Source organism: Muntiacus reevesi, chromosome 18, assembly GCF_963930625.1.
Source record: "Muntiacus reevesi chromosome 18, mMunRee1.1, whole genome shotgun sequence".
In the NCBI taxonomy this organism is placed as follows: domain Eukaryota; kingdom Metazoa; phylum Chordata; class Mammalia; order Artiodactyla; family Cervidae; genus Muntiacus; species Muntiacus reevesi.
Window position 1 is genome coordinate 19,254,513 of NC_089266.1, and position 250,790 is coordinate 19,505,302.

The 250,790-nt window shown below is 44.5% G+C and overlaps 10 protein-coding genes, 5 non-coding genes and 2 pseudogenes across 23 annotated transcripts; 5 read left to right on the forward strand and 12 right to left on the reverse strand.

Moving 5' to 3' along the window:
• Nucleotides 1-1,985: 1,985 nt before the first annotated feature.
• Nucleotides 1,986-2,176, reverse strand: LOC136150481 (U2 spliceosomal RNA). The gene has a single exon (XR_010659899.1). It is a non-coding gene; the product is annotated as a U2 spliceosomal RNA (small nuclear RNA).
• A 7,755-nt stretch (nucleotides 2,177-9,931) lies between these two features.
• LOC136150479 (U2 spliceosomal RNA) lies at nucleotides 9,932-10,122 on the reverse strand. The gene has a single exon (XR_010659897.1). It is a non-coding gene; the product is annotated as a U2 spliceosomal RNA (small nuclear RNA).
• An 8,687-nt stretch (nucleotides 10,123-18,809) lies between these two features.
• LOC136150452 (U1 spliceosomal RNA) lies at nucleotides 18,810-18,973 on the reverse strand. The gene has a single exon (XR_010659873.1). It is a non-coding gene; the product is annotated as a U1 spliceosomal RNA (small nuclear RNA).
• A 202-nt stretch (nucleotides 18,974-19,175) lies between these two features.
• LOC136150484 (U2 spliceosomal RNA) lies at nucleotides 19,176-19,366 on the reverse strand. Its single transcript, XR_010659902.1, has one exon. It is a non-coding gene; the product is annotated as a U2 spliceosomal RNA (small nuclear RNA).
• A 5,851-nt stretch (nucleotides 19,367-25,217) lies between these two features.
• LOC136150490 (U2 spliceosomal RNA) lies at nucleotides 25,218-25,456 on the reverse strand (annotated as a pseudogene).
• A 6,644-nt stretch (nucleotides 25,457-32,100) lies between these two features.
• On the reverse strand, nucleotides 32,101-32,292 carry LOC136150488 (U2 spliceosomal RNA). The gene has a single exon (XR_010659906.1). It is a non-coding gene; the product is annotated as a U2 spliceosomal RNA (small nuclear RNA).
• A 14,600-nt stretch (nucleotides 32,293-46,892) lies between these two features.
• Nucleotides 46,893-53,757, reverse strand: TMEM106A (transmembrane protein 106A). Of its 4 annotated transcripts, none has more exons than XM_065910638.1 (8): nucleotides 53,668-53,757; nucleotides 52,282-52,508; nucleotides 51,692-51,755; nucleotides 50,365-50,518; nucleotides 49,632-49,772; nucleotides 49,477-49,520; nucleotides 48,734-48,787; nucleotides 46,893-48,240 (listed from the first exon to the last, which is right to left on the reverse strand). In XM_065910638.1, exons 2-8 carry the CDS (start codon nucleotides 52,487-52,489, stop codon nucleotides 48,120-48,122), a joined length of 786 nt encoding a protein of 261 aa, XP_065766710.1. In that variant the 5' UTR covers nucleotides 52,490-52,508; nucleotides 53,668-53,757; the 3' UTR covers nucleotides 46,893-48,119. The 4 variants fall into 4 exon arrangements, with proteins under 4 accessions (XP_065766710.1, XP_065766713.1, XP_065766711.1 ...); XM_065910641.1 differs by lacking the exon at nucleotides 53,668-53,757 and adding an exon at nucleotides 53,580-53,598; XM_065910639.1 differs by lacking the exon at nucleotides 53,668-53,757 and adding an exon at nucleotides 53,295-53,566.
• Nucleotides 53,758-53,940: 183 nt separating this feature from the next.
• On the reverse strand, nucleotides 53,941-82,268 carry NBR1 (NBR1 autophagy cargo receptor). 5 transcript variants are annotated; one of them, XM_065908763.1, is made up of 22 exons: nucleotides 82,116-82,268; nucleotides 78,947-79,057; nucleotides 77,673-77,735; nucleotides 76,936-76,954; nucleotides 76,178-76,200; nucleotides 69,352-69,546; nucleotides 68,963-69,037; nucleotides 68,244-68,458; nucleotides 67,575-67,742; nucleotides 66,936-67,145; nucleotides 66,004-66,163; nucleotides 65,620-65,910; nucleotides 64,735-64,881; nucleotides 64,178-64,253; nucleotides 63,549-63,659; nucleotides 63,127-63,291; nucleotides 62,827-62,904; nucleotides 61,263-61,680; nucleotides 60,729-60,823; nucleotides 60,034-60,091; nucleotides 59,190-59,304; nucleotides 53,941-55,723 (listed from the first exon to the last, which is right to left on the reverse strand). In XM_065908763.1, exons 2-22 carry the CDS (start codon nucleotides 79,046-79,048, stop codon nucleotides 55,550-55,552), a joined length of 2,958 nt encoding a protein of 985 aa, XP_065764835.1. In that variant the 5' UTR covers nucleotides 79,049-79,057; nucleotides 82,116-82,268; the 3' UTR covers nucleotides 53,941-55,549. The 5 variants fall into 5 exon arrangements, with proteins under 5 accessions (XP_065764835.1, XP_065764833.1, XP_065764838.1 ...); XM_065908761.1 differs by having other exon boundaries at nucleotides 68,963-69,040; XM_065908766.1 differs by lacking the exon at nucleotides 66,936-67,145 and having other exon boundaries at nucleotides 68,963-69,040.
• A 915-nt stretch (nucleotides 82,269-83,183) lies between these two features.
• On the forward strand, nucleotides 83,184-151,371 carry BRCA1 (BRCA1 DNA repair associated). The gene is made up of 23 exons (XM_065908767.1): nucleotides 83,184-83,293; nucleotides 84,167-84,277; nucleotides 89,220-89,273; nucleotides 97,093-97,170; nucleotides 98,130-98,218; nucleotides 100,291-100,430; nucleotides 101,466-101,571; nucleotides 103,861-103,906; nucleotides 104,897-104,973; nucleotides 105,899-106,015; nucleotides 109,692-109,780; nucleotides 119,078-119,249; nucleotides 126,416-126,542; nucleotides 128,281-128,465; nucleotides 131,009-131,319; nucleotides 134,033-134,120; nucleotides 136,356-136,433; nucleotides 136,927-136,967; nucleotides 141,979-142,062; nucleotides 146,963-147,017; nucleotides 148,555-148,628; nucleotides 149,215-149,275; nucleotides 150,147-151,371. The coding sequence occupies exons 2-23, from the start codon at nucleotides 84,198-84,200 to the stop codon at nucleotides 150,269-150,271; spliced, it is 2,277 nt and encodes a 758-aa protein (XP_065764839.1). The 5' UTR covers nucleotides 83,184-83,293; nucleotides 84,167-84,197; the 3' UTR covers nucleotides 150,272-151,371.
• Nucleotides 151,372-164,160: 12,789 nt separating this feature from the next.
• On the reverse strand, nucleotides 164,161-167,806 carry RND2 (Rho family GTPase 2). Its single transcript, XM_065910166.1, has 5 exons — nucleotides 167,610-167,806; nucleotides 167,036-167,123; nucleotides 166,112-166,221; nucleotides 165,283-165,417; nucleotides 164,161-165,088 (listed from the first exon to the last, which is right to left on the reverse strand). Exons 1-5 carry the CDS (start codon nucleotides 167,709-167,711, stop codon nucleotides 164,822-164,824), a joined length of 702 nt encoding a protein of 233 aa, XP_065766238.1. The 5' UTR covers nucleotides 167,712-167,806; the 3' UTR covers nucleotides 164,161-164,821.
• A 1,354-nt stretch (nucleotides 167,807-169,160) lies between these two features.
• Nucleotides 169,161-174,754, forward strand: VAT1 (vesicle amine transport 1). Its single transcript, XM_065909571.1, has 6 exons — nucleotides 169,161-169,647; nucleotides 172,558-172,765; nucleotides 173,154-173,324; nucleotides 173,429-173,518; nucleotides 174,057-174,298; nucleotides 174,459-174,754. Exons 1-6 carry the CDS (start codon nucleotides 169,234-169,236, stop codon nucleotides 174,540-174,542), a joined length of 1,209 nt encoding a protein of 402 aa, XP_065765643.1. The 5' UTR covers nucleotides 169,161-169,233; the 3' UTR covers nucleotides 174,543-174,754.
• A 1,377-nt stretch (nucleotides 174,755-176,131) lies between these two features.
• On the reverse strand, nucleotides 176,132-181,559 carry IFI35 (interferon induced protein 35). Its single transcript, XM_065909572.1, has 7 exons — nucleotides 181,400-181,559; nucleotides 177,788-177,886; nucleotides 177,383-177,530; nucleotides 177,206-177,312; nucleotides 176,918-177,104; nucleotides 176,718-176,824; nucleotides 176,132-176,490 (listed from the first exon to the last, which is right to left on the reverse strand). The coding sequence occupies exons 1-7, from the start codon at nucleotides 181,403-181,405 to the stop codon at nucleotides 176,299-176,301; spliced, it is 846 nt and encodes a 281-aa protein (XP_065765644.1). The 5' UTR covers nucleotides 181,406-181,559; the 3' UTR covers nucleotides 176,132-176,298.
• Nucleotides 181,560-183,401: 1,842 nt separating this feature from the next.
• On the reverse strand, nucleotides 183,402-185,834 carry RPL27 (ribosomal protein L27). Its single transcript, XM_065909376.1, has 5 exons — nucleotides 185,762-185,834; nucleotides 185,441-185,523; nucleotides 184,353-184,522; nucleotides 183,708-183,818; nucleotides 183,402-183,593 (listed from the first exon to the last, which is right to left on the reverse strand). The coding sequence occupies exons 2-5, from the start codon at nucleotides 185,519-185,521 to the stop codon at nucleotides 183,545-183,547; spliced, it is 411 nt and encodes a 136-aa protein (XP_065765448.1). The 5' UTR covers nucleotides 185,522-185,523; nucleotides 185,762-185,834; the 3' UTR covers nucleotides 183,402-183,544.
• A 5,311-nt stretch (nucleotides 185,835-191,145) lies between these two features.
• On the reverse strand, nucleotides 191,146-198,852 carry RUNDC1 (RUN domain containing 1). Its single transcript, XM_065908548.1, has 5 exons — nucleotides 198,105-198,852; nucleotides 194,866-195,024; nucleotides 193,698-193,896; nucleotides 193,122-193,241; nucleotides 191,146-192,729 (listed from the first exon to the last, which is right to left on the reverse strand). The coding sequence occupies exons 1-5, from the start codon at nucleotides 198,600-198,602 to the stop codon at nucleotides 191,864-191,866; spliced, it is 1,842 nt and encodes a 613-aa protein (XP_065764620.1). The 5' UTR covers nucleotides 198,603-198,852; the 3' UTR covers nucleotides 191,146-191,863.
• A 161-nt stretch (nucleotides 198,853-199,013) lies between these two features.
• PTGES3L (prostaglandin E synthase 3 like) lies at nucleotides 199,014-204,621 on the forward strand. Of its 2 annotated transcripts, none has more exons than XM_065908552.1 (7): nucleotides 199,014-199,142; nucleotides 199,471-199,631; nucleotides 199,738-199,804; nucleotides 199,910-200,008; nucleotides 202,560-202,649; nucleotides 203,477-203,530; nucleotides 204,034-204,621. In XM_065908552.1, exons 2-7 carry the CDS (start codon nucleotides 199,564-199,566, stop codon nucleotides 204,067-204,069), a joined length of 414 nt encoding a protein of 137 aa, XP_065764624.1. In that variant the 5' UTR covers nucleotides 199,014-199,142; nucleotides 199,471-199,563; the 3' UTR covers nucleotides 204,070-204,621. The 2 variants fall into 2 exon arrangements, with proteins under 2 accessions (XP_065764624.1, XP_065764622.1); XM_065908550.1 differs by having other exon boundaries at nucleotides 199,518-199,631.
• Nucleotides 204,622-207,558: 2,937 nt separating this feature from the next.
• AARSD1 (alanyl-tRNA synthetase domain containing 1) lies at nucleotides 207,559-216,614 on the forward strand. Its single transcript, XM_065908549.1, has 12 exons — nucleotides 207,559-207,717; nucleotides 207,869-208,000; nucleotides 209,686-209,845; nucleotides 211,544-211,601; nucleotides 211,998-212,154; nucleotides 212,248-212,364; nucleotides 212,593-212,723; nucleotides 213,052-213,118; nucleotides 213,293-213,384; nucleotides 213,820-213,874; nucleotides 214,968-215,062; nucleotides 216,286-216,614. The coding sequence occupies exons 1-12, from the start codon at nucleotides 207,679-207,681 to the stop codon at nucleotides 216,419-216,421; spliced, it is 1,239 nt and encodes a 412-aa protein (XP_065764621.1). The 5' UTR covers nucleotides 207,559-207,678; the 3' UTR covers nucleotides 216,422-216,614.
• A 9,956-nt stretch (nucleotides 216,615-226,570) lies between these two features.
• On the forward strand, nucleotides 226,571-226,655 carry LOC136150504 (small nucleolar RNA U3; annotated as a pseudogene).
• The last annotated feature ends 24,135 nt before the right edge of the window (nucleotides 226,656-250,790 follow it).

Below are 250,790 nucleotides of genomic sequence, written 5' to 3' on the forward strand. Positions count from 1 at the left end.
GCAACCGTCCTCTGATTTCCTGGCTGCAGTCACCCTCCTCAGTGATTTTAGAGTCCAAGAGGAGGAAATCTGTCACTGCTTCCACCTTTTCCCCCTCTATTTGCCAGGAAGTGATGGGACCAGATGTCATGATCTTAGTATTGTTGTTTTTTTTCTTCTTCTAAATATTGAGGTGTTTTTCTTCAAAATCACTTAGGTATTTATTCTTGGCTGCGCTGGGTCCTTGTTGACACCTGTAGGCTCTCTCTAGTCGGGAGCGCGGGCTGCTCTCTACTTGTGGCTTAGGGCTCCAGAGTGCGGGCTCAGTAGTTGTGTCACAGGGGCTTGGTTGCCCAGGGCCTGTGGCATCTTCCTGGACCAGGGATTGAACAAATGTCCCTTGCATTGGCAAGCAGATTCTTAACCACCAGGCCACCAGGAAGTCCAATATTGAGTTTTAAGCCGGCTCTTTTCACTTTCCTCCTTCACCCTCAGCAACAGGCTCTTTAGTTTCTCTTCCCCTTCTGCCATTAGAGTGGTATCGGCCGCAGACCTGAGGCTGTCGTTGTTTCTCCTGGCGATCCTGGTTCCCGCTTGTAGCTCACCCAGCCCGGCATTTCGCATGATGTGCTTGCGTAACAGTTAAACAGACAGGGTACAAGAAACAGCCTGTCGTACTCCTTTCTCAATTTTGAACCAGTCAGTTGTTCCATAGAAGGTTCTAACTGTTGCTTCTTGACCCGCATGCAGGTTTCTCAGCATACAGGTAAGATGGTCTGGTATTCCCATCTCTTTGAGTTTTCCATAGTTTGTTATGATCCACACAAAGGCTTTAGCCGACTCAACGAAACAGAGGTAGAGGTTTTTCTGGATTTCCCTTGCTTTCTCTACGATCCAGCGAATGCTGGCATTTTGATCTCTGGTTCCTCTGTCTTTTCTAAACTCAGTTTGGACATCTGGAAGTCCTCAGTTCACCGAGAACCAGCTTGGAGGATTCTGAGCATAACCTTACTAGTTCAGGAGATAAGTGCAATTGTCCGGTGGTACCTGGGGAGATTGCCACAGCGGCTGCTTTTCCCACCACACTGCCTGGTGCATTTAGACCAGCGCCCCACTAGATCTTGGTCGAATGCAGGAATCAACGGAAAAGGCCGAAAGAAGGTAAGATGGGGAAGTCGTTCTGGTTCATACATGATTTGAACTTTGTGCTGACCTGAACAGCCTATCTTGTGTATCCAAAAGACACAGTGGTTCTTACTTTAGGCCCTCTTCTCTTCTAAGTGATAAAAACTCCAAGTAATAATACAACTTCTTCAGTGGCACTGACCTCATCAGTCAGCCAGCTGTATAAATGAAATCCCAATACAACCAACACAGAGACTGAATTTAAAGCCCATCATTTTAACCTAGACTCCAGGTGGATCTCAGTGGCTTTCACTGGAAACTGCCTGAAGTTCAGAAAACATGTTACACAGGAGAAATGTTAGAGACAGCAGAGGAAGGCAGTCGGGGAGAGACATAACATCTCATTCCTGACTGAGAATGCAGGGTAGAAAGAACTTACTTTCAGAGAGCTTGAGATTATCCCACAGAGCTGCACTCAATGAGGTTATGAAATAGAGAACCTCTTAAAGAATTGGACATGGTTTTAGCACCAGAAAAGTGAAAAAAATGTGAAAAGAAAAGAAGGAAGGAAGTGAGTTTTAAGTCTCAGTTTTGGTATTTATTGCCCATTGAACTTAATTCTCCCCCCTTAAATTGTCAGGCCCACTTGCAAAGCAAAGCATATAAGAAAGTGAAATTGCTCAGTCTTATCGCGTCAGACTCTTTGCAACCCAATGGACTGGAACCCACCCGGCTTCTTGTCCTTTGGGTTTTCCAGGCAAGAGTACTGGAGTGGATTGCCAGAGAAACCTCGTAAAAAAGGTAACTCAATGTAGAGATAGTCCAATCCTTGACGGCAAAGGACCAGTTTCTGCCTTTGGGTACTTCTGTAAGTGTCCCCGAAGGGGTGCACCGCTCCTGGAGGTACTGCAATACCAGGTCGATGCGTGGAGTGGACGGAGCAAGCTCCTACTCCAACTCCCTGCTCCAAAAATCCATTTAATATATTGTCCTCGGATAGAGGACGTATCAGATATTAAACTGATAAGAACAGATACTACACTTGATCTTAGCCAAAAGGCCGAGAAGCGATGCTGCTGCACCGCCCGTCGCTGTCACCGTCCTGCTGTCGAGCATGTTGCACTCAGTGTGACCCGGGTCCCCGCTCACTCCAGGGCGCCCTGCCTTTGCCTCGTTGACAGTGCTATGGCGGCACCACACCAGACTCTCGAACAGGCTTTATTCTCCACGCTGTGAAAGAGAAATTCCGTATCTGCCGTAGCTTTGTCGTTCTCGGGCAGGAGCGCCGTCTCGAATCTGCATGCCCCGCCCTCTGTCGCCAGGAAGGCGTGGCTCCGGCGGGACCGCAGCGCCCTGGGGACGGCCTCGGGGCTGCGGCAGGGGAGCTCGTCCTTGGTGCAGGGGGAGAGGAGAGACCCGACCGGAGGGGGCGCGGGGTGGGCGGCGAGAGGGACCTGTGAGAGGAGCTGTTGGCCGAGAGTTTTCCTGAAGACAAGGTCGCAAGGCTGACTCGCTCGAAACGGCCGGACTGCAGTGTGTTACACAGGCCTCCGCCTGCGGACAGAGGGGCTTCGTAGGGTCGGCTGTCTGGAGGGGGCTCCCCTGCCAGGCGGAAGGCGGATGGCCCACAGCGGGGAAGGGAGGGGGCGTGTGGATGCGGAGGGCGGGCCCCGGCCGCGGGAGGGGTTCACTCCAACTCCAGCGCCCGCGTCCTTCGGTGCTTCTAGGAACCAATCCGATCCCGGGCTTCCTACCAAAAGCTCCCTCCGCCTAGGACCTCGTTTCCCTGCTCCTCCTCCTCAGCTGTGGGCTTCGCTGGTGGCTCAGATTGTCAAGAATCCGCCTGCAATATAGGAAACGTGGTCGATTCCTGGATCGGAAAGATCCCCTGGAGAAGGAAATGCAACCCACTCCGGTATTTTTGCCTAGGAAATCCAGTGGACATACGATCCTGGCTGGTCACAGGGTCCCAAAGATTCAGACACTACTTACACACCAAAAACAAGAAGAAGCATTCTGTTGATATGAGCTGTCACAGACACTAGTCACATGCAGCCAGGGAACGCTGGGCAGGTGATTCCTCCGAATTCAGAGGTACCACTAAATCCTGAGGCACCAGAGAATTCAAAGGTTTCCACTTTCAAGTGGAAAACATTGGGATTTCAAAGATTTACTATTAGAAATTGTAACATATCTCTGCAATGTTGATATTAATTGCATATTGAAATATTTTAGCTATCTTTTTTTTTTTTTTTTTTTTGGCAGGCATGTGGGGGGGGGGGCGGGGGGGAGTGTTCCCCAGGGTTTGCAAGAACCCTGAGGAGGGATGGGATGAAACCTTCCCTGCCTTGTCATTGAAAACATAGAGCTCTAACCACTGTCCACCAGAGAATGTCTGAAATATCTTGAGTTAAAGAATATATTAAACTTAATTTCACTCACTTCTCTTTATCTTTTTTTTTATATGCCTAAGAATGTTTGCATTTACCTGAAGGAGAGAATTCCCTGGTGATTCAGTGGTTAGGCCTCAGTGCTTTCAGTATGGGAGTCCAGGTTCCATCCTTGGTTGGAGAACTGGGATCCCAGAAGCCACAGGCATGGCCAAACTAAAACAAAAACAAAAACCAAAAAAAAAAAAAAACCAGTTTGGTTATGTGTGTGACTCACATTTCTTGAAAGCACTGTTACAGATGGAAGTGCTGAGAGGCTAAGTATCTTGCCTAATGTGAAAAGAAGTCAGGATTTGTATTCAAGCATCCTGCTAACTACTGGGGCCTCAGGTTTTTAAAATCAGGGGTCCTGATATTTTAACTGGGGATGATAAGAATGCCTCTCTGATGAGGGTACTTGTGAAGCTACATGAGGAAATGCAGCACATCGGGATGTCTTAATGAGTATATCCTAGGGAAAGTCACTTCTTGCCTGTAAAACAGAAATAATTCTATTTGACAGTCTTGCAAATGATCTACACCTACTCACCCTAAGCCTTCCTATTTCACATTCCCCTCTCCCTGGTCTTGTATTTCTGTTGGCTGCCAAGGGGCTTTGGCACCCATGATGCTCACATGGCATAGATACACATGTAGATGGACACAGACACATAGAATGTAGGTATATTCACAAACACACAGCTGTTAGTGCTGTGCTTTCACCTTGATGGTAAACCTTTTGTTTGCTGGTCCATTCTCAGCACCTATGGTAGTGCTCTGAATGTACTTGATTTTTGATGAGTATGTGTTGAATGACTGGATGAGGCTCCAATGAGACAATGTATACTGTGCTTAGCCTGGGTCTGACAAAGTCTTCAAATTTCTGAATCAGAAATTTTGAAAGGAGGCCCCAGCTCTGTGTTTATCAAGTCCTCCAGATGATTCTGACAAGCTCCCAAATTTGAGCATGCACCCATTCGTGTGGGCCAAACAACATGGGTGACTTGACAGAAATATATGACATCAAGAAGCTGAATCAGGCACTTCCTGGTGGTCCAGTGGTTAAGTATCCGCCTCCCAATGTAGGGGACACAAGTTCGATCCCTGGTGTGGAGCTAAGATTCCCCCTTGCAATGAGGCAACTGAGTCTGAGTGCTCTGGAGCCTGTGTGTCACAACTAAGACCCGATACAGCCAAAAAGTAGATACATTTTTAAAAAGCTGAATCAAACATGTAAGTTCTCTGGGGATTGGCCCCTGTAGTGTAAGCTCTCCACTCCAGTATTCTTGCCTAGAGAATCCCATGGACAGAGAAGCCTGGTGGGCTGCTGACCATAGGGTCGCACAGAGTTGGACATGACAGAAGTGACTTAGCATGCATGCATGCACTGGAGAAGGAAATGGCAACCCCCTTTAGTATCCTTGCCTGGAGACTCCCAGGGGCTGAGGAGCTGGGTGGGCTGCTGACTATGGGTCGCACAGAGTCGGACATGCTGAAGCAACTTAGCAGCAGCAGCAGCAGCAGTGAAAGCTCTAAAGATTCCACCAGCTCGGATAACTGGCCAACAGCCGGTTCCCCGCACAGCGTGAGCCTGGCTCTGTCCCCTCAGCTCACCTCTCTGTCTCTCTGGCGGGCTTGTTCCTCCCCCCTCGCAGCTGCAAGCTGTTGCTCCCCCGGCACCGTCACCCTCTTGGGGCTCTGGCTGCTGTTGCTTCCTGATCACCCAATGGCCCTCCTGAGGCCAAGGTCTCCCTAAGTGCCAGTCTCCTGTGCAGATGGAATCTGGAATCTGTTCCTGAGTGAATTTGTCTCCTAAGACACCACAACCTGCTGCACCTGCGTCTTCACAGCCTTCTCCGCCCTCCAGCCTCCTCCCGCCTCTGCCTTCCAGAGGCCTACCAGCTATTAGGCCGTCAGTAAAAGCATAAGAAATGTCACTGAAATCAGATTTCCTGCTCAGAAAATGTTCATTTACATCTGATCTTACCTCCACAAAGACAACTTGAAGAGGGTGACTTTTCCATTCCCAACCTCAAATGGTAGTGAAGGTCCTGTCTGAACGGAAGACTCCAGGGGAATTCCCTGGCAGTTCAGTGGTTAGGACTCCACACTTTCACTGCCCAAGGGAAGGGTTCAATACCTAAGATCCCAGGAGCTGGGTGGCATGGCCAGAAAAAGAAACAAACAAACAAAAAAACCCCAGGAGGAGGGAAAAGAATCCTGGTCAACTTCACTCCACTTTGCTTCAGACAGGCAGTGACAGCTCATCCACCAGGGGGCAGCATCTGCTCCTTCTCTGCCCTGGCCTGGGCTCTGGGACGTGGTTTTGGATGAGTTGCCTCTGAATGGGCCCCTGGCGGGAGAAAAGGGTCCCTAAGGGCCCCTTCCCCTCAGTTTTTCTTTTCACATTCATTCTAAGTAGTAAGTTGTGTTTTCCCCATTTAATTCTTTCTTTTCTTGACCTTGGACTCTTATTTTCCAAACCAAGGATGTAACCTGTGTCCTGTACAGTGGAAGAACGGAATTGTTACTGTGGACCACCAGGGAATTCCCTCTCCAATTTATTCTTGAGGAAGCTAAGCGGGAATTTGAAATACGTGTCTTTGTCATTCCCTGGTGGAAGCTGCTCCTGGACCTCCTCTCCCCTCCCATCCCTCCTCCTGCAGACTCCTCTCCTCCCTTCAGTTGTGCACTCAGATAGGTACTCACTTGGGATGCAGTGGAGACAAGGATGTCCTCAGCTGCTTCTTAGGTGAGCTTCACCCATCCTGTACCCTCCCCTACTCCAGAGCCTGGGTTGTCCTGGGGAAAGCGACCTGCAATCACCTAAGCCCCTCATTACATGCTGAGGAAACCAAGGCTCCAAAGGGGGTGGTGGCTTTTCCAAGCCAATTCACTTGTCAAGACAGGACTCATGATGAGTATCAGCCCAGGGTTCAGCCCACCAGGCCTTGAAGGGGGCTTCTCTCCCCAGTGTCATCCCTCCCATGGCCTCTGTTTTTCTCCTCTAAGAAATCCCTCTTTCCCAGAAAAGGCTTGAGGGTTCAGGATTACCCAGACCTTGCCTGGAAGTGCAGGGTTTTATAGGTATCCCTCCCAAGCTCCAAGGTCTCAGGGACCTCAGACCAGGAAACTCCCAGCTAAGGCCAGGTGCTTGGTTCCCACACTCAAGGAAACCCTTGAGTACATTCAGTCAATCCATCATGTAGTCAGGAATCATGGAGGGTTTCATGAATGCCTACTGTGTGGCAGGCACAGTGCTGGACACTGGGGAGCTGTGGCTGAGAAGAACCAGCTTCTGGGCTCAGTGCTTAGTCTGGTGGGGAGACAGCTCTGAGGAAGGACCTCCACTCAGCAGCTGAATCTGACCCAGGTCAGGAGCCAATGGGAGGAAGCAGGTAGTCTGTCCCAGCTAGTCTGTCCTTCTGTCTGGAATGCTTCCTTGCCTCCTGGCCACTTAAACTTGCCTCTGATGTCACCATTGGAGAGGCCTTCATGAGCAACCCCTCCTCCACATAAAGTAGCTCTCCCCTGAGTCAGTCTCCAGCACATTTCCCTGTTTGTTTTCCTCGATGGCTTATGTCACTATATGAAATGACCCTCGAGAGTCACTGTCTGCCTCTCCCTACTCCTCATTATAATGTCCACTCCATGAGGGCAGGTCCTTATCCATTTCACTGAGGCCTTCAACCTGGCAGGCACTCCATCCATGAATGCTCAAAGTAAGAATATTTGAATGCTCTCTCTAGGGAATCCTCCAATGCACTCTGTCCTGGGCTGTGTTCTTGTGGACAAGGGCTGCAGAAATGAGGCTGCCAGGAAACAAAGTGGTCATTAATGGAGGAAGACTCCAGGGTCCCAGGCTGAATGTGGAGATGGGGACTGGAATTCCCATTTAAAGGAGACTGGACTGGGCCAGGCCCCTGTGTTGCCCTTACAAACTGGATGGAGTAAGGTTCTATTCCAACTCCCTGCTCAAAAACTCATTTACTAAAATGTCCTGGCATAGAGGATATGGTGTTGTTTGGTGTTGTTCAGTTGTTAAGTCCTGTCTGACTCTTTGCAACACTGTGAATGGCAGCACGCCAGACTTCCCTATCCTTCACTATCTCCTAGAGTTGCTCAAACTCATGTCCATTGATTCGGTGATGCCATCCAACCATCTCATCCTCTGTCTTCCTTCTCCTTCTGCCTTCAGTCTTTCCCAGCATCATGGTCTTTTCCAATGAATGGGTTCTTCGTATCAGGTGGCCTAGTATGGAAGTTTCAGGTTCAGCATCAGTTCTTCCAAGGAGAATTAAGAGTGATTTCCTTTAAGATGGACTGGTTTGACCTTGTTTTCCAAGGGACTCTCAGGAATCTTCTCCTGCACCACAGTTCCAAAGCATCAGTTCTTTGGCCTCTAACACCTTTATAGTCGAGCTCTCAAATCCGTACATGACTATTGGAAAGACCACAGCCTTGAATATAGGGACCATTGTCCCAACACCAAAGTGATGTCTTTGCTTTTTAACACACTGTCTAGGTTTGTCATAGCTTTCCTGCCAAGACACGGTCATCTGATTTCCTGGCTGCAGTCACCCGCCTCAGTGATTTCAGAGTCCAAGAGGAGGAAATCTGTCACTGTTTCCACCTTTCCCCCCTCTATTTGCCAGGATGTGATGGGACCAGATGTCATGATCTTAGTGTTGTTGTTTTTTTTTTTCTTCTTCTAAATATTGAGGTGTTTTTCTTCAAAATCACTTATGTATTTATTCTTGGCTGCGCTGGGTCCTTGTTGACACCTGTAGGCTCTCTCTAGTCGGGAGCGCGGGCTACTCTCTACTTGTGGCTTAGGGCTCCAGAGTGTGGGCTCAGTAGTTGTGTCACAGGGGCTTGGTTGCCCAGGGCCTGTGGCATCTTCCTGGACCAGGGATTGAACAAATGTCCCTTGCATTGGCAAGCAGATTCTTAACCACCAGGCCACCAGGAAGTCCAATATTGAGTTTTAAGCCGGCTCTTTTCACTTTCCTCCTTCACCCTCAGCAACAGGCTCTTTAGTTTCTCTTCCCCTTCTGCCATTAGAGTGGTATCAGCTGCAGATCTGAGGCTGTCGATGTTTCTCCTGGCGATCCTGGTTCCCGCTTGTAGCTCACCCAGCCCGGCATTTTGCATGATGTGCTTGCGTAACAGTTAAACAGACAGGGTACAAGAAACAGCCTGTCGTTCTCCTTTCTCAATTTTGAACCAGTCAGTTGTTCCATAGAAGGTTCTGACTGTTGCTTCTTGACCCACATGCAGGTTTCTCAGCATACAGGTAAGATGGTCTGGTATTCCCATCTCTTTGAGAGTTTTCCCCAGTTTGTTATGATCCACACAGTCAAAGGCTTTAGCCGACTCAACGAAACAGAGGTAAAGGTTTTTCTGGGTTTCCCTTGCTTTCTCTAGGATCCAGCGATTGCTGGCATTTTGATCTCTGGTTCCTCTGTCTTTTCTAAACTCAGTTTGGACATCTGGAAGTTCTCGGTTCACTGAGAACCAGCTTGGAGGATTCTGAGCATAACCTTACTAGTTCAGGAGATAAGTGCAATTGTCCGGTGGTACCTGGGGAGATTGCCACAGCGGCTGCTTTTCCCACCACACTGTCTGGTGCACTTAGACCAGCGCCCCACTAGATCTTGGTCGAATGCAGGAATCAATGGAAAAGGACGAAAGATGATAAGATGGGGAAGTTGTTCTGGTTCATACATGATTTGAACTTTGTGCTGACCTGAACAGCCTATCTTGTGTATCCAAAAGACACAGTGGTTCTTACTTTAGGCCCTCTTCTCTTCTAAGTGATAAAAACTCCAAGTAATAATACAACTTCTTCAGTGGCACTGACCTCATCAGTCAGCCAGCTGTATAAATGAAATCCCAATACAACCAACACACAGACTGAATTTAAAGCCCATCATTTTAACCTAGACTCCAGGTGGATCTCAGTGGCTTTCACTAGAAACTGCCTGAAGTTTGGAAAACATGTACACAGGAGAAATGTTAGAGACAGCAAAGCAAGGAAGTCAATAGAGATATAACATCTCATTCTTGACTGAGAATGCAGAGTAGAAAGAACTGACTCTTCAGAGAGCTTGAGGTTTGAGAGAATCCCACAGAGCTGTACTTAGTGAGGCTATGAAATAGAAAACTTCTTAAAAAATTGGATATGGCTTTCGTTTCAAAAAACTGAAAGAAATGTGGAAATTAAAAAAAAAAAAGTAAATGAGTTTTAAGTCTAAGCTTTGATATTCTTCCTCCTGCAATTATCAGGATAACTTGTTAAGCATGAAAACAAACTGGGGAAAAAAAAAAAATAACACACCCAGAAAGAAAGAGAAAGAGCTAGTTTCTGACTTTGAGCACTTCCGTAAGTTCCCCCGAGGGGGTGCACCGTTCCTGGAGGTACTGCAATACCAGGTCGATGCGTGGAGTGGACGGAGCAAGCTCCTATTCCAACTCCCTGCTCCAAAAATCCATTTAATATATTGTCCTCGGATAGAGGACGTATCAGATATTAAACTGATAAGAACAGATACTACACTTGATCTTAGCCAAAAGGCCGAGAAGCGATGCTGCTGCACCGCCCGTCGCTGTCACCGTCCTGCTGTCGAGCATGTTGCACTCAGTGTGACCCGGGTCCCCGCTCACTCCAGGGCGCCCTGCCTTTGCCTCGTTGACAGTGCTGTGGCGGCACCACACCAGACTCTCGAGCAGGCTTCATCCTCCACATTGTAAAAGAGAAATTCCGTATCTGCCGTAGCTCTGTCGTTCTCGGGCAGAAGCGCCGTCTCGAATCTGCATGCCTCGCCCTCTGTCGCCAGGAAGGCGTGGTCAACTACTAGCTCCCCACACAGGGGAGAGAACTGGCTCTCTCCCCTCAGCTCACCTCTCTGTCTCTCTGGCGGGCTTGTTCCTCCCCCCTCGCAGCTGCAGGCTGTTGCTCCCCGGGCACCGTCACCCTCTTGGGGCTCTGGCTGCTGTTTCTTGCTCATCACCCAAGGCCCTCCTGAGGCCAAGGTCTCCCCTAGTGCCAGTCTCCTGTGCAGATGGATGCTGGAATCTGTCCCCGTGTGGATCTGTCTCCTAAGACACCACAACCTGCTGCACCTGCCTCTTCACAGCCTGCTCCGCCCTCCAGCCTCCTCCCGCCTCTGCCTTCCCAGCACCAGCTATTTGGCTCTCAGTAAAAGCATCAGAAATGTCACTGAAATCAGATTTCCTGCTCAGAAAATGTTCATTTACATCTGATCAGTATCAGGATCAGTTCAGTCTCTCAGTCGTGTCTGACTTTGCGACCCCATGAACCACAGCACGCCAGGCCTCCCTGTCCATCACTAATTCCTGGAGTCCACCCAAACCCATGTCCATTGAGTTGGTGATGCCATCCAACCGTCTCATCCTCTATTGTCCCCTTCTCCTCCTGCCCTCAATCTTTCCCAGCATCAGGATCTTTTCAAATACATCTGCTCTTTGCATCAGGCCAAAGTATTTTCATTTCAGCTTCAGCATCAGTCCTTCCAATGAATAGTCAGGACTGATTTCCTTTAGGATGGACTGGTGCCGGGGTCCAGCCTCGGCAGGATCCAGGGGTTACCCTCGGGATGAACGGCATTGGCGAGAGAAGACACATGAGACCAGCCTTGATAGGGCCAAGTCTGGGAGGGAGAGAGAGAGAAAGAGAGAGAGAGAGAGTGACCAGACAGGGGTGTTTGCAGGGTCTGGCAGGGTCTGGCAATGCTTTATTTTTTACCGTAGCTTTTATACCCTAAGTTAGTACATTTCTAAGGGGAAGATAGTTTAACATTACATCAGCTTGTTCTTCACAAAACCAGGGTGTTTTCTGCATACTTCTTTGTTTATGAGGGTTTTGTACATTATCTTCTGGCCTTGGGGCCTATTAACATTTTATGCAGGTCAGGTGAATGTAAACCTATTTTCCGTTTCTATGGTGACCTTAAAGGAAAGGTAGCAGTCTCATAGGGCAACAGTACAGAGTAGAAGTATAACCTTGTTAACATAAAAATTAATCCTTCTGCAGAAGTTGTCAGTTGAGTTTATCTAAGAAGTTTACCCCACACAGACTCTGCGACTTTGGTGAGGCAGCCTCTGTCTAGCACTCCTGGCTGACAATTAACAACAATCTCATTGTTACCACACTAGGGCTAAGCTCTTATTTTTCTAGATCTATAACTATATTAACAATGGTTTCTATAACACAACCTTAGCACATTAAGAGCAAAAACACAGCAAGCAAACGTTAACCCAATAACCACCTTTAGAATAATTTTTCTTATGTTTTCTAATAGGACTCCTTCACCCCCCCAAAAAGGCTCTATGTCTATTAGGGCCTTTATATGATCAGGTTCTTTATGCTGTTTTATGATTAGGGTATTGTGAGTAGTCATGCGTATTAGTCCCAAGGGCATAAATGCATTTGCCAAACAAACTAAAATACCAGCAAAGGCGTTTAAATTAAAACACTCCTTTCACCCTGGATAATCTCATAAAATACCACCACCTGGGAAACTTATTGATTAAAGTTCTAAACTGATGCTTATTTGGGGAGAGATTGGGGAAGGCTTTCTGCCTGTGTCATAGAAATTAGGAAGTAGTCTATTGAAGCAAGCATCAGAAAGACAGATATCATCTTTAAGGTGAGTGCCAGGGGCAGCTTTTCGGAATCCCTGAAAACCTGATCCACCTTGTCTGTCAGGTTTTCTCCTCATGACCTTGTCAAGGGTGGGATCTCATGTGCCGGCTCCCGGCAGACTGGTTAGATCTTGCAGTCCAAGGGACTCTCAAGAGTCTTCTCCAACACCACAGTTCAAAAGCATCAGCTCTTCGGCGCTCAGCTTTCTTTATAGTCCAACTCTCACATCCATACATGAACACTGGAAAAACCATAGCCTTGACTAGACGGACCTTTGTTGGCAAAGTAATGTCTCTGCTTTTCAATATGCTGTCTAGGTTGGTCATAACTTGCCTTCCAAGGAGTAAGCGTCTTTTAATTTCATGGCTGCAGTCACCATCTACAGTGATTTTGGAGTGCAGAAAATTAAAGTTAGCCACTGTTTCCACTGTTTCCCCATCTATTTGCCATGTAGTGATGGGACCGGATGCCATGATCTTAGTTTTCTGAATGTTGAGTTTTAAACCAACTTTTTCACTCTCCTCTGTCACTTTCATTAAGAGACTCTTTAGATCTTCACTTTCTGCCTCTAGGGTGGTGTCATCTGCATATCTGAGGTTATTGATATTTCTCCCGGCAATCTTGATTCCAGCTTGTGCTTCCTCCAGCCCAGCGTTTCTCATGATGTACTCTGCATACAAGTTAAATAAGCAGGGTGACTATATACAACCTTGACATACTCCTTTTCCTATTTGGAACCAGTCTGTTGTTCTATGTCCAGTTCTAACTGTTGCTTCCTGACCTGCATACAGGTTTCTTAAGAGGCAGGTCAGGTGGTCTGGTATTCCCATTTCTTTCAGAATTTTCCACAGTTTATTGTGATCCACACAGTCAAAGGCTTTGGTATAGTCAATAAAGCAGGAATAGATGTTTTTCTGGAACCCTCTTGCTTTTTTGATGATCCATCGGATGTTGGTAATTTGATCTCTGGTTCCTCTGCCTTTTCTAAAACCAGCTTGAACATCTGGAAGTTCATGGTTCACGTATTGCTGAAGCCTGGCTTGGAGATCATACATCTGATCATACCTCCACAAAAACAACTAGAAAAGGGTGACTTTTCCATTCCCAACCTCAAACTGTTCTGAAGGTCCTGCCTGAAAAGGAGACTCCAGGGGTTTTCCCTGGCAGTTCAGAGGTTAGGACTCCACGCTTTCACTGCCAAAGGCAAGGGTTCAATACCCGGTAAGGGATCTAAGATCCCACAAGCCCAGTGGCATGGCCAGAAAAAGAAACGAACAAAAAATCCCAGAAGGAGGGAAAGAAACCTGTCCAAAGTCACACCACTTTGTTTCAGACTTGGGCAGTGACAGACAGACTTGGCAGTGACCACGCTTTCACTGCCAAAGGCAAGGGTTCAATACCCGGTAAGGGATCTAAGATCCCACAAGCCCAGTGGCATGGCCAGAAAAAGAAACGAACAAAAAATCCCAGAAGGAGGGAAAGAAACCTGTCCAAAGTCACACCACTTTGCTTCAGACTTGGGCAGTGACAGGAGGGAAAGAAACCTGTCCAAAGTCACACCACTTTGCTTCAGACTTGGGCAGTGACAGACAGTGACAGACAATCACCTTCAGTGACAGACCAGGGGCAGCATCTGCTCCTTTTCCGCCCTGGCTTGGGCTCTGGGACGTGACTTTAGATGAGTTGCCTCTGAATGGGCCCCTTGCGGGAGAAAAAGGTCTCTAAGGGCCCTTTCCCACAGTTTTTCTTTTCACATCGATTCTAGGTAGTAGGTTGTGTTTTCCCCATTTTATTCTTTCTTTCCTTGGCCTTGGCATCTTATTTCCCAAACCAGGGATGTAACCCGTGTCCTGTACAGTGGAAGAACAGAATTGTAACCCTGGACCACTGGGGAATTCCCTCTCCAATTCATGCTTGGGGAAGCAAAACTGGAATTTGAAATACGTATCTTTGTGATTCCCTGGCAGAAGCTGCTCTGGGACCTCCTCTCCCCTCCCATTCCTCCTCCTGAGACTCGTCTCCTCCCTTCAGTTCTGCACTCAGGTATTCCGTTGGGATGCAGTGGAGAATCGATGTTGTCAGCTGCTTCCCTTGGTGAGCTTCACCCATCCTGTACCCTCCTTTACTCCAGAGCCTGGGTTGTCCTGGGGAAAGGGACCTGGAATCATCTAAGTCCCTCATTACATGCTGAGGAAACCAAGGCTCCAAAGGGGGAGGTGGCTTTTCCAAGCCATTTCACTTGTCAGGACAGGACTCATGATGAGTCTCAGCCCAGGGTTCAGCCCACCAGGCCTTGAAGGGGGCTTCTCTCCCCAGTGTCATCCCTCCCATGGCCTCTGTTTTTCTCCTCTAAGAAATCCCTCTTCCCCAGTAAAGGCCTGAGGGTTCAGGATTACCCAGACCTTGCCTGGAAGTGCAGGGTTTTATAGGTATCCTTCCCAAACTCCAAGGTGTCAGGGACCTCGGACCAGGAAACTCCCAGCTAAGGCCAGGTGCTTGGTTCCCACACTCAAGGAAACCCTTGAGTACATTTAGTCAATCCATCATGTAGTCAGGAATCATGGAGGGTTTCATGAATGCCTACTGTGTGGCAGGCACAGTGCTGGACACTGCGGAGCTGTGGCTGAGAAGAACCAGCTTCTGGGCTCAGTGCTTAGTCTGGTGGGAAGACAGCTCTGAGGAAGGACCTCCACTCAGCAGCTGAATCTGACCCAGGTCAGGAGCCAATGGGAGGAAGCAGGTAGGTCCCAGCTAGTCTGTCCTTCTGTCTGGGATGCTTCCTTGTCTCCTGGCCACTTAAACTTGCCTCTGATGTCACCACTGGAGAGGCCTTCATAAGCAGCCCCCTCCTCCACGTAAAGTAGCTCTCCCCCCAGTCACTCTCCAGCACATTTCCCTGTTTATTTTCCTCGATGGCTTATGTCACTATATGAAATGACCCTCGAGAGTCACTGTCTGCCTCTCCCTACTTCTCATTATAATGTCCACTCCATGAGGGCAGGTCCTTATCCATTTCACTGAGGCCTTCAACCTGGCAGGCGCTCCATCCATGAATGCTCAAAGTAAGAATGTTTGAATGTTCCCTCTAGGGAATCCTCCAATGCACTCTGTCCTGGGCTGTGATCTTGTGGACAAGGGCTGCAGAAATGAGGCTGCCAGGAAACAAAGTGGTCATTAATGGAGGAAGGCTCCAGGGCTCCAGGCTGGATGTGGAGACGGGGACTGGAACTCCCATTTAAAGGCTACTGGACTGAGCCAGGCCCCGGTGTTGCCCTGACAAACTAGGTCCCCTCCTTCACCCCCACTTTGCCCCACCTCCTCCTTGCCATTTGTTTATCAACGCCTTTCCTGGCAAAGGCAAAGGATGAAGGATGGGGGAGAGATTGCCAGTTTCAGGTCTCTTATCTTTAATCAAGTGACTGGTGCCCTCTCAGGTGAGAGGCCCAGGAGATGTAACAGAGGAGCTAGGAAGTTTCAGAGGTCGTGGAGGAAACAATATCTGCTTCACAGATATTGTTCACAGCCCACTTCAGCTAATTTCCAGCTGGGTGACTTTCACAAGTTACTTAATCTTTTTGTTTTTCAGTATCTTCTTTTAGGGAAAACACACTTGGGTGGAGTCAAGAATTTAAAAAATTCCTAGAGCTGAGCGTCTTCCCCTGGGGACTCCAGTAAACCCACACTGTTTCAGAGATCTGTTAGGTGTTGGGAGCAGTACCTTGTCCACAGGACAGAAGAAATAATCCAGTGTTAAAAATAAAGAAAAATAGTAAATGATCTGGACACCTCCTTTACAGTGGTTTGAAAGTTAAAATAAAATCTGCATAATATTGGTCCATGGATATGACCCTCACAAGAAACAGTACTCCTAAGTATACCACCGCTACAAAAAAATGGAAAATCACACGTTGGTAAAACAAAACAGAAACCTTCCCATGAGACAGGTACCCAAGGCAAAACGAGGAGCACATTGAGAAAGATGTAACAAGTCTGTTGTTCATATTTTCTCTTTCCCCTGAGACGGGTGCACTATTCCTAAAGGTGTTACAAAACCAGGTCAACGGGTGGAGTGGACAGGGCAAGGTTCTATTCTAACTCCCTGCTCCAACATCTATGCACTAAAATGTCCTGGCAAAGAGGAAGTGGTGTTGTTTGGTGTTGTTCAGTTGCTAAATCCGGTCTGACTCTTTGCAACCCCGTGGACTGCATCATGCCCAGACTTCCCTGTCCTTCAGTATCTCCTGGAGTTGCTCAAACTTATGTCCATTGATGTGGTGATGCCATCCAACCATCTCATGCTCTGTCTTCCTTCTCCTGCCTTCAATCTTTCCCAGCATCACAGTCTTTTCTAGTGAGTGGGTTCTTCCCATCAGGTGGTCAAAGTATTGGAGTTTCAGCTTTAGCATCAGTCCTTCCAAGGAGAATTCAAGGTTGATTTCCTTTAAGATGGACTGGTTTGATCTTGCTTTCCAAGGGACTCTCGGGATTCTTCTCCAGCACCACACTTCCAAAGTTCTTTGGCCTCTGAGATCTTTATAGTTCAGCTCTCACATCCATACGTGACTACTGGAAAGACCATAGCCTTGACTACAGGGACCATTGTCGATAAAGTGATGTCTTTGCTTTTTAACACATTGTCTAGGTTTGTCATAACTTTCCTGCCAAGTAGCAATCGTCTTCTGATTTCCTGGCTGCAGTCACCATCCTCAGTGATTTTACAACCCCAAAAGAGGAAATCTGTCAGTGCTTCCACATTTTCCCCGTTCAATTAGCAATGCAGTGATGGGACCAGATATCATGCCCTCAGTGTTTTTAATATTGAGTTTTTTCAAAAAATTATTTATTTTTGACTGCACTGGGTCTTCGTTGATGCATGAGGCTTCTCTAGTTGCCAGTGGGGGCTACTCTCTAATTGTGGTTTATGGGCTCTAGAGTACAGGCTCAGTAGTTTTGTCAAAGGAGCTTAGTTGCCTCAGGGCATGTGGAATCTTCCTGGACCAGGAATTGAACCAATCTCTTGTGATTGGCAAGGGGATTCTTAATCACTGGGCCAGCAGGGAAGTCCGATATTAATAGAGTTTTAAGCCAGCTTTTTCACTCTCCTCCTTCACTCTCAGCAAGAGTCATTTGTTCTGGTTTATTCACTTTGTGCTAACCTCAAAAGCCTGCTTTGTGTTTCCAAAAGACATGCTGGTCCTACTTTAGGCCCTCTTCTCTTCAGAACTCTAAGTAATAATAGGACTCTATCAGTGGCACTGTCCTCTCCTATCAATCAGTCACCTGGATAAATGAAATCCCAGTACAACCGACACGCTGAGTGGAAAGCCCATCATTTTAACCTAGACTCCAGGTGGAATTTGGTGTTTTTCAGCAGGAACTGCTTGAAGATAGAAAACAGAACACAGGAGAAATGTTAGAGACCTTAAGAGAAGCGGGGGCATAGAAACAGAAGATTCTAGCTAGTGTCCTGGTTCTATGTTGAAGATGGCATCAGGAGGGACGGGGGATATCAAGTGGGAGCTTGGACACCAGCTCTTTTTGTAGCTTGTATCAGGTGAGAAATGAGGGCGGGAAGACTGTTCGAAGACCGTAAAGCAGAGGGGGTTCTTTCAGAAAAATAGAGGTTTAAGCAGATCCCACGAAGGTACACTTGCAAAGACTGTAGAAAAACTTAAGAAAATAAGTTCCTGATCTAGCTGAATCCAGGGAAGAGCCAGTTTCTGCCTTTGGGTACTTCAGTAAGTGTCCCCGATGGACGGAGCGCACCATTCCTGATGCACCCAGCACCTAGGCCTAGATCTTAGTTGAATGCCAGAGTCAATGGGAAAGGAGGAAAGAAGATGATATGGGGAAATCGTTCTGGTTTATACATGATTTGAACTTTGTGCTGACCTGAACAGCCTGCCTTGTGTATCCAAAAGACACAGTGGCCCTTACTTTAGGCCCTTTCTTTTCTAAGTAATAATAACTCCAAGTAATAACACAACTTCTCCAGTGGTACTGATCTCTCTTTGTCAGTCAGTCACATGTATAAATGAAATCCCAGTATAAACGACACACACTGAGCAGAAAGCCCATTGTTTTTACCTAGACTCCAGGTGGATCTTGGTGGCTTTCAGCAGCAAGTTTTCTGCCTGAAGTCAGAAAACATGAATACAGAAGTAACCTTAGAGACATCAAGAGAAGGCAGAGGTAGGGAGAGACAGAAGATCTCATGTCAGGCAGAAGGAACTGAGAGCTTGAGGTTTGAGTGAATTCCACAAGGTTGCACTCAAGAGACCTGTGAAATAGAGAACCTCTTAAAGAGCTAGACACGGTTTTAGTTTTAGAAAAGAAGCAAGTCTAAAACAGCGATGAAACAGACCAACATTTTCTTGTAAAAAAGAAAAACAAACATGCCCGGGCATTTAACCACTGCTGGAAAACCCAAATACCAAAAATCCTGCAAGCAACCATAACAGAAAAAGGATAACCTTGTACATCTTCAGCCGAACTAATAATCCCCATAGTTTAAAACCGGGGTAGTTTACACCAGCAACTCACAATAGCCACTACTAATAACAAACAAAGGAATACCAATCTGGTGCCTTCTCTTAGACAAGCCACATCAGGGGAAAGCGCGAACGCAGTCGCCCACTACCACAAATTATGCAGTCGAGTTTCCCACATTTGGGGAAATCGCAGGGGTCAGCACATCCGGAGTGCAATGGATAAGCCTCGCCCTGGGAAAACCACCTTCGTGATCATGGTATTTCCCCTGCCAGGTAAGCATCTAGAAAAGATGCAAGTGAGCCTTAAATAAGTTGCAGCCTTAGCATTTTACTCTCATCGAACTTAATTACTACACATTCTTCGTGCGATTGCCACGATTACTGGCGAAGCAAAGAAAGAAGCCTGAAAACTCTCTGAGATAGGTCAATCCTTAACAAGAAAGAACCAGTTTCTGTCTTTGGGTACTTCCATAAATGTCCCCGAGGGGGTGCACCATTCCTGGAGGTACTGCAATACCAGGTCGATGCGTGGAGTGGACGGAGCAAGCTCCTATTCCAACTCCCTGCTCCAAAAATCCATTTAATATATTGTCCTCGGATAGAGGACGTATCAGATATTAAACTGATAAGAACAGATACTACACTTGATCTTAGCCAAAAGGCCGAGAAGCGATGCCACCGCACCCCCCGTCGCTGTCACCGTCCTGCTGTCGAGCATGTTGCACTCAGTGTGACCCGGGTCCCCGCTCACTCCAGGGCTCCCTGCCTTTGCCTCGTTGACAGTGCTATGGCGGCACCACACCAGACTCTCGAGCAGGCTTTATTCTCCACGCTGTGAAAGAGAAATTCCTCATCTGCTGTAGCTCTGTGGTTCTCGGGCAGGAGCGCCGTCTCGAATCTGCATGCCCCGCCCCCTGTCGCCAGGAAGGCGTGGCTCCGGCGGGACCGCGGCGCCCTGGGGACGGGCTCGGGGCTGCGGCAGGGGAGCTCGTCCTTGGTGCTGGGGGAGAGGAGAGACCCGACCGGAGGGGGCGCGGGGTGGGCGGCGAGAGGGACCTGTGAGAGGAGCTGTTGGCCGAGAGCTTTCCTGAAGACAAGGTCGCAAGGCTGACTCGCTCGAAACGGCCGGACTGCAGTGTGTTACACAGGCCTCCGCCTGCGGAGAGAGGGGCTTCGTAGGGTCGGCTGTCTGGAGGGGGCTCCCCTGTCAGGCGGAAGGCGGATGGCCCACAGCGGGGAAGGGAGGGGGCGTGTGGATGCGGAGGGCGGGGCCCGGCCGCGGGAGGGCTTCACTCCAACTCCAGCGCCCGCGTCCTTCGGTGCTTCTAGGAACCAAACCGATCCCGGGCTTCCTACCGAAAGGTCCCTCCGCCTAGAACCTCGTTCCCCTGCGCCTCCTCCTCAGCTGTGGGCTTCGCTGGTGACTCAGATCGTCAAGAATCCGCCTGCAAGACAGGAAACACAGGCTCGATTCCTGGGTCGGAAAGAGCCCCTAGAGGAGGAACCTGGTGGTTCCTTCCAATTCAGAGGTACTGAAAGTGGAAAAAACACATGGGATTTCAAACACATAGTATTAAAAATTGTAAGAAATATCTGTAATGATGATATTATCTACATATTGAAATGATATTTTAGATATTGGGTTTTGTTTGTGGGGGTTTTGCAAGGGTTTGCCAGAACCCTGAAGAGGGATGGAACCCCTGCCCTTGTCATTGGAAAGCATGGAGTTCTAACCATTGGACCACCAGAGAATTTGAGATATCTTGAGTAAAGAACATATTAAACTTAATTTCACTCACTTCTCTTTATTTTTTAATATGCCTAAGAATATTTAAATTTACCTGGGCAAGGGAATTCCTTGGTGGTCCAGTGGTTAGGCTTCAATATTTTCGGTGCAGGAGCCCAGGTTCCATCCTTGGTTGGAGAACTGGGATCCCAAAAGTCACACAGCGTGGCCTAAGGGGAAAAAAGTTATGTTTGTGACATATATTTCTTGAAAGCATTGTTACAGATGGAAGTGCTGAGAGGCTAAGAAACTTGCCTAATGTGAAAAGAAATCAGGCTTTGCATTCAAGCATCCTGCTAACCACTGGGGCCTCAGGTTTTTTAAACCAGGAGTCCTGATATTCTAACTGGGGATGATAAGAATGCCTCTCTGATGAGGGTACTAGTGAACCTATCCTTGTGCCGGACCAGCCGGGAGATTTCAGCGAGCAACATGACGCGTTCCTTTAGGCTAAGAAATAAAGACACAGGACAGATGGGGTCGAGAGGATCGCTGCAGTCAACGATGCTCCTTTATTTCTCTAAGCTTCATTTATACTTAAACCAAGAAGGAGACATCACAAAGAAAATTCTTCCCCATGTACATCATCTTAAGATAACAATAATTAGAACTCTCACTAGGCGTCAGAGCACAGGAATGGCATCCTGATTTAGATTAGGGGTAATCGTAAAAAGGCTGTCTGTCTGCGTCTTGTGTGCATTCAAGGCTTACTAGTGTTGTGTTTATCTTTGGATAGTAAATTCAGAGGGGTGGCGGGACAGAGAGCTATGTCCTTGAAGGAACCCTTGATAATCAAGGCAGCTCCCAGAGTCAGCTCTTTCAAGCCGCTCCCCGCACCCTTGGAAATGAAAGCACAGGGGGATGTCTTGATGAGTATACCCTAGGGAAAGCTACTTCTTGCCTGTAAAATAGGTATTTGATTCCAATTTACAGTCTTGCGAACTATCTCTACCTACTTACCCTGAAGATTCCTGTTTCATATCCCACTTTCCCTGGTCTTATGTTTCTGCTGGGCTGCCAAGTTGCTTTGACACCCATGATGCTCACATGGCATAGATACACATGTAGATATGGACACAGACACATAGAATGTAGGTATATTCACAAATATACAGCCATTAGTGCTGTATTGTCTTTAACCTTGATGGTAAATATTTTGTTTGCAGGTGTATTATCAGCACCTATGGTAGTCCTCTGAATGTACTTGACTCTTGATGAATAAGTGTTGAATGAATGGTTGAGGGTCCAATGAGACAATGTATATGTGCTTAGCTTGGGCCTGACAAATTCTTCAAATTTCTTGATCAGAAATTCTGGAAGGAGGCCCCAGCTCTGTTTTTATCAAGTCCTCTACATGATACTGGCAAATTCCCAAATTTGAGCATGCATCCATTTAAAGTTATGCCCCCTCCCAATGTGGGTCAAACATGGGTGACTTGACAGAAATCTATGAAATCAAGAAGCTGAATCAGGGACTTTCTGGTGGTCCAGTGGTTAAGAATATGCCTCCCAGTGTAGGGGACATGAGTGCAATACCTGGTCCAGAATTAAGATTCCCCCATGCTGAGAGGCAAATAAAGAAATACTTTTTAAAAAAGATGAATCAAACATGGAAGGTCTCTGGGGATTGGCACCTGTTGTGAAAGCTCTAAATATTCCACCAGCTCAGATAACTGGCCGACAGCCGGTTCCGCTCAGCTCACCTCTGTCTCTCTCTCGTGAGCTTGTTCCTCCCCCCTCGCAGCTGCTGGCTGTTGCTCCCCGGGCACCGTCACCCTCTTGGGGCTCTGGCTGCTGTTTCTTGCTGATCACCTAAGGCCCTCCTGAGGCCAAGGTCTCCCCAAGTGCCAGTCTCCTGTGCAGATGGATGCTGGAATTTGTCCCGTGTGGATCTGTCTCCTAAGACACCAACCTGCTGCACCTGCCTCTTCACAGCCTTCTCCGCCCTCCAGCCTCCTCCCGCCTCTGCCTTCCCAACACCAGCTATTAGGCCCTCAGTAAAAGCATAAGAAGTGTCACTGAAATCAGATTTCCTGCTCAGAAAATGTTCATTTACATCTGAGCTTACCTCCACAAAAACAACTTGAAAAGGGTGACTTTTCCATTCCCCACCTCAAACTGTAGTGAAGGCGATGTCTGAAAGGAAGACTCCAGGGGAATTCCCTGGCAGTTCAGTGGTTATGACTTCACGCTTTCACTGCCAAGGGCAAGGGCTCAATACCTGGTAGGGGTTTTAAGATCCCACAAACTGGGTGGCATGGCCAGAAAAAGAAACAAACAAAAACCGCAGAAGGAAGGAAAGGAATCGGTCCAACTTGACTCCTCCCCTTTTCTTCAGACTGAGGCAGTGACAGACTCATCCACCAGGGGGCAGCATCTGCTCCTTCTCTGCCCTGGCCTGGGCTCTGGGACTTGGTTTTGAATGAGTTGCCTCTGAATGGGCCCCTGGCGAGAGAAAAGGGTCTCTAAGAGCCCCTTCCCACAGTTTTTCTTTCTCTCTTTCTTTTTCACACTCATCCTATGTAGTAAGTTGTGTTTTCTCCATTTTATTTTTTTTTTTTTGGCCTTGGGATGTTAGATCCCCAACCAGGGATGTAACCTCTTCCCTGTTCTGTGGAAGAAGAGAATTGTAACCAGTGGACAACCAGGGGATTCCCTCTTTGTTTTATTCTTGAGAAAGCCTTAGGTGGGATTTGAAATATGGGTCTTTGTGATTTCCAGTCTGAAGATGATCCGGGACCTCCTCTCCCCTCCCATCCCTCCTCCTGCAGACTCCTCTCCTCCCTTCAGTTGTGCACTCAGGTACTCTGTTGGGATGCAGTGGAGACAAGAATGCCCTCAGCTGCTTCCTAGGTGAGCTCCACCCATCCTGTACTTTCCCCTACTGCAGAGCCTGGGCTGTTTTGGGGAAAGGGACCTGGAACCACCTAAGCCCCTCATTACATGCTTAGGAAACCAAGGCTCCCAGGGCGAGGTGGCTTTTCCAAGGTAGTTTACTTGACAGGACAGGACTCATGATGACTCTCAGCCCAGGGTTCAGCCCACCAGGCTTTGGGCGGGGGGACAGCCTCTCTCTTCAGTGCCATCCTTCCCATGGCTTCTGATTTTCTCCTCCAAGAACTGCCGCCTCTCCAGTAAAGTCCTGAGGGTTCAGTACCACCCAGACCTTGCCTGGAAGTGCAGGGTTTTATAGGTATCCCTGCCAAGCCCCAAGGTGTCAGGGACCCCAGACCAGGAAACTCCCAGCTAAGGCCGGGTGCTTGGTTCCCACACTCAAGGAAACCCTTGAGTACATTTAGTCAATCCATCATGTAGTCATGAGCCATGGAAGATTTCCTGATTGCCTACTGTGTGGCCAGCACAGTGCTGGGCATTGCAGAGCTGTGGCTGTAAAGAACCAGCTTCTGGGCTCAGTGCTTAGTCTGGTGGGGAGACAGCTCTGAGGAAGAACATCACTCAGCAACTGGAATCTGACCCAGGACAGGGAGCCAATGGGAGGAACTAGATAAGTCCCAGCTAGTCTGTCCTTCTGTCTGGAATGCTTCCTTGACTCTTGGCCAATTAATCTTGCCTCTGATGTCACCATTGGAGAGGCCTTCATGAGCACCCCTCCCCCATGTAAAATAGCTCTCCCCCCAGTCACTCTCCAGCACATTTCCCTGTTTTCCTTCATGGCTTGTATCACTATCTGAAATGAGGCTCTTGAGTCATTGTGTGTCTCTCCCTCTTCCTCTTTGTAATATCCATTCCATGAGGGCAGGCCCTGAGACCTTCAACCTGGCAGGCGCTCCATCTGTGAACGCTCAAAGTAAGAATGTTCAAATATTCTCTGTAATGTATCCTCCAATGCACTCTGTCCTGGGCTGTGATCTTGTGGACAGAAAGGACTGCAGAGGTGAGGCTGCCAGGAAATAAATGGTCACTAATGGAGGAAGTCTCCCTGGGCCCCAGGCTGGGTTTGGATGTGGGGACTGGCGTTCCCAGTTAAAGGATACTGGACTTGGGTAAGCCCACAATCTGGTGTTGTCCTGACAAACTGGGCCCCTTCCTTCACCCCCAACTTGCCCCACTACCTCCTTCCCATTTGTTCATCAGCTCCTTTCCTGGCAAAGGCAAAGGATGAAAGGTGGGGTGAGATTGCCAGTTTCAGCGCCCTTATCAGATAATCAAATGACAGTTTCCTTCTTGGGTGTGAGGCCCAGGAAGTGTAGATGTTTTCTGTTATACAACAATCCTTCACAGCTCACTTCTGCTAATTTCTATCTGGGTGACTTTGGACAAGCTTCTTAACCTTTCTGTTCTTCGGTTTCTTCTTTTAGGAAAAGCACACTTGGGTGGAATACTGAATTTTAAAAATTCCTAGAGCTGAGAGTCTTCCCTTGGGGACTCCAGCAACCCTGAACTGTTTCAAAGTTCTGTTAGGTGTTGAGAGCAGTGCCTTGTCACAGGATAGAAGAAATAATCCTGTACTAAAGACAAACAAAACTACTAAAGGAGCTGGACACAGCCTTATTACAGTGCTTTCAAAGATAAAAGAGAAATTTTGCATAAAATTGGTGCATGAATATAACCTTTACAAGAATCAGTACTCCTAAGTAAACTACCCAAACAAGAAAATAGAAAAACACACATTGGCAAAACAAAACAGAAACCCTCGTATGTACTCAGTAACAAAAAGATGAGGAAGACACTGAAAAAGATGTAACAAGTCTGTTGTTCATACTTTCTCTTTTCCCTGAGAGGGGTGCACTGTTCCTGGAAGTACTGCAGACAAGGTCTGTCCGTGGAATGAACGAAGTAAGTTCCTATTCCCACTCCCTGCTCCAAAAACCCACTTAAATATATTGTCCTCAGATAGAGGGCATATCACATATTAAAAACTGATAAGAACAGATACTCAGTCAAGTATCTAAGTCAACTCAGTCAAGTATCAAGTCAACTAAGATACTTGATCTTAGTCAAGAGGCGGAGAAGCGATACCACATGCTCTGTCCTAGCTGTCATCGTCCTCCCTTCAACTCCAACCCTCAGTGGACATTTCTGGCTTACCCTCCTGTGTCTGCTCCAGAACAGTGAAACCGCACTTGTTCTCTACAACATTCACATCCCTTTTTGCACCCCTGCCCATCTTTCCGCAGAGGAGGTCCCTAATTTACATGCCCCGCCCCGCCCCGCCCTCAGGGGGCGTGGCCACCACCGTCCAGCTGAGCCCTCGGCACCAGACTTCCTCCTGGCCCCAGCAGCTCTACAGAAGCTGCTGTGGCGCTGGAGGTCGCTGCGCTCGCCGCACACTTTCCAGCTCCGGGGAGAACGCAGGGGTTTTGCAGTTGGCCGCCTCAGGGTGTCGATGGAGGGAGCTGCAGGACGAGACCGGCTCACAAAGCAAATCCTGGGTCATAATGACTGTGCATTTGGGAGATTAGGGTTTGTCGGGGGCCGCCAGGCAGAGCCCAGAGCTTGAGCAGAGAGAGAATTACGAGGGCGGGGGAGGGGAGAGGCAGGGACCGCCTTGACTGAGAACGGGTCTCTGTCCCCGTAACGGCTAAGCTCCTTAATTGAGACCCCGGGGTCGCCAGGCGGACGTATTTGTATTTCCTCCATTCTCCGCTAAGCCGCTAGAGAGCTGCAGGGTCTGTGAGGCTATCACAGTCGGCCCTACCCCTAACCGACTCTCTAGTTCAGTCGAACCTGAGGGGAAAGATCCCTGATCTCACGACAGCCACCTGCCAGGCACTGCCCTGCATTCTTTGCTATGATCGAGCCCACTTGGATCCTGGACACCCTACAGAGGATTGACGCTGTTATCATCTTCATTTCACAGTCGTGATCAGTGAGACCAGAGAGGCTGAGAAACTTGCCCTGGGTCACTCAGCTAGAAGGCAGTTGACTTGCGGAGTTGGTCACGGTGTTCCAAGACCTGCCGGGTTCTGAAGCACAGGTCTGATGGAGTCCAGACCAGCGACTGCATTAGTTGTCTATAACGTTCACATCCCTTTTTGCACCCCCGCCCATCCTTCCGCAGAGGAGGATCCTAATTTGCATGCCCCGCCTTTCTCCGCCCCAGGGACGTGGTGGGCCCTTCTAGCTCGGCCCTTGGCACAGTCCTGGCCCCCGTCGCTCTGCAGAAACTGCTGTGGCGCTAGAGGTCGCTGCGCCCGCTGCACACTTTGCACGAGAAGGGGGGAAAGCCACAAGAATAGCAAGGCGACATTGGAGGACAGCAAGGTTGCTGGTGGCACACACATGGATTTGCTGGCATCAGGCCCACAGCACCATGGTTTTGATAAGGGTGGGTGGCACCTGGGGTCAAATCCTCATCTGAGCCTGCCTTGGATTCTGGCTCTCTGATTCCCTGCCGGTTTGGGTTTTCCCTGTCTCCCGTGGCAGGGGAAGGGTGGGAGGAGTGATCTGTTTCACTCCTTAGGGAACCCTAATAACCTTCCGGACAGTTTAGCTCTGAGGTCCCCTCTGGACATGCCTAGCGGGAGTCAGCCCTCAACTTGCAAACACTAGGGATAAAGAGAGTTTTTGCTAGACACTCCTCTGAGCAGTCATCTCCCAGTGTGAATCTTGGTCCTAAGAAAACCTAACTTGGGCCCCGTTTTGAGCAATCTCCCTCCCTTCTGCCATCAGAGATGCTCCTCCATGCCTCAACCTGGTTTTGCCTTCTAGCTTGCACCAGACCTGACCTGCTATGTGTGTGCTTTGTCTATGATTCTACTATCTGCCTCCCCTTCTGCCCCTCCACCCTGAAGACTGGGAAGATTCTCACTTGGACTGCTTTTTCCATCACCCTGTCACAGTCATTAGGTTGGTGCCCAACACCTACATCCATTTATGGAATGGACGAGTGAGTGGATAAGTATTAAACTAGATATTATATCAGTCACACTTACCCATCCCCTGACACATGGCTATTATAATGACTCTTCAGGCTTCCCCAATTCCTGATCTCTCTACTTGGTTCCGTGTTCCTCAGTGGTCATTTTATGGTTTCCCAGGTATTTGGGAGTTGATCCTCAGTTACATTCCTGCAGGGGAGTGTCTCACATTAAAGCGATTTACGTCACCTTCTAGTTCATGCATAGGACCCTTGGGAGCTTGGTTAACTTGAGTTAGTACCCCTTCCCCATCATGCCCTGTGAAAGTACTAGTTGCTCAGTTGTGTCCAACTCTGCAATTCCAAACTGGAGCCCGCCAGGCTCCTCTGTTCATGGTTCTCCAGGCAAGAACACTGGAGCGGGTTCCCATGCCCTCCTCAAGGGGATCTTCCTGACCCAAGGGTCAAATCTGGATCTCCTGCATTGCAGGCAGGTTCTTTACTTTCTGAGCCACCGGGGGAAACCCCACCATGCCCTGTACTCTGTTCAGATAAAAATTCTACTGCTGGCCCCAGACCTCATCCAGATGTCATGTGCCTTCACTAAGGTATTATATCCTCAGAGTCCCTGATATCCTTGCCCTGAAAGAGTTAGGAGTAACAGGTCAGGATGGGACTCTAGGATGACCCAGAGAGGTCTCAAGCATTTCCTGTTTCTGTAGCCTGGGGAACCAGGTACATTGTCAGACTCTTGCATTTTTGCCAAACTCACAGGTTATAGATTATATCTCATTGTTGTTTAAATATGCATTTCTCTCCTTATAGTTGTGTGAAAAATCATATTTATTATAACTAATTTTAAAGACTTTATTGAAGGACAGCATACAAAAATGATGTTAATTTTAAGGGTAAAACTTGATTAAATTTCACAAAGTAAACACACAATTGTCACCATTACTCTGCTTAAGAAAAAGCATTACTATCTCCTAAGAAGATGTCCTTCTGTTCCTTTCTTGTCATGACTCTCTTCTGCCTCTAAACAATGATATTTGTTATCTTTCCCAAGAATTGTGATTAAAAAAACCAATTTTTATTTTTGGCTGCGCTGGGACTTCATTGCTGCGTGCGGTCTTTCTCTAGTTGTGTCAAGTGGGGGCTACTTTCTAGCTGTGGTACATGCGACTGTCATCACAGTGGCTTCACTTGTCACAGCACAGGCTCTAGAAGGCAGACTCAGCAGTTGTGGTGTACGGGCTCAGTTGCCCTGTGGCATGTGGGGTCTTCTGCGACCAGGGATTGAACCACTGCCACATTCATTGCAAGGTAGATTCTTTTTTTTTTTTTTTTTTTTTTGCAAGGTAGATTCTTAACCACTGCACCACCAGGGAAGTCCCAGAACTGTGGGATTTTTTAGCCAAATTTTATCGAGTGGTTTGCTTTTTTCTGATCACATTCTCAGGTCTCTTCGTAGAATATTGAGATTCACCCTCCCTGTGATAGATTTGCAAATATTTTTTTTCCCAGTTTCTCTTTTTTTTTTTAGTTGCGTAGATGTTAATTATATAAATGGATATAATATATAAATGTTTATAAACAGTTGACTTTCAGAGTCTGAGTTATAGTATGAGTTAGGTCATTGGGGAAGGACTTACTGAGACAGAGTGAGGAATGCAGGAGGTTGACAGTAGGGAAGGTTAATGCTTTGAACGATAAAAGGCAGGAAGCAGGAAAGAGTTCTGAACCAAGCTTGCCCCTAGAGGAGTCCAGATTTCCACCTCACCCAACCCAACCCAAGAAATGACTGGGCCCTGTGACTCCATGGAGTTCAGGATTGAGGTCCCCAAGAAGTGTGGGGTCCATTGTGCCTGCCACAGTGGCCCACTGTTCTTGTGCCCATTGGACCAGGCCGGGGATGGCCGGCTACAAATGCTGGTGGACTTATTCTGTCTGTTGATTGCCCAGTGCCCTCCTCCTGCTCAATCCTGACAAACCACTTCTTAGATTGGCTGCTCTGTGGGCCTGACCAAGTTTTCAGTCTTGGAGGCCTGCTATACAGTTTGTGACTCATGGTCTCTGTCCCATGGTAGCCATCTATCTCTACAAATGCCTAGTAGTTTGCCAGGAGCTGCTTTTGGGAACATGGACAAGCCTCTGTTGCTGTGGGTGTCGTGTCCTGGTTCTAGAGCTCTGAGGACCTGCACTGCGATCCCCACTTTAGCTTACGACCAAGTCCCTTACTTCCCTTCATTCACCTGCCCGTCTCTAAGATGATAGGGTCTGCCAGGTCCGCTGAGCTGAGTAGCAGCCTTGCCTCACCTCACTTGCTAGCTTTGCACCCCTTTCTGGCCCAGGCCCAGCTCCAAGCTTAACATCTTTTGGGTCACCTGGCTTATGAGCCCAGGGAGGATTTTTTTGTGTAGAATGTGTTCCAAGTTTCCAGAACTCTGAGAGGTCCAACTAGGCCCTGTGCTTTCTTCTCTGTGGTCACTGTTGAAAGAGGAAACAATTTACCTCTCCTTGTGAAGAAAGCTGAGCGCCAAAGAATTGATGCTTTTGAACTGTGGTGTTGGAGAAGACTCTTGAGAGTCCCTTGGACTGCTAGTTCATTGGACTGGGTGTTCATTGGAGGGACTGATGTTGAAGCTGAAACTCCAATACTTTGGCCCCCTAATGCGAAAAGCTGACTCATTTGAAAAGGCCCTGATGCTGGGAAAGATTGAAGGAGGGAAGAAAAGAGGATGACAGAGGATGAGATGGTTGGATGGCATCACTGACTCAATGGACATGAGTTTGGGTAAACTTCGAGAGTTGGTGATGGACAGGCAGGCCTGGCATGCTGCGGTTCATGGGGTTGCAAAGAGTTGGACACAACTGAGCGACTGAACTGAACTAGGAGAGAGTGTTGCAGCTGGTGCTCTGCCGGGAGCCGTTATGGGGGGTCCCACCCATGACGAGGTCATGAAGAAAATACCGGGCAGGCAAGGCCGTCCGGGACCCCATCCATGATGAGGTCACGAGGAAAGAACCTGACAGGCAAGGTCATCTAGGATAAGGGACCCTCCAGGTTGGCCTCGGCCTCTACCCCACCCTTTATCTTCCCCCCTTTTCTGCTGTTGTTTTTGTTTGCCGTGTTGCAGGTTCTCGTGTTGCCTGCCGAGAGCTCTCCTGCTCCTCTTTCACTGAATGAGGACCAACTTAAAACTCTAATTAATAAATCTCCTGGATGCTGCTGCCCAATGAAGGGGCCAGAGATGAAGGAAATGCTTCCATTCAAACATTTTGCTGGCATTCTGGCTTGTTTGATAAATGTGTGATCTCATTGCACAAAATGCTCTTGATTGTTCTAAACATCCTAAGCACAGTACGCTAACAAAAGAAATTATTAAGCACAGGCCCCTTCACGGGGTGAGAAAAGCTCCACAAATATGATAGCCACAAATGTGCCTAATAGAAAATACTTTAGATAGAGATTAGCTGGCGACTTCTTGCAGGTGGTTAACTTTTAGACTAAGAGCCTGTTTTGTGCCATATCTGCTGTTTCTGCAGTCCTTCGCATTTCTGTTCTGTAAAAAATGTAATCCTATCTAGTTCCCATAGAGATGACGCTTATTAGAAAGAAAATAGATTAATTATAAGAAAAACAGGGTCGGCTACTGAAGTTGCTTAAGTAAGACCAGGTGCAAGCCATAAAATGTTAGCAGGCCTGAAGGCCAAATAATAAGAAAGACTCTTGTGAACGAAAAAGTATGTGGGTGACATCCTGTTTCTGTTGAAGGTCAAGTTGCTGTAATGTTTTGAGATGGCCTGTGTGTAAGCGATATGCACTTCCCCCAAAGATGTTGTTAAGGGTATAAAGGGGCCGTGCAGAAATAAACTTCAGACTCAGCCCCGAGCCTTGTCTCACTCTCTCATTCGCCGACGCCGTTCATCCTGAGGGTTCCCCTGGATCCTGCTGGGGCTGGACCCCAGCAGTGCTCCACAATAGGAACCCCTGAACATCGCAGCCTTTCTTGTTTTACTGCAGTGTCAATTCTCTTCTCACTAAGTTCACTGTACTTTGTCAGATTTCTGGTGTGCCAGCACCTTCCCACCTTTTTTTTTCTTCAAGAGTTCCTACCATGGAAAACACGAGTCAATGTATGTTACACTGAAGTAAAAAAAAAAAAAAGTTACACTGACAGTAAAAAATTACAAAAGTTCTGTGGAATAAAAGTCTAAAGTGGAGAAAGTGTTAGTTCATATTTCAACCTTCTTAAAACAAACAAAAATAAATAAAAACCAATACTCAAGGTGTTAGCTCCCCACTACAAACTAAATTTTTCTCAAGTATGATAAAACCTGAAACTTAACACGGTTTACACGTGCCTGGTGGCTCTGATGGTGAAGCATCTACCTCCAATGCAGGAGACCCAGGTTCAATCCCTGGGTTGGGAAGATCCTCTGGAGAAGGAAATGGCAACCCACTCCAGTACTTTTGCCTGGAAAATCCGATGGACAGAGAAGCAAGGTAGGACTACAGTCCATGGAGTCATGGAGTCCAGAGTGAAACACGACTGAGCGACTTCACTAACTGACAGTATAGACTAACGTTTAACCCCCAAATCAATTAAGTACTGAAAAAAACAAAAGAAGAGTAGAGTGAAATCGCTCAGCCGTGTCTAGCTCCTTGTAGCCCCATGGACTGTAGTTCTAGCAGGATCCTCCATCCATGCGCAAACACTTTACCATCTGAACCACAAAAAAGTCAAGTACTGAAAAACAGCCTGCTTAAGTCAATCTTTATCACCAAAGATATCCCCCCAAAGGGGTGCACCGTTCCTGGAAGTACTGCAATATCAAGTTGATGCAAGGAGTGGACGAAGCAAGCTCCTATTCCAACTCCCTGCTCCAAAAACCCATTTAATATATTGCCCTTGGATAGAGGACATATCAGATATTAAACTGATAAGAACAGATACTACACTTGATCTTAGCCATAAAGGCCGAGAAGCGATACCGCGGCACCGCCCGTCGCTGTCACCGTCCTGCTGTTGTGCTTGTTACAGTCAGTGTGACCCGTGTCCCCATTCACTCCAGGTCTCCCTGCCTTTGCTTCGTGGACACTACTGTGAATGGTACTGTACTGGACTCTCGTGCAGATTTCTTATTCTCTACATTATAGGAGAGAATTTGTATATCTGCTGTAATTTTGTCATTCCCTAACGGAGGCGCCATTTCTAATTTGCATGCCCCGCCCTTTCCGCGAGGGTGGGTGTAGCCTTGCGGGTAGACAGCCCGCTTCTCCGCACGGTTTCTGCGCGCATGAGCGGAAGCTGGGCTGGGGCGGAGCTCCGCCTTGGCCCTGGCTCGTGCGGAAAGGCAGGTTTTGGACTTGTTGGGTTTGGGCGAATCGAGGGGCCCTGTGAAATTGACTGGTCTGAGTACGAAAAAAGTCATCTGTTCTTCGCTGTGAAAGCAACAGGATCCCACGGATTGGCTCTGTCCAGCCATAACCCACTCGGAGGCTGGGAGTCTGGGAGTGTCTGTCTACTGTCGCCTGCCAGGGGCTATCGGGAGAACTTGAGACCCCAGATCTGGCCCTCCGAGGACTGCTGCCCTGTTGTCAGAATCCCCGCCCTGCCCCGGCTGCAAGCCCCTAGCGCAAACCCCTTAACCTTCAGAGCTCTAATTCCCCAGCTGATAGGTGGAAACCTTAAAGCCTATCTTGTGGGGTTGCTGTTCTTCAGTCGCTCAGTCGTGTCCAACTCTTTGCGACCCCATGGACTGCAGCACGCCAGGCTTCCCTGACCTTCACCATCTCCCGGAGCTTTCCCAGATGCATGTCCATTAGGTCAGTGATGCCATCCAACCATCTCATCCTCTGTCGTCACCGTCTTCTGCCTTCAATCTTTCCCAGTATCTGGTTCTTTTCTAATGAGTTGGCTCCTTACATCAGGTGGCCAAAGTATTGGAGTTTCAGCTTCAACATCAGTCCTTCCAATGAATATTCGGGATTGATTTCCTTTAGTACTGACTGGTTTTGATCTCTCTGCAGTCCAAGGGATTCCCAAGAGTCTTCTCCAACACCACAGTACAAAAGCATCAATTCTTTGGTGCTCAGCCATCCTTATGGTCCAACTTGCTCATCCATACATGACTACTGGTAAAAGCATAGCTTTGACTAGATGGAACTTTGTTGGCAAAGTAATGTCTCTGCTTTTTAATACATTGTCTAAGTTTGTCATAGCTTTTCTTCCAAGGAGCAAGTGTCTTTTAATTTCATGACTGCAGTTCCCATCTGCAGTGATTTTGGAGCCCAAGAAAAGTCTGTCACTGTTTCCATTGTTTCTCCATCTATTTGCCATGAAGTGATGGGACCAGATGCTACTGATCCTAGTTTTTTGAATGCTGAATTTTAAGCTAGTTTTTTCACTCTCCTCTTTCACCTTCATCAAGAGACTCTTTAGTTCCTCTTCATTTTCTGCCATCAGAGTAGTGTCACCTGTTAGTTATTGATGTTTCTCCCAGCAATCTTGAATCCAACTTGAGGGCATACAAAGGGAGCTAAGGAGATAACCTTGGTTTAGTAATCCAGAATGTGGGTCCTGGTGTCCAACCAATGAGGTTCCAATGAAGGTGGCATAGCTGTGACACTGAGACAACTAAGCAACTGTATCACAGAGAGAGGATGCAATAAGAAACACTGTTTGGGCCAAGGTTTGCACCAAGTGTTTTCCTTGTATCAGACTTTCAAAGTTTACCTACAGATGAATTGGCTGAGACAGAGAGGTTAAGGAGCTCTGCCTAAGACCACACAAGAAGACAAATCCATCTGAAGTCAAGAGTCTGGGACCTAGAAAAGGGCAAAGAAAGAGCCATTCTTGTGTGTCCAGCCCAGTATAAGAGTAAGTGTTGCTGAGTCTGACACACAGGTCTTCTGTAGAGAGATAAGAACAAGCTATCTGGTGCAGCAGTTAAGAGCAGAGACTTGGAACACCCGGCCTCTAATCCCTGTTTACCTGTTAATAATCACATGGCCTAGTCGTGACTTGACCTCCTTGCTTAACCCTCTGTCTTCAATATATTATCTGTAAATTGGAGATAACGAGATGAGAAATTACTAGACATAATCTTAGGAATTATGAGACATGCCTGGCATATAGTTAACATGTAAGAGCAACATTAGGAAAAATATCTCAGGCAAGTCACTTCTCTGTAGCTTAGCCTCTTCATCTAGAAAATGAAAATATTAACATGTAATCCTGTGCTTAATCTTCCCTCACTCATCCAGCGCCCCTACTGTCCCTTACCTGGTTTTATTTTACTCTGTAGCATGTATCACCTAACATTTTATACATTTATGTGTTGCTTTTAGCCTAATAGTATGTAAGCTGAAGAACAGAGACCTTTGTCTGTTTTATCCACATTTATATCCTCAATCTTTAGAATAAGGTCTGGCATATACTAGGCACTTAATATATTTTGCCTAAATAAATACATGCATAAATATTAAATATTGCAATTTGTACAAATAGAAAGAGATCAGCGAACCTCCCGGCTTGTAGCAATTATGATGATACTGTGTTTCACTATATTGCTGCTTGCTTCCCTATTTATCAGGCCATCTTGTGGTCACTAGTTAAGTTTCCTATGTATTTTGACCTTTGGAATGGGGTTCCTTGGGTTGAAGACATGCATGGTCTGTGGTTGCAAAGCAGTATCTCCCTTTGTAAATGATTGACTTAGCCTTCTGGTTCATGCACCACCTTGTGAGTTTGGTTAATGTGAGTCAGTGCCCCTCAGCGAGATCACATCCATGCGTACAGACCAAAGTGCCTATAAAAATTCAGGCAACATCAGGGGTGTGATCAGGGCAACAAAGGCGGGCCTTTGTCCAAGTGTCCTCCAGTCTCACTATAGACCCAGTTATCATTGATGCCAGGAAGTTGAAAATGATAAATAAGAACAGAGACTGGAAGACCACAGACAGACTTCTCAACCAGTGCCTGTTTCCCACAGCCTTGCTCAACCGTGTTATCAAACTTTTGCATACTATCCAATGTTATCTCTTACTGTGAGCAAGGTTGTACAATTTTTCGTTTGCTTGAAATTCATTATTATTTTCTGTGAATTGAGTGTTCATATCCTTTGCCCATTATCCTTTGAATTGCTGATATTTTTGCATTTCCATCTCTAACCTACTTCACATGTGTCCTAGGACTTGAATTCAGATATACATCTGACTTTATTTTTTCTGGATGGCTACCCAGTTGTCCCAACATCATATATAAAATAGCCCATCTCCTCATCAGTTTCAAGTGCTGTCTTTTTTTTTTCTTTTGTCTCTTTTTTTTTCCTTCTTTTTTTTCTTTTGTCTTTTTTTTTCTTTTTTTGTCTTTTTTTTCTTCCCCCGTAGCATGAGGGATCTTAGTTCCCTGATCAGGGATTGAATCCATGCCCCCTGAATTGGAAGCTCACAATCTTAACCAGTGGACTGCCACAGAAATCCCTCAGATGCCACCTTTATCATATTAAAAAGTCTGTATGTGATACTTCCCTGGCAGTCCAGTGGTTTAGAATCTGCCTTCCAGTGCAGGGGACAGAGGTTCAGTTCCTAGTCAGAGAACTAACAGCCCATATGTTATGGGGCAATTAAGCCTCTGCACCACAATGAAGACTCAGAGCAGCAAAAAAAAAAGTCTGTATGTGTCTATTTCTGGACTTCTCTTTTTAAAAAAAAAAAAAAAAAACAACTTTGTGATATCCTGTTTTTAAGATTCTTAATTGAACTGATTCTTTGGTATCACACCTACTCTGTGCATGCCGCTGTGTGGGTCCTGGGATCACACAGGTTAACATGATCTTTCCCCTGTGGTCAGCAAGGGGCACCTGTCTGTGTTCTGCCTTTCCTCCTCCGGCTGCCACTCAACCACGTCCACTGCTCTTTGCTGCCTTGGAAGCCTGTGACAATCAGATAAGTCTGCCCATGCCAACGCTGCCAACTCTGAGTGTTTCTGAGTGTTCCATCCTTGGGCATCAGAGGTCTGCCTGAGCCCTGCTAGCTGGGGAGGACACTTCTTCAAGTCCAGGCTCACTGTGTCTGCTTTTCCTGGCCCTGCAGCAGCCCTGCCTTCACCTCAATTTTGACCCTGTCCTTTTGGATGGCTCCATCAGGTTCTTTTCATCACTTGTCAGCTTCCACAACTAGTTGAAGAGACTTGGAGGGAAATGCCATCTTGTTTTCTCCTGATCTTCTCTCCCTTCTGTCTGACCCCAACCTCTTGCCTCAGTTCTCTCTTCCTCCTTCTCCTTTTTCCCAGTCACAGAACAAAAAGCGTTCACTTTTATGACTCACAACAGAACTGTATCTGTCTGTCTGTCTTTGCAGTGGGAAAGGGAGATTGCTTTTCCCAGCAACATTATCAGGGGCCAGCAGAATGTGTCTGCTCCTCACCCCCCACCCTGAATGTGCTGAGGATCCTGGCACACAATAAGTGTTTGTGTACTAGAGAGTCAGTTTCCTGTCCAGCTAGACTGGATCCATAAAATTTGTTGGGCTCAAACAAGAGCTGGGCTTTTCAAAACTTGCCTGGCATTATCGAGCCTCAGCGAGTGTCTCCAAATACCCCCATTTTCTTTTTGGTCTTTCAGCAGTCCCAAACAGAAGGTGTCACACTCAATAATGATGCCTATTTTCCTCCATTCCAAGATGCACATCCATCTTTTTTTTAAAGAATAGTTTCACTTATTATTTTTGGCTGTGATAATTATTTATTATCTTCGTTGATGCTCAAGCTTTCTCTAGTTGCAGAGAACTGGGCTACTCTCTAGTTGTGGTGTGTAAGTGTCTCATTGCAGTGATTTTCAGTGTTGTGGAGCACGGGCTCTAGGCTTGAGGGATTCAATAGTCACGGCTCCTGGGCTCCAGAGCACAAACTCAGTAGTTGTGGCACATGGAGTTGCTCCACAGCATGTGGGATCTATCCAAATCTGGGATTGAACCCGTGTCTCCTGCATTGGCATGTGGATTCTTTACCACGGAACCACCAGAGGAGCCCTATTTTTCACATATTTATATTTCAGAAACCAGAATGCACCTTACATTTGATGCCAGGAGAAAGAACTGCCAGTGTTTACATCGCAGTATGTCTAGAGAAAACAAGGGCACCTCTCACGAATGATGACATCTTAAATTCGTGAAATACTATAATAAAAAAAAGCCTCTGTTTATTGTGTCACATGGGTTATTTCCTTTAGTCATCACAACCCCTCTAGGGTAGAGATATTATTACCTCTACCCTGTAGGAGAGGAAACTGATCAGAGCGGTGAAAGTGAAAGTCACTCAGTCGTGTCCAACTCTTTGTGACCCCCATAGACTACACAGTCCATGGAATTCTCCAGGCCAGAAGACTGGAGTGGGTAGCCTTTCCCTACTCCAGGGGATCTTCCCAACCCAGGAATCGAACTGGGGTCTCCTGCATTGCAGGCAGATTCTTTACCAACTGATCTATCAAGGAAACCCTGATCCCAGGAAGCCCTAATCAGAGCAGTAGAGCAGCTAGATCCCATTCCCACACCTAATAAATAATGCAGCTGCTATTTCACAAGATTTACCTGGTCCACACATCTAACTATACTTTGTTCCTTCCACAACAAAAGATTATTGGTCTTGTATACTAACAAGCTTTATTAAAAGATGCAAATGTCCAAGTGACTAAAATCAGGTAGCAGCACGAGAAAGTTCTCCGAGGGCCGACATGAGTTAAAATCCAGATTGGAAGGGGTGAAGTGGGACATGGAGTGGAATCTAGAGCTGGAAGGAGCTCTGAGGTCAGAAATAGGGTTGGGAGAGGCAGGGTGTACAGAAGCAGGAGACAGGCTCCAAAAGAGTGATGAGAAGGGAAGGGGCACCGTCTTGGCAGATTTACCCTGAGAATCCTTCCTCTGGCAGGAGGACAGGCTCAGAGGGTTGAAAACAGTTCCCCTAATTCAGCCCAACCCACTTCCCCCGCCCTGAGCATCTCTGCATCTGAAGCCTGTTCTTTCTAGGGTGCGTCTCTGTCCAACCCTTTGTGACCCTAGCCCACCAGGCTCCTCTGTCCATGGAATTCCCCAGCAAGAATACTGGGGTGGGTTGCCATGCCCTCCTCCAAGGGATCTTCCCGACCAAGGGATCGAGGCTGCATCTCTTGCATGGGCAAGTGGATTCTTTACCACTGAGCCACTTGGGAAGCCCTCTTTCTAGGGTAGGAAGAGAGGAAGAGGGAAACTGAGAAACAAAGAAACCCACTACCTCTTTTGCCCATTTAATCACTGAGACAGTCAAGTGCCTTTCTCTTCCGCTTATAATAGTTATTTTCCACCTAAATGTCTGTAGAATTAGTTTATAGGAAGATATACGTGTTGTGAAAATAAATGTCCAGTGATAAGCCTCAGCTTCACATTTTGTGTCTGGAAAACTTCGTGTATCTATTGTTGCATATAACACCCCTGGGCGCTAGGAGGAGAAGGGAGTAGCACCTCTTTTAAAAAGGAAGAAAAAGGGACTTTTCTGGGGTCCAGTGGTTAAGAATCTGCCTTCCAATATAGGGGATGTGGGTGGGTTCAAACCCTAATTGGGGAACTAAGATTCCACAGGACTTCTCAAGCAGTGCTAGTGGTAAAGAACCCATCTGGCAATGCAAGGAACATAAGAGACTTGGGTTTGATCCCTGGGTTGGGAAGATCCCCTGGAGGAGGGCATGGCAACCCGCTCCAGTATTCAGGCTTCCCTGGTGGCTCAGACAGTAAAGAATCCACCGGAAATGTGGGAGACCTGGGTTCGATTCCTGGGTTGGGAAGATCCCCTGAAGCAGGGCAAGGCAACCCACTCCAGTATTCTTGCCTGGAGGATCCCCATGGACAGAGCAGCCTGGGGAAACTACATGCTAGAACTACTGAGCCCTCCGTGCTCTGGAGCCCTTGTGCCCCAACAAAGATCCTGTGTACCGCAACTAAGACCCAACGTAGAAAAAAAAAAAAAAAAAAGACCCAATGTAGGGCTTCCTCAGTGACTCAGAGGTAAAGAATCCGCCTGCGAATGCAGGAGATGTGGGTTGGATTTCTGATCCAGGAAGATCCCACATGCCTTGGAGCAACTAAGCTCGTGGGCCACAACTACTGAGCCCATGCTCTAGAGTCCGGGAGCTGCAACTCCTGAGCCTACACAGAGCAACTACTGAAGTCCGAGTGCCCTGGAGTCCTTGCTCAGCAACCAGAGAAGCCACCGCAATGAGAAGTCGGAGCAGCAACAGAGATTCGGCATAGCTAAAATTTAAAAAATAAAATAAAGAAAGATCCAACATGGCCAAATAAATAAATATTACAAAAAATTTAAATAGGAAAAGAGATGTAGCAAGGTTCACAGACCCATTGGCTCCTCAACAGAACTGGGGCAACCCTATCAGCCAGCCATAGCCAGGTCCCCCCTGGGATGACAGGCACTTGCCGCGCATCCCATGGTGTCTTCCAACGACCTTCAGAGGAAAGGCTCAGAGATGCTGAGTGACCTGCCTAAGTTCTCCTAGCTAACAGGTGACACAGCCAGGATTCAACCAAAGTCAGTCTAACTCCAGAATCCTACGTGACTACAGTAGTATACCAGCTGACTGAATTGACAGACTCTCTATGAAACTGTTCTCTGGTTCAAGGGCTGTATCCTGCACCCTCCCTCCACCAGCGCAGTGTTACCAGGCTGATGCTGGGTTCAAAGCCCCCTTTTCACCCATGTCCCTCCCTTGTTTCCAGCTGCAAACAGACTCTGCTGTTTCTAGAAAAATTTAAATCGGTGGGGAAAGGCCAATAATCTACTTAATGAAATGACCCCCTGTTCTAGCCTCTCCACCTACTGGAGACCCAAGGAGTTAAAAATGAACCTCCCCAGAATGTGTCACTAATACGCGGGGTGATTTGAGCTCAAGGCAATGGAGGATCTAAAGACCCAGGAAGAGCTTTTTATCTCTCACTCAATTGCCTAAAAGAATTTAGACAGGGGACTTGTCTCCGAGAGAGTTATTATCAAAGAGAACTTTTATCTGAGAAACTCATCTGCACAGCAGGGCAAACATCTCATTACCAAACACATGTTCTCTTTTTGTCCTGTGATTTACCCTCCTCTGTTTTTGTTTTTTTTTTTAATTTGCTTGTGCCGGGTTTTAGTTGTAGCACACGGGCATGTGAACTCAAGTTGTGGTATTCGAATGCCTAAGTTGCAGCATGCAGGATCTAGTTCCCTGACCAGGGATCGAACCTGGGCCCCCGGATTGGGAGCATGGTGTCTTAGCCACTGGACACCAGAGAAGTACCCTTTCCTCAGTTTTGAAGCCCTAAGCTCTTATCCCATTCCTTAGCTCAGAATGACATATAAGCCTCAACTGTCCTTGGGTCTCATATTCTTTTTAAGAAATACTTATTTTATTTTTATTTTTGGCTGAATCAGGTCTTACCTGCAAAGCTTGGGCTTCTCTCTAGTTGAGGTACCTGGGTTTAGTTGCCCTGGGACATGTGGGATCTTAGTTCCCCAACCAGGGATGAATCCTGAATTGCCTGCATTGGAAGGTAGATTCTTCACCACTAGACCACAAGGGGAGGTCCCAGGCCCTTATATATTCTTATGGGATCCCTGAATATATGTAATTACACTTGTTTTGCTCCTGTTCATCTGTCTTAGGGGTTTCCCAAGGGGCTTAGTAGTAAAGAATCTGTCTGCCAATGGAGGAGACACAGGAGACATGGGTTCAATCCCTGGATTGGGAGGATCCCCTGGAGAAGGAACGACAACCCACTTCAGTATTCTTGCCTGGGAAATTCCATGGACAAAGGAGTCTGGGCAGGCTGCAGTCCATGGAGCTGCAAAGAGTTGGACACAGCTGAATGCCTGAGCATGCATGCATGCCATCTGTCTTGTGTCCATTTGATTATTAGACCAGCCAAAGAACCTAGAAGCCCAGAGGATGAATTTTTCCTCAACAGGATGCAAATTAAGCAGGATAATAAAAAATCCTAGCCTGTAGCTCAGCAGTTTTATACTTCATTTCATATATTTCTCATCTATTAATCCATTTGGTCCTGTGTGAACCCTGTGAGGACTGTAACAAGTACTACCTTTCTGGTTTTCCAGGTGAGGAAATGGGAGTCTCAGAGAGGTAAGACTGAGCCCAAGTTCAGAAGAAGAGATAGAGGGTTGACTTGAACCCAGCATATTAAATCCCCAGGATTAGGGTAATTTCTAATAAGCCACCTTGTATTCACAGAGTTCAGACCCCAGTGAAGGTTAGTAGGATTTTTTTTTTTTTTTTTCAATTAAAAAAATTTTTTTTTGTGGCTGTGCTGGGTCTTTGTTGCTGCACTTGGGTTTTCTATAGTTGTTGAGAGCAGAGGCTACTCTTTAGCTGTGGTGTGCGGGCTTCTTATTGCGGTGGTTTGTTATGGAGCCCAGGCTCTAGGCTCATGGGTTTCAGTAGTGGCACACAGGCTTCTTTGCCCCATGGCATGTGGAATCTTCCTGGACAAGGGATCAAACCCATGTCCTCTGCACTGGCAGGTGGATTCTTAACCATTGGACCACCAGGGAAGTCCTTGCATTTTCTTGACTTAGCATAGGGGGAGGAGATGGAGGACTAAAGCAGGAGGAAAGGGAGAGGTCAGCAGAGGGCCAGATGAAGATGCTGAAATCCTGGGGTGGGTAGGAGAAGGAAACCAGAGAGAAAAGTCAGACCATTTGGGAATTGTCCCTGGGGTCCATTGAAACGCAAAGCTAAGGAGGAAAGCTGTCTTCTACCTGCTCAGGGCCCCGGAGAGAAAGGTGCTTTACAGATGTTCCCTGGGAGGCTTGGGAAGAACACCTCCCGCCTTCCCATGGCAGGGGAGGGGGGCCTGCCCAGTTGCCTTGGTAGTGGTCACATTGTGAGGTGGTTCTGGTTACAGGCCACGGGGTTGAGGAGAAAGGAGACAGAAGTGGTGGGGGCAGTGGCCGCCTCCTGGGCTCTGCATGCCCCCACCCCTCTGCCTTCTGTCACCCCTCCCTTCTGTCACCCTCACTGTCATGGGCAGCGCTTACCACTGGGAGGCCCGTCGGCGGCAGATGGCTTTGGACCGGAAGAGGTGGCTGATGGCCCAGCAGCAGCAAGAGCAGGTGCAAGAGAGGGGCCGGGTTCACTGGGGTCTTTCCAGGGATAGGGAGGAGATGGGGAGGGAAAACAGATCCCCAGGAAGCTGTTACCTGGCAAATGTTGTTTTGCTGGGAGCTGGAGGAAAGCAAGCTCCTTTGATGTCGTGGATGTGTGTGTGTGCTCTGGGGTGACTCAGCTTTGTGGTTATGCTAGGCTGAGGCCTCATGTGGGACTGAGCGGTCGGGCACAGGAGGTTTTAAAGCTGCGCTGTCTGATACGGTGGCTACCAGCCTGTGTGCTATAGCCCTTGAGGCGTGGCTAAGAGACTGAGGGACTGAATTTTAAATTTTACATACATTTATTTAAGTATAAATTTAAAAACAAATATCTGCTTTACATACTGGCAAAATTTTAAGCATGTTTGGAACAACTTGGGTATGTAAATCTACTTTTATTGTAAATTATATGAACTCGAAATATTGATCAAGTTTATTTGGTAAAACTTGCCTTTCTAAAACGAATTTATTTTTGGCTGTGATGGGCCTTCGTTGCTGCATGCAGGCTTTCTCCAGCGCGAGGGCTTCCCATTGCGGTGGCTTCTCTTGTGTGGAGCACAGGCTCTAGGCGCATGGGCTTCAGCATGGCTGGTGGGCTCGAGTGCAGGTTCAGAAGTTGTGCCCGGGCCTAGTTGCCCCATGGCATGTGGAATCTTTCTGGACCAGGGATCGAACCCATGGCCCCACAGTGGCAGGTGGATTCTTAACCACTGGACTACTAGAGAAATACCTTGATCAAACATTTTTGTTATTATTAATTAATTTATTTAAAGTTGTGCTGGGTCTTCCTTGCTGCTCCGGCTTTCCTCTAGTTTCGGAAAACAGGGACCGCTCTCCAGTCTCGGTGCACAGGCTTCCCATTACAGTGGCTTCTCTTGTTGCAGAGCACAGCCTCAATAGTTGTGCTTAGGTGCTCCTTGGCATGTGGGATCTTCCCGGGTCAGGGATCGAACTGGTGTCACCTGAATTGGCAGGCGGATTCTTTACCACTGAGCCACCAGGGAAGCCCTGCAACCACACATGTTTTGAAAAATGTAATGTCTAAATTCAGATGTGCTGTTGAGTATAAAATGTCCTCTGTGTTTTGAAGACTTAGTACAAAAACAGACACTATCAACTATCAATATTATCATATTGATTTTATGTTTTGGATGTATTGGGTTGAATAAAATACATTGTTATGCTTAGTTTCACCTATTTCTTCTTCCTTGGTTATGTGGCTAATAGAAAATTTTAAATTATATATGAAAGTGAAAGCATTCGTCTCCGAATATGGTACCCATTAAATTTCTACTGGACAGTGCTGTTTCGAGGCATTTGTAAGAGATTATTCTTTACTCTCTGGCACTGCAAATGGCCTTCAGAGCATACAGTGCTCTCAAGCTAGGAGGTAGGTGGTCAGAGGCTGTGTTTACTGGGCAGGGGCTCTGCCAGGGGCACTGTTGCTATAGAAACAGTTTAGGGTGTGGGTGGGTGAGGCAAGATGGCTCAGGCTCCAGGCTCAGCCTTCAACTCCAGGGAACAGAGAACCTGCAGTCACCTCGGCCTCAGGATTCCCTTGTCTCGCTTCCTGCAGTGTCTCTGGCAAGGTGGTGACTGGGTGGGGTGGGAGGAGGATTCCACTTGTCGGGGGCTTCTTGCCAGGAACTGAAGAAACTCCAAGAAGAGGAACGTCAATGTGAGAAGAAAACCCAGCGACCTCAGGAGTCCCGGCAGGAGTCGCAGCCACCCCTGGCGCAATCACAGTTGCCATCTATGCCACAGCCACCGCTGGTGCCCCAGCAGCCACCACAGCCAAAGCAGCAAAACGCCCAAGAACGTCTTACTCAGGGCACCTCCCAGTACCTCCTCCAGGATTCCCAGAGGCCAGGTCCCCACAAGGACACATACCAAGGAGAGGTGACCAACCCCCATGGTCCTGGTAAGATGCCCAGCAGCAGGCGGTAGTGAGGAAGGAGTCCCTGGTGAGGGCCCAGATTCCATATTTGGGGGAATCTCCTTTACTTGGGAGTCAGTGTCTCTGAGTGGCTCTGTGCCAAGCTAGGGTGGCAGAGAAACCTGCCAACTTCCACAGAGGGTGGCTCAGAAGTTGTCAGTCCCTCCTCTAGGGTGAGGGGGACAGACGGGGGAGGGAGCCAACAGAGGCGGGGAGATGAGTTGTAGGCTTAGCAACAATACCCTGAGCCCTGTGCGGTCTGGAACAGGGAAGCACAGGCTGGCTTCCTGGTAGAGAATTTTCAGTGTGGGCTGGGTCTGTACCTTGCCTTAGATAGGGGCCATGGCCTGCCTGGTAAAGAATCCAGGTGTGTCGTGTTCCGTTCTCAGAAACTGCCAGATGAGTAATTGTGCTTTGTTTCCTCAGCAGGTTATAAGAAATGTAGCCCAGATATGCAAACCAAGTACTCACGATTCACGGTGAGACAGATTCAGAGTGTGAAAGCCAGATAGCTTCTGGCTGTGTGTCTGAGTGTGCTTGCGTGTAAGTGTGGGGGGAGTCCAGAAAGGCTTCCTTGGCAGAAGTTGGGAGAGGGGATTGAAGCTGTTCAGTCATTTCTGGATGGCCCATTCCTCCATTCCTTGCCCATAAGAATGTCTCAGTAGGCCCCACTGCTCAGCACCAGGTGTAAGTGAAGGAGCTGACAGTCTAGCTGGGAAGGCTGGACAGGTACAAAGAAGCAAAATCTAGGGGCTGATTAGGATAGAGTCCGCTAGGCAGGAGGGAGATAAGACCTGAAGTAAGAGGTATGGTTCTCAGCTAGGATCACCACTCTCTGGCAGCATGACTCACTCTCTGAGTCTCAGCTGCCCATCCATTAAAGGAGAATGATACCACTTCCACAATAGAGCTGTCATGAGAACTGGATTAAAAGGGAAGGCATCTGAAGCACTTAGCTTAGTGTCCACTAACTGTAGACCATCAAACCCATGAAGACTCTTGAGTCTTGGGAATTACGTAAAACAGGATGAGCTTTGGAAAGACTTTTTTTTTACTTCCTGATACAGGTGCCAAGGATGGCAGAACCCGATTCTAGTCCTTTAAGATGAGGACTGAGCCATTCACTACATTTCACTTTGATTCCTTTGGCTTCAAAGGGCTTACTTAATACAGTAAGCAAAACCAGTGGGCCTGGGAACTGCTGACCTGTTTTGCCTCCTGTCTCTCCTCCTTCTCAGTCAACGAATTACATCCAGCAGTGGTGATTCAGAAATAGACCCCAAGATCCCACTGGCCATCAGCAAAAAAATCAGATAAGCAACCCGACCTTCTTACACCCAGCAACACCTCCACTTCAAAAGCCAGTGCCTCCCGATCCGCTCTGGCAGAGGAGCTGAGCCAGGAATAAAATGTGATTTCTTCCTGGAAAGAATCGAAGAGACTGGTCAGGCTCTGAGAGACTGGGATGAGGAGGAGGGGCAGGAAGAGGATGCAGGGAGTGTGGGAAGAAGTGGAAGGTAAGTCCCTGCTTCTCCAGGTAAAGCCTATGGGAGAACTTGGCTTCGCGCCCAAGTCTACAGCTCCACTACTGGCCCTTATTTAGGAATGATAGGTCTGTCGGGAGCTCAGGTTCATGACTCTCATTGGAGCCATCAGCCTGGCTCCCTGGAGGATGCTTACTGAGATACAGCTGGGGGAGGAGGGGTTGTATCACACCAGAGCAGACCTGGGGCAGTGATAGGAAGAAGTGGCAGACAGGGACCCCCTGCCCCAAGTCCAGCATCAGTCTGGTCCACTGTGGGCATGCCGCTGTTGATGATGAGAGGCAGGGACGGAGATAAAGAACTCAGAGGAAAGGGGGACTGTAGTCTCAGGCACAGGACACCTGACCTTAGGAAGAGGGGGACTGGCCCCCCCCCCAAATCCATAGGCTTCTTCCTCCCTGGGTCTCAGCCTTTCCATGTAGCAAAGACAGCTAAGAGGCTCTGAAGCCCCCAGATATCCCCCTCCCCACTTCCTGAAACTGACAGGTAGGGTCCCCTAGCCTCATCCCCTCTTCCACTCTTGACTGTTAAGGGGGGACGGTGCCTGGGTCCTTTCAATGTAGCATGGCCTCTGGGTGGGAAATTAACACATTCCGGTATTTTTGCCTGGAGAATCCCATGGACAGAGGAGCCTGGCAGGCTACAGTCCACAGTGTATGACTGTGTGACTTAGCATGACTGCAGTGACTTAGCATGCACAAAGGAACCTCTCAGTGCAGTGTTTCTTGAGAGGAGCACTTGGGGGAGGTGTGGGGAGGGTGGGGACACAGAACAAGAATATTAAAGTTGGATGGGGCTTCAGAGATACATAATGAGAGAAAGGGAGAGAAGCCAGAGAAGCAGGGCATGTTTCCGAGGGGCTCAGGGACTGGGGAAGAAACCTTGATGCCCACCTGGACATTAAGAAATAGGCTGTGAGACGGGGAGTGTCCACCAGCAGCTCCCTTCCCAATTATAGGACACCTTTATTTTTCTTTTTTAAACACTGTTAAGTACAGTTTAGTGAATACAATATAAATCCTTTACTTTTTCCGAACTCCACACAGCAGAAGCTCCAGCCTGGACTTCATGGATTTTCACGCTGTTGCCAGCACCACTTTGACCCCAGTTACTCAGGCATGAAAGCGTGCAGACGGCGTGAACTCCTCCCTTCCTCTTGTCCCCTGGTCAGCTAGTCATCAGGTTCTGTCCCCACTTCCCTTTCTCCATCCTTCCTACTTCACATTCAGCTTTCCCCACCCTCCAAGCTCATCTCTCTGCCTGTCTGAGTGATAGGAACCACGGTAAAGGTGACACTGGTACCATCTGACCTGTGTCCACGCACATGGGCTCAGGGTTGTGACCTCCTTCAATAAATACCTTTTAACATGACTCTGGTGCAGAGAATAATATTAATAAAAGTGTCTTATGGAGAAGAGAAGCTTTAGCTGCAGAACAGCTCTGTGTTCCTGGGGACCCAGACCATCTATAACCAGGAAGGAGGCAGAGCCAAAGGGCCTTGGTCAAAAGGTGGGCAACAAGTTACCAGGAGAGAAGCAGGCCGTCACCAACCACCTGTCACGTGACCAAAGCGAAAGGCCCTGAGGACAGACAGCACAGGCTGATCCCTAAGTCATTCCCATCACTGGGCGGAGAACTGGAAAAGGATCCGTGGAGTCAAACCAGATAAAATGAAAGTTTTCTCTGCATTCAGGCAGGAAGAAGGCCTTCCCTGGAGGAACCAGGCAACCACGGTGCTCAGCACAGGAAGGTGGGTGCTGCTCCATGCCTCTGAGGCAGCTCTGAGGAAACTTTGGGTCAGACTTTCCTCAAGACATAACCAGAGGCCTCTGGTGCTGGCCTCTAGAAGAATCAGGCTTCTGATACTGTGGAAATCAGAGAGTGGGTGTGTGTATTTGTGTGTGTATGTGTGAGAGAGAGAGACACTGTGTGTATGGGTCTATGTGTGAGAGAGAGAGTATGTAGGGGTGTGTGAGTGTATATGACGTTAACTTCCACAGGAAGCTTCCTCTGCTGCGGGTGCATGGGGTGGGGAGGGTCTGATAAAGCAGGGTTTTTCCTTTGGCAAAGTCACTATGGTCCTACTGGGCACCACGGAGTTGTGGGAGGTACAGACCAGGCCGGCAGGCGACGGGAGCTTGAGGACAGCAGACAGGTCACGGTGGGTGAGAGACCAGCAAGTGGGGCACAGACGTGTTTCCCCGGCAGTCCACATATTCATAGCTCTGGAAGACCAGCTGCTCGGAACGGCTCAGGTAGGAATAGGTCAGGGTGCCCCTGGAGAGGAAAAGGAGGCTTTGTCTGGGAGGAAGAGGAAAGCCCTGGCCCTGCTCTGTTCTCTGGGGAGGGCTGGCTTCCTATTCTGTCATGGCTCCTGGGACAGCTGCCCCACCCGGGTCCCGGGCAGCTCCATGGGTGTCACATCAACAGCTCAGAAGCAAGGTGGACCCTAGAGGAAGGGCTGGACCTGCCACTATCAAGAGCCAACAGATTCATGGAGTCAGCTTGGATGACTTCCTTCCCACTAGGGGGAGCTGGAGTCAGAGGTGGGAGAGAGGGGGCTCCCTTGGTGGTCCAGTGGCTACGATTCTGAGCTTCCCATGTAGGGGACCCAGGTTCAATCCCTGCTCACGGAACTAGAGTCCACATGTCACAACTAAAGATCCCACATGCTTAACCTAAGACCCAGAAAAGCCAAAATAAGTAACTATTAAAAAAAAAAAAAAAAGAAGTGAGAGAGGGGATACCAGGGCTTAAAAATCCTACTTACTGGATGTGCAAAAGCACGTGGTGGACTTTGATTTCCAGCCAGGTACAGATTTTGCTGAGAAAGATAGAGAGGAAGAACATGGGACCACGTTTCACACTGAGCAGCCTGTCAGTTCAGAGGAGGCCTGCAGTCCCAGGCCCCTGGCCTCCTTTCCATGGGGAGGGCAAGGACCCAGGCCACTCCCACCCCTTCCCGCTCCCTCTGCCTAAGGTGAGCACATCACTCCCCCAACCCCCACTGGCTTGACCCAGGCATGTGCTGGCCATTCCCTTAGTAGAAAACAGCGAGTCAGGCTAAAGAGCCCAAAGTCATATATTATAAAAGTGAAAGTGAAAGTCACTCAGTCGTGTCCATCTCTGAGACCCCATGGGTTTATACAGTTCATGGAATTCTCCAGGCCAGAATACTGGAGTGGGTAGCCTTTCCCTTCTCCAGGGAATCTTCCCAACCCAGGGATCGAACCCAGGTTTCCTGCATTGCAGGCAGATTCTTTACCAACTGAGCTACAAGGGAAGTCACATATTGTAAGGATTAACCCAATTCTAGCCTGGTTTTCTTTTCAATCCCACTCCAAACAGGCAGATGTGGGGGCCCTGAACACTTGCACACTGCAGTCTTGGCTATAAGCGTGCAGGCTGAATGCTGGCTGCAGGGTTGCTAAGCAATCAAGAAATCTGGTGGGGGTTCAAACTGGGTTTCCAACCAGGATGGAGGTGAGGGAAAAGAGATCAAGGGCTACTCACTATGTGTTTTCATCCCATATCTTGTTGGCCACTATATAAAATATCTGTCAACCAAATGGTCATAGGGTTAGCCCCAACTGCAGCCGCCCCCTTCCCCCCACCACCTGTGTCCACACACTTGTGTGGTGTGGGGCTGGCCAGCGAGAGGGAGTCACCTGTTCAGTGGCTAAAGAGCCGATGTGGAGAAGGAGGCTGTGGGAGACCTGTCCCACCACGAGGGACAGGTGCAGAACCTCGATGGTCAGCTGGGTCACAGTGATAGGGCAGTAATTGTTATTGGAGATATTCAAGATACTCTGGGGAGGAAGACAGGGAAAGGGAGGGGTGAGAGTAACCATCCTTGGCAAGAAGAAGTCAAACAGTTTCAAAAACCCCCAGCCTGATTGAGCCCCATCCCCAAGTGAGAGCTTCAGCTGCTAGGGCACCAGTGCCAGGAGCCTCTTGAAGGGGCTTTTAATGACACAGGGTCACTGTTAACTAAGACCATAAAAGTGAAAGCATTAGTCGCTCAGTCTTGTCCGACTCTTTGTGACCCATGGACTGTAGCCTGCCAGGCTCCTCCATCCATGGAGTTCTCCAGGCAAGAATACTGGGACATTAAGCTGTCTCAAAAAGCAGTCTCACCTTGCAAGGCTCTTTCTGTTCCCCTGCCCACCCGGAAAGTCTCAGGCATACCACTCCCTAATACTGCTCTGGCCTCAATTCTAACCTCTCACAGTTCCAATCCTACACAATCTGTTAGGAGCTTCTTCCCAGGCTTCTGACATCCTCTGAGTGCCGTAAGATCCCTGGCTACCCATGTCCAAGGTCAGAACACAGGACAAGGGCTTCAGAGGAGTGCCACCTGGAAGGTGGGGTCGGAGCCCAGGGGCACAGGCACCCACCCACCGTTATGTTGAGGTAGACATTGGCCTCATCAATGGCCACCGTGGAGGAGTTGAGGCCCACAGGCTGCACGGCGATTGTCCGGGGAAACAGGAAAAAGACGATGAGGGATGAGGTCACCAGACAGATGGACACTGCCAGGAACACGGAGAGTTTCCTGTGGGAAAGCAGGACCCGGGTAGGAAAGTGGAGAAGTCTGGACACAGAAGCAACCTGGCCAGGGGTGTTCAGATACTCTTCTCTGTACACAAGGCTCTCCTCTGAGTTCCCCTCACAACTGGACACTTAGCTCCTCAGGTGTGGAGGACCAGCCTACAGTCAGGGGCGGCCCAGAGTGGGGAGAAGCACAGGACTGAGAAGCCAGCAGCTTGGTGTCCATCCCCAGCTCTCTGTACCCACTGGCCCAGTAACTCTGAACAACCCATTTAAGCCCTAAGCCTCAGTTTCCTTGTCTATAAAATGGGAGATAATTCATTGTACCTACCTACCTCATACAATCTGTTATGGGCTAACGCAGGAAAAGTCACCAATCCCTGGTCCTGGTGCGTAGTCAAAGGCTAAACCAATGCCAGCTATTGGCCAGCTATCACTGGAAGAAGTCCACATGAATTTTGAGAGTTCTGAATTTTAATACTCATATTCAGAACCAGACATCATCTGTCCATCTAATTCAAAATTATAATATGCATTAAAGAGACTGCACCTTCTAAGGGGCACTGTCAGATTTGGACTCTGATGCAGTGGTGGGGGAGGTCTGGGTGGTGGCTCCCAGATGGAAGCTGAGGACCCTTGGAAGAGGAGCTGCAGGGATTCATGTCAAATGACCCAGATGACAGACAGAGTCACAGGCCCCCACAGAGAAACTCAAGGCTGCCTTCGAGGTTCTGAAGGGTCCCAGGTCAGGGAGTAGCTGGCTTTCCTCTACGGGGAAGAGAACAAGCAGGTCTGAACTGCCATAGCAAAGGAAGTTCTTAGGAAAAATCACTTCCCCAAACCAATGGCAACTAAACCAATGGCAACTCCCTCTATCCTGGAAGGACTTGCAGAGTCAAGAGGTCCTCTCTGTCTTCAAAAGGGAGCCATGCTTCTTGGAAGCAGTGATGCTTTGGATATTAACTGACCTCAGGTGGTCTGCTGTGCCTTGAGATTCTTTAACTAGGAAAATCTGTGGAAACAGGGTGCTAATATGTCTGAGCCCAGTGAGGCTCAGGCTTTTGGAGGAGAACCAATGGAGAAAATTTAGTAGAGGAGGGCACATTGGGTGGGATGACAAAGAGGAATTGCCTCCACGGGCAATGCCTACAGAACTGGGATAGGAAGAGGGGCTTACGTGTGCCTGGGCTTCAGCCTCTGGTCCCCATAGGGGATAAGGGCCACCAGCTGCTTCTCTAGCTCTGTAGAGAGAAAGAGGGTGAGGAGAGCCACGAAGTGTTCACAACAGGTTTCCTGTATCAGCCTGCGAGAAGCACCCCTCCATCCCAGAGCAGTCTCAGAAGCACACTATCTCTGACCCGGGGCAGGACTGGGGACACTGGCTGTTGGCAGCTTAGTTTTGCCATTTCTCGAATGGAGGTGAGATTTTCATTGACACGGGTGAAGAATTTCTGCAAGTCACAAGTCAGAAAAGCCCAGTTTCTTTGGAGAAACTGGTAACTTCCTGAATCCTACGGCAGGGTTGCTAAGGAAGCAGAGAGGCTGGAAATCCCCTGGGGTTGGGTGGTACAACCAGGGCAGGAGGGAGGTCTCTGCAGAGAGCACAGGGAGGGTTAGAATCTCCCTGGATCAGCCTGAAACTGGGGGACTAGGAGCCCGATGACCTAACACCATCCAGGGAGACTCAGAGGGGCCTGGTGCTGGTCAGCGGGCTGTTAAGAGTCTTTCCTGGATCCCAGGCTACTTCCAGAGCCTGCGGTTACTCACCTCGAGGAATCTCCCCACTGCCCTGGCAGGTGGGACAAGTTACAAAGCCAGCCCCAGCAGCCCTTTCACAAGGCACACAGGAACAGAAAGGCTTGCTGTTGCCGGTGCTGGAGTAGCTGGCAGCCTTGCTGCCAAAGGCTGGGTCGGGGGGCAGGATCAATTTGTTCTCATCCTCCTGAGAGGCCAGCTGGGAGAACGTCTCACCCATTGTTCAGGGATATTTTTCACTGATGAAAAAAGAACAAAATTCAGTTAGAGTGGATGTTGGGTGTCACTCTGGTTTTAGATTTTCGAGATTGGCAAGGGGCCCCATCACAATTTCAGCAAGCTCAAGCCTAAGGAAGTGAAGGTACGGAAATTCAAGCCGTTACCCGTGGCTCTTAAATCGCGAATCCCTGCATTTTAACTCCTCTATTTATTGTAGGACAGCTCAATTCCCGACAGGGAAAAGCAAAGCAGAGGTTATTTCACTTTAAGGGACTTTCATAAGTGAAAGCAGAGCACTTATTTTGTTCTGGAAAAGTTGCTGAGCTGTCACTGATTACCAAGGAAGGAAGTTAGATAGGGTTGGCTTGAGGGCAGCAGCCAGGAGAGCCCCTTCATCCTCTGAGACAAAATGATTCTGAAGAAGTCTCTCCAGCACCCCGGGGCAGAAATGTCTGAGGTCTCCCAGCCTGGGTCTCCCAGCTTCCATTCCTGAACTTGGGCAGGTACTGGTGTAATAGGAAGGTAGGGATTCTTTGGAACAAGAAAGAAAAATGAAGCTAGACTGGTCACAGATGTGGGTTAAAAAACCCCTAAAAAGGTCGTGGATGGGAGCATAAACTTTTTCTATGTTGCTTTCTGAGGTGGGATGGGAAAGAATGTCTGGGGGAGGGGCAACGTCTGGGTCAGTCCTTTACGAGGAAGAACCGAGGCTAAAAATCTAGATTCTCCCCTAAAGAGTGGAGTTAAATGAGTGGGCATGGTGAGCTGAACTCTGACCTTCTGGGCTAAAATAAAGGTAGCCTCACCTGGCTTAGGTCTGAGATCCCGGGCTCCTCTCAGCTGCGAGGGCTTTTGGAGATTTTTGGAGTACGTCTTTTGGGACGAGAGCCTTTAGGGAAGGGTGGCTCCAGACTCCTGGGGGGGTGGGGAAGGCGGGGCAGGTGGGGAGCCGCGACTGTGGCCTACCCATAGCCCCAGCTGCTTCACGCCCTACTCTGAAGCTGGGCGTGGACTGAGAGGCTAAGATTTCATCGAAAGATGATTTTAAGTCCCATCAGACACCCCGAGAGGCCGTTAGTAGAGTTCGGTACCTGCGTGTTGCGCTAGGAGGCGGCACAGGAGGAGCCTGGACCCTTGCCTCCCAGAGGAAAAGTAAAGGAATTTCTCAAAGCGCCTTACCCTCGGGCGACCGCGGCGACAGAAACGCCTGCAAAGTAGAACCGAAACTGCGGGAGCCGGGGTCTCGCCCCAAGCTTTGATTCAAAGCTTTGGGAAGCTCCGCCTCGGCTCCTCCGAACCCGCCCCCTCCCTCCCTCCCAGGGCCCGCCTCCTCTCCCCTAAGGCCCGCCTCCTCCCTCCCAGGGCCCGCCTCTCTCAACACAGCGGCCAGAACGTTTCTCAGCTCTTCAAGGGCCATGCGAGGTACTGGACGAAGGTACCAGCCAGGGCAGGTAAGAGTTTCAAAGTTTATTTCACCATTCTTTAGGCGGTTACATACAAGTACAATGGGACAGACGACTGGACCCTTACAATACGACTCAGGTGGTCAAGACAGATCCCCTCCCAAATCAACCCAATTAATTACACACAACCGGCTGCTCAGCCTCTACCCAGACGGCCCCATAAAAACGTTTTAAATAACGAACAGCCTGGTTGGCTTGCAGTCTGAATCCTGGCCTATTTAACAGCATTGAAGAGTTATACTGTAAATAAACATCATTATGGCTAATGATTAAATCATCATTCACTGTAATACCAACCAGGTTATATAATACTATTTTATTATCCTTCCCCCTTCGGGCTGGGGGGGGGGGTGTCAGATTTCTTTTCTGCAATCAATTTTTATGACTAAAATCTTTAGTGTTTTTTGTTACCTCTTTACCAGCTGTACCCAAGACTCCCTTCTATAAACAGAGTGAGGACTTTGGACCTTTGTAAGCAAGCTCTTTCCCACTCACTTACCCTGGGGTTAAATTAACCAAAACTTTTTTCTGTGAGTTTGCTCCCCATCCAAGTTTTGTAAAATATCAGCCTCTTTTTCTTGTTCTAAGTTCTCTTGAACAGATTTCAAACATTCAAGAGACATTCAGGACTTCCTGAATCCCATTTCAAAACCTCACACCCGCTCATCTGCCCGCTCCTGAATTTTACTGATACTCACATAATAAAGTTCAGTTTTCTCATGTTTCTATACAGCCCTTGCCCACTCTACTGTAAATAAGACCTGCCCCCGACATAAAGAAAAAAGGTAACTGTTAAATTTACTTTTTCCTTTAATAGAAGAGTTTTTTTTCTTCTTTATAGGATTAGCAAAATATTTCACACTACCTAAACTTTTTCCCTTAAATAAAATACAAATGTATGCAAAATTGCTACAATAGACACTGTTCAACAGGTGCTGGTGGGTTATTTAGCACACTCCCCGCTCCTTACTCAGAAGTGCAGAGACGTGGAAGGTGGATATACTTCAATGCATCAGTGGGGTCTTAAACAACAGTGCTGATTACCGAGACTTGCAGAGAAATGACTTTCTACTTGAAAAGGGAAGAGTAACAAAATTCCTATCACATTTTAGGTGTCATTTTAATACCACATAGCTATTTAAGCTTGGGATAGGTTAAGAGAAATTATGAGAATAATTCTGGAAAACAACTTCCAAGGTTAATTCCTTTTAAAAACTGACAACAGATATCCTCATAAAAACATCCACGTTAAGCAAAGAAAAATACTCAACTTCAATACAAGCAGAAAGAAAAATGGTTCTATAGGAAGTTTAAGTTATACTCTTCAGTGCACTAAAACAGAGAAAGGAGCTTTATCCAAATCAACTGAAAAATGCTCTTCCTACAATTCACCTAATGTCTACGGGGAAAATTTAAGTTCTGGTTTTTGATTTGCTCCAAAAAATACTGCAATGCAGGTACTGTCTTGATAATTCAATGATGGGCTCTATTATAGATTCATCAGATTAAAAAATAAGCAAAGGTCTCTACCCCATGCTCCAACAGAATAAAGATCATCTCTGAGCAGCAGGCAAAGTTATTTAATACGAGGTCACTCCTCAGTAGCGGTGGCTATACCAATCGTTGTTGTTGACCTGAAGGAGTTCTGTCACCACTTGCAGGATGTTGTAATTGTGTTTCTTCAGCAACCTTAGGTTCAACTGCCTGTCACAGAATCCCATTTCAAAGAGATGGGCCATCAGGGCTGCTGTCTGATCTTCAGAAACTATTGGCTGTGTAGAGTCAAGAAAAGCAGAAAAACAGTTTCTATAAAAATCTGTATTATTTTGTTGAGTAATTCTAATCTTTCCAGATTTATTCAAAACATTAGTTAATTAGGTGCAAGACTATGGCACTCCTGTCCACCCAACACCAATGGGTCTTCTGAGGGGATAAGAAGGACTGGGAAAACTCTGTTTTGGATGAGGTATGTTTGTATCCCAAACAAGGTAACAAATGAACTGTCTTTAGAACTAGATGAAGAGATGCAAACACACTCTGGAAACCCTGTGAAGATAAAGGTGATCATGATGATGGGCCAAGGAGAAGAAGAGCTGTTACTGGAAAAAAGTCTGGGAAATTTACTCAGATACGCAGAGGAGCCAGACCAGGAACTGCTCAGGAAATGACATCCTGGGCAACCTTCTTGGCTTTTTTTTTTTTTTAAATAAAGAATAGCAATTTTTTATTGCTAATTTACTTAATCTTTTACTTTTACTTTCCTCTTTGGGCCAAGCCCTGTGGTGAACTCATAACCTTCCTAAATCCTCTGAACACTTGGAACACCCTGTTATCATTTACTTAACAGCTGTGTTGAGTACCAATTTTCTTATTAAAAAAAAAAATGGAGACACAGGTTAGCTAGTATTTTGCAGGGTGGTTGAGTGGATTAAAGCTCAACATTCAGAAAACTAAGATCATAGCATCCAGTCCCATCACTTTATGGCAAATAGATGGGCAAGCAGTGGAAACTGTGAGAGACTTTATTTTTTTGGGCTCCAAAATCACTGCAGATGGTGACTGCAGCTATGAAATTAAAAGCCGCTTACTCCTTGGAAGGAGTTATGACCAACCTAGACAGCATATTAAAAAGCAGAGACATTACTTTGCCAACAAAGGTCCGTCTAGTCAAGGCTACGGTTTTTCTAGTAGTCATGTATGGATGTGAGAGTTGGACTATAAAGAAAGTTGAGTGCTGAAGAATTGATGTTTTTGAACTGTGGTGTTGGAGAAGACTCTTCAGAGTCCCTTGGACTGCAAGGAGATCCAACCAGTCCATCCTAAAGGAAATTAGTCCTTAGTGTTCATTGGAAAGACTGATACTGAAGCTGAAACTCCAATACTCTGGCCACCTGATGCAAAGAACTGACTCATTTGAACGGACCCTGATTCTGGGAAAGATTGAAGGCGAGAGGAGAAGGGGACGGCAGAGGATGAGATGGTTGGATGGCATCACCGACTCAATGGACAGGAGTCTGAGTAAACTCCGGGAGTTGGTGATGGACAGAGAGGCCTGGCGTGCTGCAGTCCATGGGATCACAAAGCTCCGGACACGACTGAATGACTGAACTGAACTGAATGGATTAAGGTAAGAAAGGATGTCATTGTACTGAGCACTGTCTCTGGTATTTCTCTCTTCTACGGTTCCCTTCTATTTCAGAGTAAGTTATCCATCCTCCTTTCCAGGTTAATCCTTCTGTATGAACTTTACTTTGTATCTCATTACCTCTCATCACCTCAGAAATATTTTTCTACTAATTGATCTCTTATTTTGATTGTTAACCTCCTTTCCTACTGGCTCACCTTTAAAAATGTCTCCCTCTGCCTTACATGTCCCAGCTTTCACTCTTCTTTTCCCTTTGTATAGTCCAGCTATTTGAAAGTGAGGCACAGTTGTACTCTTAAAGTCCTCTCTGCTCCTTCACACTCCTCTGCAGCACCTGACACTGCTGGCCATGCCCTCCTCATTAAAACTCCCTTCCCTTCCTCCTCCTCCTCCTAGTTCTGTCTTCTATGCAGAGCCCTCCTTCTTTCCATCAGAGGCTGCTCCTTCCTTTATCCATTCTTCCTGGAAAATTTTATCTAATCTGTGGCTCCTGTTCTATCTTGTACATAAATGACTTAATTTCCAGGCCAAACTTCTCTCTGTAATTCAAATGTATAAATCCAACTATACTCTGGATAACTTGACCTGGGTGTGTCTCAAATTCAACACCACCCCAATTCACCCTGATTTTCTTTTCCTTCTGCCCAAATATACCCTTTTTATATATCCTTTCTTAATGAATGGTACACTGACTACCTAAACCAGAAACTTTTATCCTTGACTTCTTCTAGCCTTATGGCCTCCAAGTTCTGCCATTTCTATTTCTCTTCTACCCTTCTTTTTTTCTTATACGTGGATTCTCAGCTGGATTTCTTAAGGCTCCCTCAGCCTCTGCACTATGGAGTGGAGTGATCTTACAAAGAACAAATCTGATCATGTTAATTACTTCCCTAAAATCCTTCAGAGGCTGCCCACGGGACCTAAAATAAAATCCAAATCACTTAACACAGCATCCCACCTACATCACTGGTCTTTTCTCTTCTTAGAACAAATTTACCTTCCAGGTTCACATTTCTAGATCTCTTTACTGGCTACTCTCTGTCTACCCTTTCTGACTCTGACTCTCAGCAAACACTTTTAGGATGACTTTAGGCATCATCTAACAGGAAGCCTTCCTGCGCTGCACTGTAGGGCCAATATCAGACTGAGATGTTCCACCGGTCTAAGAAAACTGGTATAGTACCTTACACTGCATAGTAAATGTGTGTGTCTTTTTTTTTAATTAGATGAAAGATTCCTTAAATTCTATAGTGCTTTGCAATTTTCAAAAGTTTCATGGACAAATGTCTGTTTACTTCTTGTTTCCCCACTTTGGGCAGGAACTGGTGTCTGATTTCTCTTATAGCACTAGCACCTGGGAGAGCTCCACACACATACTAGGTCTGCAACAAACATTGGGTCTTTTTTCTTTCCTCCCTTGACTTAGCCAAAGTCATATAAGTGGAAAGTGGCCATGTCTTTGTGTGTTAATCAAACACTAAGTTTTGTGATACATATAACCAATGGAATTACTCAATGATAAAAAAAGGAACGAATTTGAGGCAGTTCTATAGAGATGGATGAAACTAGAGCCTGTTATCCAGAGTGAAGTAAGTCAGAAAGAGGAAAACAAATATCATATATTAACACATATATGTAGAATTTAGAAAGATGGTACTGATGAACCTATTTGTAGGGCGGGAATAGAGAGGAAGACATAGAGAACAGACTTGTGGAAGGAGAGGGTGAGACAAATTGAGAGAGCAGCATTGAAACATATACGTTATCAAATGTAAGAGACATACATAGCTAGTGGGAAGTTCCTGTATAGCACAGGGAGTTCAACCTGGTGTGACAACCCAGAGGGATAGGATGGGGTGGGGAATGGGAGGGAGGTTCAGGAGAGGGGACATACATGTACTCATGGCTGATTCTCGGTAGCTATACAGCAGAATCCAACACACACTGTAAAGCAATTATCCTCCAATTAAAAGAAGACTAAACTTAAAGCTAACGCTTTCTATGATGACATGTGACTCTCTCCAGCCCAGGCAGGTATCATTGTTTTCACTAGTGACCTGGATTTGGTTCAGGAAAATAAAACATACACTGACCTGTGCGGTGACTGGTGGTCCAGCAAACAAGGCCTTGTATGCAGAGGCAGCAACGGACAAAGCCCCCTTCATCAGTCCCCCAGCAATGCTGTTCCCGTGGTGGTGGTGGTGGTGCCTGAGGAGGAAAGCCAAATTATCTCCCTAAGAAACACTATTATCTTCCTACAAGATAACCTGGGCTCTCATCTGGGAAAGTAAATGAGATGTCCTGGAGAAAAAAAAATCAAATGTAAAATGAGTGTGTGACTGTTTTCCTATCAGTTTTATAGTTACAAATCTAGGTCCAATGTAGGGCTCAGTTCTTACTGCTATAAGATATGGGCACTGCAGAAAACACGTCACTCTGGTTAGCATGCCAGCTTTCAGCCCCAGTGGAAAACTAATGTGGTCAAGGGCACAGTGAGGTACTGGCAATGTGTCTGCTCAGTTACCATCTCAGAGGAAACACCTTCCAAAGGAAATGTGACTTTCTGAACACTGTATACGGGGAGGGGCCCAACTTAACACTGCCTTGAGACGACTAGGAGCAGAGAGGCAGGTTTGTCTAAGAACAAGTTACGAGATGCACAAGGGGCTGGACCTTCCTGCCCTCCTCTGTTACTAAGCAGGACCTGAACCCAAGGGCACTTCTTCCTGGTCTGGACTGGGAACCCTCTTAAACATCAGTGTTAGCCCTCTGCTCAGGGTTGCTCACGAGCTTTAGGAGAAATAAGAACAAGAAGATGGCTCTCCTCCGTCACTCTCAGGAGGGGGCATGTGCTCTGAGAGGCTTGTGTAAGCAGGGGTAACACTGGGACATCCACCTGCTTCTGAAGAAGAGGCTGCACAGGCAAGGTCCAGTTACCTTGAGTGGTCATAGCTCTTCGGTCTGCTGTTTACAAGTCCTGATGAACCTCTGAGCTCTAAAAGCAAAAGAGCTGTTGGTTAGATGCAGCATCTAGAAATGTCTGGGATTTCCTAACTCCCAGCAGGGCTATTTCTGAGGCAGGTAACAATCTGATCACAACATTTCAAGCCTTTAATTTATTGGCCGCACCACATGCCATGTGGGCTCTTAGTTCCTTGATCAGAAATTCAACCTGTGCCCCCTGCATTGGATACAGAGTCTTAAATCACTGGGCCGCCAGGGAAGTCCAGGCTTTGTTTTTTGAGGAAGAGAGGGAAGCCACTTTGAGGGTCTACTCACAACTCCAAAGTGCTATTCTCTATATTTTGTAGATGAGCAAACAGACGTTCAGGTATTATCAACCTGCTGAACCACTTCAAGGTTACACAGTGAGGAGAGGTAGAGTTGGGGCTGAACCTAGACCGGGCTGGTTCCAAAACCTGTGTTCTTTCTACTACAGCACAAAGCCAGCTTCTATGGGGTCTCATCTAATAAATATTAAGCTAGAAGACAGAACAAAAAGAGTAGGAGGGAGGAACACAGAAAAAGTCAAAGGGCAAGTTTTGCAAAACTGCCAAGAACCACAGAGTGCCTGCTTATGCCTGGTTTCCATGAGAAAAGAGCACAGAGAGAAAGCTCAGGTTGGTCCTTACCTCCTCTGATCTGACCAGGGACTGAAGAAATTTCTGGTGCGGTAACTGGTAAATCCACTCCTGGAGAGCCATGATGCTGTGCACAGGGAGGACTCCTTTCAGAAAGACACAACAATGACAGTGAGTTGAGAAGGCACCTCTGATAACAGTGGAGAAAGAGCAAACGGGCACAGCAGGGCGAGATTCTCTACAGAGGCTTCACACTGCTGAGCCAGAGCACATGTCTGCATCTAGGGATCAGGGGGGAAGGGTTCACTCTTCTGTTTTCCTCTTCAGCCACAGCCAAGCTAGAAGACTGGCTGCAGTCTGGTCACTCCCCTGCTTATTACTCAGCTAATTAAGGTTAACTAAAGCAAGTGTTTCTTTAAATACAGGATCCACAAATACTGGGAAGTACAACTTTCTTCATCAGACTTTACTATGGGAAATCGCCATTTCCCCTGCTGACAGAGAAACAGGTTTTGAGATCAGGTTGAGTCCTCTCTTTATTCCACCTCTGGAGGACAGCCCAGCAGAGTGGGGTACAGATGGTACCTGGGCAGCTGTGGCGGAGGCCCCACCACCTCTGGGGTTAGGGGCACTGTGTCCAGAGTCTGTGAGGTCATAAGGATGTCATTGATGCTGTGCCCCTGTGGCTGGTTCTCCCCTCCAGGGGGTCTCTCCCCAGCTTCGACTGGTTCCTGCCCAGCCTCAATCCCAGGCTCGCCTTCAGCCCCTCGCTCCAGGCCTTGCTGTGAGAGTGCAGAGCTGTACATGGAGTCCCCCAGGGGGCGGCTGGTGTCAAAGCACTCAGGCAGGATGATGATATAGTCCTCTGAAGAAGCAGAGGACTGACTCCGAACTTCATCTTTGAGCTCATCCTCTTCCTCCACAGCAGCCTCTTCTTCAGCAATTTGGACAATCTCCTCCCTCTCGTCTGTAAGTGGTCCCTCTTCAGGTGAGGCAAATTTCACTAAAGGGTGAAAGCATCCAATTTTAAGGTACAAGCTAAGAACAGTCCCTCGTGCTTACTCTACCCTATACCAAGCCTTGTGGTTCATGAGCTATAATTATGAAAGCCAGAAGAGAGGGACAAACCAGAGGGCCATATTCAAAGTCTGAAGCTGCAAAGAACCAAAGTTCATAACAACAAGGTCAGCAGAAGCTTCTGAGTAACACCATGAACCTTAAAACAAGGAGGCCCCTTTTCTTTTCCCCTTTCGGTGACAGTTAACGTAACTGTCAGAGCCACCTCAAAGACTATACAATTCATGGAATTCTCCAGGCCAGAATACTGCAGTGGGTGGCCTTTCCCTTATTCCAGGGGATCTTCCCAATCCAGGGACTGAATCCAGGTCTCCCACATTGCAAGTGGATTCTTTACCAGCTGAGCCACAAGGGAAGACCAAGCATACTGGAGTGGGTAGTCTATCCCTTCTCCAGTGGAGCTTCCCAACCCAGGAACCGAACCGGGGTCTCCTGCATTGCAGGCGGATTCTTTACCAACTGAGCTATCAGGGAAGCCCCTAACATACTGGGATGGTTTCAAATCGAAACTGCTAAACTAGCTAACAGTGCTATGAGAAGAGAAAACATCTGGTGCTAAGTACCACAGGACTGTATGACTACTTTTGACTCCTTCCCTCCTCTTCTTTGCAAAGTAACAAGTAGTCATGACAGAAAACTGGCAAAACATGGATGAGTTAAGAAAAAAAAAAAACAAACAACAAACTACCGATAATTTTACTGAGACAACTACTGTGAACATTTTGGTATAAGTCCTTCTAGACTTTGTTTAAACTTTTTTTGTTAGCCATTTGTACTCAAGTGTGTGTGTGGAAATACATATATGTTTTTTAAATACATAGGTTTAAAATTTGAGTGTTTGGATAGTATCTGAAATACATGAAATGGGTTCTGCCTATCTGACCTCTAGAAATTCTACCACAAAGAAATTTATTACAGCAGAATTTAACTCTGAGAAACTTCAGCTTGGTGCTCCTGCTTCTGCCCACTATTTCCTGACTGCTGCCCTTGGAGAAATGAGACAACTCAGCTGCTGGGGGTGGGGGTGGGAGGGCAGGGGAGGGTTCTCTGCTGAGGGGCTCCGTCCACTTACAAGAAGACTCCTTACTGCAGAACCCAGGCAGCACAGTTGGCTGCTGTTCCTCTGTGGCGTGCAGCTGTAATTCTGCCCCTGGGAAAGTGCAGAAATGAATTACGGAAGCTGCTTTGCTCCTGATGCACATGTAGCGTCTAAATGAACAACCATGACCCAAACTCTAACAAAGATTCCCCTGTCTCCACTCTCAGTAAAGACGAGCACTTCTACCTGCTCAGGTCTGGCAACCACAAGTCAGGCGTCACTCCAATGGGGGGGTGGGGTGGGGTGGGGTCTGGGAATTCTAGGGACACTCACTCTGCGGGGACTTCTGTCTGCAAGGTGGTTTGTGATCCGGGGCGGCATCCAACGTAAGGGATCGGATGACAGTCTCACACACAAACTGGGTCCCACTCAAATCATCTTCTGGTTCCTCCACGGAAGAAATGTTCTCGGTCTTTTTCTTTACTGACACTGTGGAATCTGGAAAGGACAGAACTTTTGCCTGCACTTGGTGTTTAAAGTGTTGCAGAGCTTTCTCTAGTCATGTCCCCATGCTGATACGATGCCAAGAAATAGTTGCTGTCTGTGCTATGTGAAGGTAAGGAGACCTCAAAAAATCAGATTCTATGGAAAACCCGTTTACACACCAAGGTAAGGTTAGTAGAAGGTATGGATAACAACAGGGTGTGGTATGGAAGGGGAGGTTGCAAATGCTTTATAAATATTTAACCCCTTACCAGGAAGTGCTTTAAATCCCGCCCCTTCACTCTCTTCCTGTATCTGCCCCAAGCCTGGCTTCTCTATTAAAGGACTGTCATGTGGCAGAGGAGACATGCAGGGAGTCATATCTGGAGAATGAAGATAGGAGAACCATCAACCAAGAAAAAGCATTGCATCATCAATACTCAAGTGTCCAGAAACAGCAGCTTCTAGGTTTCCTGCCTCCTGCAGAGCTAAACTAAACCCAGGTACGCTTCAAGGCCTGCTGTAAAGAATTTCTCCAGACCATCAGGTACACAAGTATCTCAGACAGGTCAATCAACACAGGAAGGATCACAAACAGTTGTTTGGCTTTGGGAGACCACGGCCAAGACACAGAACCATGGATGTAAAGTAACAAGAGGGACACAAACGCCTACAGAGAAATGCAGAAGAACGTCCCTTTGTGGGGGGGAACTCGGTACAAACTCGTATTGTTGCCTCTGACAGAAACAGGGAAATGGGCCCATGGGTGCAGTTTTAATATCACATTGTGGGAGAAATCCTTGCCTACTAATATCTCAGAATGACATAATAACTACCAGAGTCAGGGGGGCAGTACTATTGGGCCTGTTAATAAACAAAGTGGACCAAGTGACATTCTTACCCACAGGAGTGTTGTGGGGCACTCTCTCCAACTCTTGGACAATATTTATATCCAACAGCTCAAAGGACAGCAGATCCTGAAAAAAAAAAAAGGCGGGGGGCATGTTAGGCTACTTGCAACACATGCAAGAGCCATGTTTTGTGTTAAAGGCTACTGAGCTCCACAACATCCTAGATTCAACTCTGTTCAAATTCATGTCTCATTTCAGTCAAGTGGGAACAAGAAGAGTTAAATGGGAACCAAACATTCAAATAGCCACTGGGAGGAGAGAGAGCTGATGCAGTGGGAGTGAAGGTGAACCAGTTAGGCAGAAAGAAGAGGCAACGAAGGGGAAGTTGTGGGAAGCACAAGATAAGTTCCCAATTCAAAGAGGAAACATTAGAAACTTGCTTCCATTAGGGATGATCTTGCCATCCAATGCATCTCACTAGATTAGAGTGGGTCTATCTCTAACTTCCTGGGCAAAACCGACAGCTCTACCAGCTTCCCTTAAACAAGTTAAGAACTTGTTCCCCAGGGTTTTCTGTCCTTTCCCCTCAAAATGCTCAATCTTCCACCTGGGCAGTCAGAAGGTCCACGGATGGGATGTAGAGCTCTCTCTTGCTGGCAGCATGCTTTGCCTTCTGTGGGATGCAAGCTCCTGTCCCTTCTGTCTGCTCAGTTGTTTCACCAGGCAGAATTTCTTCTTTAGCCAGAAAAGCTTCCTATGGAGAGAAACCATTGGGACACCTTTTCGGCCCTCAACAGAACTCAAAGAGCAAGTTGATGGCTGCCTCCCTAAAATCAAATGCGCTGTATGTAGTAAAACTTTTTGTTTTAATTTCACACTTTTCTATGAAAAAGCTACAAAAAGAGTACAGAGAGTTTACTAATTACCCCCTTCATCTAGCTTCCCCTAATGACAGTAACTTAGATTAACCATAACAACAATAGTCAAAACCAGGACATTATCACTGGGTAACTTAAATTTAAGCAGTAAATAGGGAAGTTGCCCTAAAACAACATGCATAGGACTTCCCTGGTGGTCTACTGGTTAAGAATCCACCTGCCAATTAGGGGACACAGGTATGACCCCTGGTCTGGGAAGAACCTGTGTGCTGTGAAGCACTACGCTGGTGTTCCACAACAAGAGAAGCCACTGGAGCGAGAAGCCTGTGCACCCAGATGAAGAGCAGCCCCCGCTCACTACACTGGTGAAAGCCTCTGCGGCAACGATGAGCCAGTGCAGCCAAATATAAATAAATAGCACAACAACAACAAAATCAAAAAGAAACTGTGCACCAAGTAACAACCAGGGTTAAGCACTGAGGGACACACGAACAAAGCCCCAGAAGACTAGGCCCAATATAAGCATACTGATATGTTTGGGGGAAGGGGAGAAGCTGGCCTTTCCAGGTTTCTGGAGGATCCACCAGCTGTGAACAGGCCCTTCCAATGCTCACCTCTTGCTGGCAGGTGAGATCATCACCTCTGCTTGAGCTGATCATGCTCTTTTCACTGTTATCCGGGCTCTCTGTGGAGGGGAAAGGATCCACTATGATGCTGCACCAGACCCGAGGCCCGAACTGCTGGCCTTTGTGAGAAAGACGCCAATGGGAAGTGTATGTTCCCTCCAAGGTTGGGGCAATGAACTCCACAGACACAACTCCCACATGGCCAGCCTTTAGGCAGGGAACCAAAACATCCTTCTTTTCGGTAGAAGCCAAAGTCAGGTTTCCCCACATGAACTTGAGCTGAAAAGAACAGTAACAGGAGAAAGAAAGTTTGTCAGTTAAACACTCTGCCATCTCAGTCACTTCACATTCACACTTTGTGGGGAAAACTACCTTTGTGTCTGTGCTCCACTTGACATTTCCTGTATTTTTCATCCTCCAGTGTTTGATAAACTTGGTTCCTGGCTGGAGGTGAGTCCCATCAGGCAAATTCTCGTCCACAAACGCGGCACTGAGTGTCGGCATAACTGGGGCACAGGGTTGCAGAGGGAGCCTGGACAAAAGTTTAGATTTTAATTACTTGTGTTGGGTGTGATATATTCTGAATATCCAATATGTGGTTCAATATGCAGACCGTGACCCTGGAGGGCATACTAGTGCATCTGCTTTATAATGGGAATTCCCTTACAGTCCAGTGGTTAGAACTGTTGCTTTCACTGCTGAGGGCCTGGGTTTGATCCCTGGGCTGGGAACTAAGACCCCGCAAGCTTCATGTGGTGCAGCCAAAAAACCCTCCAACAAGAACAAACTATTAACATTTTTTAAGAAAAGAAGCTGACCCAAGGAATTCCCTGGCAGTCTAGTGGTTAGGACTCTGTGCTTCCACTGTAGGGAGTACGGGTCTGATCACTGGTCAGTGGACTAAGATCCTACCTACCACTGAAAGAATAAAACAAGGGGACCTGACTCCTAAGTTAAAAAACTATGGTGAGGATAACTGAAAGGGTCCATAAATACCACAACTAGAGAGTTGGGCTCTTAAAACATTTGCTCCTTTTGCTTCAAATCCAGACTGCCTCCAGTGAAGAGAGATCACACCAGTTTCTGAACCTTACTGGTTTCTGTTTTTCTGAAGAAGGCAACAAAGTAAGCGTCAAAGATAACTAGCAAACCACCCTTTAAGAACACTAAGATCAGAAAATGGGAAGTTTTAAGGGTTTGAGTGCTAGGAGTTAGCTATAATAAATAAGACAGAATTTGGTTTAAGTTCCAGTTTTAGAGGGCTGGACCTAAAGCTCTGGCTCCCGCCCTGGCCCTGGGCTTACATCAGGGTGTTTGACTGCAGCAGGCTCTCGGGTCGGCCCAAAGGAGACTTGGGGCTCTGCAGCCCATGAAGCGAATTCCATAGATGAATCTTCCTGTGGAGTTTAAGCTGCTTTTTAAGTTCCTTGACCTCTGCTTTACGCTGTTTCTTCTCAGCCCGCAATCTTTGCTTTTCTGCTTTAAGAAAGTTCTTATCAACTTGCTTCTGGAGCCTGTGAGATTAAAAAAAAAAAGTCTTAAAAAACAAATCTCACAAATAAACCTTGAAGCTATTCTGAGCCACCTGTGGTCTTCATCAGCATCTGCTTCTAGTTTAGCTTCTTAATTTCTTTCTGCAGTTCTGGTTTCCATCTCATTAGCTCCAGATAATTATCCCTGTCACTGCACATCAACTGGAAAGGAGCTGGAACTAAGGAGACTCTTTGGTCTTTTTTTTTTTGGCTGTGCTACACGGCTCGTGGGAGCTCACTTCTTCAACCAGGGATCAAACCTGTGTTCCTTGCAATGGATGCGCAGAGTCCTAACCACTGGATGGACCATAAGGGAAGTCCCAGAAGACTATTTAGTTTTGTGATCCCATCCTGTCACCGAAACCAAAAAGCCAACCAGAGAACAAACACTCCATATATATATGGTTTTACCTGGCCTGTTCCAGAGCAGCAGGAAGGCGAGGAGTAGACAACCTCGAGTGAGAAAACGGTTCAGAGGAACCCATAACCGGTCTCCGCAACTTTAGCAGGACATGGTTGGAGTCATGGGCATACGGCCCCGATTCACAATCTTCGCAGATATTGTAGGATGCGCAGAGGCTGTGAGGAAAGGAATGGCACAGTGGGAAGTACCTAAGGTCAGGAGATACGGACCCAGACTTCCATATGTCTGCTCTATCACCACTGAGGTGGGAACCTGAGCATGCCACCCACACATGCCATGTCTCAATCCTCAAGAATAAAATGAAGATATTTTATTCTTTACACTTCACCTATACCTATTTCAAAGGACACTCTATGGGAGGAAAGATATGAAAGAGTTGGGAATAGGGAGACAACCTTTGGGGATCCAATTTCGTTTTGGGGAACTTAATTTTGTCTCTCACAGCTCTCTCAATTCAAATGTATACCTGAACACAGCAATCTAATGACTCACTCTTCAAATAGTTACTTTCTCTTGTGGGTGAAGAGTAGCTTGTTTTCAATACAGAGCTGCTGTGTCTGATGCTCAGAGTAAGTACAGCCTTTACCCCCCAGAACATTAAAGCCTCCCACTCTGTGGTCTACTAAGGGGTGTTCATTCCCAAGCTACTGCTTTACCTGCACTGGTAGCGCACACCCACGATACTCCTTTGGCAGCTGCTGCAAGCAATATGCCAGCTGAACTGGTTTTCTGGCAAAAACAGTGTCTCCTCTGAAACAGGCATTGAAACTTCTGAGGGACATGAACCTAAGGATGGATTCTGGAGGACAAGCTTCTCGTGTAATTTCTGTTCAAGCTTTTCAACCGTTTCTTTAACCACTTGTTCTCTGAACTAGAACACAGAAAAGGTGGTGTGGGGGTGGGGGGGAATTCTCTCAGTTCCAAGACTGGAAAAAGGCATGAAAATATAAAATAAACCTGAAACCTCACCATCTCTGGTATAAGAACACAATAATCAGATAATAGATGAAGAATGAATGGACAGAAACATAGCCAAAAAAAGGTCTAATCCTTCCACAGCTAAAATGGCTTCAAAGCAAATATCAAGAAGCCCTTTGATGAGTAAATTTCTAACGCTTCCTTCTCAAGCACAGAAATCTGTCTCTTTCCCTTACATCCTTAAACTCCCCCCTTTTCTAGTACATCACTGCAAAAGCCAGGAACTTTCTTGACTGGAAAGTTTGGAAGTTGGAAAGTTGTAGCTTGGAAATTACTAGCTACCATTCTTCGTTCACCTGTACCAGAGGCAGCAGCCCTCTGGAGCTAGCTTTCTCTCTCTTCAACAATCCATCTTTGCCAACACTGCTGCTAAACCCAAGCTGGAAAGAACACTCACTGTCTCTAGGTAGCTTGTGAACCAGTCAGGGGGCTTGTCTTGAGGCTGGTCTGGATTACGTGGAGCAGGTGGAAGCTGCTGCAAGTAAACACAAATCCAAGATACTTTTTTCCTTCTGTTTAAAGTAATTGTCCTACAATGTATTATTTTGAGGTTTCTTCTGTCAAATAATATTAACGTATAGCTTTAAAAAGTGAGCATGAAAAAGTATAAGAAAAATGTCACCCTATTCATGGTCCTCTCCAGAAGTAACCACTGCTACCAGTTCAAAAAGTCAGACAGAGATGGTCACAATTAACTCCCAAACCTCTGAAGAACAGCTCAAATCTTAGACCAGAGACAATGAAACACAGGTCAGAAAAATCAGAGACAGGTCGTTCCCTTTGTACCTGTGTTGCAGGATCCTCTGGGGTCTTCATGTCTGACCCCAAGACTCTCACCAGTGAAGAATAATGTGCAAGTGGCTTCTTTCCTGTTCTAGCAACTGGTCGTTTTTCTGTTCCAATAGGGGGTAGGGCTTCCTCGACAACACAATAGCCTTCATGGACTTGCATCTGCAATTGGTTTCCCTGTTTAACTGCCATCTGAGAGCAGAAGTTATGAAATAAAAACAATATTATGTGATTCTTTTCCTAAATAAAAATTCAAAGACACAAAAATAGAAAGGGTATGGGAACATTTGCTGAAAAATATCACGATTTATGCTTCTTTGTATATCTGTAGTATTTTTTTTAATATTCTTTCATCTTAGAGGTAAACTGTCTGCTGATTTCCAAAACTATACCTATTCCTGAAAATGCTTTCTTTTTGGGGAGTGGGGGAAGCGTTTTTTCAAACTTTTTTATTATGAAAAATTTCAAACATACACAAAAGTAGGAGTAGTGTGATAAATCCCCAAGGATTCATGCTTTTTAAAATTAAGTCAAATGACAAATATGCTAATACTCTCAGCCTGCTGCTTCTTTGCCAAGAATGTTAACTAGGAATAGTTTTGTTAAAAAACAAAGTTTTTAGTGTAGCTCTTCATTAGGTGAGATGTTTTAATTAATTGGGTTGCTTGATTTTTAAAAATTTAAGTGTGATTGACATAACATTAGTTTCAGGTGGACAACATAATGATCTGACATTGGTATACAATGTGAAATGATCACCACCTTTGTCCAGTTACAATCTGTTAACTGGTTTATAATGTAGGACTCCATTTACAGATTCTAGTCTCAACTTTACAAAAGTCAATTCTAAGATTCAGAAAAGTTAAACTTACGTCCCATAGTTAAATCTTTACCTTCCCACTAAGAACAGTATCTTGGGAAGCATGCTTAAGTGGTCACCTCTTTTTGAAGAGAATCTTCTCAAACACTCTTATTATTTTTTTTTCCAAACACTCTTATTTTTAAAAACTACTTCAGGGAACATTTGACAGAGCATCCAAGGAGAGATTAACGGTCAAGTCTGTGGGGTTCTAGCTCCTCCCACTTGTTATCCAGTGACAAGAACTGTTCTTTATCTATTTTCACACATTAGACATCTTAAGATTCCACTTAGAAACAGCATTCTGTGGCCAAAACATTTGAATGCTCTTATCTAGGTCAGGGATCAGCAAAATTTATTTTTTTCTTTAATTGAAGTATAGTGTACTTACAATGACTCAGGTCAGGTGTAGAGCAAAGTGATTGCTATACATACACACATACACTTTTTCAAGTGTCTTGTCCATAATAAGTTATTACAAGACACTGAATACAGTTCCACATTCTATACAGGAGGTTCTTGTTCAACAAACCTTCTTAAAGGGCCACATAATAAATATTTTAGGCTTCTGGGTCATTCAACTTCTCCTACAACTACTCAACTCCGTCACTGTGGCACAAAGGTAGCCAGAGACAAAACATGATCAACGGGCATGACTGTGGTCTAATAAAACTTTAAATATGCGGCCAGGGTGAGGTCAGCAGCAAGGTGGTGAACAAGGATTTTTGGGACATATGGCAAATGAGTTTTACCGGTACGATTCAGAAATAAGAACCTGAGACAGAGAATGTGGTGACGTAACTACCAATCATCTGTAGGCCTCTGTGGGGAAAGTTCACAAGGAAAGTTCCCTTCCTAGCAAGGGAAAACTTTACATTTTGAAGAAACTAAAAAGTCAGAAACATAGTAAGAAATTGCTATGGCAGGAGATGAAGGCTTAAACCTCACAGGAATCTCAATTCGCAGATTTATATACTGAGCATTTGAAACACCTCTTTTTAGCTAAAGAGGAAAGATTCAGGAAGCAACCTAGAAAAGTTACCAGTCCTTATCAGAACTAGAAGTTGACCATTCATTGTTAGAAGAATGAGTAGATCAACATTTGCTAGAACAATGTAATACTGGTCAGGCTTTGTCTGAACTCTGAGCTTTGAGCAGTTTCAGCCAGAAGAACAATGTAGCATAAGAGTAAACTCTCCTGTTATTCCAAAAAATATATTAATAAAAAGAAAACATCATACCAAAAAACACAGAAGAGGGGCTTCCCTGGTACAATGGATAAGAATCCGCCTGCCAATGCACAGGACACAGGTTCAATCCCTGGTCCAGGAAGATCCCACATGCCATGGGGCAACTAAGCCTGTGTGCCACAACTACCATGCCCACATCCTAGAGCCTGTGCACTGCAACAAGAGAAGCCACTGCACTGAGAAGCCTGCGCAACCAAGAGCAGCTCCCTGAAAACAGAGACAGACCCCACGCAGCAACAAAACCCCAGTGCAACCAAAAATAATTTTTAAAAAAGCACAGGAAGAATGTGAACAAGTACAAGATAACTGTGCTATTAAAGAACAAGAATTTGGAGGAAATAAGAGAAGAAGCTCTAAGGCTTTACTAAAAGGCCAGTATCATCTTTTTTTTTTTGGCTGCACCATGCAGCTGATAGATCTTAGTTCCCTAACCAGATAACCTGTGCTTTCCACAGGGAAAGCTCGGAGTCCTAACCACTGGACCACTCGGGAATTTCCACCAGTACTTTCTAGTGGAAAGGATTAAGTTATCTGTTGGCTACTGAGTTCGGGTATGTACTATCCCTCCTAACACTGAACTAAATTTGTCAACAGAAACTGAGATTGTTAAGCTATACTGAAAATAAAATGTTCAAATACTGTTTTTGTAAAAAGACATTATATCTAAATAGTTTACATGATTCCTCTTCTTCCTTTCACTTTTCATTTTTGTCCAAGCTGCAGGGGATGTGGGATCTTAGTTCCCCATCCAGGGATTGAACATGTGCCCCCTCCTTCAGAAGTATGGAGGCTTAACCACTGGACCTTCAGAAAGTCCCTCCTTTCTTTTTTTAGCTGAGGTATGGTTGATTTATAATACTACATGCTTTCAGGTATATAACCTAGTAACTCATAATTTTTAAAGATCATATTCCATTTATAGTTATGATAAAATATGATATGGCTAAATTCTCCATTCCTTGTAGCTTATTTATTTTATATATATAAGTTTGTACCTCTAAATCCTCTACCCATTTTTTGTCCTTCCCTACTGGTAACCATTAGTTTGTTTTCTGTATTGGTGAGCTTGTTTCTTTTTTGTTATAGTCACATTTTACTTTTTAGATTCCACATATATGATAACATAACAGTATTTGCCTTTCTCTTCTGATCTATTTCACAAAGCTACATCCATATTGTTGTAAATGGCAAAACTTCATTGTTTTTTATGGCTGACTAGTATTCCTGGACTTCCCTGGTGGTTCAGTGTTATCCACCTGCCCATGCAGGAGATGTTCGTTCGACCCCTGGGTCGGGAAGATCCCTTGGAGGAAATGGCAACCCACTCCAGTATTCTTGCCTGGGAAATCTAACGGACAGAGGAGCCTGAAAGGTTATGATCCATGGGGTTGCAAAAGAGCCAGGCATGACTTAGTAACTAAACAACAACTAACTGTATGGGTGTGTGTACACATCTTTATCCATTCGTTTGTTGATGGACACTTAGGCTGCTTCCATATCTAGACTACTATAAATAATGCTGCTGTGAACATTGGGTGCATACATCTTTTCAAATTAGCATCTTCATTTCCTTTGGATATATACTCAGGAGTAAAATTGCTAGGTCATACAGTAGCTGTATTTTTAGTTTCTTGAGGAACATCCAAACTGTTTTTCACAGTGGCCACATCAAATTTACATACCCACCAATAGTGTACAAGTGTTCACTTTTCTCCACAGCCCTGCCATCATTTGTTACTTGTGACCTTCCTGATGATAGCCATTTTGACAGGTGTGAGGTGATCTGTTTCTTATTTATTTACCTCTGAAGGAAGGCTGGCCTGGAGAACTGAAAGAACCTTTTAGTTGAGTGAGGTATAATACTTTTATCATTTAAATTCAGATGAAATAGTGTCCAGAAAAAATTTTAAATATTATATATATATATATTTAGAAAAGGCAGAGGAACCAGAGATCAAATTGCCAACATCTGTTGGATCATCGAAAAAGCAAGCGAGTTCCAAAAAAACATCTACTTCTGCTTTATTGACTACACCAAACCTTTGACTGTGTGGATCACAACAAACTCTGGAAAATTCTTAAAGAGATAGGAATAGCAGACCACCTGACCTACCTCCTGAGAAATCTTTATGCAGGTCAAGAAGCAACAGTCAGAACTGGATATGGAACAACAGAGAAATTGGGAAAGGAGTACGTCAAGGTGACGTACACTGTCACCCTGCTTATTTAACTTATATGCAAGAGTATATCATGCAAAATGCTGGGCTGGATGAAGCATAAGCTGGAATCACGATTGCCAGAAGTATCAATAACCTCAGATATGCAGATGAGACCACCCTTATGGCAGAAAGTGAAGAAGAACTAAAGAGCCTCTTGATGAAAGTGAAAGAGGAGAGTGAGAAACTTGACTTAAAACTCAACATTCAGAAAGCTAAGATAATGGAATCCAGTTCCATCACTTCATGGCAAAGATGGGGAAACAATGGAAACAGTGAGAGACTTTATTTTTTTGGGTTCCAAAATCACTGCAGATGGTGACTACAGCCATAAAATTAAAAGGTGCTTGCTCCTTGGAAGAAAAGCTATGACCAACCTAGACAGCATATTAAAAAGCAGAGACATTACTTTGCTGACAAAGGTCTGTGTAGTCAATGGTTTTTCCAGTAGTCATGTATAGATTTGAGAGTTGGACCATAAAGAAAGCTGAACACTGAAGAATTGATGCTTTTGAAGTGTGGTGTTAGAGAAGACTCTTGAAGAGTCCCTTGGACTGCAAGGAGATCCAACCAGTCAATCTTAAAGGAAATCAGTCCAGAATATTCATTGGAAGGACTGATGCCAAAGCTGAAACTCCAATACTTTGACCACCTGATGTGAAGAACTGACTCACTGGAAAAGACTCCGACGCTGGGAAAGATTGAAGGCAGGAGGAGAAGGGATGACAGAGGATGAGATGGTTGGATGGCATCACTGACTCGATGGACATGAGTTTGAGTAAGCTCGGGGAGTTGGTGATGGACAGGGAAACCTGGAGTGCTGCAGTCCACGGGGTCACAAAGCATTAGACATGACTGAGCAACTGAAGTGATGAGCGCATGCGTGCACACACATGGGCGCGCACGCACACACACACACACACACACACAGAGTCAGCTTACCAGGACACACACACACACACACAGAGTCAGCTTACCAGGACACACACACACACACACACACACACAGTCAGCTTACCAGGTATAGTTTACACACACACACAGAGTCAGCTTACCAGGTATAGTTTACACACACACACACACACAGAGTCAGCTTACCAGGTATAGTTTACACACACACAGAGTCAGCTTACCAGGACACACACACACACACACACACAGTCAGCTTACCAGGTATAGTTTACACACACACACACACACACACAGTCAGCTTACCAGGTATAGTTTACACACACACACACAGTCAGCTTACCAGGACACACACACACACAGTCAGCTTACCAGGTATAGTTTGTCAACTCCTATTCTAGGCCAGAAACCAAGAAGCTTTTTCTAAAACACTTGGTAGAGTCTGTGAAAAAAATTGCTCAAGAAATAACTATAATGAAACTGTGTCAAAATATAAATGTGGGATTTTAAGTATTATATAGTAATTATGTAAAAACTATGCATATAAAAGAAGTCTTGCTTCCTAGGGCAAGACAGGCTTATATAAACTGTAGACTCCTGATATCTAAGATTTCTGACTGAATGGGTAAGAGTGAACATGGGAAAGGTAGAGGAATTCTCAAGTTTTAAAAAGACTTTGTGAAACTACTGTAACTTCTGAGAATTGGGAACCAGAAAAGCTGGAAGGGTTGAAAAACAGTAAAGGGGTGTTAGGGAACATCATATGAGAACAGCTTAAAAGCAAAGAGCAAACAGGAAGATTGCATGAACTGGGGCAGAGAAAAATTACGAAGCGTGAGAAATTCTTAACACAGATGGATATTTCAACTACAAGAAACCAGGAGAGGACATGGATATCTAAAACCAATAGACTGGCTGGGAAATAAAGATTTCTCAGTAAACAGAAAAAAAAAAAAACAAGAAAAAATTGGCTAAAATTTTGAAACCAGTGGCACCCAGAACAGCAGTTTTAACCAAAAACTGGAAAGGGTAAATTCAGCTACTGATTTTAAACAAAAATCTTGCTTTTCCCTTCTTCTCTCCCTAGACCAAAAGTGATTATGGAAAATGACTTAATCTGGACTAGAAGTTCAAAAAGGATAGTCAATGAAAGGCCAGCTTAGCACACCTTAAGTAAGTGACCTTGAGGAATGCTCTAATTGATTACTGACAAACAAGAGGATATCTATAACTGCATGGTTACACCTTAAATTCTTCCACATTATAGTGTAATATTCTACAGGGAACAAAGTGAAGGAAGGAGATGAAAAGTGTGAACCAGAAAGCATCAATCCAGAGTTTTCTGAATTCTGAAATGCTAGGATGGTGGCTTCAAAATCAGCAATGAGATGTCATGATCAGAAAGAATCTTTACATTAGGATGTATCTTTAGCTGCGTGGTATGCCAAACTTAACCCAGTCTCCCTAAAAATGGGTTTTGCTGTGTTTACAGTCATTAATTTCTCCCCATGGCTAACGGAATTCAGGCTCAAGTTTTAGTCCATAAATATTTTTTAAATTATTTGAAAATAAGATGAAATAATCATTACCTTAAGTGCTTCTTCATATTCTCCTAAAAGGACAAAAACACATATTGTGATATTTTTTTTTAACCAGCCCAAAAGATTCAATTAAGCACAGTAAATTCTTACTTTTAAAAATTCTTAGCTTACAATTGTTATACACAAACAGCTACTCCCTTTTAGCTGACAAACTCCCTTCTCATGCTGTCATAAATAGAAGCTACTTGCAGATTAGTTCTCCCCCTTAAATCCTTCTCTCTTTGCTACCAGAGCCTTCCACTTACAAAAACTCAATCCAGTTCCCTTACACTAGGCGTAATGAAGCTCAGGACTCAAGGAAGTTCAAGGATAATGGTAATACTATCATTTCAGCCAGTTAAAAATATAACATTGTACCTACGGAAAATACACCCATGTTCTGAACAACCATCTTATTTATACATGGACTTTAACATATACACCAAGTCAAGGAAAAAAGCAATACCAAGATAACAAGTTAAATGTGTTGATCTGGGAAGTGTCTTTTCAAAAGATTAGTATCTTAAATATAAGAGAATCTCTCATTAAAGAGGTCCTTTGGGTCCAATCAAGGTGCCAACCTACACACAAAAACTGCTAAAAAATAAATATTTGCCATGAATCTAATGCCCCTAGGTAAATGAGTGCATTTATTCCAAATTCTACTCTTATACTGCAACAAGATTTGAGTGTAAATGGAAAGACCAACGCCCATGACCAGATTAAGATTTTTAAATAAAGCTCAATAGGTTTTCTTAGGGACTTACCTTGACTGTTGATGGATACCTGTGAGGAAAAAGCAACAGAGAATTATAAACTTCTCATCAACTGAGCAATTCAGCATATTCAGCCTCATAGGACAGATGCAAAATCTCAGGTTAGGGGTCCCACTTTTCCAGTACCTGGACTAACTGTGAATCATTAATTTTATTGTTTACCTATCACATCTACCTTTATTTCAGGTACCCTGAGAAGCAGCATGGTATAGTGGTTAGGAGCCTGGGCTCTGAAGCCAGAAAGTATGAAGTATGTATATCAGAGGGTATGAGTGGTACCCTACTCTACTACTTCCAAGCTTTTGCTCCTATGGGCAAGGTTACTAAAACTCTCTGTGCCTCAGTTTCCTCATGAGTAAAACAGAGATGATGATAATAGTGTATACACACATAGTACTGTTGTTAGTGTCACACGTTATAACCACTCAATGAGGGTTTGCCATTACCTTTTATTATTATAAAATAGCAGCTTGTGATATAGTTGAACGTAAGATCACCTGTAGTTTTAAAAGTTATCTCTCAGATTTTCTTCTTCAACGCTGCTTTCCTATTTCTGAACTCCATTTCAGATGCCACAACCTGACTTAGAACATGCAATTATCAAATATATTTAAACTCCTACACAAATGAGATAAACAGTATTCTGATATTTTTGAATACCATATCCCTCTTGAGAAATAAGATCCTTATTCTGGACACCTGGTCATGGGTACTATAATATACTTTACCTCTTCATTTTCCTCATCCAAGTATTTTATTTGAATAGTGTTCAGATCAAATGAAACTTTTACCTGCAAATAAAATGTGCACACTATATGATCAAGTTATCAAAAAGGCAGCTTGCAATAGAACCCTAGAAATCATAATATAAAGGATGGATAGGGACTGCCCTGGTGGTCCAGTAGCTAAGATTCCATGCTCCCAATGTAGGGGACCTGGGTTCGATCCCTGGTCAGGGAACTAGATCCCACATGCCGCAACTAAGAGTACATACAGGGCTGTTAATGCTGATCACTCCCAAAGAGGTTGAAATAGTGGGTGAAGGGTGAAGGGAGTGGAGGGATATTAATCTTTTCATTATATATGTTTGGATTGTTTCATTTCTTATAACAGGCACATATTATACTTTTATAATTTAAAATTTACCATAAAGAAAAAAGGCAAGTTGTCAGCTCATTTAACTAATAGGAAGAGAAAGACAGCTGTTTTTGATTTTCAGATCATTTGACAAACAAGATCTAACTTTCTGGATAACCATCTGTCCAGGCAGTATAAATAAATAGAAAGAAATCTTTCCTGGAAGACAGAGGCCTAGATCAGATCATCTTTTGAGGTCTCTCCACCATGTCTTACCATAACATGTAACCTGGTAAAAGCAGGTTTTTAACCAAAGAGTTTCATTAGACAAACAGTTACACAGGAAGTAAAACATTCACTATCGCAAATCAAACAAAAACAGAACAAAGAGCAAACCTAGAGGAGGAAAGGCACTACCAATAACAAAAGGAACAGAATGAGCTGCTGTGTGAACATGTGTGGCAGTTTTCCTGCTCAACTCTGAGACACTCATCCTCCTGACCTACCAATAAAAGCAACTGATCAGATCTTGAGACAAACAAAGGTCTTTGTATCTTTGGTGGTTCAAAACCCACAATAACCTATCTGCTCTCAATCAAGAGAACGTTAACCTGAGGCCTGGTTAGGGTGGGGCCCACGCCAATTCATTCCTTAGGCTGTATTTATAAGGAAAGAATTTCTAAGTCCTATTTCACTTAAAAAAAATAATTTTACCTTTCCTTTCTAAACTCTTCAAGACGACTTTGTTTCCTCTACCAGGTACATCTGTATGAAAACCGAACCCTTGACAAAAATTATTTTCCAAAAGGCTCAGAAATGGTAAATATGACAGACTTTACAGCTAAGAAGCATGGCTAAAAATAACTACTATGGAGGAAAATATCCCTGCTTAAAGGACAGAGAAACAAAACAAAATAACACTCACCATAGCTTCCACATCAGCCCAAGTTGTATTTTCTGGGTCAGAAACTAGAAAGCTTTGAGTTTCATTTTTAAAAGTCACATTTAGTGTAACCTGTGGTTCCATGTTGTGGGGCTAGAGAAGACAGGATGTTTGAGGGAGAGAAAACACATTAGACAGGGTTCTGTAAACTGTATAAACATTCAATCAGCTAATATCTGTGAGGACCTAATATAGGCTAGGCTAGGAGGACACAGCAGTGGATGAGAAGATAATGTCCCTGCTCTTCTGCTATTTACAGTCTAGTAGGTGGTTTAAATGGACATGAGTTTGAGTAAACTCCGGAGTTGGTGAGGGACAGGGAGGCCCAGTGTGCTGTGATTCATGGGGTCGCAAAGAGTCGGACACGACTGAGCGACTGAACTGAACTGAGGTGGTTTAAAACAAATCTCACTTCCATATGTTTGCAAAGAGAATGTAAATTTTGGTCACATTCATAGAAATCATCTAACATTTGTAAAATCCTTTGGATTTTATGAACTTTATGATGACTGCTTAATTAAACAGACACCTGCTGTTACATATCTACTAGTAGGATACCAAGATGAGTAAGAGTAGGACTCTAGCCTTGGGGAATTTATATTCCTAAAGCTTGAAGGAGATATTCTAATAAATTTCTCTTGGAAAAGATGCCTTTTCCTAAACTGAGCAACCTAGGTTCTGTATTAGATCTATTTTAACAATTTAGAGGCTGAAACACTAGCCAAGAAACTACACAGGTGTAGCATTCAACACCCTTTATTCAAGTTCATTTTTTTTTTTTTGGCAGTCTACTTTTTTCTTTTATGGAGAATTTCAAATATACATAAATGTGGAGAATATTGATGATCTAACTATAACCATCAACTCAAAGTTACCCTCATTTCACCTATACTCTTCCATCCCCCCAATATGGATTGACTATAGTCAACTAATGTTTAAAATCTATTAATGGGAAAATTTAAACCTTTACAAAAGAAAAGAGATTAATATACAATGAACGCTGAAAGACCCATCGACTGTCTTCATAATTACCATCAACTCAGGACTAATCTTGTTATAGCAATGCCTTTCCCTACCGGATTATTATTATTGTTTTTATTACTTGGCCACATCATGCCACATGCAGGATCTTAGTTCCCCAAATGGGGATCAAACCTCTGTCCCCTGCAATGGGAGCATGGAGTCTCAACCACTGGACTGCTAGGGAAGTCGTTCTACTGGATTATTTGACAGCCATCATTTTATCCATAAAATAATTGAGGGTTTTACCTCTCAAAGATAAGAATTTTACTTACAAATTGTTAAGATTGTTTTTTATGACTTTACAAAATAGTTTAAATCTAAATATAAGTTGTAATGTAAAAGAACAGCCTTTTCATGTTTCATGTTTTTTTAAAAACATATTCATCAATGAATCCTGACTAAGCACCTACAGATTCAGATTCTGCTCCAGGCACGGACACTGCAGAGGACCAAGATTAAGTCTCAGGAGTTTACAGCGAAGAAGGGAGCGAGCACAGTGGTTTAGAAAAGCTGGATTCCAGACAGTTCTGGCACATTACTAGCCATATAAGTGTGAGCAGGTCATTTAAACTCTGAGCTTCAGTTTCTGAACCTGTAAAATAAGCCTGAGATCTCCATTTTGCTAACCTCACAACACTATCTTAAGGATTAAGTAAAAATGTGTATGCTGGTTCTTTGAAAACAGTACTTAAATATGAAAGTTATTATTATATAAATCAGCCTTTAGAACCTGACATAGTGCTGTTTTCCACAGTATAATGAACTGCCCTGTGAAACAATACAACTGTGAGACTGTCATTAAAAAGGACCTTGAACTGAGAATCAGGGATTTGAGGGGTTTTTTTGTAAATCCAAACACAAACATCTCCCAACTTTTTCCATTCTCTGTCTCTACCTAGAGCCAAGAGCATTATCAAAATAGTTTCTGGCACCAATCCTGCTGACATCCAGTATCTCATTCACACAGAATGCAATTCTTGGGGTCCTTAAAATTTGGACAAAACTCCTGTCAATGCCCCACAATCATGGGCAAAAAAATCGGGGCGACTGACTAATTCACTCTGCCAAAATTCGATCTTCTAAAACACATTCTCAGTTTTCAACTTCTGAGAAACACACTTCCACACTTTTGAGAATCCAAAAGGAAGCTAACCTTCTTCCCTCTTTCTCAAATTACACAACTGGAAACAAGTTTAGATACGTTGGAACACATCCAGCTGGCTGACTAGGGAGGTGAAAACAGAAGTGGGAGATTCTAGTTTAGCTGGACTATAGCCAGGTCTTTATAAAGAGTCGCCTATTTATTTGCCTTGGATGTGAAATTCTTTCAGCAAGAGTATTGTCTTGAACTTGTGACAAAGCTGTGGTTAGTGTCCTCTGTCACTGTAATTAGTCGACTAAGTCGGGTAGCTGGGGCCTAGGCTTCCAGCTTTCATTATTAACTGGATTATATCAAATTCATGTTCCGGCTCACCTTTCCCTGGCACAAGTCAGCTTTTCCTCTAAGTCGATTTTACCAGGATCTCAAACATCCCTTTAACGAAGTTGACCTGGAACCTGAGCTTTGATTACTGTCTCCACCTGAGGCCTATCCTGGAGTTAAAATGTGTGACCTGAAAGCTGTGTGTTCAATAAAAAGGAAAAACGGGGCCCTTTCAATACCAGAGGTCCCTGAACAAGACGACTTCCTTACGAGGTTCCCCAAAAGTGGGATGAGGGGGAGTGAGGAGGCTGTGTGGGCAATGTCATCTTTTTTTTTTTTCCTTGCAGACTTCATCCTAGTCTTCCAGTTATCGTTTCCTAGCACTCCTTGTCCCCAGGAGTGTGTCACCACCCCCTGAGAACTCTCTCGTTTCCTTTGCCCAGGCCTTTTTTGTCCTGGGGAGTATTGGGGTCCTTCACCAGAAGCTAGGCGTTCTGCACCACGGACCCTCCGTCCCTCCTGTGGTATCCGCCCCCTCGGCCCCTCAGAACACGAACGGATCTCCCATCAGGTCACTGAAAGATCGGTTGTCCAAGTCACGGAAGAAGTCGCCCTTCTCCTTTGGAGGCTTCCTCCCGTAAACTTCCCCAAGTCCTCTCGGTGAGACGTGACACCACCCCTAGGTAACCGCAGTTGTTTCCTTACCAGCTTCCCGCCCCCGGGGGGCGCCTGCCGGAGGCCAATGCAAGAACCGTTCGCTGCCAGCTCTGCTGCTATTCCTGCTGGGTGAATCTAACATGGCGGACAGAGACAGGGCCTAGTCCCCAGGTTATCTGAGTTTTCGACAAGATGATTGGTTCTTACCAAGTGTCCCTCAAAACTACAGCCCCACTGATTGGTCGAAAATAAGTTGGCGGGGGCGGGGCAGGAGGAGCTTGACCCTCACAACAATAACAAACACGGGGCAAAGGGGCGGAACTGCGAGTGCGCAGCCGTGGGCCGGGACCCCGGATGATTTCCCCTTCCCAGGTAAAAAAACGCGCCCGTTGCATTTCTTTAGGTCACCGACCTTAGAGGACGACTCGCGGGGCTGGATGGGGACTGTAGTCTTACTAGGACTTGTAGGTTCTTTAGCCTATTATCCACTCTCGACATACGAAAACATAACACTCCAATCCATATCTGTTGACATGCATAAGCGCTCTGGAGCTCTTCAGTTTATCAGCTGAGTTGTCGTTAGACTCGTGTCTGCCTCCCGTATCGGAAGTTCCTCTCCATAAGACTACAGTTTCCAAGGAACACTGTGGCCAAGGCCTTTCGATCCGCAATGCATGCTGGATATCGTAGTTTTTCCCTTACAACCCTATTATTTACCTAAACTTGAAACTCCCATTGCGGCGGAAAGGGTGAGGGTGCTGGGCCTCTTCCTGCGACTGTTTTAGGCACTATCATGAGCTCCTATTCGGGATCCAGGGAGCGATCTCGACGTTAGTACGGCAATCACTGTGACGTAATAACCCTCAACTGGAAGCGTTGAAGTGAGAGGGAGGGCGCCTATTAGAAAAACTCCGGGAGAACTTGGTCTCTTCCGTCTCTTTCTAATTACGTAAAGAGGGAAAAAATGGATGACCAATCGGGAGCCCCTGAGAGACTCAGCACTTTCTGCTCCGCCCTTCGGTTACGTGTCCGGTTCTCGCGTTCTGAGAGGCTCTTGCTCGCGGCAGCAGCCGGTTTCCGTGGCAACAATAAAGCGCGGGAATTACGGATTAGTTGAAACTGCGACTGCGCGGTGTGAGCTCTCCGAACCGAGGACTGTCCCGGGGCTTTTTCAGAGAAGTGGGCCTTGGGTCCAGGAAACCCGGATCTCTTGTTCTGGGTGAAAGGTGAGAGAACCGTGGGGAAGGGAGAGCGGCCCGTGGGGTGTTCTGGGGCAGTAAACAGGTGTGGGGAGAGCCGGGGAGAGGTGACTCCTGAAGGCGAGCAAGACGGATGTTATCGGGTGGGGGGCGGGCGGAAGGTGGAACCTGAGAAGCCTAAGACGTTGAATCTGTGGAAGTCGTGGGGAGAGGGGCTGTTTGTGTGTCACGGGATCTGGGGGAGTTGCAGATGATAAGGGCGGGGGCAGGGTGTGTCCTTGGGGGAATCCTGATGGGTCCTGAGGGGGACAAGATGGTATAAAAAGACGAGCTGGTATATTTGAGAAAGGGACCCTGAGGGAAAACGGGGGCAGGAATGTATCTGGGAAGAGGAGGAGAAAGGACTTTGTACGAGGCAGAGCCCTTAAGAGCTGGATACTTGTGAGCTTCTGTGAAGGGGCCAGAAGGGAGTAGAGGGAGGAACCTCCGTAGGCCCAGGTGCTGCTGGTACCGATGTGCCTGAGGAGAATCCTGAGTATAGGCCAGTGGGAAAATCTGGGGAAGGACAGGGATTGGAGCGTTGGTTGGTGTTGATTTTATTTTAAGGGCGAGAAAGAAAACAACTGTGATGATTGAAGAATTAGGAGGGTACCACCACTCACCCCACTGTATCATCCCACTGTGGCTTTCCCTTTCTTGGAGAACGAAAAAAATCAAAAGGAAATGGTTGGAGGCTAGATGGGCACAAACAGAATTGAAATGGTCTTAATTACACAAAACGTTTAGAATTTTTTTAAAAATAAGGCTTTGGTCATTGGTTCTATGGTCTGATTCTAAAGCATTCCAATCTTAAATATCACTTAATGAAACTAAACTGCTGTTTATATAACCCTTTTAAAGTGATTTATGTAGTTCATTGGAACAGGAAGAAATGGATTTATCTGTGGATCATGTTGAGGAAGTACAAAATGTCCTTAATGCTATGCAGAAAATCTTAGAGTGTCCAATATGGTAAGTTGAAAGTTTATTAATTTGAAATTCTTGTATATCCACTATATCCTATGCAAATGAATTGACCTTAAGATGGTAAGGAGAAAAAAAATTGTTGTCTGTTAAGGTTAAGCTATTAAAGTTGCTGCTTTTCTTAGCTGAAGACCTTTAAGAATATAGGAAATTTCTCCATTTTCTCCACTTGCGCTCTCCCTTTCCCTTTTTTTCTGTCACCTCAGCACACACTTGAATGTCCACAAATTGTCTTGACTGGTTCTATCAATGTAGAACCAGGAATCTGGTTTAGCTTAAGTGATATTTGGACTTTTTATCCAGCTCCATAACCAGCTTGAGCACTTGGAATGGACTTAATTGATAATGGGAAAATAAAATCACGAATGCTTGATGTCAGTGAGTGGGTATGTCCTGGGAGAACTTTTGGCTGAAATTAGCCCTGTATATTTAAATGAGAATATTGCAAATCCTCAAAACCTTTAGCAAGTTTCTTTGACTTTTGTACCTCTTTATTTATTTAACAATTTTTATTTTTTATATAATTTTTAAAGATTGCTCTCCATTTACAGTTATTACAAAAGATCGGCTATATTCCCCGTGTTGTATTGGTTTGGCCGAAAACTTCATTCAGTTTTCCTGTAGGATGGTATGGAAAAACACAAACAAACTTTTTGGCCATCCCAATGTAATACATCCTTGTAGTCTGTCTTACACCTCTCACCCCGCCAATCCTATCGTGCCCCTCCCCAGTCTTAGACATTATGAGTGAACCTTTGTTTTTCTTTATCTACAATAAAAGGAGGGGACAAGAATTTTAAAGGCTTATAATTTACTACAGTGAAATGCAGAAAACATAAGTGTACAAGTCTTTGTCTTTGGGTAAGTGTATGTATCTTTGTAACCCAGTCAAGGTGTGGAACATTTTTTTCAACCCCAGAAAGGTATCTTGTGTGGATTCAGGAGCTCTTAACTTACCCTCCACGACCCTTGGAGACCTATCTATATTCCTATATAGTTTCTTCTTTTTTTTTTCCCTATATAGTTTCTTAATGTAATTTTATATTTTGTATTTTATATATTTAAAGACATTACTGTGAGAAGGGGGTTCATGAGCTTTTATCAGCTGCCGAGAGGGGTCAATGGTACAACAAAGGTTATGAACCACAGGCTAAATGATCTCAATGGTATCTCTTAAATCTATTACATAAATTAAAATAAATCTACAAAATAAATTAAAAACCATACCTCAGAATTTCTTGGTGAAAAGCCAGAAGGGAAATTTAGAAAGTTTACTGACTACCCTCTCTCCTCTTATTCTCTGGTCATTCTGTCCTCTTCACTGATCTTCAAACATTCTCCTGTGTCTGAGCTTTTTTGCTTGCTGCTCCCTCTGCCTACAACGAATGTTCTTCCCCTGGTAATTGCGTGGCTCACAAATCTTGATGGAAATACCATCCTTCAAAGAGGCAGACAGTGTTAATTTGAAATTGAAACATTCCCACCCCCAACATACTCTTTATCTCCCTTTCCTCCATAATGCTTAGTTTTTTCATAACTCATTACTACCTGACATTCCGTATAATTTATCCTTTTTCTCAACCACCACAGAATATAAACTCTGGGCAGAGGTTTTTGTTTTATTTACTTGATATCATCAGTAGTTAGAACAGCATTTGGGACATAATAGCCACTCAGTCAACATTTGTTGAAGGTGTTAATAAACTAAATAGGTTCTTTGATATAGTTGAGTTTTTTAATATGGTGATAGTGGTGAATATTATTCAAAAAATAATCTGGAAAGTTGCACCTTTCCTTTGTGCTTCATGAAAGTTGTTTTTCATATTTGGAATCAAGAAAATAATATGAAATAAAATGCAAGTTGTGTTTTCAGAGAGAAACAAGGTTTATAAGTAACCTACCTTCTGCTTTCCTGCCCCTCAACATTTCAGCTAAACAAGAACCCAAGCTGAATGAGCTTTACAGCCAAATTTATGAACCATCAGAGCCAGGGAAGGAGAAAATGACAATCGGGGAAAAATTGCTTTTGAAAGAGCATAAGACTTACTCATGATAATTACAAAGAGTGATCAAAAAGTCCTTAATAATATGGCATTTGGGTCCATTTACTTTACATTTCCGTGAGACCCAGTCATAATATATAATATTCTTTCTCATTCTGGCAAATTAATCCATCAATTAAAAATCTCAGATAAAGTAAAAATTAAAGACGTGAGAATGAAAGTTAATGTTAAATTTTATTTTCAGTCAATTATTGTGTATTTTCCAGCTCCTTTTTTATTTTTTCAATCTGTTTTCTATTAGACATACACATGAGTTTTTAAACTAAAGCTATTCTTGGTTGTTGTTAAACCTTAAACTCATTTAAGTGGGGAATTCTAGGATGGGAATCATATTTAGTTCATTTTTTTTTTTAAACATTGCCCAGAACTACAGTTTTCAGCTATGTTTTAATAAATGATTCCTGATTGTGACTGGAAACAGTATTACTTATGTTAGCTGTAGGGTAGGTTTCCATCTTCTTTGAGGTCTCAAGCTGAAATTTCTTCTGGCCTCTGAGTCACTATTGGCATTTATTTCTGGTAATTGGTATTTCTTTCTAACTTTTTACATGAATATATAAATTATTTGACTTTCAGAAGAATTTGCTAAAGTGTGTATCCTAGTGGGTGGTATGGTTGTATTTCAAACCTAACCTAGCTGCTTTTTCCAATCATTTACCATGTTGGAAGCTCAAGTTGTAATTAGTAATTTACATTCAAAATGTAGGAGTAGGCCTAAAATATTTCCAGGTTTGAAGAGTGTTTAAAAAATTTGAATCACTTTTATAGTAAACATTTACTCTCATCATGACCTAGAAGAAAACATTTAAATTTTGTTTCTTTCATTCCCATTCTCCAGGCTTTTCCTTCAACAGTCATTACCTTTTTACATATTGGAGTTTTCATCTTTTCAAAGTTTATGTTTACAGTATGTTTGTATAGCTTAGTTTTTAATTACCATACTGAAATATAATTATTTCAAAATTGAGTCAGTGGTGAGAATGAAAGCCATCTGGTATCATAGCTAAATCCAATTTCTCTTTTACTGAGAATTTCTTTTGCTATCTAGCCTATCTGAGGAATAATGATTTGGTAACAAATCAGAGTTCTCTTTGTCCAGTTGTTTTTCTTCTTAAAATCTCATTCAGTCCTAATAATAATACTAACATTGGTACAGATCATCTCAGGTTGTAAACATTTTCCCAAGTAGCATTTACTTTTGTTCTCACAGTAGCCTTAAGAGACTGGTAGAGTGGGTGACCGAGAAGGAAACTGAGGTTCAGGTAGAGTGGTTGGCCTGAGATCACTCTGCTAATAAAGAGATTGCAGTAGAAACCCAGTCTTCTGACTTACTCTAGTATTTTTCATTTCATTGTCCTATGCTGCGTCACAAACCCCATGATTGTAAGAGTTATGTTACCGAACCCTTCACAAGAGACTATTGTCCCCCAGCTTTTCTTGTCATCCCTTTCTAAAATGTTAAATATTTGACAAGCCACATTCCTGTCACACACACAGGTTATCTGTTCTTTGATGCCTTTATTGAACTTTACCAAAAATCAGTTTCTGAAGCTCATTCAGAATAAACACCAGAGACTTTAAACAGTCCCTCCCTACTCAGGTTCCCAGCTACCTCTCTGACCTCTTCCACTAGTATCTCCCCCTTAATCATTCCATCCTGGCCCCTGGCCTACTCGCTGTCCTTCAAAAACCCCGGGCATGGTCCTGCTCAGAGACTTTCTTCTCTGCTCTCCCTGCTGAAATGTTCTTCCAACCTTTACACAACTGGTTTCCTCACATAGCTCAGCTGTCCACCAGTGTCACCCTTTCATAAGACCTTTTTTGACCACCTTGTGTATACATCCCTCCCCCCAACACACTGCATCTCCTTTCCCCTTATCCTGGTTTATTTTTCTTTTTAGCACTATTCCCGTATATCTTTGTTTCTCAACCAACTATCCACCACAGCTAGAATGTAAGTTCTATGAGGGCAGTTTTTATTTTGTTTGCTGCTGTATTTCTATCTCCAGGAGCAGTACTTGCACGTAGAAGGAGCACAATAAATACTTAATAAATTGTTAAATGAATTAATCTCAGGAGTGCCTTGAAATCTTGTGGTTAGATGGGCAGGGATGGGAATTTGTATGATATATTTTCTTTTCTGGAGACTGTATTTTTCTAAGTTTATTGTTTTCTGAATTTTCTTCAGTGAGTGTTTTTTACACTGTTCTTACAAAGTAATCACAAACCAAACATCATGTACCTCCTGCAGTGATGTAATAAAAGTACACAGAACCATCTGTAAAGTGTTCTTGCCAAAAATTGAACCCGGTTTTGATCAAGCCTCATTTACAGGAAGTGGAGATTAGAGGGACAAGTTAAACCATATTATAGCGTTATAATCAGCAAAATCCAGAATCTGGGAAATTCTACAGGTCAAATGACCTAGTTTTTAAAATAAATGACAAGGAAGGAAAAGAGAAGTCTGTAGATTAAAAGAAACTTGAGATGTATCCACCAAATACAGGATGTGTATCTTGTTTGGATCCTGATTTAAATGGATGTAATGATTAAATTTTTATGAGACAGTGAAGGAAATTGGAACATTAGTTGTATATTAGATGATGATAAGGAAATTATTTTTTAGGAGTAATAATAGTTTCATGTTTATAGTAAAAAAGTCCTTATCTGTTTTTTGGCTTCACTGCACGGCTTGTGGAATCTTACCTAGTTCCCGACTAGGAATCAAACCCAAGTCCCCTGCATTGGAAGCGCGGAGTCTTAATCACTGGATTGCCAGGGTTAGTGTACCCCAGAATACTTATTTTTAAATGAATTATTGACCTTTGTTTATTTTCTTCCCCCCCCCCGCCCCCCCACCTTTCTAGTCTGGAGTTGATCAAAGAACCTGTCTCTACAAAGTGTGACCACATATTTTGCAAGTAAGTTTGAATGTTTTCTGTGGCTCTATCATTAGCTTTTGTACTTATTCTTCATAATACAGAAAACAACTACTGAAGCTTTAGCTTCTTCAGTTATGTGGAAAAGAACTGTAAGTTGCTTGTAGCCATAGTTTGAAGTAAAATATTGGCACATTTATCTAGTGGGATATGAAATCACTTTGAAGAGCTGTTTGTTTTTTGTATCCAAGGGTGGAAGCAGATTGCAGGCAATTGTGAAATTAGCAAATTGTGTTTCAACTGTCCCAGTTTTCTCTTTTCTGTTCATTTCTAGATGTCCTTCTGCTCTCTGACCTCTAAGGTTCAGTGTTTGCCTGCTTCATAATCCTTGTGAAAATAGAGAATCTGATATCAGTTTATATTTAGGCTGAAATTCATTCATACCAGTGATTCAAGTTATATTTTTAAGGATCTTCTCCTTTGGAATGGATGTTTCCTTTTTTTAAGCCAGTTGGGGTTTTTTTCTTTTTTTTTTTCCTTGTAGTTATTTATTTGTTTTGGCTGCACTGGATCTTTGTTGCTGCACTTTGGGCTTTCTCTATTGCAGTGAATGGGGGCTACTCTCTAGTTACCATGTGCAGGCTTCTCGTTGCAGTGGCTTTTCTTGTTTTTGGAGCATGGGCTGTAGGATACGCAGGCTCAGTAATTGTAGCACACAGGCTAAGTTGCCCTGTGACATGTGAAATCTTACCAGATCAGGGATTGAACTGGTTTTTCCTGCATTGATAGTCGAATTCTTATCCACTGGGACACCAGGGAAGTCCATGAATATGTTTCTTGGATAGAAGAATTTTGGAAAAGTTTGGTAGGTAATTTTATAGAACAAGGGTTTTCTCCTTTCCCTGATGTTAAGCTATGATTGAGACTTGCCCTGAATGCCAGTTGTTTTTAAGTATTTTTGTCTATTTTAATTGAAAGGGAAAGCTATGTCCATGGTAATGAGTCTACTAGCATTAAAGGTTATATGATGCAAAGTATTATTCACTCCTACCTCAACACCCCTGCCTCCCCCTCCATCCCCAGCGGGGCGGGGAGGCGGGGGGAGGGGAATTATCAATTTCTTAAGTATCCTATAAGAAATTTTCAAATTCAAGGGTTTGTAACTTAGGACTCCTGAATAGTTTTCTTGAATTTCCTAGAATTATATTGAATTTTAAGTTCAATTATATTAAAAACTATGGGCCTGTGCAATTTTCTGGTAAGACAGTTCATAATTTTCATCAGCTTGGAATGTTACGATAACCTAAAAAATCCTGGAAAAACTTCTGATTTAAGAATAATGAGATGAGAGGGAAATTCAAGAGGGAGGTGACATATGTATACCTATGACCGATTCATGTTGATGTACGGCAGAAACCAACACAATATTGTAAAGCAATTATCCTTCAACTAAAAATAAATAAATTAAGAAAAAAAATTTATTGGAAAAAAAGGATAACAAGGACTAGCTGAAACTGGAGGAAACTTGTTCCCTTTGGAGGAATATCCTCTGAGCACAAGGCTGCCAGCTGGCCAGCCCCTTCCTTCCTCTGAATCTTACTTTCTTCTTGCTATTTAGCTGTCCCAGGAAGGATCCAGAGTCCATTTCCATGGCCTCTCATGCCTTTCCCAGGACAGCCCACTGGCCTAACTCTCTTCTCAGCAGTTTCCTTCTCATTCCTCAGGCCTGTCTCCTTGGTCAGGTGCCAAGGCAGCAAGGCTTTATCTCTGCTTCAAGAATTTTTAGTTTTGTGGCCTCTAAAGGGAAGCTTCTCAAACTATCTGTGGTATAGGGGCAGTTTTTTTGTAGATCAATTTTTTTTTTTAAGAAGCTTTGTTTTTCTAATTTTTTTTGGCTGTGCTGGGTCTTCATTGCTGTGCTCAGGCTTTCTCTAGTTGTGGCGAGCAGGGACTACTCTCTGGCTGTGGTACATGGGCTTCTCGTGGTGGCTTCTCTTGTTTTGGTGGGTGGGTTTCAGTAGTTGCGGGATACCAGTTTAGTTGCCCTGTGGCATGTAGCATCTTCCTGGACCAGGGGTCAAACCCATATCCCCTTCATTGGCAGGCAGAGTCTTAACTATTGGATCACCAGGGAATTGTGATCAATACTTTTGTAAAACAACATTGTAAAGTCCCATATTTAAAAGTACTTACACAAAAATAAGTAAAGAAAAGAAAAGATTACCGAGAGTTGAAGACTAACCTTTTAAATGCTGGAACTTTCACTGTTGTCTGACAAGAATCTTTCTGAAATATCCTGTATGCTTTCCTATCACCTGGAATAATGAATACACAGTATTGTAGTGTGTAAAGAAGAGATTAAATTATGAACATTCTTTTTTATGAGAGCTTGTGGGAAAAGGCAGTTTTACAGGCAGAGGGAGCAATATGAGCAGAGGTATGAAGAGAAGAAAGAATACGTGCAGGAAAAAGAAACTAACTTTTTCTATGTATAGAGGAGCTATACTAGAAGAGAAAGGAGCCCTCAGAGGGGAGATACTTGCAAAACAGAGAAGGTGCAAGAAGAGACAGAAGGGATTGAAATAGAAAAGGGATGCAAGAAAGAGAAATGTTATTTAGGAACAGTAATGAAGGAAAAGGAAATTAATCCTATAGAAAGATTTTGAGATAGAAGTAGGGGTGGTTGAGGTAGTTGAGCTCAGTGAAGTTGGAGGTGAAGACATCTGTTGAGACTGAGAAAGTTAAATAAAGTTGGTAACTAGAGGAGAGTGAAAAAGACTTGCAATTCTTAATATGGAGGATATGACAAGCAGAAAAGGCAGCCATATTTTAAGTCTGAATAACACTTTGATCTATATGAAAAGAAAGCTCAGAAAAATACCACCAAGCATTAATTGGGTTTTCTGAGGGTGGACTCTAATTGCTAACAATAAAGCAGCTTTGTTGACCAAGTAAGCCTGTAGATCTGAAGTCTTTCCTGAGATGTATAAAAGGTACAGTAGTAGCAGTTTAGAAAATGTTAGGTCATTCCTTCATTAGCTTGTGGTTTCTAAACAACAGATGAAATATATAGTACTTTTTGAAAGATCTAGACCACATGGTCCAAAGGGATATAATCTGAGCCATAAATCTAACTTAAATTTTCTTATAGCCACATTACTAAAAGATTTTGGTTTTTTTTTTTTGCTGTGCCAAGGCATGTGGTATCTTAGTTCCCAGACCAGGGATAGAACTTAGTTCCCCCTGCAGGGGAAGTGTGGAATCTTAACCACTGGACACTAGAAAAGTCCCTACTAAAAGGTTTTTTTTTAAGGTGAAATTAACTATAGTTATATATTTTTAATCCAGTTATGGCTAAAATTTTATCATTTCAAAATATATAAAAATGTTAGTGAGGTAATTGACATTGTTTTTTTGAGGTAAGTCTCTGAAAGCCTGTGTTTTTCCATATTTAACATACATCTTAGTTCAGACTGGCCACATTTCAAGTGCTCAGTAGCCACATGTGGCAGCTGTGTTGGATAACACAGCTCTAGAAAATTGACTGCTCAAAGTGGGACTCATGGCTCTGCACCAACCACATCACACGGGAACTTCCTAGAATCTCAGCCTTACCCCAAACCTACTGAATCAGAATGTGCATTTGAACAAGATCCCTAGGAGATTCTTATGTACATTAAAGTTGAAGAAGCAGTGTTCTGAAATGGTGACCTTTCTAGACACTTATTTGGAGGATAGTATTAATAAGAGAGACTAGAACAAGGATGGCTGAGATTGAAAGACCAGAAAGACCAAGTAAAGCAAGTCTTCTGAGGAGATCCAGATAAGTGGTAAGTCAGTGTCAGGGAGGTTTCATGGCCAGATACATTAGATCATGATATCAGGGAATTCTCGGAGAAGGCAATGGCACCCCACTCCAGTACTCTTACCTGGAAAATCCCATGGATGGTAGGCTGCAGTCCATGGGGTTGCTAAGAGTCCGACACGACTGAGCGACTTCACTTTCACTTTTCACTTTCATGTTTTGGAGAAGGAAATGGCAACCCACTCCAGTGTTCTTGCCTGGAGGATCCTGGGGACGGGGGAGCCTGGTGGGCTGCCATCTCTGGGGTCGCACAGTGTCGGACACGACTGAAGTGACTTAGCAGCAGAATCAGGGCATTCTGGAATGTAGCAATAGGTTGGGATGTCAAAGGCCAGAAGTAGGCAAGAGATGGATAATCAAGCAAGTAGATGAACATAGCCTTGCAGGAGTCTAGCAGCAGAAATGAGAAGTTCAGGGTGGCAGTTACAAAGGAAGAAAAGTAACAGCGACCCAGCCATGGGAGGTTGAGGGTTAGCAGTAGGATTCTCATCCCGAGGAGACAAAGAACCTTGACCCACAACTGTGATACTCGGGAAGGAAGTCAGGCAGAATCTCCCAGATGAAGAACTCAAGATAGCTTCTTAATTGTTGGAACTAAAGTACAAACCAGAGGTTTGATCAAGAAAAAAGAGCCTTAATTACCCAAACTGACAAGGTTTGGTGGGACCAGCAACGTAAGTGGATGCTGAGATGCTAAGCCATGGAGCTGTCAGGGTCTTTATTTCCTCTAACAAGGGACCATATTAGTCCATTATCTTAGCTCTGTTGACAGTAATCCAGGGCACCCAGTATAGCTGAACATAGCCAAAACTCAGCTTGCCTTTATTTTGCCTAGACTTAAAACTATAAATTCTTTACTTCCTGCCAGGATAGACTTGGACAAGCAACTCAAAATTAGATGAGTTTTAATAACTTGTTCAGCTGTTCAGGGTAAAGATGTGCTCAAAAATAAGTACTCTGAGAAGTCCCTCAAATTAGTTTTGTGGCACTGTGATTTTACTATTCTCCATCAGCTTTTTCTTATAAAGCTGAAGCTGCCCTTTGGAAAACATAACTACATTTGCTTTAAAAATGTATTGCCTTTCTTTAAACATTGGGCTTTAGAAACCCAAGAAGCCTGAAACTTGTCTCAGACCTTTTCATTGAGAACCTTGTATAGAACTTGTATACGTGTTCTCATTTAATCAGTGTATCACGTAGATTCCCCAGAGCTCTAAAACAGAGTTTAATAAATTCATCTGAGCCCTGAAAGACATGCCAGTGTTCTGTTGATCTGTCAGTGTTTTCCTTACCTCAGTCTTTTCCAATCATGTACAAGTTCATTTTCTCTTTTGAGTTTAGTTAGTAACTTTTATGCATCTGTCCTTTTCCTAGCGTAAAGAAAGATTGCAACCCATATCTTGGTTGATTTCTACATATCTGCTTCTCCTGTGTTATTTGTGTAATTGTGTACAGGCTACATCATCTATAGCTTAGCTTATCATACTATAGCTTCCCTACTGTATTCTGCAGTCTTGTGTTTAGGGCATGACCTCCCTACTTCTACTCTGAATTGTTGAATTGTGCCATTTGCCAGTGCGATCCTTTGATGCCTGCTAGAGCTATTATGGTAGAGTGCAGGTAGTATTTGCATCTTCTCAAGGAGTGGTAGCCTCTATTTTGTGGCTCTTTTTATTTTTTTTTAATTAAAAAATTTATTTTTTGGCTACACCACACCAACATATATGATCTTAGTTCCTCCACTGGACCTCCAGGAAGTCCCTGTTTTGGCTCTTTAAATGGACTTTTTATACAAAGCAGCTCGCTTTTTGACACCCCTATTTCCTAACCTATATGTTGTCAAGTGCAATATGGTTATTCAAGCATCTGTATAGGTGTAGAGGTGTAGAAGGACCCCTGGGTCTCCTTGACCAAACCTACCTACATTTACTTTCTCTGGTAGAAAAGCCATGGGCTTTGCTATTGCAATACATTTAAATTCTAGATCCAATATCACCTTTACCACTTACTTGATTACTGTGTGATCTGGGACAAATCTCTACTGTAAAATGAAGATACTTGAGGGTTATGTTGACAGAACAATGCATGTTAAAGGACATGGCCAGTAAAAAGTACTTCTCTAAGTGTGCTGGCTCACCATTCCCACTGCCTTTTCAGTTCCCATAATCTTTTCTTTCCTGGTATCTTCTCTCTAATCCCTTCCTCACTCACCTCCCCTGCCATAATATCATGTCCTTTATAACGGCAGGGGTTTTATTTTCCTTTTCACTGAATTTCTTGCATCTAGAATGATACCTAACTTACTGGTTGTATGAGTGAATCACTGCTTTTAATAATAATCACCGCAGCTGCTTCTACTGCTCTCTTCCCTTTTCTCTCTACTCTGTTTTGGGTCTTTTGTCTTTTTCTTAAGGGAATGTTGATCTTTATGGACACTACCAGCCAATGGGAGCAGTAGTTTCCTTTATTAAGGAAGCTGACTCTGAACACATTGCATATGATCATCAAAGTCTTCTTAGCCATATTCAGTGTCTGAGACAACCAAAACAGTTGCTCTAGATCCCAAGCCATTCTAAAAGCCTGAGTGAGCCTGCTTCGCTCTTAGGTGTTTGGTGAACAACTTGGTTCAACAAGTGTCTGGCTCAACAGACATTCTGTTAGGCCTTGTAAATATAAAAATGAGCATGTTTTCTTCCTGCTTTGAGGTTTTTTTTTAAAGAACATGTCTTATTGAGATATAATTTACATGCTATAAAATCCATCCATTTAAAGTGTACAATTCAGTTTTTTGTTTTGTCTGTTTTTAAAAATATTTATTTGTTTGGCTATATCGGGTCTTAGTTGCAGTGAGAGGGCTTCTCTCTAGTTGTGGTGCTTGGGCTCAGTTGCCCCATGGCATGTGGGATCATCTTGGACCGGGTATCGAATCCATGTCCCCTGCATTGGCAAGCAGATTCGCAACCGTTAAACCACCAGAGAAGTCACTTTTCATGGGCTTATTGATCATTTGTTTATCTTTGGAGAAAATGGCTCTTCAAATCCTTTGCCCATTTTTAAATTGGGTTACGTCTCTTTTTTTTTTATTGAGTTTTAAGAGTTCTTCATATATTCTGGATACAAGTCCCTTGTCAAATATATGATTAACAAATATTTTCTCTCGTTATGTGAATTGTCCTGTCAGTTTTTTCATGGTGGTATTTGTAGCACAAAAGTTTTAAGTTTGATATTCCCATTTTTTTCTTTGGTTGCTTGTGCTCTTGCCATTTCTTTATTTAAGAAATCATTGCTTAACCCATGGTCACAAACATTTATACTTTAGTTCTTGTGTTTAGTTCTGTGACTCATTTTATTTTTTTTTCTGTGACCTGTTTTAAGTTAATTTTTCTGTATTGTGTGAGGTAGGAATCTATGTTTCTTTTTGCATGTGATATTTAGTTGTCCGAGTACTATTAAGATTATTCTTTTCCCATTTAATTGTCTTGGTGCTGTTGTTGAAAATCACTTGAACATAGATGTATGACCTATGCTTTCATTCTGTTCTATCTATGTGTTAATCTATCTTTTTGCTAGTACCGTACTGTCTTGATTACTATAACTTTTGTATTGGGGTACTAAGTTTTTAAACTAATTATAATAATTTTACCTGAAGTAACCATTTACATCTGATTATGCAGCCTGAAATCCTTATATCATTATGAGTATATCACTAAATATGCTATATTAACTTTTAATAAGTTTTATTTGATCATAACAGAAAGACATGGATATAAGTTCAGTTTTCATAGATTATTGCTTATGTAGTTTGGTTTTCTTCTTATGCAGCATCTAAAAACAATTAAAGAAAGCCACCTGTTGTAATTCATCTGCCATTACCTTTAAAATGGCTCTTAAGGGCAGTTGAGAGATTATTTTCTCATTGTTATTTGCTATTTGAATATTCTCTCTGCAAAAAAAAAGAATGTAACTTGAGTTCTTTTCATTCGTTATAATTTATAGATTTTGTATGCTGAAACTTCTCAACCAGAAGAAAGGGCCTTCACAATGTCCTTTGTGTAAGAATGATATAACCAAAAGGTATATAATTTTGGTAGTTGATGGGAGGTTAGAAGTGACAACATCAGGAAAAAGTAAAGATTCCGTAATAATATAGTTGGTGTTCCTATCAAACCACTCATCAGTAGAAAAATATATAAAAGGATGTTTAGCTGACATGGTAAATTATTTTCAAAATCATTTTTCTGAGAGTTTTATATTACATCTGCCTTGTGCAGTTATTTGCAATTCATTGCCTTTTTCTAATCCTTCTGAATGATATAAGAACTTACAGTCTTATCTAATATAGGACTGTACCACCCTTCCCCTATTATCTTAATTCTGATTTTATTTTTCTTTCTTGCACTTATTTCTACTCAATTTTTTACACACAAACACAGTGGATTTATATATTGTGTGTCCCTCTGGCCAGGATGTAAGTTCTATTAGGGCACTGGTTTTGTCTATCTTGGTCAACACTGTTTATCCAATGTTTGGCACATGGTAGTCACTCAGATTTAAATGAATAAATAAATTATATTGTCCTACAACTTTCCTAAACCCAAATCTCTCTTTGGACATTGATAACTATTTGTGATTTCAAAATAGTGTAATCATCATTTGGCAGAAATCCCTGAGAGCTAGAAGTGGGGGTTTGGGTGGATGGGATTCAGATGTTAAGAATACCAAATTCTGTATGCAGTGGATTTATATCTACTGTGGATTCAAAGTACTATTATTTTAGATAGTTATAGGCTTTTGATAAGCTTGAATGGCAAAAAATACATGTATATTAACAAATATTGCTCTATGGTTTATTCTGCTGTCAATGATATTTTGGTTATAGTGTAATGTCACTTAATAGCTCTGTTCTTATCATATAGTTGTTTTTTTTTACTGTTGCTGCATCTTTTTTTATTTCTTTAATGTCTTTTCTTATTTTAGTGTCCTTAAGTTGATAATCTCTTGCTAAGTGTGTCTTTCAATCAATTTACTTTCAGAAGCCTACAAGAAAGTACAAGATTTAGTCAACTTGTTGAAGAGCTGTTGAAGATTGTTCATGCTTTTGAGCTAGACACAGGATTGCAGTGTAAGTATTGCATAACCCCAGGTACCAATGCTCAGTTCAGTTCAGTTCAGTCCCTCAGTCGTGTCCGACACTTTGCAACTGCAGCAAAGACTGCGACTGCAGTCCGACCATGGACTGCAGCACACCAAGCCTCCCTGTCCATCCCCAGCTCCTGGAGTCTACCCAAACCCATGTCCATTGAGTCGGTGATGCCATCCAACCATCTCATCCTTTGTCGTCCCCTTCTCCTCCTGCCCTTAATCTTTCCCAGCATCAGAGTCCTTTCCAATGAATCAGCTCTTCGCATCAGGTGGCCAAAGTATTGGAGTTTCAGCTTCAACATCAGTCCTTCCAATGAACACCCAAGACTGATCTCCTTTAGAATGGACTGGTTGGATCTCCTTGCAGTCCAAGGGACTCTCAAGAGTCTTCTCCAACACCACAGTTCAAAGCATCAATTCTTCAGTGCTCAGCTTTCTTTATGGTCCGACTCTCACATCCACACATGACTACTGGAAAAACCAGAGCCTTGACTAGACGGACCGTTGTTGGCAAAGTAATGTCTCTGCTTTTTAATATGCTGCCTAGGTTGGTCATAACTCCTTCCAAGGAGTAAGCGTCTTTTAATTTCATGGCTGCAGTCACCATCTGCAGTGATTTTGGAGCCCAAAAAATAAAGTCAACCACTCTTTCCACTGTTTCCCCATCTATTTGCCATGAAGTGATGGTACCAGATGCCATGATCTCTGCTTTCTGAATGTTGAGTTAAGCCAACTTTTTCACTTTCATCAAGAGGCTTTTTAGTTCTTCTTCACTTTCTGCCATAAGGGTGGTATCATCTGCTTATCTGAGGTTATTGATATTTCTCCCGGCAATCTTGATTCCAGCTTGTGCTTCCTCCAGCCCAGCATTTCTCATGATGTACTCTGCATATAAGTTAAATAAGCAGAGTAACAATATACAGCCTTGATATACTCGTTTTCCTATTTGGAACCAGTCTGTTCCACGTCCAGTTGTAACTTGCTTCCTGACCTACATACAGGTTTCTCAAGAGGCAGGTCAGGTGGTCTGGTATTCCCATCTCCTTCAGAATTTTCCACAGTTTATTGTGATCCACACAGTCAAAGGCTTTGGCATAGTCAATAAAGCAGAAATAGATGTTTTTCTGGAACTCTCTTGCTTTCTTGATGATCCAGCGGATACTGGCAATTTGATCTCTGGTTCCTCTGCCTTTTCTAAAGCCAGCTTGAACATCTGTAAGTTCACGGTTCATGTATTGCTGAAGCCTGGCTTGGAGAATGTTGAGCATTACTTTACTAGCATGTGAGATGAGTGCAATTGTGCGGTAGTTTGAGCATTCTTTGGCATTGCCTTTCTTAGTGATTGGAATGAAAACTGACCTTTTCCAGTTCTGTTGCCACTGCTGAGTTTTCCAAATTTGCTGATATATTGAGTGCAGTGCTTTCACAGCATCATCTTTCAGGCTTTGAAATAGCTCAATTGGAATTCCATCACCTCCACTAGCTTTGTTTGTAGTGATGCTTCCTAAGGCCCACTTGACTTCACATTCCAGAACGTCTGGCTCTAGGTGAATGTGAGTGATCATGCCATCGTGATTATCTGGGTCGTGAAGATCTTTTTTGTACAGTTCTGTGTATTCTTGCCACCAGTGCTCAAGGGGCCATCTGTTAAAATGAAAGTTTGTGTAGTTATTTTATATGAATAGGTGAGAAGACCAGACTTTTTGGCCTAGGTTAATTTTAACTACCTGTAATCTTTTTTTTTAATATATATTTTTAAAATTTTTATTTATTTAGTTTTGGCTGTGCTGGGTTTTTGTTGCTGTGCGGGCTTTTCTTTAGTTGCAGTAAGCAAGGGCTGCTCTCCAGTTGCTCACTGCGGTGGCTTCTTTGTTGTGGAGCACAGGCTCAATAGTTGTGGTACACGGGCTTAGATGCTCCGTGACATATGGGATCTTCCTGGATCAGGGATCTCCTGCATCGGCAGGCAGATTCTTTACCACTGAGCCACAAGGGAACCCGGTACATTTTTTTCCTAACTGCAAAAATAGTGTTTCTCTTTGTAATTCACAGTTGCAAACAGCTATAACTTTTCGAGAAAGGAAAATAAGTCTCCTGAGCATCTGAAGGAGGAAGTTTCTATCATCCAAAGTATGGGCTACCGGAATCGGGCCAAAAGACTTTGGCAGAGTGAACCTGAAAATCCTACCTTGGTAAGGCCACTTTTGTGTATTCTGATAATAACTCTTTATGGAGCATGTGAATTAGTGAATGTGCTGGATGCTTTTGGATTTATATAAAGTCAGTAAACAAGGGAAGATGGTCAATTAAGTGTCTGAACAAGAGTTAGAGGAGTTGAGAGAAGGTCCCTGGTTTTAGTGCTTTATCCATTCTGATGCTTGTCTAAGATAGCCGCAAGGACACTGATGGTTTTCAGCTAGCTAGTTTTTGTTTTATTATTATTATTTGCTAGTTTAAAAAATAACTGTCTTATGGCAATTCTCCAGACATGAAGAAGTATCTTCTATTTTATTTCCTCTGAAAAGTTGTCTGGGGAAAAAAAAATCAGTTTTTAACACTTGAAAATTGCTTCAACTTAAGTGTAATTGTCAAAGAAAATATAGAGATTTGCTCTATTGTTACTCATATGTGAATGAATAATGAGGATCTTAAAAATAATAGTTCTCATAGTACCAGCATTCATTTCTCAGTAGATGTTGAAGGGCTCAAAAAGAAGGAAAGCTTCATCAGAGTAATGTTGGGTATCCAAATATTTTTTCCTGTACTGAATTTTCTTAAGCTTGCTGGATTTTATTATTTTCATTTATCCTTTTTAAAAATTTACTTTATCTTAGTTATCACCTCTGTTATCAGATGTGATTAGAAGTGTATAATAAATCAATCTCATTCCCTTTCTACACTATAATATAAAGTATTAGTTTAAAATATGTTTTCCCCATAAAAAAAAAAGAAAGAGAATGAAAAGAAAAAATGTACTTTCCTTATCCTTAAAAAAATTACACAGATGATACACATTTAAGTATAGAAAAATTTAGAACAACTGAGAGAGGGAGAAAGTATTCAAACCACACAAGACTCGCACATCTTGTTTGTGTAGTTTGCCAAGTGTTTTTTCGAGGTTAGCTCATTGACAACTGTCTGTCTGTTTTGTCCAGAGCTTTGAGTTTCTCTTATGGAAAAAAAATGCACAGAACTGGCTAACAATTTGTTGATCATTTACTGCTTAGCAGGAAACCGGTCTTACTGTCGAACTCTCTAACCTTGGAATTGTGAGATCTCTGAGGACAAAGCAGCAGATACAATCTCAGAATAAGTCCGTCTACATTGAATTGGGTAAGAGTCTCAGATTTTGTAAGTTTAGAATAATAATTGCTTGATTCCTTGTCTAAGAGTTCTACTAAAAACCTTGGTCACAATTTATGCAATGGCAGGGAGCCCTGGAAAGTAAGAATAAAATAATTTTACTAGCCTTATGATGTGTGATAAATAATGTAGAAAGATGCAGGTCTCGCTTTAAAGCACCTTACTTTATAAAGAGAACAAAAGGAAGGATATGTGGTTTTAAGTATGTGTAAACACACTTTGGAAAGATGGAGAGTAGGGCTAAGAAAGAACATGCTGGGTGGGCTATAGCATTTGGAGGGGTCTAAGACTAATTATACTAGACTGGAAAGACTTATCTAGACATTACCAACTACACCAAAACCTTTGACTGTGTGGATCACAACAAACTGGAAAATTCTTAGAGATGGGAATACCAAACCACCTTATCTACCTCCTGAGAAATTTGTATGCAGGTCAACAAGCAACAGTTAGAACTGCACATGGAACTACAGACTGGTTCCAAATCGGGAAAGGAGTACATCAAGGCTGTATATAGTTTCCCTGCTTATTTAACTTAAATGCAGAGTACATCATGCAAAATGCTGAGCTGGATGACTCACAAGCTGGAATCAAGATTGCCAGGAGAAATATCAATATATGCCCCCTTATAGCAAAAGGCAAAGAAGAACTAAAGAGCCTCTTGATAGTGAAAGAGGAGAGTGAAAAAGTTGGCTTAAAACTCAACATTCAAAAAGTTGAGATCATGGCATCTGGTCCCATCACTTCATGGCAAATAGATGGGGAGACAGTGGAAACAGTGAGAGACTTTATTTTTTGGGCTCCAAAATCACTGCAGATGGTGACTGCAGCCATGAAATTAAAAGACGCTTGCTCCTGGAAGAAAAGCTATGACCAACCTAGATAGCATATTAAAAAACAGAGACATTACTTTGTCAACAAAGGTCCGTGTAGTCAAAGCTCTGGTTTTTCCAGTAGTCATGTGTGGATGTGAGAGTCGGACCATAAAGAAAGCTGAGCGCTGAAGAATTGATGCTTTGAACTGTGGTGTTGGAAAAGACTCTTGAGAATTCCTTGAACTGCAGGGAGATCCAACCAGTCAATCCTAAAGGAAATCAGTCCTGAATATTCATTGGATGGACTGATGCTGAAGCTGAAGCTCCAATACTTTGGCCACCAGATGTGAAGAGCTGACTCATTTGAAAAGACCCTGATCCTGGGAAAGATTGAAGAAAGAGGAGAAGGGGATGACAGAGGATGAGATGGTTGGATGGCATCACTGACTCAATGGACATGAGTTTGAGTAAGCTCTGGGAGTTGGTGATGGACAGGGAGGCCTGGCGTCCTGCAGTCCATGGGGTGGCAAAGAGTTGGACACAACTGAGTGACTGAACTGAACTGAACTGAAAATTAATTATACTAGACTAGAAAGACTTCAGAATAGCTGAACTCAGTTCAAACAGGTCTCTCTATTCTTTATCCTGTAGAATATATTTATAATTAGAAAGAATGGCCCTCCTTTGGGCTCCCAGGCACCACCATATTTTTGCCATAGCACTTAGCAGATTCTTTAGAAATTTCTTGTCTGTTTTCCCCTTTTAAGATCATAGGTTCCTAGACTACAGATGTTGCCTCATAAAAATAATTACAATAGACAATGTTTAGGAACACTTACTGTAGTCCAGGCACTGGGGTGTTTTACTTGTGTGACTCACATAGGATGTATGACAAACCTGAGGTGGTTCCTACTCACACTATTTTATAGATGAGGCAATTTAAGGCACAGAGAGGTTAAGAAATTCTGCCAGGATCGTAAAGCTAGTAAGTGACAGAGCCACAATTCACACCTGGGTTTCCGGCTTCAGAACCTGTACTTGTAACCACAGTTTTGTATTGCCTGACATGTATCTTTGTTCCTGCCCTGTAGTGTATGTGTGCTAAGTCACTTTAGTTGTGTCCAACTGTTTGCGACCCCATGGACTGTAACCCGCCAGGCTCCTCTGTCCATGGGATTCTCCAGGCAAGAATACTGGAGTGGGTTGCCATGCCTTCTTCCAGGAGATCTTCTTGACTCAGGGATCAAACCCACATCATCTCCTGCATTGGTGGGTGTGTTCTTTACCACTAGCGACACATAGGAAGCCCTGCCTTGTACTGGTTGCTCAGTAAATATTCCTTGAAAATATGTTTTGCAACAAGTATAGTTTTTTGAGTTTAACGCTTTCAATAAAAATCCTTTTATTGATTTCTTATTTGGGGGTCTTTGGGGAATTTTTTTAGGATCTGATTCTTCTGAAGACACAGTTAATAAGGCCAGTTATTTCAGGTGAGTCAAAGAGAGCCTTTTTCTATGAAGCTGGCGTTTTTGTATTTAGTTAATGCTAAGGATTGATATTTCTTTAGGTTAGAATCATGGCATTGGAATAGACCTTAAAGATCGCCTACTTTAACCTCCTTTTTTTATAGCTGAGAAATATCCTTTTTGTTTGGCTGGTTTCTTAGTAAAGCATTTGAAAGAGTTTAAAGTAACAGTAGAACTCTGCACAGACTTGCTTCCAGCAGATGGCTGTGCTCTGGCTTAGTTCCTTGTGTACAACAGTGTTGACTCAGTGGTGATTGTGGCTGCTGAAAACATTACTCAGTTTTCAATTTTTTCCTTCCACTGTTCCTTAATTCTGTCTGTAACTCAGACTTTGTCTACATCAATTAAACATAATTTGCAAGTAGCCCCAAAGTGGATTACTTGTTAAATTGCTTTCCTTAGGAATTATTGCATGACCCTAAGATCTGTGATGGCTTGTCTGAACTATGATAATGTCACTGTCAATGAGATTTTGTTTGCAAGTGACATTTTCCTGATCTACCGATTGGGAGAAAATAGTTTTTAGCTTGAAAAAAAGCCCAGAAGGCCGTGTTGCAAATATGTTCTTTGCATTCTAGTGGAATGTCTGTTCCATCCCAGTGCTCCCTTTGTTTAGGTAACTGTGCTTGTGTTTTCATTAATACACATTTTAGGTTTTGTTGGTTTTTTCTTTACTATCTTTTAATGATTATTCAACTGTCATTTAACTTTTGGTTCTTATTTGTATGTCCATAAAGCAATGTTCTATACTCCTGCTCTGATTTTTGTGTTCTGTCTTTGACCATTTCATTTTGACTAAAAGTTGCCAAAGGAAGGTGCTGATTTCAAAAAGTGAATCAAATCAATCAGCTTATCACAACCCTACCTAGCGGAGCTAAAATACTTGATTGTTTGACAACCCTGTGCACATATAAACTACTGTTTTTCACTAAGGCTTGTGTCTTTTCCGTACAGTGTGGGAGACCACGAATTGTTAGAAATCACCCCTCAAGGAACCAAGGCAGAGACCAATTTGAATCCTGCAAAAAAGGGTAATGGCAAGTCTTGTAACTCCATAGACACTAAAGAGAGAATAGGTAGATACAGTACTGTAATTGGAGTATTTTGAAGAACGATTCGGAATATTTTTATAATTTACAATATGTCTTGGCAGAGTTAGAATATGGTGCTTTCTCAGATGTCACAGTACAGCCTGATCTATTTGAATGGCACTAGACCAGTGTGGTTATACTAGTACCCTATGTGATTGGTTGTTGCCTTTTTACTTTCAGTTGCTGTGTTTGTATTTCATATTTTGCTTACTAGTACTCAGATACAGGGAGTATGAGTCTAAAGATAGAATGTTATATGTCTGATTCCCAAACTGCTATTTTTTTAATTGAAATATAGTTGATTTTACAACATTGTGTTGATTTCTGCAGCACAGCAGAGTGATTCAGTTATATATATATATATAAAATACACATTCTTTTTTTTTCCACGTTCTTTTCTATTATGGCTTATCACAGGATATTGAATATAGTTCCCTGTGCTATACAGTAAGACCTTATTCTTTATCTATTCTATATATGCTAGTTTGTATCTACTAACTACAAACTCCCCCTCCATCCCTCTTCCAACTCCCTTCCCTCTTAGCAACCACTTGTCTATTCTCTGTGTCTGTGAGTCTCAAACTGCTTTTAATTCACTGTTAGAGGTTAGGGAAATAGAAGGTGCGATTTATGAGTAGGGAGAATTCTGAAATTAAACTTTTAATTATTTTGAGCAGAAATAATGAGAATCTAGACAAATAGGAATTAAGCAAAAGAGTATGAGCTACATCTTCAGTATACTTGGTAGTCTGAGATGAGCCAGTTTCTTCATTACCCTCCAACCAAGTTACTAAGTTGTATTAAGTGCATATTGTTTTCATAATAATTCAGTCTTTAAGCACCTTGTTGTTGTTGTTTTTTCCAGCTGCTTGTGAGTTTTCTGAGAAGGACATAACAGATACTGAACATCATCAGTTCAGTATTAAAGATCTGATCACCACCCAGAAGCATACAACTGAGACACATCCAGAAAAGTATCAGGGTATTTCTGTTTCAAACTTTCACGTGGAGCCATGTGGCACAGATACTCATGCCAGCTCATTACAGCATGAGAACAGCAGTTTATTGCTCACTGAAAACAGACTGAATGTAGAAAAGGCTGAATTCTGTAATGAAAGCAAACAGCCTGTCTTAGGAAAGAGCCAACAGAGCAGATGGGCTGAAAGTAAGGGCACATGTAAGGATAGGCAGATTCCCAGCACTGGGAAAAAGATAGTTCTGAATGCTGATCCCCTGTACAGAAGAAAAGAACTGCATAAGCAGAAACCTGCATGCCCTAACAGTCCTGGAGATTCCCAAGATGTTCCTTGGGTAACCCTGAATAATAGCATACAGAAAGTTAATGAATGGTTTTCCAGAAGTGATGAAATATTAACTTCTGATGACTCATGCGATGGTGGGTCTGAATCAAATAATGAAGTAGCTGGTGCAGTGGAAATTCCAAATAAAGTTGATGGATATTCAGGTTCTTCAGAGAAAATCGACTTAATGGCGAGTGATCCTCATGGTGCTTTAATACATGAAAGAGTCCACTCCAAACCAGTAGAGAGTAATATTGAAGATAAAATATTTGGGAAAACCTATCGGAGAAAGTCAAGTCTCCCTAACTTCAGCCACGTAGCTGAAGATCTAATTTTAGGCGCGTTTACTGCAGAACCTCAGATAACACAAGAGCAGCCCCTCACAAATAAACTAAAGTGTAAAAGGAGAGGTACATCAGGCCTTCAGCCTGAGGATTTTATCAAGAAAGTCGATTTGACAATTGTTCCAAAGACTCCTGAAAAGATGATTGAGGGAACTGACCAAACAGAGCAGAAAGGTCATGGGATGAATATTACTAGTGATGGTCATGAGAATAAAACAAAACGTGATTATGTTCAGAAAGAGCAAAACGCTAACCCAACAGAATCGTTGGAAAAAGAATCTGTTTTCAGAACTAAGGCTGAACCTATAAGCATCAGTATAAGCAATATGGAACCAGAATTGAATATCCACAGTTCAAAAGCACCTAAGAATAGGCTGAAGAGGAAGTCCTCTACCAGGAAAATTCCTGAACTTGAACTAGTAGTCAGTAGAAACCCAAGTCCACCTAATCATACTGAACTACCAATTGATAGCTGTTCTAGCAGTGAAGAGATGAAGAAAAAACATTCTAGCCAAATGGCAGTCAGGCAGGGCCAAAAGCTTCAACACATGGGAGATAAAGAACCTATAGCTGGAGCCAAGAAGAGTAACAAAGCATATGAACAAATAAATAAAAGACTTGCTAGTGATGCCTTTCCAGAAATAAATTTAGCAAACACACCTGGTTATTTTACTAACTGTTCTAGTTCTAATAAACTTGAAGAGTTTGTTCATCCTAGCCTTCAAAGAGAGGAGAATCTAGGAACAATTCAAGTGTCAAATAGTACCAAAGACCCCAAAGATCTGATATTAAGAGGAGGAAAAGCTTTGCAAATTGAAAGATCTGTAGAGAGTACCAATATTTCCTTGGTTCCTGATACTGATTATAGCACTCAGGATAGTATCTCCTTACTGGAAGCTAACACCCCAGAGAAGGCAAAGACTGCACCAAATCCTTGTGTGAGTCTGTGTGCAGCAATCGAAAACCCCAAGGAACTTATCCATGGGGATTTTAAAGGTACCAAAAATGACACAGAGGGCTTTCAGGATCTACTGGGACATGACGTTAACTGCGTCATTCAGGAGACAAGCGAAGAAATGGAAGACAGTGAACTTGATACACAGTATTTGCAGAATACGTTCAAGGTTTCAAAGCGTCAGACATTTGCTCTGTTTTCAAATCCAGGAAATCCACAAAAGGAATGTACCACAGTCTTTGCCCACTCAGGGTCCTTAAGGGATCAAAGTCCAAGAGACCCCCTCAAATGCAGGCAAAAAGAAGACAGTCAGGGAAGGAATGAGTCTAAAAGCCAGCGTGTGCAGGCCATTTGTACAACAGTGCACTTTCCTGTGGCTGGTCAGAAAGATAGAACGCTGGATGACAATGCCAAATGTAGTGCAAAAGAAGTAACTAGGCTTTGTCAGTCATCACAGTTGAGAGGCCACAAAACTGAACTTGTTTTTGCAAATAAACATGGGATTTCAGAAAAAACATTTCTTATACCATCACTTTCTCCCATCAAGTCATCTGTTAAAACCGTATGTAAGAAAAGCCCATCAGAGAAGTTTGAGGAACCTGTAATGTCACCTGAAAGAATGCGGGGAAGTGAGAGCATCATTCAAAGTGCAGTGAGCACAGTCAGTCAAAATAACATTCAAGAAAGCACTTTTAAAGAAGTCAGCTCAAGCAGTGTTAATGAAGTAGGTTCCAGTACTAATGAAGTAGGCTCTAGTATTAATGAAGTAGGTTCCAGTGGTGAAAACATTCAAGCAGAACCAGGTAGAAACAGAGAACCTAAATTAAGAGCTTTACTCAAATTAGGTCTTATGCAACCTGAAGTCTATAAGCAAAGTCTTCCTGTAAGTAACTGTCACCATCCTGAAATAAAAAGGCAAGGAGAAAATGAGGACATGCTTCAGGCTGTTAAGGCAGATTTCTCCCCATGTCTAATTTCAGATAATCTCGAACAACCTATGGAAAGCTGTCATGCCTCTCAGGTTTGTTCTGAGACACCTGACAACTTGTTAAATGATGATGAAATAAAAGAAAATAGCCACTTTGCTGAAAGTGACATTAAGGAAAGATCTGCTGTTTTTAGTGAAAGTGTCCAAAAAGGAGAATTCAGAGGGAGCCCTGGCCCTTTCACCCATACACATTTGGCTCAGGATCACCAAAGAGGGGCTGGAAAACTGGAGTCAGAAGAGATTGTGTCTAGTGAGGATGAAGAGCTTCCCTGCTTCCAACAATTATTGTTTGGTAAAGTAACCAATACACTGTCTCCATCTACCGGACGTAACACTGTTGCCACTGAGGGTCTGTCTAAGGAAACAGAGGAGAACCTAGAATCATTGAAGAGTGGCTTAAATGACTGCAGTGGCCAGGTAACATCAGTCAAGGCGTCCCAGGAACATCACCTTAATGAGGAAGCGAGATGTTCTAGTAGCTTATTTTCCTCACAGTGCAGTGCAATGGAAGACTTGACCACTAATACAAACACCCAGGATCCTTTCTTGATGTTTGAGCATCCTTCCAAACAAGTGTATCAGTCTGAAAGCGAGGAATTTCTGAGTGACAAGGAATTGGTTTCAGATGATGAAGAAAGGGAAACCGGCTTGGAAGAAGATAGTTGCCAAGAAGAGCAGAGTGTGGATTCAGACTTAGGTATTGGAACCAAGTTTTTGTGTTTGCTCCCGTCTGTTTTGTAGAAATGAGCTAAATGTCTGTGCCTTTGGGGGAGCACATTTTACAGTTTCCAAGCACAGTGAAAGTAACTATTTCTTAAACTTTAAACATGTTCCTCCCAGGGTGCTTTTCCTTTAAAAAGTCCATTACCCAGCTAGAACATTTTTTTCTATTTGAATGAGATTTAATGCCCTAATTACTGGCAGACTTACATCTGGTTTTCATTATGATTTCTTAGAGGAAATCCATTTGGGTGTCCCCAAAGAGTACAATCATTTTGTGTGACATGAAAGTGAATTTTGTCCTGCCATCTTTTTTTTACATCTCAGTCTATTTTTTATTATCATTTAAGGTGAAGCAGCATCCAACCATGTGAGTGAAACAAGCCTCTCTGAAGACTCTGTGGGGCTGTCTTCTCAGAGTGATATCTTAACCACTCAGGTAAAAAGCACAAGGGGATGTGTGTGCAGTGTTCTTTGCATTCACTGCTATGCCTCCTGCCGTCTTACATTTGCTTACATCATCCCTTAGAATTAATGGTATAACAGATGTGTGTGGGATCTAGTCTCCTCAAATTGAATTGTAAATACCCAGATGGGATACATGCTACCTTCTGTCTCACACACACACACTTACCAGTTTGTTCACGGCACAACATTAAATACTGAAAATGAGAAAGTGAAACCTTTGAAACTCATTTGCCCTATAGCAAAAATGTATGTGAAAGCACTCCTGTATCAGACAGAGGGGTGTGTTTCTTCTCACTACCAATTGTTACCTACAGAGTTCTCTTCTTATTAGAGACTATCTAACCTCTCACTGTTTGATGAATATTTCTTTCTATTTTTTCTTTGTTAATCAGCTAGTTATTTGTTCTTTAGTGATGATAAGTCATATTTTTTTAAAAAAACATACACAATTTTACTTCCTGTACCTAGTGGTCAACATCCAATATTTTGGTTACATGTGAAGGGTGTAACAGCTTTGTCATATCTACAGCATTTGGTAACATAACCATTTCAGTGTTCCTGGCAGAATAGTCTCCTAGAAAAAAAAGCCTTCTCTACTGAAAATTGACATCATAGTCCTTACAGAACCTGGCTTTGTCTCCTAATTTTTATGTTATAGAAGTGGCACCAAACTTTTCAAGTTCTTATATTCAAAAATTCAGGCTCATCTCAGCTTATTTTTTTAGAGTACAAGCACAGTGGTTGCTGGTGTGATACTGAAGAGAGTTCTGTACCTGACTGTGTTACTTATTTGTGAACTATGATATACACATTCTTTATTTCTTTCCTCTATTTTATTTTTTTTTTATTTTGACTGCACTGGATTTTTGTTGTAGCATATAGGCTTAGTTGCCCTGCAACATGTGGGATCTTAGTTCCCAACCAGGGATCAAACCACAGAGTCTTCTGCCCCTGCACTGGAAGGCAGATTCTTAACCACTAGACTGCCAGGGGAGTCCCAATGCACATTCTTAAGGTGGAGATATCTGGACTACCTGGAATCATCCTGCCCTGACTTCTTTTTCTCACCAGATCTTAAATACATCTTCAGCTACTAGCAAGTGAATGACTTTTTTTTTTTCTGAACTTCCTGAAATGCCAGATTAGTTAAAACAGAAAAGCCATATAAAGTTATATATGTGCATCATAGAAAACCTAGAAAATACAAATAAAAATCATTCACGGAAGAACCTTGAAAACATCATTAAGTGAAATAAGCCAGGTACCAAAGGACAAATAGTGTATGATTCTATTTTTATGAGGGACCTAGAATAGTTAAATCCATAGAGACAGAAAGTGGAACTTGGGGGTGGGAGGAGGGGAAGTTGTCCTTTAATGGGCCCAGGGTTTCAATTTGGGATGGTGAAAAAGATTTGGAGATAGATACTGATGACGGTTGGACAACAATATGAAAATACTTTATGCCACTAAACTATATACTTAAGGATGGTATATTTTATCACAGTTTTAAAACTCACCCAAAGAGAATGGTTCGGTAAATTTTAACATTTTTCTCTGGAAGCATACACAAAAGATAGGTAATAGAAGTTGCCTTCAGGTGGGGAAATAGATGATTAACAGAAGGAGAAAGCCTTATTTTTCTCTGAATATCCTTTTTTGTCTTGAATTTTATATCATGCCCTTGTATTAGTTATTTTTAAAATTAAATTCTGTGAGTTAAAAATCATTACTATTAACTTATTGGCATATATTCTTCCACTCTTCCTATTGTACACAAGGGTATGTGTTGTGTGTATACCTTATTGTTAAAAATCATTCAGTTATATATTTCAATTTAAAAGTTTTAAAAAAATAATTGAGTTAATACTCTACATACTTATATTGTTTTTTTTAATTAATTTATTTTAATTGGAGGCTAATTACTTTACAGTATTGTGATGGTTTTTGCCATACATTGACATGAATCAGCCATGGGTGTACATGCGTCCCCCATCCTGAACCCCCCTCCCACCTCCCTCCCCAACCCATCCCTTTGGGTTGTCCAATTGCACTGACTTTGAGTGCCTTGTTTCATGCATCAAACTTAGACTGGTCATCTATTTCACAAATGGTAATATATATGTTTCAATGCTATTCTCTCAAAACATCCCACCCTCGCCTTCTCCCACAGAGTCCAAAAGTCTGTTCTTTATTATATCTGTGTCTCTTTTACTGTCTCACATATAGGGTCATCATTACCATCTTTCTAAATTTCATATATATGCGTTAATAAAATATATTGGTGCTTCTTCTTTCTGACTTACTTCACTCTCTATAATAGGCTCCAGTTTCATCCACCTCATTAAAACTGATTCAAATGCGTTCTTTTTAATAGCTAAGTAATATTCCATTGTGTATATATACCACAACTTTCTTATCCATTCGTCTGCCAATGGACATCTAGGTTGCTTCTATGTCCTAGCTATTGTAAACAAATATTGTTAGGTGCGGCGATGAACATTGGGGTACACGTCTCTTTCAGTTCTGGTTTCCTCAGTGTGTATGCCCAGCAGTGGCATTGCTGGGTGGTCTGGCAGTTCTATTTCCAGTTTTTTAAGGAATCTCCACACTGTTCTCCAGAGTGGCTATACTAGTTTGCATTCCCACCAACAGTGTAAGAGGGTTCCCTTTTCTCCACACCCTCTCCAGCATTTATTGTTTGAGACTTTTTGATAGCAGCCATTCTGACCGGTGTGAGGTGGTACCACATTGTGGTTTTGATTTGCATTTCTCTGATAATGAGTGATGTTGAGCATCTTTTCATATGTTTGTTAGCCATTTGTATGTCTTCTTGGGAGAAATGTCTGTTTAGTTCTTTGGCCCATTTTTTGATTGGGTTGACAATCAGTTTGATTGGGTTGACAATTATTTTTCTGGTATTGAGCTGCATGAGCTGCTTGTATATTTTTTAGATTAATTCTTTGTCAGTTGCTTCATTTGCTATTATTTTCTCTCATTCTGAAGGCTGTCTTTTCACCTTGCTTATTCATTGTGCAAAAGCTCTTAAGTTTAATTAGGTCCCATTTGTTTATTTTTGTTTTTATTTTCACTACTTTGGGAGGTGGGTCATAGAGGATCTTGCTGTGGTTTATGTCAGTGTTTTGCCTATGTTTTCCTCTAGGAGTTTTATAGTTTCTGGTCTTGCATTTAAATCTTTAATCCATTTTGAATTTATTTTTGTGTATGGTGTTAAAAAGTGTTCTAGTTTCATATCTTTTACAGGTGGTTGACCAGTTTTCTCAGCACCACTTGTTAAAGAGATTGCTTTTTCTGCATTGTATATTTTTGCCTCCTTTGTCAAAGATAAGATGTCCATAGATGCGTGGATTTATATCTGGGCTTTCTATTTTGTTCCACTGATCTATATTTCTGTCTTTGTGCCAGTACCATACTGTCTTGATGATTGTAGCTTTGTAGTATTGTCTGAAGTTAGGCAGGTTGATTCTTCCAGTTCCATTCTTCTTTCTCGAGATTGCTTTGGCTATTCCCTACAAGTTTTGAAATTATTTGTTCTAGTTCTGTGAAAAATACTAGTAGCTTGATAGGGATTGCATTGAATCTATAGATTGCTTTGAATAGTATACTCATTTTCACTATATTGATTCTTCCAATCCATGAACATGGTATATTTCTCCATCTATTTGTGTCATCTTTAATTTCTTTCATCAGTGTCTTATAGTTTCCTATATATAGGTCTTTTGTTTATTTAGGTAGATTTATTCCTAAGTATTTTATTCTTTTTGTTGCAATAGTGAGTGGGATTATTTCCTTAATTTCTCTTTCTGTTTTTTCATTGTTAGTGTATAGGAATGCAAGGAATTTCTGTGTATTAATTTTATATCCTGCAACTTTACTATATTCATTGATTAGCTCTAGTAATTTTCTGGTGGTGTCTTAGGGTTTTCTATGTAGAGGATCATGTCTTCTCCAAACAGTGAGAGTTTTACTTCTGCTTTTCTAACCTGGATTCTTTTTGTTTCTTTTTCTTCTCTGATTGCTATGGCTAAGACTTCCAAAACTATGTTGAATAGTAATAGTGAGAGTGGGCACCCTTGTCTCGTTCCTGACTTTAGGGGAAATGCTTTCAGTTTTTCGCCATTGAGGCTAATGTTTGCTGTGGGTTTATCATATATGGCTTTTATTATCTTAGGTATGTTCCTTCTATGCCTGCTTTCTGGAGAGCTTTTATCATAAATGGGTGTTGGATTTTGTCAAAGACTTTCTCTGCATCTACTGAGATAATCGTATGGTTTTTATCTTTCAGTTTGTTAATGTGGTGTCGCACATTGACTGATTTGTGAATATTGAAGAATCCCTGGGATAAAGCCCACTTGGTTATGATGTATGATCTTTATAATATGTTGTTGGGATCTGTTTGCTAGAATTTTGTCGAGGATTTTTGCATCTGTGTTCATCAATGATATGGCCTATAGTTTTCTTTTTTTGTGGCATCTTTGTCGGGTTTTGGTATTAGTGTGATAGTGGCCTCATAGAATGAGTTTGGGAATTTACCTTCCTCTGCAATTTTCTGGAAGAGTTTGAGTAGGATAGGTGTTAACTCTTCTCTAAATTTTTGGTAGAATTCACCTGTGAAGTCATCTGGTCCTAGACTTTTGTTTGTTGGAAGATGTTTTATTCAATTTCTGTGCTTGTGATGGGTCTGTTAAGATTTTCTATTTCTTCCTGGTTCAGTTTTGGAAGGTTATACTTTTCTAAGAACTCCTCCATTTCTTCCAAATTGTCCATTTAATTGGCATATAGTTGCTGATATTAGTCTCTTATGATCCTTTGTATTTCTGTGTTGCCTGTGTGATTTCTCCCTTTTCATTTCTAATTTTATTGATTTGGCTCTTCTACCTTTTTTTCTTGATGAGTCTGGCTAATGGTTTGCCTATTTTATTTATCTTCTCAAAGAACCAGCTTTTAGTTTTGTTGATTTTTGCTATAGTCTCCTTTGTTTCTTTTTCATTTATTTCTGCTCTGATTTTTATGATTTCTTTCCTTCTACTAACCCTGAGGTTCTTCATTTCTTCTTTTTCTAGTTGCTATAGGTATAAAGTTAGGTTATTTATTTGATTTTTCTCTTGTTTCTTGAGGTAAGCTTGTATTGCTATGAACGTTCCCCATAGCACTGCTTTTACTGAATCCCATAGGTTTGGAGTTGTCATGTTTTCATTTGTTTCTGTGCATATTTTTATTTCCTTTTTTATTTCTTCTGTGATTTGTTGGTTATTCAGAAGCATGTTGTTTAGCCTTCATATGTTTGTATTTTTAGCAGTTTTTTCCCTGTAGTTGACCTCTAATCTTACTGCATTGTGACCAGAGAAAAGATGCTTGAAATTATTTCAATTTTTTTTTAAATTTACTAAGGCCTTATATTGTTTTTACTATGTCACTAAATTTTCTTCAGTGAAAATTTGAATTGAGAGTTGAATATGAGGGTTTCAGGGCAAGATAACACAGTTTGCTATCATGTACAGCACTGTAGTCTTATTGTGATAACTAAATAATTTGCCCATATCCCCAATGACTTCCTTAGTATGGAATTTTGGTGTTTGACACATGTTATTAATTCTTCTTTAGAAAGACTGAACCAAGCTGTGCTCTTCCAGCCCTGGTAATAATTGGTAGCTCCCATTTTCCTATACCTTGGCCAGCACTGGGTAGTATCAAGTTTTAAACTTCTAAGTCTTGGCATTGCTCTGAGGACTGTAGGTATCTACAGTCTTGTAGGCTTGTCTTACCTTGCCTATTTTCTACATGGAGCAAATCCCTCTAGGATTGAAGCCTTCTGGAGTCAGACCACTGCCTGTTCTCTCCCTGAACTGTCGCCAATATTCTCCACTTCTGCAGGATTGCCACAGTGACTTAATTCATGAAAGGATTTAGGAGGCCTTTTCTTTTTTTATCTTTTTTGTCCATGCTCTGTGGCTTGCAGGATCTTAGTTCCCCAACTGGGGATCTAACCTGTGCCTGCTGCAGTGCGAGCATAGTCTTAACCACTGGACCACAAAGGAATTCCCTAGGAAGCCTTTTCTCTGTTTGCAAGTCCTATGATCTTTTCTGGGTGTGGGTTTGGGGCTCTGTCAACATGGCTTTCACCTTTTTATACTTTGTGTTTTAGAGTTGTGTCTGGTTTCTGATTCCATCTGCTTTAGCCATATTGTGGAATATATGACATTCAATAAACTATCTCCTTATTTTCTATATTTCTGATCTTACTTCTAGAGATGTATCTATTTGTTCAAGATTCATTTTGTAAAGTGTTTTTATCAAGCATCTACCCAAAATAGAGCCAAAGTCAGATTTCAGGGCTAATTTAAATTTAGAGTAGTGCCAACAAGCAAAATGATTGAAGTGGGATCTTTTCCTAAAGTCTGTTTATACAGAACTGGGGAGACATATTTAGGGGATAAATGCTAATTCAGTATCATCAGTGTCTGTTCTTTATCAAAGACTGATTAACTAAATTCATTAATTCATGTCTGCATTAAACACTTACTAACTGCTTACTGTCTGCTGGGTGTTTTGAATACAAGAATGCTTAAGGAAGAATTCTTCCCACCTCGGAGAGTCAGGTATTACACTTTGGTATACTAATACATCAGAAATATAAATGAAGTAGACTGAGGAATTATCAGGAATTACATCTTCCTGATAGGAGATGTATTATTAGTGGGGACTTCCAAAGGAGATATTCAAGCTGGACCTTAAAAGATGAAGAAAAAATTTTTTTCCAGGTGGGAAGAGAAGGGAGGCATTAAATTGAGACAAAGACACAGAAGCATGAAATGCTCAGGAAGCACAAAATTGTGACTGAAAAGTAGGGCATATGTGGTGGTTTGGGGAGAAATAAGAGGTAAGATCAGAGTATGAAGGCCTATTTTGAATGCTGTACTTAGGAATTTATCATGAGAGCAGTAACAAGTAATAGTTATATAGTATTCGGAAAGTGTTAACTTACTATCTGAGCAGTGGCAAACTACTAAGCTCCTAATTAGAAAAGAAGAGATCTGATAAACATGGCTTTTAGGGAACCTTAGCTGTAGTGAAAGTAGAGATCAGAGTAGCAGAGTAGAAATAGATAAGAAAAGTAGGACTAATTCAAGAAACAATTCTAATCAGGAAAACTTGGTAACCAATTTGGGTTTAGTCTGCCAAATGTATCTGGCCAGTTGCCTATAGCGGAATTTGTCTAAGCTATGAAGTAATTGCTTTGGAAAAACCTAAAGGAAAGTTATCTACCTTTATTATCCCATTACTGTTAATATTTTCTGATTTTCTAACCTATTTAATGGCCATAGAAGTTAGAGGTGATGACCATGACAGTAGTGACCAATAGAGCTCCTGAACCTCATCTGATATCTGCGATTTTATCCCAGATTACTGTGGTGAGCCCTTGACTAGGATCCAATCAGTGATGGAACTACTCAGAGGCACCACGTGGTGGCAATGGTGCTGCTGTGGACACTCTGGCAGCACGGCAGTCTCAGGGTAGCAGTAGAAGCCTTTGTGGAGCAGGGAATGCATTTACCAGTCATAAAAATCTCCTAAAAACTGAATTCAGTGTAGCGGGAGAAAGTAGATGACTTGTTTTTAGTAGAAGGCAAAGTCATTTGCAAGGATCTGAAGAAGAAACAGGGTGAAGCAATTTGTATTTCCCCAGGGTTTGCTGGCAGCCATACACGCTCCTTCTAAAAGTAATGAAGAAATGTACATTTTGTGACTTCCCTGGTGGTACAGTAGATAAGAATCCACCTGCCAGTGAAGGGTTTGATCCCTGGCCCTGGAAGATTACACATGCCACACAGCTGCTGAGCCCATGCTCTAGAGCTCACGAGCCACAACTAACCGAGCCCACACACTGCAACTACAGGAGCCCATGTGCCCTAGAGCCCATGCTCTGCAACAAGAGAAGCCACGGCACTGAGAAGCCTGTACACTGAAACTAAAAAAAGCCCTCACGTAGCAAGGAAGACCCCACTCAACCAAAAATAAATTTAAAAAATTTTTTAAATAGAAAATAAACATATATTTTGGAGAGCGCTTTACCTGATACTTTGCTAATCAAAAACCTTAGACTAAGCAGGTTTCTTCTTCATCTGGAGAAATAAACATCAGGAGCCCCATAAGCAACAGGAGCCTGTTATCTTCAATTGAAAACAGCAACACCTTGCAATTTCCAAGTGCTCTTTCTGTGGGCCCCTTTCTTCTAGCAGGTTCTTGGCGATGGATCTCTAGATACCCTGTCACTGTCTAGAATGGCAGCACCATGAGAGCTGTATCCCCAGCCTGTGACAATGCCTAGCACATAATATGTGGTCAGCAAATAGTTAAATGAACAAATAGATAAGTTAATGAGTTAACTCTGTGCTCTTCCTGCTAGAGATAAATGTTCAAAGAATCCCCGAAAAGGAAGAGACCTCACAAGCCAGAAATCAGACATTTTTATATGGACTAACTCTTATGCTAATTTTTTTTCTCTTAAACAGTACTCTTTATTTTTACACAAGGCAGTATAAAATGAGGTAGTTCTTCAAAGTGTGACTTGGAACTCAAAAATCCACCCTGAGTGTGAAAGAGCCAACTCTTTATGACCCCATGAACTGTAGCCCTCCAATCTCCTCTGTTCATGGGATTTCCCAGGCAAGAATACTGAAATGGGTTGCCATTTCCTTCTCCAGTCACGCTAACTGTAAATACCAAAAGTATTTAATTAAGTACGTTAATTATTTCTTCACTCCCTAGCATTAAAAGAAAATAACTAACTTCAAAAGACCATCACCATTGGGAATTTCCTGATGATTCAATGGTTAAGACTCTAAGCTTCCACTGCAGGGGGCATGGGTTCGATTCCTGGTTAAGGAACTAAGATCTTGCATGCCCTGCAGCATGCCAAATAATTAAAAATTTTTTTACAAAAGACATCACGGTTGGGCCTTCCCTGGCAGTCCAGTGGTTAAGACTCTGCGCTTTCACTGGTAGGAGATACTTAAGAGGGTTTGAGGAATTTTTCTTCCTCCTCTAACATTGTTTTGAAATAATTTCATGGGCATTAATTGTGTGAATATGGTCAAATTAAAAGGTGTTCAGCCAGAACTCATAATTCCATACGAGGTGATTTCAGTTCCCATGCTAAAATTAATTGGTTTGACATATTCTTGCTTTCTGGCAAGTTTCTATTGTAAAAGCATATGACTTTCTTGGTTTCGTTTTCTCATGTCTGCAGCAGAGGGATACCATGCAAGATAACCTACTAAAGCTCCAGCAGGAAATGGCCGAGCTGGAAGCTGTGTTAGAGCAGCACGGGAGCCAGCCTTCCCACAGCTCTGCTTCCCTCACAGCTGATTCTCGTGGCCCAGAGCACCTGCTAAATCCAGAGCAAAACACATCAGAAAGAGGTTTGTAATACTGGCCAATCTTTGTTACCTTAAGCAAAATTCTTCCCTCTCTAAGCCTTTATCTCTTTCTGCAAGGTACGAACCCAGCACCAATATTTTATGGTCTTTGCTCAGCATGTATTTGCTGAGTCACGTGGTGGGAAATCTTAGAGCCTTACTTGTAGTTCCTGCTTACAACTAATTTGCCATTTAGAGGGACCAAGAGTGTCAGTAAGTGTTGCTCTCTGACTACCCACAGTAAGAAAATGCCATGGGGGTGCCCACAGGGCCATAAATGTCATGGGGCAGGCTGGAAATAGGTGACCCCATCATTTTAGAAAGCTTACTAAAAACCACTCAGACTTCTAACACTGGTGTCAGATCACAAAACTCTACTTAATGTACTTTTCGGTTTATAGAGAGAGATGTCTGTACATACTTCATGAGCTTTCCAGTTGGCTCAAGGGTAAAGAATCTATCTGCCAATGCAGGAGACAAAAGAGATGCAGGTTTGATCCCTGGGTAGGAAAGATCCCCTGGAGAAGGAGATGGCAATCCACTCCAGTATGCTTGCCTGGGAAATCCCCTAGGCAGAGGAACCTTGCAGGCTGCAGTCCATGGGGTCGCAAGAGTTGAACTGCACCTTGATCCACAGAAAGCCCAATTATGCAGTAAAGACAAGTGCTTTATAACGGCATGACTATTATCACCAAGACAAGAGGAGGCATTTGGAGTAACCAGGCAGGTGGAGTTCTGAGCTGGAAGAAGTGAGCACCGACCTGAGGAATAACCTCACATAAATGAAAGTGAGATGAAAGTTTGCATTTTAATTGGAAAAGGCCTGTGAAAGACAACATATCAGTCGTTGTTCTAAATAGGGGCAAATATGTAGACACACAGATAAAATGCCAGACACAGGCCTGGGTTCTGGGGAGAGCTGGTGCTTAGGAACTGGCAGGTGTGGTGGGCCCTCCCACAATGCTCTTCACAGCTATCTCAGTGATAGCTGGCTAACTAACTTAGTGTTAAAGTCCCTTCTTCATTGCTCCTTTCATCAGTGCTACAGGGGCTGAAGGGCCTTCATTTGAGTCTTTCTAGGAACTCTACTCTAAATTATTCAGTATAGTGGCCTTGATTCTAGAGTGTGCCTTGCAGTGTTTTTATGTTCAGAAACAGTAGCCCATGCATGAGAAGCTAGGAACTCTGTTGCTATGGCAGTGGTTCAAAATGTATTTCCTTAAATACGTTCTTTATAACTTTGTCTTCATTTAGTTCATCTCCCAGATAATGGAGCCCAAAATCTCAAACCCATCACAGTTCTCTTTGGTGCTCCCACCATCTTTAGTCTAAAAACAGATGACTTTCAGTTTTAATGCACCAGATATAAAATGTTACTGTCTGGCTTTGAATATATCTGTAAATTTGTTATCTCATCTTTGTGGGGAGGGTTTTTATTTTTTCTTGAAGATCTATACACACAATGTCTGTGGGGTTTTTTTTTTTCAAATTTGCTATAGTTTTATATATTCTGTTTGAATTTGACAAACTCTGAAAATTTCTTCCAAATCTCTATATAAAACATTTTTCTTTAGAGAAACCTTTTGTTCTATCCTTCGTAATAAACGTATTCATTGGTCTGCTTTCTCATGAAATTATAACATCCTCAGAAGGTAGTGGGTAAGTGTTGAGAGGAAGGGAGGAGAGGATTATGAGAAGTTCCCCATTAAAAAAAAAAGTTCCAACTCCACAGGGAGTGTCTGCCATGACCACTTTTATTTGTATAACTTGAATATATTCATGTTGTTCAAAATGCTGAAATGCTACTTCTCAGGATCACCCATAACTGCAGTATTTTTTAATTGTGATTTTTAAGTCAGATTTTTCCAGTTCCATTTTACACTGTTAGACTGTTACTTTTTTTTATACCCCTTATTAACTTTTAACAATATCTAATTTGTCTTGCATATTGTTTAGAGTTCCTTATTACCTCCCACTAGAATATAAGATCCATGTGGGCAGAGAACCCTTATACCTGTGCCTGGAACACAGTAGGTATTCAATAAATATATATTTTTTAATATATTTATTTATTTGGATGTGTTGGGTCTTAGTTTCAGCAACAAAGTTGTGGCACACAGGCTTTCTAGTTATGGCTCATGGGCTGGCTTCCCGGCAGCGTGTAGGACCTTAGTTCCCCGACTAGGGATTGAACCTATGTCCCCCTTCGTTGTAAGGTGGATTCTCAGCCACTGGAGCACCAGGGAAGTCCCGTGAATGAATATTTTAATTCACTTGATTAAAACTCTGAAGCCCAGGGACTTCTCTGGTGATCCAGTGGCTAAGACTGTACACTCCCAAAACAGGGGACCTGGGTTCAATCCTTGGTCAGGGAACTAGATCCCACATGCCTCAACTAAAGATCCTGCTTGCCACAACTAAGACCCAGCACAGCCAAGTAATAAATAAATATTAAAACAAACAGAAAACAAAACTCTGAAGCCCATTCTAGAGTTACTGAAAGAAAATTTCTGGATATGGGTTTGGAGTTTTGTGGCTTTAGTTCTGAAACATTTTGAGCATCAACTTAATAACAGCTTAAGTTTTGTGTCTTTTTCCCTCTTAAATTGGTGAGATTCTAACTGAAATTCAAGAAAACTATTTTTTTGGCCGCAGGGCATGGCATGTGGTATCTTACTTCCCCTACCAGGGATCAAACCCACATCCCCTGCATTGGAAGTCCTCAAGCAGCTTCTTAATCCTGGGAAAAGGAGTTCTGTTTACCTTCAGCTGTATTAAGATAACTTGTTTTTTAATTAAATGTTTTATTTTTGAATAACTTTAGATTTGCTGAAAAGGAGCAATGATAGTACGCAGAGTTCCTGCAGGAACCCTGCCCCTTTCCTACTTTCCGGTTCTCCTAACCTCTCACATGCAATTCAAATTCAGTTCAGTCGCTCAGCCGTGTCCAACTCTTTGCGACCCCATGAATCGCAGCATGCCAGGCCTCCCTGTCCATCACCTACTCCTGGAGTTTACTCAAACTCATGCCCATCGAGTCGGTGATGCCATCCAGCCATCTCATCCTCTATCATCCCCTTCTCCTGCTCCCAATCCCTCGCAGCATCAGGGCCTTTTCCAATGAGTCAGCTCTTCACATGAGGTGGCCAAAGTACTGGAGTTTCAGTTTCAGCATCCGTCCTTCCAATGAACACCCAGGACTGATCTCCTTTAGGATGGACTGGTTGAATCTCCTTGCAGTCCAAGGGACTCTCAAGAGTCTTCTCCAACACCACAGTTCAAAAGCATCGATTTTTCGGCGCTCAGCTTTCTTCACAGTCCAACTCTCACGTTCATTCATAACCACTGGAAAAACCATAGCCTTGACCAGACGGACCTTTGTTGGCAAAGTAATGTCTCTGCTTTTTAATATGCTGTCTAGGTTGGTCATAACTTTCCTTCCAAGGAGTAAGCGTCTTTTAATTTCATGGCTGCAGTCACCATCTGCAGTGATTTTGGAGCCCCCCACAATAAAGTCTGACACTGTTTCCACTGTCTCCCCATCTATTTCCCATGAGGTGATGGGACCAGATGCCATGATCTTAGTTTTCTGAATGTTAAGCTTTAAGCCAACTTTTTCACTCTTCTTTCACTTTCATCAAGAGGCTTTTTAGTTCCTCTTCACTTTCTGCCTTAAGGGTGGTGTCATCTGCATATCTGAGGTTATTGATATTTCTCCTGGTAGTCTTGATTCCAGCTTGTGCTTCTTCCAGCCCAGCGTTTCTCATGATGTACTCTGCATACAAGTTAAATAAGCAGGGTGACGATATACAGCCTTGACGTACTCCTTTTCCTATTTGGAACCAGTCTGTTGTTCCATGTCCAGTTCTAACTGTTGCTTCCTGACCTGCATACAGGTTTCTTAAGAGGCAGGTCAGATGGTCTGGTATTCCCATCTCTTTCAGAATTTTCCAGTTTATTGTGATCCACACAGTCAAAGGCTTTGGCATAGTCAATAAAGCAGAAATAGATGTTTTTCTGGAACTCTCTTGCTTTCTTGATGATCCAGCGGATACTGGCAATTTGATCTCTGGTTTCTCTGCCTTTTCTAAAGCCAGCTTGAACATCTGTAAGTTCACGGTTCACGTATTGCTGAAGCCTGGCTTGGAGAATTTTGAGCATTACCTTACTAGCGTGTGAGATGAGTGCAATTGTGTGGTAGTTTGAGCATTCTTTGGGATTGCCTTTCTTAGGGATTGGAATGAAAACTGACCTTTTCCAGTCCTGTGGCCACTGCTGAGTTTTCCAAATTTGCTGGCATATTGAGTGCAGCGCTTTCACAGCATCATCTTTCAGGATTTGAAATAGCTCAACTGGAATTCCATCACATCCACTAGCCTTGTTCATAGTGATGCTTTCTAAGGCCCCCTTGACTTCACATTCCAGGATGTCTGGCTCTAGGTGAGTGATCACACCATTGTGATTATCTGGGTCGTGAAGATCTTTTTTGTATAGTTCTTCTGTGTATTCTTACCACCTCTTCTTAATATCTTCTGCTCCTGTTAGGTCCATACCATTTCTGTCCTTTATCGAACCCATCTTTGCAGGAAATGTTCCCTTGGTATCTCTAATTTTCTTGAAGAGATCTCTAGTCTTTCCCATTCTGTTGTTTTCCTCTATTTCTTTGCATTGATCGCTGAGGAAGGTTTTCTTATCTCTCCTGGCTATTCTTTGGAACTCTGCATTCAAATGGGAATATCTTTCCTTTTCTCCTTTGCTTTTCGCTTCTCTTCTTTTCACAACTATTTGCAAGGCCTCTTCAGACAACCATTTTGCCTTTTTGCATTTCTTTTCCATGGGATGGTCTTGATCCCTGTCTCCTGTGCAGTGTCACAAACCTCCATCCATAGTTCATCAGGCTCTCTGTCTATCAGATCTAGTCCCTTAAATCTATTTCTCACTTCTACTGTGTAGTCAGTCATAAGGGATTTGATTTAGGTCATTGCCATGGTACAATTGTCAAGACTAAGAAATCAACATTAGTACATTACTAGTAGTGAGTGAAACTCGACTTAATCAGATTTCACAAGTTTTTATTTAAGATTCAGTATTCTTAAAGATGATGAAAGCCCCCTTTCTAAGGTCTTTATATCAAATGTCCTGTTCTCAGCCTAGATCTGCCCTACTGTTTATCTAAGGGTCATTCCCAAGTCTACATAATATTTTTGTGCAAATGTGTATTCTTAACCATTACAAATTATGTGTACTTCCCTCTGCAGGTAAAGCTATTTCATACCATGCACTTTGCGCTTTTTTTGCTTTTTGTTTTCCTCCTGAATTACCTGTTATTCGTAAAGCAAACATTAGCATTTGTAACATTATAGTCTATTACAGCTGAGATAATTTTCAGACATAGCTTTGCTGTCCTACAGTACATTCATTCGTGGACACTTAGGGCTTATCACAAATCAGTATCTCTTTCCTCCCTCTTCAATGTCTTTTCCTTTGATTCTTCCCGATACTTTGCAACAATGCTTATTAGTACCTAATAGGCAGTCAGTAAAATTTATTAAATGTTTGGTCTGACCCGTACTCCCTACCCATGAAGAATATAACTAATGTTAAGATCCACAGATGAAGGAATGATTTCAGGGGGGATTACAGTACTATTCTAATACTTGGGCACTGAATCCCTGCTTCTATGAAAAAAGGATTAAGGAAAAAGAAGAGCAGAAACATTTTTCCCTGAGTTTTTTTTAGGTAATATTGAGTTATTGCATCCTAACTCAGGGTAGCTTATTTTCTTTGTAGTTCAGGCTTTATTGTAGTGAAAAGAGGAACACGTATGTTAACTGTCCAGGTGATAGAATGACTTTAATATCTGTGTTTGTGTCTGAGGCCTTTCCATTCCCACTCTCTCACTCTAAAAACAACTTAAAAAAAAAAAAAAAAAAACAACCCTTTCCAGTGGTTAATTCTGTTTGATTTGTTTCCTTAGAGACTGCACATTACCTTCTATCAGTGATCACACTATATTTAGGTGGAAAAAACACTTTACTTTCCAGTTGAAAGAAAACCCTGCTGGTTCATAGTTAGATCCTCCTTCATTTCAGCACCTTACCTCCAGGGCAGGGTTCTTGTGTTCCTAGAAAGGCACGGGTCCAGAAAAGATGACTATAAAGGAAGCTATAAATAATGTATTTGAGGATTAACTCAGGAAATCAATGATTGTTTCCCCTCAGGCTACTCAGTGTCTTAAAAAATAGTTTAATTAATACAGCTCTTTGTTTACATTTTTCTGTCTAGATTTATGGCGTTTGGCTTTCCTAATAAAAGCTCAAAATAAATCACAGTTGTCAGTGACTTTGTAATGGGTAAAAGACATTTCTAATTTTTAAGTATTTGTTTTTGCTTTTCAAATATTTCTGCCTTGAAGCCACTTTCTAGAAAGAAGTGGCACAATAATACATTTGGAGGAATTAATAAAAAGGATGTACTAACATGCCAGAACTTTGCCTTGGGTCTCTTCTGTGTTTTTTCCTTTCTTGTACCAGCTCATCTTTAGTTCCATATATTACTTCTAGGTTCCTTATCAGTCGGCACCTTGAGTTTTTCGTTTGTATTGGTTTTTCAGTTTATTATTTTCTTAATAATTAAAAATGTGAAGCAAAATGTCACCTCATTTTTTCTTTCTCATCTAACCCCTCCCTCTTGTTCCCACACACATGTGGAAGCTTAAACCCCATCCTGTACAACCTTTGATGTGGAGGCAAATAGGGATGGAGGAGGGGTGTACTTTCTCTTCCCTGTTACATTAGAGGATTTGAGTGTAGTTTGCAGCAGACAGAGATGAAAATTCATTTCCTATTCTTGTTTCCTTATTCAGGGTCAAAAAATATATGATTTTTTCAATCTTGTCTCAGCTGGGTATCTTTATTTACCCAGTTTTAAAGTGCTCCTTTTTATTGTCATTATTATTTTTTAGTCATTTCGTTCCATTTGGTTCAGTATCGCTTGTGTTTATAATATTCTGTCTGGTATACCTGTTTAAAAACCAAGTTGATTGTCACAGATTGCTGCTTTTGAAAAAAATCAATAATCTCAAAAAAAAATCAATAATCTCACCTAAATGATCACCATCGAGACAAAGCAGTAAAGTTGATTTCTTTGTTTTCTCATTCCATTTAAAGCAATATTAACTTCAGAGAAAAGTAGAGACTATTCTAGAAGCCAGAATCCTGAAAGCCTCTCTGCTGACAAGTTTCCAGTATCTCTGGATAGTTCTACCAATAAAAATAAAGAACCAGGAATGGAAGGGTAAGAAATAATAAATGTCAAGTCTGGGGAGCTGAGTAGCACCTTTACTGACATTAAACTCTTACTGTTAATTTTTCTTTTTTTTTTTGCCATACTTTCTCTAGGTTTTTGTACATAGACATTTCTAACCTCTCATTGCCCTAGGACACTTCTTTTGTTTAATTTCATGTTGGCTTTTTCGACCTATACCAGGCATGAGCTACAACATGAGGCATGCACAGTAGATCTATTCCTTCTCGATGTTAGAATAAAATGGAGAACTAGTGAGGGGTGGGAGGGAAGGAGGTTCAAGCCCGGGGATATATGATTCACTTCGTTGTACACCAGAAACTAGCAACAGTGTAAAGCAGTTATACTCCAATTTTTAAAATGTTTAATATATATATAAAACTAAAGCCTCAGTAAGCCTGGAGGCTGAAGGTAGACTGCTCTAAGGCCATACTTGCCCTCATTGAAGTTTTTGCCTTGCTAGAAAAAGTTTAGCTACTGATTTATCCCAGTAAATATTCAGAATATTTTTAAGAGATGTTATTCACATCATTATTGATATAAGACTAGAAACACTACCAAGTTTTAAAAGTACCTTCATTTGATCTTATTAACAGTGAAAGTAAAAGGACAAGTTCTGGACTATTATTCCAAATTGATAGTCCAGGAAAGAGTCTCAGAACTGATAGAATCACACATCTCACCACTCTAGGAAGGAAAGGGAATTCATATGTATGGAGCTTCTACCAAATATACATCTATTTCCACTTATCTAACTGGGAATAGTGACACATTGTCAATAATGTAATCACACCATCTTTTCCAAGCCTGTTGAACTGAACTGAGGATCTATTTTTGAGGCTGGGTTCTTGGCCTGGTGGCTGTGATAGAAAGTGAGAAGATTGGACGTCCATAGGCACTAAACCCGTGTTTAGAGGTAATGACCTCATTGCCATGCTTTATCTAATTGAGCTAATCACCCATTTAATATTTAGATGAAATATTCCTCTTCATCCTTCCCCACTCCAGGGTACCCTCCTGAGACTTCCATTAAAAAACCTGCACATTGATTGAACTTCCTCCCTCTACTAGACTCTTGAGCAACAGTTCAGGTCTTGCTCATCTTTAATCTGTGGAGCCTAGCTTTAATGCCCAATAATTGTTTGAATTAATTATCTGACCTCTGAGGTCCTTTAAATCTGTAGGTAAATATCTTATTCAGCAAAGTTCTAAACACCTGGAAGAGTAGAGTAATTACAATGTACATATGCTCTTCTAACGATATTTTATAGCTGATTTTTGTTTTTAGAGTGATTTTGGACATTGAAGAGGCAGGAGGTAGGGATGGTTCTATGAATTTTGCTAAAATGGGGTAGAAAGAATGAGTGTAACAATGTCAAAATTAATCAATTTTTTATTTTCATGAGAGCTGATTCTCATACATTCATTTGAAATAGTGTATAGAATGTGAGTGTCAGTGGATAATATGATGAAATTTGCTGACATGCTTTTAAACAGCTAGGAGATACGCTGCCTCAGACCAGCACCTAAGGGGAGATGTTACATGTCAGCCCTGACATGTTGGCAGACATCATGAATCCAGTCTCCTAGCCATCTCTTGTGTTCTCTTTCGCTAGTCATTCCCAATCTCTCTGACAGTGAGCTGTTTCACTTATGCCTTGACTGTTCAGAAAGTGTGATTAGTCTTTTCACAAGCTGCAGCAGTGGTTTTCTGCTTGCTTATTTCCAGGTCTTCCCCTTCTAAATTCCAGTTGTCGGATAATAGGTGGTATGTGCACAGCCACTCAAGGAGTCTTCAGGACAGAAACTGCCCATCTCAAAAAGAGTCCATTAATGTTGCTGACATGGAGGAGCAACAGCTGGCTAAGTGTGAGGCCCAAGATTTAATGGGGTCTTATTTGCCACAAGATGAAGGTAATATTTCATCCGCTTTGGTGGAGAAAACACTTTTATTTTACTCTGAGTCTTACCTAAAGACATTCTGGGCAAATCAACTTTCTAAAGTAGTAGTCTATCATGAATGCATCTGTTATATGTAAACTCGTTAGAAAAATAGCTTGAATGTTAATCCAAGTGGAAAATTATTGCCACTGTTAATCTGTCTATATTGGTTTATCTCTAACAGTTTTGAGGATGAGAGAGTTCTTGGTACTGTCTAAATATTTTACTTCAGCTGTTAGAGAAGAGTTGTAGGGCCCTAGGGTAAAGTTTTAGGCCTGTCCTTTATTGAAAAATGAGTCAGATCTCTAAGGTAAGCTCATGTTTTATGAATTAATGAATATAAATTGCTATATATTTTATGCCTTATAAGTCACTATAACTGAAAGGTGTGTTTTATGGCTTGTATTTGGCCATATTCACAGGGGTCTTTTTAGTAATCTCATACATTCTACTTAGCTGTGCTTACTTGCTGATGTAGTGACATTTTCTGAAATGTTTTGGGGATGGTGTATTTTTTTAATTTGGTAATGATAGCTGATAATTTATTGAGTGAAAAATTTAATGATACCATAGTAAGTAGCTCTCTCATTTTCAACCCTTTTTCCTTCCTTACAAAAGTACTAATATGTTCAGTACCAGATGGTTGGAGAATATAAGAAATAAAAAAGCCATTTCAAATTACCTATATTCTTGTCATCAGTAATAAAATATGCTATATATCTTTAGTCAGTTTACATAAACTTTAATTTTTTAATAAAAATTCATGATCACTATTTCTTTGCCATCTTTAACATATCAGGAGCATGTCTTACTTTTTTTTTTAATTTAAAAACATTTTGATTGTTTTTAGTCAACTATTTGTATTTGGTCCTTTTTTTTTTAAGTTTCAGTGATATAGGCAGTGCCAAAATCTTCACAAACCATCAGAAAATTAAAGTATACATTTGAATATAATTGAAACACTTTTCTGTATACCTGAAATGAATACAAAGTTGTAAGTCAGCTATACCTCAATATAAGATAAAAAAATTTTTTGAAGTATACATTTGAATCAAAACAATTCCCTAAGAACTAAAATAGATAAATGATGGAAATTATAGAAAGCAGGCTTTATAATATTGCATCTAAGGGATTCTAAGATGCAAACATATTTCATGTTAAGACTGAAATAGGGTAGCATCTTAAAAATCAATGGTATCTTCGACTTCCCTGGTGGTTCAGTAAAGAATTTGTCTGCCAGTGCAGGAGACATGGGTTCAGTCCTGGTCTGGGAAGATCCTACATGCCTTGGGGGAACTAAGCGTTTTTACCACAGTTATTGGGCCTGTCCTCTAGAGCCCAGGAACCACAATAGCCCCCATTCACAGCAAACAGAGAAAAGCCTAAGCAGCAATGAAGACCCAGCACAACTATAAGTAAATAAATAAAACATAATTCCTTTTAAAAAAAATGGTATCTTTTAAAATTTTTAAGTTTATCTTTAATTGTGGTAAAAATACATAAAATTTACCTCTTAACCATTTTTAAGAGCTCAGCAATATTAAGTATACTCCCATTATTATGCAGTAGATCTCTAAAATTTTTCATCTTGTAAAACAAATTCTGTACGCATTAAATAGCAACTTCCTTTTCTCCCTCCCCCCATTCTCTGGGAGTCAGCGTTTTACTTTCTAAGAGTTTAGCTATTCTAGATAGCTCATACAAATGGAATCATGCAGTATTTACCCTTTTGTGACTGACTTCTTTGATTTAGTATATTGTCTTCAACATTCATCCATGTTTGTAGCATGTGACAGGAGTTTCTTTAAAAACCATGTGTGAGGGACTTCTCTGGTGTTCCAGTGGTTAAGACTCCATGCTTCCAATGCAAGGTGTTTGAGTTCTATCCCTGGTCAGGAAACTGGGATCCCATATGTCGAGCAGCATGGCCAAGACAAACCGAAAAAAAAAAAAAAACAAAAAAAAAACACTAATAAACAAAAAAACGTGTGTGTGTGTATCACATTTTCTTCAGTCATTTATTCATTGAGAGACATTTGGGTTGCTTCCACCTCTTGGCTATTGTGAATAATTCTACAATGCAGGTGAATGTGTACATTTCTCCATTTTATTGTAATTCAATGGAATACATGACGAGTAAGTACTCCATTGTGATGGATGTGGCATGATTTTTTTAATCTCATTATTGGACATTTAGTTTGTTTCTAAAGCTTTACTGTTATAAGCATTGTTGCAGTGAACCTTCCCATGACTACACTTAAACGCAGACCTCTTTAATGTCCTTAGGATACATTTCTAACACTAGAATTGTTGACTGCAAGTATAAACACACAAGGCTTTTGCACGTCATGCCAGATTTCCTTTAGAAAAGTTGTCACTTTGCACGTCTACCAGGTGTTAATAATGTACCCATTTTTCTCTTAACTAACTTAATCTTTTTAATTCTTAGCAGACTAGATGTTATAATTCAAGATACATGGCCATATAGATTAAACTTGTTTCTTCATTCCTTACAGAAGGAACCCCTTACCTGAAATCTGGAATCAGCCTCTTCTCTCATGACCTCGAGTCTGATCCCTCTGAAGACAGAGCCCCAGAGCCAGCTCATGTTCACAGCATGCCACCCTCTGCCTCTGCACCGAAATTATCCCAATTTCGAGTAGAAGAATCTACCAAGAATCCAGCTGCTACTCACATTACTAATACTACAGGGTGTAACCTGAGGGAAGAAAGTGTGAGCAAAGAGAAGCCAGAAGTGATATCTTCAACAGAAAGAAGCAACAAAAGACTTTCTTTGGTGGCATCAGGCTTGACCCCAAAAGAACTCGTGAGTGCCTCCATGTGTATTTCCTTAATGACCAAACCTTCATTAACATACTGAAGATGGTTTTAAATGGATATTAACTATAAATAACCTATAGGAAGAAATCTAGCCAACAAGCTCATTTCTATGCAATTTAATTTCCATTACTAATTTCTAAAAATTTATACCTAGATAAAGCTATAGCATGAGTTATTTTTATATATATTTACTAAAGGAAATAGTTATTAAAAACTAGCAGAAAAGTTAGAGTGTTGAGTATGATACAGAGCTTTTTTAATTTTAATTTTCTTTCTATTGAAAAAAACATGTTAAGTATAAGGCATCTTTTTCCTACCTTGAGTGAACTTACCAGCATGATTAACTAAATTTCAGCTGGTTCTAAGCACATCATCAGATAGTAGCATTTTTCCATTGCTTATTTATTTTTATCCCGGCTTATTACACTGTTTTGATGTTGCTGTTGTACCGTTATGGTAGAATACACACAACATGAAATTTACCTTCTTAACCATTTTTAAGTGTATAGTTCCGTTAGTGTTAAGTTTATCACATTGTTGTGCAACCAGTCTCCAGAAGTTTGTTCATCTTGAAAGCTAAAATTCTATACTTATAAAACAATAACACCTCATGCCCCCTGGCATCACCATTCTACTTTCTGTCTCTATGAATTTGACTATTCTTTGTTGTTGTTGTTGAGTCGCTAAGTTGTGTCCGACTCTTTGCAATCCCATGGATTGCAGCACGCCAGGCTACCCTGTTCTTCACTATCACCTGGAGTTTGCTCAAACTCATGTCCATTGAATCAGTGATACCATCCAACCGTTTCATCCTCTGCTGTCCTCTTCTCTTCCTGCCCTCAGTCTTTTCCAGCATCAGGGTCTTTTCTAATGAGTGAGTTCTTCACATCAGGTGGCCAAAGTATTGGAGCTTCAGCTATTTTCTCTATTGATAAGATTCAGTAGTGGATGTCATTTATTGCATGCAGAGAAATGATTCAGTCATTCTTAAATGAGGCCTCCCAGGTGGCATTCATGTTAAAGAACCCATCTGCCTCTGATGCAGGAGGCATCAGAGATGCAGGTTCAATACCTGGATCGGGAAGATCGCCTGGAGGAGGGCATGGCAACCCGCTTTAACATTCTTGCCTGGAGAATCGCATGGACAGAGGAACCTGGCTAGCTATAGTCCATAGGGTCACAAAGAGTCAGACACAACTGAGGCGACTTAGCATGCACACACTCATTCTTAAATATCTTGATATATCCTTCCTGGGATAGGAGCCATTTCTCATCCTAGCTTGTTGGTAGGTTAGCAGCTCCACCTGATCTCTGTGGCCAGATGTATCTCACTACTAAAATGGCAAAAAGTAAGCTATGTCTGCCCTACTAGAGACAGTGAATCTCATCAATAATGCGAGAATTCTCACCTCTTAACTATGTGTCCAGAATAGCTATTTGCTCTAAAAATTCATACGTATGTCTGATAATGTTGCTCTTGGTCTTTTGCCAACACATCTAAAATTCCCATTTATTCGTTGAAAATTAGCATTTCTCATTCCTTTGTTTTGTGAGATCAGCTTTTCAGAGGAGGCTAAAATGATCTAATCTTTCTTGCCCTGGGCAATCCTGAACTGCATATTAGATTCTAAGTGGCTTGGGAACTGTTGTCTTTAAACAAGCAAAGAGGAAAACTTTTCAGCTGTATTCAGATTTGCTGAAGTGTGGTAAATTTATTATGAAAGCTTCTGACTGTATTATACATGATTAATTCTGAAGCCCATATTAAGATGATCTTTTCAGCAGTTGCTCTTCTAACTGAACACTGTTTCAGGGCTGGGATTTCAGCAATTAATCAGTTCAGAATTGCTAATGATCCTGGCAGAGGGCAGTGGCAAAAGGGGGAGGATGTCATTAACTTCTCCAGCTTGTCTTTTTCAGTGCCCTGTGGCAGTATGGAGTGAGGCAGCATGAAAGAGAGTTGCCGGGCCTCCATTGCGGTCTCGTGGCACCCATTAATACTGGCGTGGGTGGTGGTGGCTAGTCAATGATGACCCTTAGTAAACAGTTATTTACCAAGCAGTAGCTGCTAATTATGTCAGCTGTGTCCATAATGGACCTGGTTAATTTCTTTTACTGCCTATTGATTTTTTTATTTGGTTGCTAGACAATAACTCAAAGGCTCTATATTTCTTTTGGGGAGAGTGTGTGTCTCTTCCAATCCTTCTCCTTAAGAGGAATTGATAGATTTGTATTAACATTTAGAAGCATCTTGACTTGAATGTTTTGAAACTGTCACCAGGGTGAATCTAGTTCTTTATAAGCCACTTATCTGAGCATAACTTTCTGTATAGGCTAGTTAACCCTCAGCTTATAAAGTATAGATTCATAAATCTAAATTATAGTATAAAAGAGTGTCACTCCACAAAGAAACTGTCTTAGGGAATCAAATGATATCTGCATATCTGTTATTAAAAGGAAAATTAATATTATTTTGAATCTTTTGTTATAATTCCATGTCTGCTAGCACAGACTACTTCAGAATTTCTTCCTCTGATTTGTACATAATTTTTATTAAATTGCTATTTATTTTGAGACTTCATATTAGAATAAAGAGGGTGTACTTTTTATGAGAAAAAACGGAAATTCAAAATTGGGCTAATTCTCAAGCTGTGTACTAGAGGTCATTTATTATAATGTAATATTTGGTTTGGTTTCAGATGCTTGTGCAGAAGTTTGCCAGAAAACATCACGTCACTTTAACTAATCTAATTACTGAAGAGACTACTCATGTCATTATGAAAACAGGTATACCAAGAGCCTTTACAAAATATGCTATATCTGTTGTGTAAAACTACTTGAAGAAATGGGAGTATTTGTTAAGCATAGCATGAATGATCCTCTTCCAACAGTCAGTCAGTTGTTATCTGATGAAAGAAAAATAATACTTTTGCTATTTCCTGAACCTCTTTTATTTGGGGTTAATATTGGAGAGTGATAAGCCGGAATGATGAGTCACTTCTAGTCCACCCTGCCTGGACTACACTGTGTGAGGGCTTTCTGGGTAGGACAGAGCCCAAGTCCTAGAGGAACACATGGGGCAAAGAGGGGAATGAGTAGAAGTGAAATCTGCTTATTCAAAATCCAGGTGGTTGGAAACCCTGGCTCCATGTCCACTCCATGTCCTCACTCCACTCCAACTCTAGTTTCAGTGTGGTTGAGAGTTTTTCAGGACACAAGTCCAGTTATTGCTCTGAGATAGCCTAGCATATGAAAAAGGAAAAAGAAAGGAAAAATTCATTTGTCCAACACCTTCCCCTTGTAAAATCTTAAGTTTGACTTATGTGATGACAAGGGAAACCTCAGAGGCTTTTAGTTGACTGTAAGGTAAATGTGAGTAAACATTTCAGGGCCACTAACAAAAGTTCATTTGAAATTGGGCCTTACTGATACAAGTCTTAACACCAGAGCAAGTGAGGTGATGAACCTGACACCCCCCCACACACACACAACCCTACCCCCTCTAGAGCGAGCTCCTGGAAGATATGTGCTCTGTTTTGAGCACCATGCTTTCTTTTCACACTGGTCCCTGACAACAGTTTATCCAGAGGTAGATGAAGAGGATGGGGAAAGGGAGTTCAGAGCAATGTCATTTGAAGAAGAAATGAAGAAATAAGAAAACTTAAGGAAACAAGATAAGTGTCTTGAAATATCTGAAGAGTCGTTGTCTGGAAAAGGAGTTAGGCTCACTCATGGGCTCTAGAAAGCAAAGACAGGTTCCTGTGGCAAACAGAAGATGCAGGTTGAAGCACACCTCTTAAAACCTTGCTAACAAAATGGATTCTCTAGTCCTCTCTGGGGTTTTTCTGTTCATACAACTGTAGGTTCTTGAGCATGGGGTCAAGACTCCTTGGCAGGGACACTTTGCCTTAAAACCTCTAAGAGCTTAGGTTTCTACTGTATTAAGATTGTACCACAGGGACAGAGGATAATGCTCACAGGAACCAGACACCAAAACAAGGTACCGTGAACTAAGTACTGTTTTAGAGATGAATATCTTTAAACTTCAATATATCTTAAGCTATAGGTTTGGATCAAGGCTGCTGATAGGTGAAAAGAAAACTTTAAAATGCACATTAAATTGAAAGTGGTTCAAGTCTTTAAGCTCAAAGGCAATAGTACATTTGTTGCTTTTAAACTAGAAATGACCTAAAATTTCTGGGTTTAAAACATATTATTAAATCAACCTTCACAGCAGTTAAACAAAAAGCTTTAAAAATTGTGAGTGGGGGATGGGGGGCGGCGGCGATTTTTTTTAATTTGTGAAGAATTTGGTTAGGAAGAACGGCAGTTGCTACTCCCAGCAGATGGCCTGCTGTGTTCAGGATTTAGTTAAATACATTTCTCCTGTTTAAAACTAAGTGTTCTTTCCTGAGTTTGCTTAGTACTTCACAGGGGCCTTTAAAACACTAAAAAATAAACAGAAGTGATTCTTCAGCTGCTTTCTAAAATACTTAGGTTGAAAAGAGGATAACTATGAAAATACTTTTTTTTTTGGTCACTTGCAGGGGAATTAGGAATTAGGGTTAGGATTCCCCAAGTAGAAGTTCTAGGGGTAAAAATTCATCGCTTACATTGACATTTCAAATTTAGGATTTCAATAATACTTTTTTCTTCTCCTTTCACATGTACCATCCAGTAAAATAGATCTTCCCCGTCTACACATATCAATACTACCAACATGGGTAATTCCTTGAGCACAATGACAGACACCTTTAACTGGCCTTGGCATGTAGAAAATAGGGCTGACATTTCCCATGGGCTTGCCTTCCTATCAGCCTTTTCCAAACTTCCAAAGATCCACACTGGCTAGTTAGAATTACGAGTGCTTTCAGCCTCTGAGTCTATCACCAGAGGTTGGAATCATCCATCCAGACTGATCTCAAGTAGCGTAAGGAGCCTGGGGTGCTTCAGTTTCTTAATGGCAGCCTTCCCTGATTTTGTTTTAAACTTCTAATCCTTTGGATGTTTTCCATTTTGCAGATCCTGAGTTTGTGTGTGAACGGACACTGAAATATTTTCTGGGAATTGCAGGAGGAAAATGGGTAGTTAGCTATTTTTGTAAGTACCGTATAATTTTTCCCCTCCTCCCTTTAACACCTCCGAATTGCATTTTGACACCTAACATTTTAACACCTAAGGTTTTTGCTGATGCTGAATCTGAATTAAGGAAAGGTCTTTAATGGTAACACTGAACTAAGTTTTATCTTTAGTGCATATGTCTTTGTTCAGATACGATGGTGATGTGGGGGGAAATGTTTTTCTTTTGATAACTAATAGGACCTAATCTGCTTCTGGCAATGTTAAGCATAAAAACTAGGGATTATTCAATTGTAGGTAGAAATCCACGTGCAGCAAGCACCTTTATAATGTTAAATTAAACATCAACAATCTCTCTAGAAGGAAGTCTATTAAGGAGCTGTGGTTTTACAAAGAGAGGATCTCTGTTCAGTGTTATTTCTCCCACACTGTTATGTGAATCACTTCACCATCCACCTCCATGAAAGGAGGTCTTCTGCTCTTGTGTAACCTGTCTTTTCTGTGATCTCTTCAGGGGTCACCCAGTCTATTAAAGAAAGAAAGATGCTGGATGAGGTAGGTACTCTATTTTACAAACTAATCAGAGAGACTTTATACCTTTGAGTCATACAGTCACCAAAAATGTATCTGCTTTCTGCCTTACACTACTTTCTAAAGATTTTCTTTGACAATATGGATCATCAAGAGTTATGCAGGGATTTCCGTAGTGATCCAGTGGTTAAGAATTTGCTTTCCAATGCAGGTTCAATCCCTGGTTCGGGAACTAAGATCCCATATTCCGCTGGGCAACTAAGCCTGCACACTGCAACTAGAGAAAACCCACGCACTGCGGTGAAGACCCAGTGCAGCCTCCCAAAAAGAAAAAAAGAGTTATGCAGAGCAAACTAGGAAATTCTATGTTCTCACTCGTTTGTTTCAATAGAAACAATCCTTTCCTCAGAGAAAAGAAAAGGAATTTATAAAGTAGCAAACAAAGATTCATAAGCAGGAGAAGCAGGCCCACCTAAATCTTACACGCATACATACACTTTTGTAGAAAACTCATTCACAGTTGAAGAAGAATCCTTCATATTAACATGCAAATGTGTCTGTTTAGAAATCTGATTCCTTCAAAGAGATTTTACTCTTTGATACTGAGATGAGAACAGTGAGAGGTAAATAAGAGAGCGTAGGAGGAGGAATAATTTTAGCACAGCCATCTTAGAGCTGCTGGTGACAACAGATCAGGCAAAATAAAATTACCAGAAAACAGTTTTAAACTATTATGCACTATTCAGCATGTTTATAATTAATTAATTGACATTTCTGTTGGTTTTAACTTTCAGTGACATATTATTGGGAGCCTACTATCTGCTGGGCACCAGGGATACAGCAGAAAGCAAGACTGATAGGCCCCTGCTCTGGTGGGATGAATGTTCATTGCGGGGTGGGAGATACACCATAAATAAAGATAAACAGATAATATGTGTTTAAATATCAATAAACACTATGAAGAAATATATAGAACAATAGACTGGCAGTTGACTAGGGACAGAAGTTGACTGTTAATATTTAGGTAAAGAGACCCAGGAAGCTTTCTGGAAAGCTTGAGCTGAGACCTAAGAAACAAGAAAGAATTGGCCTTGAAAAATTTAGGGAACAAATGTTATAGGCAGAGGATAGCAAATATAAAGGTCTTAAGAAAGGAATGAGCTTGGTCTGTTAAAGAAAAACAGGCCAGGGAGGAACTTCTCTGGTGGTCCAGTGGCTAACACTCTGCACTACCAATGCAAGGGGCCCAAGTTCAGTCCTTGGTCAGGGAACTGGATCTCACATGCTGCAACTAAGGGTTCACATGCTGCAGCTGAAGACTGTAGGTCCTGTGTGCTGCAACTAAGACCCAGTGCAGCCAAATAAATAAATATTTAAAAAAAAGAAAGAAAAATGGGCCACTATAGCTGGGGAGTTGGTGACTCTTATGTAGGCAGCTGAGGTTAGATAAGAGGCTGGAGACGATCATAGACTAGGGCCAGATTTGGTGTGAGTCATGGTAAAGAGTTTGAGTGTTATCTGTACAGTAAGGCCCGGAAATGGTAAGAAGAGTTTAGTTTGCGATGGTTGGAAATAAGACTTACTAATATATTAAATTGGAGAATGGGGTAAAGAAAGGAATTGAGGGGGTAATGCTTAAATTTCTGTCCTGAATAATGAAGTGGATGTTCAGTTCAATCGCTCAGTCATGTCCAACTCTTTGCCACCCGTGGACTGCAGCACGCCAGGCTTCCCTGTCCATCACCAACTCCCAGAGTTGCTCAAACTCATGTGCATCAAGTCAGTGATGCCATCCAATCACCTCATCCTCTGGCATCCCCTTCTCCTCCTGCCTTCAAACTTTCCCAGCATCAGTGAGTCAGTTTTTTGCATCAGGTGGCCAAAGTATTGGAGTTTCAGCTTCAGCATCAGTCCATCCAATGACTATTCAGGACTGATTTCCTTTAGGATAGACTGGTTTGATCTCCTTGTAGTCCAAGGGACTCTCAAGAGTTTTCTCCAACACCACAGTTCAAAAGCATCAATTCTTCTGCACTCAGCTTTCTTTATGGTCCAACTCTCACATCCATACATGACTAGTGGAAAAACCATAACTTTGACTAGATGGACTTTTGTTGGCAAAGTAATGTCTCTGCTTTTTAATATGCTATCTAGGTTGGTCGTAACTTTTCTTCCAGGAGCAAGCGTCTTTTAATTTCATGGCTGCAGTCACCATCTGCAGTGGTTTTGGAGCCCAAGAAAATAAAATTTGTCACTGTTGTCATTGTTTCCTCATCTGTTTGCCATGGAGTGATGGGACCAGATACCATGATCTTTGTTTTTTGAATGTTGAGTTTTAAACCAGCCTTTTCACTCTCCTCTTTCATTTTCATCAAGAGGCTCTTTAGTTCTTCACTTTCTGCCATAAGGCTGGTGTCATCTACTCATCTGAGGTTATTGATCTTTCTTCCGGCAATCTTGACTCCACCTTGTGCTTCATCCAGCCCAGCATTTCTCATGACATACTCTGTATATAAGTTAAATAAGCAGGGTGACAGTATACAGCCTTGATGTACTTCTTTCCCAATTTGGAACCAGGTTGTTGTTCCATACCTAGTTCTAACTGTTGCTTCTTGACCTGCATACAGATTTCTCAGGAGGCAGGTTAGGTGGTCTGGTATTCCCATCTCTTTAAGAATTTTCCACAGTTGGTTGTGATCCATACAGTCAAAGGCTTTGGTATAGTCAGTAAAGCAGAAGTAGATGTTTTTCTGGAACTCTCTTGCTTTTTTTCTATGATCCAATGAATGTTGGCTTTTTTTTTTTTCTTTTTGAATGTTGGTAATTTGAACTCTGTTTCCTCTGCCTTTTCTAAATCCAGTTTGAACACCTGGAAAGTTCTCGGTTCATGTACTGTTGAAGCCTCACTTAGAGTTTTGAGCATTTCTTTGCTAGTGTGTGAGATGAGTACAGTTGTGTGGTAGTGTGAACATTCTTTGGCATTGCCTTTCTTTGGGATTGGAATGAAAACTGACCTTTTCCAGTCCTGTGGCCACTGCTGTGTTTTCCAAATTTGCTGGCATATTGAGTGCCGCACTTTGACAGCATCATCTTTTAGGATTTGAAATAGCTCAACTGGAATTCCAACACCTCCACTAGCTTTGTTCGTAGTGATGCTTCTTAAGGCCCACTTGACTTCGCATTCCAGGATGTCTGGCTCTAGGTGAGTGATCATTACCATCGTAGTTATCTGGGTCATGAAGGCCTTTTTTGTATAGTTATTCTGTGTATTCTTGCCACCTCTTCTTAATATCTTCTGTTTCTATTAGGTCCATATTGTTTCTCTCCTTTATTGTGCCCATCTTTGCATTCTATGTTCCCTTGGTATCTCTGATTTTCTTGAAGAGATCTCTAGTCTTTCCCATTGTATTGTTTTCCTCTATTTCTTTGCATTGATCACTGAAGAAGCCTTATCTCTCCTTGCTGTTCTTTGGAATTCTGCATATCTAAATTCTGCAGGGTATATCTTTCCTTTTCTCCTTTGCCTTAACTTCTTTTCTCAGCTATTTGTAAGACCTCCTCAGGCAACCTTTGCCTTTTTGCATTCCATTTTCTTGGGGATCACACCTCCTTGATCACACCTCCTGTACAATTGTCAGGAACCTCTGATTGTCAGGAACAGTGAAGTAAATGTTAGTGATGTTCATTAGATAAGGAAGACTTGATGGAGGAACATGTTGGGAGGGGGAGGAGTGAGAGGCAGGAGTAGAATCAAGAGCTCTGTATTTTATTTATTTATTTTTAATTATTTATTTATTTATTGTCAGCTGCTCTGGGTCTTCATTGATGCAGGCAGCCTTTCACTAGTTGCAGGAGATCAAGGCTACTGTCTAGTTTTGGTGCACAGGCTTCTCACTGCAGTAGCGTCTCTTGTTGCAGCTGGCACGCTCTAAGGTGCAGGCTCAGTACTTTCGACTCACAGGCTTAGTTGCTCAGAGGCATGTAGGATCTTCCTGAGCTGGTATCCCCAGCCTCGCAAGGCAGATTCTTAACTACTGGACCACCAGGGAAGCACCATGAGCTCTGTTTTAGATGCGTGGGTTTGGGGAGTTATGTTGTGTGACACCCAGATAGAGAGGTTAGTAGGCACAGGGGTATGGTGAGGACTGTTAATTTTAGTGTCATCTTCAACTAGATGACATATTTATCACTAGACTCTTCTCATTTACATGACCAGGAAATATTCGGAGGTGTTTTTTTTTTTTTTTTTTTTGCCATATCAGGCAGCATTTGAGATTTTAGTTCCCCAACTGGGATGGAACCTGTGCCCCCTTCACTGGAAGCAGAGTCTTAACCACTGGACCACAGGAAAGTCCCAGAGTTATTTCACCTAAAAACAGCCTGTGGTTATACTCATGACTTTATTTTTCTTTGTAATACTCTTAGCAACAGATGTGGTCCCTGACAATCTGAGTTTCAGAAACAATTGTTTCTAAGCATTCTTTTCCCCAAATTCTCCCAAAACCTCTCCAATCTGATTAGTCTTTATTTCCTCATCCTTGACCAGTCAAAATATGATAATGAAAAGCCTCTTTCTTCAGTATATTAAATGTATATTTTATCATTTTGGTTTCATTAACTGTACATCTCTCAACGGGAAACCTGAGAAGCCCTTACTTCTTTAGATAATAATAGATTGATTTAAAAGATCAGGAATTCTCCAGTTATCTTTAAACAGCCCAGTATTAGCAGTTTAATCTAAATGCTAAGTGAATGTTTTGAGAGGAGATAGATGTTCAAAATTAAAATACATCAAGTCCCAGTGAGGTGAAAAGCCAATTGTTAGTTTCTGTCCAGAAAGATTGGCTTCAGTGAATTGATTTCAGCAGCTGAAATGCTGGTCATTTCATTCATTCTACCAAAAAGCATGATTTTGGGGGAAGGGGGTCAAAACTGCCTGGCAATACATTCCTTAAATATGACATATCTCCTCTGTTTCCATTGAAGGAAGCTTCTTTTTCTCTGACCCCTGTGGTTTGGGTTTGGTTTCTTTCAGCATGATTTTGAAGTCAGAGGAGATGTTGTCAATGGAAGAAACCATCAAGGCCCAAAGCGAGCAAGAGAATCCCAAGACAAGAAGGTAAAGCTCTTCTCCCCAGCGTTGACAAAAAGCCCACCCACTCCTCTGCATTCCGACCCGCTTCAAGGAGATGGTCTGATTCATCTTATAAGAGGCCTTATAGATACTGCTAGAACACCAAGTAGGTGCATTCATAATAGGTTTCTTGTTTTTTAGCTTTCCTAACCCAACAAAGTAAAGAAGTACAGTCATTCCTCAGTACCCTTGGGAAATTGGTACCAGGACACCCTGCAGATAACCAAAATCCAAGAATGTTCAAGTCCCTTTTTAAATATGATGTAGCGTTTGCATATAATATCCTCCCATATATTGTTTTTAAATTTTTGCTTTGTTTGCTGTGCTCAGGCTTTCTCTAGTTGCTGCGAGCAGGGTCTTTCTCTTTCAGTGACTTCTCTTGTTGCAGAGCATGGGCTCTAGGGCAAGTATGCTTCAGTAGTTTTATCTCATGGGCTCTAGAGAGCAGGCTCAGTAGCTGTGGCGCCCAGGCATAGTAGCCTCAAGGCATGTGGGATCTTCCCAGAGCAGGGGCCAAACCCATGTCCCTCCTACTGGCAGACAGATTCTTAACACTGAACCACCAGGGAATTCCATTTCCCATATACTTTAAATCAACTCTAGATTACTTCAAATACCTAGTACAGTGTAAATGCTATGTAAATAGTTGCCAAAAAGCAAATTCAAGTTTTGCTTTTTGGAACTTTTCTAGAAAAAAGTTGGTTTTTTTTTCCAAATATTTTCCATTGACAGTTGATTAAATCTGGACACAGAACTTATTGGATCCAATAAGGCACTGGGCCAACTGTATTATCTGTTTTATAAATGAGAGAGCTTAGAGGTTTAGAGAAGTTATGTAATTTGGATTTCATTCTAGGGTGCAAATCTTAGCTGATAAAATGGCAGAGCTGGCATTTGAGATAGATGTGAATCTAAAACCTTTGCACTTTCTCATTTGTGGTGATGTTTCTCTACAGCAGTGTAGTAAGTGCTGTGAGGGGAGTGTACCCAGTGCTGTCTGGGAAGCATAGAAGAGAAAGTGATAATCATTAACAACATCTATGCCATGTTCACTATATCCAGGGACTGCTAATTAATTAAGAATTTTACAGCAACTCTAGGAAGCATGTACTATAATTATGCCTATTTTATAGATGAAAAAGTTAAGGCTCAAAGAGATTGAGTAAATTCCCCAAGCTCACACAGCTAGTTGTGAGCCCAACTAGAAACTGAACCCCTGCAGTCTCCTTCTCAAATCTGACTCTTAATGACAACACTGTAGTTTCCTGGCATGTTATAGGAGGTTTCATACAGGAGGAAAATTAATTATTCTAACAACTTTACAAATAAAAGACTATAGGCCCAGGGAGATTCAGTGACTTTCCTCCCCAGATCATACCGTTGTGGATGATATAGCCAAAATTATGTCATTCTTTCAGGGAGAAATCCAGGCAAGATTTCACACCTTCAGAAAGACACAAACGTACCCCAGTATTCATTGCAGCACTATTTACAATAGCCAGGACAAATGGATAAGTGAATGGATAAAGAGGATTTGGGGTGTGTATATACATGATGGAATATTATTCAGCCATAAAAAGGAATGGAATTGGGTCATTTGTAGTGATGTGGATGGACCTAGAGTCTGTCATATAGAGGGAAGTCAGAGAAAAAGAAATATTTGTATATTAATGCAAATATATAGAATCTAGAAAAATGGTACTGCTGAGCCTGTTTGCAGGGCAGGCGTAGAGATGCAAACGTAGAGAACGGACATGTGGACACAGTGCAGGAAGGGGAAGGTGAAATGAACGGGGAGAGTAGCATTGACACATATACACTACCATGTGTAAAGTAAATAGCTAGTGGGAAGCTGCTGTATACCACAGGGAGCTCAGCTCAGTACTCTGTGATGACCTAGAGGGGTGGGATGGGCTGGGGAAATGGGAGGAAGGTTCAAGAGGGAGGGGATATACACACACACACACACACACACATATATAGCTGATTCATGTCATTGTGCAGCAGAAACTAACACAACACTGTAAAGCAGTTATACTCCAACTTAAAAAAAAGAAAAAGATTTCACACCTGCCTGTCAGGCCTGAGCTGGCTGCTCTCGGGTCACTGACTGAGTGCTGATGCTCCTGTCTGCATTCCCTCCTTTTCCAAGGGTGCACCGTGGGCATCTCAGAACATCCCCATACAGAGCACCTCCTGTTCCTTTATAGGACTTGAGAGACAGGCAACAGAGATGCTTTTCTGAGGAAAACTGCTTTGGGAGATGAGCACAGCTCAAGCCCTGGAGCTCAGAAACCCTTGTGGTTGGCGTACCCTCACCCGTCGAGTGATGCCAAGAAAAGTTGCTGCCCCGTTTCTCCTCCTGCTTGGGCCCCAGGGCAGCTCTGTGTGAGCTAGTCAGTTGCTTTTATTTCACTGGATGCGAGGCAGAATCAGCACCAGATTCTTCCCTCCTTGAAAGGAAAGTCCAGCGTTTGGAGTTTTGTCCTGCATTTGGGATGGCAGTGACAGAACGTGCTGGTCAAAGTAACATTGTTCATAAGACACCAAGTGTCACCGTAGTGTTTCTTCCACCTTGTGGAAGAGAAATGTATTTGAAGAGGTGAAATTTCAGATTTCTTATCTCATAACTAGACATCCTCCCTCATCAGTGAATGTCAGCCTTGATGTTGACATCCAAAATGGAATTAGGAATTAGAATTCCTAATCTTTTGTACTATTTGCAGCAACATTTGGCTCCAGTGGGGCTTCCCTGGTAGCTCAGTTAGTAAAGAATCCACCTGCAATGCAGGAAACCCCAGTTTGATTTCCTGGGTCGGGAAGATCCGCTGGAGAAGGGATAGGCTACCTACTCCAGTATTCTTGGGCTCCCCGTGGTTCAGCTGGTAAAGAATACACCTGCAATGTGGGAGACCTGGGCTGGAGATCTGGGTTCAACCTCTGGGTTGGGAAGATCCTTTGGAGATGGGAACAGCTACCCACTCCAGAATTCTGGTGTGGAGAATTCCATGGACTCTATAGTCCATGGGGTCGCAAAAAGTTAGGCACGACTGAGCGACTTTCACTTCACTTCAGTTGGCTCCAGCTGGCCGTCTGGAGACAGCTTTTAGCATCATAAACATGTAGGTCCTGCCAACAGGTTTGGGATGCAGCTTATTTGTAGAGATAGTAAGAATAGCACAGATGGAGGTTGTCATTTACAGCAGAAGCAGACTTGTCCTGCTGTCTGTCCTTATTCCTCTGGCTGAGGTTAAAGTGGGAGGGAGGGGAGGAAGGAGAGAGGTGAGCATCTCCTAAAAGGTCGACATGTGTTTTTAGCTTTCTGATTTTTCTCTGCTCCAGTCTCTTGAAGCCGTGTGCCTGCTGCTGCTGTCGCCTGTCGTGTCTGACTCTGTGTGACCCCATAGACGGCAGCCCACCGGGTTCTGCCGTTCCTGGGATTCTCCAGGCAAGAACACTGGAGTGGGTTGCCATTTCCTTCTCCAATGCATGAAAGTGAAAAGTGAAAGTGAAGTCGTTCAGTTGTGTCCGACTCTTAGCGACATCATGGACTTCAGCCCACCAGGCTCCTCCGTCCATGGGATTTTCCAGGCAAGAGTACTGGAGTGGGGTGCCATTGCCTTCTCCATGTGAGTTCTAGGCTGAGACAGTTTTCATTTTAGTGGAATAAAGAGAAAGAAGGAGGGTCAGGAGAGAACACAGGCTACCTAAATCGTATGTATCCAGCCAACCAGCACAATTTCGACTTTTTCTTTAAAATGATACCTAATTCCTTCACTAAGAACCTGTGCCAAAGCATGGGTAAGAATTTGCTTGTCTGAAAAGAGTCACCACCAGCCACATGAAGTTGTTTACATGGTAATTAACTAAAATTAAATAAAATAGGAAGTTCAGTTCCTCAATCATCCTGGTCACGTTTCAAGTGCTCATTAGCTACAGGTAACTCATTAAAGCAAATATAGAACATTTCCACCATCACAGAAAGTTCTCTGGACAGTCTGTTGAGTACTGTGAGTAGAAGAGGTACCTACAAGTTACAATGTGATCTGTGTCTCCTGAGATTTATGCAGTCAGCTTAGTGGAGAGAGGCAGAATCGGGCTTCACTTTCAGATTAAAGACAACTTGGGTTGCCTGAAGGAATAATGGCCATTCGAAGAGCGGTGTGAAGGCAGGAGCAGATGTTCTGGGACTAGAAGAAAAGGAGCATGTACACATAAAATAAATATAAACCTCTCTGGCAATTAGGGTCAGGTCATGCTCCCCATGGCATGTGGGATTTTAGTTCCCCACCCAGGGACTGAACCCTTGCCCCCTGTTTTGTACTGACTTATCAAGTCTGGATAGACATCAAACTTCAGATGATAACTTGAATTGTTTGCCATCCAAGCCTTTTCTTAAACATAAAGGAGGACCAGTTTTTTTCTTCTCATCTTACAAGAAGTATAGTTTACCTGCACAGGTCAGGGGAGAGCCTGGACCTGATTGGTAGCAAGGTGGGATGCTCAGCCCTTGAACGACAAAGAATGAATGTCTGTAGAGTAGATCAAATACATATAGCACTTAAATTCTTCTAAAATCCATCAGTGTTCTGGACACTGGGCTGATTATCTCTGGAAAATAGCAGCAGAAATTATCAGGTGTTAAAGAAAAGGAAAAGTTCTTACTTTTGAGAGTCTCTATTTTGCTTTGGGGGTGAAGTTGCTCCCCATGGCATGTGGGATTTTAGTTCCCTAACCAGGGACCGAACCCTTGCCCCCTGTTTTGGAAGTGCCATCATAACCACTGGACCACCAGGTAAGTCCTCTATATTGCTTTTTATAAAATCCATATCTTTTACAACAAATGTTTCTTTCTCTCCACCCCTCTGTCCCTCTTTTCTCCCAGATCTTCAAGGGCCTAGAGATCTGTTGCTATGGACCTTTTACCAATATGCCCACAGGTAAGAGAACTGCTGAATCCAACACCAACCTTTCCCCTACATCATCACCTTATGGGGGTTCCCTCAGGTGGGTGAGATATTCTAGAGGTTGTTCTCTTTCTTTACCACCCATCAGACAAAACCGCACCTAAATAGCCTATGGCAAGGAACTAGTCCAGTGCCCCTTCTCAAGAGCTAGAAGGCAGTGAAGAGCTAGCACACAGTATGCTGTGTGCTCAGTGGGATAGAGCGGCTTTTACTGCCCTTTGGTCTAAGAAAGGGGGAAATAATAAGTTAGGGAGAAGATACCTTTTAGGCTTGTAAATGTCAAAAAAGAATTCTGCTCCTCCTAAACCATCTTTATTTGAAACAGAGACAAAAGCACAGCAGCTGCCTAAGCCCTGTGGGCCTGGTGCCCCACACAGGCCCAGAGCAGAGGAAGATTCTTGATGAGCATTTTCTAATTAAATTTGATACTGAATGTAATGTTATGTTGAGAAGTGCTGTGGAGCTCAGCTCTGGAGTTGTGCAGGGCTGAGGTCCTGACGTGTATAGATTTGGTTTGTTCTTTTGCAGACAGAGGCTACCCTCTGGCTACCCAGCTTTGCCTCTGTAACCACTTCTGTCCCAGGGGTTAGGTCCTCCTACTCCCCCGAGGATCAGATGAGCAAAACCTGGCAAAGTAATTTTGCTTTTGTCTTTATTGTTTATGGATTGGATTTTTATGAAATTTCCAAGTGCCACTCAGAGCTTTCTCACTGTTTCTCTACTTTGATATAATGAGAACCGGGGTCTCTAGCAGCTGTCATTTTGGAGGTGAGTTAATGGACCTCAGTGTACTCAGCCAAACAAGCAGGAGTATCTCAGCAGTCCCTAGAAATGGACTGACTGATGGAAAAGAGAACTCGAAGCTGCCTGGAAGCAACCCAGCGGTCAGTTCTGCTGATTTTCCAGGTCCAAGTGGCATATCTCTGTGATCTCTTCTGATTTTTCTTCCCCCAAGTGATTTGATTCCAGGTCGGCAGACGGCCTTTCCCCACCTGTGTGCTGAGTCTCTGTCCAGGGTGACTTGTATTTTTTTCTTGACTGAATGAATTATCTTCCCATCTCTTGACATTTACAGTAATTACCACCAAGCATGGTGCTCTCAGTGGCTGTGATTATCAATTGCCAACACAGAATTAGGCAGGGAAGGAGGGATGGTGGGTGGGTATTTTTTCACAGTATCTTAGCCAGCAATTTAGCAAATTAATGGAAATTAGATTCTTGATTTTTTTTTTCTTCCAATGAGTTTCATTTGAGAGACTTTCAGACCTTATCTACCAAGTGGCCTTATGGCTACTGATAAGCAAAGTAGGTAGTATATCAGTGGCAAATTGACTTACTTTGTAGAATTAGAATTTGTAGTTTAAGGCCTTTCTGTCCCTTTGGAGCAGCAGAACATGGACTCTCCCACTGAGAAGTTTTACTGTAAGCCTTCATCCAGAGGGATGGGGTAGAGAGCCCAGGTAAATGTGTAGATTACTGTGGTGATTTTGAGTCTAAATGTCCTGTTTAGATCAACTAGAGTGGATGGTGCAGCTGTGTGGGGCTTCTGTGGTGAAGGAGCCCTCGTCATTCACCCCAGGCCAGGTAAGTGGTGCCCTATCAGGGAGGACATGTTATCCTGTCCTGAGGTTGAGCAAGACAGAACCCGTCAGTCCCTAGGAACCCCCGAATGTACCCTCAGGTGCCTCACCTCACCCTGACCTTTCTCTGACCTTGTACCTGTGCCAGAAGACTCTTATCTCTAAGAGATAAGTGAGAACCTAAGAGCTCCGGGTATTTAACACCCTCTGTGTGCATGTGTGCTCACTCGCTCAGTTTTATGCAACTCTGCGACCTCATGGACTGTAGCCCGCCAGGCTCCTCTGTCCAAGAGATTCTCCAAGCAAGAATGCTGGACTGGGTTGCCATTTCCTCCAGGGTATCTTCCCAACCCAGGGATCAAACATGGGTCTCCTGCACGTCCTGAGTTAGCAAGCGAATTCATTACCACTGAGCCACCTGGGAAGCCCTCTTTCCCTCTGACCCTTCCTTTTTACCATGTGCCCTTCTCCCTCATTTGTGGTCACCCGCAGAGTAGTCTGCTTAAGCAAACCATTGAGAAGTGGTGAAGTGACTGTCGCAAAAGTCCTGTTCTGATACCCTCAATGCTTTTTCCTTCCTGGGGGTGCAGGGTACTCACCCAGTTGTGGTCGTGCAACCAGATGCCTGGACAGAGGATGCTGGCTTCCGTGGTAAGTCTCTCTGTAAGCCTTCATCCAGAGGAGTCTGGGGTAGAAGGTCCAGGTTAAGTGTGCAGATTAGTGTGGTGATTTTAGGTCTAAATGTCCTGTTTGTATCAACTGGGTGGATGGTGCACCTGTGAGGGCCTCCAGAGGGCCATAGGCTTGTACCTGCGTCCTATGGGGTGGGATGCATTTTATTCAGTACAGATTACCCAGTGCTTGATTAACACGGTTCTCAGCACACTCTAGGTGCTCAATAAATAATTTGTTGCATGCATGAGTGAATGCTGAAATGTCCTTTCAAAAAGTGTTTATTGTTTATTTTGTATTTTAAAAGTAATGCCTGAATTGTTTCCCCGGAGGAGGGGAGGGTTAAATATGAAAATTCATCACATTAAATATAAATGAGCATAAACACAATAAAATAATCCCAGTAAGCCCAAGATCGTCCACTTGGAGAGGATCACTAGAAAGTTCTTCCAGGCCTCTGTGTGTGTGTGTCTCTGTATACACACGTATATTTTATACAGATGTGATCATGCTCATCAACTGTTTTGCTTTTTCACTTAAGATATTACAAACATGTTTCCACATCATTAAATTGCAATGCTGTTTTGCTGTCTCCGTTGATTTTTCCCTTAACAGATTGGAGCTCATGTTAATAAAGTTGCCAGAGGCTGTAGGCTTTTACCAGCAGTCACTCCTGGGCTTCAGAGTAAGGTTCTGTTAATACATCCTGAAGCATTGCTGAGGATCCATGATTTTGCTCCTGCCTGAGGAGCTCTACAAAGTCATCCAACCAGTTGCCCTGAGTAGATTTAGAGTCTGGTCTGGGAAATGTGAACTGATACTAACCTCTGCTTCTGTTCTCTGTCCCCAGTGATCGGGCAGATGTGTGAAGCACCTGTGGTAACCCGAGAGTGGGTACTGGACAGTGTGGCCCTCTACCATTGCCAGGAGCTGGACACCTACCTGGTCCCCCAGGTCGCCCAGAGCTGCTGCTGATTGCAGCCAGCCATGTATATTAGAGAGAGGGCCTGTCTCTGCAGGACCCCAAGAATGAGCTTAAGAAATGGTCTTTTTCCAGGTCTAAAAAGCACCTCTTCAGTACTTCCACAGCCCCGATTACTAAATATTTTATGTACATCAGCCTGAAAAGAACTTCTGGCTCTGCAAGGGTCGCTTAAAGATTTTCTGCTTCAGGTCTCCCTTTGAAATCTGCCATGAGCACAAAATTGGAGTAATTTTTCACCTGAAAAGAATTTAAAATCATTTAAACCTCACCAATTGAATAGGATGCTGATTCATTATTTATCAGCCCTATTCCTTGTCCGAGGGTGAGCTGGAGGCACAGAGTGGCTGGCCTCAGAAGAGTAGCTGGTTTCCCCAAATATGTTTCTCAAAAACCTTGTGTTCTTAAAGGCTAAAAGTCAGATCCTTCAATGGAAGGTGAGTGCTTGGGGATCTGTAACGTGACTTAAAATCAGAACAGTCCGAGGGCAGCTCTCAAGTGTTGGAGTGGAGCATTGGGGAGTGAACCCAGAGGCAGGTAATGGATATAATATAAAATTTGAGGGTTATTTAGAAGAGAGGGGAGTCATACTGGCCCTTATCTCCTAAAGTCTGGGCCATAGTTGTTGGATTTCTAAAGAATTTCTCAGCACTAATGTGCTCTAAAACAGAATCTTTCCAATAACTGGTGTCCAAAAAGAGAGTCTTCTAATTCCCCATTAGTAATAAATAAAATGTTTATTGTAGCTCTGATATGTAACCCATTCCTCTTGAAATGTAAGATCTCTGATATGAATATTTCATGTCCGTAAGATGACGTATCCCACCAGGAAAGGAGCTGTTTGCTTTCCTTGAGGTAATTTTTTTTCCCTTTGCTCCCTATTGCTGAACTGTACAGATTCATAAATAATTTTGTTTGCTGAAAGAAGAGAAAGTGTTTCATAAACTCATGATCCAGGACTGTTTATAACTTTTGGAAGGACTAGGTCTTCCTTAGTCCCCCAGTGTGCGGGGCAGTAAAGACTTGATTGTACAAAACATGTTTTGTAAATGTTGTATTTTCACCTGCAAATAAACTTGGTAGCAAACACTTCCACCAAGTCTGATGGCTCACTTGCAGACTTGCTCAGAGCCTTTTCTCACTGTACGTTCATCTTCTCTGTTGTTGTTTAGTTGCTAAGTCATGGGTCCAACTCCTTGTGACCCCATGGACTGTAGCCCATCAGGCTCCTCTGTCCATGGGATTTCCCAGGCAAGAATACTGGAGTGGATTGCCATTTCCTTCTCCAGGGGATCTTCCCAACCCAACAATCCAACCCAAGTCTCCTGCATTGGCAGGTGGATTCTTTACCACTGAGCTACCAGGGAAGCCCCTCTCATCTGTTAAATGGGAGCAATAATAGTACCTACCTCCTAGGATTATCAAGGGGACTTCAAAATCTTATTGTACTTGTTTTGTGTTGCTGCCATAACAAATTGTCACTAATCTAGTGGCTTAAAACTACACCCATTTATTATCTCACAGTTCCATAGATCAGAAGTCCAAGTCAACTCAGCTGGTTTCTTTGTTTCAGGTTTCACAGGACTGTGTTTCTTCCCAGAGGCTCTGGGAATTAATGTTTCCAAGTTCATTTCATGTTGTCCAAATTGTTCCTTGCAGTCTTATGACTGAGATATCTGTTCCTTGCTGGCTGTCAGCCAGAGGTCATCCTTAGCTTCTAGAGGTCACCCACATTCCAAACTCATGGCCTCTTACCTACATCTTCAGAAGCCAGCATTGCCTGCTCAAATTGTCTCACTTACGGGATCTCTCTGACTCCTGCTTCTACCTCATAACTCCTGCCAGAAAAATTTCTGTTTCTGGTAGGAGTGTTTCAGGTAATCCAGGGTGATCTCCCTATCTTAAGGTCCATAACCATAATTAAAGTTTCAAAGTCCCTTCACAGCAGCACCTAGCTTAGTGCTTGATTGAATAACCCCTGGGGCCAGAAATCCAGGGAGGACATCTTTAGGATTCTGACAACCCCTCCTATTTAACATGCTTAATCCACTGATAACGGTCTGTATCTTTTCTTGGTCTTTGCTCTGTTCAGAAATTAGCATCCTCTTTGACTCAGAGAGGGGAATCCTTACATAATTCAGTACTGCCTTATTTGTAAGGAAGGCGGATAGGTAAGGGGAGAACTAGAGAAAATGGAACTACCTGCCATTATTTTTTTATCTCATTTAGTCCTTTATTTATTGTTGGTTTCACTAAGTCCTCAATGCTGTGTGTGAGCTTTGTCTAGTTGCGGTGAGCGGGAGCTCCTCTTGGTTGTGGTGCATGGGCCCTAGAGCAAAGCCTCAGTCCTTATGGCCTATGGGCTTTGTTGGCCCTGTAGCATATGGAATCTTCCCAGACCAGGGATCCAACCATGTACCCTGCTTCACCAGGTGGATTCTTAACCACTGGACCACCAGAGAAATCCCTCATTTAGTCTTCATCATGGCTCTATGAAGTGGGTATTTGTCACCTCATTTGAAGACTAGGAACTAGAAATTCAAGATTTTGCTCAGAGTTTGCACAGCTAGTAAATGACAACGCAAAGATCTGAACCCACACCCTTTCCATCCCACCATTCAACTTTTCACCTGCATCTGTCACTGACCCTGGGTCAGAAAGCAGCGGTTCAGTTCAAGGGAATTTGGGGAGAGGTGCAAATTGTGAGAGGAATTAGTACACTTTGGCTTTTTTTTTTTTGACCACACCATACAGCATATGGGATCTTGTCTCCCACCAGGATCAAACCTGTGCCCCCTGTTTTGGACTGCCAGGGGAGTCCCTCTCTGGTTTCTTTTATGGGCTACAGTGGGAGGCAGTATAAAATTCCTACCTCCTGATGGCAGCTCTACTTGGAAAGCAGCCCTAGGCAGGGGGATTTACTTGATTGGATCATACCTACTTGTTTTTCCACTCCCATCTAGTTTCCTCATTTAGGGTTGATCTTTCAGTTGTCCAGATCAGTCCAGTTCAGCCTTGCCCACTGTGCAGCCTCTCTTGGGCCCACAGCAGCTTCCTGTCTACCTGGCAGAGAGTCCATAAAGGCAGGCAGGAAGCAAGTGCTTCACTATCTTCAGTCCAAAATGTCTCATTCCTGTAACAAACCATGATTTACTGGACCCTGAGGGTAAGCTAGGCCTCATCCTGCTGCCCCTGTCACTGATGGGTTAATAGAAAAAGCGACATCTATGTAGTGTATCCTGCCTTCCCAGGAATCCTGGGTGAAAGCAGAGACTAGGAAGCTTTCTGTAATTGTCTCTTAAAGTCTCCCAACAAATATCCACCCAATCTGTTTTCCCAGCTCTGCCTAACCTCTCCCAGAAGTCAGCTTCTGGCCCTGGCCTCATGATGCTTGGCAGAGCTTAAGAATCTTATCTGGTGATGGAGTAAAGCTACTTGCTTTTTTGATCTCTGGGTTTAAGGTATCCTCCCACTTTTCCATCCCACAATATTCAGCCCTTTCTGGGCATAGCAGCCTTTGGGGAATGAGTTCCTGTACTACCTTTATCTCATTTCATGAAATGAACTTCTGCAAAGAAGCTGGAAGGAAAGGAGAAGAGGAGGGATTATCATGCAGGCGCAGGAAGGGGGGCCTAGAGAAGAGCTCATAGATTATCTCCCTCGTAAAAAAAATGCAACCAGAATCATCCACAAAGTATCTGCTCAAAAACATGCAGGGGAAGAAGAAAGGAATCGGTGTTGGGGTGGTTGGAGCGGAAGGAGCCAAGGTGCCCAGAATGTATCCTGTGAAGGCTGTGAGGAGCAGATAAGGGCAGTCCCAGAGGCAGGCAGCACGAGGAGCAGGGTAGGGTGAGGCAGGAACTGCAGATTCACCTATAGAACCCCAGAGAGAGTGGGGCTGTATGGCCAGGGATGGGGGAGCTAACTGTGAAATGGCTAAGCCCGGAAACCCTGTACCAAACTCCAAGAATGCCTGGCTCCCTTCAACAGCCTGTAAATCTGCCCCTAACAAGGAGAAAATTAAAGAAATGAATCTGGGCAAATAGAAAATTACGGAGAACTGGAGACAGCTAGCTGCTGTGGAGAGCAGGGATCAGGATCAGGGAGGTACAGGAGGAAGCAGAGTCCGAAATGAGTCTCAGAGATCAGGAAAATCTTAAGCAATGGTTTGAGGGGCTGGAAGAAATGGAGAACAGGAGACTCCCTGCATGTTGTGGGAGCCAGCCAACCAGAACTCAGGGACCCAGAATGAAAGGACAGGTTAGCATAGTGATTCTCAAACCACAGTCCCCTGATGGGAGTGAGGGGGGAGGCTGAGACAAAACCTGTTAGCTATGCAGATTCCAGGGCCTCACTCTAGACCTGGTGAATGAGAAACTGGGGGAAGAGCCCAGCAGTCTGAGATTCTGAAGCAAGCTCAGGTTTGAGAACCACTGGCTTAGTGTAAGGGGCTGCTAATTGGTATAAAATGTTACCCATGGTCTATTCTTCTGTTCCAGGAGAAGTAGGTCTTAGGCCCCTTAAGGAAAACTAAGGTTCCCGGGGTCAGTGAGTGGATCTTATCTACAGAGCTGGCTCCAGTTGACTCCAGAATGGCTCTTTAAACAAATATGAAGCAAAGGACAAAGATTAAATTATATTAGCAACCTAGGAGCCGAAGAGCCAGGCTGCTTAAAACAACAGCTTGAGGTTTAGGAGGTTTTATTAATATTTAAATTGCAGTGAAACCACAGCTGCAGCCTTTGACTCCAGCATAGAGATATGCAAATGTGGCATTGCAACAAAAGGCAATTTCAGACAACCCTCCAGGTAATGAGAACAAATACAACAAATGATTTTATAATTTACCTTTATTGATTGACGGAGATCAAGCCCTTACACAGTGAGAGGTGGCCACCAACGGGCTCTGAGGGGAGAAGAGAAAGCTGGCCTGGAGGGAGAAAGGCAGGGAAGACCCCTAGTGACAGGAAAGGCCCAAGGAGGGCAAAACCAGAGGTGGATGGGAAGAAGATGACTCAATTAAAAAGAAAAATGGAAACCCAACCCTGGGTTCTGGGGATCATCTGATCTTGCCAGCTCTCAGGAGCAACAATAATAATCCCAAGGGACTTCCCTGGTGGTTCAATGGTTATGAAACTGCCTTGCAATGCAGGGGATGCAGGTTGAATCCCTGGTCTGGGAACTGAGATTCCCAACATACTATGGAACAGTTTAAACCCATGTGCCACAACTCCTGAACCTGAGCCACAACTAGAGAATGTGCAATAAAGGTCCTGCATGCTTCAACTAAGGCCCAGTACAGCCAAATAAACAAATAATCATAATCATAAGTGACTGATCATTTGCAGCACTCCTACCAAGTGCCAGAATCTATTCCCAACTTAAAAACGACATTTTGAGAGGTCAAGCAGCCTGCCCAAGGTCACACTACAGAAGGAGGTGGTAAAGCTTTGATTCAAACAAAAGATTTGTGTAAAGCTAAATTGTGCTGGGAACCAGTCCTAGGAGATGATAACAAGGTTAATGATTGAGGGGTGACTACGTGCCCTGCTCTGTGGTGGACTCTTCTGTGCTAGGCTTGTGGAAGAGTGGAGGAAAGATCCATCCCTGGCCTTCTAATTGCTTACTATTCAATGGGTGGAGCAAGGAAGCCACCGATTACCTTTGCAGAATTGTATCTTCTGGGGGACTTGCCTGGTGTTCCAGTGCTTAAGAATCTGCCTTCTAATGCAGAGAATGCATGTTCGATCTCTAGGTGAGGAACTAAAGTCCCACGTGCTATGGGGCAACTAAGTCCGTGTGCCACAACCAAAGATGCCAATGTGCTCTAGAGCCCATGCTCCACAAGGAAGACCCAGCACAGCCAGGGGAAAAAAAGAACAGCATTTTCTGGTTCAGAAGTCCTTTGGGAACTGTGTGGTGGGCTCTGCCTGCTGCAGGGCACCTCACATCTTCACATGAAGGCTGGCAAACAGGAGCTTTGAGATCTAGTTTCAGAGACCCAGAATGATAAGGCCATTTGACATGCAATCTTAGTGCAATGATTCTCAAACCAAGCCATGAGTCCCTGATGGGGACTGGGGGGTGGGCGGAAACTGCATCCTCTAGGAACTTGTTAGATAGCAAATTCCAGGGACTCACTTCAGACCCACTGAATCAGAAACGCCATGGGGAAAGCAATCTGATTCCAAAACAAGCTCAAGGGATTTCCCTGATGGTCCCAGTGGCTAAGACTCTGCACGCCCAATGAAGGGTACCTGGATTCTATCCCTGGTCAGGAAGCTAGATCCTACATGCTGCAATTAAAGATGGAAGATCCTGTGTGCCACAACTAAGACCCAGTGAAGCCAAATAAATAAATAATAAAAAAACAAAAAACTGCTCAAGTTTGAGAACCACTGGCTTAGTATTAGGGGCAAAGCATCTCAAACTGACCCTTGGAGCTTGGGTAGGATTTGGCCAAGTGGAAAATCAGAAGATTCCAGAAGTCCCAGTTCACCCCCAACTAGCAGAATTGGGGGAAGGGTCCAGAAGAAGAGTTGGAAAGTCTTCTAAGGATTTATTTCTCTGACCTATCGCATCTCAGACTGTCCCTTCCAAGCTGAAGCACATCCTAATCAATGCCTCACCTGCTGTTTCTTTCAGGCAACCTGGCCACCATATATGGGGATTCACAGATTTCTGCTCACATTCTGTCTTGTCTTAAGTGTGTCCTGCTCTGCCATCTCTGCAGGCCCCAATACTGCCCACCCCACCTCCTCCACAGAGCCTTTCCAACTTCCAGGCCAGAATCCCCCATGCCATCCCCAAACATCCCAGAAGTTTTGCATTATTTATGATACTTTCTAAGTTATTCTGTACATATTCTGTGTTCTCTATTTGACAAGAAGGTCCTTATGGGCAGGATTAGTATCATTTTATCTTTGTTATAACCCAGCTCTGTTCTTGGGGATACCTTGTTGGGTACCCAATGAGTATTTGTTGAATGAATGGGTTAAAGGATAAGTGAATGGGCTCTTGAGTAAAGGTTTTATCCAACTGCTGGCCCCACCCACAAGAAAACCAGCCACATTCTGCCACTGAGAGTGCTTATTCCTTTCAGTTCCTCCCACCTATTTTTCTAGCACCCAAATTCATTCCAGAAACAGTATGAGAGATCCAAATGTCCAAGAATCACTCTTCCTCTCCTAAGCCCATACCTACAGATTTTCTCCTTGATCTCATGAAGCCCACTGCTTTGTGATGAGTCAAACCACCACCTACCCAGACAAAGAAGGTGTTTCCCCACCCATGTGTCCTCCAGCAGAGCCTCCACAGGCTGGATACTTGCGACAGATAAGCTGCTGTGCCACCATCACTGGAGAAATAAGTAGGACGCTCACTATAATCTCTGCAAGTTCAAAGCACTGCCACAACCATTATCTCTGTCTCCTTGCTGGCTCCCTAGGAGATCACTAGGGTAGAGATTGTTATCCTCACTTTATGGGTGATAGAACTGAGGTCTGTGGGAATTCCCTGGTGATGCAGTGGCTGGGACTTGGCGCTTGCACTGCTGAGGGCCCGGGGTTCAGTCCCTGGTTGGGGAAACTAAGATCCTGCAAGCTGCACCATGCAGCAAAACAAAAACTGAAGTGTCCAGGGTCTGGTCAAAGGTCACCCAGTGAATTGATGGCAGACCTAGAACTGACTAACCCAGGACTCCCTATTCATTACAGCACAGATGAAAATGCTCTCATTATGGTGTCTGAGCTATGTTTTGTCTGAGAGTGTGTGGACTCCGGGTGAGTAGGGATACGGAAAGATAAAAGAAAGTTTGTGACCCTGTAAAGTTTTTCCTCTGCAATCCTGCAGCAGTTGGCACTGGTTAGTTCTAGAAGAGATTTTGTGGGTTTTTTTGTTTAAAACATCACCACATGTCCCAGATTGGGGCGGGGGCGGGAGGCAGGAATGAGGTGAATCCAAAGATAACAGACACACAGGTAAGCAGATGTTTGCCATCTTCTCTTGAAAACAATCTCAAACCAAATGGCAGGAGAAACTCAAATGACTACTTATGTGGGTCTTCCCAGCTGTTAGACTGTGGGACTCTAGTCCCACTAGTCCCAAGTGGAGAGAAAAATCTTCCCTCGGTGAAGCCTGGGGTCTGGTGAGGGGAGGTCTCTCCTGGAGGCAAAGGGCTTTGGGGCTGTCTCAGGGCACTCCGCAGCTGCCACAGTGAGAAGCCTTCTGGTGGGATCATCGTCTCGCAAGCACACAGAGGCTGTGAAAGCCATGGAAACCAAGATTTGTGCTGGAGCCTCTGGTTTCAGAAAAATTAAGGGAAAAAAATTAAGGCAAAAAAAATCTCGACAGGAATTCAAGAGGCCATTTCCTGGGACTTCTTGGTGGTCCAGGGGTTAAGAATCAGCCTTCCAATGCCAGGGAAGTAGGTTCAACTCCCAACTGGGGAACTCAGATCCCACATGCCCTAGAGCAAGTAAGCTCATGGGCCTAATTAATTAATTTAAAAAACAAGAGCCCTTTCCCTAAAGATGTGGTCCCAGGGCTGTGCTGGAGAAGACAGTGATAATCTCTTGCTTCCCACCAAAGCCCGAGCTCTCTCCCCAAGATCCATCCTGAGGCACAGGCTTTGTCCACTCCATACCCCAGGTCAGCTCTGGGCTTTTCTCAGCCTTTAGCCCAACATCAACCTCCATTACTCCTCAACTCTTTCTGAGGCCTCGGCAGCTTCCCTGGGCCGCTGAAGCCCATGGAACGTGGAGAGGAGCACGACACCCTCGCTCAGAGAGGCGGTGGTTGCACTACACCGTGAATGCACTGCATGCCACGGAATTGTACACCTTAAAATGGTTAGTTTCACCTTCTGTGGGTTTCACTTTAATTAAAAACTAGAAGGGAGCTGCCCTGGGAGCTCTTTGGTGAGGAGAGAGAAGCTGGGCCTCTCTGAGGCTGTGAGGGTGGAGCCCCCTTGCTGGGAGTGGCAATGAACGACAATGGGAAGGCCAGTCTGGGCCCGCCCCCTCCTCCAGCAGGACCAGATGGGAACTGGGGCTGGGGAGAAAGGCCCAACTGGGGCAGTGCCGCCGCCGCGGAATACAGCACTCAGTGAAAGCGAGGAGGCCGCAGCCGCCGCTCATTTGCATCATAAGTGATTGGTTTTCCCTGCTCGTCCCTCATTAGGACACAATGGACAGTTGTTTGCTGGCGCAGCAGATCCATTTACCAAGGGAAAGAGGACACAGAGCAAGAGTGACTGATGGGCCATAGTAAGTTGGGGGGGAGGGGGAGCCCGCCTCCCCTCCCCTGTCCCGTCTCCCCGCCACTGCAACTCCTGTTCTCACACAATGAGAAGGGACCCCAAGAGCAAGGCAACCCCCTCATTTTACAGATGAGGAGACTGAGATGCTACGAGGGGATGAGACTTGCTAAGGTCAAACAGCCAGTTCATGGCAGAGCTGGGACTTCTAGAATCTGCAGTCTCAATTCTAGACTCTCTCATTTCAGGCTTCACTCCACTGGCCTGCCACACCTTTTCCATTCCCAGCTTGCCGCTCTACCTCTCTATGGTCTCCTTCCTTCTGTTCCAGGCGTTGGATTCCATCAATTCTCTTTCCTGTGTCTATCTAATCTCTCTCTGTTCCTGCTCCTCTCTGTATTTTTTCCTCCTGGTTTCTAGGCAGCTAAGATAATTACTAAACTTCTAATTAACCCCTGCCCTGACAAGGGTGGGTCTGGCAGGAGAGGCAGCAATTTTGAAACTGTCTTGGTGTGTTAAGGGGATTGTTGGGGTGTGGTGGGGGGTGGTTTATAAGGCAGACAATAAAACAGACACATGATACATGTTGTGTCATTCTGTCCTTTCAATTGTTGGAGGTAGTGATCTTAGAGACAGGCTCAGAGAGGTTGGGGAAATTGCACAAGAGCACCCAGCTGCCAAATGGCGGCTATCTGACTCAAAAGTCTCCACCTTGCTCCTCATTGCTCCCCGGCACAGAGGCTAAAGCCGGGTAAGGGGGCCCCTGAGTCCAGGTTCATTAGGTACAACCTTGCTGAAGGAGGCCACTGCTTTGTTGCTTCCCTGGGGCAGCACCTGCCTCCCTCCTCCCTAGCTTCAGGTCCCACCTTCCTCTGGGCCCCTTCGGCATGATGGTAAAATCTCACAGATGCAAGCTTTTGCCCCTGGTGGGGTGGGGGTTTGGTGAGATAGCAGTCAAAAGGAAGAAACCTGACAGACCCAGACCGCGGCGGTCCCCCTCCTGCTGACACCCCCTCCCACTTCCATGTCTGCCCCTCCCCTTTGTGGGTCAAGCTTGCCAGCATCTGCGTCTGTCTCATTGTGCTCTGGGGGAAGGGGAGATTCGGGGTGAGTGGGTGTCTGTGTGCATGAACATAAGGCCTCCGGGTTCATTCTGACACTGAATGAAAAACTCACCAATTATTCGTCCAATCCATTAATATGCAGGCAGACATCTGTTATTTAGAAGTCAACAGCAGAGGCATTTTCTTAGGGGGGAGGAACACTTATGTATGTGTCCCTCTTGTCTCTTTGGCTGCTGGGGAGCGGGGTAGCTCCCAGTGGCTGCTGGTGGGGGGCGGGTAGCTGTTTGGGAATCACCCCACATGCCTAGACCAGGAGCCTCCCCTCTCTCTGACCCTCACTCCCAGCCTAGATGAGAAGGAGTAGGGGGTTGGCTAGAAATGGAGAGAGACCTGGGAACCCAGCTGGAAGGGGAAAGTGGGGGAGGGGGCTGCACTGTGTAGAAGAAACTCTTTTGTTGGCAGAGAGGGAAGTGGGGGATGCTCTGAAGAGCTGAACCCCTTTCCTGGGGAAGAGAGTGGAGCAAAGGAGACAGCTGTACTAGGATAGCCTGCCAGGGTTCTGGTGTCCACCAGGAACCTCAAGGATGTGACCTTAGCCCCCACCTCTGACCAGTCTGCGTGTATCTGGAGCGGGGTTACTATGGCAACATGGGGCCCTCACCCAGACTTCAGAAAAGGTAGTAATGAGGGGAGTTCAGAAAAATGGAAACCAAAGGACGTCAGCCTTTGGAGGAGGTCCCTAGAGCTCTCTCTCTCTGGCCCTCAGGATAGGTGTGGAGACATCTGAGCTCCCCTTCTTGTCCCCAACCTGAAGCCCAGCACAAGAGGCCCCCTCCAAGCAGCTTTTCCTGCTTCCATCAGGCCTGCTTTAGAGACACTCAAGCCTGGTGTCGACGTTGTAAATAATAAAACTTGACAGCAACTCAGACCCAAAGGGGTCTGACCCAAAGGGTCAAACAACTTTTGTACATTCTTTCTCCTCTCTGAATACTCAACAGCGTAGTGAGGCAGATGTGGCCATCAGCTCCCTTCTCTATGTGTGAAAACCGAGGTTCAGATGTGTGCAGGGCTCCCCAAAGGTTCCCCAGGGAAGCAGCAGCAGAGTGGGGACCCAGATCCTTGGACCTCTGCCTCCAGATCTCAAGCACTTTCCATGACCGTCCCTTCTGGAAAGGCTGGGGTCCTGAGGGGAAAGACCCTCTGTCAGCTGTAGGCTCTACCCCTCTGCCATCCCTTCCTTCCCCTCCTCCCTGCAGGGCAGGCTGATTGGTGGCGGGGGGAGTGTGTTAAGAAGCACTGGAGGCATCACAGTGTGATTAGTTGTTTATTTCATTAAATGATTAACGAGGCTACATTGTTTCCCAAACGAGTGTCTAATTTGTGGGGGAAACAGCTGCAGGGGAGGAAGCTGGGTCTGACTTCTATATCTGGGGTGGGGGTAGGTCCCCCCATTCCAGCCCACAGGGGTCTTTGAGGCTCTAGGAACAGGAACAGTCCCATTTCCTCCTCCTATCCTTTGGGCTCCTCAGCCTAGAGGCACAGCCTTCTCCGTGGAAATAAAACATCTGGCAGCCCAGACCTGCAGAGGGGACAAAAATCTGTTCCCGGTGGTACTAGAAATGTATTAAACTTTGGGGGTTCCTCCAGCTGATTTATCTTCCTAATTATGTTTGCTTTAGGCGGATATTGAAATGCATTTGCGTTCCCTGAGCCCGGCAGGAGAGGGAGGTTGGGATGTACTTTGGCGTCTACAGGCTTGAGCCTGCTTTGTACCAAAGTGATGAGAAGCCACAGCCCCAAAATCCCAAGACAATGATAGTCAGGCCCCTGTGGGGGAAGGGTCAGGCCTCTAGGGCCAGACTGAGATCCACAGAGCTGGGCCCCAGCTCTCTCCAGCGCCCTCGGTCCAGGTCCAGGACTTGCAGAGGATCTTGGAGTTAGCCCCTAAGCAGGTCTCAGTTTCAGAGGGTGGGGTACCCAGTGCCCTTGAAGCTGTCCCAGAATCCTTGAGGAGACTGGCTGAGATGGACAGGGTCTTGGAGGGAGAGGGAGAATACGGAGTGTCTGACAAGCCAGGAGGGGGTAGGAATTTCCTTTCCTCTCAAGACTGGACCCTGGCAAAGGGAAGGGAGAAGCTAATTATTTGGCCACACAATGCAGCATGCAGGATCTTAGTTCCCTGACCAGGAACAGAACTCATGCACCCTGCAGTGGAAGCAGTCTTAACCACTGGGCCACCAGAGAAGTCCCAAGGGAGAAGCTATTTTAATAGCTTTAATAGCATCACAGAGCCAAACCCCCCAGCCCACCGCCCACCTCCCCAACCCCAGGTCACCTCATCCAAATAACCATCTATCCAAAAAACCAAATCTTGCCACTTCATTTTCTGCTTGAAACCCCTTTGGCCACCTCACATCCCCAGAATGAACTCCTGGTTCCTTTGCGGGGTCTGCATAGATATTCCTTCCCAGCCTTGTCTTCCTCTCTCCCTGGCGTGGCAGCCCCAAACGAGCCACTGCCATGCTCTTCCTCATCTCCACGTGCTCGCACATGCTGTATCCTCCACTCAGAGTACTTTTCCTACCCCTTCCCTGCCTGGCAAACTCCGCTTCGACCCTCAAGGACCTGGCTCAGAGGATGGGCTTCTGAGGCTGTAAGGAGCTCCCACAAACTGAGGCACCTTCACACCGGGGGTGCCTCTCTTCCCCACTGGGCTGGCCTCCAGAGTATAGAGACTGGTTCTTTCAGAATCCAAAGCCAGTGTCGGGCACACAGTTGGTGCTCAGTACACACTTGCTGAATGAATGAGGGAGGGAGGGGCTGTGAATTAGAAGGGGGGATCCCAGCAGATGGGAGGGTAAGGTCTGTGTTCTCTCCCAGAAGTGTGTCTCAAGAACGGGCTGGGGCTGGGGGAGGGGAGAGCCATGGATGGTTCCTGGGGGAGAATGTCACCAAAAAGAGGCCAGTGGGATCAGAGCCAGGGAAGGAATACAGGACAATGTGAAACCAGACTCCGGAGAAAACAGACCAGCACTGTCTTTCTTGACAACAAGTACTCTAGCCAGTCCCTCCACTGGCTTTCCTTGTCTAGCGGAGGTTGAGCACTCTTATCTTGTGCTCCCTCCAAAATCATCAAGTTGCTCAGGATGGAAAGATGGAGTCAGCCCCTGCCCCAGCCACCAAGGAGACCCCAGAATCAAATGACTGTCCCCTTGGGAAACTTCACTCTGCATGGGGTCAGCTGGATGCAGAGGCTTTTAATGTCTTCCCACCCCAGAGCTCCCAGGGCACCAGCTGATTCCAAGTTGGGGCTGGAGATAGTGATCAAGGGTCCTGGACCACTTCAGCAGGCCTCCTCCCACATTAGCAGGGGGCCCCAGTTGGGCTAAGTAATGAATTGCACATCAGTCCACTTTAAACCCCCCTAATGGCTTTAGGATTGTCTGGCTCATTAACTGAGATGAATAGTCCCAAGACACCTCTCTCTCCCACCTCTGGCTCCTAAAAGGACACTGCTGATCCAACTCACAGCTTTTTCCTCTGCTCCATCTGTGAGCATCGACAGGGAAGTTCTTCCTGAAGCCTAACTTTCCCTCCAGCTACTAGACACTGGTAGATTTTTTTTTTTTTTTAAGAAAGCAACAAAACTAAAGCCACAGTCATTTTCCATGGACATGGGCTTTATTTGAACTCTACTAGGGAAAGGGAGGGAGGGAGTTAGGACTGGTGGGTAGATGGGGGCAGGGGGAGAGGGAGAGGCTTCTCAATTTGCTTTTTAATTTAGTGCATGTTGCCTGGAGGTTAGGATGAGTGAGAACAGCTGTGGAAATGAGAGGTGAGGAAGAAGGAAGGTCAGCGAGTGGACACTTTCCTTGGGAAGAGCGCCAGGACCAGGATATGGGGACTGGAGGTGGGGAGGAAGGCACCCTTCATACATTAATACTCAACCAAGGTCACTGCTTGCTGCTGGCTTCCCCAGACCCCTAGCCTCATCCCAGCCCACAGCGCAGATGCCTGCTCTGCTGGTTCCCTCAACTTGCCTTGGACAGGAGTGGAATGAGGATGTGGGGAACAGAGGCACCCTTCTGCCTCCAACTCCCTTGTCAGGGAGAACTGTTCACTCGCCCGCCCTAAAGTCCCAAACAGAGTCAGGAGATCAGGAAGCCAGGACCAGCAGTGGGACAACTGTGCCCCAGGCCCCCCTCCTCCTCCCATAGGGCCCCTCACATGAGGTTGCAGCTCTTGGCTCTATCCTTGTGTATCTCACCCTCATTCCCATTCCCATTTCCATTCCCCCGGTCTGGCCGTCCTGCCAGCTGAGCAGATCGCTGCAATCCCCGGCGTGAGTCAGTACGGCGCAGCTGTCTGTGGCCACGGCCAAGGGAGGCCACGGTGGCCACATGGAAGACATCTCTGACGCTGCGCTCAGAGGACCGGGAAGAGCACTCTACATAGGACACAGCCCCCACCTGCTTGGCCAGCACGGTGCCCTGGAAGGATGGAGTGAGTAGAGAGGGTCATGGGACTTAGCCTGCAGTTCAGCAAGGGGCAGGGAAGCTGGGGCAGGGGGTTAAGGGATCAGGTCAGAGGCCAGGGCAAGGGATTAGCCAAATAGGGTGTTTTCAGAAAAGAGGCTGGGAGGGGCAGAGGTGAGAGGTCTTAGGTCACAGATCAAGAGGCCCACCTGCTCATGCGTAACAGGGATAAGCCTCTGCTTGGACAGCTCCCTCAGTGTGGCCAGGTCAGTCCGCATGTCCAGTTTACAGCCAACCAGCACAACCTTGGCATTGGGGCAAAACTCTTGAGTCTCCCCTTGCCACTATTTGGAGCAAGAAAACAAAGTTATGCAGGGGAAGAAGGAGGCACAACATGTAGGAACCACCCCACTGGCTCACAGCATGCAGGAATCATGCACCCCTCTAGTCTCTCCCATGTAATTAAGCAAGCAGGTGACACTGGTGGACTTGGGCTGAAAAGCAGGCAGAGGTGTGGGAGAAGGGAAAGAAGGAGAAGGCAAGGGTGGGGGCTATGCGGGGTGGGCCAGCTTGGAACCTTCCCATTCCCACCCCCTTTCCCAAATTTGTTCCTGGGAACAGACTAATCCCGCCCTCTCTTCCCACAACTGCGACTGAGAACTAGGGCTGCCTTAGCTGACTTCTGTCCATTCACCTTGGGCTTTTCTCATGGAAATAGGGGCCTGCAGAGGACACCGCAGGGGCTTTCCCAAGCTCCAGCAGCAGCATTCCCATCTCCTTCATCCAGGGGCTCCCAAATCCAAGGAGATGAGGAGGGTGGACTAGTAATCCCTTGAGTACTTTTCTCTGTTGTCCCCCATGTCCCCCAGATGCCATATCCAGCTCTAGGACTGACTTCCAGGAAGTCAGGGAGGACGGGAAAAGTTGAGGGTATCACACACTTTCTCCCTAATGGCCATGCTCAGCTTTAACTCCCTCCTGGCCCATGCGTTTCCCTGTCCCCCTCAGGCTAGCTGTCCTGCTTCCCCAGGCTCCCACCTTCTTGAGGACACTGTCCAGTGTTTCCGGTCGGCTAATGTCGAAGCAGATGAGCACAGCGTCCGAGTCAGGATAGGCCAGAGGCCGGACGTTATCATAGTAAGAGGAACCTGAGAGAAGACAAGGAGGGAGGGGACAGATGAGGGTCCTGAGAGGGAGGAAAGCCTGGAAGGGAATGGGAGACCTTAGCAATCCTGGCGGTTAAGGCATGCTGAGCAGAGAATGGGAAAGAGCAGGTATTAGTCCCCATCAAGGAGTCTGTTTCTCCAAGGAGAGCAGACAGAAGGGAGGTTAGGGGCAGGAATAAGCTCTTCACTTCCCTAGGGGGTTCTCTAAAAGTAATCATTCTTAATCTCTTCTGGATCTTTGAGAAGCTCATGAAATCATTCAACATTCTCACAAAATTTTGCATGTGCTTTCTGGGCTTTGACAGACATCTTCTATAGCTCTCTAGGGGAGCCAAGCAAAAATTTAAAACAAAACAAAACACCCTCCCTTTTTGAAGATGAACGGGCAGGGGCAGAGCTCTTCCACTCTCCTCCTGAGAACTGATCTTGGATTTCTACAGTCCAGTCTAGAGAAGCAGTTTTCTGCTGCACCCCCTCACCCCAAGAAATTCTAAATGTCTTTTCTAAACCTAGCCTTATCTCCTAAGAAATATGTTCCAAAACAAAAGTCATTCCTTCCCAACTTTCCCAGGTATGCAGAATCCAGCTAAGGGGACAGGCTTTCTCCTTCAGGACAAGGTTTCTATGTGTCTCTGAAAGCTCTGCCTCAGTTTCCCTGGCTTTAAGCAGAATATTGATTTTCCTTCCTCCTAGAATTGGATGGATGGGCTGGGTTGAACTAGAGCCTAAGGATCTAGTCCAGGGAGGGATTAGGGGGAGGTCTGGAAGTCAGGGTGACCCCGAGGGACTTGGCTACCTGAAGTGTCCCACATGTTGAGCTCAATGCGGCGCTTGTCGATCTCAAAGCTCGCGGTGTAGTTCTCAAACACGGTGGGGACATAACTCTGCAGACACGAATGGGTCAAGATGAGATCCTCCAGTCCTCACCCCAGACAAATGCACTCCTAATTCCCACACCCCGTGTAGCCCAGCCCCAGGACCCAAGTTGGTCGGGTGTTGGGCAACGGGGAGATCCCGGGAGCGGCTGCCTCAGCGGAATTTCTGCCAGGCTCCCGGACCCCCTGCTCGGTCCTTTCAGGCCCTAATTCTTCCTCTTTCCAATGCCTAGGACAGCCCCCCCCCCCCCCCCCGCGACATTCCCCTGGCGCCCCCTCCGGGATCCTCTGGTTCTTCCAAGCCCCATTCATCTCACCCTGCTCCCCAATTCCTCCCACCCCAAACCTCTGCAGTCTTTCCAGAAAGCCTAACGCCTTCCCCAGTCCTCCAAACCCCTCTCTTGGATCCCAGCACCCATTTCCGTCCGTCCCCCAGGCTCCAATCACCCATCCCCGCGGCCCCAGCGCCCCCCTCCCAAGACGCGGGTTCCTCACCCCGGGGTAGGCGTCCTTGGCGAACACCTGCAGCAGCGCCGTCTTGCCGCACTCGGCGTCCCCCACCACCACGATCTTGCAGCGGCCGCTCTGCCCCTCCATGGTCCCGGCTACGCGCCGGCCCCCCGCGCAGCCCCCCTCCCGGGCTCCGCTGCCGCCTCCCCCGCCGCTGCAGCTGCAGCCGCTCGGGCCGCCGACACCGGCATCTCTCGGGCCCGCGCCGAGCCCCCTCCCGGGGCCGCGGCCCCCCCCTCCGCCCCGCCCCCAACCCGGCGGCCGCGCCCCCGGCCCCGCCTCCCACCCGCGCTGCCGGGGGGCAGGGCCCAGAGGAGAGGGGCGGGGCCAGGGGCCCAAGAACAGGGTTCTTGCGCGCGGAGTGATAGGGCCCCTGCGGGTTTGGGACTCGCTGAGCGGGGTTGTTTGACTGACTTGACTTCCTCCCGCCTGGGATTGGGGCGGAGTTCGGGGAAAGTTCTCAGAGGTAGGGTGGGAGCTGCACACGCATGAGGCTTGGGCCTTCTGCGTGCCCACGCGTGAACGTCGGTGTGCTACTGAGGACACGCGCGGCGGCATCCATCCACTTTCTGAACTGAAGGGGGCGCAAGAAGGTAGCGGGGAAAAGGAGTCTTTTTGGTTTAGTGTCTCTCCTCCATTCTCAAGTCCAGGGAGTCTTGAGGATATGTAGGAAAGGACTCCAACACAACTACCAGGACAATGGTGACGTCATGGCTTTCCGTTTCCAAGGCAACGGCCGGCCGGGTCTGGAGCTGCAGTGATTTAACCTCGGGCCGGGACTAGCAAGAAAGCATGGACTGAGTTTCTCCAGCCAAGCGCAGGGTGGAAAGTTTTGAGGAAGCTGCGTCCTCTGGTGGATGCTTCGCGGGGAAGAGAGAAAGAAGAGGAAAATAGAACTGCCCAGGGAGACAGCCCGGCTGGAACCAGAGACAAGCTCTAAAATCATTTCAGGTTTAATTCGGAGTCTAACATTATCAAACCTGTTCTGCATGTACATGGCATCTTTTACCTTTCAAAAGGGCTTCTTTAAATAGAGGATACTCGATTTAATTGTATCTTTACCCTGTAAGGATAACTGGAGCAAGCAACATCATTTCCATTTTACGGAAAGAACAATTGAGGCACAGAGCTTTAACAAAGATAGATGGCTCGGTCACCCTGCTCCAGCTTGCCACTGCAAGAACACAAAGAGTGGATCACATATGGGTAGTGTCAGAGCCTGAGGACCAGCTGGGTCGAGTTCCGCTCCACAGGTGGCTGGCTCCCCACATCTGACGAAAGCTCAGGTTTTGGGATCGTCCTTCTGGCTGTCCCTTAATATATTTTAAAACTTGTTTGTCATGAATACATAAATTAACTCGCGATCTTCCTGATCCCAAGAGTGACCTCGCGTGAGTCCGTACCCATAAGCTCCTCTCCACTTCTCGCGCTCCCGCCGCACCTGCTGGGTGGCCCTGGCCCTTTAAGTCGGCGCACGAGGCCCCGCCCCCGTCTCGGCGCCCCGCCCCGCCCTCTCAGAGTCCGCAGCCTCCGCTAGTCCTGACGCGCCCCGCCTTCCCCAGCGGTGCTCTCTCAGTCCAGCTGTGCGCCCACGTCGGGAGTCTCAGCCATGTCCGCCGAGAGAGAGGTAGCCGAGGCGGCCACCGCGGTGGCGGCGGCCGAAGCAGGGGCTGGAGAAGATGCCTCTTCGCAGCCCCCGAAGGCGGAGGCAGCCGGCGACGCTCAGCCGTCTGCGGCCTCCGAGGGGCCCGCCGCCCTTTCGCCGCCGCCGCCTCTGCTGCGCTGTCTGGTGCTCACCGGCTTCGGCGGCTACGACAAGGTGAAGCTGCAGACCCGGCCGGCCGCGCCCCCAGCCCCGGGGACCGGCCAGCTGACGCTGCGCGTCAAGGCCTGCGGGCTCAACTTCGCTGACCTTATGGCCCGGCAGGGGCTGTACGATCGGCTCCCGCCGCTGCCCGTCACTCCAGGCATGGAGGGCGCGGGCGTGGTGATCGCTGTGGGCGAGGGCGTAAACGACCGCAAGGTGAGCGGGCAGGGCGGGGAGAGGCTGCGCAGGCTACCGGGCAGTGGGGCACGAGTGGGCGGGCGCCGGGGGTGTGGCAGAGCTGGGGGAAACTGGCACGAATCCGGGTAGACGGGCTCGGAAGAGCACAGGACAGGGGACTGTGCTCTGAGGCTCCTGGAGAACTGGATTTATATTGGGGAGTGGGGGTTGAGAGGGAGCCCTTGCCCGCTCCCCCCAAACATTTTAATTGTGGCCGCCGCCCAGAAGCGGCTGTGGAGCTGGGTGGGTGGGAAAACAATAAGGAGCCTTTGCGCATGCGCGCAGTGAGCCTCCCGGCTGCCCCCACCCCCCTACCACCACCCGTGAAACCTACTCGGTACCCCTGCCCGCTGAACTCTCCGCGGGTAATTGTCGTATGTGACTCTGAGTGACGGTGGAGACCTTCCCCCCATCCCTGCCAAGGAAGCTTGAAGAGCTCTGTAGTCGGAGTTGGGCGGGGGCTCCGCGCCGTGCCAGAGCCCTAGTCACATGCTGCCCCGTGGTCTGTGGGGGTGTGAGGCGGCCCCTCCCAGAGCCCGGCCTGGGAGACGGGCACGCCCATCATGGAGGAGAGGGAGTCCGCCACCCCCTTCCCCGCACACCGGCCTTCCACTGATCGTGGGGGTAGGGGTAGGAGTGCGGACTGCTTTGGGGGGGGCGGGGGGCGAGATTGGGCGTCTGGATCTTTGTCTTGGGCTCTCTGTCTCCCGTGACAGCAACATCTCCTCCGCCCGTGACTCAGCCAAGCGGACCACGACCCCAGGGGCGCCGCCCTTGGGAACTTGAGGCAGAACCCACCTCTGCCTTCCTCGGAGGGGACCCTCGCCTCGGAAACCGGGCCCGGTGCCCATTTGGACTGGGGTGGGGGGCGGTGGCACCGTGAGTAGGTTGGCCCAGCTCTGCCGGTCTGTGTCTCCTTTTTGTTTATCATTAATCTTGGCCAAAACCCCAGACAACGAAGAGATCCAAATGATCAACTTTTTGAGAGACCTGGGGTAATAAGGCCTTTGCATGTCGTTTGTTGAGGGGTTTGTTTTCAAATCAGGCCCCTGCTGGAGAGACTCACCAAAGGCAGGCTTCATCTTGCCAGACCTACCGGCCCCAGATCCCAGTGCTGGAAATAGTGGATTTATTGTACAAGCATACATCGCCTTCCTCCTTAAAGGGCTTCTCCCTGGATTCAGCTTCCACCCCACCCTTTCCACTGACTTCTAACCGTACTCCGAGAAGGTGCTAAGAGGAATTTTTTTTTTGATGGGAGTTTTAGTTCGTGTTACTGCTCAAGGCCAGCTACCTAACCCCTTCTCCCCACACTTTCCGCTTCGAAAATACAGGATATCCTGTCCAGGGTAAGAATCTGATGTAAGAGGCTGAATTCTGAGGGGAGAGCCCTTCCTCGCTTCTGATATCTTAGCTGGGAAGGGGTCCTGGGCTGAGGGATGAGCATTAACCTTGGTGAGTGGACCTTGTACTGGACCAAATCTGGGACTAGCCACCACCTAGACTGACCACACTTTTCCCAGCTCTCGATGGTTATTTCTGAGTCCGCTAGTCCTGAGTCTTGGGGAGGCCATTCCCCAGACCTCATCTCAGGCCAGTGCTTCTGAAGAAAGATGCTAGTCTGCCCTCAGTATTCCTCCTCAGTGGAGTGTGGGGGCTTGAGGACATGCAAAAAAGGTATGTGTGGGTATCCCATCCCCCTACCCCATGGATCCCAAGTCTGGTTACTATGCCGAATTCCCATCATTCCTGGCAGGATCCAAGACAGACTCAGATTGTCCTGGAACAGCACCCACACCTCCCTCTCCATGCTCTTCAGACAACCATGAGAGGCTTTCCTCCACAGACTGCCCCCTTTCCCCTGTCCTTCCCTTGACCCTGGTTGTTAAACTGGGGGGGAAGCTTCTGTTTTCTTTGCTCCCTTTCCCTCCTGCTAGGAGGCTCTTGTGCAGTTGGCTGAGGGCCTGGGGAAGGGGAAGAGGGATGTCTTTTCCTGATAGGTAGGATGGTGTGGCTGGCTCTCCTTGTCTACTGCCCCTTCCCCCAGTCACTGGGTAAAGGTTCTTTCTGAGCCCTGGGTGCTACTCAGAGACCTTTACCTGCACTTTCATATGGCCCTTAGCACATACTGCCCTATTCCTTCAATTTTTTTTTTTCCTTCAGTTTTAAGATTGGTGACTGCCCCTCACCAATACTGCTTTTGGTATTGTCCTCATTGTCGTCATGATTATTAGCTAACACTATGAAGTTCTTACTGTGTGCCAGACATTAGGCTAAAAAATCACTGAATGATATATATATTTTTTGCCACTTAATCCTCATTAACTGCCCTGTTTTACAGATAGGAAACCTGGGGCTCAAAAAGGTTAGACAATGTTTATTTGCCCAAGATCATACTGTCAGAAAACAATGGAGCCTTTTTTTTTTTTTAATAGCCAGAGCAGTTTGATATCTTCACCAGTATTTCATGCTGCCCTAACTATAAGCTTCTTACACAATAGTAAAGTGTAAGATTTGTAAGTGGAGATAAGGCTAGTATCTTCCTCAGGGAGCTGATATGAGTTTTGAGTGTTTATATATAGTGGTTACAATAGGCCCTGACCCTTGGTAAGCAGTCAACAAAGATACATTGTTATTGTTTTTGATGATATGTTTACTATTGTTGTTATTATAACCATTACCCTGAGCCTTGCTGCTGCTTGTACTATTACTTCATTGCCAGGAAGAGGGCCTTGTGCACAGTGGAATGTTGTAAATTACCAGCAGGTGAATGAATGAGTGAATGAATGATGCTCTTTTTAATTTTTTTTTTTTAATTATAGTTTTACAATGTTGTGTTAGTTTCTGGTATATAGCAAAGTGATTCAGTCTCTTTTTCCATTCTTCAAGGTAGGGGATCGAGTGATGGTGTTGATCCGGTCAGGCATGTGGCAGGAGGAGGTGACTGTGCCTTCAGCCCAGACATTCCTGATGCCTGAGACCATGACTTTTGAAGAAGCTGCTGCCTTGCTGGTCAATTATATCACAGCCTACATGGTCCTCTTCGACTTTGGCAACCTACGGCCTGGCCACAGCGTCTTGGTACACATGGCTGCAGGTGACAGGCACCCTTCATTTATCCCACCCAGATTTCCTTCCAGGCCCCTTCCCTGCTGCATGTCTGGACTGTTGTCATGGCAACACTGGCTGCCTCGGCCTATGGTGCCCAGAGGCCTCTGCAGTGTTGTTGCCATGGTAACACTCAGGCACCAGGTCCAACCTGGTGTGCTATCATAGCAACGTGCCCTCGCCCAGCACCCCCTCCTTGCCAGTCTCCCTCCCCCCAGTTGTCAGTCTTAGAAATTAGGGATGGGAACATGGGATGATGGAAGAAAGCCCCAGGATGAACCTAGGCAAAATGATGGGCTGGATCCTTGAGAGGTGGAAATGGGGAGTGGTGGCTAGGCGACCCCATATCCCCTCCTTATGAAAGTGTCTTGCTTTAGGGGGTGTGGGTATGGCTGCCTTGCAGCTGTGCCGGACAGTGGAGAATGTGACTGTGTTCGGAACGGCCTCAGCCAGCAAGCACGAGGTGCTGAAGGAGAACGGAGTCACACACCCCATCGACTACCACACGACTGACTACGTGGATGAGATCAAGAAGATTTCCCCCAAAGGTCTCAGGGAATGGGAAGGGCTCGGATGGCATGGGGCTGGGGAGTGGGCCATCTCAGGATCTGTGACTCCTAATGCTGTTCTTGGGCCCCCTACTCTGTGACAGGTGTGGACATTGTCATGGACCCTCTGGGTGGGTCAGATACTGCCAAGGGCTACAACCTCCTCAAACCCATGGGCAAAGTAGTCACTTACGGTAAGTGAGTGGGCCAGAGATGTAGGGGGAGTTTGGGGAAGTACTGTGGGTCGGAGGGGTAGGATATTAGGGGCCCGGGGCTTCTGAAGGCAGACGGTGTGGAGACTCTGGTGCTCTGAGAAAGCATCGCTGTTAGGATGGTCCTGGTTATTGCATTCAGGTTGCTGCCTCCTGGGTGTACCTACTGTCCTCTTTCATGAGTCATAGCAAATTCGGTGTTCTGTGTTCTTGTTTGGGGATTATTCCTGATACAGTATCAACCTGTCTGCTTTCCTCTGTCCTACTTCCCAGGCTTCTTGAGCCAGCTGCGTTTTCATTTAAAAAACTACTTCACACCCAAAATAAATAAGTAAAGCCCAGAGCAATCTTTGAGTCGGTTGGGCCAGGTAGCCAGCAGGTGGTGGAAGGTTCTCCTGTCACTCCTGGTGCTGGCATGGATAATTGTAAGGGGCCTGCAGTGGGCAGATGAGCATGAATCCAGACATGCAGGGATGTGCCTGGCCCCTGGATTCACAGGCTGTGTCTCTTTCTGCCTCAGGAATGGCCAACTTGCTGACGGGCCCCAAGAGGAACCTGATGGCCCTGGCACGCACATGGTGGAATCAGTTCAGCGTGACAACTCTGCAGCTGCTGCCAGCCAACCGAGCCGTGTGTGGCTTCCACTTGGGCTACCTGGAGGGCGAGGTGGAGCTGGTCAGCAGTGTGGTGACCCGCCTCCTCGCTCTATACAACCAGGGCCACATCAAGCCCCGTATTGACTCTGTGTGGCCCTTTGAGAAGGTGAGTGTGGTGGCTCTGCAGAGAGGGCCTGGGTAGCACACCCAGGAAGGCTCGGGGGTCCCCAGAGGAGGAGTCCGGGGAGGAGGAGGGCTGACCCCTTTAGGCTGGCTGCTGGAGGAGCCGGATGGCGCTGAAAGCAGAGTCTTGTCTTCCTCTCCAGGTGGCGGATGCCATGAGGCAGATGCAGGAGAAGAAGAATGTGGGCAAAGTCCTCCTGGTGCCTGGGCCGGAGAAGGAGAACTAGGCCAGGGGCTAGGCAACCCTCGGGGCCTGGGAAAGAGAGAAGTTAGGAAGCCATGTGCTGTTGGCCACCAGACCCTCACTGTTCAGTTCATCCTCCGTCACCACACGTTGCCCTCTCTGCCCGCAAGGTCCCCGTGGTGATGACCTCTCCCCTGCCCTGTTCTTTCTCTTCAGTCAGGGCTTCCCCCTCTCACCTTCCTGCCTTCTGAAGAGGGTGGGAAGTGACCACTTGGATGTCTGGGCCCTGCCAAGGGGACAGGGAGGGTCAGAGGGAGGCAGCTGCTTCCTGCCCCCACCCTGTCCCCAGGCCCACTGTGCTGCTTTTGTGCCAAGATGAAGGTTAGCCAGTTCCTTCCCGTCCTGTTTCTGTGTGCTTCCGCCTACCGCTCATCGCCCGCCGTGCCCCTGCCCCACACCTCCCCAAAGAAATGAAATGTCAGCTCAGGATATGGGGCCAATCTATGTGAGTCCAGCATGTCCCTCTGTCGCCCTAGTGTCCCTTCAACCCGGGCCAGCCAGCGCCGCCCCCCCCGCCCTTGTCGCAAGGCCTCGTCCTGTCGCCAACTTCTCGAGCACAATCGGGCTGCTCCCACCTCCAGGTGTCCTGCCACTCTCAGCCAGAGGTGCCTCTTCCAACCGGGGCGGGAGTCAGACCAGCCCCCCTCTGTGGGAGGGACGTGGAGCCCCCTCAGCCCTTCACTGAGTTCTCTGGATTTGTTCTCAGTGCCTTAGCAATGGAAACCTTGCTTGTGTATGTGGGGGTCCCTGCCTCACACCTCCTCTTCCCCCGTCCTCCCCAGTGCCTTCCTTGTTCTGCCGGAGCTGGGGTTTCGCTGCCCCCCAGTCCCACAACACTGCCAAAAATCTGTGTGTGTGCCAGTGGGTGGGGGGCCAGCCCCTAGCCTCCTGGGGCCTGGGCCATGTCCTGTCTCTGGGGCTGTCGTTTCTCTGTGGTGGTAGAGGAGAAAGAGGTGGGGGAGCTTTCCCTGCCTTGCAGCTAAGTGTGGCATTTACCAGCCAGAGCTCTGAGAGACCACGGCATCTGTGTGTTCTGGGACCAGTGTAAAAATCAAAGCACATTCCCCCTGTCGTCAAGGGAGGCCCACTGCCTCCTCAGAGCAGGGAGGCAGCTTTTCACAGTCAGCCCCAGGCTTTGTTTACGTGGGTGAGGAGATGAAATAGGGGTTCAAAGTGGGGTGGTTTAGGACCTGGGCCACTGGAACCAAAGTAGGGACTTCCTGGAGCAAGGGTACAGTAGGTCCCTCTGCCCTGGGATCTGGGTTATTGCCCGAGCCATTGCCGGTGGGAGGTGAGGGGGAGGGGCTCAGCCTCTTCATCGGAATGAGGCCAAATAACATGTGAAGTGCGATTGTTTTCGCTTCTGTGTACCCACCCCATTACCGAAGCTGCCTTTGTGTTTGTGTCAATAAAACGCCAAACCCTGAGTCCTGGATCCTGCCTCTGATAGTGAAGGGGAAGGTGAGCTTGTGGAAGGCTAGCACAGCTAGCAGAAGGCTGGGGTTTCCCCCTCCCCCAGCCTCCTTCCATGCCCCGATCAAGTTTCCTTTTACGAAGTGAAATGAGGAAGAGGATCACGCCAGGCGGGCACTTTTACTGTTCTTGGGCAGCATTTCACCGCTCATAATACCTCCCTTCTTCGTTGACCAGCGTCATCACTTTCTCCTGTACATGCCTCCAGCCCCAACCTGGTTTAAGAGCCTTGGCAGAGGGGTGGGCTTGATGAGTAGGGCGGGCTCCTAGCCTGACTTCGAAGTGAAGACTGCCAGGCCCCGCTGTCCCGGGGGCACGACTGTCACAGCTTCCACCTCCCCGCCTCCACGGGTGGGTTTCTGGAAGTGGATCTCCAGGATGTCTTGTAGCTCCGGGCTGTCCAGGACATCGGGAATGTTGAGCACCAACACCGACTGGGGCACAAGCTGGGGCCTGACCTGGAAAGGGAGCCAGGAGATAGGCAAAGGCTCATGCGAGTTGGGCTTGGAGGGGGCAGAGGTCAGGGAAGGTGGTGACCCTGGGAGTATGGGAGGGGGCAGGAGGCCTGGAGAGGTGGGAAGTGGATAGGTCAGTGGGGTTTTGGGGCTGTGATCCCTCCTTGAGCAAGTTTCTGGTGTGCAGACAGGTGGCCTGGCCCAGTCCCCATCTTCACCTTCCCACTTACCTCGGCCTTCTGGATCTTCCCGCTCATATAGGGAGAGACTGTCAGACAGGACTGCTGCTTACCCAGTGGCACCGTGAACTGGCCCATCTGGCACAGGTGCTGGGCCACTGCAGGGACAGGGAGCAGGAGACCTTCAGCATCCAGGGCTCTCCCCTCCCGTGGCCTGATGCCCCTGCTCTCCTCGCCAGCAGGGCCCTTACCTCCATCCTCAGTAAAGCCCAGCATGACGCCCGCTTGCAGCAGTTCCCTCATCTCCACGTCACCACCTCCATTCTTGGTCTTGCCAAAGAAGATCTCCAGCTTGTCCAGCAGCTCCTCCTCACTTAGCTTGAGCTCGGCAGGAAACCCGCTGACCAGTACTGTCTGGTCATTCATCCGGCTGGACACCTGGGGAAAGGCAGGAGGAAGTGGTCCCGGGCACAGCCCAACGCCCTTGTGCTCAGTGCACGGGACCCCCTGCGGGTCCCAGGGCCCTGCCACTCTGTCACCTGGATGCTGGTCAGCATGGGCAGCTCTATGGGCTGGACTTGAACCCTCAGCCGGAACCCTTCCACGTTGATCTGATGCTCCTTTTGCTGCAGCACCTGCTTGGCCACTGGGGAAGAGGAGCAGGGTTGGTCCTTGGAAGTCTCCCAGCCTCCCTCCCAGGGTTTCCTGGAGCTCACCATTGGGGTCATCGAAGGTCACCAAAGCAGAGCCTCCAGGCAGAGGGTAACAAATCCGCACATGGGAAACCACAGACTTGGCCGTTGCCTTGCCCTCCTGAAAGTGTCCTCGGAACACCAGGGGGGACTCGGGCACAGGGAATGGGACCTGCGGGTGGGGGAGGAGAGGGTGATGCAGACTTCAGGGTTGGGGAGAGCCCCCCACTCCCTCCTAGGAGGGAAGCACCCCTGATTATACGTAACTGATGCTGAGTGCCAGGGATTAATCCTGAAACAAGAGCTGGATGATGAAGTGGAGTAAGTGAGTAAGTGGATAAGGTCACACAGCCAGGAAGTGGCAGGGCCAGGAGTGAAATTAAGACTTCCCCAACTTTCTCTACCAGACCACACCCCCTCGAAGTTTACCTTGTCTTGGGGGCAGTCCCTGAGATTCCTCTGCAGCACCTGCAGCTCCTGCAGCCTTATCTTTAGTCTGGCCTGTTCCTCCTGAAGGGCCTGGAGAGCCTGTTGGAGCAGAGGGGGAGCAACCAGAGAATCAATGAGCCAGGGGAAGGGCGCCACGCTCTTCAGGACTCTCCAAGAGCAGGGCTGATGCTCAGCCTGAGAACAACCCAACCCATTTACCCTGGCCTGGGCTCGTCCTGGCCCAGCTTGAATGCCCTCATCTCGGCTGCTCTGAAGGGCAGGAGCCTTTGCAGCAGCCGTGCCTGGGTCATTCCTGGAGCCCTAGAGTTTAACAAATGCAGATCAAGGGACTTTCCTGGTGAGTCTGGTGGTTGAGAATCCACTTTCCAATGCAGGGGATGCGGGCTTGACCCCTGGCCTGGGAACTGAGATCCACACGCCACAACTATTGAGCCTGCGTGCACCACAAGCAAAGACCCAGCATAGTCCAAAACAAAACAAGAAACATCAACTGAGCTCCTGCTATGAGGGACTGGGCATGACACAGGGCAGTGGAAGACAAAGGTCCAGCCCTCAGGCCTGTGTAAGATGGTACTCAAGACAGTTCACAATCACACAATTGATGGTGGAGGACAGCAGGAGTTTGGAGAAGGGAATGTCCTATAGGGGTTAACACAGCTAGGGAGACCTAGAGGAGGAATAGGGGCTTAGAGTTGTAAGATAAGACTATCAGCTAGCATTTATTAGGCACTTACTCTATATCAGGCACTGTGCTAAGCCCTTTAAATGAATTATATCACTCACATCTTGCAACAACCTTATGAAATAAATACACTCTTGCCCTTATTTTGCAGAGGAGGAAACTGTAGTTCAGAGAGATCAAATGACTTGCTCACAGTCATCTGGCCCTAGGCAGTCTGACTCCAGACTCTTAATCTGTGCTTTACAGTGAAGAAATCAAAGTCAGAATAGGGGAGCAATTTACCCAAGATCTCCCAGCCTGTCCCATGACTGCCACCCTTTCCACTGTGCCAAGCAGCCTTTCAGACTGGGCGTGATTTGGGGCAGGTCCAAAGAGAGAGAGAGAGAGCTGACAAATGGCCAGGGGAATGACACCAGGGATGGGAATAAATGCACCTTTGTTTGTGGGGTGGATCGCTCACTCTGCGGTTGGAAGCCTGATAAATAAGGTCAGCTCAGGGAAGTGTGAGGTCTCTAGGGAGGACGGGACTCTATCCTGGCCATCTCTGTGTCCCCAGCACAAAACAGGCATTCAGTAAATTGTGTGTTGAATGAATGAATGAATGAAGTGAATGAACAACATATTACACAGGGCGCTGAATCATTCAGGGTGAGTTCACTCTGTTTTAAGCAGATGAAACCCAGGGCTGGACCAAATAATGCTGGGTAATGAGTAGTGAGAAATAATCAGTGATTCTCAGGGGCAGCGAGATGACATCCGCGAGCCAGGGGAGGTCGTGTAGTGTCATGTGGAGAGGTGGGGACTCTGACATCTTGGAGACAGCATGTCCCCACTAGAGTGGCAACCCCATCTTGGCTCTAGTTAAGTTTTCTTCACATGGAATGTGGTTTCAGTATCCTGTATCTTCCCATTTCTAAGGGAAATCAGAAACCTAGATTTTTTTATTTGAAAAAGATGGCTTGACTTTAAAGAAATATGACAAATAATATGCATTCTTGAATTGGATTCAGTCCTTAATCTATCCTCTTTTTACTTCTGCTTTAAATCTTGATCTAATTAGACATGTTTGAAAACCTAGTAATTGGCAAGGCCATTCAATACATAGCTTTAAATAAGTAAATTTATTTGTTTTTAAAAGCTTCATAAATACAATTAAAAAAATATTCAAGCAGGGGAGTTTATCAGCAGGGAAATGGAGAACTAGTGAAGATTTCTGAAAGGGGGAGTGAGGTGATGGATACAGTGTTTAAAAGAGCTCAATTTGTCCATCAAAAAATGGGCAGAGGACCTATATAGACATTTCTCTGAAGAAGACATACAGATGGCCAGGAGGCACATGAAAAAAATGCTCAATATCACTAATTATTAGAAAAATGCACATCAAAATTACAATGACCTCAGACCAGGTCAGAACGGCCATCATGAAAAAGTCTATGAATAATAAATGCTGGAGAGGGTGTGGAGAACCCTCCTGCACTGTTGCAGGGAATGTAAATTGGTGCAATCAATATGGAAAACAGTATGGAGGTTTTTTGAAAAACTTAAAATAGGGGCCTCCCTGGTGGTCCAGTGGCAGGGGATGTGGGGTTGATCCCTGGTTGAGGAACTATCTGGAAAGATTCCACATACCTCGGAGCAGCTAAGCCACAACTACTTGGCTTGTGCTCTAGAGCCAGGAAGCCACAACTACTGAGCCCATACACCTAGAGCTGGTGTTCTGGAACAAGAAGCCACTGCAATGAGAAGCCGGTATCCCACAACTAGAGAGTAGCCCCCCACTCACCGCAACTAGAGAGAGTCTACTTGGAACAAGTCAAAAATAAATAAAATAATTTTAAAAAGAGAGAAAGCAGTTTTAGCAGAGTGGTAGAAGTGAGGTGGGGGTGAATCAAGATCGTCCTGGGGAACTGGGATTCTGAAAAGGTTGGTAATGTTAACAATAATGAGCAGGTATTGAGCACTTAGTATGTGCCAAGCAGAGTGTGCAGTGTTCACTATGTATTTTAGGGATTATTTAGTTTAATTCTTGCAGATAGGTATTCTTCTGTGGAAGTGTCACTGTTATTCCCACCATACAGATAGGGGAATAGGACTTGGATTGTAAGCGTTAGAGAGGCTAGTAACTTGCCCAGGGCCACCCAATGGGAGGAACCAGGTTCTGAAACTAGTCAGGCTGGCTCTAAAGTCTGTGGTCTTTCTTCCTATGTTTGAGAGGCAGATGAAATATTTCCAAGCAAGAGATCTGTGTGTTTGTAACAGATGGGGTAGTATGAGGGAGAGAAAGGCTGAAGAATTTCGATGAGATTCATTCATTCAACAGGTGTTTACTGAGTGCCTTACTGCATGCCAGGCACTGGTGGTCAAAGTTGGACAGCTGAAACAGAGGACCAGCCAGCAGAGGGCTTAGTCTACCATGAGCAGGGGCATTCATGGGTTGGGAAAGGGGGGACCACAGAAGACAGGGATGGTGGGGGTGGTGGGGGTTAGGTCTCAGAAGAGGAATACTTCTCCTCATCCTGAAGAGAGTCCTAGGTTAAGCTGAAACGTAAGGAGGGGGGGAATTTTTGGGGGGAGATCTCAAGAGATAAAGGTGTGAGCAATTACTGAATTTTTAGGGGTCACAGAACCCTTTTGAGTATATAATGAAAATGATGGATTCTTTCTCCAGAAAAATGCACATCCACAAGAGGAATTCAAGATTTCCTGAGGTGTAGTTTTAGAACTGTCTCTGAGGCAGTTAGAGGACCAACACCCTAGAGATGTCATCTCAGCCAATGTCTCCCTGGACCTTCTGCAGGCCTGAGAGATGGGCAGGAAGAGGCTTCCTTGCTAGACTCAGAAACCGGTAGATTCCTGGCCCAAACAGGCGCTCCTCTAATTCTCCCCACCCCCAAGACCCTCCTTCTCACCGACATAGTCTGGGATCCAGTTGGCAAGAGGTGAACCTTCAGAGCTGGGCACACGTTGGCAGAGTCCCCAATAACTAAAATCTCGCTTGCACTTTGAGGAGCTTTGGTCTTACCCACCGGAGCCTGGAAGACACTTCTTTCTTATGCAGGCTGTTTGCTTTCATTTTCGTTTGACTGAAGTCCCTGCCCCTCCCACACTCCTCCCCTGGTGGCTTCCTGGTCTTCAAAGTCGACTTCCCCCAAATTTGAGGCCTCAGGGAAGTTGCCCCACAAGCAAATACAAACTGAATGCTGGCCCAAATCAGCCATTCCTTCCAGCCTGGCAATCCCAGTACAGGCCTATTTGTATAATTTGGTCTGCTTTGTTAATGGCTTAGAATGTTACCCAGAGCATGCAGATGTTAATTGTAACCAACAGATAAAAGTCTCAAGTTAAAAATAAAAATAAATAAAATGTAAAAAAAAAAAATTAAAAAATTAAAAAAAATAAAACAGTAATTAGTACATGTAAAAAAAAAAAAACTTCAAATGCAAACCCTTGAATGATTTGTGTTTGGAGATAAAGGATTTATGTAATCATATCATAAGAAAATATTCCTGTAACTTTAAAAATACTACTTAAAGCTGTGTTTAGAGATAAGTGGAAGTGTAAGAGGAAAAAAATGCTTTTACAGCAACTTTAGGGGGAAGGAAACATTATTCAATACCTCTGACTATGTACATAGTTAACTTTTAAGTTGTAGAAGGAAAGCCAAACGTGAAGCAATCATTCACTTTTCACTATACCAACATTCTCTTAAACCTTGAAAACAAATTAAAGGTTGAATACCAAATTATTACTTAGTAGCCTAGCACTATATGTAATTGTTTTCTTACATTTTTGAAAATAAAATTAAAATAAAGCCAGTTATTAAAAAAAAAAAAAAAAGCCCCAAGTTCGCCAAACTGTGGTAATGGCCAGCATTTGAGAGCTGTTACACGCCCTATTCTGCTTTTCATGATTTAACCTTCAAAACAACCCCGCAAAGTTGGTTTTTTTTCCATTTTACAGAAGAGATGCTAAACTTGTGAACACAGTATAGAAACTTGCCCAAAGTCCCACTGCTAGAAGTGATACAAATATCCAAGTAGTTGAATTTTTGCCACCAAAGTAGGGTTTATATTCTAGTTCTATCTGTGATTCTCGAGTAGGCAAGCTGTTAACACTTATTGGAGACATCCAGGGCTACCCTGGTGGCTCAGATGGTAAAGAATCTGCCTGCAATGCAGGAGACCCGGGTTTGATCCTTGGGTTGGGATGATCCCTTGGAGAAGGGAATGGGTCCCCGCCTGTATTCTTGCCTGAATTCCAGAGTCATGGAACACTTGAGTCAAATGCAAGTATAGTTAAATCCTGCAGGATGCCTTCAATTTTCACCCAATCCAGGATTTCTCACTATTCTGGGCCCCTTTCTCAATCCCTCTACCCCTCATGTAAGTATGCCAAGTGTGAGGCTTGGCAAGTAGGCCTATTTGAATCCTAGTCCATTTAGTAGCTTAGAACCAGTTTGGCTAAAGAGCCTTATTTCATCAGTAAAACCTGGACACAGCTAAGTACCCAATGAGAGGTAAAATGTCAGATAAAAGGGCCAAATGCCTTTTCTGCAGTACAGTGGTGCCAAGTCAGGGCCTAAACCCCTTTCTTGCCAGACCACTTGGGATCTCTCCCTGGTGCAACTAGGAATGGTGGCACCGTGGCTCAAGCCTTCATTGTTGGTGTCCGTCCCCATCTACAGCAGTTCTCCAGTGTGGTCCTCTTCCAAGTAGCACTTGAAGAATCTGGCACGTGGGTTCAACAAACCACAATTCAGCAATTCTCAATTCAAAGGAGATGGTGTGCTCTTAGAGGGGTCTTCTGATGTTACAATGTGTGTGTGTGGGGGGGAGGGTTCTCTAAACATGTAATGGGTGGAAGCCAGGGAAACTTAAAGGATTGAGAGGCTGAGGACAGAAGTAGCCCATGTCTCATAAAAGCTGACATAGCTTTTATTTTACATTTTCCCACAGTCCCTCATCCACCAATGTCATTTCCCAGTCTGATAACATAGGAAATAGGCAGACACATGGACTTTTTTTTCTTCAGTATTTTTATTAACTGAGACAGACCTAAAACCGCAGCTTCTGGAAGAACCACTTGTTCTTGCCCGTCTTGTATCTGGAGGGGGGAAGAAAAAAGACACAAATGAGAGAAGGAATCACAGAAGACAAAACTGTCTTCATAGAGGACAGTGAAACCACACTCCAACATTCACTACCAAAGCCTTCTTACCTCTCCTCAAACTTGACCTTTGCCTCTCGCCGGGCCTTGCGTTTGAGAGCAGGGTCTCTGAAGACATCCTTGTTGACAACAGTTTTATCCAAGGGGATATCCACAGAGTACCTGGGGGCAATGGCAGAAGGTAGGAGCAGCCCATAGGCCGCCAGGGCCCTCTCCCCTCCACCCCACTCCTGGGACATTGGCATGTCATGGTCTATAGGAGTTACCATCAACACAGGCTAAAGCCCCAATGATATTTTCTGGAAAACACCCAATTTTAACAAAATCATCTACACAGATTCAAGCCACTGAAAAACTTCATGCTTCATTCTCTCAATTTCCCACAACTACCCTATCCTATACTACTATTATCCTTGAGAGAGGAAGACGGCAGGCCAGATCCTGTGTTTTACTGTGGCTTGAAACAAATGGAACAATTTCTACTTAACACCTAAACTTGGCCAAGGCAGGGAAGACACTTCAGAAGTGACAGAAAAGTGAACAGGAAGAGAGACAATACTGGAAACCACTTCCAATGACAAATTCAAAACGACGCCTCTCCCCACACTACAGCGGCTACCAGGTTGTCCTCTTATTCAGTCAGGCAGAGAAGGGGAAAAGAGAAGTCACTTTCATTTCCATTCTCGAAATGCTCACCTTGTGGGCATGAGGTGATTATAATTATAAACTTTCACAAAAGACTTGATCTTTGACCTCTTGGCGATTTTCTTCTTGCCCATGGCAGCTGTCACTTTGCGGGGATAGCGATCAATTCCAGCCACCAGAGCGTGGCTGTAGGGTCGGTCTGAGGTGCCGTCATCAATGTTCTGAAGGAGCAAGAATTACATGTTACCAGCCATTTAGGCCCTGTGCTAGAATAACCCTGCCCCTAGGTCTCTCACACCCAGACTGTAAAAACCACACAGCAAACATTCTGAGTGCTATGCTAGATGCCCAAGGAGTAACAGTGAAAAGGGAGGTATCTTTCCCACCGGGAAAAATCTGGAAGGGTGCCTGGGAAGTAAGAGATTTAAATTGTAACAAGAGTGAACGATTATAATTAATGATTGCTATTTGTCAAGCACTGGTTCTCAGGACTTGACGTCTCTTAATCTCCTCCAGAACTGGAAGGGGTAGAGGCAGGGTGCCAAACCTGGGAGTCTAACTCCAAAACCAGCCTCAGGGAGATGTACGAAGCAGAACAAACGGCGCCCCAGTCAAAAACAGTGGTGTATGTGACCAGAGCTTAGGGAAATGTCATAAAAGGCTGGAGAGGTAGGCAGAAAGCAAACACTGAAGAGCTAGGTTATGTTAAGTGACCATTTGGACTAGAAACAATTTATTCTCTTTTCACGGAGTCCCTGCAACAACACTTACTACCTGCTTGACCTCAGGTGAAACTCTACACCTCTAAACCTCAGCAGTAGAAAGCAACTCTACAGTAACTGTAAGAATTGGACATGACAACACCTATAAGGCAGTGCCACGGACCAGTCAAGAGTTCATAAACGTTGGCCATTACTATTATTAAAAGCCTCTTTGACAGAGGACGCGTCAAGTGTTAACTATCCAATTCAACTCCCGTTTATTTTGCGTCTTTCTGAAACGGTCTCATGCATTCACAACCCCACCGCCCCTGGGGGCTCAGGGAGTAATGCCCCCAAACTAGATCTTGAATTTCAAGCTGCCCGCCAGCCCAGCCCATTCACGGGATACAAAGGCGCACAGGCCCGGGGGACTGGTACCTTCACGATGACCGCTTTGCGTCCGGAGTAGCGACCGGCCAGGACCAGCACCACTTTCCCGGGTTTCATGAACTTGCCCATTTCTGCAGAGGAAGAAGGGGTCGCTCAAAAATCCGCCAGTTCAGGCTGTGGGCCCCGGAACTTCAGCTGTGCTCACTGCCGTCTCGGTTCAGGTAGCCTGCGGGCCCTGCTCGCAGAACAGGACCTGGTACGAAGCCGCCAGACACCGGAGAAGGGAAAGCACCACGCACCACCCCGCAACTCGACCCTAAGGCCGCGGATGGCGGCGGATTGGAAACCCCAAACACAGCCACTACTCACCAGCAGCTACCACTCAGGACTACAGCAGAAAGGAAGAAAGGGCACTTCCTCTAACCTTTCACCCCGGGAGCGTGATCTCACTTCCTGTCACGCCCCCTTGGGCTTCTCCCCGCCTCTTCCGTGGCGCTTAGAATCTGAGTTGAAGGAGGAAGCTCTTGACGGGCAAGTAAGGTCTGGCGGCTCGTTTATTCAAATCAAACTTTATTAGCAGCTCCAGCAGTAGATGGGGCAAAGGAATTTTGTCTCCCGCGGAAGACTTTTAAGGTGGACACAGCTGCTCCGCTGCTCCACTTGTAGGTCCTTTCTCTGGCGCTAGAGGGTGGGGAGACACAGTTTGAAATTGCCTTTTTTGCCTTGGAAGAATCAGAAACAAAATAGGACATTTATTAGTGCCAACTGTGTTCACTCTTAGGCATAAGGACGAGACGAAGATCAATCAAACGAGGGTGCTTGGCCTCAACCTTCTAAAATAAGTGAGGGAAGTGGAAGATGATTATGGTGATGCTAGCAGCTGCATGCCCTGTGTTAATGTATTTACGTACATTATCTTTTGATCCTCATAACAACACTAGGAGATAAGTACTGTTATCTCTATTCTACAGTTGAAGATACTGTGGTTTGGAGAGGTTGAGTAATTTGCCCCAAGTCCACAACTAGTAAGTAATTGAGCAAAAAGCAAAAGCAAAGTGTTAGTTGCTCAGTCAGGTCTGACGCTGCGACCCCTGGACTGTAGCCCGCCAGGCTCCTCTGTCCATGGGATTTTCCAGACAAGAATACTAGAGTGGGTTGTCATTGCCTCCTCCAGGGGATCTTCCTCCAGTTTGATCTTCCAGGGATCGAACCCAGGTTTCCCACATTCATCGCAGATGGATTCTTTACCCTTTAAGCCACCAGGGAAGGTCTTAGACCATGAGACTGTTTGCCAAAGAGAACTCTTCAGGGACTCCCTGGTGGTCCAGTGGCTAAGACCCCACACTCCCAATGCAGTTGTCTTCCAAGTTCAAGAGAAACCATCTTACAGTTTTTGCTCATCTGAACACTGACAAATCTGTAGGTCTTGGGCAAGCCATGGGAACAATCAGGGTTTCATCATTTCTCCTCTAGAGACTTGTTGGGGACCAATTTCCCCTGCAGCCCTCAGGACTTCATTTCAATGGTTTATCACCCTAATTATGTGTCAATACTTACGTTTTTATATTAAATTAAAATGTTTTAACTCAGAATATGATGTTTTAGAGTTGGAGAAGACCTCAGAGGTTATCTAGTTGGACCTCTCAAAGATTAGAGGACAGTTCTAGAGCAGAAAAGCCACAGAATTGGTAGCACAGAGGAAGGCACCCCCATTCCCAAGCCTGTGCTTTTGCCGCACCACACAACCTGTCCACTTCCACCTCCATGGTCTTCTTTCAGCCTCCTTATTTGCTTCTCTTTTGTTGTTTCTTTCTTGGAAAATAGAAACCAAACCCTGAAATTTTATCATTGCCTTGAACTCTTCTCACATGCTAAACTCTCCAAATCACATTAGTAACTAAATCCTGTGAATTTCACCTTTTAAGTCAATTTTTTTCCCACCACCCCCCAACTGATTCAGCTTCAGTTGTCTTCTCCATTCCCTCCTCAAAACTTTGGGTGGATCAAAATTGCTTGGGATATTTATTAAATATGCATCGCCAACTGGAGAGACTCCAGTTTGGGTCTGGAGTGGAGTCATGAGCTACAGGTCTTATTTTGAGAAACTTCTCTAAACACAACTCTTTTAAAAATAATTGTTTATTTTTGGCTGCACTGGGTCTTCATTGCTGTGTGGGCTTTCTCTAGTTGTGAAAAGTGGGGGCTACTCTTTAGTTGCGGCGCATGGGCTTCACATGATGGTGGCTTCTCTTGTGGAGCACAGGTTCTGGGTGTGTGGGATTCAGTAGTTGTGGCTTGTTGGCCCTAGAGCTCAGGCTCAGTAGTTGTGGCACACAGGCTTAGTTAGCTGCTCCGTGGCATGTGGAATCTTCCTGGACCAGGGATTGAATCTGTGTCCCCTGATTTGGCAGGCAGTTTTGTTATTCACCGTACCACCAGGGAAGTCCTAAACACAATACTTAAGTACTGCCTCTTAATCTGCCTGAAATCCTTTGGTGGCTCAAACCAAAGTTTGAACTCTCCCTTCCTGTCTTCTCCCTTCTTCACACCCTTCACACATTCCCTCCTCACCACCCTTCACATCCCCCCAGGTTCCAGCCAGCTCAACTACTCAAAGATCCAACCTCTTCTGAGCCCAGGGTCTTTACTCAGGCTGTTCCATGTTTCTTTATTCTTCTCCTCCACTGTAGCCAGGCAAAATCCTATCCAATCCATCCTTCAAGGCCACTCTATAGAATTCTCCCAGGCAGAATTCATCTCTTCCTTCTCTATGCTCTCTCAGCAATCCAGTCCACACTTAATTTATTGTAGAACATATTTTGGTTGGTTTGGGACAGTGGTTGTCAGAGTATGGTCCCTAGACCAGCAGGATCAGTGTAACAAGTGTGGGAACTTGTTAGAAATGCAACTTCTGAGTCCCCATCCCAGAGCTACTAAATAAAAAACAGGATAGATCCCAGCAATTTAACAAGGTAATAAAATCTCCAATTGATTTGGTATCTCCTTTGCTAAATCTTGTTCCTTGAAGGCAGAGAGTGGTAAGTCCTGAGCGCCTAGCCTGGCCCAAGCAGTTGGTGTGTGGTCAGTAGTGAATGAATGAAGGCAGAGCACCTTGGGAATCTTTAACACCTTGAAGATCATACCATGGACCCTGAACTTTCACAGGATACATATCCATGGTTCTCTTTCATTTTGATCTTGCATAGCCTAAGACCTGGGCTGACAGTTGTTCCTCTCCTCCTTCATCCTGTCTGCCTCACTTCAAGCCAAGCAGAGACCTCTGTCCTCAGTTATATTGCAGACATTACCAGTGACTAGTAGATGTATGATGGCTGGCATGCCTGTCTGTCTCTACATGTCTTTAAGTTTCATGAAGCACTTGGCACAACAATGGCTGGCTGTCCATCTCCCTACAGTCCAGTCATTTGGCAGCCAAAATTTCTGGCAGGTATATGGAAAATACCTTGTCATTCCCAAAGTGTTGATGAAATGATGGGGTGGATAAAGGAGAGAGAGGAACAAAAGATTTTGAAGCAACATGATGCGATGAGGTAACATAACAGTATAGACTATAGGATTTGGATTTGGGCAACTTGAGTTCAAATCCCAGCTCTTCCAACATGTAAATGGGAACAAAATATTTAACCCTATCTGCAGTAAGTTTTCCTCAACTACAAAATGGGGATAATATTGTCCTGCCTTACAAGTAGTAAGAATTAAATTAGGAAGACACACACACAAAATGCTTCTCATGATGCTAGCATAAAAGCCTTCATGCCAGTTAAGTTTTTGTGAGGATTATACTGGGGTGGGTGATCCAGAGCTATGCCACATGGCTATAGCACTTATCACCCACCCTAAACGAAGCTATGGTTTTTCCAGTAGTCACGTATGGATGTGAGTGGACCATAAAGAAAACTAAGCACCGAAGAATTGATGCTTTTGAACTGTGGTGCTGGAGAAAACTCTTGAAGAGTCCCTTGGACTGCAAGGAGATCAAGCCAGTCAATCCTAAAGAAAATCAGTCCTGAGTATTCATTGGAAGGATTGATGCTGAAGCTCCAATACTTTGGCCACCTGATGCAAAGAACTGACTCCTTGGAAAAAACCCTGATGCTGGGAAAGATTGAAGGCTGGAGGAGAAGGGGATGACAGAGGATGAGATGATTGGATGGCATCACTGACTCGATGGACATGAGTTTGAGCAAGCTCTGGGAGTTGGTGATGGACAGGAAGGCCTGGCGTGCTGCAGTCCATGGAGTTACAAAGAGTCAGACACAACTGAGCGACTGAACTGACTCACTGACTGAAATGGTATCCAGCTGAGTGATTTTTAAAATGATTTTATTTATTTTTAGGTTTGGTTGTGTTGCATCTTCCTTGCTGCATGGGTGTTTTCTCTGGTTGTGGAGCGCATTTCTCAGTGCGGTGGTTTCTGTTATTGCACAACCTGGGCTCTAGAGCACACAGGCTTCAACAGCTGCAGTATGCAGGCTGAGTGGTTGCAGCTCCTGTGCTTCAGAGCACAGCCTCATAGTTGTGTGCACAGGCCTAGCTACTCTGAGTATGTGATGTCTTCCCAGATAGGGACCGAACCCGTGTCTCCTGTGTTGGCAGGTGGATTGTTTACCACTGAGCCACCAGAGAAGCCCCAGACAAATGAATTTAGAAGTGCCAAATCTGGGACTTCCTGGTGGTCCAGTGAAGACTCTGAGCTCCCAATGCAGGGGACCTGGGTTCAATCCCAGGAACTAGATCCCACATGCTCTAAGACCCAGCAAAGCCAAAAAAAAAAAAGAAAAAGTGCCAAGTCCAAAAGTGGTATGTGTCGTGAGATTTGCTGTGGGGACAGGACTGCAGGCCTGGACAGAATGAGACGAAAATGCCAAGGGCACTTTTTCGTGAACTTTTCAAGGGGCGGAGGGCAGAGCAGAGGCGGAAAGGCCAGGAGTCAGGCATTACTCAAGGCAATACTGATCTGGATCAGATGGGCTGACAGCGCTCAGACAGACTTACAAACCAAAGCCAATGGTCTCAAAGGTCTTTGCAGAGAAGCTACACAAAATACTATGATTTTATTAGCAATCACAGGTATCATTTTCCACAATATTTTATACTTATCCTGTTTCACAAGAAGGAAGACTCATTCTAATGAAATGCCAAGAATATATCTTAAATAATATTTTATCCCCCAAAATTAAGTTAAAATGCACTACATAACAGTGCAGACACAAAGTGCAGCTGGCAATTTAATACATGAAATGATGCTGAACCAGTAGTGTTGGGGAACCCATTTCGCTTTCCAGAAGGTGATACACTTTGCTCATCTTTGGTCAGTCCCAGAGCAGTATGCAAGCTCAATAGCAGATGTGAACTAAAAAGGCTAAAACAGACCAAATATGACCAATCTAGAGTCAGTTTTACAAGGAAATGCTCAGCCCCTTCTCTATCACCAATGATCAGCCACAGTTCCTATCCCTGCTGTAGTACTGATCATGAGGTCAGACCTCCTCCACCAAGCAGCCTCCAGGACTCATGGAGCACAACCACCTTGAACACATTTCCTTCGTGGGAGTTGGCAGGTGCACAGAGAAAAGGTTACTTGCCAGGGGATATGGTACCAGATGGTTGCTGTCCTTGGAAACCAGTTCCGAAACTAATTGAGCCATTGCCTGGGCCATGACTACCCCATCAGGGACAGAATTCAGTTCTCACCTCTGTGTGAAAAAGGGCTCATATTAGAATCAACTGTGGGGAATTGCCTGGCAGTCCAGTGGTTAAGATGTGGCACTTTCACCACTATAGGCCTGGATTCAATCCCTGGTCAGGGAACTAATATCTCACAAGCTTTATGGCACCACCAAAAAAAAAAAACCACCCCAAAACAACAACAACAAAAAAAACAATTGTGGTTAATGCCCTTAGAAATACTGTTCTCAGATACTTCTACTCCCATTTTAGAGGAAGCTATGGAAAAGAAATGGTCTCCCCCGACCCTGGGCTCAGGAAGACAGAGGCATTGGTATTCACAAAAGGAATTTAAATTCTGACCCAGGACTCTCACAAACCTGCTTCAAGTGAAGGAAGATGACTCCCAACTTGACTGACAGGAGCCTCAAGTTAAATCTCTTCCAAGACCAACAACTCACTCACTACCGTGAAGAGAATGCTTACAGCAACCTGGATTTTCTAAAAATCAGGTGTGGCATGATGAAGGTGTACCCATGACTGACTTCTTTTTCACAGGCTCAAGTATATGTGCTCATGTGTACACACACACCAGGGCTGAACCTTTTAACAAGAGGGTCTCCAGCATATCATTCTGAGATGCTAATTTGATGGGGAAAACAGACTTTGTATTATCTGGCTGGTGAAAATGTCTTTAGCCTCTCCTAATTCCTGCTTTTACCCTAGAAGACTATCCATCCATCCCCACTGAGCAAGGTGCTGGTCTGGGGCCAGGGCACTCTCTCAAAAGGCGTCTTTGATGTTCTTGAGCTGGCGCACAGCAAGGTCGACAGGGAGGCTGAACTTGAGGCTGCTGAGGCGGCTGAGCAGGTTGAGGGCACTCTCAAAGCCTGTGTGTGCCATGTAGCTCCAGGGCTGGTAGTGGGGCTCGATGAGCGACCCCGACTTGCAGATGAGGTTCATCCAGGACACGAGACGCTGCTCATTCAGCGCCATGCACACCAAGGCCTTCAGCTCCGAGTCTGCGCTGCGCTTGAAAGGGTCGTGCTCCGTCAGCACCATGTGGATGGCTGTCAGCAGGCTCTGCTTGGGCGTCACCACAGTGCCTCCTGTGACGGGCAAGGCGAAAGACTGCGAGAGCTTTCGTGCTGGGGATTCCACGTACGCTCGGCCGTTCTTGGCGTGGTAGTACTTTACAAAGAGCTCCCAGGGGTGCATGGCCTCGGGGGCCGAGGAGAAGGCGGGCAGAAGACAGGCGATGGGGGCCATGACGAGGCTCATCCCTGGCGAGGGGGCGTACAGTCCGTGGGCCAGCAGGTCCCTCACAGCTGCTGTCAGCTCCTTCCGCACAGCCACCGTCAGCTCATCCTTGCCTCCCAGGGAGAGGTCCTGGAGGCTGGCGGAGCCGGTGACATGCCCGTGCGCCTGGTGTCTCAGGGCGAGCAGCTTCACCCGGTCTACTGAGGCCTCCAGCCTCTTCAGCAAGGGAGAGTAGTCCCTGTCGGCCTGGCCCCTCGGCCACAGGGGCTGCGGGATCTGGCCCGTGGCACACCCGAACTGGCTGACGGCAAAGATCTGCAGCACTGCCAGTGCTCGCCGCATCAGATGCAGCCCTGTCTCCCGAACTCTCTTCACATCTTCTGCCTTCGCTGCGTAGGAAACACAGTAACTCATCAGTGAGAGGCTGTAGTGGTCAGAGGTGCCGCCTACAGCTTAGAAGCCGAGATTCAGGCTGGCTTCTGACCTACAGTACGGGTCCTGCATGAAGCCAAGAGCCACTCAGGATGATACCAGACTTACCTATTTTGGTTAATAACAACTATTTTGAGATATAACTCACATAACATTCAACTGATCCATTAAAAGTGTATGATTCAGTTTTTTTTTTTAAATATTCAGAGTTGTGCAAACATCCTCTCCCAAAGAAACCACGTAGCATTGGCATTTTCCATTCCCCATTTCTCCCTAATCCCCAGGCCTAGGCAACTGCTAGTCCACTTTCTGTCTCTCTAGATGTGTGCATTCTGGAAGCTCTACTTACTTTTGCTGTTTCCTGGAGGCAGTCTGCTGCTGCCAGTTCTGCTGGAGTCACTTCCTGTCTTCCCGCTGGCCTTGCACTCACAGTGTCCACTCCCTGTCTGTAATGGGCTTCCTACTTCATCTGCAATCAGAGGTCATGAAGAGAAGACCCTTGTTTAGCCTCATTTTGGCAGGTTTTTAAAGGAGAAATACTATTTACTAGTGCCTACCATGTGACAAGACTTTTACAAATAATATTTCATTGTGTGGAACAGTGACTAGCAATATACTAGCTGGCTCAATAACTATTTGCTGAGTGCAGGAAGCATGAATCATCATTTGATGGAGGAGGAGAGCCAGACTAAAGAGGTTAGAAGCTGCCTACCCTCTTTAGTCCATGCAGGACATGAAGTGGGTGAACAACAGGGCTCAGATTTTAACTCTATGGTTCTAAAATCCATGTCCTTTCCACGCCATTGTGTTGGCTCCCTTACCAAGTGATCAAATCTCTTTAACAGTTCATCAAGGACCGACACTATTAGCTGTTAGTATTCAAAAATACATATAATTATGATGACGTCCAGCCATCTGCTCTGACCTTGGATGAAGTTGATGAACATCTCGAGGTCTCGGATCTGAGTTTTCAGCTGCTCAACCAGCTGTTCTTTCACTCGGGCTGGGTTGACAATTTGAGCCACAGCAGCATCCACACGCTGCCGAAGCTCCTCAGTGGACAGTGAGCTGAGGTCCTCATTCAGATTCATGTCCAGTTTCTTTATTAACTCATCAATGATCACCTGCCAAGACCAAAGCCATGAGCACACCCTTTGGAATTTTTAGGGAGAGGGTTAGGGAGAAGGAGAATCTTGACTAGTTGCCTCCCTCCTACCCTTAAATGGAAATCAAATTTGTGAAAAAAAATGGTGCAACTGCTGATCAAGGTGAGGGGCACAGGCCCTTTACTTCTCTTATAGAGATAAGGACACTTGGTTCCAACAGAATGGCCTTTCTCGCTGCAAATTTTCTACCCGGCCAGGTAACTTTCACTCAGGAGAACAACAGTGTGAATGATCCAGATGTGGCTGATGATCCCAAAAGCCCCATAAGTAGATTCCCTCATGGCCTCCAAGAGAATAAATACTGATTTACCCTAGTCTCTAGTCCTTCTTATCCCTCTTCGCTCTGTTCTAGGCAACTAAAGGAAAAGCTCTGCAAAACACCCAGGCACGTTACAGCCAAAATACCCCAGTGACAATATGAGGAACAATGTGAAAACCATATAATGTGTAACTCCAGCTCTGCCAGAAAAAAAGCCACATCACAGTTCCAGGAAGACAAACACATGGGGAGGCTGTATTCTGACCAGCAGATTTACCTGTCTGCCCAGGTGTTGCTTTAATATATATAGCATTAAAGTCAGGAGTCCTGGAATATTTCTCAATGGGCGCTGAGGGAAAAAACTAGTTTATGAAGCTACTATAAAGTGCCCAAGCAGAATGGTTTTAATGATCACATGAAAGAAATTATTGTTTTTATTATTATATGACTATAAATAATAACCACCACCACTTAAAAAAAAAAAAAAAGGTTCCATCATCATATTAGAAAGCTTTGGCACTTGTGTTTCCACGTGTGAATAAAGACTGGTCCCAGGTAGTAGCAACATTTCCCTTTGATTTGGGCCAGTGGTGAGGCCGAGGGTGAGCAAGCTGGGAAGGGACAAAGGAGCCCGAGGCAGCAAAGGAGGAGCCTCAGGGTCTGCTCACCCGCTGTCTTTCCAAGACCACAGACTGCGGAAGGGAGTCATAACTGCCCTCTTGATAGGCAAATGTTTCCAGGTCATCGAGCTGGGTTTTGAGCTGCAGGATCAGTTCTTTTTGCTTCTCCCTTTGGGTTTCCAGACGTTCCCGCTTCTCCTGCTCACTCTAAGAAAGAAAAAGATTTAGGTCGATTTCACAGGAAAAGAAAAAGTCAGGACATATTAAGAATCCTCTTAAGCCAATGATGACTAGAAAAATGTAAAATGCTCCCAAGTAACCCAAATGAAATACAGAATTCATGAGACAGACTCAAAAAGAATTATTTCATCTGGGAGTATATATTAAATGTGTGTTTTAAGAATTTCTCCTTCACTGGAAATAGGATATGAATACAATGGGGCCTTTTGTTAACACTGCTTCCCCCTCCCACTCCACAAAGTTCTAGTTAAGACTGACACAATTTATTTCATCTAGGAAGCCTTCCAGGAATTAAACATGCCATCCTCCATGGCCAATTCTCCTGATCAGTTGCAACAGTCAAATTGTGCAACAGAATCTAGAGGTAAGGGTGTAGAGAAAGGCTTGGTAACTCATAACTAGTTTTTTAAGGTCAAAGCTCCTCCAATATATTGCAAAATCAAATGAATAAATGCTAGTGCCTAAGGCAGTGAAAAAAAAATCTAAAGCCAAGTAATAGGGATGGGAAGGTAATAAGTTTTCTTAAAAAGAAAAAAAAAAAAGTCTGGTAAGGTTCCCTAAACAGTGACTCCTTTTCTCACTGTCACCAGGTCGTTTCTGCATTTAAATGCTTAAAAATCCTTTGGAGAGGTTCTTCCCTGGTGGTCCAGTGGTTAGGAATCTGTGCTTCCACTGCAGGGGGTATTGGGTTAAGTCTCTGATGGGGGAACTATGATCCCAGATGCAGTACTATATGGCAAGAAAACAAAACAAAAACTCTTCGGAGAGGTAAAGTCTTGCCAATATGTTCTCAAAAACGGGTTCTTCCTTGCCTTACTTTTTTTTTGGCTGCCCTGTGCAGCATGAGGGATCCCTAGTTCCTGGACCGGGAATTGAATCTACACCCCCTGCAATGGAATTGCAGTGTCCCAGTCACTGGACTGCCCAGGAAGCCCCTCCCTTGTCTTATCTTGAGTATAAAAAGCAAAAGCAGCAAATTATTTGCAGGTGTAACCCTGCATTTTAAACTAGATATCTATAGAATATTAAATTTAATCTTAAAATGGTACTTACCAAGGCCTCCAGAAGTAAGGTATGAGAGAGAACAAGTGAAAAATAACAAATTAACTTTTGTTTAGCTACTTAAAAAAGCAAGCCTCTTGCTTTAGTTTTGTCCAATAGAAAAGCAAGCCTTTTCTTGGGGGATATTGCTCTCCAATCCTTTCCCAAAGTCGTAGTTTTTTTTCTTAGAATCCTGCTGTTCTCCCCCACTGAGTGAAGGGCTAGATATCCTTTAAGAGGTTTCCTTGATTACCCCAGGCAGAACCAACCACATCCTCTGTATTTTATATACACTTTTACGCTAGCTCATGTTACATTATAAAGATCCGTATATGAGTCTGTCTCCTCAGTTCTATTAACTCCTTAAGGGCGAAGGCCTTGATTGTGCCCCCAGGGTCAAGCTCAGTGTAGGCTCTCAGTATACATTTGCTGTATGTTACTGAACTCAATCATGTTCAGAAGGACACATAACTAAATACTGAACTCTTATGGTGAAAGTTGTTTGACTGGCCCAAATGGAAAGAAGTAGCGAAATTTTGTTTTCATTGTATCCCTTCCCAAGCTATGAAATCCAGGAAGAAAGAAACCAGTCATAGATCCTGATTTCATTTTCATGAGTGTACCAGCTGAATGCTTCACCTGCGACGGTAATTACTGAGTACGCTATCTACAGGAGTATGGGCAAACAAGTTTACTAGGTGAGAACAATGAGCTTTGGTGCAAGACAGGAAATAACAAATAATTTCCAGTATGAGGTGAGATAAAATACTGGTTAAAAAACCTGAAAAACTGAAACTGATACATACTAAATCATTTAGTTCAAACACATCCTCACTTTGGTGCTACTTGTTCACGTGTCAATATACGCACATAGGACTGCAGCTGCACATCAGGTGTTTTGATCTCTCAGGTGTTTTTCAGTTGTACTGTGTGTCCAAAAGTAAAAATGAACAGCCAAACATCCACACTGAACCTTTGGTGCTCCTCACTCCCGAACAGAGTCCAACCACAGTAATTCTATCCTATTTGTTCCTTAAAAGCCTGGCAATTTGGGGACTTGTGCAAAGAGTTGTGGGTATGTGGAGAGAAGGGTGGTACAGTAAACACAGGATTGTACTGGAAACATTTAGATTAAAATAAGCAAGTCAATATCTGCTACTGATAAGTCGTCTTGGCTAAAACCAATTTCAGTGGGAAGAAAGCCACGTGTGGATTGCAACCTAAATAACAAAAAGGTGGGGAAAAGAGAGCCCAACAAGCTACAAGCTATCTACAATTCTGCACTTACAGCGGTTCAAAAACTGAAGGGAAATGTTGCCTGTGGATGTCATACAAATTTTCAGTACTTAGTGTCGGCTAACTGAGTCAATCTTGTCATAACTGTCAAAGGTGCTTCCTTTAGAATATCTAGTTATTAAGTAGGATGGGAAGAAGTTTTTAAAATACCAGCATCAGTAAATCTATATAATCAAGAGTTGTGTTTCTTTCAATTACTGAGACTTTACTGTTTACCAAAGCTCTCACACAGACAGGAGAATCTGAAGATAAAAGACATTCTCTAGATTCTGGGAAAGCACAGATAAGGAGTATATCTAAATTTCCATGGATTTCAATTCGCATGCTCTTCGCTAAACAATTTTCTCAATCCCCAGGGTCGGGGTACTCTATCAGCAAACATGCTCAAGACTTAGGTACTGGAAGCGATAACAAGGTGAGTGGGAGCAGTATTGTTTCAGCTGGTTGCTTTACTGTCTGAATACTCTCCTCGCTCATCTCTCTTTTGCCTTTTATGTCATCACACCTGCATGTTTTTCCACACCTTTGGTGGACACCTCTCATCACCAGCTTCCCAGGCCTCTCTGTGTGGTCTCTGTCGGGTCTCTTCTGGGACATGCATACCCACCTAGACGAGCCGGCTCCTCACCAAAGCTACCTGCGTTTGAGTTAACATCGCCACCCACCCAGCCTTCTATTCCCATATCCCTCGGGGCCTGGCCCCAGTTCACCTGGTCCTCGCCCCGTAACCGTGGTCGGTCCCCCGGCAGCCCGTCGCCATCATCGCTGGCCGGGTCCTCCGAGCCCCCGTAACCCAGGACGTGAGGGCAGCCACGGAAGGCGAAGTCCTCGAGCTCGCGCAGGAGGCGCTGCTGCTCCGCCGGCGCCCCGCGTACCACCTGCCGCAAGCGAAACTGCACCTGCGCGAAATGCGAGGACAGCGCGAGCAGCGCCGAGTCCAGCCGCCGCCTCTCGGCCCGCAGCCGCCGTAGCGTCCGGCCGGGGGAGTCCGGCGGGGAGCCGGGGACCACTCCGGGCTCCTCGGCTGCCGCCTCTTCGGAGAAGGCCGCCGCTCCGGGCCCGGCCTCCGCCACCGCCCCCACCGGCGCCCACCGCACTGCCTCGCATGGCGGCAGCGACTCCTCTTCCTCCTCCTCTTCGTCTTTTGCCTTTGGTCCAGCGCCCGCCAGCCCAGTTACCGGCTCCGCAGCCGCTTCGACAGCCGCCATGTTTCAGGAATCGCCGCCGCACGTCAGCCGCGCCCCCCTGCTGCCATGGCAACGGCGCGCCAGCTGGGAAACCCGGGGAGCGTGTGGGCGGGGCTCAGACGTCACCAAGTTGAGACGTCATTCGGTGCCAGACTTCCCTCGGTGTATAATTCTGGTCAATGGTTTTTTTAAATTGAGTGCCTGGTTTGTGTCGGGCACTGAGTATACTGAGCATTGGAGAAACAGGTGAATGAAGCCAGGACAAGCCCTTCCGTGTGTATCGACCTCTAGCCCTTCCTCTGGTTCCGGCTGGCGGGTCGTCTGTTCCTAACGTGTATATTTCTGGAGACCCCGAGATGTGAAGGGCTGCAGGGACTTCGAACTCCCAAAGACCCTTTAGAATGCGGATCCCTTGGCTTAGGCCACGTTTCCCGTTCCTCTAAACCCTTTCCCCGACCATATAAGGAGAGGCAGCTGCTGGGGGCGTCCCCAGGATCTAAAGATAGCAGCCCCTGCCTCGGCCTCCGAACGCCACGGGGCAGCGGGAGCAGCCATGGCACGGTAAGTGCTTCTGGCCGCCTCTTTCACTAGAGAGTCGCTTCTCTATGTTTTCTGGGCGCTCCAGGTTCTGTGAGGTCCCAAGGGAACCCTGGACTCCGGGTCTGTACCCTTGGGGTGGTGAAGAGAAATGTGACCTGAATATTCTGCTTGTCTCCCTTACCTCTCTACTCTGTCACTTTTCCGGTTCTTCTCAGGTTCCCCCTCACCGCATACCCCAGTCCTGTCAGCGCCCCTTCCACTCCCTTCAGTCTTATTTGGCCCCGCTTTGGCCGTGCTGTAGCATAAAACGTCACTGTGTTTTCCCTCCACCTTTCCCAAATTCCCTCAGTCTTCCCTCTCACACGGCTATGAAGCCCCACCTCAACTCCTCTTCAGGCAGCATGCCCGGACCCTGTGGTACGACAGGCCCAAGTATGTGTTCATGGAGTTTTGTGTTGAGGACAGCACGGATGTCCACGTGCTCATCGAAGACTACCGCATTGTGTTCAGGTAACCCCCGCCACCCTCCCACCTCCCACTTCCTGGGAATCTTTGCTTTCTCTGCTGCCCCCGACTCTCAGCCTTCCTCATCTCTTTAGCTGTATTGTCTCCTCAGCTGCAAGAATCCTGATGGAGTGGAGTTTTACAATGAGATTGAGTTCTATGCCAAGGTGAACTGCAAGGTAAGGGTGGGGTGGAACAGTAAGGACTGGATGGGAAAGCTGTTTGGGAAACTGGAGATTCATTCTAAACCTCAGACCCTAAAAGTGAGGTTCTTTATCTGGCAGGACTCCCAGGATAAGCGCTCTGGCCGCTCTATTACTTGCTTTGTGAGGAAATGGAAGGAGAAGGTGGCCTGGCCCAGGCTCACCAAGGAGGATATCAAGGTGGGTGTGTGGGAAGTGGCTGCTTTTTCTCCTATGTGCTCTGTTTGTGTACCCAGGTACCCAAGTTAGGTCTGGGAATCAGCCTTGGCTCCTTTCCCACAAACATTGCTACTCACCAGGTCCTGCCTATTTAGGTCCTCCTAAATAATACATTTAAAAAAATTATTTGTCTGCATCAGGTCTTACTTGCTGCAGGCAGGATCTTTCATTGGGGTGCATGAACTCGAGCTGTGCAAGGGCTTAGTTGCTCTGCAGCATGTGCAATCTTAGTTCCACAACCAAGGATGGAACCCAGGTCCCCTGCATTGCACGTCAGATTCTTAACCACTAGATCCCCAGGGAAGTCCTCTCCTAAATAGTCTTGAATCCATGATTTCATGTCTTCCTAATTCAGGCCCTATCCATTACTGGGTGAGGTTTGTTGCATATTTTCAGCCCCTCTGCATTACTCCCAACATGGTCTGTCCAAAATACACATTTGACCCTGTCACTCTTCCTCTTAAAACCCTCCAGTGACTTCTTTTCCCCTAAAAGTTGAAAATTGGCTCCCTACTGGCTGGATCCGGCTCTCAGATTTGTTTTAGCAGTCTTCTCAGTGTTGAAAATTATTTTGAAGGGTTACTTACATTTAAAAATGTGGAGATTTCACCTCTTGGCCAGAACCACCATCTTCCAGTAATTCCCCTAAAAGAATTAGGGGAAAGCGGAGGGGCACCCACTATATGTTCTCTAGGCCTTTTAGAAAACATGGAGTTGTTCCTTTGGCCACATACATGTGAATCTACAAGAAAGGTGATGTAGATCTCAAGGGAAGGGGCATTGTTCAAAAATGAATGCCCCACAAATGTTATAATTGGAACATAGCAACCCTGGAAGAGTACAGTGTTACCCAGCATGCTGTTGGCATCTTTGTAAACAAACAAGTTAAGGGCAGGATTCTTGCCAAAAGCATATTAAGCATTCTAAGAGCTGAGGTAGCTTCCTGAAATGTGTGCAGGAATATGGAAGGAAGCCAGAAAAAGAAAGCAAGCCAAAGAGAAATGTCCTTGAGTTCAGCTGAAGCACCCACCTGCCCTGCTTAGAGAAGGACATTTCATGAGAACCAATGGAAGTGAGCCTGAACTATTGCAACACATCATGGCAAGATAGGTGTAAAGAAAATAAAAGACCTGGATTTTTTTTTTTTTTAAGTAGAGATTAAAAAAAAAAGAGAGATTTCACCTAAAAATCCAGATTCTCAACTTCTCTTGGAAACTAAAGACTCTGACCACATTGATCTAAATTCTCAAATGCCTAGAGTTTGAGCTTTAAATGGGGCATGTGCTCCACTTCACTTCACTCCTTTTCATTGTCTCTCTGACACGCTTAGGCATTTGAATGTGTAGCTTCTGCTGTTTGGGTTGAAATCTCAGCACCACAGTGCAGTGTGGTATATAAGCTCGTGATTTGACTATTCCTGCCTTCTTGCAGCCTCACACTACTTTAGTCTCTACCTTGGACTTCACATTTCAGCCAAAGCAAACTGCTTGAAGCTCTTTTTCATGCACCAGGCTATTGTTTACCTCCATACCTTTGCTCTTACTGTGCCTTCTTCCTCTAAACTCTCCATCATCACTACCTTTGCCCACCTAACCCCTGCTCATCCTTCAAGGCAAGGCCTTGAAACCCCAAGAAGCCTGGTTTCCCATACTACCCCCTACCTAAGCCACTGTCACACTTTCCACGCTGTGTTATAATTTATTTACATTTCTCTTCCCTACTTCTCTTTTTAAATTTATTTTTATTATTTATTTGGCTGTGTTGGATCTAGTGGCATGTGGGATCTTCATTGTTGCATCATGCAGGATCTTTCACTGTGGTGTGTGGACTCTCTAGTTGAGGCACGTGGGCTCCAGAGCACGCAGGCTTCAGTAGTTCAGCTGGTGGGCTCAGTTGCCCCGTGGCATGTGGGATCTCAGTTCCTCAATCAGAGGTCAAATCTGCGTCCCTTGCATTGCACGGTGGATTCTTAACCACTGGACCACCAGGGAAGTCCCCCTACTTGCTTCTTGATGGCTGGGACTCAGTATTAAATGTTTTAATAATCCTAGTGCCAACCTCAGAATCACATAGTATGTGTAAACAGCTGTTCAATGAATGAGTGACCAACTTCTTTCCCTGTCTAAGCATGGGAACTTCGAATATCGGCCTCCAGGAGTTGTCTCTGATTCCAGGGAATGCAGCTTTGTTGACTCCTAGGATGCCTTATGATACAGTTATCTTCCTAGATGTGTTATCTGTCTACTCAGTCTGCTCCTGGAGGGCAGAGTTTATGCTTTTCCATTCCCTACAATGCCTGGCATTGTGCTGGGCACTTAATAAGTTCTTGGTCAATCTTTGCTGCTGCTGCTGCTGACATGGCAGCCCAGAGAGGGGTTAATCAAAGGGGAAAGATGATACCCGCAATGACTCTCTTTCCCCTAGATACGCTCCCACACACATGTCCACACTCATCTCTGCACCTCGGCTGCTGCCTTCCTGACCTGGGACTCTATGTGCTTTTCTCCTTCAGCCAGTGTGGCTGTCTGTGGACTTTGATAACTGGAGAGACTGGGAAGGGGATGAAGAAGTGGAGCTGGCTCAGGTGGAGCATTATGCAGAGGTAATTCCATTTTCTGCCCATCTCAGTCATTTTGGGTGGCCCTCTGCACACACTCAAAGACTGTCATCAACTGCGCTGTGCTCTGCTTAGCCACTCAGTTGTGTCTGACTCTGCGACCCCATAGACTGTAACCCGCCAGGCGCCTCTCTCCACGGGGATTTTCCAAGAATACCGGAGTGGGTTGCCGTGCCCTCCTCCAGGGTCATCAGGCTAGGTGGAAGTATGTGAGCTCCCCGGCAGGCTGCTCATTGGTGTGGTCGTCTTTATATGTTTTGTGCATTGTTTAGTAGGGATGCAAGAAGTGAATATTCTGTTCGTGAAACTATAAACAGATTCATTCACTGTTTAGAGTAGAGCCTGTATGCTGATGAAGTTTGGAAAAAACTTTTCCTGCTTTTCTGCAATTCTTGTTCTCTCTTCTGTTTTCTTTACGTATGTGTGTGTGTGTTTTCATGACCCAGACAGCTTCAGGGGAAACTCAAACTATGCAGTCTAAAAATTCACATCATAAAATAAATCACTGTTTCCCAATAAATTGCACCTTGCATAAGATATTTGGTTTCAGAATTTCAGCTACTATTTATTCAAGTTGCAAAAAGACTAATAAACACTAACCCAGATTTGTTAGGATGTGTGTGTGTGTGTTTAAATTTCCTTTTAAAAAGGGGATCAATATACTTTTCTCCTGTTATTCCAGTGTTATGTTAGGGGCTTTAAAACTGGGGCAAGTGTTTGCCTGGGACCATTTTCCGGTGGTTCATCGACATGCAGGTTGCTCTTCCCTCACTCTTCTTTATCTTTTGTGACTCCTCTTCTCTTCCCACCAGCTTTTGAAAAAGGTCAGCACCAAGGGACCACCCCCTGCAATGGATGATCTGGATGTAAGTAAAGCCTATTCCTTAACCCTTCACTTTCCTTTCTGTCCTTAAAAATAAAGATACTAGAAAGGTCCCAGTCTGTAGCATATCATGATTCTCAGTGCACGTTAGCCAAATCTGAATTTGACACAAGAGGTCAAATGTCCTTCTTTAATGCTTTAGAAAACCCCAGTAAGCCCTTCCTCCTTTCTATCTCTTCCCTTCTGTTTCTCCATTTTAGAGCAGGCCTGGCCCTGTTTATTATATTTACAGCTGTAAGGACCAGTATAGCATTTGTTGCAATCCTCACATTAAATGATTCATGGCACAGTGCTGTTTATTGAGTACCAGTGGCTTATTTTATCATCCAAAATTTAAATCCTTCTGTGTTAGGCTCCCTAGAAGTTGTGTGATTTAGAAAATCACCAGAGAAAACTTTGGAGGGAGTTAGAGGGAGTGAGCAGCTTTTGTGAACACAAATGTCCACTGCAGACTCTACAGGTGTTTCTGTCTTCTTTTTTCTCTAGGATGATTCTGACAGTGCTGATGCAACAAGTAATTAACTTTCTGTGACAGCAAAGCTGAAGAGGAAGCTGTGACTATCTTCTAGTCACTCTAACAAGCCAAGACCTGCATCTTAGTCAGCTCCTTGGTGGTGCACCAGTGTCCTCTGAGATCTCTGAACTTTCCTAGAAGCTTTTTATTAAGGGTCTTCCTTCTTTTTTTTTTTTTTCAATTTCTTCCATTGCTTTCATTTTATTTATTATTATTATTTGCTGTGCTATGCAGCATGTAGGGTCCTAGTTCCCTGACCAGAAATTGAACCTACACCCCCTGCATTGGAAGTGCAGAGTCTTAACCACTGGACTGCTAGGGATGTCCCTCCTTCATCTTTTTTTTTTTTTTTTCTTAGGCACTTGATATGGCTGCTATATCAGATGGCAGGATAGGAGAGGAGCAGACAGATGGGGCCTTTGACTTCCTACGGGTTGGCCGTAATCTTTGTATTTGTACTCATCAGGGCTTTCTTGAGTATTTGAGCCTGTGTGTGTGTATGTCTTAAAGCAAAACCCACAGAAGCAACATATAGATTATAATAAATCTCTAGAAACTGTTCTCTGTCTCTTTCCTTCTGGTATTTCTTCCTCCTGGAGGCAAGCCTCTTTCCCCTCTATAGCTCCTTTCCAGTGGAGAGGTAGGTGTCAGGTATCCTGGCCCTTACTGTCGAGATTGGAAGAAGAAAGATGTTGGGAGCAGACTTGTAACCAAGCTGAGGAACTTTTCCACGCTCAGACCTACGCTCTGATCTTCAGAGCAGGATCCAGCCTTTCATTGTATGGCTAACACTGCCACCTCTAGCATCAGCCGGAAACCTACTTCAGCTTCCTGCATACTCCAGAAATATCTTTACACTTTTAAAGCTAATTGTTACATTAGTTAATGCCTATGTCTCTTTACTTCTCCATTCATCAGCTACCCCATTCATCCACAAACATTTTTTGATTGCCTAATGTGTACTTAAACTGTGACTTAAACAAAATTCAATACCCAGACCTTGCCCTTGAACTCAGGGTAAAGTACTGAGATTTGTTTAAAGAAACTCTAAAATTTATATCAGTAATTTATGGACATAGTTTTAAAAATTAAATAGTATAGAAAGGTATACAATGTAAAGTAGGATTTGTATTCTCTTAATACCTGTAACCACTTCAATAAACTGATATATTTAATAGTTAATAGTTTCTTCAATAAACTGATATATCTATATATAATATTATAAATTATATAATGCCTATAATTTATATAATTATATATAAAACAATATACAACATATCTGGAACATAAACATATCCAGTATCCTGTATTGTGTATATACAGTACAATATATATTAAAATTTAACACATGCGCAGGCAAATGCACTGTGTCTGTGTATAATGGGAATCACACTATTATATACATCTTGCACCCTGCTTTTTTTCACTTAATATATATTGGAGTTCTTTTCAAGTCAGTGTACATAGATCTGACTCTTCTTTATGGCTCCATGTTATGCAGTTGAACATATTTTCCATAGTTTAACTGGTTCCTTATCAATTTGGTCTTTTTCAAGTTTCACGAAGGTGAAAATTGAAATTTCCTTGTACGAAGGTGCAAGGAACAGTTTAAAAAGTACATCTTTACATGTTTGGCAAGAACATTTGTAGGGTAAATCCACACCACCCCCCACCTCTACCCACTGCCAGAACCAGGTGGGATCCTGGGATTGAACCTGGGCCCTGGCAGTGGAACCACTGAGTTCTAATCACTGGACTGCCAAGGAGTTCATATAGTGTAAATTCTAGAAGTGAAATTGTTAGGTCAAAGAGCAGATACATGTAAACATTTTGAAAGCTGTTGCTAAGTTGTTCTTAGATGAAATACCGATTTTCACTTCCACCACCAAGAGTGCTCCATTCTCCAAACCCTTTTAGGTATTTGCCAAGATAAAATTATACTTGGCTTGATTTGCTTGATTTATTTATTTCCAGCTGCCCTTCAAGGCTTGCAGGATCTTAGTACCCAGACCAGGGATTGAACCCAGGCCTTCAGCAGTGAAAGTGCAGAATCCTAACCACTGGACCGCCAGGGAATTCCCTGGTTTTATTTGCTTTAAATTATGAGATTGCTTATTGTTCACTAGTGACTAATGTTTCTTTTTAGAACCTCCCTCAGTAAAGAATTTGCCTGCAATTCATGAGAGCTGGCTTTGATTCCTGGGTTGGGGAGATCTGCTGGAGGAGGAGATGGCAACCCACTCCAGTATTCTTTTTTTTTTTTCACTCCAGTATTCTTGCCTTGGAAATCCCATGGACAGGGGAGCCTAGCAGGCTACAGTCCATGGGGTTGCAAGAGTCAGACATGACTGAGTGACTAAGTATTTATATATTATCTAAGTAAACTTTATATCTTATTTGAACTTCATATCAACCATATAAAATTATTGTCTTTTCTTAATCGCGCTCAAACAGGTCACAGTAAGTGGCAAAGCCAGGACCTGAACTTGTATAGCATCTCTCTTCGCCTACAATTCTGAAAACTGAAAAGTTCTAAAATATGAGTTAAAAAAAATTAACACCAAAACTCATCTGGCATCAAAACCTGACATAAAATGATGTTAGGCTATTTATAGTCTTTGTTTATTTGGTTTAGTGCATTTATTTCTCAGCATAAATATTCATACATTTGATCACAGGGGGTTGCTCCAGAGTTCCAAATGGAACACATTAGCTAACATATAGGTATGGTTTGCATTACTGCCTAAAATCAGGAAAATCCTAAATTCTGAATCATCTGGAGACTTCAAGCTTTTTATTAATTAATTTAAAGGAACAGAACCTGGAGGAGGAAATGGCAATCCACTCCAGTATTCCTGCCTGGGAAAATCCCATGGACAGAGGAGCCTGGTGGGCTACAATCCATGTGGTCCTGGAGTCCGACAAGACTGACCACTTAGCACCAAAACAGCAGAAAGTTAATCTAAACTTTTAATTCGTTTAACGTTTTAAGACACTGATTGCAGTTTAACTTCTTTTAATCTATCTGCACTGTCCAATCAGGTAGCAATGGTCACACATGGTTACTGAGTACTTGAAATACTGATATCCCCAACTGAGAAGTCCTGTAAGTGTAAAATACACATCAAGTTTCGAAAATTTTGTACGGGGTGGGGGAGAAACTCATTTTAAAATACTCATTACATGATGAAAAAATTTAGATGTGGTCATTTAAATAAAAATATTATGAACATATGTGGCTTGCATTATAATTCCATTGGGCGGCGCTGCTGTGTATTCAAACCAGTACCATCCACGTTTCTATCGACCGGGCTTCCGCGGGGCTGAATTATGTCCCTCCCTGAGGTCCAAAGGGGCCAAACGAAGTGCTTCGACAAGTTCAAGCCGCAGTTTTGTCTTTTTTTTTTTTTTCTGGTCCTTTCCACAAATAGTCGCTAAACAATTCCGAGAGCCTGCACGTCGCGTTTTGAATAAATATGTTCAAACCGCATCCCGTTCTTTGCCCTGCTGCACCTGCGCAGAGACGCGCCCGGAGTGAAGATAGTCCCGCTTTGCTCTCCGTCCGCCGCCGGGCATTTCAGTGAGCGCGCATCCCCGCGTCCTGGGAGACAGCAGCGATGGCGTTTCTGTGTCAGCGGGACAGCTACGCCAGAGAGGTGCGGCCTGCGGGGCGGGAAACCTGCTGCTCTGAGCGGGTGCGGCGGTGCGCGGCGTGGGGGCGCTGCGTGGAGGGGGCGCCGAGCTGGATTCAGTCCGGTGCGCTGAGGGTTGGGGTCGGGGCTTACTTTTGCATCCGTCTCCACCCAGTTCACAACCACTGTGGTCTCCTGCCGTCCCGCGGAGCTGCACACCGAAGGAAGCAACGGCAAGAAGGAAGTGCTGAGTGGTTTCCAAGTGGTACTGGAAGACACGCTGCTTTTCCCCGAGGGCGGGGGACAGGTACCAGGCCCATCTCGATCCCCTCCCTCCCTTCTCAGGAAGCCCTCAATTTCTTTCTCACCCGGTGGGAAATGTCTCTTGTCTCTCAGTCTCAGCTGTAATGAATACAGTTGGAAATTAGTTCAATTCAGCTCATTTGTTCACTCAACAGATATTTATCAACAGATACTTATCCAGCCCTAACACATCCTCTTTGGTACTGTTCCAGGCTCTGAGGATAAAGGTTGAAGGAGAAAGTGTTTCTGCCTACATAGTGTATTTGTTGGAGGAAACAGACAAAACGGTGACTAGATAAATAGTATACCAGCTCAGATAAGTTCTATGAAGAAAATTAAAGTTTGAGGGAAAGAGAGTGATGGGATGATCTCCTAGGTAGGGGACAAGTTACTTTAGTCAAGAACTAAGGGAAGTGGGTGTTAAGCTGTTCCTGTCATCTGGTGATGCTGGTGGGGGAGGGGAATTATTTCCAGGGAAGGGGAATAAGTGCAAAGGACCTGAGGTCGGAATTCCATTAGCATATTTAGCACAGAGGGAAAAGTTTCCTCTGAAGGAGCCCAAGAGAGGGCAGACATCAATACTGTGATGGGGTAGGGACAAGATCCAGTGAGAACTTGAGAAAGGAGGATACTCACCTCCAAGGTGGGCATTGTGGGAGAAGCTTTCCCAGCAGAGAGAGTAGCACAGTCGAAGGCAGGGAAGCCTGAAAGAATTTGACAAGTCTGGTTAACTGCAAACAGTCCCATATAGTTGGAGCTTATGGTACATGTTGATGACAGGCCGGAGATGGCTTTGGAAAGCTAAGTGGGCTTTGAAGGATGTGTTAAGGTGTCTGAACTTCATTCAGGAAGCTGTGGTGAGCCATGGAAGTACTTAGGCAAGGAAATTATGTGAGAGAACGTTCTAAGTGGCCAGTGTAGAGGTTTTCTGATCTGCTGAAGGAAAACCTGTGACGTCCAGTATCCATAGTAAGTCTCATTTTATATACCACCCCTTCCAGGAAGTTTTCCCTGATTTTCCAAGATTGTTAGGACCCTTTCTTTTGAGCTTCTCTAGAACAATGTATTTTTTTGAACTGTAGCAGGCTGTAGGTCATTTTGCAATTGCCTGTTGGCATGTCTGTATCTTATACAGACTCTTCAGTTGCATGAGGGACCATGTCTTACCGTTGGCATGTCTGTATCTTTTCCAGACTCTTCATTTGCTTGAGGGATCATGTCTTATTTACATTGTATTCTTGGGCGGTCACAGTATCTTGTAAGCAGTTGTATTTTGTAATACTTCATATTTTTATAGTTTAATCCTAGTAGCAGTGAAGAAGATAGAATGGAAGAAGGGAGAAAAGTTCAGATCATTTTAGAAACTATTGAAAGAGAAGAATCTAAACCAAGCAATGAGAGTGAGAATTAAGTCTCTCTGCGTTTTACTAAAAGTTTCCTTGCTATAGTTACAACGTTTAATTCTGTTATTCTGTTCTAAAGACCAAAATATATAGGTGTTCAGAGTGAAGAGGACAGATAGTCCCTTCCTGGAGCAAAATGAACCACCTCACTTGGCATTGCCTTTCTCCCTTAGAGAATCTCAAATTCTGGGTGTGTTTTTCACATACTTGCCCTGGAGAGTCTTTGATTCCAGGAGTTAGGTGAGCCCTGCCTGCCACCACTGATTATCTTTATTTCTTTACTCAGCCTGATGACCGTGGTACAATCAATGACATCTCTGTGCTGAGAGTGACTCGCCGGGGCACCCAGGCTGATCATTTCACCCAGACACCCCTGACCCCTGGGACTGAGGTTCAAGTCCGGGTGGACTGGGATCGGAGGTTTGACCACATGCAGCAGCATTCAGGTAGATGGGTGGGATGGGACACCTCTAGCAGGGGCAGTTGCTGTTTGGGAATGTCAAGATGATTGAGATGTGTGGGTTCTCCAGGAGCTAACCTTTTAGAAGAGACAGACGTATTCAGAATCAGGATTCTGGCAAGATGTGATAAATGTTATAAAAGCAAAATGAGCAGGACTTCCCTGGTGGTCCAGTGGTTGAGAGTCTGCCTGCCAATGCAGGGGAAATAGGTTCAGTCCCTGGTCCAGAAGATTCTACATGTGCCACAGCAACTGAACCCTGTGCTGCAACTGCTGAAGCTCACATATGTTAGATCCTGTGCTTTGCAACAGGACAAGCTGTCGCAGTGAATAAGCCTGGGCACCACAATGAAAGTAGCCCCTGCTCATCACAACTAGAAACAGTACACGCAGAGCAACGAAGATAGCACAGTCAAAAAAACCCTCCAAGATGAGCAGTTAAAGTATTAGAATAACTGCTGTATTTAAGTACTACTAACTCCCACTGGATATCTTCCTCTGGATATGTCTCATAGCCTTCTTAAACTCAAAATGTCCAAAATGGAATTGAAAAACCACCCCCTCCCCTTGATCTGGTTTTCCGCTCACGTCTTATGTTCAGTGCTTGGCATCAGCATCCACCGTGTCGCTTGAATCCTGGTAGTCTGTTCAGACCCCACTTTAGGGATAACCAGTCAGTCTGCATCCTGACAGTTTATTTTCTCAATACTTCTCTGCCCACTTCCACTGTCAACGCCGCTGTCCTTGTCCCACCTCTTGCCATCTCTCCCCAGCCCTCTGTAATAGTCTCTTGGCTAGTCTCCCCACATTCAGTCTTGCTACTTTGCAGCCCATTCTCCACAAAGCAGCCAGAATAATCTAAAACTGAAAATCCGATCAAGCCACTCCCAGCCTTCAAGCTTTTCAGAGGCTGCCTGTAGCTCAAACATCTTGTCATGGGCTGTAAGACCTGCCTGGGCTGCTGCTTTTCTACTGCTCCAGCCTCATCCAGTGCCCCTGCTTCCCACTCTCCGCATCCTGGCCTTCTCTTGATTTCTTTAATATACCCTGTTTGTTTCCTCCTTCAAGGCCTTTGGCTGTCTTGTTCCCTTTGCTTTCACAATTGGCCCTTCTCTTCCTCTTGCTTGTTTTCCTCCTCCTCACTGTCATCGATCAGGGATAGCACCATAGCTCTAGTACCAAGCCCTGTGCCTTGTATGTGTAGGCACTTGATAAATTTCTGTCAAATGGGGAGTTCCCTGGTGGCCTACTGGTGAGAGTTCCAGGTTTACAGCCGTGACCCAGGTTCAGTTCCTGGTTGGGAAACTGAGAGATCTTGTAAGTTGTGCGGTAAGGCCAGGAAAAAACAAAAATTCGAAACAAAAAACATACCTAAAAGATTTTCTTTTTGTCAAATGAATGGATGTGGCTCAATGAGAACTTGAGTTCAAATCCTGCCTCTGATGAGGTACATTGCCTTGGCAAGTCATTTATTTGATCTCTCTAGGCCTCGATTTCCTCATTCATGAAATGGCATCATAAAGCTTCTTGCAGAATTCTCCTGAGGATTTTCAATAAAGTATCTCTCGAGAGTATTACTCAGTGTCCAGCAGGTCTTCAGCAGAATTTCTGGGATGACATTGACGTGGGGATTGGGTGACTGACTGGGCTCCTCACTCGTCTCCTGTCTGCTCTCTCTGTTCAGGGCAGCATCTCATCACCGCAGTTGCTGATGATCTTTTTGGGCTGAAGACAACATCATGGTGAGCAGGGGACTGTCCAGCATGGGTCCCTGACTGCCAGCTCCTCATGGGTGAGGGGCAGGAAAATAAAAATCTGCTTTGCTCACCTGGTCCCTGTGAAGATGGGGTGGTGGATGACTTTGTTTCCCCCTGAGAAGCATCTGCCTTTGCTTAGGAGTGAACATAGAATTTGGAGCCCAGTGACCCTAGAGGGTGAATCCCAGCTGCATGACCTTGATCATGTTCCTTAATATTAACCCCTTCACCTGTAAAATGGAAGTGACAGTCCCTGCCTTGCGACATTTCTGTGAGGCTTCAATAACAGCATTTATTTGAACATGCTCTGTAAACGATAAACTCTTCCTTATACTGTTCATCGTCCCCGTCAGCATCCTGTGACCACTCTACTTCTGGCAGGGAGTTGGGGCGACTCCGGAGTGTCATTGAGCTGGACAGCCCCTCTGTGACTGCAGAGCAAGTAGCTGCCATCGAGCAGAGTGTCAATGAAAAAATCCGAGATCGGCTGCCAGTAAACGTGCGAGAACTGAGCCTGGATGATCCAGAGGTGGAGCAGGTGAGGGGAGAGCCAGCGGGGTGTCTTTTGCAGAGTGCCCACCCGAGGGCTCCTCATCAAAATTCAGACAGCCCTCTCCTCCTCACGTTCCAGGTGAGGGGCCGAGGTTTGCCGGATGATCACGCTGGGCCTATTCGAGTTGTTACCATCAAGAGCGTCGATTCCAACATGTGTTGTGGGACTCACGTGAGCAATCTCAGTGACCTTCAGGTAGGTGAGAGAGGGCTTTTGAATGGGTGGGAGAGAGGGTGTAAGGGGTGGGGAATCAGAGCAGGGCTGGGAGTGATGGAGGGGACACCTGAGGGGTCCTGAGCGAAGTCACTCCATTATTGCTCCTGAGCTGTTTGGGGAGGTCTTGGTCTCTCTTCCCCTCGGGTTCAGCACCTGCTATGGCTTACCCATGTATATGTGTGTGTGTTACGTTCTTGCCTCATGTAGGTCATTAAAATTCTGGGCACTGAGAAGGGGAAAAAGAACAAAACCAACCTGATCTTCCTGGCTGGGAACCGGGTGCTGAAGTGGATGGAGAGGAGTCACGGCACTGAGAAGGCGCTCACGGCTCTGCTGAAGTACGTACGCCCCCTTCCTGGGCTCGACTCTCAGCTCCTGGGCAGCCAGAGTGTAGCCCCCCCACCCGTACAGGAGACAGAATACTCTTATCTCTGGGAGGTGAGATGTGGTCGTAAATGCTACAGCGCTTTGGGTAGTTAGCCAGATGCACACAGAATGGTTTCTTCCTTTATATCCTCTCCCCCCCAACCCTCTGAGGCCCCATCAAAATGTCCCCGAGTCCCATCTGGAGGGAGACACACCATCAAGAGGGGCATTGTTGATTTACGCCCAACACCAGAAGCAGTTGGGAAACTGGGGAGGCCTCCACGAACCTTTCTCTTGCAGGTGTGGAGCAGAGGACCACGTGGAAGCAGTGAAGAAGCTGCAGAATTCTAGCAAGCTCCTGCAGAAGGTGATTTATCCATGGAGGGTGGAAAGGGCGTGGGCTCTGCCTGAACAGGCTCCCAGACTCAGCCCCTCACCTGACCGGATGTGCAGTGTGGCAGCAGTGAGGGGCAGAGGAAGACGGTGCTCCCTCTGGTTACCCTTTCCCCCCCGGATGACTGAGTGACAGTGTCCATTTCAGAACAACCTGAATCTGCTCAGAGACCTGGCTGTGCACATTGCCCACAGCCTTAGGAACAGCCCGGAGTATGGAGGTGTGATCGCATTACACAGGTGAGACAGGCCGGGGGTGCTGGGCTTCGGGCTCAGCCTCTTCCCGGCGTAGAGTGCAGGAGTGGGAGGCGGGTCACCCCCGTGGTATTCTCAAGACTGAGAAGACCCTAAGTAATGTGTTACCTTCCAGGTTTCCTGGCTTTGATATGAACATCTTCACATGTAACTTTCTTAGCACCTTGCCTCACATCCTTCACCATCTAACAATTCTCCACTTACCTGGGAGAGTCCTGTTTAAGGGAAATAGAAACAACGTAAAGCAAAGCTTATTGTAACGTGCGCAGGCCGAGGACGTCGGGCTGGCCCTCCGTTTGCCCTCTTTCTTTGGCACTTTGCAGGAAAGGCAGCAGGGAGGCCAGTAGGAAGAGCTGGGCTTCCTGCAGTTTCCCTGCTCCATTTGCAGCCTGGGTCTCACGTCTGTGCCCTTTGTTTTAGGAAGGATGGTGATTCTGAGTTCATGAATATCATCGCCAATGAGATTGGGCCAGAGGTAAGAGGAGCGTGAGGTTCTTTGTCCACCCTAGTTGGAGACCTTGCAAGGGGTCTTCCTCATGAACATGTGGAGAATAGGAAACAGAAATTCATTCAATGCCATTTTCTCAACACTAACCGTGAGCCAGGCTTTGTTTTAGGTGTCAGACTTGCTCAGTGGTATTGACCTTTCTGGGACTGTGACATTTACCAGCTTTGGAGCTCCTTTTATCAGAACTGGAATTCCTCCATACCACCCATATTTATGTGTGCCAAGGGCCTGATTTCAGAAATATGGGAGTTGGCTTGGTCCTTAGAAGGCCATCCCTTCTGTTGACCTTTGCCTCTGGCCTCAGGTGTTCCTCTCAGTCCTGACTGTCGAGAGTTTAGTGTTTTCCAGGTCTCTCTCTTGCCTTTACTCCAAAAATACTCTTTGAAATAGTCACTCTGGGCCAAGCAGTGTGTACATCCCTCTTCATAATTCTGTGTAGAGAGTGCAGATTCTCAAGGAGCTCACTTTTATTTGGGAAGATAGCTATGTATGCTGATCTTTGTAATTTAGGGTGGTTGATGCTAGAGTGAGAGGAGTGCATTCTCTGTCAGGCTGAGGAGGCTTCAGGGGAGGGGCCTAGAAGACTGCTTAGGAGTCGGCAGACACAGGAGCCAGGGCGGCCTGGCTGAGGGAAACATGGAGGTTTAGGCAGTGGCAGGCACAGTGTAGGAGGGCAGTGGGGTGGCCAGGCTCCAGAGGTTGGCAGGAGTCAGATCATGAAAGGCATTTTATCTTTGATCATGGTCAGCAGCCTTCTGCCCCCTACTTAATGTTCAACCTGAGTTCCTAAAGCCATTTTCAAAGTTTCTTGTCCCTTATGGGCCCCAGAGTGGAGGGGCTGTCTTATCATTCATCAGGAACATCACTTGTGGTTTAGAGGGAAAAGCTGTTTTTCTTTAAAGTACAGTCAACATATCACATTGTCTTAAGATGTACAGTGTGTTGATATATATTGCAGTGTGATAAAAATGTGTCCTTGAGGCTGAAAAGAGTGCAGTTTAGAGGGGATTGACTGCATGTCTTTAAGTATCAGGGCTTATCTTCTTGTCTTCCATCCTAGGAGACCCTCCTCTTCTTAACTGTGGGGGATGAGAAAGGTGCTGGACTCTTCTTACTGGCAGGACCAGCTGAGGCCGTGGAGACCCTGGGGCCCAGGTGATTAACTGTGGACAGCTATGTGCGGGTGGGAGAGCCTGTAAACCTAACCTGCTAACACAGCCCTTGATGAAGGCAAAGGGCCACGGTGTCTGCATCTTACGTTGATCACGTCACAGCCGTGTGAGGTTGACTGAGCAGAAATAATGATCACCACCATCATTTGCACTTTGCTATACGAGGGACAGCACGTCCTGTGCTTCAGATCTCACGGTTAAAGTGGGAGAACTGAGACTCAAGCCCAGGACTTTTTGTCTCCAAATCTAATGTACTTTGTGTTTTTTCTTTTAGAAATTGAGATTCATAAGTGATGCTTGAATATAGGTTTTGGATTCTCCTTAGGCAGATGAAACAGGTGCTTAAGGCATCCACAAGATAGAGGCAAACTTGGGGGAAAAAATTAGGATTTTGAAACTGAATCAAAAAAGGCATTGATGTAGTTATTATAGAAAAGTTAGAATTGTGTTGGACTTTTATTTTTTGTATTTTCTTATTTTAAAGCTATGGAAGTGGAGTATGTCATGTTCTTTGTGGCATTTAGGGTTTTTGAAGTCCTTGATGGGCTCTGATGAATACATGTTTGTTGTAAAACATAAAGGAAAACAGAAGTGTTTAGAGCAGAGGTTCCTGACAGCCAGGTGAGGCCTATAGACTGGTTTGACCTGTGTACTATTTTTTTTTAATTTATTTTAAATTTTCAAAATTAGTTGCTACCTTTTAAAATTAGGAGATTTTTTCTTAAAAATGTATAGAGTTCTAGCTTTTCAAAAAATGGTGGGGGTGGGAAAAGGCATGCTCTGGCATTTCTGTGTCCACATTCCTACAGGGCAGCATCTGTGAGGAAGTGAGTGCCGGCCGCCTCTTCAGACACCGTAGACTCAGCCAGTGCCGCGGGCCCTCCCTTCTCACTCAGCCCCAGTTGCTTCACTCACTGCTGTTCCCACAGGCCTTTGTGTCTACAGCTCTTTACCCTTAATTATGCTTGCCCTGCTCCCTGGAGGTTGCCGCAATTTAGCCCATTTCTAGGCACTTCCGTTGTTTCTAGTTACTCACTCTTATCAACATGCTGCGTGTATCTTTGTGCTCACGTACAGCTATTTCTAGAAGCCTTCTACTTTTTCTCTCCCTCCCCCTCAGCCCGCGAGGAAAGCTTCAGGGCTGGCCTGGTTTTTCCCGTGACTCTCCCCTCAGAGACCCTCCCTGACCATCCCTCTGCTCCCCAGGGTGGCTGAGGTGCTGGAAGGCAAGGGCGCTGGGAAGAAAGGCCGCTTTCAGGGCAAGGCCACCAAGATGAGCCGGCGGGCAGAGGTGCAGGCGCTTCTCCAGGACTTCGTCAGCACGCAGAGCGCAGAGGAGTGAGGACTCGGGTGCCCCACTGGTCCTCCGATGGCAGCGGGCCTCCTGAGACCACAGAAGGAATCTCTTGGACAATAAAATAGTTTGACTTGAAATGATTGTGGTACCATGTATGTTTATATGACAAGTGACGAATTTATGCAGTGTGCTTATGTAGTCAGCATCTTTGTGAATAAACAGCTTGCTTTTTTTTTTTAATTTATTCAAGTATAGTTAATTTTCAGTGTTGTGTTAATTTCTGCTATATATCAGAGTGATTCAGTTATACAAGCTATACATTCTTTTTCATAGTCTTTTCCATTATGGATTGTCACAGGATACTGAATATAGTTCTCTACGCTACACAGTAGGACTTTGCTCTTTATCTGTTCTATATATAATAGTTTGCATCTGCTAATCCCAACCTCCCAATCCTCCGCCTCCCCCCACCCCCCCCCTGTGGCAACCACAAGTCTGTTAAGTCTTTGCGTCTTAAACAGCTTTCTTATTCGGCTCCTGTTACGCATATCCTTCCCGTGAGTGTTATGTTGATGAAGTGTATGAATGTATCTAAATCCAGCTGCAGTCTTTCCTTGTAGAGAAATGCAGCTGCCCGAGGAGATAGGAGTCAAGCTGGAGGCTTGGCTTAGGAGGTAACTCACATCTCCTTGTTTTCTCTTACTTTTCCCCTAGTCTTGTGTTTCAGAATTAAAAACTATCAATGACTGTAAATAGGTTAAGAGTCCACAAAAATATTTGTAGAAAGATGTTCTAAGTCTGCTACTGAGGCAGGAAAAGGATAGAAAGAGATACCAGGCAAAACTAACCCAGAGAAAGCTGGGGTCATTTTTTTTTTTTTTGTAAATTAAAAGCTTTTAGATGGTTAGAAAACTCCATTATACAGTTACTGACGTAAGGCAAAATAGTCATTAAACCAAGTTAAAATCAAAATGAAAAGTCACATTATGTCCATAGTTACATCAGTCCATCTTAAGGTTGTTAGGTGTCATCAGTTTAGGAAGAGGCAGCACATGCGATTGTTGAAGGCATTTGCAGACTTGGAGAAAGTCCTTTCCTTGAAGTGGAGATGTCCACCACAGAAAGCCTCCCACTGATGAAGAAGGGAGTGGTCCACAGACCCAGCAGTTAGACCGATTGTGGAATGCAGCATAGGAGTGAGCCCAGGACAGGAAGGCATTGTCTTGAGGATCAAACGGCAGACTCAGGATTTCTGGAGTCAGCAGAAGTAGGCTCACATAGATTATCAGGCCCATCTTGTGCAGAAGTATCCCGGACGAGCCCCCGAGATGAAAGGTTGTTGTTGAAGGATAAGACGCGGGATTCTTGGCCTCCGGAGGAGATGAATTCAATTCGGGGCCAGAGACGAGGCTGGATCGCTCAGAGCTTTTGTGTAATAAAATTTTATTAAAGTATAAAGGAGATAGAGAAAGCTTCTGACATAGGCATCAGAAGGGGGCAAAAGAGTACCCCTGGGGTCATTGTTAATAAGAAACAAGTGAGACTTTAAGGCTCTAAGACTTTAAGGATCATTATTGAAACGTTATCTTGAGGTTAAGAGCATAGACTTTGGATTTTCACAGACCTGAGTAGAAATCCTGGCTTTGTGCACCTGCAGGTGGTTAAATTATAAAGAAAAGCAAGAAAATGATTTAAAGTCAGGACAGCATTTACCTCTGGGGAGGGAGTGAAGCAGGACGGAGCAGAGACCCAAGGTGGGGGTGGGTGGGAGAGTGGTTTCTTGAATGCTGGCAACATTCTGTTTTTTGACTTGGGTGGCATTTACATAGGCTTTTGCTTATTAATGGTGGCTCAGCTGATAAAGAATCCGCCTGCAATGCGGGAGACCTGGGTTCAATTCCTGGGTTGGCAATATCCCCTGGAGAGGGGAAAGGCTACCCACTCCAGTGTTCTGGCCTGGAGAATTCCATGCACAATACAGTCACAGAGTCAGACTTGACTGAGCGACTTACACTTCACTTTGCGTAATAGTTTTGCATTGTGGCCTGCATTTATGTTTTATTCCATGGGGTTATTTCACAATTTAAGAATACAACTAAAAAAAAAAAAAATTTGATTCTGTCATTTACTCACTTAGGAAAGTTACCTTGCATTTTCAACCTTCACTTTCCTCACTGGTAAAATGGCAGTACGTGCTCAAGAAAGCACTTTGTGGGACTTCCCTGGTGGTCCAGTGGTTAAGAATCCACCTGCCAATGCAGGGCACACAGGTTTGATCCCTGGTTCAGGAAGATTATACATGCCGAGGGGCAACTAAGCCCATGAGCACAACTTCTGGGCCATGCACTCGAGAGCCCATGCTCTGCAATAAGAGAAGCCAATACAATGAGAAGCCCACTTACTGCGACTAGGGAGAGCCTGAGTGTAGCAATAAAGATTCAGCATAGCCAAAATTTTTTAAAAAGCACTTAATGGATTCCCAGAGGTGATCTAGCAACAGGTCATTTTTGATCACCTAATGGTCTGTTCCTCTTTACCTGCAAATCAAGGATTGATTGTAACAGTAGGAGCAGTTGGCCTTCTGCCACCCCCAGGTGAACCGCATGCCTGGGTGGGGCTGCTGTGGGTGGATTTGGGTGCAGGCACCTCATGTGCTTTCCTAGTTATATTAGAGCTATGATTGGGCCCAAGGGAAGCTTCCTCCGAACCCAGCGTGCGTGTGTGCATGCTAAGTCGCTTCAGTCGTGTCCAACTCTTTGCCATCCATAGACTAGCCCGCCGGGCTCCTCTGTCCTTGGGATTCTCTAGGCAAGAATACTGGAGTGGATTACCATGCCCTCCTCCAGGGGATCTTCCCTTGAACCCAGCAGCTATCAACAAATAGCTTCAGATTAGATGTCCATCTTCTTGTTCTCACCAGGAGTTTATTCAAGTGAAATTCCCACATGAAGAAATTCTGCTACTGTTTTGCTAGAGACAGAGGCAGGGAGCATGGCTTCATTGAATTTTTCTGGAAGGAACTGAGTGGTTACCTAGTGCAGTGGCTTCTAGACTTTTGTCTTTAGTTTAAATAAAGGAAGCTTTTCTTCATGAGCCTTACATATAGAAGCCCATTTCAGAAATGAACGAAAGTTGTGTTGATCTGGTTGGAAAAGGAAGTGGGAAAAAAAAGAAAAGGAAGTGGAGGCATGGAGTTTTGAAGGCACTCAGGAGGTCCCTGAGGGGTTCCTATGGAGCCACAGGGCACCATTTTGGAAGCTATTGAGTGTGTATGCTAAGTCGCTTCAGTCCTGTCTGACTCTTTGGGACCCTATGGACTGTAGCCTGCCAAGTTCCTCTGTCCATGGGGATTCCCCAGGCAAGAATACTTCCTCCAGGGGATCTTCCTGACCCAGGGATCGAACTTGCATCTCCTGCTTCTCTTGCATTGCAGGTGGATTCTTTACCACTGAGCTTAGTTCCCTAACCAGGGATCAAACCTGTGTTTCCTGCCTTGAAAGCACAAGAGTTTTATCCACTGAACCACAAAGGAAGTCCAACAAGAAATTTTTTGATGTGCCATTCCATTTCAAAGCATAAACAAATCCCTCCCCCAACCACCCATGTTTTTCCATCACAGGGCACTCAATTATGGTGTCTGTGCTGGTCCTTCAAATCAAACTTATGGTTCAATCCTGAGTCTCCTGATGAGGCTCTGTGCTTACATGTGTGTGTGATACACCTCTAGAAAGTTCAGGGTAGATTTAGCTCTGGTGGGGAATAGCATTTTTCCATGTTTTAAGAGCCCCTAAGTAGAGAATGACGGTATCCAATTAGTTTTCTCCCCAAACGAAAGAAAGTTTGTCTGGTAAGACTGAAAGCCACAAGACAGCCTACTTGTCAGGGGCCAGAGTCCGGAGCCTGAGACTTCAGCTGGAGCCAGGAGGCAGAGGAGTGGGAGAGGCAGGCTGCAGGGAGGTGGCCAGAAGGAAGAGAAGTTTGAGTTTCTGAGGCAAAATTTGGGCATTGTTGTTGCATCAGTAGGCTGCATAGGGGCATGAAAGGCCTTAAAAAATTTTTTTTTTTGGTCTCACTATGTGTCATGTAGGGTCTTAGTTCCCTGACCAGGGATTGAACCTATGTACCCTGCATGGGATGTGTGGAGACTCCACACGGATCACGAGGAAAGCCCTCAAAATGTATTTTTAAAAAGTCTGTCTCCAACCCTGCCCCTGCCCAATTTTCCCTGCTAGAGATAACTACTAATTTCTTGCCTATCATCTGGTAGTATTTTTTTTAATAGATGGATATAGATCTTTCCTCTTTTGAAATACACTGTACACCCCTCTGCATCTTGCTTTTCTCAGCTAAATGAGTGTCATTTTTTTTTTAAACATAGTGTAAAAGTTATGCAGTACAAAATGGAATCTTTGATGAGAGATGGGGGCATATTATTTGCTTCACAGAAGGCTCCTTACTTTTAGAAGGACTCAGGCAGGATTCCCTTGAGCAGAGACCCAAGTGGAATCATTTTGTCTTGTTTTGCTTGGCTGTGTGGCTTGTTGGGATCCTAGTTCCCTGACCAGGGATTGAACCCAGGGCCCCTGCAATGGAAGTGCAGAGTCCTAACCATTGGTCCACAGGGAATTCCCAAGTGAGTTCATTTTCTTGTGTGTGTCATCTCCCTCTATCCCTTTATATTTCTATTTCCTTGGGGCATACTAAAAGGAGCAGTGGACTGGGGGCTACCCCTGCTTGCCACCACTCAGGTGAGTTCTGATCATGTAGACTAGACCATATCATTTACTATCCATATCATTTTAAAAAACAGTTGGGTACTGTTTTTTTAAGGAACTAAGAAAAATTATTTATTTGACTGTGCTGGGCCTTGGTTGCGTCATGGGGCATCTTTAGCTTCGGCATGCAAACCCTTAGTTGCCACACGTGGGATCCAGTTCCCTGACCAGGAATTGAACCTGGGCCCCCTTCATTGGGAGCACAGAGCCTTAGCCACTGGACCACCAGGGAAGTCCCCAAACTTGTGTCTTTCTAAGAGTAAAAGGGTTGCTCTACACACCTCTCCAGAGCCACAGTCACCATCCAGGATGCGTGCCTGCGTGCTAAGTCGCTAAGTTATTTGCAACCCTATGAACCATAATCCATCAGTCTCCTCTGTTCACGGGATTCTGCAGGCATGGATACTGAAGTGGGTTGCCATTTCCTACTCCAGGGGATCTTCCCAACACAGGGATCAAACCTGCATCTCTGGCGTCTCCTGCATTGGCAGGCAGGTTCTTTACCACTAGTGCCACCTGGGAAGCCCCCACAAACCAGGATGGTCTCTGGCAAAACCCAGGGTGTCTGGTTTCCCTGCTGATACTCTCTTTGACCTTCAATTTCTTGACCTGCAAGTGGGGATATAAACACTATGTCCTCAGAAAGAAATAATTAGGAAAGTGCATCAACATTTGAGCAACTTGCATGAAAACACTAACTAGTTGTATGAAAGAAGGGAAAATAAAGCAGCAGTTTTGGAACCAGTGATGTCATTCATGCCTGTCAGAGGGGCCCTAATCCAACACCCCAGGGAGAGGAACAGTTTGTATTCAAGGGAAGGGATAGGTTATCTTTTGTGAGGTTTACCAGAAAATCAAGCAGAGTGAGTTTATTTTATTTTTTCACAAATAAGGGAGTTTATTGAACATCATATAATGCCTTTACAAACCACGGAGCAGGAAAATTCAGGACTATATACCTGAGCAACAAGGCTGTCAATTATTGAATTCTGAAAGGAATTCAACTTTAGCACTAATGATACATTGAGCTGCTTGGATAATGAAGTTCCATAATACTCATCAGAAGAGCTATTAACAAATCAGTAACACACACACATTCATATATATTTAATATTAGAAATGAACATGGCAAAACCTGAATTGAAGGTACATTTTTCTAGTGAGGATTTGTCTTCGCTTCTACCAGATGCCCTGGGGCATTATTGAGCTAGAAACATTTGGCACAAGCTTTCCTAGACCACACAAATTAATGTAAACAGCAAACCCAGTGTGGGCAGATTTGTACTTAGGAATTCATCAAGTAAAAAAATGTTCTCCCTCAGCCCATACGTAATAAGACCTGTGAGAGGCAGCTTTTCTTTATGGCTCTTTTTCTCAGCAGAGATTTTCTTTCTAATCCTCTCACTATAACCCTTCTACTGCTAAGTCTGCTGCTAAGTCGCTTCAGTCGTGTCCAACTCTGTGTGACCCCATAGACGGCAGCCCACCAGGCTCCCCCATCCCTGGGATTCTCCAGGCAAGAACCCTGGAATGGGTTGCCATTCCCTTCTCCAGCAGAGTGAGTTTATATTTATTAGAGTAACATTAAAAGAGAATAATAGGTATTAATTAGCATAAAATGTGGTAGAGTTTTAGGTACCCATACATACACATAGATTGTATATTCTGGAACATTGTTAGAATCCACTTTTTTTTTTTTTTCATGTGGACCATTTTTAAAGTCTTCTTAAATTTGTTACAATATTGTTTCTGTTTTATGTTTTGGTTTTTTTGGCCATGAGGCCTGTGGAATTAGCTTCCTAACCAGGGATCAAACCCAACCCGCACCCCCTGCATTGGAAGGCAAAGTCTTAACCACTGGACCATCAGGGAAGTCCCTAGAATCCACTTTTGCAGCATAGAAATAGTGAGAAGGGGCTCCCTCTGGGCTCAGAAGGTTTTATGACTCAAGTACCCAGAGATTTCTGAAGACACAGATGTTGCGGCTCACACCCGGGTGAGGGTCGCCTTTGTAATTATGAGTGCACGTTTAGGTGCTGGATCAGATTTTAGTACGAAAGACGAAAGACATCAGATGAAAGTCAGACACAGAGCAGCAGACAGCCTAAATGTCCTATAGCTGCACCCCACCCTGTTGTCCTGAGTGGAAACCAGAGAGTCGGCCAAGCTATGCTAGAATGCCAGGTCTTTCCCTTCATAAGAACTTAAATAAACTTCAAGGCCCTGCTGGGAAACAGGCAGCTCGACATACCCTAATGAAACACTCATGCAGAAAGCTTCTACGTCGCCCATTCCTTTCCTGAATTGGATCCAAGCTATGACTAAAGAGCCCTTGACGGAGGGCAACTAGGGTTATTTGGGAACGAGTGATACAGACATTTTCTTCTTTTTTTTTTTCCCCAGAAAGGTCTGTACCTTCTGTGCAGACAACTGCTGGCAAGAGCGCCTGGCTCTCAAGGTCAAGGAAAAAGAGCGGGTCTTGGTAAGCTGACCTGAGCCTGGGTCCAGGGCAGAAGAGGCACCAACAGTGAGAGCCTTCTCTGTCTTCTGCTGAGCCCTTCTCTGAGCTCCCTGCAGAAGCCACCTGCAGCCAAGGCCCCTGTAAACATCCCTGCTCATCCTCAAACACCAACCTCGAAGCCAAGTGTTTCAGAATCAAACCTTCCCTCTGTGAAAATAAAATTCCCTCTTTCTTCCATGTCGCCTGACTTGTTTTTGTTGTTGTTGTTTGAAAGTGAAAGTCGCTCAGTCATATCTGACTCTTTGCAACCCCATGGATCATTCATAGTCCATGAAATTCTCCAGGCGAAAATACTGGAGTGGGTAAGCTGTTCCCTTTTCCAGGGGATCTTCCCAACCCAGTCATCAAAACCAGGGTCCCGCATTGCAGGGGGATTCTTTACCAGCTGAGTCACCAGGGAAGCCCAAGAATACTGGAGTGGGTAGCTTATCCCTTCTCCAGGGGATCTTCCCGACCCAGGGATTGAACCAGGTTCTCCTGCATTGCAGGCGGATTCTTTACGAGCTGAGCTACCAGGGAGGCCCAACTCGTTTTTGTTGTTGTTGTTTAATATTTATTTATTTGGTCATGCTGGGTCTTAGTTGTGGCACTCAGGATCTTTGACCTTCATTGCGGCATCTAGGATCTTTCACTTGTGACATGAGAGCTCTTGGTTGCGGCATGCAGATCTAGTTCCCTGACCAGGGGTCAAACCCAGGCCCCCTGTATTGGGAGCATGGGATCCTAGCCATTGGACCCCCAACGGAAGTTCCTTGTTGTTATTGTTGGTTTGGACATATAATAAACAATCCAAGAATTCATTTGTTCATGTATTTAATAGATACTTACTGAGAGTGTAGCGAGTGCCAGACACTGTTCTAGGAACTGGGCCACACTAGTCGATAATACAGCTGTGATCACTGTTCTCAACAGCTTTTTAAAGGAGAGAAGAAATAAATGTAAAATTATACATTCTGTTAAGTCAAAGAGGAGAAGAGCAGGGTGAAGAAGAGAGAAAAATGGTGGGGAGGGAAGCAAGGAGTGTTGTAGCAGTGACAACAAAGGCTTGGGGGAGAATAGAGTCTTACCTGGGCACCAGCATCCAGGCCATTTCAATACAGCAGAGCACTTAATAGGCAAAGAAAACTAGATTTCTTTTGTTTTTTGGGGGGCTGTGCCGTGTGTCTTGTGGGATCTTAGTTCCCTGATCAGGGATTGAACCCAGGTCCTTGGCTGTGAAAGCACCTGAGCCCTAACCACTAGACCACCAGGGAATTCCCCAAGCTATTTTGTTCTAAGACAACTCAGTTGGTTTCCCTTGCAACCAGAGGGTCACTGCTAAGCTCCTTCTTTATATGAAATTCTGGACTTCAAACTGTCCTCAGCCCCAGAAGATGACCAGCGTCTTAAAGAGGCTGATGGATTCATCAGAGTCACACATACTTTGGTATCTTTTATGTGGCTGTTATAAGAAGGAAGCAAAGAATAAGACATGAAGCTTGTGTTGCTCTTCATCCAAATGAGTCTCTCCCACCACTTCTAGGCCATTTCTTCTGGTCCCCAGAGGCTCCCCTCCCTCCCCACTAACAGAAGGTAAATGCTTTGTTACACCCCAGCAAAAAGAGGGTGATAAAAACATAGTCTGAAAAAGATCTCATGAATACAAGGAAGTTACACTTGACAAAACCCCCCTGCTAATTGCAATTCCAAAATAGTGCAAGGCCGGGGACATCCTGGTGGTCCAGTAGCTAAGACTCTGTATTCTCAAGGGAGGGGTCTGGGGTTCAATTCCTGGTCAGGGAACTAGATCCCATATGCTGCAACTCAAGATCCTGCCTATCTCAATGAAGATCGAAGATCCTATGCAGCAAAATTTTTAAAAATACACAAATATTTAAAAAATAGTGAAAGGCAGACTTCAGTGCCACTGTGTAAGTTTTATTTTATTATTGTTTCAGTTCAGTTCAGTTCAGTCGCTCAGTCGTGTCAGACTCTTTGCGACCCCATGAATCGCAGCACACCAGGCCTCCCTGTTCATCACCAACTCCTGGAGTTTACTCAAACTCATGTCCATCGAGTTGGTGATGCCATCCAGCCATCTCCTCCTCTGTCGTCGCCTTCTCCTCCTGCCCCCAATCCCTCCCAGCATCAGGGTCTTTTCCAACGAGTCAACTCTTTGCACGAGGTGGCCAAAGTATTGGAGTTTCAGCTTCAGCATCAGTCCTTCCAATGAACACCCAGGACTGATCTCCTTTAGGATAGACTGGTTGGATCTCCTTGCAGTCCAAGGGACTCTCAAGAGTCTTCTCCAATACCACAGTTCAAAAGCATCAATTCTTTGGCGCTCAGCTTTCTTCACAGTCCAACTCTCACATCCACACATGACCACTGGAAAAACCTTGACTGGACAAAACTTTGTTGGCAAAGTAATGTCTCTGCTTTTTAATATGCTATCTAGGTTGGTCATAACTTTCCTTCCAAGGAGTAAGCGTCTTTTAATTTCATGGTTGCAGTCACCATCTGCAGTGATTTTGGAGCCCCCCAAAATAAAGTCTGGCACTGCTTCCACTGTTTCCCCATCTACTTCCCATGAAGTGATGGGACCAGATGCCATGATCTTAGTTTTCTGAATGTTGAGCTTTAAGCCAACTATTTCACTCTCCTCTTTCACTTTCATCAAGAGGCTTTTTAGTTCCTCTTCACTTTCTGCCATAAGAGTGGTGTCATCTACATATCTGAGGTTATTGATATTTCTCCTGGCAAACTTGATTCCAGCTTGGCTTCAATTACCAGTTGGTATTAAATGTATACAGTTCTGCCAGGCATGGTTCTAAGCACTTTATAAATATTACTTGTTTAATTATCAAAACAACTCCATGAGATGAGCGCATTGTCATCCTCTTTAGAGATGAGGATACAAAGTCTATACTTTCAGGGATCATTTCTATAGTTTGTTACTAGAGATGAGGATACAGAGGCACAGAGAAATAAGGAGCTTGCCTGAGGTCACACAGCTAGTAACCAGCATGGCACAATGTTGAACCAACAATCTGGCTCTTGAATCCATCTGCCTACCCCCCATGTAGTATGGCCTCTCAGCATCATATCTAGTATATTAGTAAGTAATTATATAAGTACTAGTGGTAAAGAATCCACCTGCCAATGCAAGAGATATAAGAGACTCAGGTTCAATCCCTGGGTTGGGAAGATCCCCTGGAGGAGAGAAGGCAACCCACCTCAGTATTCTTGCCTGGAGAATCCTATGGACAGAGGAGCCTATAGCTGACCAGGCTCCTCTGTCCATGGGGTCGTACAGAGTCAGACATGACTAAAGGGACTTAGCACGCTTGCCTATAAGTATTATTAATATACTTTAAAAGAGCACACAAATTATATATATATATATATATATATATATATATATATATATATATATATATATATATAGGGCTTTCCAGGTGGCTCGTGGTAAAGAAACTGCCTGCTAATTTAGGAGATGTAAGAGACACAGGTTCAATTCCTGGGTTGGGAAGATCCCCTGGAGGAGGGTACAGAAACCCAGTCCAGTATTTCTTACTTGGAAAATCCCAGGGACAGAGGAGCCTGGAGGGCTACGTTCCATAGGGTTGCAAAGAGTCAGACACAACTGAAGCAACTTAGCACATATACATATATATATATCCAATATCTTTTACAAACTAGCATCTCTCTTATGGTTAAATAAGTGATTTCAGGACAGGGGCATTTAAGGATCTTAAGGCTGTTTGGTGTTTTTGGCAAGGAAAAAGGATCAAATAAACAAGCTATAAATAGAAGTGAAAACCTTCCATTACAATGTTGCCACATAGCCTTTAATTTTACCTCTGTTAGGGCAGGTATATACATTATCGTGCTGAAAGCCAGGAGTTTATTCTTACAGGGTCCAAAAGAGAAGCCCCTAATTCCCTACATTTAATACTAAGCTTGTCTGACTCCTCCTTTCTGTTACTCTGGGCTCGATTTCTATGAAGACAACGTTCTATGTGTTTTACAAATGGTGCTCGAAAAAGTGTGCTTGGCCTCTTTTGGCTCCTGGTGTGGGTGAGTCCGGGATTTCCATTCAGCTTTGGAAAAGACTGAAAAGCCGTCTTGCTGGAAAAGTTCTGCTGTCCCGCTTTCTTTGGCTGTTTTTGCTGCTTGTTACCATAAAGATTAACTCGTCCTGAGGTTTTGCATGAAAACTAATTTTGAATTTCTGCTCTTGTCATTTGCTTCCTCGCCCCAGATCAGAATCCTCTAGTAGTCTTGGTCTCAACAGCAAGGCACCATTTCTGGAATTTGACAGCAGAGGGTGCTGTGAGCCTAGGGTTGCCCAGGCCTCCGCCAGGAAAAAGACAGAGGCCCCGGCTGGATTCAGCCAGACAGATTCACATCTTGTCCCCTGTGGCTTCTGAAAATCTTGTGTGTGGGACATGGAGCAGTCAGTTCTCAAGAAGCCAACAAGGAATCAAGAGACAGGGTGTGGGCTTCTGTAAAGAATCTGTCATTTGTGTTTTGGGGAGTTTTAACCCTTCTCTGGGCTTCCCTGGTGGCTCAGCTGCTAAAGAATCCGCCTGCAATGTGGGAGAACTGGGTTCGATCCCTGGGTTGGGAAGATCCCATGGAGGAAGGCATGGCAACCCACTCCAGTATTCTTACCTGGAGAATCCCCACGGACAGAGGAGCCTGGTGGGCTGCAGTCCATGGGGTTGCAAAAAGTTGGGCACGACTGAACGACTAAGCACAGCACAGCCCCGGTAAAGTTGATGCTTGATATTTTATGCCCTTGATTCCCCCAAGACCAGAGATTCTGAATAGTGCTGAATCCTAACTTAATTCAGAAAACAGCATCCGGCTCTCTGGGCTCAGCCTTAGTTGGCAATGACGAGGCTAAACACACTAAGAAGTTGAGTCATCGGTAAATATGGGACTTGTTTTGATGCCTCCCTGGTAAGAATGGTGAAGAAAATCACCATCAACCAGCACACCCAGCCCACTTGCTCCTTTTGGAGAGGAAACTGAGATGAAGAGCTGAGTTGTGGCGATGTGGCACTGTGGTTCCTGAATGAAAATGGTAGCTGTGGGTGCCTCCAAGCCCACGTCTGCAGTCACAGTCCCGTCTGTTACGAGATGACTGGAGGCATATACCAAGGCCAGTAGAAGTTTCACCATCTGAAACATGGCTAGCCGATAATAAATGACTTAATTTATGTAACAAACACACACAAAAAAGAAAACAGCATCCGTTGTTCCCATTTCTCGGTGCCCCCGCCCCTGAATTCCTCTATATTGATGCTATCAAGGGCTACCGCAAGACAACAAGGAATATTTTTTCTTTTTTTTTCATCTTTTTAAAAGCTGAGGCTTGAATGTTACCTCCAGGTTATCTCTCAAATTTTCTCAGTCTTCCTGAAACTCTGCATCTTTAACTCATTTTTTTTGTCAGCTTCTTGACTTCCTACAGCCCTTTTCATGTCTTTATATATATATATATATATATATATATATATATATATATATATATATTTAGTTGCACTGGGTCTTAGTTGTGGCATGTGGGATCTAGTTCCCCAACCAGGGATCAGACAAGTGTCCAACCCCGGGCCCCCTGCTTTGGGAGTGCAGAGTCTTAGCCACTGGATCACCAAGGAAGTCCCCTTCACATCTTGATTATTGACAAAAAACAACAGCAACATTTTGTATTTCTGGCTATTTCAGTTATCTTTGTTCTAAGCTAATTTGCTTTGTAAGACCTATTTTTATAAAATCCTTTCCAGCAGGCTTTTATGACAAGATAGGCTAAGGAACTCATAATATAATGTAACCTAATGGACACACACTCAACTTGCTCACTACTTCTGACAAGTGCAGAATATATCCATCTTAGAGAGCTGGCTTCAACAGTTTTGATGTGATTCCACAGCCACGGTGAGAAAGGAGCCTCTGAGAATACAGAGGGAGCTTGGGTAACGTGTGCGGAAAGTTGTGGCTGCAGACTGGCCTCTGATGGCGTCAGTAATCACCTGGAATATAAACTTGTCAAGATTCTAGAAATGAACAAAACGGGGATACTGTTCAACAGACAAGCACTCAGAAAGGTTACCGCTTGTGTTCCCTTTCTGAAACAAACAAACAATATTTGCTTTGGTGTGTTGGATCAACTCCAGCCAAACAAGAGAAGAATTCAAGAAAGAGAAAAACGTAGGATGCAAGAAAATGAAACTGAGAACTGCAAGGAAAGAAAAGCTGCTTTACATGACAATGAACCATGAAATCTTCCAAAAGCTGATTCAAAACATCTAAAAAAAAGAATCACAGAAACACACTGTTCAAGAAAGTCATGGACTGAAAATAAAACAGAATATAGTTTATAAATGATCCTGAGAACCGAAGAAGCAGAAGGAGCTCTATTTTCTAGACCACGAAGGCCATGCCTCCTTTCAGCCAGGTAATTCGGGGTGGGAGTGGGGTCAGGGGGACTGGCGGATGCTCTAATTTTGTGAACCATCATTTTGGATTTATAATAGTTGCTAACCACATGAGTTTTCCCTGATGCACTTTGCTGTTTCTTTTTCCTTTGACTGCTTTTTATAGGCTAGTTTCACAGGATCTTTTTAGGTGATATATTCAAATTATTTACCAATTGCTATGGCGTCAGCCCTGAGCATTTTCAACAAGTATTTATTGAGTGCCTTTGTGTGCCAGGCATTATTCTACATGCTTGGGATACACAAGTGAACAAAACAGTTCCTGCACTAGTAGAGCTTATCTTTTAGTAATGCAGACACATCAGAAACAATGAATCTAATCAGTAAGAGAAAAGGAAAGAAAGGAAGCAGGAAAGAGGAGGATTGGGAATGCAGAGGGTGAGAACGGGGAGAGAAAGTTATGGAATGGAAATTTTAAATCGGGTGGTCATGGAAGGCTTTGTTGAGAAGATGAGATTCAAGCAAAGATTCGACAGAGATGAGAGCATCAGGCAGGCGGGTATCTGAGGGTAGGGCATGGGGGCAGGGGAGGAGCTCTTGCCAAGCCCTCAGGCTAGAGTGCGCCTGGTCTGCTCCAGGGACCTCAAGAAGCCACGGTGGCAGGAGTGGAGGCTGTAGGGGAAGCAGAGGAACAAGATGAGGGTCCTTTGTCCCCCACCGCTCCCCCCACTGCCACCAACCCAGGAGGAGGAGTGCAGCTCTTACTCTGAAAGACATCCACCCACTGAAGCATCTTAAGCACAAAGGCCCAGAGTCTGACTTTCAATTTAAAATAATCACTATCAGGACTTCCCTGGTGGTCCAGTGGTTAAGAATCCACCTTCCAATGCAGGGAACTCGGGTTCCATCCCTGGTCAGGGAACTATTAGTAAGATCCTACATGCTCCAGGGCAACTAAGCCTGCTCACCTCAACTAGACAAAAGTCAGAGCCCCGAAACTACAGCCCCTGTAGGCCACAGTGAAGACCCCGTGCAGCTCCCGCTCCCCCCAAAATCGCTATGGCTGTTCTCATGAAAAAAGACTGCAGGAGGCATAGCAAGAAGCAAGGGGGCCTGTCAGGGGGCTGATGCTATCTTCTCTGACCTGGACGACAGCATCAGCCCCCTGACAGACTCCCTTGCTTCTTGCCATGCCTCCTGCCGATGGGAAGAGGTGGGTTCTGGATACACTTCGAAAGTTAGAGAGCCCTTGGGATTTCCCGACCCACTGCATGTGGGAGTGAGGGAGAGAGAGGGATAAAGGGCCACTCCTGGCCTTGAAGGATGGTGTCGATCCAAGAGGGGCAGGAGCAGAATCCTGGGGGCCCCTTGCTGGGAGTCCCCAGGGAGGCGTCAGGACAGCAGGGGCACTTGGGAGCTCTTGCACTAGTGCAAAGAACCCACCTGCTAGTTAGAGCCTGCCGTTGCAGAAGACCTAAGAGATGCAGGTTCGATCCCTGGGTCAGGGAGATCCTCTGGAGGAGGGCATGGCAACCCACTCCACTGCTCTTGCCTGGAGAATCCCATGGGCAGAGGAACCTGGTGGGGTATGGTCCATAGGGTCACAAAGTGTGGGACACGCCTGGCGTGACATAGTGCATACGGATGCACGCAGTGTGTCTGTTCCCATGCTTCCCTGCTGACAGCAGTCCTGGTTATTGTGCCTAGCGTTCAGCTTCCCCCATTCCCTTCTCTTGGAAAATGAACCTAAGTAAGCTTAGTTCTTAAAGTTTTATTCATGTATTTGTTTGGCCGCACCTCAAGGCATGTGGAATCTTATTTCCCTGACCAGGGGTTGAACCTGTGCCTTCTGCCATGAAAGCTCACAATCTTAATCACTGGAATGCCAGGGAAGTCCCTTAAACTTTTTATTTTTTTAATTAAAAAATAGGTTTGTAATTATCCAGCTAGACATCAGGGAGGTCTTCTGATTTTTATGGGACAGTTGACTAAGTTTAACTACCTGAAAACAAATGTTACTCGTTAAGAGATATTAGTTAATTTAAAGATACCTAAAGTATACAAAACAAAAAGGAAAAAAATTAGGGAAATTCTGAGACCTTTGGACCCCACAGTTTTTGTTCTGCTGTTTTTATTGTAAGGGCGTTTTAACTCAGATGTTTTCTCATGAAAGAACAAACTTTGTCAATTTTGAATTTTCCTTTAAGGTCTGTAGATCCATTTTGTTGTTGTTTAGTTGCTAAGTCATGTCCCAAATCTTTTGTGATCCCATGGACTATAGCCCACCAGGCTCCTCTGTCCGTGGGATTTCCCAGGCAAGAATCCTGGAGTACAAACTTTTAAATCAGAATGATGACTTCTCATTACAACTCTGTAAGTTTAAGATAATAATAATAAAAAAAATAACAACCCAACTAGCTCTTAATATTTCTCATATTAAAGAAATAAGTTTTAGAGAAATCGCTAATGAATCTGATGAAATATTTGTCCAAAGTTCAGCAGCTCTTTCAGTTTCATTCCATACTTCTTATTTCAAAATGTTAGCAGGAGTTATTTCTGGGTAATGAGGTTGGAGTGACTCTTATTGTCATCTTTATAATTTCCATAGTTGCCAACACTTCTTAGGGAAACAGTCTTCTTTGTAATTCCTATGTGTGATACTTTTATAATCAGGAAGAGCCAGAACTATGATTTTTAAAGGTTGAGTTAAAATACTGTTTGAGAACAAATGGCAGCTTCTCAAATGTCAGCTCAGCAAAAAAGAATATTAACTAAACATTCTCTGAAACTCTCTTATGATTTTACTCCAGAAGGGGTCATTGTCTTAAATGGATGGCTGGCTTCAGGAGGTTACTTCCAAGAAGAATGCTGGCCCTGGCCAGTGAGTGGGTGCATGTGTGTGTGTGTGTGTGTTTCCTGCTGTTCGTGGAAGGACAGGTTGGTCAACAAGAACAAAGAGACCAACCCAATGGACATCATTGTCAACAAAGAGATGGCATGATTGGTAGTTGCCAAGGAATATGAGGAACAAAAAAAGAGAAGGAAGTACAATTATATTGTGGGTGAAAGAATCAAACTTTAAGCAGAAATATTGTAGGTAAAATAAAAGATTTTACATTAGAAAAAAATGTAATTTTATTGGAAAAATCATTGTGAACTCATGACCTTTAACAGAAATGTGTTTTTCTGACTGCAGTCCATTAATAGGTGCACTTCTGCCAACCCCTGACTCTCACTGAAATGACCTGAGACTTCTTGAAGGATGACTCTGCATCTTGGAGTAAGGAAAATTTAGGATAGGGCTAGAAAACAAAGGTTTCAGGCAGGTAACGGTAGAAGGATAAGGAAGCCATTGACTAAAATGCAACAGTTTTGACATAAAAAAAAAAAAAATTATGATTGACTGAAATGAGTTGAATGTGAGAAAGTCTCAAGACAAAGAAGTTGACATGTAATTTCTTAAAAGGATAAATATACCAGAATATGTTAGCTTTAATTAATAGAGGAGTGTCAACAAATAGGGATTTTTAAAACTAAATTAGTAAGCTTATACATTTTTTTACTATGTAGTTAGCAAAGTGTGACCACAATAAATTAATGGGAGACAGATAGTTCTGGGAAAGGTAGAAATTGTACCAAGAACAGGAAAGATTGATCAAGATCAGTGGTCACACACAATAAATAGAAATTATATGTGTGGGGATCTCAGAGTGGATCAACCCCAAAGTTTTCTAAGATGAAGAATTACCCAAATATTCTGCAGGGGAAACCTCCAAAACTCACTGTTAGTCAAATGAGATATGATAAAGCACATATACATTTTTATTACTTGAAACAGATCCAGTCAATACTACTCATACATTCATATGATGAGACAGTAGGATTTGGCTCAGTAAAATTGTAGAATGCACTATTATGGTGAGAGACACCAGACTCCAAGGGATGAATTTGTACAATCTATTGATGTAGCAAGTCAAGTTTAAACAGAAAAGAGGAGCTTGGGTTGGATAGAGTCATATCCTTGTCCAGAATCAAGTGATTTACAATGCAGAAAGCTAATCTCGGCTGGTCAGAGATAGTAGTATTTTTTCTCTTGGTTCTGAAAATTACTGTAACCTTGTCAAAGATATAGGGGGGAAAAACTGCTGTGAACCTAGGATAGTATCAGATAATCCTGGAAAGGGAACACAAGAAAGTAATTAAAATATATACAGGGATGAGGAAGGTGAACATCAACATCCATAGTTGATGAGATATGATAATCACTGAAGTGCAACTGTCTAATAATGGGTTCTCACTGTGGTGTTTGTGGATGTTTTTTCTGTTTTTATGATGTTCACAGCATCCTAAAGGGGACAGGGAACTGGAATGTCACAGAGGCTGAGGCAAGAGGTCACCACCAAGAAGTCTGTGACCTTCAACAAAAAGATCAAGTCCTACCTGAAAGCCCCAGGGTTGAACAGGATTCAGTTCACACTCTGTCTCACCCTGGGATCTTTGGGAATCAGTCTATCTTGAAAAATAGCAGCATGTCTCTTAGTCATGCCTTCCCCGTCATCAGCTGCTTTGAGAGTTTGGTCTCCGCTTACTGGGAAGTAAACCTCTCCTGGGAAGCCAGAGGCCAAGGTTTCTCCATCCTCTAACCGGTCCTTTGGGTTTTCAGCTTCTTTCTAATTTTCAGCTGGGAGCCTAAGAATGTCTTCTTTGTTGAGTCATCTGTGGAACTTGAAGCTACTTAAATCTATAATTTGTTAGCTGTTTTTTTCCAACTATTTTCCCAGCAAATAGCTGTCTATTTTTCATGTATCAGTCAACAGACTTTCAGAGGCCTTCTCTGTGTTAGGCCCTGAAATCACTTACTGTGGTGTTCAGAGCAGATGCAAACTGCCCTCACGGGGGTTAGAGTTTAGTGAAGACAGACGTGGCTGAATAAGCCACACACTGACGCTAGCTAGAGAGGAAGGGTAAAGCGGGGCTAGGCATGGGATGAGCAGGGGCTCTTGGTCTAGGCTCGGGGCTCGGGGTGCTTTCCTTGAGAAAGTGATATCGAAGGGGAGGAATTTTCTGTGTGAAGTGGAGGAGGAGCGTTTTGAGAAGAAGGCTATGCAAAAGCCAGGAGGAACCAGGCTATAGTGCACAGACCCAGAGAAAGGTGGGTTCTGGACCCAGTTTCAATGTGTGTATATGGGTGTTTCCCCAAACATCCGACAAGCAATTATTGGGACACAGCCTGTGTATCCTACAACTCAACTCAATTCAGACACCGTCTACCTGGAGTTTGAGGTTTAAGGGCTCAGTTCTACAAGACTGTCCTCCCCCAACCCTCCATTCAGAGGCGAGTTTTCTCTTGGGGAGAGGGGAGGGAGGCTGAGCTTTGTGGCTTCCCCAAAGGCCAGTATTTTTTTTTTTTTTTTAATATTTAAATATTTATTTATTTATTTTGGCTGCACCAGACCTTATTTGCAACAACAGGGATCAAACCCACATGCTTTGCATTGGAAGGTGGATTCTTAACCACTGAATGACCAGGGAAGTCCCCAGAGGGCAGTCGTGGTTTTTTTTTTGTTTTTTTTTTTTTCGCCAGAGGGCAGTCTTAAGCCCAAGTTTTCACCTGTGCTTCTGACCCCCTGGCTATAGATCAGAGGTTCCACCACCACCGTCCTTAGGTTCTATTAATTTGCTAAAGTGGCCCAGAGAACTCAGAGAAACATTTTCCTTACTAAATTACTGATTTATTATAATAGGATGTATACTCAGAAACAGTCAGACAGAAGAGATGCCAAGGGCAAGGCATGGGGGAAAGTCATGGAACTTTCATGCTCTTTCCACACACCCCACTCTGCCCAGATCTCTTTGCATTCACCAACCCAGAAGTTCTCCAAAGACCATCCTTTTGGGTTTTTAGGGAGGCTTCATTACATAGGCATGAATGATTACCTCATTGCCTGTTGGCCGTTGATCCAACCTCCAGTCCCTTTTACTTCCTGGGAGGTCAGGAGGGCGGGACTGAAAGTTCCAACCTTCTAATCACTGGTTGTTCCCCTAAGAAGCAGACCCCATCCTTACCAACAGTCACCTCATTAACATAAACTAGGGTGTGGTTGAAAGGGATTTGTTATGAATATCAAGACAACTTTATTGCTCTTATCACTTAGAAATTCCAAGGGTTTTAGGAGCTCTGCCAAAAACCAGGGACAAAGACCACGTATATTTTTTTATCACACCATACCAGGCTTGGGTGTTTTGAGTGTGAGGCACTGTGAGAAATTTAAGTGAGTAGTTGAATAGAAAGCAGTGGAGATTATTCTGGAAGGAGATAATTAATTTGACAGTCACTGGGAGATAAGCAGAGGTCCGGCAGGAAGCAGATGTATGCTCCAACTGTTTACTTTGAGAGTTTAAGAAAGGTGCTGTTTATAAAATTATGGGTCGGGTTGAAGGAAATCTATTACAAAAGAGAGTCGTGTTCTGGGGCTTGCAAACTGGGAGCCATTAACCCTTCCAGGCCTGAAATGTTGCTGAAAGTCAGATAGAACTGCGTGCTGAGGGGAGGAGCCTAACAGTAGCCCTGGACTTTGGTGTAGGGACACTGCCTTCAGGAATAGATCCCCTGGCCCACCTCCTCCCCTCTGGTCTCTTGTTCACACCTCCCACCTGCAAAATCCAAATGGGGACTTCCCTGATGGTCCGGTGGATGGGAATCTGCCAATGCAGGGGACACGGGTTCGATCCCTGATCCAGGAGGACTCCACATGCTGCAGAGCAGCTGAGCCCAGTCGCCACGACTACCGAAGCGAGAGGCCACCTCAGTGAGAAGCCCACTCGCCGCGACAAAGAGCAGCCCCCCCGCAACTAGAGAAGGCCCGAGAGCAGCAATGAAGACCCAGTGCAGCCAGCAAGAAATAAAATTAAAAATCAAAACAAAACAACCCAAACAGAAGCACAAGGAAAGGGAGCCTGAGGTAGTCCATCCAGGGTCCCCTCCAGAGCCCAGGGTGGGGGGGAGAAAGGGCAGAGATGGCGTCTGGAGGGGTAAACGGAAGATGGCACAGGTGGTAATCTAATCCTCGGGCCAGACAGGAGGCAAAAAGAGGCCAGAGACAGTTTTGAGTCCTTGAAACGTTGGACACTGACCTGAAGGAGGATGAGCAAACCACCCCAGGAGACAGAGGAGGAGCAGCCAGAAGGAGCAGAATCACCAAGACTATCCTAGAAGCTAATTTAAGGCCAAGACAATTGTCAGTTTTTACAGAAATAATTACCCACTCCCAGAGGCATACTTTTCTTGCTTTTATCTATTTTCTCTGCTAGAGCCCAGAAGCTGGGAAAATGGAATTGCCTTTGGGTCCCTCTCTTGACCCCAACCGACCCTATCTAAAGCAAGAATCCCTTTAAAGCAGCCCCAGCAGTAATGCCTGGTGCCTCTTCTAGACAGAAGGTGAATGTTTAGGTCTGAATTCTAGTGAGCTACAGGACCTTGGGCAATTTACTTAACTTCCCAGTTTACCTGTCTGGAAAATGGGAATGGTAACAGTTGTGAGAATTAATTCAGGTATCCCAGGTGAAGTTCCAGGGCCATAATAAATGCTCTAAGGTTCTAGGTATTAATAGTTTAGTTCCAATAATGCCTGGGATATGGTGGATGCTCAATAAACACTTGTTAAATGAATAAATTGTTCTAGTTGAAAAAATGTTATCACTCTGCCAATGCAAGGGATCCCTGGCCTGGGATTTAAGATCCCACATGCCATCCAATGTGGCCAATAGATAAATAAATACATATAAATAATATCAATTTAAAAAAAGATGGACACTTCTTACCTCAGTGGCAACCATAGGACATTTTATGGAAAAAATAATTGAAAATCTTTAGAGTTTTAAAATTTCTATTATAGTAACAAAATAAAAATATTAACTTTAATAGTAATCTAAGTGTTATGTTAATTGAATAATCAAACTATTGACTTTCAGGAAGGAAGTGCGTAGACTGATACCAAGATTGATACCACCGATACCCAGAACACTGACAGGAAACTTGGGCTCACAGATGTCTGGAAGTCAAAAGTGTTCTGCAAGTTTCCCAGGCCGGGATGGGGCATGGTTGGGATGAGGATAAGGATGAGGTAGGGCAGGTGAGCTTCCGAGAGGAAGGAAAGGTCTTATAACAGGGAGTGCAAGGTATTGAAACAGAAAATGTTTAGCTTGCCTTAGTTTATTTATAATTATTTGTTTTTTGTTAAACTGAAGTTCTTTTGGATGAAAAAGGAATGCATATGACTGTGGTTGTGTAAGAGAATGTCCTTGTTCTCAGGAGATATGTGAAGTACTTAAAAGCAAAGGAGTTCTGAGGTCTGCAAATTACCCTTAAATAAATGATTAAAAAAATAAGAAATGTGTCTAGCTATACTTATATGTATCTAGTGAGAGAAAGTGATAGGTAAATAAAACAAAATGTGAAAATTTGATGATTTAGATGAAGTGTATATTGAAATTCATTGCACTTTATTTTTTATTTAAAATTTTTTTCAAAATAAAGAGTGGGGGAAAATGGTAACACCTGCTTAGTATAGAACAATTGAGAAAAAATAGAAACATGGAAAGAAGAAAAAAATACCCATAATTTCACCATCTAAAGATAGTCAATGTTGACATTTTGTTGTATTTTCTTTCATTTTTCTTAGGCACTTAAAAATTTGATATTGCTATATATACACACAGACCCACTGATAGTTTAAATTTAAACAGTACATGTTTGAATAGCACATTGTTTCAATTTAGATGAGTAGACAGGAACCAGAAATAATTTTAACATTCAGAAGTTTTCTAAAGACCTTAAAGTTGGATGTTCTATTGCATATATTCTACTGCATAGCCATACATGAGCTATTTTTCTATTGTGGTACCTAGGGCAGTATGGTACAGTGGTCAGAGCCCAGTTATGGTGGTCAATTGCTTGGATTTGAATCTGACTTACTCACTCGGTGACCTTGAGGAAGTTTCCTAGCTTTCTGATTCTGCCTCCTCATCTGTAAAGTGGGGATCACAAAGGGTATTGGGAGGATGAAGCGAGTTAAATGTGTAAAGTCTTCAGAAAAGTGATAGGCACCTCACTGTCACCACCATGACCATCATCATCACCATCACCACCATCATAATCACCATCACCACATTCATCATTATCATTATTACCATCACTACCACCATTATCATCACTATTATTAGCTTGAGGAACCAGATGGTAAGGATGACTCAGTAGGTTATTTTTCTTTTGTTTTATTTTGGTTTTCATTCTTAAACCAAGGAGACCAAGGTCCTCAAGCATTCACAATCCTTAGAAGTCACCTACAGATGGTGACTAATCTGAATCTCAAAGACACAAAATCAGCTTATTTCTCTCTCTGCTGATTCCATCACCCCAAAAGCCGCAATGACAAGAGAGCACCATTCTTTCTTTTTATTTTCTACCTTTTTCCCCACCCTCCTTACCAAGTCTTCCTGATCTTGCCACTTGCCAGCTTTAATTTCTCCATGAAACTATCTCAGCCTCAGATATGCTCAGCTGACATGACTTCCCAGAACCTTAATATCATTTTCTATTCTGCCTGGAATATAGCTGTTTCGCTACAGCACTTGCGGGGTAGCATTGTATCAAGTTAGCTTAAAAGAGCTCATCTCTGGCCATACAAAGTTCTTTCATCCTTATTTTTGTTTTGTTTTGGAATTTTGTAACTCCCTTCCCTACTGAAGATTATGGAAGAAGAAGAGAAGATAAAAGTTAACCTTATTGTATTTCATGGGAAACATTAAACATCTGAAAAACCTAAATATACCACAGTCTGCCTAGAGAATCTTCTGGCAGTGAGTAACAACTGCCATGAAACTTTTCAAACCCTTTAACCCAGTATTACCACTTTGGGGAATATACCCCAAGGAAATAACCCAAAAGAGGAAAAAAATGTGATTTGTGCAAAGATGTTCGTGTGCTGCTATTTATAAGAGTGGAGAATTGGAAATAAGCCAAATGCCAAATAAGGAAATGGCTCGGCAAATTATGGTATAGTGACATGAGGAAATACCAGGCAACGATTTTCAAGGATGGGAATGTAGCCTCTGCTGGCTCTAGGGAATGCGTAGATTATTTTAAGTGACAAAGAACACCAAATGGAAAGTTTGCAACTGTGTAAAATGTGTGCTGGGCAAAAAAGTTTGGAGGCGGATCTTGAGGAAAGGAAAATGTTGTTCAGAGTTGAGGGTGGTGTGACTGCTGTCAAATTGCTTGTGAATTACTGGCACGTCGTGTACTGCTGTAAAGTTGTAATGGCGATGTCTTCTGGGGCCTGACCCTTTCGACAGCTATTTGAGCAGAGAAAGTGGATAATTATAAATCAACCAGTGGACTTGGTTTTGCAGCAAAACATCTCCACAGTTATGTGCCAAAGCCTGGGAAAATATGAACTCTGGCATTAGAAGTCTTTGCTCTAGAATCTAGAGACACTAAGAGTTGCAGAAAAGACATTTGTTGTGTAGTCGCTAAGTTGTTGTCCGAATCTTTGTGACTCCATGGACTGCAGCATGCCAGCCTTCCCTGTCCTTCACTATCTCCTGGAGTTTGCTCAGAAGACATGCTGGGTTTTAAAACCTGTTTGGAGGAACTTCCCTGACGGTCCTGTAGTTAGCACTCTGTGCTTCCACTGCAGGGGGCTTGGGTTCAGGCCTAAAATCTGCTGCAGGGCATGACAAAAAAAAAAAAACAAAAAACTTGTTTGGAATCAGACCCCTGGCACATCAATCCTCAGATCTTGCTGAGAGCTCACCAATAATGAGCCAAGTGGTGGGGATATATATATATTTTTTTTAATGGGGAGGGAGAAGGAAATTAGATTTCAGAGGCCAGAATGTATCAGAGATGCCAAATAAATATTTACCAAAATAACATTACTTCTTCAACTACTTTTACAAAGTCAGGCCTACAGTAGACTCACACTTAAAAAAAAAATACTAGGAATGCAAGAGTTCAGAATGGGAAACTGGACAGTCATAGCAAGAAACTAACAGCATGGAGTCGTGAGAAAACAGGAAGGGGAAAAAAATAGGAAGGACATGGAGAGAGATTTGTGGCAAGTTCAGGGGTATATCAAGTACTTTTTTAAAATAATATTATCTTGAGTATGAATTAATTTTTAACAACTAGTAAACAAGGAAACACATCCGCTGGAATGAACTATTATTAAAGGTTACATACCATTTTAAAAGTCATTTTTTTCTAGTGAATTCTTACCTTATCATCTGAAGGCTCTTTGGCCTGGAATGAATTTTTTCCTTTCTCAGTCTTAACTTGGGCAGTAAGACACAATCAAATTTGGATTCTTTTTTTTCATCAACAGTTCACAGGAATTACAACAGGAGCCTGAACCAACAGTATCGGACACTGAATTTTGTAGTGATGAGACATCAAAGACGAATCTCATTTCTACAGTCTTCTCCAAAGAAGTCAAGTCCTAGTTCATTGGCGTTAAGCACCAGTGCTGTGCAATGTGTCTTAACTACGTTCTTTGTTCACTGAAGAATGTGTTTTGTTTTACTCATTCCTCTCCCTGGTGATTTAACAACATGTTAAGTACATCCAGAACCTTTGGGTGGAGGGGGGCTGTTTGTGTCCCAAACTCTTCTAATTGGTGGCTCCCTGTCAGACCCCGCCTCTGCCAGACCCCGACCCTGTTACCCCTCAGCCAGTCTACACATTTTATCCTGTGTTTAATCAAGTCCACATCTGTGGATCCCTAGAAAGACATTCAGCTTCAGGGTCTCTAGAAAAGTCCTGGAGTCAAGAGTGGTTTTACTTGCAGGAACCCGGATGCCACAACTCCTGTTACTTTCACAAGTTGACCTTATTGGAGGGAAAGGTCTTAGAATTTAGAATGATGAATCTCTCAATTCAGAGAGAACTGAAAGACGGGCTACACCACAATGACGCCTTGGCACAGCGGTGCCCTGACATTGAGTTGAAAAACATCTGCTGGAGGAAAGTTCTTTCGAATAAACTGTGATTGAGCCATGTCTTTTCTGGTTTGTCACAAGGTTTCTCAATCCTGGCGTGCTATTAACATTTGGGGCAAGATAATTATTTGTTGGAGTGGGGGAAAGGGTTGTGTTTACAGTTTATGTGACTTCTACCCACTAGAAACTAGTAGAACCCCTTCTGGTTTTTTTTCCCCCCTCCAGTTTTGATGACCAAAAATGTCTCCAGGGAGGCAAAATGGCACCCAGTGGAGAATTGTTAGTTGATTAGATATTTTGTATGGACATGATGGTATTTGGACAACAGTATGAGACTCTCCCCTATCTCTGTAAAGAATGGAACATTCCAACTTCATCTACTCTGCCCTTGGCTTCCCAGCTGGCTCAGCCCAAAATAAAATTTGTTTTCATTCCTGACTCTTCATTAAGCTCTTCTCCAACACTTTCTTATTCTTCCTCAAATCCACTCCCCCCAGTTAATCTTCCTCAAGCATTGATTATTATCTGAATTCCCCAAAGAAAACCTGTAACAACTTGGAACTTGGAAATCTCGAGCCCTTTCTGGTGAGAGAGCCCTAAGTGGCAGAATTCTCCTAAGGTCTTTTTTTTTTTTTTTTTTTTATGGCTGTATCATGCAGCATCTTAGTTTCCCAACCAGGGAGTCCATGCCTCCTGCAGAGGAACCTCATAACTTTAATCACTGGACCACCGGGGAAGTCCCCTTTTATTTTTCTTAAAAACGAGTTGAGTTCAGCCAACCCTCAACTTGAGAAATTAACTCACTGGTCTGACAGTTATTATGTTTGGGGTCACCTGCCCTTTGGAATTTCTTAGAAGCATATCATGCAGCTGTGTGGAGCTTTGTAGGTAGGAAATGAGAAAGGGCAGAGTTCTGGAGATAACAGTTTGGCAGCCACTGTGAGTAGTGAGCATGCTGACGAAACTTGGGGAGCAAATCAAAGCCTGGAGCTGCTGCATCAGCTTTTCCTGAATCAGTTCTGATGCCTGTCAACAGTGAGGGCCTCCCCTGAGCTCTTCCAGAGCAAAGGAGCCCTTTGGAGTCTCTGACACGGTGTCCATGGTGGTTTCTCTGTGGTCTCATGATGCCTTTGTCATTTCATTGCAGTCTTTGTATGGAGGGCAAGATGGACTGGTAAGGAGGGCATTGGTAGTCTAACGAGATTGATACAGGGCTTCCCTGGTGGCTCAGCAGCGAAGAATCTGCCTGCCAATGCCAGAGAAATAGGTTCGATCCCTGGTCCGGGAAGATCCCACATGTGGAGGAGCACGTGGGCCCATGTGCCACAACTACAGTGAGTGTGCTCTGGAGCCTGTGAGCCACCACTACTGAGCCCACACATTGCCACTACTGAAGCCTGTGACCCCTGGGACCCATGCTCTGCAACAAGAGAAGCCACCACAATGAGAAGCCTGTGCACCGCGAGTAGCCCCTGCTCACAGCCAAAGCAGCAATGAAGACCCAGCACAGCCATGAATAAATAAAATTATATAAAAAAATAAAGACGTAGAACAGGCTGAGACCCGGCGCCCTTTGTTGCAGTGCTACAGTGATTGCACCTGGACAAGCGTCTCTCTGAGTAGTAAAATACAAGGAAACTTTAAGGGAATAAAAATAGTTGCATGTCTGTGTAGTTGGGGCAAATTCTAGACAAGATACAAAAGACACAGAAAGGGACTTCCCTGGTTATCCAGTGGTTAAGAATCCGCCTTCCAATGCAGGGGACGCGGGTTCAATCCCTAGTCGGAAAACTGAGATTCCATATGCCACAGGGCAACTAAGCCCATGTGCTGCAACTACAGACCACATCTAGGGAGAAGCCCACTCACGACATGAAGACCCAAAGCAGCCAAAAATAAATAAACAGAAGCTACAAAAAGACCAAAAATCCCAACTGCCAATTCTGAGAAGCTGGGAGCAAAAACAGGTTGTCAGGATCAAAAGCAGGGTACTGTGCATGTCCCCTGCACTCAATATCACCAAAGGGGTGGGCAAGCCACTTAAGCCACCCTGTCAGCTCAACCCCTGGATGCACCCCTACCCTCATTTTGTATAAGGAACAAGCTCGCCCCTCCTTGGGAAACAAGGAAGGGAAATTGTTGCTTGTTTTTGCTCCCCCACCACTGCAGCAGGGGCCCCAGTGTAGCCTTGCCTACATTTCTTGTCCAGCCTCTAGTCAATTTCTATTGACTGGGGAAGGCCAAGAACTCTGGTTGGTAACATAATTTATGCCACTTGGGCTATTAGTTAAGCTTATTCATACTTGTCCAAAGGCTTCCTTGAGTTCATTACTAGGAAGATCAAGTAGGAATCAGTGGCAGGGTTGCCGATGGGCTGGGGTTGAAGGAGGAGAAAGATAGAGGTGAAAAGATGGCATTCTTTTCACGGTTGCATGCCACAGCCAGAGTCCAAAATATTTCATCATGAAAGAGAAGGAATCAGATTTTCATTCTTTTTGGTTTGGAGGGAAGAACTGCAGCTCTTAAAGACAGGAATTCCCTGGATGTCTCTGGGGCTATGACTCCATGTTCCCAATACAAGGGGCTTGGGTTCAATCCCTGGTCAGGAAACTAGATTCCACATGCTGCAACTAAGATGAAGAGCCTTCATAGCACAACTAAGACCCAGCTCAGCCAAATAAACAACATAAAAATTTAAAAAACCCAAGATAATTGGAATCCCCAATTCCGTAATGGCGCAGAATGAGAGAAATCCAGTTAGCCATCAAACATTGAAGTGCAGTTGAGCTGAGCGGAAGGCAATAACCACGGAATGTGAATATCAAAAGAAGAAAGCCAGGAGACGGCAGGAAAGAAAGCACTGAAAAGCTGCTGACTGGAAAACTACCCTCATGCTAAAAAATCCCCATAAAAACATCTAGTCGTTTCTTGTTGTAGTTACACTCCTGCCCTGGAAAGATTTATGAAAGCAAAGGAAGACAGGAGCACATAACTTAATTAGGAACAGGCTACCCGAACACAGTTATTCAATAGCTGTGGTTAATTTACTTAACAGACCCTGGTCCTGGTTCAAATAAACTTGCTCTACTAGTCACTTCTGTCTTTCACTTTTGTGGCAACTGCTGCCTGTTGACCTCGCTGCTCAGGTAAATGCTGGAGTCAGGCAAAGAGGAGATTGTTCCCTGCTAAGAAGCAAGAGACCTGAGGAGAGGTTACTCATGTGCCTTAAAAGAGCTGTTTTACCTCTCTAGACCTTCATTTCTGTGTCTATGAAATGAAAAAAATATTTTTTGAATAGAGTTAATAGTGAACACCTAAAAAAAAGAAAATAAGGGCAAATTCAGGAAAAAGAAAAATATTCTAAACTTTTTTTCTTTTCATGAAGAAACCAGCAACCCAGAGGCAGCTTTTTTACCTTTCTCTCTAAAATTAGATCTTGGACTTTGGGTTGCCCATCATTGGACTATATGACTGCTGATTTCTCTTCCAGATGAATTAGGTTCTTGGTCCCCTAATGGAAGTGACTTATATTGACTGCTTTGTCATACCATTTCTAGTCAGTTCTTTCCTTAATAACATCATCAGAAGGCTCTTTGGACATAGTGTTTTTCATTCTCAAGAGGCTTTTGAAAAACTCCTGGATACAAATGTTATTGTGGTATTTTATTTACACATATGTGCCTTAAAGTCTTCTATCTTAGTTTGGCAATTACTGCAGAATCAAATCAATAAACATTAATAATTCAACAGCTAAAGTAATGATTTTCAGCAAACAATTCAGCGAAGTTTGTCAGTTTACAAACAACTAGTCAGTTGATTAGGACTGGAACTTCAAATATCCTTGTGTGTCTTCGAATGAACAGTAAATCATTACCAACAAAAGTGGGAGGTGCCCACTGATATTTCATCATGTAAATCTGAACACCTGATCCATCTTGCTTTGAAACCCTCCCAAAGCAAATAATTAGACGATTCTGATGTAGGGTATGATCCTAAAAAATCAAAAGAGATGGCAAACCAAGAACACTGTAAAACTTTTCCTTTCTAGATCTTTGGGAAAACAGTCTGATAGTTCCTTAAAAGGTTAGATGTAGAGTTACCATTTGTCCTGGAAGTTCCACTCCTAGGGGTATACCCAAGAGAAATGAGATCATACATCTATACAAAAACCTGTACACAGATGTTCATAGGTTCATAGCAGTATTGTTGATAATGGCCAAAAAGTAGAATCAATCCAAATATCCATCAACTAAGGAATGGATAAACAAAATATCCACACAATGAAATATTCTTTGCCTTTAAGAAGAAATGAAGTACTAATACATGTTACAACATAGATGAACCTTGAAAACATCATGCTAAATGAAAGAAGCCAGAGGTCACATGCTGTGTGATTCCATTCATATGAAATGTCTAGAACAGGCAGATTTTTGAGACAGAAAGTAGATCAGTGATGTCCGAGGGTGGAGCAGGTTGGGGTGAGATGGAGGTGACTTCTAATGGGTGTGGGTTTTTTTTTTTTTTTAATTACTTATTTTATTTTAGGCTATGCTGAGTCTTCATTGCTACATATGGGCTTTCGCTAGTTGCAGTGAGCATAGGCTACTCTCTAATTGCGGTGTGTGGACTTCTCATTGTGGTGGTTTCTCTTGTGGAGCATGGGTTCTAGAAGTTTGGACTCAGCAGTTGTGGCACATAGGCTGACTTGCTCTGTGGAATGTGGAATCGCCCCAGACCAGGGATCAAACCTGTGTCCTCTGCATTGGCAGGTAGATTCTTATCCAGTGGACCACTAGGGAAGTCCCGGTGTGGGGTTTCTTTATGGAGTGACAGAAAATGTTCTAAAATCATTTTGTGGTGATGGTTGTACAATTCTCTGAATATGCTAAAAACCCTGGAATTGTTCACTTTGGGTGAATTGTACAGTATGTGAACTACATCTCAATAAAGTTGCTATAAATTTTTTAAATCTATTATAAACTTTGTTAAAAAACAGAAACAAAAACTTTAAGCCCTTGGGCTTTCCATGGTGATGCAGCATTGGCTCAGGCAGCAGAATTTACATTTTCTTAATGGGTCTGCTTTCCTAGGCCAAGGATACAATTGTATGGTGTGTGTGTGTGTGTTTGTATCATCCTTAAACCCATCTCCTCAAAATGAAAAGACTGTTAGACCAATCTATCCAATTGTGTTATAACACAACGTGGACCTTGGTTTAGAACAGTCATTGCTCAAACTTGTGGATTATTTTCAGATATCTTTTGATATTGATTTAACATAATTCTGACATAATTAATACTAATTCTAACATAAATCTAGCATGCTATAGATCTAACATAATTCTACAGTAATAAGAAAATAGACTCTGTATGATTTCAATGCCTTTAGACCACGAAATCTTTGCATCTTGTTTTCTGTCCCTGGATATGGTCCAGTGTCTCCTAATTTAGTCTATGGGAACTTGAATAGAATTTGTATCCTACTGTTGTGTGAAAACTGTATAAATCTTAATTATGTTGAATTGACTCATGGTGCTTTTCAAGCCTACTATATCCTTCTACTTTTCTGTATATTCAATTAATTTTTTTTCATTCTATTAATTTTTGAGAGTTTTCTGTTGAAACTCCAACTAAAAATCATGATTTATCTATTTAAAAAATAATTGTAATATATAGCAAAACTATATGTAACTTTGTTCTGTGTTTTCCAAGTCTCCTGTAAATGTGTTATCATACTTTCATAATTTAAAAAAAAGAAAGAAAAAGAAATGGTTATTGGTCATTTAAACTTACTGCCATCCTGAGAATTCACAAGTCATGTCTAAAGTAAACATATATCTGTAACTTGAGGAGCAGATCTGTGATCAAAACATGCTAATACATTGGTTATTTTATAAATTGATCATGGGCTGACACTCTTCTCGGTTTTACCCATCATGAGTTCTTAGCCTTTGTGTTAGCTGTTCAGTCATGTCCAACTCTTTGAGACCACATGGATTGTAGCCCACGAGGCTCCTCTGTCCATGGGACTCGCCAGGCAAGAATACTGGAGTGGGTTGTCATGCCCTCCTCCAGGGGATCTTCCCCACCCCAAATTGAACCCAAGTCTCCTGCACTGCACGCAGATTTTTTTTACCATCTGAGCTACCAGGGAGGCCCTCTTAGCCTTTAGGGCTGTCCATTTCTAGACTTTGCCTGTCCCAGCGAAAGATAGCAGTCTTGCATTGGTGGAATCTCTGATCTAAAAATCTTCCACAGCGTTTCTTTACTTTCTACCCTTTTATATAGATCTATGCCAAAAGTTCTTTGTGGTAATTCTATCTTCTTGTGCTATCTTGATTGCAGATAGTAAGTTAGTTTCTGACCCAGAGGCTCAGCATGATTTTTAGGCTCTTGGTTTTTTTTTTGTGTTTTTTTTTTTTGCCACGCCGCATGACTTGCGGGATTTCAGTTGCCTGACCAGGGATCGAACCTGAGTCCTCAGCAGCGAGAGTGAGGAGTACTAACCTCTGGATTGCCAGGGAATTGACTTAAGCTCTTCCTTAAAAGAAAGAAAAGAAAGAGCTAAGGTTGTTTCAGACACTGCTGTTAACTAACATGGTTATGCCTGTTTCAATAGTGAGTTTATGAAATGAACTTTGAAAAAATGGTATCTTCATACTTAGAAACCAACACTAGCTCACTGGCAGGATCACTCTAAGTTTTATAGTGTCCTTTGGCCACAAGAAATCCAAATCTCTGTGGTCTGTGTCAAGAGTTGTGTCTGGTATCTGAAGGATGATTTGATGCAGCCACTAGTCTTACCGGCATCCGTGGAGTAGAGGAGAGAAGATGAACTCTGGAGTCAGACTGCCTGATTCTTAAGCTGGCTCCTCCATTCTGGGCCAGCTCCCTAACACCTTTTCATGTGTAATGTGAGGATAAATTCTAACACCCACCTTACAGAGACATTGGGAGAATTAAGAGAGTTCACCGTATAAACAAAATGTATAATGTATAAATAAAAACAGAGCCTGGCATATATTAAGCACAAATTTCATCTTTTATTATGTGTCTTTATCAACCTGACCATCTACCGGGGACAGGGGCATTGTTTACCTTCTGCCAGAGTTCTATTGCAAAGAATCTGGCTTTGGTCCTCGAGGGCAAATAAACCGTCCAGGATGGGAGCCATGCCCAAGCAGTGGGGCTCAATTCAAATTGAACAAGACCATTTCTCTTCTCCCCTAATGAGACCATTAGCATCTTAGAGGGGCCTGGTGCTCGCCCCCCCACCAACAACCCCAAATAAATCAAATTCCGTAGGAGGACTCAACTTTCCCTAAAGATTCACATCCCAAAGTTCTTTTTCTTTTTTTAATTTTCTGCTGCTGTGCCCAGGCTTTCTCTAGTTGAACTGAGTGGGGACTACTCTCTAATTGCAGTGCTCAGGCTCAACAGTTGCAGCTTACAGGCTCTAGAGTGTGGGTTCAGTAATTGTGGTACACCGACTTGGTTGCCCAAGGCACGTGGGATCTTCCCAAACCAGGGATCGAACCCGTGTCCCCTGCATTGGTGGGCAGACTCAACCACTGGACCACCAGGGAAGTCCCCAGCATTCTGAGGTGAATGATCAGGTCTCACTCTCAGTAGATCCAGAGTCATGCTGGTGAGTCAAGGCTTTTGGAGGTTGGGACTCTGCACCCAGGATGAAATAAATCCTGGAGCGACACTTTCAGGATCTCTGAGCATCCTTTGCTGCTATGACTTGCTCTGTTCAGACTTTCTTTAACTGTAACCAAAAAGCTTGCTGACACCAGGATCCTGGATTCCATAGTCTGTTCAGTCTTTTTATTTTTAATTTTTAAATCCTTTTGGCAGCACTGCACAGTGTGTGGGATCTTAGTTCCCAGACCAGGCAGGGACGGAACCTGTGCCAGAGCCCTCACCACTGAGCCACCGGAGAACTCCTAAGTCGGCTCAGCCTTATTCTGCTACTACGACTTATATTCCCTGACTGCTTAGTTTGGTAATGATCCTTCTTGTCTCTTCTCAAGTTGCAGTTTGATCCCATAAAGCAACTGGTGCTGTGCTGTGGTCTGGTAACTAATGTTCCATCTTGGTCAACAATATTGGGCCTATGTTGATATGCTCAACTCTGCCTGTGCGCTTGTTGACACTTCACAAGTCTCTGCAGCCCTATTGGGACTTCTGGCCCAACCCAAGATAAAACAGCTTCCTTTTCCAAAAAGAAAATGTAAGTACACAGAAACCAAATTATTTGTTTAGGGAACTAGAGAAAGAGCTAGAAATTTAGCTGAGCCAGAATTAGAAGCTTCAGATCACATTACCTCTAAAATACAGTAATCAACAAGACTTCATTCTTAAGTAAAATGTTGTTTTAATAAAATACTGCACGTATATATTTTTCTTTGCAAAGATGTTATGACCAGGATGGTTGGTGTGAATGATAATATATGGTGAGCTATATAATTAGTAGAAAAACAAGGACTCTCAAATAAATAGGCTTCAGCATTTTTTTTTTTTAAAACATAGTCTGCGAATCAGTTGAGACAAGAGAACAGGCAAAAAGGAGGAGTTGGCTTTTCCTCCAAGAATGTGCTCTTGATTGGTTTCGGATATGGAAAGGATTCATATTTACCCTCCAAGAATCAAAAGTAACATTGGAGTGACCTTCTGGAGAGAGGAATCCTGGCC

Bases quoted from the DNA above. Each gene is read 5' to 3' on its own strand.
- RND2 (XM_065910166.1), bottom strand. From the start codon at position 167,711: ATGGAGGGGCAGAGCGGCCGCTGCAAGATCGTGGTGGTGGGGGACGCC. The intron at 166,222-167,035 runs GTAGCCAAGTCC...GTCTTCTCTCAG, and splicing joins CAACATGTGGGACACTTCAG to GTTCCTCTTACTATGATAAC. The intron at 165,418-166,111 runs GTGGGAGCCTGG...TGCTCCAAATAG, and splicing joins TGGACAGTGTCCTCAAGAAG to TGGCAAGGGGAGACTCAAGA.
- RPL27 (XM_065909376.1), bottom strand. From the start codon at position 185,521: ATGGGCAAGTTCATGAAACCCGGGAAAGTGGTGCTGGTCCTGGCCGGT. The intron at 183,819-184,352 runs GTGAGCATTTCG...CATTGCCCCCAG, and splicing joins AATCACCTCATGCCCACAAG to GTACTCTGTGGATATCCCCT. The intron at 183,594-183,707 runs GTAAGAAGGCTT...TCCCCCCTCCAG, and splicing joins AAGGTCAAGTTTGAGGAGAG to ATACAAGACGGGCAAGAACA.
- IFI35 (XM_065909572.1), bottom strand. The intron at 177,313-177,382 runs GTGAGCTCCAGG...CCTCTTCCCCAG, and splicing joins GACCTTCGATGACCCCAATG to TGGCCAAGCAGGTGCTGCAG. The intron at 176,491-176,717 runs GTAAGTGGGAAG...CTCCCTTTCCAG, and splicing joins GGAAGATCCAGAAGGCCGAG to GTCAGGCCCCAGCTTGTGCC.
- AARSD1 (XM_065908549.1), top strand. From the start codon at position 207,679: ATGGCGTTTCTGTGTCAGCGGGACAGCTACGCCAGAGAG. The intron at 207,718-207,868 runs GTGCGGCCTGCG...GTCTCCACCCAG, and splicing joins GGGACAGCTACGCCAGAGAG to TTCACAACCACTGTGGTCTC. The intron at 213,875-214,967 runs GTAAGAGGAGCG...CTTCCATCCTAG, and splicing joins CCAATGAGATTGGGCCAGAG to GAGACCCTCCTCTTCTTAAC.
- BRCA1 (XM_065908767.1), top strand. From the start codon at position 84,198: ATGGATTTATCTGTGGATCATGTTGAGGAAGTACAAAATGTCCTTAAT. The intron at 104,974-105,898 runs GTAATGGCAAGT...TGTTTTTTCCAG, and splicing joins TTTGAATCCTGCAAAAAAGG to CTGCTTGTGAGTTTTCTGAG. The intron at 128,466-131,008 runs GTAATATTTCAT...CATTCCTTACAG, and splicing joins TTATTTGCCACAAGATGAAG to AAGGAACCCCTTACCTGAAA.
- PTGES3L (XM_065908550.1), top strand. The intron at 200,009-202,559 runs GTGGGTGTGTGG...TTTCTCCTTCAG, and splicing joins TCACCAAGGAGGATATCAAG to CCAGTGTGGCTGTCTGTGGA. The intron at 202,650-203,476 runs GTAATTCCATTT...TCTTCCCACCAG, and splicing joins AGGTGGAGCATTATGCAGAG to CTTTTGAAAAAGGTCAGCAC.
- VAT1 (XM_065909571.1), top strand. From the start codon at position 169,234: ATGTCCGCCGAGAGAGAGGTAGCCGAGGCGGCCACCGCGGTGGCGGCG. The intron at 172,766-173,153 runs GTGACAGGCACC...GTCTTGCTTTAG, and splicing joins CTTGGTACACATGGCTGCAG to GGGGTGTGGGTATGGCTGCC. The intron at 173,325-173,428 runs GTCTCAGGGAAT...ACTCTGTGACAG, and splicing joins CAAGAAGATTTCCCCCAAAG to GTGTGGACATTGTCATGGAC.
- RUNDC1 (XM_065908548.1), bottom strand. From the start codon at position 198,602: ATGGCGGCTGTCGAAGCGGCTGCGGAGCCGGTAACTGGGCTGGCGGGC. The intron at 195,025-198,104 runs GTGAACTGGGGC...TTTCTTTCTTAG, and splicing joins GGTTACGGGGCGAGGACCAG to AGTGAGCAGGAGAAGCGGGA. The intron at 192,730-193,121 runs GTAAGTAGAGCT...TTTCCTACGCAG, and splicing joins GCCTCCAGGAAACAGCAAAA to CGAAGGCAGAAGATGTGAAG.
- TMEM106A (XM_065910638.1), bottom strand. From the start codon at position 52,489: ATGGGTGAGACGTTCTCCCAGCTGGCCTCTCAGGAGGATGAGAACAAA. The intron at 48,788-49,476 runs GTGAGTAGCCCT...TATCTTTCTCAG, and splicing joins ATATGGGATGAAAACACATA to CAAAATCTGTACCTGGCTGG. The intron at 48,241-48,733 runs GTAAGTAGGATT...TTTCCTCTCCAG, and splicing joins CACGTGCTTTTGCACATCCA to GGGCACCCTGACCTATTCCT.
- NBR1 (XM_065908761.1), bottom strand. From the start codon at position 79,048: ATGGAACCACAGGTTACACTAAATGTGACTTTTAAAAATGAAACTCAA. The intron at 69,041-69,351 runs GTACAAAGGGAA...GTTTACTTGCAG, and splicing joins CAGAGGATCCTGCAACACAG to CAGCTTCCACCTGCTCCACG. The intron at 62,905-63,126 runs GTGAGTGTCCCT...GCACTTTCCCAG, and splicing joins CAGACAGAAGTCCCCGCAGA to GGGCAGAATTACAGCTGCAC.